We start from the raw sequence: 288,358 nt of genomic DNA on the forward strand, positions 1-288,358 counted from the left end.
TCAGTAATAGTGACCATGAAACTGTTATCAGTTGTCATAAAAACCCATTCACTAATGTCCTTTAGGGAAGGAAATTTGCCATCCTTATCTGGTCTGGCCTACATGTGACTAGACCCACAGTAAGGTGGTTGACTCTTACTTGCTCTCTGAAATGGCCTAGCAAGCCGCTCAGTTGAAGGGTAATTAAGAATGGGTAACAAATGCTGGTCTTGTCAGTGACACCCATCTTCCATGAAAGAAGTCTTAAAAACTCTCACAATCTAGCCACCTCCAAATTCATTGGTCTGATGCTTGCTCATTCAGCTTGGGTAATGATTATTATTCCTTCTGTAGAAGAGAATGCTGAGAGGAAACCTAATAAAGGTCTAAAATTGTGAACAGATTTTTTTTGTTCATGGGATGTGAACGTTGCTGGAAAGACCAGCATTTGTTGCCCATCCTCAGTTTTCCTTGAGAAGATGGTGATAAACCGCATTCTTGAACCATTGCAATCCATATGGTGTAGGTACACCCACAGTACTGTTAGTAAGGGAGTTCCAGGATTTCCCAGAGACTGTGAAGGAACAGCAAGGGTGTTCCAAGTCAGGATGGTGTGTGGTTGTCTTTTCAAGAAGGGAGGGAGATAGGCCATCTGTCACAGGGAAAATGCTAGACTGCATTATTAAGGAGGTAATAGCAGAGCATTTAGAAAATCATAATACAACCAGGTAGAATCTACATGGTTTTGTAAAATGGTTTGACTAATTTATTAGTGTTTTTTGAGGAAGTAACAAGCAAATTGGATAGCGGGGAACCTGTAGATGTGGTGTACTTGGATTTCCAAATGTTAAAGGAGGTTCAGCTCATGGTGTAGGGGGTAACATGGTTAAGCATGACTAGAAGAGATTGCTTAACTAACAGGAAACAGAAAGTAGGGATAAAAGGGTCATTTTTGGGTTGGCAAGCTGTAACCAGTGAAGTGTCACAAGGATCAATGCTGGGGCCTCAACTATTTACAATCTATATCAATGACTTGGATGAAAGGGCTGAATGCATAGTTGCTAAATTTGCTGATGGTACAATGATAGGTAGGAAAGTAAGATGTGAAGAGGACATAAGGCATCTACAAAGGGATAAAGACTGTGTTATGATCATTGGCCTGAAACCGGATCATGGGGGGGGGAGAGCCGGTTAGGGATCAATAACATTTTGTTTAAAATAGACAAAGTTTGAGATTTAAGATATTTACTAAGTGAATAAAGCCACACGGTTCACAGATTTTTGAACAAACAAAAATAAACTTTACTACACAAGTTCAAAAAGATGAAACATTTTACAATATCTATCTTGTAGTCGAACATTCAGGATAAGTATGAGGTACATGTGAATTAATAGTTGAACTGTGGTCAGATATACCACACTACGCAATAAATGACAGATGTGACAAAATCCGATTCTGTGGATCTTTCAACCACCCACCCAGGCGTCTGTCACATTGTGGGCCAACAAATCTTACTGAAACTTTGGAAATCGTCATGAGAAAGACAATCTCTATATTTGAAGAGCTTGCGTTGGAACTCTCTCCAAAAGTCACTCCCACTTGCATAGATTCAACAATGACCCACCTCACAAGGTTCCAATCTAGCCTTCCAAGGTTCCTTTCCCCAATTTTCAAGTACACTTAGGTATCAGTTTTGACCTCCTTTCTTAAGAAAGGATATAATTACATTGGAAGTAGTTCAGAGAAGGTTTACTTGACTGATTCCTGAGATGAAGGATTTATCTTACGAAGAAAAGCTGCAAACGTTTTCTTTCTATACGTTCATGGGATGCTGATATCACTGGCTACAACAGCATTTGTTGCTCATCCATAATTGTCCTTGAGAAGGTGGTGAGCCGGCACCTTGAACCACTGTAGTCCATGTGTTGTAGGAACGCCCACAGTTGTGGTTGGGCTGCATCTGGAGTTTAGAATAATGAGGTGATCTTATTGAAACATATAACATCCTGAGGGAATTTGATTAGGTGGATGCTGAGAGGGTGTTTCCCCTTGTGGGGGAGTCTAGAACTAGGGGATAGAGTTTAAAAATTAGGGGTCTCCCATTTAAGTCAGAAATGAGAAATTTTTTCTCTTGAGGGTCATTAGTAAGTGGAATTCAGTTAGCTCACTTGGTATTGGCAGAAGAACATATCTTAAACAGAAGATCTCTGTCCATTTTGAATAGTGTTGTGAGATTTTGAACATCAAAATCTGCCTGCCTATGGGTAAAGGAGCCAGAATGGGTGTGGGGGAAGGGACGGATGGATAGAATAAAGGCCAAATGTAAATAGAAGGGGCTGGATAGGCCCGGTGAAGCTTGTCAGATGAAACCTCGTGGAGATACCAACCGGATGCTCAGGTCTTTTGGGAACTCTGTCTGCGTAATGTGTCTCAGTTGCATGACATTATGGTTGTGTGCATTGTGTATGTCACCAGTCTGATTTTGGAAGTTGACCACATTATAGAGTGGAATTGTGGGACTTGCCAGCAAAGGTTTTACCATTTTAGAGTATTGGCTTGAAGGGTTATCAGGAGTCAAAAGGCAAGAATCCCAGCTAATCATGATCCCTTCAAGTCCCAGCAATCACCCAGAACTGACTTGTCAACCATAAAGAGATGACTAGGTCTCCCAAAAAACAGTGACTTTGTTCTAATCTTAGAATCCCAGAAAAATAAACTCTTGCCTTCCCTTAGTTAGTCACTGGTTGGTCATTGGACACCTAACAATTCTGTGTTTTGAGTACTCGTGGGGAGAGAGAGCAGGCACTAGAAGGTTCTCAGGAGAAGCGCAACTGAACATGAAATCTGAAAATGCACTGAAACTCTGATCACAGCCTGGTCATATTCCAGGTTCCACTGCTGCAAAAGTGTTAGATTAAGAACCCTGGATATAGATAAGAGCATGTTCTTGCAGGTAACACTGCTCTTCCAATTCTCAGTTTCTCAAAGCTTTTACAATGGGCCATTTCCTTCACTGGGGTGGAACGGTCAACATATAAAATAGCTTCCCTCCTTTTCTGATCTTGTTTTTGCCACAATTCTACCTCTGAGTTTGTTCCTGCATTGCCTGGACAGAATGAAGCCCTTATTGCATGTCAGAGAGAGCAAAGACAAAGACAGTCTGGACAAGTTCTCTCTGCCACAAGTTTAACCTATATTAAACTCTTCTTGTCATTGAGGAAAATGAGTAAAATCAAAGTGCCATTTGCCCCCTTCTCAACATGAACCCCAAAGACTGTGCCCGACTTAACATCTACCAGGAGCTCCAGGTAAATCAACAACAGGGCCAATCTCTTGGTGAGTGCACCGGATCCTAAGGTGAGTGTCAACATCACAGTTCCATTTGTGAAAAGGGATTACACAACTGTTGAGAAATGTTCAAAACTGAATCTCTGACCATCTGCTTCGCTTATTTGGGATGTCTGTTTACATTGAAATTCTGTAGAGGAAGCTGCTGCTGTTGTCCCTTCATTGTGCCATGTGCTGATGCACTGCAGGCATTAGTCAGTAATTTGACAAAACAACTTTTATTAAATTATAGCATCAACAGAAGATTTTATTCTAACTTATAAGATAATATACAAACTCAAAACAATTTCAATATAGTGCAGTAAAAATATATGTTCACCATGATAGCTAGCTATGGTTGCCAATTATTTCCATCAAAATGAGTATAAATATATGCTGTTTTTCAATTTGCCATCGTTATAGATCTCAATTGCTGAGGAAGTTATGTATTCAATAGCATAATTTAAACAATGTTTTCAACTACCCTGCTCCCTGCGTCCCCAAACCCCTGCAAAATATACAGATCTTGTACAATCTTCAACTTGCATTGAGACTTGGATCGATGTTCATTCATTACCTAAAAATTGTGATTGATGAACATAATGTTAGTACACAAATAAGGAGTGCTAGATATAGATTAGACAAGATGGCTCTTGTATGAGATGCCTCATCATGTTAAGACATTTGGCAGTGAATGATGTGCAAGGTAGGCAGGCATTTTGTGTGCTGCAGCATTCCACAAACAGCCATGAGAGGAATGGCTAGTTAATCTGTCTTTTGATGGACCTAGTAGATCCCCTGGGTCTCCTCTACACTGGGAAGATTAAATGCAGACTGGGTGACTGCTTTGCGGAACGCCTTTGCTCAGTACACAAGCATGACCCTGACCTTCCTGTCGCTTGCCATTTCAACTCACTATCTTGCTCTCATGCCCATATTTCTGTCCTTGGCCTCCTGCAATGTTCCAGCAAACTGGAGGAACAGCACCTCATCTTCCAATTAGGCACTTTACAGCCTTCCGGAGTTAATATTCAATTCAACAGCTTCAGGCTATGAACTCTCTCCTCCATTTTGATTTTTTTTTCTTTTTTTTGTTCTAACCCCCTCCCCCACAGGGCCATCCATAAATTGTTTTGTTTTCACAGGGTGCTGACCCTTGTTCTGCTATTAATACATTCTGCTACCTTACCTTTATGCCATTATTAGCACCTTCTTTAGTCTTTAGCACTCTCTGTCTTGTGTCCATAACATCTTTGCCAAATCTCTCCTGAGTTCCCACCTATCTCTGACCTTCTATTTTGCTCCACCTCCTCTTAAATAGTATAAAATCCAGCACTTTTCTACTTCTCTTCAGCTCTGAAGAAGAGTCCTATGGATTCAAAATGTTAATTCCATTTCTCTCTCCACAGGTGCTGAGTCTTTCCAGCATTTTTTGTTTTTATTTCAGATCTTTTGTAGCATTGCTCACAGTACATTGGAGGTCAAATTTTCTATGAGGGCAGCAGTGTCATCATATAGTGGGACTTAAAAAGTATCTGTGTTCCTTTGTGGACACTAAGGCCAGGGTTTTGCCCTTGTCAGGAGGGCTTGGCAGGGGCGGTCAGGAGCGTTCAGGAAACTGACAGCCGCCCGCGATCAGGACCCGACTGCGATTTCATGCTGGCAGGCCAATTAAGGCCTGCCTGTTGTGAAACATGCGCGGCAGTGCTCAGCGCTGCCTGTGTGGTGGGGGAAGGAGGGCGAGTGGGAAACTTCACGCTTGTGCACAAGTGCGCGCAGGAAAAGCTCCCTGAGAACAGAGCTACCTCAGAGAGGTGAAGATATAAAAAAAATAAAGAGTTTTAAGGTGTTAAAAAACATGTCCCCTCATGTGTCTCTACCACATGAGGAGAGGCATGTTAGAAATTAGAATGAACATTTTTTATTTCAGTTTAATAACCGATCAAAATCTCATCCCACCCGTGGATGAGGTTTCACAAAAAATGCAAAAGCCAGCTGGCCTTTTAGCCTGCACGCCAACAATAAAGTTGGATGGGCAGCGAAAAATTTAATTCAATTACATTGTTAATGACCTTAATATGCCTTTTAATTGTCGGTGGGCATGCTGCCGACTTCTGCACACATTATGCGAGTGCACGATGATGTCGTGATGCCTGCCTGACATCATCATGCATCATTTTACGCTCATTCTGGTTGGGCTAAAAATTCTGGCCTCAGTCTAATGAGATCCAAAAGTCAACAGGGGGCCAATTCAGTGGAGAAAGAACCCGAGATCAATTAACAGGTGATTGATTATTTGTTGATGTGGTACTGTCAAAAGGGCAAATGCAGGAATACAATAAAAAAAAGGGGCCAAGGGGTACTCACTGATTCCACTGCAGGCTGATGAAGTAGATGAAACAACTTGAATTCTGTAGGAACAAAATATCAGAAAGATTTTAGTGCATATCCACTCTTGACTCTATGCAGACAAAATGTTAATTGACAGGCGTGTGCTTTTTAGTCTGAGGGTCCAGGAAGGGGTCTGCCATAATCTATGGCATTTAATTCACTGCATTGTTGCAATCCCCTCTTCTGTGTTCTTTTCTGCCAATGTTCTTCTTGCCTGAAGACAGTGACTCTTGTTGGGTACAACTTCCGAAATACTGCTCACTCCCCTGTACTTTGGCCAGGACTATTCATCTATGCGGACCATGCTGCATCAATATCAACAGGCACTTAAGCCTGGGGCCATGGCATCAGTAGCTCTGTCCAGTCACTCAGGAGTTTCAAACCTGGATGATTTGCAGGATAAGTGTAGTCTGAACTACTGCTCCAGGTGAGATCAGATCATTTAATACACACACAACTTTATTGCTTGTATGGCTTTACCTGTGACAAAAAAGGGATTGATTTTGTGCTTTTTTTTAAGAACATTTCAGATAAACGGGGTAAACATGATTTTAAAAAGTGGCTTCAGCCAGTGGTATCTCTGGGCAAAGTTTATTGTTTCTGTGATAGTGATGACCACTCCATGCAACTGGCTGCAAATCAGTCTAAGGTCAGAAGTGGGATGTTGGTCGATAATTGCACAATGTTCAGTACCATTTATGACTCCTCAGATACTGAAGCAGTCCATGTACATCCGCAGCAAGGACTGGGCAATATTCAGGCTTGGGCTGATAAATGGCAAGTAATATTCATGCCACATAAGTGCCGGGCAATGACCATTTCCAACAAGAAAGAATCTAACCATCACCCCTCTATATTCAATGGCATTACCATCACTGAATCCCCCACTATCAACATCCTGGGGTTACCATTGACCAGAATCTGAACTGCACCAGCCATATAAATACTGTGGCTACAAGAGCAGGTCAGAGGCTGACAATTCTGCAGACCTCCTGACTCCCCAAAATCCGTTCACCATCTACAAGGCACAAGTCAGGAACATGCTAGAATATTCTTCATTTGCCTGGACAAGTACAGCTGTGACAACACTCAAGGAGCTCACCACCATTCAGGACAAAATAGCCCATTTGATTGGCACCCCATCCACCACCTTAAACATTCACTCTTTCCACCGGCAGTGCACATCGGCAGCAGTGTGTTGTAGCACCTCTACAAGATGCAGTGCAGCAACTCACCAAGGCTCCTTCAACATTCCAAATCCCCAACCTCTACCATCTAGAAGGACAAGGGCAAGATGCATGGGAACACCACCACCTGGAAGTTCCCCTCCAAACCACATTCACTCTTTGATTTTGAATTCCATTCGCTCAAAGTTGCTGGGTCAAAGGCCTGGAACTCCCTTCCTAACAGCACTGTGGATATATCCACCACATGAACCTCAGTGGTTCAAGAAGGTGGCTCACTGCCATCTTTTTGCGGGTAATTAGGGATGGGAAATAAATGCTAGCAATACTGATATCCCATGAACGAATTTTTAAAAAAGGATTTCCACAACATATGCCAGAGCTCTGGATAGTCAGCTTTAGTTTGGCAGGAAATCAAACTGCATTAATTGAAAAAAATCACATTATTTGCAGCAAAAAATGGTTTCCATAACCAAACAGTTTTCTGCCAACTGTCCCAAGTTGCATATTATATCATTTATTGTAACATTCTAGCCTTTGGGTTAATTGTTTGAAACACTGCATCTTCAGTATTTTATTGTGTACTGCTTTTGCGCATTATTCCACTTGTAAAGGAAGTGACCATTAGTAAAGCCTTTAAAGAATGGTCTGTTGGCAAGGTATTTATCACCTTTTGGAAAGGAAATTGCAATCATTTTACATGATCTCCAGTGGCCAGTTAAGTGGGTATGCTATGTTACACAGGATAGTTTATGGACAACTGTTTTTTTGCTTATGGGATCTGTTTTTTGGCTGTTAACGCAAGGCCAAAGTGTCAGCAGGGGGAGTTCATGGATACATTTATAATGAGATCACTACTTAAATCTTTAATCTAAATAATTCACTGCAAGCTAAGGGGTGATTGGATAGATGCATTCACAACTATGAACAGTTATATTAAGACGAATACTGACAACTGATTCGACTGGCTGGTGAGACATAAACTGAAGAGACTTGCAAAAACAATTAAACGTGGAGTTCTGTATCACAAGTTTCCCACGTACACTGACAACACCCAGCTCTACCTCTCTCGACCCCTCGCATTGTTGGTCTGATATCCGCTATTGCTTGGCAGAAATTTTCTACAACTAAATATTCCCTTGATTCTCTTTATAATAAGACTTTGAAGCCATTGCCTTAGGTTGCTACTGCAAAGCCTGTTCCCTAGCCACCAACTTCTTTCATTCACTGCCCTGGCCCCTGTCTGAGGCTAAACCAAATTAGCTTTGTACTCTATTTGAACTGAGCTTCCAATGACACCATATTCTTTCTTTACAAAGCCAGGTTATTTCCACATCCTGAACATCTCCCATCTCTGCCCCTGCATCAACTTATTTGCTGCTGAAATTCTCATTCCCACCTTAGTTACCTCGAGATCTGACCTTTCCAATGGTCTCCTGGCCAGCTTCCCACAACTGCAACTCGGTCAATGAGCTCATTCAAAAATTTGCTGCCCATATCCTAACTTGCACCAAGTCCTGTTGACCTATCACCCCAGTGCTCACTAACTTACGTTGGCTTCTGATTCGTCAATGCCTTAAATCTAAAATTTTCATTCTTGCTTTTAAATCTCTCCATGACCCTCTCCCTATCTCTGTAACTCCTCCAGCCTTACAAACCTCCAAGAGCTCTGTGCTCTTCCAACTCTTGTACATCCCGGATTTTTATTGCTCCATCGTTGATGGCCGTGCCTTTAGCTGCCAACACCCTAAATTCTGGAATTCCCGCCCTACCTTTCCCCTGTGAAGATGCTCCCTAAAACCTACCCTTTTCACCAATCTTTTGGTCTCTGATCCTCATTTGTCCTTACATGGATTGGTGTCAAGTTTTGTTTGATAACTCTCTTGTGAAGTTCCTTGGGACTTTTGCTATGTTAAAGGTGCTATATAAATGCAAGTTGTGTACGTTTAAAAGGGAAGCAGATAGATGAGAAAAAAGGGATATTGAAGGCACAGTGAGTTAGGAGGATGAGCAGTAGTTAATCAGCTGTGGTTCAGTGATAGCAAACTCCCCTCTGAAAACCATCAGAAAGTCAACACTGAATTTTCTAATGTCACAGGAGTGAAGTATTCGCAATCCACCGATATCAGATCGTTGCCTGAGATTAGGAGCTTCAAATAACCCTGAGGCTCTTTTAATGTTAGCGCATTCAATCAGGTGCTGCTGAGCGTTAGTGTATTGGATCCCACCTCCTTTATTTTACCCTGGCAGTTACAGAATCCCACCCAGACTGATAACTTTAAAGTCTGTTTTCCACCAAATTGACAGCTTCACTCAAGTAAATATCATGTTCAGGCTGAACTGCTGGACTACATACAGTCCTGGTTATAGTATCAGAGAGGAACCATCCAAATTTGAGCAGTGCAGAGGTGAGTAAAGAGGTTACTCCCTGGGGTGGAATTGTCCCAGAAATCGGGTGGGGAAAGCAGCGTTTGACTCGCTGACAGCAATAGTAACTTTTTATGCTGTATTGTGCGCCACTTTGTTTAAAAGTTGCAGAGTCACGCGTTTCACATTGGATTGTTGTTGGGCTGGCCTATGATCCACCCCACCCCACAACACCCCCCGCCCCTACCGCCACTGTCAATTCAGGCCTTCAGTAATCCGGGCACCGTGTTTAAAGGCAGCCCCCCGCACAGAGCTAGCAATCTCAAAGGGATCAGAAGCTGCTACAAAGCCATGGCTGCCCCCAGATTTGATGATTCCTCCCTTGAGTGGCTGTTGGACGCAGTGGAGACCCATCGCAATGTCCTCTACCCCCGCTGTGGGCGAAGACCAGCAAGCAAGGTCACCAATCCAGCATGGGAGATGGTGGCAGCAGTGGTCAGCACCAACACCCTCCAGAAGAGGACAGCCACCCAGTGCGGAAAGAGGATGAATGATTCCCTCCACCCCACCAGGGTAAGTCACTCTTCTCATCACGCTTAACTCACAAACCCATCACACATCCACAGGGGTACTCACTGCCAGTTCAAGGGACATCACCATTTACTCTCCAACACACACACTTTCATCTGCCCTGTGAATTGTGTCCTCATCCTGTCCATTGCACCGCTCACCACCCACACATGCCAGGCATCCTTCTCATCTGGCCTGGCAGGTATCCTTACACTCTCTCTGTTTTTATGCAGGACAAGCTAGCACACAACAAAAGGGAGAGGTTGCAGACTGATGGGGGAATGCTTGACATCAAGATCCTCACAGACTTTGAAAACAGAGCCATCCATCTGGCCGGCGATGTTCTGGACCATTCTTGTGCTGACGGTGAGGTCGGCAGCACTCAACCATGTGAGGATCTAGCAGTGCAACATCCATCAGACAACCATGCTGTGAGTGAGGTCCCCTGCTCCCCAGTCGCTTGCCATGCACTAATTATCTCTCCTTGCTTTCACTGCCAGTGGGAAGCAGCTGAGGGGGTCTACGGTGCCAGATCCTCGACTCCAGCCCCTAGAACGCCATGGAAGAAGAATCCACAGACACTGACATTCAAGACCCATCACTGCGCTGGTGGAGGGTGAGCGCTGAGACACATGGCTCAGTGGGACCTCGGAGTCACAATCTCGTAAGCAGATCGCACTGTCTGATCCACAATAGGCGGGGGCAGGGGCTTCCAGGTTTCCGGTACTCAGGGGACTGCTGGAGGCCAGAAATCTGCTGAGCCCAAGTCAGATTAGGAGCCTCTGGACTTGGTCATACCTCAGTTCCTGGATCTGCAAAGGCAAGCGTGGGAACATCAGGAAAGGATGTCCGCTGCATTCCTCAGATCGCAAGGCATGATGCAGGAGTCCATCCGCCTTCAGGCTGAGGTGATAGTGCCGGCATTGCAATGCACCAAGGTCAACACTGGTAGGATGGAGGCTGCCATGGAGACCTTGGCTAAGGAGATTGGTACTGTACTGAGGCACTAGCACCATCCAGTGTCAACGCGATGGGGTTGCGGGGGGGGCGGGGGGGGGGGGGGGGGGGGGGGGGGACATCTTGATCTCAGTCCAGCTGCTCTTTCCTCTCAAGGGGTCAGGCATGGGCCCTTGGGCACCCACAGGGAGGAGGATCAGCAGGTGCACACCCCAGGGCCATCCATCCAGGTGACTCTGGGAGTGTCCGGCCCATCCTCTCTTCCTGTGACCTCAGCAGCTCCAGCTCCACAGGCCGAGGAGGGTGCCACTGCTACACAGCAGGACTCCGGAAGGAGGACACCTGTCAAGGTCCTCACAAACAGGACATAGCAGTCAGCAGGTTGCCTCCACCTCCACTGTGGATGTCCAGGGAGCACCAAGACAGGCTTAGGAAGGTCAAGAAGATTTAGTTGCACAACGTCAGTACAGGTGTTAATCACTTGTACGTAATGTTGAACCTTGTAAGTACACTCCCAAGAATGTCTCCTTGTCTATGGCTCCTTGTTCTGAAGAGCAGTGTTCGTGTCAGACATGAAACCTTGGTTCCTGTACAAAATGAAGGCAAGTGTCACAGTACAGGGCCTCTCCCCTGTGCAGTAATTGTCCGGCTTCAAAGTCACTCTCCAGATCAGTGATGTCTGCACCTCCATGTGGCTTGTGTTTGCTGTAAGAATCTCGTGCCCAAGCGTCACTGGGTTCCGCGATGTTCTCTGTGTGGTCTCAGCACCTTAGAGATGGGGCTGTGCCCCCCTCAAATCTCAACAACATTTCTGACAGGTGAAGGTGTGGTGCTGAAGGGAACAGGTGGTGAAGACTGCCAAAGGATCAAGTGCTGTTAAAGTCCATATGGCCGCTGTATCTCAGCAGTGTCTCAATGATATGAGCCTCTTCACAGACCGTATGTGCGCTGCCCTCAGCCAGACAGGTATCAAACATTCCCAGATGCAATGTGAAGATTTCAGGAGTGTCCTCACTGCAGCTCGTCATCTTCTTCCTGGAATCTTGCGGCAATGAGGGCCTCATGAGCTCACCTGCCTCGTCTGACCAGTGCAATGGCCTCATCACCTTCACCCTCACCTTCCAGGACCTCATCATCCTCATCCCCTTTGACTCCCTCCTCACTGGAGGAGACGTGCAGCTCTTCCATCTCCTTATCATCGAGGTCCTCCCCCTTTTGCAGTGCCAGGTTGTGGAGCAAACGATGATGATGCATGAGACCCTCTGGGGAGTGTACTGGAATGTTCTGCCAGATCTGTTGAGGCATCGGAACCTCATTTCCAGGATGCCATTGGTGTGCTGTACCAAACTCCGAGTTCCAGCATGAGCCTCGTTGTACCTTCTCTCACCAGGAGTCTGAGGCCATCACACGGGTGTCATCAGCCATGTCCTTTGTGGGTAGCCCTTGTCCCCAAGGAGCCAACCCTGCATCCTGTGTGGTCTCTGGAGGATGTCAGGGATCTGAGACCTGCTGAGGATGTACGAATAATGGACGCTTCCAGGGTACTTTGCTCAAACCTGCAAGATCCGTTTGTTATGGTTGCAGACAGCTGAACATTGAGACAGTGGAAGCCTTTGCGGTTCACACACTGGACTGCTTGTTCACAGGGACATTTAAGAGCCACATGGGTGTTTTTAATTAATTCCTGGGATGTGGACTTCACTGGCTAGGCCAGCATTTATTGCCCATCCCTAAGTGCCCTTGAGAAGGTGGTGGTGAGCTGCCTTCTTGAACCGCTGTGGTGTAGGTACACCCACAGTGCTGTTAGGGAGGGAGTTCCAGGATTTTGACCCAGCGACAGTGAAGGAACAGCGATATATTTCCAAGTCAGGATGGTGTGTGGCTTGAAGGGGAACTTCCAGGTGATGGTTCCCATCTATCTGCTGCACTTGTCCTTCTAGATGGTAGTGGAAGTGGGTTTGGAAGGGGCTGCCTAAGGAGCCTTGGTGAGTTTCTGCAGTTGATGACACCTGCACCCATGGTAATCGCCTGTCGGCATTGACAAAGGTATGTGCCTTGGCAAAAAAGGGCATCTGTGACCTCCTGGATATAGTTGTGGGTGGAGGCTTGTGAGATCCCGCAAAGGTCCCCAGCGGAGCCTTGGAAGGAGCCACTGCTATAGAAATTGAGCACGGTGGTAACTTTAGCTGCCAATGTCAGTGGATGACCTCTGAGTTCTCGTGGTGTCAAATCCTGCAGAAAGTGGTGTGTGTGTGCGACCAGTTCCCTTAACATGCACAGGCATCAGTGACACTGGTTCTTGCTCATCTGCAGGTAACACATGAGCCGTCTGCAGGCGCTGGGTCTAGCGATGTGCCTAAAAACGATGACTCTGTGAGGTTCATCCTCTGCATGCAGAGGAGGTTGGGCTGCCACCTTGGTCTTCAGGTTTCTGCTCCTCCAGACTCCTCTTGGTGGGCCAGGCACATTCTTCTCCTTCTTCTCTCCTGTCTATAAGCAATGCAGCAGACAGCAAGATCACCAGACTCCATGGCCAAGATTTTATGGACCCGCTGCAGCGTATCTCCCACCCAGCTGATGTGGTGAGCCATTTAAATCTCCATTCAGTTTGGCAGGGCTGTAAAATCCTGGCCCATCTTCCTGATGGTCTCCTCACTGCAGTATCAAAGAGAGAGAGAGAGACGCAAGAGTCAGCAATTGTCTCCTAAGGACCACTCTTGGTCAAGTCATCACCTGTGGCTGCCTCTCAAGACCCTTCAATGCATGCCAGAGAGTTCAGGCCACCACGTGGATGCCCAGTGTTTAGAATGTATGATGGTTCACTATACCCACACCCAGCACCGCACCACACCACACAACCGAGTGGCAGCAGCTTTGGCCACTCGACTGCATCTTGAACTCTCATCTCAAGCACAGGCATTTTCCTAACCTGGACTCCAAGGCTTCCTGGTTTGCTTGTACCATGAGGTGACTTTTCAATGTCAACTGAAACATAATGTGAGGGAATGGAGTCAGTGTTTGCTGGCCACCTCTCCCAAGGGGATCCTCAGGCTTGCCCAATCACACAATGGTTCTGCAGCACTGTAGCATTTATTCGAGTTTGCAGTGTGCACACAAGGGGTTAACAGTAGGGGAGCAATTATTGAGGAACTAGCGCTGCTTGAATTGGCACATTGCTTGACTAGGCTGACTCCAAGCATGTCAGTTGAGCTCCAGCTAATGCTCTCAGCTGTGGTGGAGTGCTCAACTTTGATACGCTTTGCCACTAGGCCGGCCATTTTCACCCCCCACCCCTGACCCCGCATGTGTTTGTGCTCAAACTTCAGTTGGTGCTGACATGACCCTCCCAGCACTGTTGCCCTCACCCCGAGGTTCCCTTCTCCCGCTTCCCCCCTTGCACTGTTGCCCTTGCCCTGAGGATCCCTTCTCCCCCTTCTCCCTGGCACTGTTGCCCTTGCCCTGGCACCACAAGCCAGCCACAAGAAGCCGCTGCAGAGAGTTACCTGTGACCCCCTGAATCCGCAGAGCTGCTGGGATCATCATGAGCGCTACACAAAGCTGTGTGCACTCACCTCTTGAGTTCCCCTCGAAGTTGAGGTCACCAGGTACACAGGGTCCAGATTTGACATGGGAGAATGATTCTGGCATGTTGCCACAATAATTAGAGGCAAATTTATTACGATTAGGTTCCCAATGTTTGACAGTGGGATACACAACCCGCCATTGACAGGGGGAGGGGACAATTGCTTCAGGATTTACATAGCCGGGAAACGCGACTAGGGCGTTCTTGCAAGATTCTCCGATCTTGACACTGAACACGCCTGCTAATGGGGGCGGAAACTCCTGGCCCCAGTATTCGAGATGGAAATATGAGCAGGTGGCTGGATGGGCGCTAGCTATTCAGTTTTTCATAGAGAAATGACTGAGGGGATTCTCCAGAAGTATTCAGGATACTTAACCTGTTAGAGAACGTGAAGCTGAAACAATAACACAGGACAGTAGGAAAAGACGGTATAAGATTGTTGAAGCTAGTTTGAAAATTGTTACAATAATGAAAAAATCAAGAAGGCTGACAAATCACGTACCTGTTGGTAGATTGAAGGAAACTTGTTGATGATTTGCTCCTGAAACATCAATGAAAGCCATGTTAGAAACAGGCTCTGTGAGGGGAGGGGGAAGGAGAGACAGTGTTAGCTCATTTACTTCACACATCCTTTGGCCTCTGGGTAGATCTTTAAAGCTCCCCTGAACTAATATGAAGGATTCTGGATTGTCTCTGCTGACCCCAATCCCTAAAATAATGGCTGCACTTCCTGCATGTGGTATTCTATTGTCCTTTTTGGAAAGGGTACAGTCAGGAGAATAGTGGGGGTTTGGGGAAAATCAGTTACACTCCATCCCTTGTAAGCTCTCGTCTTGCCTCAACACAGTAAGAACACATTGTATAAATTCTGATAAAGAGACTCAGTCCCATTACTGGTCAACTTTTAACCAAAACATTAATTTCAACTTTTTTTTTTTAATCCTCAAGTTGCTACTTCTCCATCATGGCATAATGAATGTAAAGAATTCCTAACTGGAATTTATTTGAAGACAACCTTCACACGTGAAGAAAAGAAACAGTTAGTCAATGCTGTAGAGTATAATGAGAGAAGGTTAATTAGTAACCTGATGGTAAAAGATCATTGTATGATAACATTTTGTATGGAGTTTGAGAGTGATGTAGTTAAGTCCAAAACGAGGGCAATCTTAAATAAAGCCAACTACATGTATGGCTGTTGAGCTGATCAAGGTAGATTGGGAAATTGGATTAAAAGATATGATGGTCGATAAGCAATGGTGAACAATAAAATAAAAAATAATAATTCTCGACAAATATACACCCTCTTTAGGAATAAAGGCTCTACGGGAAATTTGGTCCAGTCATGGCCAGCTAGAGAAGTTAAGGCTAATATTAGGTGAAAAGAGTAGACTCATAATGTTGTCAAAAAGTAGAGGAAGCCTGAGGATTGGAAGGTTCTACAAATCAGCAAAGAATGACCAAGAAATTGAGGGAAGAGAAAATAGAATGAGAGTAAGTTAGCAAGAAATATAGAAATAAATTGTCAAGTCTGTAAATAGGAAGAAAAAAATTTAAAGAAAATGTGAAATAAAAACAGAAAGTGATCATTTGATAGTACAGAACTTGAGTATTGCTGAAAAAAGAGACATGTCAAAGCTTTTTATCTCACACTCATCAGGCACTCATCTGTGGTATTCATGTGAAATTTCCCAATGAGTGCAAGATGAAAAGCTTTAATGTGGCTTTTTTTTTAGCAATACTCAAAAACAGAAAGTGCTGGAAAAACTCAGCAGGTCTGGCAGCATCTGTGGAGAGAGAAACAGAGTTAACGTTTTGAATCTGTTTGACTCTTCCTCAGTCATAAGGGCTCGAAATGTTAACTGTTTAGACCTGAAAGAAAATGTGGGTTCCTTAGATGCTTTAGAAATGAAAATAGGGAATAAAGCAACGGCAGAGATAATAAACAAATATTTTGTATCTATTTTCACCATAGAAGACATAAAAAAAGTTCCAAAAAGAATGGTGAACCAGAGGTCTAATGACAGTGAGAAACTTAAAGTATCTAATATTATTTTTTAAAAGTAGTGTAAAAATTAATGGGACTACGAGCTGACAAATCCCTTGTACCTGATGGTCTAGGGTTTTAAAAGAGATGGCTGCAGAAATAATGAATGCATTAATTTTGATCTTCTAGAATTCGCTAGGTTTTAGAATCTTGTATTGAAAGTTCAGAAATGTAACCCCAGTGTACCAGAAAGAAAGAAGAGAGAAAACTGGGAATGATGAGCTCATTAGTTTCCTACCATCAGTGATAGGAAAGTGCTAGAATCTAGTATTAGGACGTGGTGACCGAACAGTTTAGAAAATCATAATATGATTAGACAGATCAGGCAGGTTTTGTGAAAGGGAAATCATGTTTTACACATCTACTGTGTTTTTTGAGTGTGTAACTGAAAGGGTAGATAAAGGGGAATCAGTGGTTTTAGTGTTTTTGGATTTTCATAAGGTATTCAACAAGATACCACATAAGAGGTTAATACACAAGATTGCAGCTCATAGGATTGGGGGTGGGGTGATATTAGTAAGGACTGAGGATTGACTAAAGGAGAGAAAAGAGAGAACAGGAATAAATGGGTAATTTTCTAGATGGCAGAGTGAAACTAGTGGAGTGCTGCAAGGCTCACTGCTGAGGCCTCAGCTAATTACAATCTATATTAATGATCTAGATGAAGGGACTGAACGTAATGCACATGATTCAAAGCTAGTTGGGAAAGTAAGCTGTGAGGTGGACACGAATAGACTTCAAAGGGATATAGGCTGGTGAAGTGATTGGGCAAGAAGGTGGCAGATGAGTGTATTGTAGGGAAATGTGAAATTATCCACTTTGGTAAAAAGGACAGAAAAACAGAATATTTTTCAGAAGTTGAGAGACTAATGAATGTTGGTCATCAGAGGGGTTTGGCTGTTCTTGTACATGAATCACAGGGTGTTAACATCCAGTTACAGCAAGCAATTAGTGAGATAAATAGTATACAAGCCTGTATTACAAGAGGGTTGGAACATAAGAGCAAGGAAGTTACATTTATGTAGAGTTTTGATGAGAACACACCTGGAGAACTATGAACAGTTTTGGCCTCCTTACCTTTGGTACCAGGATATACTTAGCTTACAGTGGGTGTAATGGAGTGGGTTCATTAGATTGGTTCTTGGGATGAGAGAGCTGTTTTGTGTGGAGAGGTTGAGTAGAATAGGCCTATATTGTCTGGGGTTTAGAAAATAAGAGAAACATATAAAATTCTTAGAGAGCTTGTCAGGTTGGACACTGAGAGGTTACCTTCCCTGGGTGTAAAGCTTAGGTCAAAGTGTCACCATTCCAGGCTAAGGGGTTAATCATTTAGGGCTGAGAAAAAGAGAAATTTCTTCACTCAAAGTATAGTGAAGCTTTGAAATTTTCTATCCCAGAGGGGTGCAGATGCTCAGTCACTGGATTTAGACAAAACTGCGATTGATAGATTGTTGGAATTAAGGGAATTGAAGAGTGAATGGGAAAGGGGAGTTGATGTTGAAGATCAGTCAAGGTCTTATTGAATTGTGTGGCAGTCTTGAGGGACCATCTGGTCTACTCCTGCTCCAATTTCCAATGTTCTAATCTTCCTATCCTTCTCCTCTTCCCAATCATTCTTTCAATCTTGCCCCTCTCCTCACCCACCTTGCCTCTAAAGAATAGAAGAGTGTCCTCACATTTTCTGAAATACCAAGGCAGGAAGAGTCTTGCATATAGCGAGCCTTTGGCTCAGTGGTAGCATTCCCATCTCACAGCCAGAAGGTGCAGGAATTGAACCACACTCCAGATTGTTCCAGTGAGTGTAGCTGAATTCTGGAACATTTCAGTCCAGTGTGGTTGTGATGTGTGTGTGTGTGTCTCAACCCCTCCCCAAATCCATCATCCCAGCCCACCACCCACCTATCCTTCCCCATGCATTGAATGGGTTGCACAATTTCTCAAAACCCATATAAGACTAATCACCCCATTGGCTGGTAAGGTTATAACCATGGAAGGAGCCTGGCAAACTGTTAATCAGCCTGTGATTCCTCTACTACTTTACACTGTTCTCCAAATACATAAGAGGCTGGCTACATACCCATTACTTCCATTCTGTTTTAAAAAATGGAATTGAGGATCAGGAGCAAGCTTGAGGATTATCTCTACAACTATAACCTGGTAAACAGTCTTCAGCCTGGAGTTAGAAGGGCAAAATCCTTCCTGACAAACCTACTTGACCTCTTTTGAGGAAGTAATAATCAAGTGGCCTGTGGGTATTTCTATGATGGTTATTTAGAATTGCAAAAGGCTTTTGATAAAGTTCCACATGAAAGGCTATTCATTAAACTCAAAGCTGTGTGAATCTAGGGCAAATCCAGGGAATTGAGAGGAAACTTGTGGAAGGTTAAAAAGGTTGTTTTCCCTAGATCAGCAAAAGTTGAGAGGGGACCTGATAGAGGTCCATAAGATTTTGAGGGGCATAGATAGGGTGGATAGGAAGGAACTTTTTTCATTAGTAGAGGGGTCAATAACCAGAAGATTTAGATTTAAGGTAAGAGATAGAAAGCTAAGAGGGGAGTTGAGAAGAAATCTTTTCATAAAGAGGATGGTGGGAGTCTGGAACTCACTGCATGAAAGGGTGGTTGAGTCAGAAACGCTAACATTTAAGAAGTATTTAGATATTCACTTGCGTTGCCATAACCTCCAGGGCTATGGGCCAAGCACTGGAAAATGGGATTAGTGTTGTCAGATCTTTGTTGACCGGCGTGGACACGATGGGTTGAATGGCCTCTTCCTATGCTGTAAACATCTATGACACGATGGGCCAAATGGCCTCCTTCTGTGCTGTAAACACCTATGAGTCTATAAAACAATGAGTACTCAATAGCAGAGTTATGTCAGAGTGGGGGAAAAATTACTAATTGGAGCCTCAAGGCTCAACGCAGAGACCACTACTGTGTTTAATCTGGGTCACTGATTTATCAATCTGCAAGATTGCGACAGAGCTCAGAGACTTCAGATCCAGCTAGGGGTCAGAGCCTGTAAGAACACTGTAACAGTCATCATAATGAAAGTAAACAGGAAATATTGACATAGGAACTGACAAATTCAAAGGTAGTAAGCACTGATAGAAAAGTGTGAACAAAAAAATGACAACTGAAAATAAAGCTCATCGACAGAAAGTGTGGCCCTCGGCGAGATTTTAATGATACTTGTGGTCACAAAATTCACCCAGCTCCTAGCTGTAGGGCCACACAAATTACAGGATGACCGAACATAGGCAGCTGGAGAAGGAATTTTCTTGGAATTTGTTACATGCAAAGTATTTGAAGTGGGTTCACATTTTCCTCCAGTTTCTCTACCCCGGTGTCCCAACTTCTGGTCACTTTGCCAGGTTACCCAGTGGTGGGAATAATATGGCCCCTTTAAGAGTCAGGTGCTGCGCCTTGAAATGCTGATCATGTCTGTGCTAATGCATTTTATCTGGATAACCTATCTGTTCCTGCTGGGTTGAGAATGAGAGCATTTCACCTAACACTCCCCACCTCATTCCCCCACCCCCACCCCCCAGCAGCCTCTCAAAGCAATTCTCCCACTCCATGTCTCCCCTTCAGACTCCTTGCTCTGAATGCTGAACAAGGTTGTTGCAACAGGAACAGGAGTGGGCCATTCAGCTTCTCAGGCCCGCTCCACCATTCAATTAGGCCATGGCTGATCCATACCGTCAACTCCACTGCCTGCCTTTTCTCCAGATTCCTTGACATTCTTACCTAACAAAATTCTATCAATCTCAGTTTTGAAGGTTCCAATTGATAAAGAAACCACAGCCTTTTGGGGGAAGAACTCCAGATTTCAACTATACTATGAGTATAATTTTTTTTCTCAGGTATAAGATGGTGGCCAAGTTTGACAAGGTGCAGAGCTACCTTGTGGCCAGGACCTGTAACTACATTATGACAGTCATATCAAGATTCAATGGAAAACATTGACATAGAGACTTAAAGTAACATATACTGATTGAAATCATGATAACAGGGAATGTGGCCATAGGCAAGCTTTTGACTATAAGTGAGTTTGTGGTGCACTTACCTTATTGACTCAACCAAATTAGATGTATCACTGAATCTGAAAGGCAACACAGAAAGCAACACTTATTAAAAATTCAGTGTTCGTAAAAGCAGCCAAAAAAAATTTCTACTGTCTCAGATCACCAGATTTTGAGAGTTACAATAGAAAGACAGATAGGAGTAAAGATGCAATGGGCAGAGAATAGCAGCAAAGGACTGTGCCCTGAGAAAGAGAGAAGACAAACACTTTGCTTGTTGTGTTCAGTTTCTCTTTACCCTTGAACCCGCCAAATCAAATTAAAACATCCTCGGTTACCAAACTGCTGAAGCTGACAATTTGGAGCTGGTTGACTAACATACCTGTTGGCAGATTGCATCGTACCAGTCTGGACTGATTCATTCCATATCGGGTCAGTCTGAACAATTCGATTCTGCACCGTGCCATTCTGTATCATGGCAGCTTGCACTGAGCTGGTCGGGGCTAAGCCAGTGGAATTCCTAAAAGTGCAGGAGGAGAAAGGTGATGTTGAAAGCTTAATATAGTCTATGACTGGCACCATACACAATTACACAAGCATGGATTGTGTCAGCCACAGTGGGACAGTCAATACATCACTTCTTAAAATAACAAAGACTTTCCACTCCACACACTGATCTGCCTGTCCTCTTTTATTGATGGGCCTGCTGAGCTTTCAGCTTTTTCCTGGTTATTTCACTCCTAACTCACCAAACCTGTTCCAGCACACTGAATAACCCTTCTCAACCCCTGGCCTGTTCCAGGAGTGGGGGCAGGGTGGGGGGAGAAGGGCCAGAGTTAGGGGGAAGGCAGGGGGTGGGGGGGTGGGGGGGTGGGGGTGCGTGTCTGAGTTCTGCAAGCTGATGGTAGACGGTATGAAGGGGACAGTAAGGATAATTCCTACAAATAATTATTCCAACACACTTCATGGCTTCTATTTATTCTCTGCAAGTTCAATCCTGCCCTCCTGTACATCCCACATTCACTTCCTTCCATATGACTATGTCTTCAGGGGCGGAATTGTACAAGCTGGAGCCGGAAAATGCAGTCCATTGACTTTGGCGGAACAGAAAATCCTGCTGGTGGAAGAGGCCATAAAATTCCCCTCCTCAAATATCTAGGCCCTAAGCTCTGGTATTGCCTCCCTAAGCCTCTCCTCATTATATTCTAACTTGTTGACCAAACGTTTGGTTTCCTGAACTAATATCTCATTTGGCTCGGTGTCAGTAATTTGTCCAATTACATTCCTGTGAAGAACCTCGGGGCGTTGTACTACATTAAAGGTGCTACACAAATGCAAGTTCTCATTATAAAGAACAGAGTAGCAGGGGGCAAATTTGGGTCTTCTGGCTAAGTGGGGCTTGCCATGTCGCCAACAGATCTAATGAAAGCCAAAAGCAACCAAGATGAATGTGCTTGTGGGTTTCCACTCCATTGTGTTAACAAGTGTGTGAATGTATTCTCAGAGTGACTCTTCCGCTAGCAGTGGTGCTTCAGTCTTCACAGAAAGTGCACTGAGCAATGTTCAAGGCCTAGAGTGGGGATGGAAGTGATTTACCAGAATCAAACCCAGGATGAGAAACTTCGGCTATGAGGAGAAACTAGAAGCCGGGATTGTTCTCCTCAGAGCAGAGAAGGTGAAGGGAAAAGTTAACAGAGGCGCTCACAATAATGAGGGAGCTTGACAGAGTAAATAAGGAGGAATAGTTTCTACTCTCAGTAACCAGAGGTGAACAGATTTACGATAATCAGCAAAAAAGCAAGGGATGGGGAGAAGAGGAGAAATTCTTTAATGCAATGAGTTATGATGATCGGGAATGTACAGCCTACAAGATAGGTGGAAGCAGATTCAATGCTAACTTTCAAAAGGGAATGGGATATATATATATATATATATATATATATATATACACACACACTTGAAAAGAAAAAGCTTGTATGTTGTGGGGAATGAGAGGGTGAGTGGGACTAATTGGATAGCTTTTTCAAAGCTTGTCCAAATAGTATCCTTTAATCCTCTAAAATTCTATTATAATGTGGGGACTTGACAGCGGTCTGAAAAAACTCTTACTGATATTAACCAAGCTGGGTGCCAGTGAGGACTTACTCTCCTGAAGGTGTTAATTCTTTGTTCATATATCCATCTATTATGACTTCCTCAGAAACCCTCATGGGATAATTATTATAAACGCAGCATCTTCAGTATTTCGTTGTGTCTTACTGCTTTTTTGCATTATTTCACTTGTAAATCAAGGTGAACATTAGTAAAGCCTTTATACAATGGTGTGATGGCAAGGTACTTATTTATTTTTATTCATTCACAGGATGTGGGCATTGCTGGCTAGGCCAGCATTTATTGCCCATCCCTAATTGCCCTTGAGAAGGTGGTAGTGAGCTGCCTTCTTAAACCACAACAATCCCTGTGGAGTAGGTACACCCATAGTGCTGTTAGGAAGGGGGTTCTAGGATTTTGACCCAGCGACAGTGAAGAAATGACGATATATTTCCAAGTCAGGATGGTGAGTGGCTTGGAGGGGAACTTCCAGGTGGTGGTGTTCCATGTGTCTTCTGCCATTGTCCTTCTAGATGGTGTTGGAAGGTGCTGTTGAAGGTGCCTTGGTGAGTCCCTGCAGTGCATCTTGCAGATGGTACACACTGCTGCCACTGTTAGTCGGTGGTGGAGTGAATGTTTGTGGAAGGAGCGGGCTGCTTTGTCCTGGATTGTGTTGTGCTTCCTGAGTGTTATTGCAGCTACACTCATCCAGGCAAGTGGGGAGTATTCCATCACACTCCTGACTTGTACCTTGTAGATGGTGGACAGGCTTTGGTGAGTCATGAGGTGAGTTACTCTCCACAGGACTCCTAGCCTCTGACCTGCTCTTGTAGCCACAGTATTTATATGGCTAGTCCGGTTCAGTTTCTGGTCAATGGTAACCCCCAAGATGTTGATTGTGGGGGATTCAGTGATGGGCATTTCATTGAAAGTCAAGGGGCGATGGTTAGACTCTCTCTTGTTGGAGATGGTCATTGCCTGGCAATTGTGTGACGCGAATGTTACTTGCCACTTGTCAGCCCAAACCTGGATATTGTCCAGATTTTGCTGCATTTGGACATGAACTGCTTCAGTATCTGACGAGTCATGAATGATGCTGAATATTGTGCTATCATCAGTGAACATCCCACTTCTGACTTATGATGGGAGGAATGTCATTGATGAAGCAGCTGAAGATGGTTGGGCCAAGGACACTATCTTGAGGAACTCCTGCAGTGAGCTCCTGGAACCAAGATAATTGACTTTCAACCACTACAATCATCTTCCATTTTCCTAGGTATGACTCCAACCAGCAGAGAGTTTTCCCCCCGATTCCCCTTGACTCCAGTTTTGCTAGGGCTCCTTGGTGCTACACTCAGTCAACTGCTGCCTTGATAGCAAGGGCAGTCACTCTCACCTCACCTCTGGAATTTATGTTTCAGGAGGACCAAGAATATTGCTGTTATTTTACATGATTTCCAGTGACGAAATTCCAGAATAAGTGGGTATACTATGGGTAAAATTTTACACCAGTGGGATTTTACAGTCCTGCTGTAGTCAATGGAGTTTAGAATGGTTCACCACATTTTATGGCCCTGCCCCCACCTTAAAATTCCGGCCTGTGTAACACAGGACAGTTTACGGACAACTTGTTTTGCTCATGGAATGTTCTTTTGCTGTTAACTCAAGGTAAAAGTGCCAGCAGGCAGGGGGAGCTCATGGGCACACTTTATTTATCTTTGGACAAAGTTTTCCGGCCCCGTTGGCTTTGGGTGTCATGGTGGGCAGGCGGGGGGGGGGGGGGGGGGGGGGTGGGGGGGGGCGGTGGGGGGGGTGCGCGCGGAGCAATGTGGCGGGAAGGCCAAAAATCGGTTTTACACCATCGTGAAACCTGTTTGCGATTGTCTGCTCCACCCATCAATGGCAGACCGCATTTCCCACCACCGCACATTGGGAATGTCATTTTAATACATTTGCAATAATTATAAAGCCTGCTCCCCAGAACCACTCCCCCATGGCAAATTTACCGCCCATGTTGTCGTGGCTTCAGAATGTCGAGCTTCACGACTGCCTTTAAAAGGTGTGCAGCTGGCGATCTGAACTTCGAGGAGAATTCGGAGGTGAGCGCACACAACCTTGCGCAACACTCGTGAGTGTCACCCGTAGGACATCAAGGAAGAGGCACCGCGCATTCAGGGAGCACACAGGCCAGGGCGCTTTTTCCTGGCTGGCTTTCAGTGTGATGCTGGGGCAAGGGCTCCATTACGGGTTAGACCAGAAGCGGGTGGGGGGCAAGGCAGCACAGACAGACTGAAGGGAAGAATCAAGCATATGCCGAGGGGGGTTGGCGGGTGGTGGGGGAGGGGGTGAGGGAAGCGGCCTTGCACTTGGAAAAGTTTCTCAAAAGTGAACATTCTTCTGCAGCTGAGACCGTTCAGCTGCAGCTCCATTAACATGCTTGGAGCAGGGCCTCTGAAGTTTTCTGCCCACTCAAGTAACACCAGAGCATGAAAGTGCCACCAAATGCTCCAGGATTTTTCACCCCTCGGGCACAGACTGTGAATTAATGTGTGTTTTGAGGAGCAGCAGAGGAATTGGCTGACTGGGCAAGTTGTCCAATCCCCTTGCGGAAGGTGGCCATGGCACATTCACTGGTGGAGGTGCTCAAAGCCCCCTTGCAATGTCTTTATTCAGGTTTGGCCCAGTGTCCATTGTGGTTCAAGCTAACGGGGCAGCCTTGCAGTGCAGGTTAGGAGAATGCCTGCACCTGAGCTGAGAGTACAGCATGCAGTTCAATGAGAAATGCTGCTGCCAATCGGTCAAATGGAGTGGGGCGAATGCAATACACACTGACCATCCAAGTGGTGGCCAGCACTCTACTGGACACGTGAAGGGGCCTTCAGACTTAACCAAGAGAGGTTCTTCGGACACATGCTAACCCCGGTGTCTCTCTGACCCTGCAGCAGGAGAACATCAGAAACATGGAGCCTGGTGATTTAGCAGTACGCCTCATGGCTTACAGACCAGAAGAGAAGAAGAGAGTGGCAGAGGCGCCTGGCTTAGCAAAGGGAGGAGCAGCTCCCTCAAGATGAAGAGGTGGCAGGGTCTATGCGCATGCAGCTGAAGATCCACAGTCAGCCCTCATAGGTGCCTCACTGGTCCCAGGGTCCATAGACGGTACCTGTCAATTCCTGCAGATGACTGAGGCCCAGTGTCACTTAAGACTGTGCATGTTTAGGGAACTGGTCAGTCACCTCTGCCATCTGCTGGAGTTGGTGCCATGGGGACATGGAGGGCATCCACTGCCAGTGGCTGTGAAAGTGGCCACGGTGCTCAATTTTTACACTAGTGGCTCCTTCAAGGGCTCCACAGGTGACCAGTGCAGGATCTCACAAGCCTCCACACTGGTGTATCCAAGAGGTAACTGTGATGGATGCCATCCTTGCAAAGGCACAGGACGTTGCGCAGTTTGCCTGGGATCAGGAAAGCCAGGATGCTAGATTGCTGGGATTTGCCCAGATTTCAGGTTTTTCACAGGTGCCATCTACTGCACTCACTTAGATCTCCATGGTGATAAGCAGTCAACTACGTCAACTGCCAGGGCTGAATGTTTAGCTGGTGTGCGACCACCACAATTGCATCCTGCAGGTCTGCACACGATTCCCAGGGACTGTCCACAACAACTACATACTTAACAGGTCTCAGATCCCCGACATCTTCCAGGGTCCACAGAGGCTGCAGAGTTGGCTCCTCGGGGACAAGGGCTACCAAAGAGGACGTGACTGATGATGTGAGTGCGGCAGCCTCAGGCTGCAGCAGAGAGACGGTGTGACAAGGCTCATGCTGCAACCTTGACTTTGGTGGAGCAAATGATAGACATTTTGAAAATGAGGTTCTGGTGCCTCGACAGGTGTGGTGGAGCACTGCAATACAGTCTGCAGAGGGTGTCACATATCATCTTCATTTGCTGAGCTACAGAACCTGAGGCAGTAAAGGGGAAGGACCTGGCTGAGGAGGGTATGGAGGAGCTGCACATATCCTCCAATGAGGAGGACATCGAAGGGGATGAACATGATGAGGTCATTGAAGGTGATGGTGCCGGCAATGAGGCCATTGCACTGGCCAGATGAGGCAGGCGCGCTCAGGAGGCCCTTGTAGCTGCAAGATTCACGGAGGATGATGACGAGATTCAGTGAGGACAGTCCTGACATCCTCACCTTGCATCTGTGAATATATGACTCCTGTGTGGCTGATGGTGGCGCACATACCTTCAGCATTCAGGCTCATGTCATGGAGACACAGCGGGGGCCTTAATAGTCATTAGATTCCAGGATGATGATGATGACAAGATGCAGTGAGGACAGTCCTGACATCCTCACCTTGCATCTGTGAAAGCCTGACTCCTGCCTGGCTGAGGGCAGCTCGTTTGCACTCTGTGATCAGGGTCATATCATGGAGCTGCAACTGTGAAACTTTAAATGCATCTGATCCTTTGTCAGTCTTCAGCACTTGACCCCCTTCAGGAACACAGCATCACTGGTCACAGATGCTGAAGTGACGGGGGCCATCCCCATCTTAAAGGTGCTGAGAGCACGCAGAGAGAATGATGGAACTCTGTGACACCTGTCCATGACATTCTGGCAGCAATGATGAGCACCATCAAGGTGCATGCAACAGTAATGTGTCCAGTGAGTGTGAAACTGGGCCATCAGATTGGTCTGAAAGTTACACACTGCACAGGGAAGAGACCCTGGACTGAGACACCTGCTTTTATCTTGTGCAGGAACCAAGGTTTCACATCTGAGTGACACGAGCACTGCTCATCATAACAAGGAGCCATAGGCAGCAGCCAATCTTGGGACTTTATTTACAATAGTGAACATTCAATACAAGTGATTAACAGCCATGCCCAGGCGGTTCAATAACAACTTCTTTACCTTCCTAACTCTGCTGTTACACCTTGGTGCTCCCTGGGTGTCCACAGCGAGGTGGAGGTAACCTGCTGACTGCTACGTCCTGTCTGCGATGACTTTGGCGGGCGTCCTCTGGAGGGCTAAGACTTGGAGGGCCCCGGCCTGCTTTTGTGGTCCTGGTGTGTAGCAGTAACACCCTCCTCAGCCTGTGGAGCTGGAGCTGCTGAGGTCATAGGAAGAGGGGATTTGGATGGGCTCGACACTCCCAGCGTCACCTGGATGGATGGCCCTGGAGTGTGCACCTGCTTATCTTCCTCCCAATGGGTGCCCAAGGACCACTGGCTGACTCCTTTTTGGGGGAGCTAGAATGACATTGAGCTGCCCTTTCCCTTGTGCGTTGACACTGCTGGATGCAACTATGGCATCAGCGATGGAGTTCAGCTCATGCAGCAGTGCAGGGCCAATGTCTTGGACTAAGATCTCCATGGCAGCTGTCATCCTACCAGTGTTGACCTCGGTATGTTGGCATACTGGTGCTATAAACTCAGAGTGAAGGCGGACTGACTCGTCCATCAAGCCTTGCAACCTGAGGAGTGCAGCGGACAGCCTTCCTGATGTCCCTGAGTCCAGAGGCTCCTGATCTGACTTGGACTGAGCAAATTTCTGCTCTCCAGCAGTCCTCCGAGTGCCAGAAACCTGGGAAGTCTCTGTCACCGCCTGTTGTGAATCAGGCAGTGCGATGTGCTGACCAGATTGTGAACTGGCAGTGAGTAAGATCTCTGTGGATGTGTGATGGGTTTGTAAGTGTGAGAGTTGAGAGTGAAGAGAAAAGTGACTTATCCTGGCAGAATGGAGGAGATCATTCATCCTCTTCTGGCACTGGGTGGCTGTCCTCTTCTGGAGGGTGTTAGTGTTCACCACTGCCACCATCTATCATGCTGAATTGGTGGCCTTGCTTGCTGGTCTTCATCCAGACTGGGGTTAGAGGATTCAACAGTCGGCCTCCACACATCCAGTAGGTGCCCGAGAGAGGTGTCGCTAAATTTGGGGCAGCACGTTTCCTCCCTTTGTCAGCCACGACTTTGCAGCAGCTTCCGATGCCTCAGAGAGAGCTGGCTCTGTGCAGGGGTGGCCTTTAAATACGGCACCCGGGTTACTGAAAGCCTGAACGGGCGAATCAGAGGCTGCCTAGGCAGCAATCTGGCACAGTGCTAGCTCTGTACAGGGGCGCCCATCGCTCTTTGTATTTTATTTTTGTCATTTATCTTATACATTTCCCTATCTCTGTAACTCCTCCAGCCTTACAAACCTCCAAGAGCTCTGTGCTCTTCCAATTCTTGAGCATCCCGGATTTTTATTGCTCCATCATTGATGGCCGTGCCTTTAGCTGCCAACACCCTAAATTCTGGAATTCCCGCCCTCCCTTTCTGTGAAGATGCTCCCTAAAACCTACCCTTTTCACCAATCTTTTGGTCTCTGATCCTCATTTGTCCTTACATGGATTGGTGTCAGGTTTTGTTTGATAACTCTCTTGTGAAGTACCTTGGGACTTTTGCTATGTTAAAGGTGCTATATAAAAGCCATATTTCCTTCCTCAGTGACTGTCTCCATCTCCGACTTACCCCACGTGGATTTCAACTGAAGTTCCATCCCTCATGTTTCGAACCCACCCAGAATTGCAGGTATCTTGCCGGGACATACAACGCTTCTCGGACTGCTGTTCTCGTTGCATTCTGAGATCCACACTCAGTACCATGCGCCACCATATGAACACACTCAACCTCTCCCTCCAGCAGCACCGCCGTACCCTTTTTCTAAGCTGCGCGTGCCCCCAGTTTCATTTTATTCTTCATCTCATCCGACGCCTCAACAAGAAACTTTGTCTCTTTCTTTCAGGTGCAAAGGAACGCAAGCTTCAACAACTCATCGACACCAACACCAGGACCCTCCACCCTTGCCTGTCCCTCTGGCCCCATCCCGTCTTCCAATCCCAGCTCCGGCCGTGTATTCACCATACCCCCTGACCTTCCCCTCTCCGATGCTGAACGTTCAGTGCTCAGCAAAGGACTTAGTTTCATACCCTTACGCCCTCATCTCAATGAATTTCGGGCTCGGCACGATGCTGAACTCTTCTTCGGCCGCCTTCACCTCCGTGCTCACTTCTTTGGGCAGGAGTCCTCTCCCCGTTCAACGGATCCTTTCACCCACCTCCAATATTCTCCCTCCACCTGGACCCCTCCCTCTGGATTCTTACCTCCTCTTGATCTTTTCATTGAGAACTGTCGGCGTGACATTAGTCGCCTCAATTTCTCTGCTCCTCTCACCCATTCTAACCTGTCTCTCTCTGAACTTGCTGCACTCCGTTCTCTCAGGTCCAACCCTGACATTGTCATGAAACCCGCTGACAAGGGTGGTGCTGTTGTTGTCTGGCGCACTGACCTCTACCTCGCAGAGGCTGAGCGTCAACTCGCAGACACTTACTCCTACCTCCCCCTGGACCATGACCCTACCACTGAACATCAAGCCATTGTTTCCAGGACTGTTAATGACCTCATCTCCTCTGGAGATCTTCCTTCCACAGCTTCCAACCTCTCAGTCTCCCAACCTCGGATGGCCCACTTCTACCTCCAACCCAAAATCCACAAACAGGACTTCCCGGCAGACCGATCGTGTCAGCCTGTTCCTGCCCCACGGAACTCATTTCTCGTTATCTTGACTCCATTCTCTCTCCCCTTGTCCAGTCACTTCCCACCTACACCCATGATTCCTCTGACACCCTACATCATATCAACAATTTCCAGTTCCCTGGCCCCAACCGCCTCCTCTTCACCATGGACGTCCAATCCCTCTACACCTCCATCCCCCACCAGGATGATCTGATGGCTGTCCACTTCTTCCTCAAACAGAGGCCCGAACAATCCCCATCCACCACTACTCTCCTCCGTTTGGCTAAACTTGTTCTCACAGTGAACAATTTCTCCTTTAACTCCTCTCACTTTCTCCAAATAAAAAGTGTGGCTATGGGTACCTGCATGGGTCCCAGTTATGCCTGTCTCTTTATGGGGTATGTGGAACATTCCTTGTTCCAGTCCTACTCCGGCCCCCTCCCACAACTCTTTCTCCGGTACATCGATGATTACTTCGGTGCTGCTTCATGCTCTCGTCTGGACCTGGAAAAATTTATTAATTTTGCTTCCATTTTCCGCCCGTCCATCATTTTCACATGGTCCATCTCTGACAATTCCCTTCCCTTCCTTGACCTCTCCGTCTCAATTTCTGGTGATAGACTGTCCATCAATATCCATTACAAGCCTACCGACTCCCACAGCTACCTCGACAACAGCTCCTCACACCCCACTTCCTGTAAGGACTCCATCCCATTCTCTCAGTTCCTTTGCCTCCGTCGCATCTGTTCTGATGATGCAAAAACAGTTCCTCTGACAGGTCTTCCTTCTTCCTTAACTGAGGTTTTCCACACATGGTGGTTGACAGGGCCCTCAACTGTGTCCAGCCCATCTCCCACCCATCTGCCCTCACACCTTACTCTCCCTCCCAGAAACATGATAGGGTCCCCCTTGTCCTCACTTATCACCCCACCAGTCTCCGCATTCAAAGGATCATCCTCCGTCATTTCCGCCAACTCCAGCATGATGCCACCACCAAACACATCTTCCCTTCACCTCCCTGGCGGCATTCCGCAGGGATCGTTCCCTCCAGGACACCCTGGTCCACTCCTCCATCATCCCCTACACCTCAACCCCCTCCCACGGCACCTTCCCATGCAACCGCAGAAGGTGCAACACCGGCCCCTTTACTTCTCCTCTCCTCACCATCCAAGGGCCCAAACATTCCTTTCAAGTGAAGCAGCATTTCATTTGCACTTTCCTCAATTTAGTCTACTGCATTCATTGCTCCCAATGCGATTTTCTCTACATTGGAGAGACCAAACGCAGACTGGGTGACCGCTTTGCAGAACACCTTCGGTCTGTCCGCAAGCATGACCAAGACCTCCCTGTTGCTTACCCATTTCAACACTCCACCCTGCTCTCATGCCCACATGTCTGTCCTTGGCCTGCTGCATTGTTCCAGTGAAGCTCAACACAAACTGGAGGAACAGCACCTCATCTTCCGACTAGGCATTTTACAGCCTTCCAGACTGAATATTGAGTTCAACAATTTTAGATCATGAACTCTCTCCTCCATTCCTATCCCCTTTGCGATCCCCCCTTTTTTTCCAATAATTTATATAGATTTTTCTTTTCCCACCTATTTCCATTATTTTTAAATGTATTTCCATCCATTGTTTTATCTCTACCTTTTAACCTATTTTGATTCCTTCACCCCACCCTCACTAGGGCTATCTGTACCTTGTTGTCCTGCTTTCTACCCTTAATTAGCACATTCCTTAGATAATATCACCACCTTCAACACCTCTTTGTCTTTTTGTCTATGACACCTTTTGGCTATCTCCACCTATCACTGGCCCTCTGTCCAGCTCTACCCACCCCACCCCTTAAACCAGCTTATATTTCACCTCTTTTCTATTTTTACTTAGTTCTGTTGAAGAGTCATACGGACTCGAAACGTTAACTGTGTTCTTCTCCACAGATGCTGCCAGACCTGCTGAGTTTTTCCAGGTATTTTTTATTTATATTTTCTATACAAATGAAAGTTGTATACGTTTAAAAGGGAAGCAGATAGATGAGAAAAAAGGGATATTGAAGGCACAGTGAGTTAGGAGGATGAGCAGTAGTTAATCAGCTGTGGTTCAGTGATAGCAAACTCCCCTCTGAAAACCATCAGAAAGTCAACACTGAATTTTCTAATGTCACAGGAGTGAAGTATTCGCAATCCACCGATATCAGATCGTTGCCTGAGATTAGGAGCTTCAAATAACCCTGAGGCTCTTTTAATGTTAGCGCATTCAATCAGGTGCTGCTGAGCGTTAGTGTATTGGATCCCACCTCCTTTATTTTACCCTGGCAGTTACAGAATCCCACCCAGACTGATAACTTTAAAGTCTGTTTTCCACCAAATTGACAGCTTCACTCAAGTAAATATCATGTTCAGGCTGAACTGCTGGACTACATACAGTCCTGGTTATAGTATCAGAGAGGAACCATCCAAATTTGAGCAGTGCAGTGGTGAGTAAAGAGGTTGATCTCCGATATTCGAGATGGAGATATGAGCGGATAGCCAGATGAGCACTAGCTATTCGGTTTTTAATAGAAATATGACTGAGAGGATTCTCCAGAGGTATTCACGATACCTAACGTGATAGAGAATATGAGGTGAACCAATATCACAGGGCAGCAGGACAAGAGGGTATATGATTGTTGGAGCTAGTTTGAGAATTGCTACAAAAATGATAAAAAAAAGGAGGCTGACAAATCACGTACCTGCTGGTAGACTGAAGGAAACTTGTTGATGATTTGCTCCTGAAACATCAATGAAAGCCATGTTAGAAACATGTTCTGTGAGGGGATGGGGAAAGAGAGACTCCTTTAGCTTATTTAGCCTGCACATCCTTTGAACTCTGGACCTATCTTCAGAGCTCTCCTGAAGTAATAGGGAGAATTTTGGAGCGTTTCTGCTGACCCCAATCCCTAAAATAATGGGTGCATTTTCTCCGTGTGGTATTCTATTGTCCTATTTGGAAAGAGTACAGTCAGGAGAATAGTGGGGGTTTGGGGAAAATCAGTGACGCTCCATCCCTTGTAAGCTCTCATTTTGCCTCAATATAGTAAGAACACATTGTATAAATTCTGAAAAAGAAACCCAGTCCCTTTACTGGTCAGCTTTTAATTAAAACTTTAATTTCAATTTTTTTTATCTTCAAGTTGCTACTTCTGCATCATGGCTTAATGAATGTAAGGAATTCCTTACTGGAATTTATTTGAAGTCAACTTTCACACACAAGGAGAAGAAACAATTAGTCAAGGTTGTAAAGTATAATGAGAAAAGGTTAATGAGTAACCTGATGGTAAAGGATCCTCTGTAGGAAGAACTTGTGGCACAGTGGTAGCGTACCTACCTCTGGGCCAGAAGCTCTGATTCAAATCCTACTTCAGGACTTGATGACCAAGGAAGATTGATTATCTGTCTGTAAGTCCTTCCAATTGTCCTGATGGCAGGTGGTAACAGTGGGAGAGTTTTCTGGTCAGCCATACTGCAGAAGGCAACAGCAAACCACTGTAGTATTTTGCCAAGCATAATCACAGACCAAATCAATGGAAATGCGTGGTTGGTAATGCCCTCTTAGGGCATGAAACCTGAAAGAGGAGGAGGAGGACAGGATCCTATGGGGAAGAGTGATCACTATATGATAAAATTTCATGTGGAGTTTGACGGTGGTGTGGTTAAGTCTGAAGCTAGGGTTTTAAACTTAAACAATGCCAATAATGTGTGAGCAGTGAGTTGACTCAAGCAGACTGGAAAATTAGGTTAAAAGATAAGAGCGTGCATAAACAATGGCAAATATTGAAAGAAATAATTCTCAACAAATATACATTCCCATGAAGAATAAAGACTCCACAGGAAATGTGGTCCTGTCATGGTTAACTAGAGAATTTAAGGATAGCATTAGGTTAAAAGAGCAGGCTCACAATCTTGTCAAAATGAAGAAGGTGGCTGAGGATTGAGAGGCACAGGGTTCTGAAAATCAACAAAGGATGACCAAGAAATTGAAGTGAGAGAAAACAGAATGAGAGTAAACAAGCAAGAAATATAAAGATAAATTGTCAAAGTTGTAAAAGGGAGGCAGTTAGGATTAGAATATGAGGAATTTAATCTCATATTTTAGGGGTATTATCTCGACAATATCAGAATATCACAGAATGAGGAATAAACTGGACAGACCACCCAGCATCAACCCAGGCACCGGAAGCAACAATGGCACACCCAGCCCTGTCTATAAATCCTCCTGGGGCTTGTCCCAAAATTTGGAGAGCTGTTCCATCGACTAGTCAAGCAACAGCCTGGCATAGTTATATTCACCAAATCATACCTTACAAACAATGTCCCAGACACCATCATCACTATTTCTGGGTATGTCCTGTCCCACTGGCAGGACAAATTCACTAGAGGTGGCAGCAGAGTGGCATACAGTCAGGAGGGAGTCCTCAACATTGACTCCAGACCCCATGAAGTCTCATGGCAACAGGTCAAACATGGGCAAGAAAAACTCCTCCTGATTATCACCTATTTCCCTCCCTCAGGTGAGGAATCAGTGCTCCTGCAAGTTGAACACCAACTGGAAGAAGCACTGAGGGTGGCAAGGGCACAGAATGCACTCTAGGTGGGGTGCTTCAATGCCCTCTCCCAAGAGTGGCTCTGAAGCACCACTACTGACTGAGCTGGCTGTGTCCTAAGTGACATAGCTGCTAGACTGGGTCTGTGGCAGATGGCGAGGGAACCAATGAGAGAGAAAAACCTTCTATGCCTTGTCCACATCAATTTCCCTGTTGCAGATACAGCTAACTTTCTATTCTATCAGATGCAAACCCATGGTGTCCACCCTGTGACCCTGGTAAGTAACTTCCGGCACTTGGAATGTACATTTTTCTTTCTTTAATCGTACGCAGGCTTCAATGAATCTTCCTAGCACCTCCTCCGGGTTGGGTAAGTGTTCGGTCTCGGTTGATCCTGTGTTCAGAACATCATCTAGGTACACTACCACTCGGCCAAGTCCTTGCAAAAGAATCTCCATTGTCCTTTGGAAGATTGCACATGCAGATGATACTCCAAAGGGTAGGCGAGTATACTGATAAAAACCCTTGTATATGTTGATAGTTACGTATCCTCTAGACATTCTATCCAGCTCTAATTGTTGGTAAGCATGGCTCATATCCAATTGTACATGATTTGCCTTCAGCTAGCTTTGCATATAAGTCAACTATCCTTGGAATGGGGTACTTATCTAGTTTGGCTGCCTTGTTTATGTCAATTTATACCATCTGTGAGAAGGATTCCAGTTTTCTGTTCCCCTTGTCCTAATCAAGAAAGTGCAACAAGTCAGATAAGAGCTACCATATGCCAGGACTTGTAACTACATTGTAACAGTCACCATAGCGAGGCTGAATGGAAAACACTTCTACAAAAGTTTCTAAACTTCAATAGAAATTTACAATAACTTAAGATGATAGAAATCATGACAACAGGAAGTAGTTGTTAGGTGGTCAGAACTTGAGTATTGCTGAAAATAAGATTTTTTTTTGTTGAAGCTTTTTTTTGCACTCATCTGGACAATTTGCAAGGATACCAATGTAAAGTGAACAACAATTTATTCTGTATGAGAATAGAGTGCTGATTGGTTGGCAGGTGGCCTCTGATTCATAGAGGCATTGCCATGGAGAATTGACTGATTGTTAATCGCCAAGCATTGTTTGAAATTTAAAGCAAGCAGCTTGACTTTGATTGGTCAAGGCATTGCCTGGAGGAATGAACTAGCGAATGGCTGTCACTTATGTTGTTTAGCTGAAAAGGGCACAATGAGTGTACATGTTCTTTCTGTCTGCAAAGAACAGTGCCCTGTATATTAATAGATGTCGCTTCTAGTACAAGAAAATGCCCCACACTGCAAACCCGACTGATAATCTTAAATTAGTTGTCAGCATAATTCTTAGCACACTGAGGATTATTTAAAAAATGTTGTCCAATCGCAGAATCACATCTAATATTACACTGTGTTGTGAGTTTTGCAAGCATGGGCTGGTTGAGTACGGTCTGTACCCTGCCTGTTGCAAACAATGGAAGGGATATGCTGTTTGATACGATCTGCCAGTCTTTGGGACGTATGGCCTACATATCTAGCATCACACTGGCACTGAAATTCATATACCACATCACTCATTTGTGTGATAGGCAGAACGTCGCTTTGGCTTGATGGCAGCATCCTGTTAGTGGCGAATGCCATTTGTGTTGCTACTGCATAGTAGCAGTGTGAAACAACTAGCTTCGCCTGTTGCTCAAATTTTTGAGATACCTTGCCCTTCCAGGGTATTCTGAGGCAGACTGGGCATTTTCAGGGCCGAAACATTAAATAAGTGGGTTTATGTACAGTGTACTTACCTTATTGACTCAACCAAATTAGATGTATCACTGAATCTGAAAGACAACACAGAAAGCAACACTTATTAAAAAACTGTGTTCATAAAAGCAGACAAAAAGAAATTTCTACTATCTCAGATCACCTGATTCACAAGTTACATAGGGAGACAGACAGGAGTAAAGATGAAATGGGCAGAGAATAGCAGCAAAGGACTGTGCCCTGAGAGAGAGGGAAGACAAACACTCTGCTTGTTGTGTTCAGTTTCTCTTCACGCTTGAACCCACCAAACCAAATTAAAACATCCTCGGTTAACAAACTGCTGAAGCTGACATTTTGAAGCTGGTTGACAAACATACCTGCTGTCAGATTGCATCGTACCAGTCTGGACTGATTCATTCCATATCGGGTCAGTCTGAACAAATCGATTCTGCACCATGCCATTCTGTATCATGGCAGCTTGCACTGAGCTGGTCGGGGCTAAGCCAGTGGAATTCCTAAAGGTGGAGGTGGCGAAAGGTGATGTTGAAAGCTTAATATAGTCTATGACTGGCACCATACACAATTACACAAGCATGGATTGTGTTAGCCACTGTGGGACAGTCAATACATCACTTCTTAAAATAACAAAGACTTTCCACTCCACACACTGATCTGCCTGTCCTCTTTTATTGATGGGCCTGCTGAGCTTTCAGCTTTTTCCTGGTTATTTCACTCCTAACTCACCAAACCTGTTCCAGCACATTGAATAATCCTTCTTGATATTTTTAAAAAGGCCCCTGGCCTGTTCCAGGACTGGGGGTAGGGGGGGAGAGGGGCCGTGGGGTTGGCGGGGCATCCCTGAGTTCTGTAGCTGATGATAGATGGTATGAAGGTGGCAGTAAGGATCATTCCAATGAATAAATATTGCAAGGGCTTCTATTAATTCTCTGTAAGTCGAATCCTGCCCTCCTGTGCATCCCCCATTCATTTCCCTCCACAACCGGTGGCTGTATCATCTGCCGTCTTGGCCTTAAGCTCTGGTAATCCATCCATAAAACTCTCCTCATTATAGACTACCTTTTTGACCAAACATTTGATTTCCTGTCCTAGTATCCCCTTCTTTAGCTTGGTGTCAATTGTTTTCTCCAATTACACTCATGTGAAGAACCTCTGGATATTAAAGGTGCTACACAAATGCACGTTCTCATTATAAAGATTAGAATAGCAAGTGATTACTGCAGAGGGAAACTATAGGGTCTTCTGGGTAAGTGGGGGTTGTGACATCTTTACTGGATCTAATTAAAACAAAAAAACAGTTTAGAGGTTGGTGTTTAAGAGGAGAGTTAGTTAATGCTTGTGTATTAATTGTACAGTTTGCAGCTTAACAAATGGCTCAGTCGAATGAATATGCTGAGGCTGCCTCCTCCTCTAGCTAGTATTCTTCAGGCCTCACAGTGCACTGAAAAGCATTCAAGTCTTCAGAGAGGGCTCAGGAGAGATTTTCCAGATTTACCTTTCCTAAAGAATATGGCAGTCATTTTACCGGATCTCCAGTGGCCAAAATCATAATTAACATCTAACACAGGACAGTTTACAGCCAGCTTTGTTTGCTCATGGAATCTGTTTTATTGCTGTTAACCCAGGTCGAGAGAGGGTCTGAACTGTAATGCATGTACTGTGCCAGCAGGGGGAGATCATGGGAACAACTCATTTCTAATGGGCAGATCCTCCAATGGCAATTGCAGTGAACGTTGAGACGTCGCTGTTGCACGTTGGGACCCTACGGAACACCCCACCCAGTCACAGGCGTGGTATTTACCCAGGGAGTTTAAACTTGCGACAGGGAGGATTGCACAGCTCAAAGCACTTTGAGAATGTCTCCGACATTGTCCTTAATGCCCTATACTTAGTGAGATATTTATCCCAAACTTCTCCTGCTGTTAATCTCACACCACAGGACAGTGATGGATAGCAGGAGCTGTGACAGAAAGGCGGAAAAACACCACCACGCACCCCCGACAATGCTCACCCTCCCTCCCTCACCCCGGACTAACCTCACCCTCCCTCCCTCACCCCGACAATGATCACCCTCCCTCACCCCGACAATTATCACCCTCCCTCACCCTGACAATGCTCACCCTCCCTCACCCCGACAATGATCACCCTCCCTCACCCCGACAATTATCACCCTCCCTCACCCTGACAATGCTCACCCTCCCTCACCCCGACAATGATCACCCTCCCTCCCTCACCCCGGACTATCCTCACCCTTCCTCCCTCACCCCGACAATGCTCACCCTCCCTCCCTCACCCCGGACTATCCTCAACCTCCCTCCCTCACCCCGGACTATCCTCACCCTCCCTCCCTCACCCCGGACTATCCTCACCCTCCCTCCCTCACCCCGACAATCCTCACCCTCCCTCCCTCACCCTCGACAATCCTCACCCTCCCTCCATCACCCCCGACAATCCTCACCCTCCCTCCCTCAGCCCGACAATCCTCAACCTCCCTCCCTAACAATCGACAATCCTCACCCTCCCTCACCCCCGACAATGATCACCCTCCCTGCCTCACCCTCGACAATCCTCACCCTCCCTCCCTCACCGACAATGCTCACCCTCCCTCCCTCACCCCAGACAATCCTCACCCTCCCTCCCTCACCCCGGACTATCCTCACCCTCCCTCCCTCACCCCGGACTATCCTCACCCTCCCTCCCTCACCCTCGACAATGATCACCCTCCCTCCCTCACCGACAATGCTCACCCTCCCTGCCTCACCCTCGACAATGCTCACCCTCCATCCCTCACTCTGACAATGCTCACCCACCCTCCCTCACCCTCGACAATCCTCACCCTCCCTCCCTCACCCTCGACAATGATCACCCTCCCACCCTCGCTCTGACAATCCTCACCCTCCCTCCCTCAACCCGGACTATCCTCACCCTCCCTCCCTCACCCCTGACAATGATCACCCTCCCTCCCTCACTGACAATGCTCACCCTCCCTCCCTCACCCCAGACAATCATCACCCTCCCTCCCTCACTCTGACAATGATCACCCTCCCTCCCTCATCCCCGACAATGCTCACCCTCCCTCCCTCACCAACAATGATCACCCTCCCTCCCTCACCCCCGACAATGCTCACTCTCCATCTCTCCCTTGCTCTGACAATGCTCACCCTCCCTCCCTCACCCCCAACAATGCTCACTCTCCATCCCTCCCTTGCTCTGACAATGCTCACCCTCCCTCCCCCCGACAATGCTCACCCTCCCTCACTCTGACAATGCTCACCCTCTCTCATCCCCGACAATGTTCGGCCTCCCTCACCGCCGACAATGATCACCCTCCCTCCCTTGCCCCCGACAATGCTCACCCTCCCTCACCCCTGACAATGATCACCCTCCCTCACTCTCAACAATGATCACCCTCCCTCCCTCACCCCTGACAATGAACACCCTCCCTCCCTCGCCCGCGACAATGCTCACCCTCCCTCCCTCGCCCCCGACAATGCTCACCCTCCCTCCCTGACTCTGACAATGCTCACCCTCCCTCCCTCACCCCCGACAATGATCACCCTCCCTCGCCCCCGACAATGCTCACCCTCCCTCCCTCGCCCCCGACAATGCTCACCCTCCCTCCCTCGCCTCCGACAATGCTCACCCTCCCTCCCTCACCCCTGACAATGCTCACCCTCCTTCCGTCACCCTCGACAATGCTCACCCTCCCTCCCTCACCCCCGACAATGATCACCCTCCCTCCCTGACTCTGACAATGCTCACCCTCCCTCCCTCACCCTGACAATGATCACCCTCCCTCACTCTCAACAATGATCACCCTCCCTCACCCCCGACAATGCCCACCCTCCCTCCCTCACCCCCGACAATGCTCACCCTCCCTCCCTCACCCCCGACAATGCTCACCCTCCCTCCCTCACCCTCGACAATGATCACCCTCTCTCACTCACCCCGACAATGCTCACCCTCCCTCCCTCACCCCCGACAATGATCACCCTCCCTCACCCCCGACAATGCTCACCCTCCCTCACCCCTGACAATGATCACCCTCCCTCACCCCTGACAATGCTCACCCTCCCTCACCCCCGACAATGCCCACCCTCCCTCCCTCGCCCCCGACAATGATCATCCTCCCTCCCTCGCCCCCGACAATGATCACCCTCCCTCCCTCGCCCCCGACAATGATCACCCTCCCTCCCTTGCTCCCGACAATGATCACCCTCCCTCCCTCGCCCCCGACAATGCCCACCCTCCCTCCCTCACCCTGACAATGATCACCCTCCCTCACTCTCAACAATGATCACCCTCCCTCACTCACCCCCGACAATGATCACCCTCCCTCACCCCCGACAATGCTCACCCTCCCTCCCTCGCCCCCGACAATGCCCACCCTCCCTCCCTCACCCTCGACAATGCTCACCCTCCCTCCCTCCCCCCCGACAATGCTCACCCTCCTTCCCTCCCCCTCGACAATGCTCACCCTCCCTCCCTCACCCCTGACAATGCTCACCCTCCTTCCGTCACCCTCGACAATGCTCACCCTCCCTCCCTCACCCTGACAATGATCACCCTCCCTCACTCTCAACAATGATCACCCTCCCTCACTCACCCCCGACATTGATCACCCTCCCTCACCCCCGACAATGCTCACCCTCCCTCACCCCCGACAATGCTCACCCTCCCTCACCCCCGACAATGCTCACCGTCCCTCCCTCACCCCCGACAATGCTCACCCTCCCTCACCCCCGACAATGCTCACCATCCCTCCCTCACCCCCGACAATGATCACCCTCCCTCCCTCACCCGCGACAATGATCACCCTCCCTCCCTGACTCTGAAAATGATCACCCTCCCTCACTCTGACATTGCTCACCCTGCCTCCATGACCCTTGACAATGCTCACCTTCCCAACTCACCCCTGACAATGCTCACCTTCACTCTGACAATGCTGACCCTCCCTCCTTCACCCTGACAATGCCCACCCTCCCTCTCTCAGCCCCGACAATGCCCACCATCCCACACCCAGCCCCCCACAATGTTCTTCCCTGTCCTTCCCCACTACACCACACCACACCTCCTGCTTCCGCTTCCTAAACTCTGGTTTCGGCTATCTGATGTTTGTGGGATCAGCATTGCTGGGGCTACTGGGAATGAGGGTGGGGGTGGTGGTGAGCAGTTTTAGGAGGTGTAGGAAAGAGTTTAACACTGTCGGAGGTGAGGGGGAAGGGGGCATTGTTGGGAGATGTGGCAAGGAGGGTGAGCACTGTCAGGGGTGAGGAAGGGAAGGGTGACCATTGTCAGGGGGTGAGGGAGGACAGGTAAGCATTGGTCAAGAGTGAGTGAAGGAGGAAGGGTGAGGGGCAGGGTGAGCATTGTCGATGGTTAGTTGGAGGGTGAACATTGTCGAGTGTTAGGGGAAGGTGAACATTGTCAAGGGTAGGGGGAGGGTGAACGTTGTCGAGGGTTGGGGGAGGGTGAACATTGTCGAGGGTTAGGGGGAGGGTGAACATTGTCGAGGGTTAGGGGGAAGGTGAACATTGTCAAGGGTTAAAGGGAGGATGAACATTGTTGAGGGTTGGGGGAGGGTGAACATTGTCGACGGTTAGGAGGAGGGTGAACATTGTCGAGGGTTAGGGGGAGGGTGAACATTGTTGAGGGTTAAAGGGAGGATGAACATTATGGAGGATGAGGTGGTGGGTGAGCCTTGTGGAGGATGAGGTGGTGGGTGAGCCTTGTGGAGAATGAGGGAGTGGGTGAGTGTGAAAGGAGGATGATTATTATGTAGGGTGAAGGAGGGAGGGCGAGCATTGTCAAGGGTGAAGGGCAGAATGAGCATTGTTGATGGTGGACAGAGGGTGAGCATTGTGTTTGATGATGTGGACAGTGAGCATTGTTGAGGGTAAGGGAGAGGGTGAGCATTGTTATGGGGGTGGGGGGGGTGGTGGTTAGGCATTGTTGGTTTGGGGAACAAAAGAAAGAACCAAATAACTCTGTTGTAGATAATACTGATACCACAGAGCTCTGAGGAAGGAATCATATTCTTGAATCTCAATTGAAACTTCAAAATCGGTCACTGGGAATTCAAATATCTTTTTAAAAGTTATTGGTCTCTATGGGGATCATATCACAACATAGAGGGACCCATCCAAATCCTAGTGGTGCAGGGGTGAGTGAAGGGGCTAAACCCTAGTATAAGATGGCGACATGAGCAGATGTCCAGATAGATACAAGCAGTTTCAAAAAGCAGTTTGATGGCGAGGATTCCCCAGAGGCATTTAGGATACTTAATGTGATAGAGAACGTGAACCTGGGATCAATATCACGGAGCAGCAGGACCAGAGGGCATATGGCTGCTGAAGCTAGTTTGAGAAGTGCTACAATAAAAAGAGAGAAATTTGACAAGTGAAACAGAGATTCCATTTCAAATCACGTACCTGTTGGTAGACTGCAGGAAACTTGTTGATGATTTGCTCCTGAAACATCAATGAAAGCCATGTTAGAAACAGGCTCTGTGAGGGGAAGGGGAAGGAGGGACAGTGTTAGCTCATTTACTTCACACATCCTTTGGCCTCTGGGTAGATCTTTAGAAATCTCCTGACATAATGGGGAGGGCTCTGGATTGTCTTCACTGATCCCAATCCCTAAAATTTTGGGTGTACCTCAGGAGTTTGATTTTCTATTATGCTTTCCGGGAATAGTACGGTCAGGAGAATAGTGGGGGCTTAGGGTCAAATCAGTGACCCACCATCTGCTGTGAGCTCCTGACTTGCCTCAATATACTATAATTAGGAAACATTGTGCAAATGTTGAAAAATAACCCAGCCTCATTGCTGCTCAGCTTTTAACCAAAACATTATTTTCAAACTTTTTTTTTAAACCTTGAAATTGTTACTTGTTCACCATGGCTAAATGAATGTAAGGAACCACTGACAAAATGGAGGGTCTTAAAGGCCTTGTTAAATTTATCCCAAGTCAACTTTAACACATGTGAGGTGAATAAACAATTGGTCAACAATGTAGAGTGTAATGAGAAAGGGTTAATTAGTAATCTTATGCTCATGGGTACTCTGGGGAAAAGTGATCATAGCGCGATAAAATTTCATATTGAGTTTGAGAGTGATGTGGTTAAGTCCGGAACTAAGTTCTTAAAGACAGTCAATTATGTGTGTGACTGGATTGGGAAAGGCGGATTGGGAAAATGATTAAAACGATAGAAGGGTAACGAAAAAAACGGTAAACATTTAAAGAAATAATTCATAATTCTTAACTAATATACATTCCCTTGAGGATGAAAGGCTCCAAGGGAAAAGGAAGCAAACCAAGACTAATGAAAAAAGGTTAAGGATAGTATTAGGTTAGAAGAGCAGGCTCAGAATGTTGTCAAAAAGTGGAGGAAACCTGAGGATTGAGGTTTAAAAATCAACAAAGATTTGGAATAGATGGAGAGAGAAAATAGAATGAGAGTAAACTAGCAAGAAATATAAAAATAAATTGTCAGGTTTGTGAAAAAGAAGCAGAAAGTTAAAGAAAATGTAGGTTTCTTACATGCAGAGTCAGAAGAAGTGAAAATGGGGAATTAGGAAGTGGTTGAGGTATTAAATAAATATTTCGTATCTGTTTTCACAATAGAAGACATAAAAACATTCAAAAAAGAATGGTTAACCAGGGATCTAATGACAGTGAGAAAGAATTAATATTTTAAAAAGTAATAGAAAATTTAACGACAGATCCCTTGCACCCGATGGTGGAGGGCTTGAAAAGAGATGGCTATAGAGATAAGGGATGCATTAATTTTGATCTTCCAGGATTCTCTAGATTTGTTAATGGTCACCTTGTATTGGAAATTAGGAAATGTAACCCCACTGTACCAGAAAGAAAGAAGGGAGCGAGAAAACTGGGAACGAAAGGCCCGTTAGCTGGGAACCAGTAGAAGGAATAATGCTAGAAATCACTACTAAGAGCCTGGTAACACGGTATTTAGAAAATCATAACATGATGATGCAGGGCCAACGAATATGGTTTTATGAAAGGGAAATTGTGTTTGACAAATCTACAGTGTTTTTTGAGGATGTAACAGCACCACATCTTTTGATTAGGCACTTTATAGCCTTCTGAAATCAACATTGAGTTCAATAATTTCTGACCATAATCTTTGCACCCCCACCCCCTCACAACCATTTTATCTCCTTTTCCTTGTAGGTTTCGGTCTTAGCTGCTTTTATCGTTTTTGCTTTTGGATGACAGCTATTTAATATTCTGCCATTTACACCACCTCGGACCTATGTTTTGTTTCTTTACTTGCCTCATTATCACTCCCTTTGGCTCTGCCCCACCAACTTTTTCATCATTTAATATCTCCCAACTTTCACCCTACCACCGACCTTCATTCTTGTCCTTTTTCCATCCTTCCAATTTCACCTACATAAGACCTGTTACACTTCTAACTTTTCCCAGCTCTAATGAAAGGCTGTGACCTGAGGCATTTACTGTTTCTCTCCCCACAGAAACTGCCTGGCCTTCCGAGTATTTCCAGCATTTTCTGTTTTGATTTCAGATTTCCAGCATTCTGCTTTAGGCTGTTAATTAAACTTGAAGCCATAGGAATCTAGAGTAAACCGAGGGAATTCTTAGTAAACTAGCTGACGGTTAGAAAACAATGAGCTGTATCAGAGTGGGGAGAAAAACTCAGGGCTCAATGTAGAGACCACTGCTGTGTTTAATCTGGATCCCTAACTTGTCAATTTGCAAGATGGTGTCAGAGTTCAGAGACTTCAGAGTCAGCTAGTGGTCAGAGCCTGTACCAAAACTGTGACAGTGGCCACAGTAAAATTGTATGGGAAATATTGGGCAGAATTTTGCCCTTGTTGGGTAGGCTCAGCAGGCGCGGTTGGGAAGCTGACCACCACCTGCGATTGAGGCCGGAAGGTGATTTCATGCTGGCAGGCCAATTAAGGCTCACCCAGCATGAAATACTTAGTGCTGCCTGTGTGGGTGGGGTGGGATGGGAGTGCAAGCAGGACAAGTACAAACTTCGCACATGCGCACAAGTGCACATTTGATAATCTCCCTGAGGCAGAAAGCTGCCTCAGGGAGATGCAGAGTGTTAAATAAAAATTAATAAAGAAATGAAAAATGTAATAAAACATGTCCCCTCATGTGACTGTCACATAAACAGGAACATGTTATTAATTCAATTTTAAATTTTTTATTTTATTTGCTTTAGGAAACCTCATCCCGCCAGTGAATGAGGTTTCCTAAAAAGTGCAAAGGCCGCTTGGCCTTTTCGCCTGCCTGCCAACCTAAGGTTGGACAGACAGCCAAAAATGTTGTTACTTATCTTTTTAATGGTTTTAACAGGCTTTTTAATTGTCGGGGGGCATGCACCGGAGTTGGCAGCGTGCCCACCAAATGGATTATTGGGCAACTGCGTGGTGACATCGGGATGCTTGCCCAACATCAACACGCATCATTTTACGCCAGAGTGGGTCGGGCATGCGCCTGCCCACTGAGCTAAAAGTTTTGCCCGTTTACATAGCACCATACAATGGTAAAGGTAGTAAACATTGATAGAAAATTGTGGCCAAACATTATGACAATGGAAAGTAAAGCTCATGGACAGAAAGTGTGGGCCTACAAAAGAATTTTATTGACATAAGAACAGTCGCTTGGTCGTACAGCAATTGAGTATTACTGAAAAGAGAGACATGTTGGTGAAATCTTTCGTCTTGTACTCATCAGGGCAAACACAAGAATGCCAAATTTCAAACGATCACAATTTGTATTACAGTAGAAAAGGGTGCTTCAGCAACATGTCCCCTTTTTCAGCAATATATGAACACCAAAAACATTATCTTGATATAGTCCAGCCAGACACAACTCTTAGCAGCAACCAAGTGACAGGACAACCAAACATGGGGGTATGCCTGGTGCTCATGACTTCATTTGAATAATATATCACTTCCTGCCAGATGGCCTTTCAACACTTCAAACCACTTCAAAAAGAAATCAGGATATTAAAATTTAATTATTGGTTGAGCAGCCTCATGATTCAATTCTCCCACTCCATGTCTCCATGTCAGCCTCCTTAGCCTAAGTGCTGAGGAACACTGTTGCCATAGGAACAGGAGTAGGCCATTTAGTCCCTCAAGCCTATCTCTGCCATTCAAATAGATCATGGCTGATCTGTACCCCAACTCCATTTACCTGGCTTAGCTCCATCTCCCTTGATACCTTTCCTTAACAAAAGTCTAGTTATCTCAGTCTTGAAAGTGCCAATTTTCCAAGCAACCACAGACTTTTGGGAGAAGAATTCCAGATCCAGATTCCCACTACACTTTGATTATAATGGTTTTTTTATCATATGCAAGATAGCGGCAAAGTTCAGAGATACAGAGTTACCTTATAACCAAGGCTTGTAACTATATTGTGACAGTAGTCATAACAAAATTGAATGGAAAATGTTGACATGGCAATTTATAACAGTAAACACTGAGAATTACGCAACCAAAAATCATAACAACAGGAAGTAAGGTTTATTTAAAGAAAATGCAGCTGTGGGCAAGTTTTAATAATACGTGGAGTTAGAGTGCACTTACCTTATTGACTCAACCAAGCTAGATTTATCACTGAATCTGAAAAACAACACAGAAGATATCATGTTAAAAAAAAGTCAGCGTTCTGTTCAGTTTCTCTTCACGCTTGAACCCACCAAACCAAATTAAAACATCCTCGGTTAACAAACTGCTGAAGCTGACATTTTGAAGCTGGTTGACAAACATACCTGCTGTCAGATTGCATCGTACCAGTCTGGACTGATTCATTCCATATCGGGTCAGTCTGAACAAATCGATTCTGCACCATGCCATTCTGTATCATGGCAGCTTGCACTGAGCTGGTCGGGGCTAAGCCAGTGGAATTCCTAAAAGTGGAGGTGGCGAAAGGTGATGTTGAAAGTTTAATATAGTCTATGACTGGCACCATACACAATTACACAAGCATGGATTGTATCAGCCACTGTGGGACAGTCAATACATCACTTCTTAAAATAACAAAGACTTTCCACTCCACACACTATCTGCCTGTCCTCTTTTATTGATGGGCCTGCTGAGCTTTCAGCTTTTTCCTGGTTATTTCACTCCTAACTCACCAAACCTGTTCCAGCACATTGAATAACCCTTCTCGACATTTTTGAAAAGGCCCCTGGCCTGTTCTAGGAGTGGGGCGGGGTGGGGGAGAGGGGCTGGGGGCATGCCTGAGTTCTGTAGCTGATGATAGACGGTATGAAGAGGGCAGTAAGGATCATTCTTATGAATAATTATTCCAAGGGCTTCTATTAATTCTCTGTAAGTCCAATCCTGCCCTCCTGTGCATCCCGTATTCTTTCCCTCCACAACCAATGGCTGTACCGTCTGCCGTCTCGGCCTTAAGCTCTGGTAATCCCTCTGCAAAGCTCTCCTCATTAAAATCTATCTCTTTGACCAAACATTTGATATCCTGTCCTAGTGTCTTCTCCTTTGGTTTGCTGTCAATTGTTTTGTCCAATTACACCCCTGTGAAGAACCTCTGGATATTTTGCTAGGTGAAAGGTGCTATATAAATGCAACTTGCAGTTATAAGAACAGAATATCAGCCATAATAGGAGGGGGTAAATATAATCTCTCTTTGGTAAGTGGGACTTGCCACATCTTTAGTGTATCTGATTAAAACAAAGAGCAGTTAAGGAGTATGTGCCTCAGAGGGGAATTATCCTTGGGTCTACATGGAGACAAATCCCCTGGACCTGATATCCTGCTTTCTAGGGTTTAAAAGGGGTACCTGCAGTGATGGTGGATGGAATGGATATGATCTTCCAGAAATATTAGATTCTAAAACAGTTCCCAAGGATTGGAATGTAGCGAACATAACCTCACTATGTAAGGAAGGAGGGTGAGACAAAATAGGGTATTATAGGCCAGTTAGCCTTATATCAGTAGCAGGCAAAATGCTTGAGTCTATTATTAGGAACATGATAACAGAGCAATTAGAAAATCATAATATGATTAAGCAGAATCAACATGGATTTATGAAAGGAAATTATGTTTGACAAATCTGTTTTTCAGAATGTAAGCAGCAGGATCTGTAAGGGGAAATCAGTGGAAATAGCATATTTGGATTTCCAAAAAACATCCATTAAGGTGCCATGCAAGAGGTTACCACACAAAATTAGAACTATTGTAATTGAGGGATAATATTTTTGCATAGGTTGGGGATTGGTTAATGGACAGAAAACAGAGAGTAGAAATAAATGGGATAGTTTTAAGTTGGCAGGCTGTAACTAGTGAGATACCACAAAGATCAGTGTTCGGCCCTCAAGCTATTTACAATCTATATCAATGAATTAGATGGGTTGGGGGAGGGGGGGTGGTTACTGAGTGTAATGTATCCAAGTTTGCTGACAATACATAGGTGGGAAAGCAAGTGGTGAAGAGGACACAAAGGGGCAGCAGAGGGATATAGACCGGTTGGGTGAGTGGGCAAGGACATGACCAATGGAATAAAAGGTGGCAACATACGAACTTATCCACTTTTGTAGGAAAAATAAGAAAGCAGAATATTTTTTGAATGATGAGAAGCTGGGAAGCGAGAGGGACCTCGGTGTCCTTGTACATGAAAAGGAAGAGACTCAAGGGGTTAAATGGCTCACTCCTGTTCCTATGGTCACAGAAAGTCAACATGCAGGTCCTGCAAGCCATTTGGATGGCAAATGGTATGTTAGCTTTTGCTACAAAGGAATTGGATTATAAGGGAAAAGGAGTCTTACTACTCCTGCTCCTATTTCAAATGTTTTTATGCTTGTAGGCTTTAGCTCATTAATTGCATGGTTAGCAGCTTTAGAAGTGGTTCCGTAGAATCATTGGGAGTTAAGCTCAGACTGCCTCCTTTGCCATGCAATGCATCAGGCTTCACAGAAAGTGCAATGAAAATTACTCAAAACTTTTGAGAGGGTACAGGAGAGATTTACCAGAATGGCACCAGGGATGAGGAATGTCAGCCATGTGGAGAGACTCAGAAGCCGGACTTTTCCCTTCAGAGGAGAGGTTCAACAGGGGTGTAGAAAATAATGAGGGGTCTTGACAGAGTAAATAAGGAGAGATAGTTTCCACTGTCAGTATCCAGAGGATTTAAGATAATCATTAAAAAAGGCAGGGGAGGGGAGGATGAAGAGAAATTCTTTTACACAGCAAGTTGCTCTGATCTAGAATGCGTTGGATGAAAGGGTGGGGGAAGCAGATTCAATAAAAATTTTCAAAAAGGGACTGGATAAATACTGAAAAGGAAAAAAATACAAGATTGTGGGTAAGAATGGTGGGTGGGACTAATCGGATAGCTTTTTAAAGCTGGGCTGAATGGCCTCCTTCCATCCAGTAAGAGTCTACCATATTATGGGAATCTGACAGTGTGCTGGAAAAGCCCTCGCTGATTATAACCGAGCTTAGCGCTATTAGTGACTCTTCCTCCCATGGTTAATTGCTGGTGTATGGTTCCACAGATGCCAGCTGACACATTTTGACTCCGGTCAATCTTTGCAGGTGTATCTAGTGGGTACAGGTTGGAAGGCCTATTGGACTGCATGGGGTACTACGGCCTAGCTTGTACCTGTCCTCACCTAACACTAACACATTTCAGTGGGAAACACTGAGGTGTAGGGGCCTTAACAGGTATTTATGGCCCCTATCTAACCAGAAGCAATGGGGCAATTGCAGCATCCCGGGTGAGTGCGACACAGGGTGCTTCCTTACCCCACAACTATAGTTAAAGCAGTCTCAGGTTACCAAAGGTTGAAGCTGAGAAAAACATTTTTTCTATCACATAATTGAGTACTGTCATCTGTGAATTTCAGTGCGATGTGATGCCCAGTACAAAGGCTGTATGACCCAATGACTAGTTGATCGAATCAAGCAGCATGTTCATTCAATTGTTCATAATCTGCAGAGTACAGACTGTACCCAACCAGCCCACACTTTCAAAACCAAAGCAAAATGTTGACTGTTAGGATGTGATTTCCCCAATTGGACAGCACTTACTGAACAATCCCGATTATGCTAACAGCTACATTAACACCCAATTTAAGATAATTGGTCAAGTTCATAATGTGGCTCATTTACGTTCATACCCAGAGGCCCATTCTCTGCAAGCAAATGGAATATGTTCAGGCCTTGTGTCATTTTTGAATTACCCAGGAGCTTGGGGAGCCTAAAGTTCCCATTGCTTTTTCTGTGGTAACACCTCGGACAATCAAGGTTGATTTGCTAAACAATCAGCATCCTTTTCTCCTGTAGTATAAATTGTTGTGATTGTTTGAAATTTGACATTCTTGTATTTGTCCTGATTACTGCAGGATGTAAAGCTTCGGCAACATGTTTCTCTTTTCAGTAATGGCAAATAAGTGTTGTGTCAGTTACATACCTGTTGGCAGATTTCACCACACCAGTGCCAGTGTGCTGTACAACTCCAGTCAGAAACAATCCATTCCGTACCAATCCATGCTGTACTGGTCCAATTTGTACTGATGCAGTTTGCGTTGGTTCAGTCTGTATCAATCTATTCTGCTCTAATCCAGTCTGAAACAATCCGCTCTGTACTGATTGAACTGATCCATGCTCTGCTGATCCAGCCTGAACTGATCCATGTTGTGCTAACACAGTTTGTGCCAATCCAGGCTGAACCAATCCATTCCGTAACAACCGAGTCTGGGCTGATCCAGTCCGAGATGATCCAGTCTGTACCAATCCAGTTTGAACCAATCGATTCTGTGCTAATCCATTCTGAACTAAGCCACTGGATCTGAATGTAGTAAAAGACAATGAAATCTCAGTGTGGTCCTGAAAAGTGTTTGCTGTTTGACATAAAGTGACACAAAAGCACAGACTATGCCATATACTGAGGTATGCAGTCAGTGCATCATATAAATCTAATGAGAACTGATAAGAGAATCCTGGTTAATTTTCAGCTGTGGCTCAGTGCCAACACTCTTATTCCGGAGTCAAAAGGACATGGATTCAAGTCCAGAGACTTGAGCCCATTATTTAGGCTGGGACACATCTGCAGTATTGAGGGAGTGCTGTTCTGACGAACAAGGCTTTGTCTGCCCTCTCAGTTAAACGTAGGAGTCTCCATGATATTATTCGAAGAGCAAGGGAATTATCCCAATATCAGGATGCTGATAGTGTGGGTTTCAGTAATGCCTTTGAATGTCTAGGGGCATGGTTAGATTCTCTCCTGTTGGAGATGGTCATTGCCTGACACTTCTGTGGCACAAATGTTGCTTGTCAGCCCAAGCCTGGATATTGTCCAGATCTTGCTGCATTTGGACATGCACTGCTTCAGTATCTGAGGAGTCATAAATGGTGCTGAACATTGTGCAATCATCGACGAACATCCCCACTTCTGAGCTTATGATGGAAGGAAGGTCATTGATGAAGCAGCTGAAGATGGTTGAGCCCAGGACACTACCCTGAGGAACTCCTGCAGTGATGTCCTGGAGCTGAGATAACTGACCTCCACCAATCACAACCATCTTCTTTTATGCTAGATATGACTCCCATCAGCAGAGAGTTTTCCTTCTGATTCCGCTGACTCCAGTTTTGCTAGGGCTCCTTGATGCCACACTTGGCCAAATGCAGCCGTGATGTCAAGAGCAGTCACTCTCACCTCACCTCTAAAGTTCAGCCCTTTTGTCCATGGTTGAACTGAGGCTGTATTGAGGTCAGGAACTGAGTGGCCTTGTCAGAACCCAAGCTGGGAGTCAGTGAGCAGGTTATTGCTAAGCAAGTACCGCTTGATAGCACTGTTGATGACCCCTTTCATCACTTTACTGATGATGGAGAGTAGACTGATGTGGTGGTAATTGGCCAGATTGGATTTGTCCTGCTTGTCATGTACAGGAAATATGAGGGCAGTTTTGTACATAGTCTGGTAAATGCCAGTAATACAGTTGTAACTGTATTAAAATAGCTTGGCTAGAGTCGCGGCAAGTTCTGGGGCACAAGTCTTTAGCACTATTGCTGGAACATTGTCAGGGCCCTTAGTCTTTGGTATCCAGTATCCAGTATCTTCAGCCATTTCTTGATTTCACATGGAATGAATTGAATTGGCTGAAGACAATATCTAGGCTTGTACTGACAATTGGCTAATAACAATCTGTGATGCTGGGGACCTCTGGAGGATGCAGAGATGGATCAACCACTCAGCACTTTTGGCTGAAGATTGTTGTGAATGCTTCAGCCTTATCTTTTGCACTGATGTGCTGGGTTTCCCCATCATTGAGGCTAGGGATATTTATGGTGCCTCCTCCTCCACTGAGTTGTTTAATTGTCCACCATTCACGACTGGATATGGCAGGATCTCGGAGCTTAGATCTGACCCATTGGTTGTGGTTCTGTCGATCACTTGCTGCTTATGCTGTTTGGCACGCAAGCAATCCTGTGTTGTAGCTTCACCAGGTTGATACCCCATTTTTAGGTATGCCTGGTGCTGCTCCTGGCTTGCCCTCCTGCACTCTTCTATGAACCAAAGTTGATACCCTGGCTTGGTGATAATGATAGAGTGGGGGATATGCTGGGTCATGAGGTTACAGATTGTGGTTGAGTACAATTCTGCTGCTGCTGATGGTCAATAGCACTGCATGGATACCTAGTCTTGAGCTGCTAGATCTGTTTGAAATTTATCTCATTTAGTTTGGTGGTAATGCCACACAACACGATGGAGGGTATCCTCAATGTGATGATGGGACTTCATCTTCACAAGGACTGTGCAATGTTCACTCCAACCAATACTGTCATGGACAGATGCATCTGCAGCATTCTTATCTGGACTTAAAGACTGTATTGAACTAATACTGGACCAAATGCTTCATTTTTGTCATAGGCGGTATCACAGGTCAGGGGAACCTCTATCATCTACAGATGTGGGAGAAGTGGTTGGATAGTGGTATTATCACTGCACTGGTAATCCAGAGACCCAGGGTAATGCTCTGGGGACCCGGGTTCGAATCCCACCACAGCAGATGGGGAAATTTGAATTCAATAAAAATCCTTATAAAGGAAGTCTGATGATGACCATGAAACCATTGCCTATTATCTGGTTCATTAATGCCCCTTTAGGGAAGGAAATCCACCATCTTTACCTGGTCTGGCCTACATCTGGCTCTAGACCCACAGCAATGTGGTTGACTCTTAAAATACTCCCAGAACAAGGGCAATTGAGGGTGGGCAATAAATCCTGACCTAGCCAGCAATGTCCACATCCCATGAACAAAAAAAAAGTAAAGTTTCCAGCAAGGGTTTACTTTCAATTGTGGGAAACCTGGCTGATATTTCCCCTCCCTAACCCAAGGGCACTGAGACTAACAATGCCAAATTGCTGCCTAACTGGAATTATCTAACTTAGACACAAACCAGGAAGTCAACCGAGGACCTTGATCATCAGAGGGGCAAGGGAGTGGAAGAGATAGAAAATGGTCAGATGATCAGGTGAATATAAACACTAAGAAGTTGGTACTGAGTCATGCAGGCACAAGGTCCTCGGTTGATTTCCTGGTTTATGCTTTCAGTCCTGTAATACTTGATTGTTAACATGTGGCCAAAGTGAAGCCTTTCTATGAATAATGAAAATTATGGCCGGTACCTCTTCTGAAACATCAGGCCTTCATCAGAGGGTGTGGAGATGTAACTGAATGGCAGACCTCCAGAGCCCATCCTTTGGGTTGCATTCTGCCTGCTATCTCTGTAAGCACTGCAAGAGAAAAAAACCTTTAGAATTTGGACTTTTTCTTTTAAGGCTTTTTCACTCCCCATTTTTGAACTATTTGCATTGTCCTCTCCCCAGGCGCCAATCGACAAGGTTAGAAAATGCCTGTAGGCTCCTCTGAGAAATCTGTGCTCCTACAACTCTGGGCTCTTGCGCACATCCTTCACTTGACGACGTGTGGCCATGCTTTCAGCCATCTCGGCTTTGAGGTTTAAAAGAACCTCCTTAAATCCCTCTGCCCCTCTCTCCTCCTTGAAGACTCTAACTCTAAAAACCTAACTCTTTGACCAAGTTTTTGGTCACTTGTCCTCATGTCACTTTTGTCTCTTATTGTTTGATTACGTGCCTTTGTGGTACTTTGGGATGACTTATTACCTTAAAAGACACTATGTAAATGCAAGTTGTTGTTGATATCACTAAATGACCTTGGAGATGTACAGGGTGGATTCATTGTTCAGCCACTCCCTCCCCTCTTGCGTCACTTGCCAGATAAAGGAAAATTTAGGAAATTGCTGTCCAGAGTAGTGATGCAGAAGGAGAAAAGAAAATGGAAAAAGGAGAAGTGGGAGGTGGCTTATGAAATCAGGTGCAAATTTCAAATGAAAACAAAAGGTGGTGGTGAGTTCATCGTGAGCCTAAGTCACCATCCTTTACAGAGACAGTGTTGCTAGGACATGGAATATCTTCCAACAAGAGGCATCTTTTAAAGGGAAACTGGATAAGAAATTTCTGCTAAGGTGGGTACAAAGTTATGGAAAGAATAGACAATGAGATTATTTCTGGATTGCGCCAGCAGAGCACTAGCAGTGACATTATGGACTTAATGCTCTCTTTCTATGGTTTATATTTTGTTTCCAACTAGTTAACTGAAATGAAGCTTGTACTCTTCCGCTTCCTTTCTCTCATTCCTCACTTCTTTATTCTCATTCTCTCTGTCTCACAGTTCCACTTTCAGTACCCATTTTCCCCCTCATTATCCCATTCCCCATTTTCTCCATCTCACACTTTGGCCGGGGGTTTCTCATAGAATTCCAGGTCCTGACCCCGCCCCATCAGCCATATGTTCCCTAATGCGATCTCAGTGGAAGCGGCCAACCAAAAGGTTACATTTGTATTCACCATCCATTTAGGGACAGTTGATGAGGCGGGTGGCTGGCAGCCTTCACTGTGGCTGCCGTGGGAGTGCAACTACAATAACTGCGGTGCAAGAGGGAGCACTGCTACCAGAGGGAAGTGACGAAGATGGGGACACAATGATTCTCTTAAGCCCAAGCATGCTCAGTGGCAGCAAACTGCATGAAAGTATGCTGCAAAGGCAGGCCATGCCTACACTTGAAAGTGGGCTTCCCCTTCGCCTGGGATAATTCACAGATCTCCTGTAAAGTACAAATGTTGTGTCCTCCTGCTGTGTACTTGCCTCCTTTGAGCTGGTGAATCTCACACACTATGGAGGTCCTGGTGGATTTCAGGAAAATTGGAATATTGTGGGAAGATCCAGTTTAATCACCCACTCAACTGCCTTCATTGGCTGCTGGATGGATTGCTGTCAGTATGATGGGGACGAATGTGTTAATGTCATGTCAGTTACATTGTTACGATTAAGAGAAACAGGTGATGGGTATTAATTGTCTTTGAGTATGTATAAATAAGGGATTGCTGGGACAATGGGTTGTGTGGGGATTGCCTGGGACAATGGGTTGTGCGGGAGGGGAGCTGTGAGACTGAACAAGCCAATAAACTCTCTCAATAAAGAAAAGCTCTGTGCTTTGGTTTCGGCTTCACCAACCAGCTTGGATCCTAATAACAGCGTGCATGTCTCAATACATTATTTGTGACTTTCAGGACCACGTACCCCCCTCCCCCCACCAGCTCCAAACTTGGCTCCAAGGGCTGGGAAAATTCTGACCATTCCGTGCCCATTTCATCTTCTTTATTCCTCACTCACTTACAATCTCTCAGTCTTATTTACTTTTTATTCTCCACCTTGTTCTTCCGTTTCTCTCATTTATTCCCCTTTTTTCCATGCAGCCTTTTTCCCTCTCAGAGGCCCACACTCATAAAGGTTTGTGCATGGGCCAATTGCAGTGCCATAGCTCCTTTGTCTGTCTCTATACTGACTGAGTAGAAGCTAAATCAGGGCCACAAGGCCCTGTCACTGTATACAGGAGATGACGGTGTGTACCTCTTGTGTGCTGTTAGGCCTGTATCCAAGGGTGGGGAGACACAGTCAAATGACAGAAAGTCAGAGTGTATTCCTCGGGTTATTGGCAGCCCCTTCTCCCCGTAAACACTGAAAAGAATGCAAAAGACTTTAAAGTAACGTATTCTAATGTCTAAGATATTTCCTTCCTTCATTTTAAAAAACGTTTTGTTGCTCGAAACAACACTTTCTCCTCCAGTATCTCATGGAAGTAGCTGTTCTCCTGGTCTGGGCAGCTTGGCCATGAAGGCATCACCACCACTCATAGCCCTGCCCATCCTTAATGCCCACAGGTCTGGCTGGATAACAGTTATGAACTGGAGCTTTGGCTTGTTATTATTATCTACAGCACAGCAGGACCTTGTGGTGTCCCTTGCTCAGGTATACACTGCCTGATCCAGCACAGTTACTGAGAGAGCCGAATGATTGGTAACGTGTCCCCCACCATGGGAGAATGGGACAGCCCTATTGACCAGCAGCCCAACCACCCCACTCCCTCCACCACTGAGGCATCGTGACTGTAGCACGTACTAACTATAGGATTCACTTGCAGCAACTTGCCAAGGCTTCTGTGGCAGCACCTGTCCTGATAACCCAAAGCAAGTTCTGGAATCAGATATGGGCCAGGCTCAATGGGTGACACTCATCTCCGTGGCAGCCCTTAAAAAACAAATAGGATTGCGGAATTCAGGCAGGGGGTGCACAGTTGAAATTCCCTGTCCCTACACGAATCCGCAGTAAGAAAGCAACTCAAACAAGGCAGTGGGTATGTCTGCAGAAGAAATGGCAGTTTCGTACTGTTATCCAGGGCGTGTCTGATGTGGCTTGATACTGGGCTGTAGTTGTCAGGTCTCATTCCTGATGCGTAGTAATCATGCAACGGCTACAGTACAGACGGAGGCCATTGGGCCTTCTCTGTCTGTGCTGGTTGCCTACAAGAGCAACTCACTTAGTCCCACTCCCCCGCCTTTTCCTTGTAGCCCCACGTAAGGCCAATTACAGCAACAAAAAAATAATTGGCCCTTCCCATGCAATCTGCTTATTAACAACACTCGAGAGCAGGCACCTGTGGTATTCTGGAATGCTCCAGGATCTGAAAGTATTGTCCTCATTAGAACATTGGTCCTGGGGCTGCAGAAAGAACAAAGTGCTTTTGGCTTTCTCATTTTGCGGTCTTTCTCCCATTGCTGCAAGTATATTCTTCCTGTAATTGTCATTTTTAAAATGTGTATCGTACCCCATCCAATTATTCTTCATTATTCCAGTCCTGTTTCAGGTTAAAATTAAAAACAGCAATGAAAACTGTGAATCAGAAATCATTTAGAATACAAATAAGAATAATTAAAGCACAGAAGGAGGCCACTCTGTCCATTAAGTCTACGCTGATGTTAGTTCTTCCATTGATTTCAGCACTCTAATCCCAATTTTTTGTCTGCTTCCCATTTCCTTTTATGTTCTTCCTTTTCAAAACACCAGGAACAATCCTTCATTAGTTACCCTATGAAAACCTTTCATAGTTTTGAATACCTCTATTAGATACCCCCTTAACTTTTATCTGTTCCAGTGAAAAATTCCCTGATTATTTTATCCTTGGTGCATAAATATGCACTCTCATTTCTAATAAAATTCTTTTGAACCTCCACCGAACCTGTTTCACGGCTTGAGTAACTTTCCTATAAAGGGTGCCCAGAATTATACACAATCCAACACCAACTGCAAACCTAACCCAAGTCTCATACAAATTCAGTGCTGCACATATAAAATCAGAATCCCATTGGTCTTTCATACCTGTACACACACCACTAGATTTCTCGGTCTGTCCACTCTTGGAATAATCTTATTTCGGTTATGCTTCTCTTTATCGCTCATTTCTTTAACAGTTGCTATGCCATATTTCTTTGCATTGAATTGCATCTGCTACTTAATGACCCACTTGGCAAACCTGACAATGGCCTCCGTCAACCTGCAGATTTTTCATCGCAGCTTGCCCTGGTATTATCAATAAATCTAAATATTATTTATAAGGACATTGGAACAGGAGTAACTCATTCAGTCTACCATTCCACCTGTTCCACCATTTGATGGAATGTATCTTCCATCAAATTTGTATCTTAGTGCCATCTTGGTTCCTTGTCCCTCACCTAGCAAAATCTATCAGTCTCTGCTTTTAATTGTCAATTGGTCTAACCTCAACTACTTTGAGGAAGAGAGTTCCAGATTTCCATTCCCTCTTTGGTGGGAAGGAGTGATTCCCAACAACACCTGTGATTATAACTCCCTTGTGCTTATGAACATTTAGAAAATAAAAAAGCTCCCAGCACAGATTTTCAGGGGCAAAATGGAAATCATTAATCTGAAAAATGCCCTGTTAACTTTGCTTTCTGATTCCTATCCTGGGCTAAATCTCCACTCAAGCAGCTACATTCAGCTTAATGCCATGCATCATAATGTTTATAATAAGTCTATCATGTGGCACTTTATGAAATCCTGCTAAAAGCTTACTGGTTTTCATTTATTTAAGTAAAGCTGCTTTCTCAAAAGAAGTTCCATTAGTCAAATGCATCCCATCCTTTACAAGTCTGTGTTGATTACATAGAATTTAACACAAAGAAACAGGCCATTCAGCCCAACTGGTCTATATTGATATTTTAAGCTCCATATAAGCCTCCTCCTACCCTATTTCATCTCATCCTATCAGCATATTCTTCTGTTCCTTTCTCCCTGATGTATCTATCCAGCTTCCCCTTAAATGTATCCATGTTATTCATCTCAACTACTCCATTTGGTAGCTAGTTCCACATTCTAACCACATTCTGGGTAAGGAGGTCTCTCCTGAATTCCTTATTTGATTTATTAGTGACTGTCTTATATTCCTTTAGTTTTGCACTCCCCCACAAGTGGAAACATCTTCTCTACATCTACCCTATCAAACTCTTATAATTTTGATGATCTCTAGGTCAACCTTAACTTTTCCTTTACTAGAGAAAAGAGTCCCAGCCTGTTAAGTCTTTCCTGATAGGTAAAACCTCTTAGAGCTGGTATCATCCTTGTAAGTTTTGTTCTTCACTTTTCCAGTCTTTATTGTTTATTGATTCCTTCTGATCATCCCAGACTTTCCAAAGTCTATTTTCAACCTAGAAATTTACCCATGAACAATCTAAGTCTAATTGGGCTACAGTTTCCTGCCTTGTTCCTGTGTTTGTAATGTTTAACACCCAGTCTACTGACGCAATTGCCATTACCTTTTTATTTGTTTTTGAAAATCAGTGCATCCGCTACCTCCACCACAAACTAGAAAATATGCCCCTTTGTGTGAAACAGAAGGATCTCTATGTTAGACAGTGCAACGTGTTAGCATGCTGACTTTCTCCTTATAGACCTTGGAAAGATTAACTGACAGGAAATGGATGTGCTGTAGGAAGACCACTTCTAAATTCTGTACCCAATATTCTGATCAGTGACCCACGATTGCTCTGTGCCAAGAACGTTAGTTTGTATCCCTGGGTGCCGAGGTGACTGCATCCACCTTATTCCTCGCTACTTACCTTTTCCTCCTGTAGCAGCATATAAAGAGGAGGCCAAGAAATAGGAGACAGGAGAAAATCGATGATAGGACCGTGATGACAATCATTCCTGCTGAGCGTTGCCAATCCTCCTCCAGGAGTTGGTACGGGATAACTGGTGTGAGACAGAATGTGACAGTCAGATTGAAGAGACAGAACAGAGCACTGCACTGCAAATAAAAAAGAGCAGTTCCGAAGAAGAGATATATTGGACTCAAAACGTTAACCTTGTTTCTCTCCCCACTGCCGCTGCCAGACCTGCTGAGTTTTTCCAACACTTTCTGTTTTTATTAAAACGCAATTACACTTGAACTGTCAATGTATTTGCACTGCCATGGTCATTTAGGGGAACCTGATCTTACCTCCAGGCAGCCTGTTTCCCAGCAGCTATTTAATTCATCTGCCCATGGCTGCCACCACAATGGAACCCAAGATCCACGTGCCACACATTTTTCAGGTGAGAATTTGGTGTGAGGATGGGGAAAGGGGCTGGGAGTCTCAGCGATGAAACTAAGATATCCCCTCCTATTAGGAAAGGAATGATAAAATTGATACACCAAGCTATATTTGTTCATACAATGTCCTGGAGAATAGATATTGTGCTACTATTTGATTCATCTCAAACTTAAATAAAATGGATACTTAATTAATGAACATTATTAATTCAGGATATGGTTACCTTGTAAAACAATTTTTTATTACAAATTTGGATTTGCTCTTTTCCCATTCCCAATTTTGTTAACCCTTCCATTACCTCATCTCTCCTGAAGGGTGTGAGGCATGCTGAGACTGGGTTCCATGGATGTTAACAGCTCTCTGGTACCTGAGTCAGGTGGTCACTCTTAAGCGGTGATTGTTGATGGTGTAGGAAGATCTATTCTGCTGAAGGAGGCAGCAAAGCAGAGACAAAACATATATACCCAGACAGGGTTAACTGGATGGGGATTAGATCTACCATGATGACAGTGTATAAGTCGACATTTGAAGCCTTGAAAAGTCCCACCAAAAAGCAGGGGTTGACTTATACTCCAAGTATCAAAGTGATTTGTGGGTGGTTGCCATTTTAAAATGTCATTGGGATCCAATGCAAAAAGTCGCATCTTAAACTCCAATGCACCTTCGCAACACAGCTCATCGCTTGCTGATCCCTTGCGCCCAGCTATAAGGTACTGGTAAGTAAATAATTTATTTGTGGGATGAAAAATTGAGACTGCCTACTAATGTGAATACAGTATGTCATGGTTGAAAAGGGCGTTTGACCTAGATGCCGAGTACATGATTTTTGAGGCCAGGAAAATTCTTGTCAAATGTTTTGTGAACACATCAAGTTTCCTCATGAATACCTTGATGGTCTACTCTAATCCCTGTCCCTTGTCTCTTCTGCTAACATCCTATAATTTCCAAGAAACCAATAAGGGAAAGCAAGAAGGTTCCTCTGATTGGTATTATGGCAATCATCTCAATCAGCATGGATCTGTGCTGACTTTTGTAAACATTATCAGTTGATTGATTGCACAGCAGAATCAACATGGTGTGTCCCTCTTTCAAAACTGTCAGATGAAACTACTGATGACCTAGTAATGGAGGAAGGGGGAAACTGAACTCTTTATGGCATATATACACACTGTTATGCATTCACATTCACCAGGAAGCAGCTACCCCGCCAATGAAATAAGCAATGTATTTAATTTGGACATTTTTTAAATGGCAGAGCATGTGAAGGTGATAGTGCAGGCTTTTTCCTGGTACTAGAAGTTTAGGAGTCAAGCTTAGATTTTCATTTTCATCTGGTTGCTAATCTAACCCACCTCTTTTGGTCCGGAATTTATCTGACCAATTGCTGCTCATGATCTCCCCTCTATGTTGATCAACCAGAAGGTACTTGATTCTGTAGATGACAAAAATCCAAGTCAGTACAATTGCTCACTATCCCAGCCAAAACGGAAGTAAGGTAGAGCTTTCACCAAGTGTTTTTTGTTAATCAGATTTTTTTTCCGCCTTCCCCAAATCCCTCCCTTTTTCTCCTTAAGGTGTTGACCTTTTATGGGATGCAGTCCCCTGATGGCTCCAGTAGCTCACACCCAGACTCCTTTCCACAAATCTGAATCTCAACATTCAGTGATGGAGGATTTATGATTCCCTTCTCATCTAAAACCTACAAACACACACTGGCCATTGGCTAGGGAACGGGAATACATACCCTGGCCGACTTTAACCTCTTTGAACCTTGGGTCAGCCCCAGCTGAGATCAGCTAACCCAGCAAAGAACAGGAATCAAACTAAGGTTCTTTCAGCCTATCTGGCTCTATAACAAACACTGCCTTGTGCACATTGTTCAACTGGATTGAAAAGGAAGGATTGAGTTTAATCATGAATTAATCGTAGGTGGCCTCTATGGCAGTTAATCTGTTAGCCAATATCTGGGCGGTGACAAATATGTATGACTGACTGCTCCCAACTAATCCACGGGAGAGAAATGATTGCATTCTGTAATTCACCTTTTCCCCCCAACTGTCTTCCCTGAATGTCGGGCCTTTTCTGTTTATGAAAGTTTGCGTTACCAGGAATTATATTGTCAGCTTAGTTCAGTGTTAGCACTCTCACGTCTATGCTAAAAGTTATGAGTTCCACCCATGCCTGCAGAAACATAGTTTAGGATGACACTTCAGTGCAGTAATGAATGCTGTGCTGTTGGAAGTGCCAGCTTTTGAATGAGGCATGAAACAAAAGTCCTGTGCACCCTCTCAAATGGATGTAAAAGATCCCAAAGTACTAGTGGGAAAAAAGCATGGAGTTCTAGTGTCCTGTCTAATATTCATCTCTTAATCAATATTAAAAGAGATTAAATGATTATTTATCTCAATATTGTTTGTGCAGGCTTGCTGTGTTCAACATTATAACATTAATGACACTTCTAAAAGTGCTTAACTAGCTGTAAAATACTTTGGGATGTCCTGAAGTTGTGCAAGTTCTTTATTTCCTGAACCGATACATAACAAAATGTGTAAAGTTCGATCCCTAATCTATGCTGAGTCAGCTGATCTGTACCGATATTGAGGATATTCTAATTAACTTTAGGGATTCTAGAGAGACCCAGCCAGGGCCCTGATTACTATTGAATAACTCCAGCCTTTCAAAGTCCATAACCTAAAAGGGACCCAGCCAGTATCTAAAAGAAGCACTGGGCAGACTTATATAGTTCTTGAAATTCTTCCCTGAAACAACTCAACCCTGCTCCACTGAAAATACTAACGTAACAGTCAGGGTGAAGCTCACCTGTAGGTTGTGTTAGAGAGCAGTTGCTTGTTACATGTACCCTTCACTGAATGGCATGTGCTATTGGAGCCCACCACGTAGTACAGCATATTCTTTGAAGGTTCCAGACGCTTTCCATTGTCACAATCATACACAGAGAAGTGTTGCTGTGCAACATACGGACTTTGCCGTTCTGAGTCAGTTTGATTGTAGTCCCCGTTGACTGCACTCAAGGACAGGAGGGTAAAATTTCTGTAGGCAACTGGAAATAGAAATAAGCAATTTGCCAACACGCGGGATATTGAGAGCAAGTCACCAAGGTCATCTAGTACTAAATAATTCTTAGAACTCCACAAATTAAAATTAAAAAACAAATAATCCAAGTTAAGCAAGAAAAGCAAAACAATAGGGAGCAAGAAAAGAATGTGGCAAAAATGGCGTGAGAGGATTAGGTTAATAATCTAGAGTTGATGACTGGTGTTCTCATGTTCCAGCAGATTGATGGACCAGTGTGTTAGGATCAGGGCTTGCAGTTCCCATACTTTACACAAAGAGTTCCTAATCTCAGCCTCGTTGTCAAGGAAATCTATCAATTTGTGCTTAAAAGAATTGCCCAGAAGGTAAATCAGCTGAGCTGCTGAACTTGAATGGGCTCGATGAGTGATTGGAATATGTGAACCTTGAAGGCATATTGTTCGTCTGCTTGCTTGGTTGGGGGGGTGCTGGATAGCATTGGGAGGGTGTTGTGGAGGGATGGGGTGGTTGGTGACCAATTGTTATTCATGGTGGAAGACATTATTCAAGAAAATGGAACCTGACCACATTAGAGACCAAAGAAACCTTTAAAATGGAGTCTAGTTTAATTGTTCCACAACACACTGCCTCCAAAAGACTGATAAAAACAAAAAACTGCGGATGCTGGAAATCCAAAACAAAAGCAGAAATACCTGGAAAAACTCAGCAGGTCTGGCAGCATCGGCGGAGAAGAAAAGAGTTGACGTTTCGAGTCCTCATGACCCTTCAACAGAACTAAGTAAAAATAGGAGAGGGGTGAAATATAAGCTGGTTTAGGTGAGGGGGAGGGGGAGGGGGGTGGGGGGAGAGAAGTGGGGGGGGCGGTGTGGTTGTAGGGACAAGCAAGCAGTGATAGGAGCAGATAATCAAAAGATGTCACAGACAAAAGACAAACACCAGGAGAGAAATGGAAAGCAATGAAGGTGAACAAGGCAAAAGAGAGATACAGAAATCCTGTCGGACAGAATAGCAATACTTCTTCAAGGTAGGCATTTCTTGAAGAGAAGTGGCAGTCAATTAAACACAGAGATAAAAACAAAGAACTGTGGATGTTGGAAATCCAAAACAAAAACAGAAATACCTGGAAAAACTCAGCAGGTCTGGCAGCATCGGTGGAGAAGAACAAAGTTGACGTGTCGACCAAAGACTGAGGCTGACCTTCTCATAAGCTGACAGATCGACCTTTGTTTAACTAGACATCAGTTTTTGAATGGTCTGGTTGGGAATGCGCAGGATGAAAACCAGGCACCAAAGTCTCTTTAAAAGGGAAACCACTTATTTTTTACAGTTTTGATGAAGCAGGACCCTTAATCAGAAATGTCTCAGAGAATTTACATAACATGTCAGATTGGGAGAGTAGAGATAGAGAGCCCACAAAGTAGCAATGTAACCTCAGATATTACAATAAGTATTGACTCCTCTGAGATCTGGTATGAAGGTGGCAATATGGAGAGCATCTTAATGGCACATTTTATTGAATTTGAGCTCATTCCAGTTTAAATCAATCAAATCCCTCAAGCCACCTTTCCTGCTGCCAGCTTGAAAGTTTGGGAGGCCTCTTCAAGCCTTAGCACAGAATCCTTGCTTGAGTCCAAAGTAGTTTTGCCTTTAGTGCAATTCCTGTGGTGTGGATGTCAAGATAAGGAGCAGGCGCTTAAGACTTGTGGGATATGGGGCAGGCATGCAGTTCAACAGTGATTGGTAAAGCAAGCAAGAGGTTGAGGTATAAAAAAAAAGACTGAAAATACTCAACAGGTCAGGCAGCATCTGTGGGGAGAGATAAACAAGGTTTAGTGGCAGGGGAAGGGTGCAAAGAACAAAAAGGAATGCCTGTGATCAGCTGGAGTAATTAAATACAATATTAGTACAAGGCAAAAAGGGGTGGCATTATTGGGACAAGCAAAGAAACAAAGGATGGGTCTAAAGGGGGTGTAAATGGCAACAGCAGAATCATTACCAGCACCCCTGTTCAAAATCAGTTCATAATATCAAAGCAAAGCAGTGGGAGGCATTCAAGGATGAACTAAAGAGGATTCAGAACAAATATGTTCCCACAAAGAGGTGAGCCTTTCAAATCTAGTCACCCCTGGATATCAAAGAGCAAACAGAGTAGGATAAGGCAAAAAAGAAAGCTTATGTCCGACGCCCAGAGCTCAATATTGCAGATAGTCAAGAGGAGTATGTAAACAAAGTGCAATGGTGAAATTAGAGAGGGAATTAGGAAAACAGAGAGGTCATGAAGAAAATACTGGTGAGTTAAAAATCACAAGAAACAGAAAAGATGCTTTATAAATAAAGAGTAAGAAGATAAGGAAACTAGAAACCATATAGGTAACTTATATGGAGGTGTAAGGTGAGGGCATGGCTCTTAATGAATACTCTGTATCTTTTCAATAAAGAAATGGACAAAGCAGATGTTATAGTTAAGGAGGACTATGAAACATTGGATGGGATAAACATAGTGAAATATGAAATATTAAGATGTTTAATGGATGAATCACCAGCCCCAGATGAAATGAACCCCAGGCTGCTAAGACATCAAAGGAAGAAAGAACAGAGCCTCTGATTATCATTTTCCAGCCCTCTCTGGCTACAGGCAGAGAACTGAAGGATTGTTATTGTCTTAGTTGTTATTGTTGTTTAAAAAGGGAGGAAGGGTGAGACCGAATAGTTACAGGACAATCAACCTGACCTCAGTGAATAAATTATTGGAAAAAATTCTCTGAGAGGGTATAAGTCATCATTTAGAAAGATGGATTAATTGAGGACAGTCAACATGGATTTGTTAAGGGAATTTTTTGAGGAAGTAACAAGGAGGGTTGATGAGGGCAATGTTATTGATGTAGTCTGCATGGAATTTAGCAAGACTTTTGTCAAGATCCTACAAGACAAGCTGAAGGCTCATGGGACGCAAGTGAAAGGAGCAAGTAGATCTAAAACTGTCTTGGTGGCAGGAAGCAAAAAATAATGGTCGATGGGTGTTTTTGTCACTGGAAGGCTGTTTCCAATGGGGTTCTTCAGGGTTCGGCATTGGGTCCTCTGCTGCTCAAGGTATATATTAATGCTTTACAGCTAAATCGAGGGGCATGATCAAGAAGTTTGCAGATGACATGAAAATTGGTCGTGTGAGGTAGAAAGCTGTAGACTGCAGGTAGACATCAATAGACTGGTTAGGTGGACAGGAATGTGGCAAATGGAATACCATACAGAGAAGTGTGAGGTAATAAGTTTGAGGAGCACAAACAAGGCAAGCGAATACACCACTATCCCATTTAGCACCATGCTATGTGGCACTACCACCATACTAAATGGGATAGATTTCGAATGGATCTAGCAACTCAAGACTGGGCATGCATGAGGTGCTGTGGGCCATCAGCAGCGGAACTGTACTCAAACACAATTTGTAACCTCATGGCCTGGCATATCCCCCACTCTACCATTACCATCAAACCAGGGGGTCAACCCTGGTTCAATGAAGAGTGCAGGAGGGCATGCCAGGAGCAGCACCAGGCACACCTAAAAATGAGGTGTCAGCCTGGTGAAGCTTTAACACAGGACTACTTGCATGCCAAACAGCATACGCAGAAAGGCAGAGCTAAGCGATCCCACAACTAATGGTTCATATCTAAGCTCTGCAATCCTGCCACATCCAATGGTGAATGGTGGTGGACAATTAAACAACTCACTGGAGGAGGAGGTTCCACAAATATCCCCATCCTCAATGATGGAGGAGCCCAGCACAGCAGTGCAAAAGATAAGGTTGAAGCACTTGCTCCAATCTTCAGCCAGAAGTGCCGAGTGGATGATCTATCTTGGCCTCCTCCGGAGGTCCCCAGCATCACAGATGCCAGTCTTCAGCCAATTCGATTCACTCCACATGATATCAAGAAACAGCTGAAGGCACTGATTACTGCAAAGGCTATGGGCCCTGACAATATTCTGCCAAGAGTACTGAAGACTTGTGCTCCAGAACTTGCCACGCTCCTAGCCAAGCTGTTCCAGTACAGCTACAACACTGGCATCTACCCGGCTTTTTGGAAAATTGCCCAGGTATGTCCTGTACACAAAAAGGTCAAATCCAACCCGGCCGATTACCCCCCATCAGGCTACTCTCCATCATCAGTAAATTAATGGAAGGGGTCATCAACAGTGCTATCAAATGGCACTCGCTTAGCAATAACCTGCTCACTGACACCCAGTTTGGGTTTCTGCAGGGCTGCTCAGCTCCTGACCTCATTACAGCCTTGGTTCAAACATAACAAAAGAGCTGAACTCCAGAGGTGAGGTGAGAGTGACTGCCTTTGACTTCAAGATAGCATTTGACTGAGTGTGGCATCAAGGAGCCCTAGCAAAACTAGAGTTAATGGAAATCAGGGGGAAAACTCTCCACTGGTTGGAGTTATACCTAGCACAAAGGAAGATAGTTATGGTTGTTGAAGGTCAGTCATCTCAGCTCCAGGACATCACTGCAGGAGTTCCTCAGGGTAGTGTCCTCGGCCCAACCACCTTCAGCTGCTACATCAATGGCCTTCCTTCCAACATAAGGTCAGAAGTAGGGATGTTCGCTGCTGATTGCACAATGTTCAGCACCATTCGCGGCTCCTCAGGTACTAAAGCAGCCCATGTCCAAATGCAGCAAGACCTGGACAATATCCAGGCTTGGACTGAGAAGTGGCAAGTAACATTCACGCCACACAAGTATCAGGCAATTACCATCTCCAACAAGAGAGAATTTAACCATCGCCCCTTGATGTTCCATGGCATTACCATCAATGAATCCCCCACTATCAACATCCCAGGGATTACCATTAACCGGAAGCTGAACTGGACTAGCCATATACACACAATGGCTACAAGAGCAGGTCAGAGGCTAGGAATCGTGCAACGAGTAACTCACCTCCTGACTCTCCAAAGCACGTCCACCATCTACAAGGCACAAGTAAGGAGTGTGATGGAATACTCTCCACTTGGCTGGATGAGGGCAGCTCCCACAACACTTAAGAAGCTGGACACCATCCAGGACAAAGCAGCCCGCTTGATTGGCACCACATCCAGGAATGTTCACTCCCTCCACCACTTACGTACATTAGCAGCAGTGTGTACCATCTACAAGATGCACTGCAGGAATTCACCAAAGCTCCTTAGACAGCACCTTCCAAACCCACAACCACTAACGTCTAGAAAGACAAGGGCAGCAGGTAGATGGAAACACCACCATCTGGAAGTTCCCCTCCAAGTCAGTCAACATCCTGACTTGGAAATATTTTGCTGTTCCTTCACTGTCGCTGGGTCAAAATCCTGGAACTCCCTTCCTAACAGCACTGTGGGTGTACCTACGCCACATGAATTGCAGCGGTTCAAGAAGGCAGCTCACCACCACCTTCTCAAGGGCAACTAGGGATGAGCAATAAATGCTGGCCCAGCCAGCGAAGCCCACATCCCGTGAATGAATAATAAAAAAAAATCAATGATTGGATCCTGAGAAGAGGAACAGAGTGACGTTGGAGTGCATTGCCATAGATCCCTGAAGGTAGCAAGACAGGTAGATAAGGTGGTCAAGAAGGCATATGGAATGCTTTCCTTTATTGCCGAGGCATAGAGTATAAGAGCAGGGAGGCTTTGCCAGAACTGTATAGAATGCTAGTTAGGCTGAAGCTAGGGTAATGTCTTCAGCTCTGCTCACCGTTATAGGGAGGTTTGATCACACTAGAGAGGGTAGAGATTTAGAAGAGATTTTCCGAGGAGGTTGCCAGGAATGGAGAATTTTAGCTATGAGGAAAGATTTGGATAGGTTTGGTTCGTTTTCTTTGGAACAGAGTGTGCTGAAGGAAGATTTGATTGTGATGTATAAAATTAAGAGGAGCCGAGATAGAACGGATAGGGATGAACAATTTCTGTTAGCAGAGATGTCAATAACCAGGGTGGGCGAAGTTAAAAACTACTTTGATATGCTCTTGAGGTGTCATAACTACAGGGTATAGACCAAGACTGGAAGGGAGGATTAGACAGGATAGCACTTTCTTGGGTGTCATGGAAACAATGGGCCGAATGGCTTCCTTTTATGCCATAAATCTATGATAATATAACCACTGGACTTTTGTTTTTGCAGCCAGCAGGTGTTATAAAGGTTCCACTGTTGCTATTTATAATTTCCTTTAGATGCATCTTTAGTTTTTATACATATCCCACTACCATCCTCCTCTACCTTGCACCACCATCCTTTTTATCATTTCAATCACTTCTGCCTTCCACCCTATTTGTTCTCTTCATTCCTTTCCGTACCTCTGTACTTGCTTAAAAGTTCCTATTCCGATGGAAGGTCATTGACCTGAAACGTTAACTCTGTTTCTCTCTCCACACACAGATGCTGCCAGACCTGCTGAGCATTTCCAACATTTTCTATTCATATTTCAGATTTCAGCAGTGTTTTTCTCTTGTAAGAGATTGAGCTAATGCTGATGTTAACCATGTGAGGAAGCCAGGGGGCCATGAGAGACAGTGATTCATCTGTGGAGGTATGGGAGGAATTAGATCTTAGTTTTTTTCCTGCGGAAAGCGTGGAAGATTAACTTGGAAACCTATTCAAGGCACAATTGTGGAAAACTGAAACACGAGGAAATAGCCTGTTAAATGGAAGAATTCAAAACGTACCTTCATTCTGTGCAACAACAACATAGATCGAGAGGCGACCGTATGATGTATCCAGCTGTTTTGCAGCTGCATCAAATACCCCGCAGTCTGGTAGTTTCAAAATGATGCTTGATGCCCTTATAGAGACATCCTCATTGATCAGTAACCTTGGTTTTAGCTTTTGCACTAAAAAGTGAAAAATGGCATTTATTTAGCACTTTTCATAACTTCAGGATATCTGAAAGATCTTTCCAGTTGATGAAGTACTTCTGGAAATGCAGTCGCTTTTCTAATGTGGTAACCACAACAGCCAATTTGTGCACAGCAAGATCCCACAATGTGATAAGTGATTAGAGCATCTGTTTTGGTTGAGTGATAAATGTTGGCGGGATGCTAGAGAGTTCCTCTTCTTCAAGCAGAGGCATGGGTTCCTTTCCCTGAGGTGGCAGATGCAGCCTCAGTTTCACACTTAATCCAAAAGACAGTACCTCTGACAGTGCAACAAACCTTCCGCACTGCAATGGAGTGTCAGCCTAGATTTTTGTGCTGCAGTGCTTAAAGTGGGACTTGAACTCATGACTCCGTGGTGGGAGTATTACCAATTGAGCCATGGCTGTCACTTATAAACATGGATTCTGATTGGTACAGGCGTTGCCATGGAGGAAGCACCATGATCGTGACTGACAGTTAACAGCCAAGCATTGTTTGAAATTTAAACCAGGCAATAAATGACAAGTAACATAAGTGCCAAGCGATCATAGAGTCATAGAGGTGTACAACACAGAAAAAGGCCCTTAAGCCCATTTAGTCTGCGCTGGTCAATCAAGTATCTAACTATTCTAATCCCATTTTCCAGCACTAGGCCCATAGCCTTGTATGCCATGGCATCGCAAGTGCACATCCAAAAACTTCTCAAACGTTATGAGAGTTTCTGCCTCTACCACCCTTTCAGGCAGTGAGTTCCAGATTCCCACCACCCTCTGGGTGAAAAAATTCTTCCTCACATCCCCTCTAAACCTCCTGCCCGTTACCTTAAATCTATGCCCCCTGGTTATTGATCCCTCCACCAAGGGGAAAAGTTCCTTCCTGTCTATCCTATCTATGCCCCTCATAATTTTTTATACCTCAATCATGTCCCCTCTCAATCTCCTCTTCTCCAGGGAAAATAACCCTAGTCTATCCAATCTCTCCTCATAACTAAAACTCTCCAGCCCAGGCAACATCCTGGTAAATCTTCTCTGCACTCTCTAATGCAATCACATCCCTTCTATAATGCGGATTCCAGAACTGCACGCAATACTCTAGCTGCAGCCTAACCAGCGTTTTATACCGTTCCAGCATAACCTCCCTGCTCTTATATTCTATGCCTCGGCTAAGAAAGGCAAGTATCCCATATGCCTTCTTAACCACCTTATCTACCTGTCCTGCTACCTTGAGGGACCGGTGGACATGTAAACCAAGATCCCTCTGATCCTTGGTACTTCCCAGAGTCCTACCATTCATCGTGTATTCCTGTGCCTTGTTTGTCCTGCCCAAGTACATCACCTCACACTTATCTGAATTAAATTCCATTTGCCAATGATCAGCCCATTTGACCAGCCTGTCTATAACCTCATGTAATCTAAGGCCATCCTCCTCACTATTTACCACCCCACCAATTTTAGTGTCATCCGTGAACTTACTGATCAACCCTCCTACATTTAAGTCTAAATTGTTTATATATACCACAAACAACAAGGGACCGATCCCTGTGGAACCCCACTGGACACAGGCATCCAGTCACAAAAACACCCCTCGACCATCACCCTCTGCTTCCTGCCACTCAGCCAATTCTGGATCCAATTTGTCAAATTGCTTTGGATCCCATGGGCTCTTACCTTCAATATTAGTCTCCCATGTGGGACCTTATCAGAAGCTTTGCTGAAGTCCAAGTAGACTATGTCAAATGCATTGCCCCCATCTACACACCTGGTGACCTCTTCGAAAAATTCAATCAAATTGGTCAGACATGACCTCCCCTTAACAAAACCATGCTGACTGTCCTTGATTAATCCCTGCCTCTCCAAGCGTAAATTAATTCTGTCCCTCAGAATTGCTTCCAATAGTTTCCCCACCACTGAGGTTAGACTGACTGGCCTGTAGTTCCCTGGTTTATCCCTTCCTCCCTTCTTGAATAACGGTACCACATTGGCTGTCCTCCAGTCCTCTGGCACCTCTCCTGTGGCCAGAGAGGTATTGAAAATTATTGCCAGCGCCCCTGCAATCTCCTGCCTTGCCTCACTCAACAGCCTGGGATACATTTCACCGGGCATGGAGATTTATCTGGCCATATTTATATGGCCTGCCAGACTACTTAGAACTTCCTCCCTTTCTATGTTAATTTCTTTAATTATATCACAGTCCTTCTGCCTGATTTCCATACCCACGTCATTCCTCTCCCTGTGAACACCAGCACAAAGTATTAATTTAGAACCCTACTTACGTCTTCCAGCTCCATACACAAATTACCATTATGGTCCATAATGGGCCCTACTCTTTCCCTAGTTATGCTCTTATTCTTAATGTACTTGTAAAATAACTTTGAATTTTCCTTCATTTTACCTGCCAATGTTTATTCATGTCCCCTTTTTGCTCTCCTAATTTCCTTTTTAAGTGGTAATCATCTCCAACAAAAGAGAATCTAACCATTCCTCATGATATTCAATGGCATCACCGTTGCTGAACAACTCATCATGAACATCCTGGGGATCTCCATTGATCAGAAACTTAACTGGACCTGCCACATAAATACTATGGTGACAAGAGCAGGTCAGAGGCTGAGCATTCTGGGGAGAATGACTCACCTCCTGCCCAATGTTCTCTTTAAGCTGCATGGCCATGTAGTAACCTGAAAGTCACCAAGCAGGTTGTGCACATGTCAGTCCCTTTAAATTAATGCATGTGTGTGACTCTGCAACAAAATTTAAAGGGCCAACACTCTCCTCAAAATCATGAGTGGGTATGTTGCTTCTGACTCCCCAAAGCCTGTCCACCATCTACAAGGCGCAAGTCAGGATGGAATACTCACCACTTGCCTGGATGAGTGCAGCTCCAACAACACTCAAGAAGCTTGACACCATCCAGGACAACAACTGCCTCCAAGTCATGCAGCACCCTTACCTTGGGAATATATTGACTTTCCTTCATTGTTGCTGGGTCAACATGCTGGAATTCTGTATAAGACTGCAGCAGTTCAAGGAGGCAACCATCACCTTCTAAAGAGCAATTATGGATGGACAACAAATGCTGACTTTGCCAGCAACACCCATGTCCACTCAATGAATAAATAAATAAATCACATGGTTTGAGGTAACATTAATTAGGGCCAGAGAGGTCTTTTGGACGAGTTTAGATCTCCTAATGGGCTCAGAGAGGAGCTTTCCAGATTTCTCCCTGCTCTGATTGTCCAGGGTGGTTTGTCTCTCCCAGGAGATTACAGGGCTCTGTATGGGGTGGGCAGTGTCAGTATTGTTATCTATAAGAGTCACAACTGACTGGGATTGGAAGGATAGACCAGTAGTTCTTTACTTGTCTGTCACTGTTTATATGTTCATATTTTGTTTTGGTGGTTGTTAGTTCAGGGAAGAATAATTGCCATTGAAAAGCTCTCCACTCTTTGGAATAGCTCTTGAGCAGATAGATGGGTTTTTACACCTCGTCCAATAGATGGCATTTTCAACATGCAGCACTCACTTGGTACTGCACTGGTTTATCAGCCTAAATTATACATTCCTAGGTGGGCCTTGAACCCATGATATTCTGACTCAGGAGACCATAGCCTCACTGGAATTTATCTTACTCGCACCTTAGAACCATAGAACACTACAGCACAGAAAAACAGGCCATTCGGCCCTTCTAGTCTGTGCCGAAATATTATTCCGCTAGTCCCATTGAACTGCACCCTATCCTTGGTGATAGAACAAAAACCCTCGCCTTTATATAGTGTCTTTGACATCACAAAACATTCCAGAAGTTTAATTAGACAATAAAAATTAATTGGCGCAATGAAAGTAGATGTCCAAAATCTTGGTTAAAAAGTTAGAGTTTAAGGACCGACTTAAGGAACAGAGAGAAGGGGAGAACCAGAGGGGTTTAGGAATAAAGGATTTAAAATTGCTTGTGTTGGAAAATGACCATGACAAAGATTAAGAATTGGTCTGAAGAAAAGCCATCCATGGCCTGAATTTTTCGCTGGTTGGCTGGCTGGTTTCCCTGGAGTGGATGGGAAACAGGCACTCAACTACGATCGGCCCCCGACTGTGATTTCACGTAGGTTGGCCAATTAACTGCCAGCCAGTGTGAAACAGGTGCTGAGAAAGGCTCAGCATTGCCAGCGGGGGAGGGAAGAGGGCGGGTGCTGACATCGTTGTGGGTGCTGGTGAGCGCTTCCAGTGAGGTACCTGAAGGCAGACAGCTGCCTCAGGGAGCTGCGGACCACCACAGAATAAACGAAACAATACAAATGCTGCAAATATGTCCATGCAGCACAGTCAAGCACCTGAAAGCATGCCTCATAAAAAAATGGACCCCAGATATCTCTCTTTATTTTGTTCCCCCACAGAGGTTTCATCCTGCCCTGGATCGAGGCTTCAGCAAAAACGTAAAGGCCACCAGGCTGACTGGCCCGTCCGTCAACTGTAAACGTGGACGGGCCACAAAAAAATCGCTTTCAATTGCCTCCTTAATGAGCTTAATTTCCTGCTTAATTGTTGGCGGGTGCACTTCCGACTGCCGCTTGCACCTGCTGAGCGAGGTATTGCGCGAGTGTGCGATGATGTCAGGATGCTCGCCCGATGCCATTCTGCAGCTGGATGGGTGGGGCATGCACCCGCCTAGGGACGTGAAATTCTGGTCCATGTTGCTAATAGTTTCTCATTCTGTCATATTTCTCACCCTTGTGGGTGGTTTTTTTGGTTTTTGATCCTTACCTGTTTTAGATTCCTGCTTTTCCAACAGTCTGACAGACAGCTCCTCGCTGGGCAGCCCTCTGCCTTGGCTGTTCACTGCAGACACGCTGATGTTATAGGTGTGTTTAGGATGCAAGTTTCGTAAGTAGATATAGTTCGTGTTTGTTGTGTATTGCACAGATGAGGAGGCATTGTTCTGGACGTTAACCTGTTTAAAAAAGAATACTTGTTGTCCTGGTCAGCCATTATCTTATCATCTCACAATGAAACTGCTGCTTCTAAAGAAAGACACCAGGTTCCTTTTTAAAGTATCTTAATTCCTCATTTCCTCTGCTCCTGCACATCACTTAAACAACGTCCACATGATTGTGGTCAAACATAGGCAATCCATAACATCACATATACATTAGTGTTCATCAGTGATTACACCCGTGAGGTGCCTTGGGTCATTTTACTACGCTAAAGATTGTATAGCTGTTGTTACAGGCAGAAAGAAAACTTGAAATGGTTTATAAGCAGAGAAGGAATATTGTGAACACTCATCATGAGGAATGTGGAGAAGAATGGAGAGGTTTGGTTTGGACAGTTGGCTGGGGGACCAAAGAAAAAGGTTTTGTTTTTTAAATCGGGGAAAAAAAGAGAAGAAACTTGCATTTCTCTAGCCCATTTCACAACCTCAGGATATCCCAAAGCATAATACAACAAATAGCTTTGAAATACTGTCAACGTTGTAAGGTAAGAAACGTGGTTGCTAATTTAGACCCAGCAAGCTCCCACAAACAGAAATAAAAGACAAATTGGCCGGATGATCTTTTCGAGGTGTTGATTAAGGGATGCGTGTTGGCTGGAATACCAGGAAGAACTCCCCTGCTCTCCTCCTAAACAGTGTTATTGGATCCTATATGCCCACCCAACAGAGCAAGCAAGGCTTTGTTTTGACATCTCATCCAAAATCTGATTGTGTAACTTCCACAGTACTGCACTGAAGTGCAGCTCAAAAGTGACTGAGCAGTTAGCTTGCATGAGCACTATACAATATTTAAGATGGTGCTATTACCACAGTAATTACTGATCTCAAAACGTTTCATTAAGGTCCCTTCTACCCAACTGGACTAATATCCAAATTGGAAAAATAACTCTTTTCCTTTCATCTCCAGAGGTTGCTGACTCATGTTAAGCATGTCAGTTCAAAAGGTGCTGATATAGCATCCTAGAGGCACAAATAATGCTAGCTACAATTCTTCATTCAGGGCTGGACTGCTTTGAAAGGGTAGTAGAAGCAGATTCAATAGCAACTTTCAAAAGGACTTTTGTTATTCAAAATCCCAGATCTCCCTCCCTAACAGCACTGTGGCTGTGCCTGCACCACATGGACTACAGCGGTTTAAGAAGGCAGCTCACCACCACCTTCTCAAGGGCAATTAGGGATGGGCAATAAATGCTGGCCTAGCCAGCGACACTTTATTCCCATGAACAAATTTTTAAAAATTCACGCGAACGTCTCTGGCTAGGCCAGCATTTGTTGTCCATCCCTAACTGCCCTTGTGAAAGCAGCGGTGAGCCGCCTTGTTGAACTATTACAGTCCCTGTGGTGTAGGTGCACTCACAGTGCTAATAGGGAGAGAGTTTCAGGATTTTGACCCAGTGACAGTGAAGGAACAACGATATATTTCCAAGTTAGGATGGTGAGTGGTTTGGAGGGGAACTTACAGGTGGTGGTGTTCCCTTATGCCTACTGCCCTTGTCCTTTTAGGTGGTAGAGGACGTGGGTTTGGAAGGTGCTGTCTAAGGAGCCTTGGTGAGTTCCTGCACTGCATCTTGTAGATTGCACACACTGCTGCTACTGTTTGTTGGTGGTGGAAGGAGTAAATGTTTAAGTTGGTGAATGGAGTGCCAATCAAGCGGGCGGCTTTGTTCTGGATGGTGTCAGCTTCTCCAGTGTTATTGATGCTGCACTCATCCAGGCAAGTGGAGAGTATTCCATCACATTCCTGACTTGTGCCTTGTAGATGGTAGACAGGCTTAGGGGGGTCACGCGGTGAGTTGGTTACCACAGTATTTGCAGCGTCTGACCTGTTCTTATAGCCACAGTATTTATATGGCTAGTTCAGTTCAGTTTCTGGTCAACGGTAGGCCTCAGGTTGTTGATAGTGGGGGATTCTGTGAGGGATTGGTTAAGGGGGACGCAGTGGCATAGTGGTATTGTCACTAAAGCTAGTATTCCAGAGACCCAGGGCAATGCTCTGGGGACCTGGGTTCGAATCCCTTCACGGCAGATTAATCTGGAATTAAAAGTCTGATAATGACTATGAAACTATTGCCGATTGGCATAAAAAGCCATCTGGTTCACCAATTAATGTCCTTTAGGGAAGGAAATCTGCTGTCCTTACCTGGTCTGGCCTATAGGCAACTCCAGACCTACAGCAATGGGGCCCTCTGAACAAGGGCAATTAGGAATGGGGGAGGCAATAAATGTTGGCCTAGCCAGTGACACCCACACCCTGAACAAATAAAAAAAAGTATTTGAAAAGGAGAGATTGGTAGGACTATAGAGAAAGAGCAAGGGAGTGAATGTAATTGGATAGCTCTTTGAACCAGGCACAATGAACTGACAGATCTCCTTCTTCAGGGAAGAAGTGAACGTACACATCAAAGGTTTACTCCTCTGACTTTGCTTAGTAAAGGGGCTCAAAATATAAAAAGCTCAATATTTATTTTATGCAAACATATTACAAATATATATACTGGTTTGCAAAGAAACCCCCATACTGCACAGAACCCTGCCCCCACCCCTAGGTGCCAGGTCACATTTTCACCTAATCTCCATTAATTTGCATCTTCCAGCATAGGTTATTGAATAATGTTCAGAAGTCAGAAACCCAGCCTATTTCTCCACTCCTTTTCAAACCCCAGTGTACTGCCCCCCCATCTCCACCCCTCCCAACCCAACCAGCTCATGTGAGATCAGCCACCTCAGGGCAACTGTGGATCACAGTTGTTTGGTCCAGCATCTCACTGCCTGAGACCTTTACGGAACTGAGACATCTGATCTGGCTCAAATGGTTTAAAGGCACCCTGGGGTTGATCATCACTTGAGTGAAGAGAGATCAGCGTTAACGGGTGGTAAGGTTTTAAGAATGGGTCTAGTAGCCTCACGAGCCTTGATGATTGGTCCTCTGCAACTTTAACGTACCACCGTTTGGCTGAGGTGGTAGGCCTCGCTCCTCATTCAAGTGGGGCTCCTAATGGTATAGTTAGAACCCCAACCGCAAGTTTAAGGGGATGGGGTGTACGCTGCCATTCCAATTGGGAAAATGACAGTAAATATTTAAATGATTTTGTTATTCTGGGGCTGCAGTGGCTCCTCTTCCAGATTACATAAAAGTATTGTGGGCCTCGGTCAGGCTGGCCTCAGACCATCTCCCCCCTCCCCCACCCAGGACATTGCATTGTCTCTCCCCCGTCCATGAAGCACCTACCTTTGGGCCTCTGCTGCTGTCCCAGTTGCTCTATATTCCTGAGGCCCGAGAGGTCCTAGGGACCCCCTGTTTGACTCCTGCAACTCACTTGCCAAATGTAAGTGAGGCTGAGGCCTCAAATTTATCTCCCTTGCCTCAACGAGCAGCTGGACAGAAGACAAAAAAGGCCCTCTTTCTTTGTTTTATAACCACCCGAGCACATCACAAATGTTTTCAACGTGAAGCTGGCTAGGTGGTAGTACTCACATTGTACTGTATCGTTTCATTCGCGGGGTCTGAAGGTGACTTCCAGCTGACAAGAACACAGTATGACTCAAACTCGCCCACCTTCACTTCCTGAGGTGCTGCTGGGGTCCCATTTGGTTGAACAGTAACTGCAGGACCAACAGATACAAATTGCTTATTTTTCTTTAAATCACGAACCCAAGAGCAAAAAATGGGACAGAAGACAGGGATAAATCAAGAAGATGATGGCAAGCATTAGTTTTAACAGCCTGAAAATTTTAGGAGGTAGGGTTGCCAACTCCAGTTAGACATGTTGCTGACTGTTTCATCGCACAGCCTCCAGCTGCCTGCCCTCACAGGTGAATGTTCACTGATAATTCTCTTGACAAAATCGGGAGAGACGAGAACAGTTTCTGGTGGAGAGGAAGAGGCTGCAGGTCAAGGGAAAAGAAGGACCACACACCAAGCTTTTTAACCTATATCTTGTCAGGAAATATGTGAGGCAGAAGTTTCCACAGGGAGGAATGTTGAAATCTTAGAGCACCTTTGAATTTATGAAGAGATAAGAATCATTGAGGGTAAATGTGTTTGGGACAAACAAGTAAACTAAATTTCTTGGGGGCAGTTTTTGGAACTGAAACGATTTGGGAATTCCTCGAGTTCAGAAATAATCAGGCCAAAGATGCAGAAGATATTGGAGTGGTTGCATTGTGTGGAGCAAGGAGTGAAAGACTGCAATGTTAACGAGTGCTGAATTTGGAAATTTGGTGCAACTGGGAATTCCCTGGAATATATTTCGCAACTGAAATTTAATTTAGCATGTAGAATTTGACCTAGAAACTGCAACACAAGCTAGGCAACAGAACCTGTTCGTCAGTAGGAGTTAACTCTCAATCAGCTGAAATGGTTTAAATTACTGTATTATGTTAATTACTGTATCATGAGGCTGAATTAACAGTTTTAATTGGGTATGAGTCATTTACTTGCTTTTAGCCACTGCACAGAGTGCTTGTGAAAGACTGCGATGTTAGCAGAGAAAGAGCCAGGTTAGGAAAAACCTTTTCACCCAGAGGGTGGTAGGTGCCTGGGATTCATTGCTTGAGTTGGTGGTTGAGGCAGAAACCCTCAACTCATTTAAAAGGTACCTGGATCTGCACCTGAAGTGTTGTAACCTGCAAGGCGAAGGACTGGATACCGGAAGGTAGGATTACAATGGGTTGGCTGGTTTTTCCAGCCGGCACAGACACAATGGACTGAATGGCCTCTCTCTGTGCCGTAACATTTCTATGTTTCAGTCTTCCATTGCTGCTGACTGTGGGGATCATTGCGTACTTACCTTTTTGCATCCTTTCAGCTGGGTGTTCTGATCCTGGCTGGAACAACAAAGCCATGGCGCAGCAACCCAAGACAGGACTGACGAAGGGGAGCAGCACAGACGACACCCCATCCCCTGCTACATTCAGGTAAGTTTTTAAAGTTCTTTAAGTTCTTTCAGTGGAATTAATCGGTGAGAGGGTGAGCAAGTGGTAAAGGTAATTGGGTTGAGGGGGATGATCAGGGGATAGTCGGGACCGGGGTTGGGTAGTCAGATTGGGTGTAGGGAAGGGATCAGGTCGGGGGGGGGGGTGTTGAGTAGTCGGGGTCTGGGGGATCAAAGGGTGGGTAGTCAGGTCTTTTGGGGCTGAGTAGTTCGGTCAGGTGAGGTTTGGGTTGGGGGTGCTGGGTTAGTTTCGACTCTAAACCAGAGTCATACCTGAGATTAAACAACGTAACAATTTTAGGGTTAAGTATCTGGGTAAGTAGCGTGCATCTAGCCCATGTCTCCAACAAGGAGATCAGTATATGAGACATTCATAGAGGGTCCTGGACAGCGGAAATCAGCTCATTGGAAGTTTAAACTTCCTGGGCAATTACAGTGCATGTTTGCATGTCAGGACTTCCTCAGGGTCCTGACATGCACCAGCAGCTAGAGTTCAGTGCATCATTGCTCCTGGTACTGAAAGATCTGGCCTTTCATGTTTGAGGATAAAACAAAACTTGTCAACATAGTATTGAGTGATCCGGATAATAACAGACTTCAGAAGGGAAAAGACTAGGTGGTAAACTTGGCAGACAAATAGCAGATACAATTTAATGTGGTTAAGTGGTAAGTGAGACACTTTGGTACAAACAACATGGAGAAGCAAGTAATCTAAATGGTTGAAAGCAAAATACTGTGGATGCTAGAAATCAGACATAAAAATAGAAAATGCTGGAAAATTCAGTAGGTCTGGCAGCATCTGTGGAGAGAGAGAGACAGGGTTAACGTTTGAGTCCGTATTACTCTTCTTCAGAACGAAAAAGAAGTAGAAATGTGATAAAATTTGTACCGTTTAGGAGGGGGTGAAGCAGGCAAAGCTGGATAGAAGGCCAGCAATAGGTGGGGGCTAAGGAGAAATTGACAAAGGTGTCATGGACGCAAGATAAAGGGAGTGTTAATGGCAGTGTTAAAGACTAAAGAAGGTGCTGATCGTGGCATAAAGGCAAGATAGCAGAATGTGTTAATGGCGGAACAAAGTTAAGTGCTCTGTGAAAGCACAATATAGAAACAAGTGACAGATGGCCCTGTGGAGGTGGAGGATGGGGGTTGGTGACAAAGGATAAAAGACATGAATAAAAATAAAAATAAACAGATTTCAAAAATGGATTAAAAAATGTGTCACGATGGAGGAGAAAGTTCATGGTCTGAAGTTGCTGAGCTCAATATTAAGTCAGGAAAGCTGTAAAGTGCCTGAAAGGCATTCCCCTCAAGAGGCACTTTACAGCCCTCCGGACTTAACATTGAGTTCAACAAATTCAGACCATGGACTCTCTTCTCCATTTTTATCCCCTTTTTTCATCCAATTTTTGTGTTAATCTATTATTTTTATTTATTTATTTATTCATTCATTTTTTTATCCTTTGTTGCCAACCCCATCCCACATGGCCATCTGTCACTTGTTTCTATATTGTGCTTTCACAGAATGCTGACCCTTGTTCTGCCATTAGCACGTTCTGTTATCTTACCTTTATGCCACTAACAGCACCTTCTTTGGTTTTTAGCACTGTAGCTTTTGCCAAGCCTTTACAAATCTCCGATTCGGTTGCTACTGGGGAATTGTGAAGAATTCTGACACCACATTTGAGAAAAATTGTCAAAACCTTGGAGAGGGTCCAGAGATGGTTTAACCAAGAAGATACTGGGGATGAGGGATTTCAGGTATGTGGAGTGATGGAGAAGCTGGGATTGTTCTCCTTCGATTAGAGAAGGTTAAGGAGAGACCTAATGGAGGTAAGAAAAATGAGTTTTTCTTGAGTAAGCAGGCACAAATTGTTTCCTCTGGAAAATGGATCTTGCTAATCACAGGCCATTGATTTAAAATAATTGGCAAAAAAAACTAGAGGGGAATTGAGAAATATATTCGTACAGAAGACTGTTAGTGGTGATGCCATTATATGTCATGGGGAGGTAGTTAGACTCTCTCTTGTGGGATATGTGGCACAAACACTACTTGCCACTGATGAGCCCAAGTCCGGATATTGTCCGCCTGTTGCTGCATTCAGGTACACACAGCTTCATTCTCTGAGGAATTGCATATTATTTATTTTCAATGTTGACAGTTCTGGAAGGGGGGGTTGGAGGTGGGGGTGAGGAGGGTGTTCAACCTCTGAAATGTGTTATTGTTTGGAAATGTACTGTAAAGATAATCCCTTGGTGAGTAAAGAAATACAGCAAACCCAAGCTGATAACTTTGCACAGGATATTATGAGGGCCCTACAAACCTAGAAATGTAGTGTTGAGAGCTCTTTAATGGGTCTCTAATGCTCTGAAATAACCTGCTAAACATTAATAATCCGGCCAAAACTAACTGTACCAAATTCCATTCCCCCATCACCCTTTTCCTAGGGCAGTACACAGGTCTTTAAACTAATAAATACAGGAGGTCTCAGGAGAGTGTAAATTCCAAAGCTGCAAGGAAAATGCCACGATGCTAGAGCAGAGCAGTGTTTTGAGTAAAACCGCAGACTGGGTCAGGAAGGGACAGTCAAATAACAAAGTTAATGGGGCGTAGTGACTGAGGTGACATCAAGAAAAATCAGAAAAAATTCCAAGTTATCAGTGCAAATAATTCGTAATAATTTAGATGAATTAATAGCACAGATAGAAATGAATAAATTTGATCTGAACAGCCATTACTGAGATACGGTTACAAAATGACCAGGGTTGGGAACTAAATATTTCAGGATATGTAACTTTTTGAAGAGATAGGCAAAATGGAAAAGGAGGTGCAGTCATTATAATAAACAATGGGATATAAAACAATGGATCTTAGCTCAGAAAATCAAAAAGTAGAATCAGTTTGTGTGGAGTTAAGAAACAACAAGGGGCAGAAAGCATTGGTCAGAGTTGTTTATGCACTCTCAAGCAATCTGCTTTGGGGTATAGTATAAATCAGGAAACCGGAGGTGCATGTAATAAAGGCAATACAATAATCATGGGGGACTTGAATCTTCATGTCAACTGGGCAAACTAAATTTGCAGTAATAGTGAGAATGATGGGTTCATGAAAGGCGTATAAGATAGTGTTCTAGTTCAATATTTCGAGGAACCAAATAGGAAACAGGCTGTTTTGGATCTAGTATTACGGAATGAGAAAGGGTTAATTAAAACCTTGTAATAAAGGAGTGACCTTAATACGATGGAATTTTACATTGAGTTTGAAAGTGGTTTCATTAAGTTTGAAACTAATATCTTAAATCTAAACAAAGCAAACTATATAGGTGTGAGAGGCAAATTGGCTAAGGTAGATTAGGGAATACAATAAATGATGTGATGAAAGATAGGCAATGGCTAGGAATTAAAGAATTAATATGTAATTTGCAAAAAATATACGTTTCTTTAAGGCACAAGCACTCAACAGAAAAGGTGATCCAACCGTGGCTAACAAGAGCTAAAGACAGTATTCAATTAAAGTAAGAGATGTGTAATCCCCTGGACCTGATATCCTGCATTTTAAGATTATAAAAGAGGTAGCTGCAGAGATAGTGGATGTGTTGGATTTATTCAATTCCTTTAATTCCAGGATTGGAAGGTAACAAATGTAAACCCATCCAATAAAGAAAGAAGAAAGAAAATGGGGAACTACAGGCCAGTTAGTCTAACTAAAATTGTGGCAATAATGCTAGAATCTATTACTGAGGGCATGGTACAGGACACTTCGAATATTATAATATGATGAAGCAGAGCCAACACTGATTTATCAAAGGGAAATTGTAGTTGACAAACCTGTTAAAGTCTTTTGAGGATGTAACTAGTGAGATAGATGAGGGCTCCTAGTTGGTGTAGTTTATTTTGATTTTCAAAAAGCATTTGATAAGATGCCACACAAGAGCTTATTACACAAAATGGATCATGAGTTTGAGGTAATATATTAGCATAGATCAGGGATTGGTAATAGATGAAAAGAAGGGAGTAGGAATAAATGGGACATTTTCAGGTCGGCAGGTCACTAGTAAGAATCAGTACTCAGGCCTTGGCTGTTTACAATTCACATTTGTGATTTTATTGAGGGGGTGGAGTGTAACACATCCAAGTTTACTATCAATACGAAATTATGTGGGAAAATAAGTACAGATGATGCAAAAAGGGAGCATTGATTAGGAGAGCAAATGGCATGTCCAATTTGAGAGCAGCAAACATGCATGAAACAATGCACCTTTGACAGTGCAGCACTTTCTCAGTCTTGCACAGGATTGTTAGTCTGGTATATATGCCCAGATCTCTGCGGTGGGACTTGAACATACAGCTTTCTGTCTCAGAGGCAAAAGTGCTATCACGCAGTCACAATAGCACCTTGAATTCTGGAAATAGCATGTTGAAGAGTGTCATATACATGTCAGTAAGGGAGAAAGTTAAAGATCATCTGCCTGGAGAATTTCTTTGTTTTGAAAATGTTCCAATGTTTTGAAAAGCTTTACATCAATTATACAGCATTTGGATGTTTTGAATTTGTGGATACATATTTTAAAATAAAACTTTAATGAATCTTCTACAGGAGTAATTTTAACAAAGTCTGACCAGCTTGGGCACTTAAGATCTCATTGCACTCCATGCAGACAGGGAATCTTCCTAGAGTGATCATTCTCAGATAAAGGCAGGTAAATGGAGTCCAGTTACAAATCAGCCATGATCTGATAGAAGGGTGGAACTGGCTCGGGGAGCTGAATTGCCTAATCAGGCTCCTAATGTTTGTATATCCCATTTCAGATTTGCTCAAGGTTCATCTGCCTGGTCTAGCAGTTTGCATTCTCTTTCTCGTTTCACACACAACTTGGTCTCAACTCTGTCCTCACAAGAAAGATTCACTTAAATGAACGGTTCTTTACTCTAGGTGGAACAAGAGAAAATGGTGAACAAGTTAACATATCAGAAATACTTACAGCTTTGAGTTGTAAACTTCAACATTGAACCAGTATCCTCTACTCCAAAGAATGTTTTTGCAGAAACAGTGACAACATATGGAGTTAACTCATTCAGATCTGTTAAAGGGAAATAATGAGATATATTGGTGACTCGGGTTCCATTTTAAAGTGGTGACTGTTGTTATTGGAGGACAACCAACCCAAATGCAACATTGTCTAAGAGAGAGGTCATTATGTCTTTCAAAACAGCTAGGCCCAACTGCCGAGGAATCTTTTCAAATGGAAAAGCTGTGCAGAGCCCTCCAGGTCTATCTAGATAACAAAATTGCATCTTTAGGAATCCTGTGCTTCTCACTATGACAACTCGGGCAAAGGCATATTCCTTCTCGCAATCTTCTCATTTGCTGTTCTTGTCACACTTAAATGGGTCATTATCCATTGTAGAAAGAGGGAAGTTTTATTAGTCATGAACCACCCACTGACTGGACTGTCTTCCCTGAAGAGCTCAGGTAGGGTGGAATGGATCATAGTGTAGGAGGATGTAAATATGATAGGGATGAAGACCTGTGGGGGATGTAGAGTACAGGATTAACATCAGAAGTATGTGTTATTGATATAATAATAACATCCATCACATGATTGAAAAGTAATAGAGATCTAAAAAGACCAGAAGCTTCAACTTCGTGTAGAGGTCCAAATGTGTAAATACTTGCTGTAAGTAAAGAGGAATGGTTTTTAGAAACTACAGACTCAAGTAGCACACTTTGGGAGAACAGATAATTTCTAAAAAACCCGTGAAGACCTCTACAACACAAAACACATAGCAGTTTCCAGTAAATCTGGCATTCACATGAAGGTGTCTGCATCTGATCACACACAATCTGGACAACAAAGTTAATGGTGCCTCTATTAAAGAAAATTAGAGGGTCAATGGTGGAAGTTCGACATTGTATATGGATACAATCCAATGTGGTCAATAATTTGGGGAACTCAACAATGAGAAAACTGGCTGACCCTATCACGCTGCTGCTTTGCTTCCATTCACCATCTGACCTGTAAAGTGCATCAGTTCCCTGATAAAATGGAAAGGCTGAAGTGGAACAGCATAAAAGGGAAGACTGGGAGTAGGATGGAGCAACATAAAGATGAGGCCAGGAGTGGAGAGGAGCAAAAGGAGAGACCTGGGACCAATTGCCTCTCTGACAGAAAGTCTGAACTGAACGGGAGGAAAAAAAATGCAAAGTGATGTCAAGGAAACAAGTGGGGTGAGTGTGCTGGCAAAATTTTAATTTAATTTAATCAACTATAAAGTAAGACTCGATCAATTAGTTAGTGTACAAACTAAAGCCAATTTGATCATTTATTATATAATTACAATCAGTGTTCAATCAATTAATCATCTTTAGGGTATAAAGTTAAAATTGAATAATAAACAATAAGAATAACACTAAAGGATTCCAAATTTTTCAGTAAATTAAACTCTGAAGACTAATAGTTAAAACGAGATCAATAAAAATACCATAAATTGACACGATTGGTGAGTGTCTGCTAAGTCGGTTAATAGCCTTATAAATAAAGTCTTGGCAGGTCCTGTAGACTGCACACCCTGTTTCATATTGGAATTCCTGAATGCTTCTTGTGTCTTGGACAACCATATGTGCAGTAAGTGTCAGGAAGGAGCAGTTTGAACTCCAGGCTTCGGAGCTTCAGTGCAGCTGGGGGTCATTGTGGTGCATCTGCGAGGCTGGGCATTTTATGGATAGAAAGCTTCTGGATGTTGTCATACCACAATTCAAGGGTGTGCAGACAGAGAGAATGAGCCAGGCTGTCAAGGAGGACCTAGTATATATTGCAGAAGTCCCAGAGTGTATCACGCTCTCCAACTGATATTCAGTTCAAAATACCCATGAGACTGATGGTTCCTTTGGGCAGGGCAGCCAGAGTCAAGTCCATGGCACTAGGGCAGGCTTAGCTGTACAAGAGTGTAAGAGAAAGGCAGTTCTGTAGTAGGGGTCTAGACAGTGTAGATCAGAAGAAACTGTTTCCGTTGGCGGAAGACTTGAGAAAAAGTGATTTAAAATGATTTGCAAAAGAACCAAAGGCAACTTGAAGAAAAGTGTCTTTGTGCATCATACTGTTAATGCACTGCCTGTGAGTCTGGCGGAAACAATTCAATCATGGCTTTGTGAATTGGAAAATTATCTGAAGAGAAAATATTTGCAGGGTTATGGGAAAAGGGCAGAGGAGTGGGACTTGCTGAGTTATTTTTGCAGCGAGCCGGCACAGACATGAAGGGCCAAATGGCCTCTTCATACTGTAACCATCCTATGATTCTCTAATTCGGATAATTGGAAGCCAGGGCAGCACCATGCATCATACCAAAGAGTCATTGCTTGAAATAATTCTGTGGTTTAAAATAAAAATTATATCACTTTCATACCTATGGCAGAACTATCCATGCAGTTGATCTTTGGTACATGTCCTCATGTAGATGGCACAGCCCTATTGCCTCTCTGTGAAACATACTTTTTCCAAGCAAAGGAAGCCACTGAGATCTTAAGATCTGAAGCACTGTAAATTCTTCGGGCTTTGTTTATATTATTTATTGTATATCCTTCTCTTATCCATTCTTCTATCCTGTAATGAACCTCAACTTCTTCCATTAAAATTTCAAACAAGGATTTTTTTTACTGGAAATCCAATAGTTGGTTCTCCAAACTCTAGCAATCACTTTTCAGGCTGAAGGCTCCGAAGTAAAGCACATCTATCAGTCTCAGTTAATGCCTCTTAATTCATTCTTCATTACTCTACTACAATGGGAGCACAATTCACAGGTTATAGGCACTTCAATTCTCTTCCTCCTTATTGATCTTTATTTTAATAATCACTCTGTCACAACACATGTGCATTTTAAGAAATCCCTATACCGCACTGAAAACCTCAACGCTGCCAATATGGGACAGAAACCTGGTGGTAGTGGGTCCTGCTCCAGAATCCATCTCCAAGGTTGTTGGCTCCCTTCATTTCAGTTCAAAACTCAACAGAAATTGCCAGCAAAATTTAAGATTGAGGCAGGAAACTGCAGGAACTCACTTGAACACTCTATTCTGCATTTCCCATGTCTTTACCTGTGAGGATCACACTGCCTATTGAGGAGAAAACAATTATGTTGTTCTTGGGTCTCGCACTACCATAGGGACCATAGATGATAGAATAGGACAAAACCAAGACAGCATCTGAGTTGGATGGATCCCAGTTAATCTCAGCGGTAGATGAGGTTATATGGGAAGCCTTCAAGTTACTGAGCAATCTCGAAGCTGCCAATAAAACAAAGTCTCAGTTAGATTGAGGAAAATATTTCAACTCAACAAACTCTCCAACTGTGAGATAGAGAGCCAATTTTATACTAATATTATTGTTTGTAAATACATACATGAGAGAGTAGTGACATTAAGAGATTGGGAGCTGAGTGTCCAGTTAAAGGGCAAGTCACACTCAATGAATACGGTGTAAGTGGTGTCTGGTTCCAACCCTGAAAAGAAATACTCATGGTTAAATATATGAATACTGTGACAATGTTTAACTCAAGTTATTTACTCAAGTAAGAGTACATGGTTCTCTGTTGTTCCTTCTTAACCTTCCCTCATTCAGGGCTAACAAACCAGACATATCAACTTTAATGTTTGTGGGCCATCTGACTAGTCCAAAGTCAATGTTGCTCTTGAGCAAGGTGGACCAGTGTCAGAAAGTGACTTACCTATATTGACTGCTACCCACTGCAATCTCAGGCTAACGCCTTATTTCCAGAGAAAAACTTGGGTTCTGGCTGACACCATGTTTGTCTACAAATCCTGAGTTCTGAGATATTTTAAAGTATTGTAAATAAAGCTGTTTAGGTTTAGAATTAGTGTCATTTCTGCATTGCTCCGAGATAAATCAGGTATGTATGATATACAGCAACCCAATGAACACATAACAGGCAAATGTAAAGATGTGTTATTGAGCTTGTACGTGGTAAGTAAGTGGGATGTGCAGGGAAGGGTGAGGCATGCCAAATCCAGCTTTTTTTTTTGAAGCTATCAGTAAGCTTTTACTAGTTAATCAGGTTGGCATGTCCATGTTTTGGATCTCCCACACCTTCAGCTACAGTGGACAAAAAAATTCAATTTCATGATTTCACACATTGTGTGGGTGAATTTCCATAAAGGTTCTCCCATTTGTCTGCAATGGCTTTTGCACCAGAGCAGAACCCTAGGCAACTGGCATAAGCATTGTCTACACTATATTTTAGTGATTCCATTGTTCCCAAACCAAAACTGAAATGGAGAACATTATTCTCTCCAATATTTGCTCCCAGAAGAGATCACCTCCCCTACAGGGCAAAGATTCCAGAGGTATACTCCAATATCTTGTCCAGCTGGCCATTATACATGATATACATAGATATTAAATATTCTAGATTAGGAGCAGAATCCATGGATGATTTTCCCTCCCTTAACCTGGGGCCAATGTGGCCAATTACTGACAACCAGGAGCTGCCCTGATAGAAGTAGGCACCATAGATGTACATTTCTATGGCACCTTTCACAACTTCAGGGTGTCCTGAAGCACTTCACTGCCAACGATGGACTTCTCAAGTGGAGTCGCTGTTGTAATGTAGGAAATGCAGCAGCCAGTTTGTGCACGGCAAGCTCCCACATGCAGCAATGAGGTAATGATCAATCTGTTTTGGTGATAGTTGTGGTGCAAGAACTGACTAGGACATGGAGAAGATAGTCACCTGTTCTGTTTTGAAACAGTGCCATGGATCTTTTGTATCCATCTGAGAGGACAGACAGTACCCTGCATCATCTGTGCTCCTACAGTGCAGCACTCCCTCAGTACTGCACTGGAGTATTAGCCTAGCATTTGCACTCAAGTCTCTGGTACACTGTTATATGGCACAGAATCCTGAGTCTACTATAGGCTCTGGAAGTCTCCTACCAAACAACCCAAATTCCTTGGCAGGACAAAATCGCAAACAATTACTTCCTTCTTCATACTGTGCTCAACAGCATGGAGACCACCCTTCAGAAAATTCAACAGAATCCCCAAGCAGATTTTCTATTGGGAACTATCTCAGAGCAAGCAACACCAAGGTGCACAGTACAGAAGATACAGGGACATCCTAAAAAAAATCCTTAAAAATCTCTGCATTTCAGACTGTCATGTTCTTATAATTAAAGTCCTTGAGGTTATGTGCTGTATGACACCAAAACACCAATCGCTCATAACGCATTGTGTAAACATGTTCTGGGTTCATTTATTAAGATTAGGCACTTGAGAACAACTATACATAGGTATAAAGCTTGAAGACACCAGAGCTATGTGTGTGTGCTCTGCTCAAAGCAAAAGTGAAACAAAGACTAGATCACATGACACATTTCCCTTCTAGTGATGTCATGCTGCAAACCCTTGAGGCATATTAGAACACAAACCACCTCTCTTAGGAAAATGTTGCAGCCGACTGGCCCATATGGAGGCAAGCAGTGAAATTTAGTTCAACAAGTGATTAACAGTGATAGTGTCAATAACTCAGTAAGATTTAAGGTAGTTATGGAAAAGGGCAAAATTTGATCAGAAATAAAGGTCCTGAATTGGGGGAAGGCCGATTTTAATATGATAAGGCAGGATCTGGCCAAAGTGGGCTGGGAGCAGCTACTTGTAGGAAAATATACATCAGACCAATGAGAGTCATTCAAAAAGGAAATAGTGAGAGTGCAGGACCAACATGTTCCCGTAAATGTGAAACCCAACAAGTCCAGAGAACACTGAATTTGAGGAATGTACAGGATTAGATAAAGAAATAAAGAGAAGCTTGTGGTGGAGACTGAGAGCTCAAAAAAGCGGAAGCCTTAAGGGAGTATAGGAAATAAAGGGGGTTACTTAAAAAAAGAAATTAGGACAGCGAAGAGGGGGCCCTGGTGGTTAAAATAAAGGAAAATCCAAAGGCATTTTATAAGTATACTAGGGGCAAGAGGATAACCAGGGAAAGAGTAGGGCCTATTCGGGACCAAAGTGGCAATCTGTGAGAGGAGCTGGAAGATGTAGGTGAAGTTTTAAATAAGTATTTTCCATCTCTATTCACTACAGAGAAGGACAATGTAGGTGTAGAAATCAGGGAGGGGGCTGTGATATGCTTGAACAAATTAGCATTGAGAGGAAGGAGATATTAGCAATCTTAAAAGTGGATAAATCCCCAGGCCCAGATGAGATGTGTCCCAGGCTGCTGTGGGAGGCAAGGGAGGAGATTGTAGGGGCCCTGACGTTAATTTTCAAATCCTCTCTAGCTACAGGAGAGGTGCCAGAGGACTGGAGGACAGCTAGTGTGGCACCATTATTCAAGAAGGGTTGGAGGGATAAACCAGGGAACTATAGGCCAGTGAGTCTAACATCAGTGGTAGGGAAACATCTGGAAAAAATTCTGAGGGACAAAATTAATCTCTACTTGAAAAGGCAAGAATTAATCAGGGATAGTCAGCATGGCTTTGTCAGGGGTAGATCATGTCTAACAAATTTGATTGGATTTTTTGAAGAGATAACTAACTGTATAAATGAGGGTAGTGCAGTTGATGTAGTCTACATGGACTTCAGTAAGGTTTTTGACATTTTGACAAGGTCTCGCATGAGAGAATGGTCAAGAAGGTAAGAGCCCAAGGGATTCAGGGCAATTTGGCAAACTGGCCCAAAATTGGCTTAGTGGCAGGAGGCAGAGGATGATGGTCAAAGGTTGTTTTTGTGACTGGAAGCCTGTGTCCAGTGGCATACCACAGTGTTCGATGCTGGGTCCCTTGATGTTTGTAGTGTACGTTATGAACTAGACATGAATGCAGGAGGTATAATCAGTAACTTCACAGATGACACAAAAATTGGTGGTGTGGTAAATAGCAAGGAGGGAAAGCCTTAGACTACAGGATGGTATAGGCAGGCTGGTCAGGTGGGCAGAATAGTGGCAAATGGAATTTAATCCTGAAAATTGTGAGGTGATGAATTTTGGGAAGACTAAAGAGGCAAGGGAATACATAATGAATGGTAGGACCCTAGGAAGTACAGAGGATCAGAGGGACCTTGGTGTGCATGTCCATAGATTCTTGAAGTCAGCAAGCAGGTAGATAAGATTGTTAAAAAGGCTTATGAGATGTTGGCCTTTATTAGTCAAGGCATTGAATACAAAAGCAGGGAGGTTATGATAGAGCTGTATAAATCATTAGTTAGGCCACATCTGGAGTACTGTTCGCCACACTATAGGAAGGATGTGATTGCACTAGAGAGGGTGCAGAGGAGATTCACCAAGATGTTGCCTGGGCTAGAGCATTTCACCTATGAAGAGAGACTAGATAGGCTGGTGTTGTTTTCCTTACAGCAGAGAAGGCTGAGGGGGGACCTGATTGAGATGTACAAAATTGATGGGCATAGATAGGGTAGATAGGAAGAAACTTTTCCCCTTAGTGGTGGGGCCAATAACCAGGGGGGATAGATTTAAGGTACGGGGCAGGAGGTTTAGAGGAGATTTGAGGAAAAACTTTTTCCCCCAGAGGATGGGAGGTATCTGGAACTCACTGAAAGGATAGTAGAGGCAGGAACCCACACAACATTTAAGAAGTATTTAGATGAACACTTGAAATGCCAAAGCATACAAGGCTACGGAAAATGGGATTAGAGTAGATAGGGACTTGATGGTCAGCGTGGACACGATGGGCTGAAGGGCCTCTTTCCATGCTGTAAAACTCTACGGGCTGAATTTTACACTGATTGGGTGGGCGCACACCTGACCCATTCAGGCATGAAATCGTGCGAGATGAGGTTGGGCGAGTGTCCCGTTGTCATCCCGCATGATATTTCGGTCGGCAGGAACGAGCAAGTCGGAAGCGCGCCTGCTGACAATTAAGAGGGCAATTAAGCCCATTTAGGGCACAATTGTCTCTGATTTTTCGTGGTCTGTCCAACTTTACGGTTGGTGGATGGGGGCGAATCGGCCAGGCAGACTTTGCATTTTTCATGCAAACTCATCCAAGGGCAGGATAAGGTTTCCGTTTTTAAATAAATTAAAATTTAAATTTATGGACAGCATTTTTATCATCCATATGTTCAGGTGCCTGATTGTGATGGTTGGACATTTTTTTCTTGATTTTAAAAACTTTATTTGCTGGGTTTTCGTATCTGCAGCTCCGAGACAGCTGTCTGCCTTCAGGGAGCTTTCTTTCAAGGCTCGCCCACGTCCGCGGAAACGACATCGCCCGCCCTCCTCACGCCCCTACCCCGGCGGCGCCGAGCTTTTCAGTGTGCCTTTCACACTGGCTGGCTGTTCAATTGGTCAGCCAGCGTGAAATCGAGTTCGGGGGCCGATTGTGGTTGGTGGTGAGTTTCCCAACCGCCTGCCAATTGCGCCCGCCCTCTGAGTTGAAAATTCAGGCCTATGACTCCACCTTTAAAGGATCATCTACACTAACTTCGCAACATCTTTGTCCTTTTGTCTGTGACATCTTTTGGCAATCTCTACCTATCACTGGCCCTCTATCCAGCTCTACTTGTTCCACCCCCCTTAAACCAGCTTATATTTCACCTATTTTTCCTTAGTTCTGTTGAAGAGTCATACAGACTTGAAATGTTAATTGTATTCCTCTCCATAGATGCTCTCAGATCTGCTGAGTTTTTCCAGGTATTTTTATTTTTGATTTTGTTTTGCATCATCCAATATACCCAGAGGAAGGCCAGAGGTGATGTAGCTGCAGAAGCTCCCCCAACAGACAACAATGATATCCATGCTGATCTCACATTGCCTTCTCGTGACTGAAGAGTCCAATGAAGCCACTTGCAGCTTGGAGATACTTGAATAATGAGGAGTTCAATGAACCTACAAAGTTCTATCTCAGAGCCAAGAATGCTATCACTGAGCCACACCTGGCACACTTTGTCCTGGTTGAGATCTAACCAGATGCAGACTGAAGAATGAAACTGGAACCTTTCTGGTCTGTATAGGTAAAAACTCCTAGCTTTACGTTTCAGGCAGTTGAGTTTGTAAACTGATGAGGGACCCTATGCTCGGTGAGGCATTATCGTACAGGGAAGAGGTAGATGTTGCAGGACAGGTTGTCTTAGGTTGCCATTAGAAACCATCTTGTTGGTTGGCTAAAAAGAGACCGAGAAGCAGGAATCTTTTCTGGTTCTCTAAACTGAGGCTTGGGAGCCTACATGAATCAAGAAAACTTTGAGCAAAAGCTAAACTAAGGTGTTGAATCTCCCATAAAGAAATCAATAATTTCATGCTGACTTCAAATCAACTGCAATTTGGTTGAAAGCTCTGATGATAACATAGATCTCCGTTGTGTGCAATTTTAATTCAAACTAATAATGACATGACCAGGGAAGAAAGTCACATGTACTAGCCTGTGACCTTTCAATTAAAAGTAAATTAAGTTAAATAAAGGACCAGTGCTGCTCAATTTACTGTTATTAAAACTACCTTCAGGCTGGTTCTTGGGCTGCAGTGCAGTGCACTGCTGATGTGCCCATTCCCAGGTGGAATCCATACAACTATTTCTGTCTATGACATCACACCCCACTGCTCCATCCAGGACAGGGGGGCTGCTTGTTTTGGGGGGCTGTGGGAAGGCAATGATTTCACAAACCTCAGCCCCTCCATGCTACTTTGCTAAACTAAACTGCGAACTGGAAACATTTTCCCAGGTGCTCCATTCCAGCCAGAACCATTGGGATATCAGAATATTTTAATCAAATCTCTTGTTCAGGAGGCTAAAAGATAAATTGTGGAAAACATGATAAGTGGATAATTGGAATTTACAATGGAGATCCAGGGACCTTCCTGTTCAATGATGAGCGGGTAATGGGGCATATTCTGTTAACAAGGAAAAGAAAAATTGTCATCAACTCCAACCATTGGAAATGTGATCGTTATTTTTGTAGTAACTGTTTGGCCAAATGCACCCCTTGATAAAGGCAAAATACTGTGGATCCTAGAAATCTGAAACAAAAACAAAAAATGTTGGAAAAACTCAGCAGGTCTGACAGCGTCTGTGGAGAGAAAGACAGAGTTAACCTTTTGAGTCCATAATGACTCTTCTTCAGAGCTAAGAGAAGTAAAAATGTGGTGAAATTTATACTGTTTAAGGGGGGTGGGGCAGGTGAAGCTGGATAGAAGGCCAGTGATAGGTGGAGGCAAAGGAGAGATTGTCTTAAACGAAAGGTCAAAGGGGTGTTGATGGTGGTGGTACTGGCTAAAGGAGGTGCTAATGATAACATTAAGGTCAGAAAGCAGAATATGATAACAGGCGAACAAGGGTAAGCACTCTGGAAAGAACAACATGAGCAAGTGACAGACGGCCCGAGTGGGGGTGGGGTGGGAAGAGGGGACGGTGGTGGGAAAAGATCGAAAATAGGATAAAAGGTGGAGCTAAAATAATGAATAAAAATGAAAATAAATTTTAAGAATAATATTAATAATAAAAATAAGTGAAAAAAATAAACTAAAATTAAAATTAAAAAATAAAAATGAATATTGAGAAAAGGGGAATAAAAATGGGTTGAGGATGGAGGAGAGAGTTCATGATTTGAAGTTATTGAACTTAGTGTTAAGTCTGGAAGGCTGTAAAGTGCCTAATTGGAAGATGAGGTGCTGTTCCTCCAGTTTGTTTCGGGCTTCACTAGAACATTGCAGCAGGCCAAGGACGGACATGTGGGCATGAGAGCAGGGTGGAATTTTGAAATGGCAAGCGACAGAGAGGTCTGGGTCATGCTTGCGGATAGACAGAAGGTGTTCTGCAAAGCGGTCACCCAGTCTGCGTTTGGTTTCTCCAATGTAGAGGAGACCACATTGGGAGCAGCGAATGCAGTAGACTAAATTGAGGGAAGTGCACTTGAAAGGAGTGTTTGGGCCCTTGGACGGTGAGGAGGGGGGAGGAAAAGGGGCAGGTGTTGCACCTTATGTGATTGCATGGGAAGGTGCTGTGGAAGAGTGTTGAGGTGTTAGGGGGATGGAGGAGTGGGCCAGGGTGTCCCGGAGGGAATGGTCCTTGCCGAATGCTGCCGGGGGGGTGAAGGGAAGATATGTTTGGTGGTGTCATCATGCTGGAGTTGGCAGAAATGGCAGAGGTTGATCCTTTGAATATGGAGGCTGGTGGGGTGATAAGTGAGGACAAGGGGGACCCTATCATGGTTCTGGGAGGGAGAGGAAGGTGTGAGGGCAGAGGCGCGGGAGATGGGTCGGACACGGTTGAGGGACCCGTCAACCACCGTGGGAGGGAAACCTCGGTTAAGAAAGAAGGAAGACATGTCAGAAGTGCTGCTTTGGAAAGTGGCATCATCAGAACAGATGCGACGGAGGTGAAGGAACTGAGAGAATGGGATAGAGTCCTCACAGGAAGCGGGGTGTGAGGAGCTGTAGTCGACGTAACTGTGGGAGTGGTGGGCTTGTAATGAATATTGGTGGATGGTCTTTCAATAGAAATTGAGACAGAGAGGTCAAGGAAAGGATGTGAAGTGTCAGAGATGGACCATATGGAAGGGGTGGAGGGGTGGAAATTGCAAGTAAAATTGATAAATATTTCCAGGTCCAGATGAGAGCATGAAGCGGCACCAATACGGTCATCGATGTACTGAGAAAAAGAATTGTGGGTGGGGGCCTGAGTAGGACTGGAACAAGGAATGTTCCACAATCCCATCACCTCAACTCCTCATCCCCTTCCCATGGCACCTTCCCATGCAATCACAGAAGGTGCAACACCTGCCCCTTTACCTCCTCCCTCCTCATCGCCCAAGGGCTCAAACACTCCTTTCAGGTGAAGCAGTGATTCACTTGCACCTCCTTCGATTTGGCCTACTGCATTCGCTGCTCCCAATGTGGTCTCCTCTATATTGGAGAGACCAAACGCAGACTGGATTACAGCTTTGTGGAAGCATGATCCAGACCTCCCTGTCGCTTGCCATTTCAACACACCACCCTGCTCTCATGCCCACATGTCTGTCCTTGGCCTGCTTCAGTGTTCCGGTGAAGCTCAACGCAAACTGGAGGAACAGCACCTCATCTTCCAATTAGGCACTTTACAGCCTTCCGGACTTAACATTCAGTTCAACAACTTCAGATCATGAACTCTCTTCTCCATCCTCACCCCTTTTTATCCCACTTTTTCAATATTCATTTTTATTTTTAAATTTTCATTTTTTTTTCCCACTTATTTTTATTATGTTTTTAAATTTATTTTCATTTTTATTCATTGTTTTAGCCTATTTTCAATCTTTTTTCCCACCACCGTCCCCTCCACCCACCCCACCCCCACTCGGGCCGTCTGTCACTTGCTCATGTTATTCTTTCCAGACTGCTTACCCTTGTCTGGCTATTATCATATTCTGCTTTCCGACCTTAATGTCACCATTAGCACCTCCTTTAGCCAGTACCACCACCATCAACACCCCTTTGACCTTTTGTTTACGACATCTTTGATAATTGCTCCTTTGCCTCCAACTATCACTGGCCTTCTATCCAGCTTCACCTGCCCCATCGCCCCCCTCCCCTGCGCCCCCCCACCGCCCCCCTCCCCTGCGCTGCGCCCCCCCCCCCAAACAGTATAAATTTCACTACATTTTTACTTCTCATAGTTCTGAAGAAGAGCCATATGGGCTTGAAAGGTTAATTTTATCTTTCTCTCCACAGATGCTGTCAGGCCTGCTGAGTTTTACCAGCATTTTTTGTTTTTGTTTCAGCACCTCTTGATTCTTTATTCTGAAATGGCTCCAAAGTAACATAATAAAGGGTTGTCCATTAACTCGGTTGGGGACTCAGTCAGGCTCACTAATACAGACCAGGAAGATCCTAAGCTCAATCCCCAGGATATGTTGAGTAGATCAGTTTTCTACAATTGATCATTTTGTTGCTGGTCTGGAGAGGGGAATAATCTCAGCCAGGGCAACTGGTCTCTACCCAGTAATCTGAACATGTGTGGATGTGAATCTTGAAATGAATGAGAGGAAAGATTGATTGACTGGGATGCAATGGTCACCACAGAGTGGGAGGATGTAGGTTCCTCATTGGGCCTAACGTTATCTGAGCCAGACTCATGGTGAGAATTAAGTAGGCAGAGAGGAGTCTTCCCATGGGGAAGCAGGATAGAAACCTGGGACTTAATTATACCAAACTGCTCGTGCGTGTCATCACACACGATCCCACTAGCAGATAGGAGTGGGCAGCACAGGACCCACATCTCACCCTGAAACATCTACATTTGACTTACCTCAGCAGTAGAGGGAACGCTGCAGCATGAGTTGTGCAACATTGGAAAGGCCTGTGACTCACTCCCTCCTGCAGCCCATGTGAACCAGGGTTCTCTCATACTTGGGTGGCAAACCTAGAAATATTACTTTGCCAGTGACTGTCATCCATTTGTGAAGGAATCCGATTTTATTTTAAAAAGTCAAAAAAATCTCACAAGCATATGCATGTTATCTAACTTGCTGGAACTCAGGATGTGCTTTAGGCATCTATTCTTCAAATCTAAGTGACACTTAAGATGCATTCTGCCTGTTGCACTAAAATTTTCCACAACGCCCTCCGGACTCAAAGCTTAGCCTCAAGGTTAAAGTTGTTCTACTTACAGCAGCCACTATCATGTGCTGACAGATGGATTTAGACTCAACATGGTTCAGTTGTAGTACTGTCACATGAGTGAGAATGTTATGGGTTCAAGACCAACTCCAGAGGCTTGAGCACAAAATCTCAGCTGACACTGCAGTGCAGCATTCAGGGAGGGCTGCACGGTCAGGAGCCATCTTTCAGGTGAAACCGTAAACCAAAGACCCATCTTTACCCTCATGTGCATGTAGAAGATCCCACAACAGAATACTAAAGGGTCAGTGCACTTCTTCCTGGTGTCCTGGCCAATATTCATCTCTCAACATCACTAAAATAGATTGTCTGATTACTGTCACATTGCTGCCTGTGAGGGCTTGCTGTGCATATATCCGCTGCCGCATTTCACTGGTCACCCTGGTCCCTGATCACCCAGCTAAAAAGTCAGTGGTGAATGTCATGAAGCTATTAAATATATATAATATTTTGGAAAATATTTTTCTGTTAAAATAGAGGTTTAGTCTGTGGGTGTGCCTTAATGGGATTAAAGCCAACTAGTCTGGATGCTTTGTGTACTAATTTTGATATGTAAGAGAGATAGTGAGCATTTGCATTTTTTGAATAGGGCATTCAAGAAGTGGGGTGAAAACTGACACCTATCTAACAGATACCAAGCAATATGTTTATATTACTAATAAAATTGGTACTCTGAAAGGGGTTTTATTGTTAGAAGAGACTGGTGATACAATGAGAACTTACACTCGATGAGCAGTGATAGGAATAACTTCAGCAGTTTTGGGTGTGCAGGGCAGAGGCAATGTGAGATCAAAGGGCAACTGGAAGTCTCCAACTCTCTCCACAAGAATCAAAGTGAAAGGAACTTCGTTTTGAATTCGTAAGGTGAAAATGCTTTGCCTGGTGTCGCTTAAATTCTATGGGTTGCTGTTGCCTAAATGGAGATTAGTTTGGGAATTATTTGTAAGTTATGATGGTAGTAGTTTGTAGCCATGTGTATAAGTATATTTTAACCTGTGTAAATTAATAAAATGTTTATTTAGTTTCTTGTAAAACCTCAAACTGGTGGTCTGATTCCTGAATTGAGGGTCGCATCTCAAATATAACATCTAAATTATCGGTTATGACTGTTGTTTAAAGTTTCCCTCTGGGATTTTTAAGTATCTCAGCTTTACCAACTGCATCGGTCATAACAGTGAGCCCAACCACCATAGTGATGGCTGTTCCTCAGTACTTTAATGCTGGGAGCAGCATTAATTACTTTAAGATGAGACTTCCGTCAATATCTCAGGAGAATGCCTCGCCTTAGAGAGCTGACAGCCAATTGGATGGCCAGCAGCGCTGTACTCCCAGCAGCATCACATAGGAGGGGTAGTCATTGCTGGGATTACAGGCAGTCCCAACAGAGAGAAGTCTGGACTTAACACTGGCTCCAGGCTGGCAGGTCCGAGCGAGGGGTATGATGGAGGTAGGGGATTGGATTTGAGAGGCTACAGTGGGTGGGTGAAGGGGAAAGGAGGAACTTGGGGTGGCTGCTTCCAATGGGCACTGGGAACCTGCAAAGAAGGCTACCCCGTCCTTGTCCGATACCAGTCCATGCAGCTAAAGCTGCCAGAATCCCCACCTAGTTCTAGGCCTCCCCATGCTGTGGGTAAAATAGTGGCAGGTGTGGGATGAGGCCCTCAAGTGGCCATCGATTGGCTGCTTAAGAGCCACAATAGGCCCAAGGGTGTGCGGGATACCCAATGTCTCCAGTGGCCTCTGTGAAATTTGAGACGTGGGGTCAGGCAGGTAGGCAGTCAAGCCATACACTAGATTTTACAAGCCCCCAACACCCCACCTTCAAACCCGCCAGCGGGGTGTGTAAAATCCAGCCTCTAGATTACAACAGTGGCTACATTTCAAAATGAATGAAATTGGCTGTTAAGCACTCTGGGCTGTTCTGAAATCATGAAAGGCAGAAGTTATTTTTGCGCTTTCTGTTTTTACAGAATTTTACAGAATGCCAAGGTCTGTCCACATGGATGAGAGCTGATTGACTTCACTTCTTACCTGTGATCAGTGACTCTCTACTGGCTGAGGCGAGGCTGGCAGTGTGAACAGTGTTGGGTGTCCCAATGCCATAGTAAAGCACACTGCAGTCCCTCAGACCACTCGCACTCCCAAGAGGGGCCCACGAGATCACAGCACTGGTGGTGGAGATGGATGTTAAACTCAGAGCGCCTGGAATCATTTCTAAAAAAAATAAAGTATTATTAGCCAAAAACATCAGCCTCAAAGGATATGATCACCATAGAGACCAATAATCTCCAGAAAGAGAGCAATTTCCCAACGACTGTTGGAAATGACAGAACAACGAGATTTCACATTTTAAGACTTTCACTGTAACAGACACACTAAAATCATCCTAGATCAAACGTTACTTAACAGGCAACTAATACACCAAGCTGAAGAAAAGGTACAGTCACATTAACTAATTAACACAATGGAGAGACATATTACAACTCCTATTTCTGTGCATTGCACTTCAGGCAGATGTGTAGCAATAGAAGATCCCAAGTCACTCCCAGCTTTCCAGAAGGCTCACATCTCCTTGCCACATCAGATTGAATCTTTTGCTGTCCTTTGAAAATCATTCTACTCTGCCAGATTATTCCAGAACCGACATTCACCAGCAAGGCCCACCTTGATCACTCCGTGTTCAATAAATCTTCAAAAGTTCGATCCATTCTGTCCCTTTCTTTTCAAACAGAAAACCAGTATTGTTTTTGTGCCAACACAAAATCAACTCTTGTTCTTCACAGCATTAACTGCTTTGTTCTTCCCTCCCAGGTCAAAATGTCTAACTGCAGCATATCCACAAAACAGATCAGATGATAAAGAACATTGCCTGAGGAACTGCCTTCAAACCATCCCGCTGACACCAACAACAGGCCACTTGTCATCCTGAGCAGTGTAACTGGGCTCAGATCTTGGCCTGGGCTGTTCTTCAGCTCAGTCACGGTTAACTGGAAGCGATTGGGTGAGTTTCAACACAGAGTTCATCACACCTCTCTCCTTCCTCAAGGTCACAGTGAAAACTTGGTTAAGTATTGCTGTGGTAGATTCATATCTCTAGCTGGTTGAACATAGATCAGCACTGGCGTCACTATAGGAGATGTCTGCACTGCACAGCACTGCTCTCTGCAAGCTGAAGACAGACAGATGGCCAAAATGGAAGGTACTATACAGAGGAACAGGAGTAGGCCAAATCAGCCCCAATTCCACCATTCAATTGGATCATCATTGATCTGTACTCAATTCTATTTACCCACCTTTTGCTCCATGTCCCTGATAATCTGACCTAATAAAAATGTATCAATCTCAGTCCGAAAAGCTCCTTTCGACACAATCCACAAATTTTTCCGACTCTTTGTGCAGCAAAAGTGTTTCCTGATTTCACTCTCGAACAGCCTAATGACACTTTGTTCTAGATCATCCCTCAATCTCTTATGCTGAAGGGTATTCCCTTACCGATGCCTCATATCTCATACTGAAGGGTATACACTTACTGATACCAAGGGCGGAATTTTCCATGCCCACTGGCATCAGGTGTGATTGGTGGCGCGAGTGGACAATATGGCATGATCGGTTTTACGACGGCGGGAAACCAGTTCGCAATCATCTGCTCAGCCCGCCGACAGCGGGCCGCATTTCCCACCATCAAATGTCGGGAACCTCATTGTAATACATCAGCATATCACTATCAGGCCAGCTCGCCAAAATCGTCCTCCGCGGCTAGATTGTCCGTCCATGGCAGGAAAGTACGCCGACATGTTTCACAGCAGCACAGAAGTGACTTGCACTTTGAAGGGAACTCGGAGGTGAGTACAGTAACGTCGTGCAGTGCCCATCAGGGTCGCCTGTTGGACTTCAAGCTTGAGGGGCGCTAGGTTGGTCAGGGTTAAGGGCAGCCCTGCCATTGAGGTGACTTGTGGTGGTGGGTGGAGTAGGTGCAGCCCTGGCTTGGAGGAGACTTGTGGAGGGGAGGACAAGGGCCTGCTGTTGAATATAGTGCACAAGCATATGGGGTGGGGTGTAGAGTGGGTGAGGGAAGTTGCCATGCATTAGGGAAACCTGTATAAAATGACCATTTCTCTGCAACTCAGCTCAGGTGCAGCCAAATTGATATGGTTGGAGTCGGGCTTCTTGCTTATCTGCCCACTCAAGCAATGCGGAAGCATCAAGTCCACCAAGCACACCAAAGCTTTTCACACCCCCCAACACTGCCAACCCCCCACCCGCATGGCACAGACTGCAAAGTTCTGAGCGTTTTAGTGGACGATTGCACACAGCGTCCTTGCTAAAGCTGGCCATGGAGCAATCACTGGCAGAGGTTCTCACAGCCCCTTGCAATATCAACATCCTGTTTGGACCAGTCTCCCCCATGATTCAAACTAACAGTGCAGCCTTGTAGCCTGGGTTAGGAGGATGCCTATGCCTGAGCTGAGAGCACAGCCTGCACTCCAATGGGCAAATCTGCCGCCAATCGGTCAGGTGGACTGGAGTAGAAGTTGTGGGGTTTCGGGTAGCCATGCAGCACACTAATCTCTGGCCATCCGAATGGTGGACAGCACTCTCTGGGAATTGTTAATGGGCCTTCAGACTTAACCAGGACAGGTTCTTAGTACACCCATGCTAACCATGTGTCTCTCTCTTTCATCCTGCAGGAGGGGTACATGGAGCCTGGTGAACTAGCTTTATGCCTGATGGCCTACACAGTGTGACGGTGATGGAGGAGAGAGCGACTGAGGCTCCTGGCTGCACAGAGGCAGCAACCTCAGGAAGAAGGGGTGGCTGTGGCCAGCACCTTGCGACACCCAGGGTCTATACACACAGCCTTTCATTCCTGTAGATGACCAAGAACCAGCGTCACCAAAGACTGCATATGTCAAGGGAACTGCGGTCACATCTGCCAGCTACTGCAGAATTTGGTGCTACCGGGATATGGAGGGTACCTAATGCCAGTGGCTGGGAAAGTGACAGCGGTGCTCAATTTCTACGCCAGTGGCTCCTTTCAGGGCTCCACGGGTGACCTCTGTGGGATCTTACAAGTCTCCACCCAAAAATGCATCCATGAGTTCACGGATACCATCTTTATGAGGGCACACAACTTGGTGCATTTCGCCAGGGACCAGGACAGCCAGGATGCAAGAGCGATTACATTCGCCCAGATCTTGGGTTTCCCACAGGTACAGAGTGCGATTGACTGCACTCATGTGGCATTTAGAGCTCTCTCGCAACCCATAGTGAACTACATTAACGCAAGGGGTTTTATTCGCTGAACGTGCAGCTGATGTGCGCCAACAGAAATGCATCCTGAAGGTGCGTGCAGTTTCCAGGGACCATGCACAACTCCTACATCCTCAGTTGGTCACAGATCCCTGAAGTCTTCCAGGATCCACAGAAGCTGTAGGGTTGGCTCCTCGGGGACAAGGGCTACCTGCAGAGGCCGTGGCTGATGACACCCGTGTGGCAGCCTCAGACTGCAGCAGAGTGATGCTATAATGAGGCTCACGCTGCAGCTCACAACTTGGTGGAGCAGGCCATCGGGATTCTGAAGATGCGGTTCCGGTGCCTGGACCAGTCTGGTGGAGCCCTGCAATACAGAGGGTGTCACGCATCGTTGTCATCTGCTGCGCTCTTTACAAGCTGGCAATCCAACAGGGAGATGAGCTGGCTGAGGCGGAGATGGAGGAGATGCACATCTCCTCCGATGAGGGGGACGCCTATGGGGATGAGGGTGTGGAGGTCCTCAGAGGTGACGGTGACAGGGATGAGGCCCTCGCACTGGCTAGAGGAGGCAGGCTCACTTGGGAGGCTCTCATAGCTGCTAGATTTCTGGAGGATGATGACGACATACAATGTGGAGACCTCACAGGTCCTCACATTGCATTTGTGAACGTTTGACTCCAGTCTGGCTTCTGGCAGCATGAATACCCTCTGTGAGAATGCTCCTGTCATGGAGACACAGTGGAGGCCCTAATAGTCGCTCGATTGCAGGTGGATGATGACGACATGCAGTGAAGACATTCCATAAATCTTCACACAGCCTCTGAGAATGTCTGACTCCTGTCTGGCCAAGGGCAGATTGCTTACACTATGTGATCAGGGTCATATCACAGAGATGCAGATGGGAAACTTTAGAAGCATCTGATTCTTTGCCCCCCTTCAGCACCTGAGCCCTTTAGGAGCACAGCATCAGTGGTCACAAATGTTGAAGAGATGGCGGCAAGCCTCACCTTAAAGGTGCTGAGAGTACACCAAAAGAATGAAAGAACTCTGTGACGCCTGCCCACTACATTCTGGCAGCAATGACCAGCACTGCCGAGGTGAAGGCATCAGTAATGTATCCAGGGAGTGTGAGGCTGGACCATCACTTTGGTCTAAAGGCTGCACAGGGACCAAGCCCTGGACTGAGACACCTGCCTTTAACTTGTGCAGAAAGGTTTCACATCTGAGTGACAAGAAAACTGCTCATCAGAACAAGGAGTCAGACAGAGAGACATTCTTGGGAGTTTATTGACAATAGTGAACAGTGTGTACAAGTGATTAACATCTGTGCCCAGCTTCCCATGTTCCTGATCTATGGGTACCCGGTGGAGAAGGGGGCAGGGAGGGAGGAGGACCCCCTTGTGAACCTGCTCCTGGGCCTGGCCAAGTTGTCCATTAACAGGTCCAGGCAGCGGATGATCGAGGGGGTCGTCTGCCCTGACTGTCTGTCCCTCTTCCACGGCTATGTTCACAGCCGGGCATCCCTGGAGAGGGAGCACGCGGTGTCTGCTGGCACTGTCGAGGCCCTCCGTGCTCGGTGGGCACCGCAGGGACTGGGGTATTTTATCGAACCTGTTAATCACATTTTGATTTAATGTTGGTAAGTTTCCTTTAAATTTTTTCTTTGTTTTTTTTTTACAGTTTTCCTAATTTAGGGGCTGTGTTTATTTTGTCCCTCATATTGTTAATTTAGTTTATTTGGTTGGACTCAAAAGAGTTAATTCTCCTTAACTTTCCTAACCCTGCTGCTACATCTTGGTGCATCCTGGACATCCACAGCGGTGGTGAAGGCAGCCTGCTGACTGCTATGCCTGCCTATGATGACCTTGACAGGTGAACTCTGGAGGGCTGAGACCTGGAGGGCCCCCACCTGCTTTTGGGGTCCTGCTGTGTGGCAGTAGCACCCTCCTCAGCCAGTGGAGCTGGAGCTGCGGAGGTCACAGGAAGAGGGGAGTCAGATGGGCCAGACACTCTCTGAGTCACCTGGATGGAAGGGCCTGGAGTGTGCACCTGCTGATCCTCTTCCCTATGGGTGTTCAGGGGCCCCTGGCTAATTCCTTGATGAGCAGGGGTAACTGGATTGAGATTAAGCTGCCTGGCACCCCTCTCCTGCACACTTATGGAGGCCAATTATGGCATCAGCGATGGAGTTGAGCCCACGCAGCAGTGCAGGAGCGACGTACTGAACCAAGGTCTCCATAGCGGCTGCCATCCTATCAGTGTTGACGTTGGTGCATTAGCATGCTGGCGCTATCACCTCAGAGTGAAGGCAGATGGACTGTTCCATTGTGCCTTGCTATCTGAGGAGTACAGCGGACACCCCTTCCCAATGTTCCCGAGCTTGTCTTTGCAGCTCCTGCAACTGCGACATGACCGAGTCCAGGGACTCATCATCTGACTCAGACTCAGCAACATTATGGCCTCCAGCAGTCCTCCAAGTGCCAACGCCCCAATCAGGTCCCTGCCCTGGCCTGCTGTGGATCAGACAGTGCGATGTGCTCACCAGATTGTGGTCTCGAGGCTACTCTAAAGCTCGGTCCCACCGAGGTGTGTCTCTCTGCACTGGTGGAGGGTGTGGCTGAGCGCTGTGATGGGGCTTCAAGGAGGGTGCCTCCAGATTCCTCTTCAGAGGTTTCTTCGGGGCTTGATTGGAGGTGCTGGGTCATGGACTCCATCGGCTGTTTCCCAGATGTGCATTAATGCATGGCAACGGCCTGTGGAACAGGATACATCACTCATAGCATGGTTGTCTGATGTCTGCTGCACTGCTGGACCATCACTTGGTGAGCACTGCCGACCTCACCGTCAGCACAGGACTGGTGCTGGTCATCGCCAGCCAGCTGCATGATTCTGTTTTCAAAGTCCATGAGGACCTTGATTTCAGGCACTCCTCCACCGGTCTGCAATCTCTCTCTCTTGTTGTGTGCCAGCTTGTCCTGCACGAATAGTGATGGAGGAAGTGTAAGCAGTATGCCTGCCAGGCCAGATGATAAGTATGCCTGGCCTGTGTGGGTGGTAGTGGTCCCATGGACGGGATGAGGACAATAACGGTGAGTGCGAGCGTGTGAATGGTGATGTCCCCTGAGCTGGCTGTGAGTGATGACCCTATGGATGTGTGATGGGTTTGTGAGTGCGTGAACTGAAAGTGATGAGAAGAGTGACTTACCCTGGCGGAACGGAGGAGATCATTTATCGTGTTGCTGAATCCGGAGGCTGCAGTCTTCAGTTTCAGGGCTATGTCTTCCGTGCAGTAGTGGTAAGCTGGAAGCACTGAGATGTGTGCTTGTGGCTGGACTTTAAATATGGTACCTGGCATGATGCAGTGGCAAGGTGATGGCATGGCGGGAGAATGAGAGCCCGCCTGTCAAGGAAATGGCATGTTTCCCAGGAGTGCATAAATAATGTGGCGGGGTTTGAGACAATGAGGCGTGAAACCTCGTCATTTTGGCCGGCGAGTAAAACAACGCCGCAGCATTTAGTGCAAATCTGGGACAATTCCACACCTAATCTTCTATACTCAAGTCAGGCTTACGCAATCTATCCTCATAATTAACTTTCTAATGCTCGGTATCATTCAGGTAAATCTTTGATTCAGTTCCAAGGCAATTATGAGCTTCCTATACCCAGAACTGAACACAGTACTCTGGATGTAGATTTTTCTATCTGATACACACCTTTCCCTCTAAGAAACTCCAACCCCCTTTGAGATAAAGGTCAGTATTCTCTTAGTCTTTTTGATTACTTTTGTAATTATTCATGATCTTTTGGTGATTTCTGTACTTGGGCACACAAATCTCTGTAGCCCTCCCCAGTTCCTAGTTTTGCTCCAGTGAAGGTTGCCTAACAAAAGTGCCGCACACAGTCAAACTGCCCTTGCAATGTGACTCCTTATCATGGGGCCCGAATTTCACCCTTGGCGGGCACGCACGATCAGCGGGCATGGGACCTGTCGGGAAACAGGCTCCTGCCCACGATCGGCCCATGACCACGACTTCATGCTGGCTGGCCAATTAAGGCCTGCCCAGCATAACACGCGGCTTCCCAGTGGTTGGGAAGGGCCTGGTAGGGTCAGGGGCTTTTCCAGCGCTGGGTCCAATGCTAACCCGGCGGGCGGTTTAAAAACAGTACAGGCAGCTCCTTGAAGGCTGCCAGGGAAGAACATATTTTATGCCTTCTGGAGAATGAAGCTATGGCCTCAACAGCAGCTGGAGGTGCCAGGTGGGAGGGCAGGTCAGGTAGGCACTTGGCCCTCCCCGGTGCCTCATGGTGCTATTGGAGGAGGTGGCTGCCATAAGGGACATCCTCGACCCCAGAGATAGAAGGAGGGGGTCACTGCACCAGACAAAAAAAACTTGGGAGGAGGTGGCAACTGAGGTCAGCAGCCGTAATGTTGTGCAGCGCACATGGGTGCAGTGCCGCAAAAGGTTCAATGACCTGCTGCGCTCAGGAAGGGTGAGTACCATGTTGGCATGGATCAGTGTGGTGAAATGTTAAGGGCTGGCCGTCTCCCCATGGAGCTCAGGGATGTTACAGTCTGAGTGCCAACTGTCAATGACTTCTCAGATACTGAAGCAGTCCCTGTCCAACATGCCCTGGACAAGAGGCAAGTAACATTCATGCAACACAAGTGCCAGCCAATGACCATCTCCAACAAGAGAGAATTCAACAAACGCCCCTTGACGTTCAATGGCATTACCATCACTGAATCCCCCACTCTCAACATCCAGAAACTAAACTAGACTAGCCATATAAATACTTTGGCTACAAGAGCAGGTCAGAGGCTTGGAATCCTGTGGTGACTGACTCACCTCCTGACTTCCCAAAGACTGCCCGCCATCTACAAGGAACAAGTCACGAGTGTGATGGAATACTCTGCACTTGCCTGGATGAGTGCAGCTCCAACAACACTCAAGAACCTCGACATCATCCAGGACAAAGCAGCCCACTTAATTGGCACCCCATCCACAAACATTCACTCCCTCCAACACCGACGAATAGTGCACTGCAGGAACGGATCCATAGGCAGCATCTTCCAAACCAACGACCGCTATCATCTAGAAGGACAAGGGCAGCAGATACAGGGGAACACCATTACCTGGAAGTTCCCCTACAAGTCACTCACAACCCGGACTTGGAAATATATCGCTGTTCCTTCACTGTCGCTTTGTCAAAATCCTGGAACTCCCTCCCTAACATCACTGTGGGTGTACCTACACCATGTGGACTGCAGCAGTTCAAGAAGGTTGCTCACCACCACCTTCTCAAGGGCAGCTAGGGATGGGCAATAAATTCTGGCATATCCCATGAATGAATGAAAAAAAACTATTCAATTTGTCCTTGTCCTTCATAACCCTCAATCAGTCCTATTTCTAACCAAATTTCCACCAATCTCCTTCTGAAGGTTACAATTGAGACAGAAAATGCTGCTTTATCAAGCAATTGGTTCTACATAACTATGACATTGTGTGGCTGGGATGGGAATTATTTTCTCTTAACCCTTGTGGGAATGTCTCTGATTTTATATTCATGTCCTCTAGGTCAGCACTGAACAGTCCAAGTCTCTCAGTATCTCCAAATGTTACATGGAGAAGCATCAAGTCCTCATCTTGAGGGAAAATTTCTTCAGTTCCCTATTTCCAGAGTCCACTAATTCTGAAATAGCATTCGGAGGAGATCAGGCTGTTATATTTCTGACGTGGCTCTTACAAAGCAACCCGTGGTCATCTTCCCCCTTGGCCTGATTAACTAGTTTCTCGAGACTACTGTTACTGAGCTACTTTGTACCTCCATGCCCAATTCTGCTTTGCACCAATTTGCCCACAAATACTGACTTGAAATGTGGAGAACTGTCTGAGGACGCATGACGATATATTGTGGAGCATGTAACAAAATAAGAGAACTGGTAAAGCTCACCAGAGTAGGTCCTGAAGGTAAAAGGCTGACTGGTCACCAGCCCATCTGAGGAGGTGTTTACCTGGATCACAGTGGTGCACACCAACACAGAGCCCAGACCTGTAATTTAATTCACATTAATCACCTAGACAACATAAAAAACATGAAAAACAATTTCCAAAAACACACCTCTGAGTTTCTCTGGTATCTCAGTGAATAAATGTGTCGCAGTGTGAGATTGAGCCAAACAGACTTGTGAGGTCTAATTTTCCATCTCTGATCTCTGCTCCCCGGGGCAGTTTACACCCTCTCTAGCTCATCCTAAACTCTGCCACCTGTATCCAAACACATATGGAGACCCGTTCATTTATCATTCTTGTGGTCACTGGATAGCGACTCTTCATTCAGTAAGGCCTCTTTTAAAAAATTCACAACTTTGTTTATAAATCCCTCCTTGGCCTCACCCTTCCCTATTTTTGCATTCGACTCCAGCCCACAACTCTCTGAGTTATCTGTGCTCCTCTAATTCTGGCCTCTTGAACATCCTCAATTTTACTTGCTCTGCCACTGGTGGCTGTGCCTTCAGCTGCCTAGGCATTAGCACTAGAATTCCCTCTCTAAATTTGTCTGTGTCTCTCTCCTCCTCAAATACTCCTTAAAGCTTATCTCCCTGGGACATTTTACAATATTATTTGTGTTATCTAAATATAAGTTTTTATTGTGTTAACCAAACTCAGTGAAAGTCTGCTAAACTCATTTTGGTTTCATTGAGATAATTATCATGTAAGTTGAAGGTCAGGGTTGATCTCATCTTACTGGAATGTGAAATGAGTGCAGCCAACTAAACAATCCTGTAGACGGAGCTCTCTAATGATAAGGAAACCTGTTGCAGCTTCCTGAGGCCACCAGTTCTGAAGTAGATGCTCAATCTCTAGGACTCCCCTGCTTTACCCCTACTGGCTTCCATCAAGCTTAGGTGCTGAAGATCTATACCTCCTCCCATACCTCAATCTGCATCCCCACTTCCACCTAACTGTCCTCTTGCCCGTCTCTGCATGAAGGCAGCAATCTAGAATATGGATCAGGTATGGCAGAGATGGTCCTCATTGGTTGAACACTCTCACTCCCCTACATTCACTGTCTGGATTCAAGGCTGAGGCATTTGTGCCAAATACCATTGTTATAGTGCACAGTTATATTACACATTTTTAGAAAAACCGTTCCAAAGGTTACACTTTTCAACAAAAACCTTGGACTGAGTTTAAAGACTGTTTCAAAATGGCTCCAAGCTATCACACTGAATTGTGGATTTCAGACTCGGTTTCCTCTTCTGAAAACACAAAAGGCAATCCTTAATTTAACTATGGGTCACTGGACTTGTCAGGGATATAAGGAAGTTTTGTTGAGGCCTTATTGTAAAAGTGTAAACTGTGCCTTAGGCAGGACAAAAGCTGAGAAACGCAGGTGGGAGAAGGGCAGTTTGAAGTGTTGATGCCTTATTTGGGAGATGACTTGGCAGTTTCATACAGGTCACATGATAACAGTGGCCATCTGAGCTCCTGAAAAAAGCATTGAAAGGGGCAGGGAGCTGAGTGAGGAAAAAGGATCTTCAGAGAAGCAGACAAGAGATTTAACCCAGGGAGAAGGGGAGACAAATCCAAAAACAGCTAATGATCTGCGGTAAGTGACTGGCAAGTTTGAAACTGCTGCACTAGAGAAGCTCCTCCCTGTAGACCTGATTCCATTTACTAAGTACCTGTGAAAACAACCTCTGGAAAGTCAACAGTGGAAGCCATTGCAGCTGCAGAGACAATCCTACAACTTCAAAACTTTCACTTCAGACAACAGAACATTTCGACTTCAAGAACTACCATCGAACAATAAAGACTGAATTGATTCAATTTTTTATAAGCATCTTTTTATCCTCATCTGTAACTGATCTTTGTGTGTGTGTAAGTAACTTTATCCTTTTTTAAGTAACCTCCAGAGCAATAATTTGAAATAAACTAACCCTTTTCCTTTTTAAGTAAAAGGACTTTGCTGCTGGCTTATTTTAAATTGATTTACTCACCCAACTGGTAAGAAATTACACCCAAACTCACAAATACATTGTTCACAGGCAACTTTGGGGAAACACCCTTTAAAGTGTCTGTGACACCAGGAGCAGCAGAAATGTCTCTGACTCTAGTAAAAGTTAATGTGATTAGGACAGGATGAAGGGAGAAAAGAGCCAAAACCTGGCAAAACTAGGAAAATTCAAACTTAGAAAATAGAATCATAAGACTGCATTACCGATAGTAATTATACAGGCACTAGATCCCGTATCTGGGAAGCTCGGGACCAGATGTGTGCCAGATTTGGGGATTTTATGGATTTTGGGTCCCAGGCCTAGCATGCACTTATAATACATGAAATAAAGTGTGAAAAATAAAGATGTAAATGTAGCCGGTTTTGGGGTCCTTCTGTATTTTGAGAAGCCGGATAAGGGGTCCGATACCTGTAACAACTTTCACATGACAGGTTGTAGGAACATAGGAAAAAAGGACTTGGGAGAAGGAGTAGGTCTTTTGGCCCTTCAATCCCGCTCTGCCATTCATTAAGATCATGGCTGATCTGGTTGTGGTCTCAACTCCACTTTCCTGTCTGTCCCTCCTATAACCCTTGACTCTCTTGTCGATCAAAAATCTGTCTAACTCTGCCTTGAATAAATTCAGCGATCCACTCCCAATGTTTTCTAGGTAAGAGAATTCCGCAAACAAATGACCCTCAGAGAAAAAATTTCTTATCTCCTAAACGGTAGACCTTATTCTTAAACTGTGTCCCCCAGTTCTAGCCTCCCCCCACGAATGGAAACAACCTACTGGTATCTATCTACCTTATCAACTCCCCTCAGGATCTTGTATGTTTCAATAAGATCACCTCTCATACTTCTAAACTCCAATGGTTTAAAGCCCAACTTTTTCATACAAAGAATAAGTTGAGTGAACCTTCTCTGAACTGCTTCAGATGCAATTATATATTTTTTCAATAATTGCCACTTCTTTGTTGTAAGAAGATCACAATGAACTCAGCAGTGTCCAAGGACATGGAAATCTAAGTGTGATCTGAAATACTTACCAGTTAAAACTAAACTGGTGGCGTTTCCAGGCTGGTGATTTTGCAGCTGGAGGATACCGTTGGTGTGGTTTATGCAGTTGGTATTAATTTGGTAGTTGAGAATCTCGGTTCCTGGTATTGGCACAGTGATCCATTTCAATGTCACATTGGGTCCTATGACGTTGGCCGTTACAGTTTGTACCACATTCCTGAGATCTGAGGAAGAAGTGGAGAGGAAGGAGTAAATAATGCAGGTAGATGGCTTGCTTATATTCAAACATTACATACATCCTGTATGATATATATTGTATGTATCAAGGATGGCAAAAGTCTAGGCTCAGCAGCAATGCTGTCCTCTGAGTCCAAAGGTTGTGGGTTTCAGACCAACACCAAAGACTAGGGAACATAAACTAGGTAGCACCTGAAATGGCAAGATATAAATGACCCAATAATCTGTATTTAGTGGTGTTGTTTAACGGATTCGGTGCAGACTCGATGGGCCGAAGGGCCTCTTCTGCACTGTGTGATTCTGTGACTCCCCCCATAGCACCATGGGCAGTTTGGCAAGATCGACATCTCTAACAATGCAGCAATACTTTAATACTGCACTGAAATGTAATGTGTTGGAGGGTTGAGATTTAGTAATCACATTGTCGTAACTGTAACATGTCGATGGGTCAGCAGTACGTTGGAAAACAATGAGAGAGGGAAACATTGAAATAAACTTCTGATTTGCTCCAGATTTATTTTATTTAAACTTTCATGGGATGAGGACGTCGCTGGAATGGCCAGCATTTTGTGCCTATCCCCAACTGCCCTTGAACTGTGTGACTTGCTAAACCATTGCACAGGGCAGTTAAAAGTCAATCACAATGTTGAGAGTCTGGAGTCACATGTAGGCCAGACTAGGTAAGGGTGGCAGATTTCCTTCCCTAAAGAACATTAGATATTTGATTATGTATTGCAAAGCCAGGGTGTGCATAGTTAGAACAGACATAAATAATAATGTATTATAGGAGTACTTGCTAATTAATTGTAGAATTAGAAGAGTACAGGATTCTTTTAGGATTAACAAGGTCTCCTTGATAAAGTCCTGAGATCACAAAATCAGGAGATAACTAATCATATAGACGTTAGCAATCTGAAGGCCCGTTGATCTACGAAATATATCATATTTCTTTAGTATTGAATAACTTGGGTATTTAAAGAGAGAGTGAGATTGCGGGGCTAAATTAGGTAGCTGAAGGAAGACAGCAATCTGATGCCGCTCTTGTACTTTGTGGACTGATCATCTGTCATGTATAGTGAAGTCTGTTCTATAGACTCAAGCATGAGAATCCAAACAGAAACTGTTTCAGAATAAAAACTGGCTGCCATGGAGATGAATACAGGTGCTGGGTCAGCCTTACCATAACATCTGCCGCCTGATCTCCTCCAGCCTGGCCTGCAGGTACATGCCAGGTACCCGGAGCTGTCTGTGCTACATACTGCATTTACATCACAACTCAGGTTCTGGCAGAGGCCCGGCACTGCAAAATGAAGGACACACAGGAATATTAGTGTGTTAACACAGTAAAGAGGTGGATGTGGAAATGGTTCTGCCCTGAGTAAAGGTAAGAGTTTTCCTGCCCAATCCCCCCTCTCTCATAACAAACACAGATTCATTAAAGCAAGGCTACAGGCAGCATTCTGGGACTACAGCATTGCATTAATTGCGGTAGCAGAAGTGAAAAATGATATTTTACTCAACTGCCGCAATGGCAGGTTTTTGTGCCGTATATCCGCTTCCTGCCTCATTAATTATACAGCCACAGGAAATAAGCCATCTCGCTGGCAGGAAGCCTCTGAGTCACCTGCCATGCCATTACCTCATCGTTTCCTCACTCCGGGTGCCATATCTAAACTGCAGGTGTGCCCACAGTTCTCAATGCTTGCAGCCCAGGACTGCTCCTGTGAGGCCATGGCCCTGAAAGCTAAGAAGAGTTCAGTGACCCATCACTGGGAGGCTCTCGTGATGTCCTCCGCCAACACTCTGGTCGCGGGAGGTCCAGCAATCTCACCATTCTGGCTTGGGAGGCGGTGGCAGTGATGGTCAGTGCACAGAAACGGTTGGTCACACAGTGCAGAAAGAGAATGAATGATCTCATCCGTGCCGCCAGGGTAAAGCACCCATATCATCACTCTAACTCAAACACCCACAAGGCCATTCACTGGCATCTCACTCACTGCTAACTGCCAACACAAAGGACATCACCACTCACTGTCTCTCACACACCCTCACATCTCCACCTGGCCTCATCTCCTACGGAGACTGCCTCCTCAGCCCTCACCATCTTGAGGCCACTTGCACAGTTCAACATGTGACCCCACACACACCCTGGGATACCTCCCTTCCCCAGTACAGCCCTCACCCTGTAACCTCTCCCCCTGCCTGAGGCCACTTCTCCCCCAGCCCCAAGCGAGCCCTAGCCCTGCAGCCATTGAAAAGCCACCCCGGCCTTACCACTGGTTTGGTCGATAGATACCTGCCCATGTGACCCCCTAAAAGCGGTGTGGTGCTGCCTGTGAAGCCTGGTGCTGATGACTGCAAGTGCTGCCAAAGCAAGGTAGGCAAACAAACCTCGAAGTCCTGAGCAAAGTGCAGCTCGCCAGGTGCATGTTGCTAATGTACAGTTATGGAACACATCGGTGTGCAAACACGCCAACGTGCCTGGATGATCCTGGCAAGCAGGGATTATAATGAGATACTAAAGTATTGAAATTAGGTTCCCAACATGTGGCAATGGGAAATGTGGTTCGCCACTGACGGGTGGAGCGGGCAATCGTACACTGGTTTTACGATGATGTGAAGCCGATTTTTGCAGTCTCCCGATATTTTCCACTCCCGCCCACTATGACGCCTGCTGCAAACAGAAGCTGATGATTCTGCCTTACACGTCATCAAAATCTATGATGGGAACAATTTGGACTTTTGGCCAGTGGTATAAAACAGGCACACATTATACCTCATTCTCCCATTGACTTCAATGAAAATGGGGAAAGATATACAATGTACATTTGAATGGACATCGCCCAAGGTCTGTGTCCCCCCCCAATGCTCTCACTAGGATATGCAGCTGAATGAAGATTTCAGTTGTTGAGGGCTGAGCTGGAATTAAAATCACATTCAACCGAACAGGTACTTCAAGTCTCAGGAGTGACATCCGTGTGCCCCTTTCCTGCCTCACACAGGCCAGTGGCCAAAGAGACGCTGGGTTCTGCTGCATAACATTAGGACTTAATTAGTGAAATACAGCACTAACACAGAAGATTGGCTCCTTGCCTCAATTTTATACAAACAGGGGTTCTTTACCCGATGGCAGGTTTGTGGATCCACATTTATGATCCACATGCAATGCTGCTGTTTCCAGTAAATTGGGTTGTTTAGACCAAAGATAGCAGCTGAAAGGAGAGCAAACTACCCAAATGCTTTCACTATTCTCCTTTGTAGAATCTTAGAAATTTGCAGCACTGAAGGTAGCCATTCGGCCCACCATGTCTGTTAATATCTTTCGAGCCTAACCCATTTTCCTGCTCTTGGTCCATAGCCCTGTAGATTGTGGCATTTCATAATATTTTTTAAATGTGATAACTGTTCCTGCCTGTATTACCCTTACAGACAGGGGCAGAATTTTCCAGGCTCCCCTGCGGTGGGTTAAATGGCGGCAGGTGGTGGTGGGGGGGGGGAAACAATGCAACAGGAGCTGAAAAATCAGTTTCCTGCCAGCGTAAAATGACGGCAGGAACGCGTTATTCTGCCCATCCTGGTGGGTCGCCATTCCCGCCAGAGGCCAGCAGGAAAGCATTTTGCATCCCGTTAATGGGCTGACCAGAGTCGTATCCGGTCCAATTTTCTGCACCATCAGCGGCACATCACACCGGTCAAGAACACATCCGGACCAATGTGGCCTGGGGCAGCTTGCGAAGATTGGAACAGAAGATGGAAGCGTCCAGCGACCGAGCACCCTGCAGCAGTGGGTGCGTGGAGTATCGACCACGTGGATCTTCTATCTGCAGGAGCTTCCAAGAGGTGGATCTTCTCCTTCAACAGTGGGTAAGTTGATGTCCAGGCATCTCTTAAATATGGCACCTGGATATGATGGCGGGATGCAAGCTACCCAGCCCACCCATCGTGCAAAGCATCAGCAAATCCTGGACTACATAATTAATTAGTTCAGCATCATATGAATTCCCAATGGCCTCTGTGGTGGGAAACACTCCTGGTTCCCGCGCATACCACGGGTCCTAGAATGGAAAACTTAGCTCACTGAGTTCCAGATCAACACCATTCTCAGGGTGAAAATTTTCTGCTCAACTCCTCCCTGATCCTCTCTCAATTGCTTTAAATTTCTATTGTTAATCACAATAAGTGCTTGTCATGGAAGAAAGGGTAAAAATCCCCTTGACACCTGTGACCCCTAGGTAATGGTCAACTTGACAAGGTAGGTCCTTCCTATCCACTCTATCGAGGCCTATCATAATTTTTTCACGCCTCAATTAAATCTCCCCTCAGCACCCCAGTCCATCCAATCCTTTTCCACTCCCAATCTCAACCTAACCCCGCAACCATGTACCTTTCTCCTTCTGATCCATTCCCAGATTCTCACCACAATAAATTTAAATTCTAGTCAATCATAAGGAAGTTATAAAGTGCCTTTTGGAACTGGGCTTTCCACTATCCATTTGGGACGTCAGCCCTTCAAAAATGTCAAGCAGATTGGTCAGATGGGGTCTTCATCTTCTAAACTCAAATATTGGGGTGTTTTACTGTTATAATTATACCAGGAAATCATAAGATTTATACCTGATTCCAATTTTTACTCTGAGCTGATAGTCTGCTGTAAGCAGCTCTGCTTTCTCAGCCTTATTGAAAATGGATCACACTAGTGACATCTTAAACATCCTCCATCCCCTGTGTCCAGCCGCTACTCCCTCAGGCTGATTGCTAATATTGATTGAGGGTGCTTGTTCAATAATACTTCATTAGAGGACTAGTGGAACACTTTCAAAGGCATAATGCTGAGCAGGTTAATTATTAAATATTAAAGTGATTTAGGAGAGAATGTCACTTATTTGTTCCAGAGTGGACATTTGACAGGGGGATGGTTAGTTCAGTTGCCTAGATGGGTAGTTTGTGGTTGAGTATAACACTAACAGCACAAATTTGTTTCCCATTCCGGCTAAGATAGTTTTGGGACCTGCCCTTGAGAGTGGAAGGCAAAGGTAAACAACCAATGACAAAAACTGCTTCAAAGATAGTTCGGGATGAAGCATCAGCAGACAATGGGACAAGTACCTGAGCGGGAGAGGACACACAAATGAATGAATGAATTACAACCTTTAATGACCCACTTCTTTGACTGACCTCTAACTATTATTGTACTCTTGTTAAGGAATTTAATAAAGTCCAGTCCTTAGCCCAATTGATGAAGAACTTGAATCTTGACCAAGGGCAGGGAGAACAAAGTGACAAACAATTAGACACAAAACGTAGAACAAGGTAAAAATAATGTAGCTAACCTTGAGACTGGTTGCTGCAAGCTAGAAAATCTCGGGACTGGTTGTTGCAAGCTGGGAAAATACCTACAAGACAGACTGATTGATCTGAAGAATTCTGAGACAGAATGGTTCTTAGAAATGCTAAAATCCTGAATACACATATCAATGATGAGCTTGTTCCTACTCAGTAATTAGAATCAGGCAAGACATTCTCTATAAATATAGCCTCTAAGTAAGCACTGGGGTCAGAGCTTGCTATCCTGACCAGCAGAGGGTAGAGATCTTAGATAGATCTCCTCATGTTTAGCTGAGACAAGACAAAACTACATTTAATACTTTAGTTGTGAGCATAAACCTAGTATATTGTTTGTTTGTGATATGCTGCATTTATTCTTTAGGTGGGTTTGATTATTTTAAAATTATTTTACACTTTGTAATGTTGTGACCATTCCTATAATCTAATTCAGGACTTATTCTTAGAATAAGGTATTATTAAGTAATCATAATAAAAGTTGTAGACTCACTCTTTTTACCCCAGGACTTGTCTAGAATTCTTAGATGGGGAATTTTATGTACTGAAATAGATTAACTCAGGGGAGTGAATTCTAATATAATATACCTGCTAAGTATGTTTTGTTCCGAGATATCTTTATTTAACCTATATATACCTGGGGGGGGGGCATTTCATTTTAAGACTAAGTCTATAGCTAATATACTCAGCAGGTCTGACAGCATCTGTGGAGGGTTAACATTTCAAGCCCACACTTCTTCAGGGCTAAAGAGAAGTGGAAATGTGTTGGAATTTATATCGTTTAAGGGGATGAGCAAATAAAGCTGGACAGAAGGCCAGCGATAGGTGGGGGCTAATGAGAGATTGACGAAGATGTCATGGACACATGACAAAGGGAGTGTTAATGGTAGTGTTCCAGTGCAGGGCAATTGCCCAGGGAAAGTTTGTACTTCCTGGGTAATTACCGTGCAAACCTTACCTGGGAACTTCTTGGGGGGGGGGGGGGGGCGGTGACGGGTTCCCCAGTGCATCTTTGGGTTATGCTGCTCCCCCCCGCCAGCTCCCCAAGATACGATGCTCTGGAGCTCAGAAGTTACGGCCTATTGTTCCATGAGCTATTGCTTATTGGGATGATGGGGATGATTCAGCCCCTGCTCACAATGGGAAACCTGTGGAAATCAGAGCTACAAGTGTGTTTTTTCTCTGCAAGCTGGAATTCCTTCAATCACTGGGAACATGGGATACGTGAACTCATCTTTATTGTCCTTCATAGACTCACACAGAAAAATCGATCAATCATCTAAGTCTTATTGGCTTACATTTATCTGATTGTTCAGACATAACAAATGCAAATTTTAAGTTGCCTTGCTACCAGTGCTGCAGGTGACTTTCCACTAGGACAGAGGTCTTTTAAATTCTCTTCATGTATGACTTTCAGCCAAGGTTGACCTCAGACAGGGAAGGAAAGGTTTAATTTTTGCACAAGGGGCTGTCAATTTGCAGATACTCGTATTTTTTCTCTCTGACTTTGGCAACATTTGCATCACCTCTGGATCATAATAGAGAGATAGCTCACCAGAGTTTGAATCTTAGTCATCGAGTTATGGTGATGAGTCTGTGGCCGGAATTTTCCAGCCTCGTTGACTTTGGGCATCATGGTGGACAGGGTAGGGGTAGGGGGGGTGGTGACAATATGGCAAGAAAGCCGAAAATCGGTTTCACATCATTGTGATTCACATCCATTCCAACCGTCAATGCTGAGCCGCAATTTCCACCACTGCACATTGGGAACCTAATTTCAATGCTTCAGCATCTCATTATAAGCCCTGCTCCCCGGAATCATCCCCTCAAAATGGATCATCCGAGTACGACCTGTTTCGCAACCGTACATAAGCGATGTGCACCTGGTGAGCTGCACGTTGCTCGGGACTTCAAGGTTTGTTTGCCTACCTTGCTTCAGGCAACAATCGCCATCATCAGCGCCAGGCTTTGCAAACAGCACTACATCACTATTATAGAGGTTCAAGGGCAGGTCTGTACTTACCTGACCAGCCATAAGGCAGGGGTGGCTTTTCAATGGCTGCAGGGTGAGGGCTTTTTTGGGGAAGGGGAGGTGGTCTCAGGCAGGGGAAGAGGCTGCAGGCCATGGGCTGTACTGGGGAAGGGGGTATCACAGTGAGTTTGCGAAGGCACATGTTGATCTGTGCAAGTGGCTTCAAGATGGTGATGGCTGAGGAGGCAATCTCCAGAGGAGATGAGGGCCAGATGGAGATGTGAGGGTGTGTGTGTGAGAGTGAGTGGTGATGTCCCTTGAGCTGGCAGTGAGTGAGATGCCAGTGAATGTGTGATGGTCTTGTGAGTGTGAGTTTAGAGTGATGAGATGGTTGCCTTACCCTGGCGGCACAGATCAAATCATTCATCCATTTTCTACACTTAATGGCTGACCTCATGTGCAGCATTGGCATTGACCACCTCTGCCACTGCCTCCCAAGCCAGAGTGGTGAGACTGATGGGCCTGCTGCAGCCAGAGCGGGGATAGAGGACAGCGCTGTGGGCCTCCACGGCATCGAGAAGCCATCCCAGAGATGTGTTACTGAATCGGGGGGCTGCACTTTTCTTGGCTTTAAGAGCCATATCTTCACTGGAGCAGTCCTGGGCTGCAAGCATTGAGAACTGTGCGTGCGGCTGTAGTTTAAATGTGGTGCCCTGTGTGAGGAAGTGGCGAGGTAACAGCATGGCGGGCTAATCAGAAGCCACCCACCACCGAGACAGCTTGTTTCCTGTGGCTGCATAATTAACCAGATGATATGCTGTGAAAACCCGCCTTTGCCGCCGGTGGGTAAAATGTCTTTTTCCTCTCTTGCTACCACACTTTGTGTAAATCTGGGACGATTCCACGCTGTGTCTGCTGAACCTCCTTGCCAGCAACGAGCCTGTGTGGGCATATCAGGCTGTTGTTTTACCGTTCCATTTGTGACCCAAGTTGAGGCCCGGCAAGGCTTTGTTGTGGCTCAGGAAAATAACTCGTCAACATTAATACAATAAACACTTGCTTTCAGAGGTAATGAGTGGAAAGGGTCAAAGGAGAGCCTGATGGCTCTTAATAATAAAATTCATCAAGTCCATTTTCCTGATTAGGTTACAAAACAACATTCCTTAAGAGTTTTGGATGGGTGGGGTGGTGGGAAGGTGGTGAGGATGGAGAGAAAGAGGGCAGTTTGCAATTCCCTGGCTCAGCAATAGAACAACTGGAGTAGTTTCTTACAGTCACTTGTTTGATTTTCCCAACATCACCACCAGACATGGGACATGCAGGCTATAATTTTTCCGAATCAAATGCACCCAGTTGGGATTTTCAGCAGGCATCTAAAAAGTGCCACATAGCAGACTTTCTCACAAGATCTAAGCATGTGGGAATAAAGAGGAAGCATGGATTGAAATTGGCTCAGACACTGGAGGCAGAGATTAGTGGTGAATGGTTGTTTTTTTTAAAACAGACTGCAGGGAGGGATACAGTGCTGTTCCCAAGGGATCAGTAGTAAGAGCACTGCTCTTTTTGTTATATATTAATCACCTGGACTTTGGTACATGGGACAACATTTCAAAATTTGCAGCTGACATGAATCTTTGAAACCTGGTAAAACAGTTGGGAGAATAGTAGCAGATTTCAAGAGGTAATTGGCAGGCTGGTGAAATGGTCAGACACATGACAGATAAAAAATAATAAAATTAATGCAGAAAGGTGTGAAATTATGCAATTTTGAAGGAGAAATGAAGAGAGTAAATATAAATAAAGTGGCACAGTTTTATGTGGGTGCAGAAACACAGAGGCCTGGGCATATATGGACACAAATCTTTGAAAGTGACAGGACAAGTTGATAAGCCTGTTAAAAAAAGGCATATGAAATCCTTGTCTTATGAAATAGAGGATTTAAGTATAAAGACAAGGAGATTATGCTAAATCTTTATAAAACATACGCTGCAGCTAGGTTATTGTGTGCAGTCTGTCTGCGCATCACGCTGTAGGGAAGCTCTCAAGGCTTTGGAGACAGTGCAAAGAGGCTTTTATTAGAATGGTACCATGGAAATAGGATTTCAATTATGTGGAGAGACTAGAGAAGCAGGTATGGTTCTCCTTAGAGCTGAGATTGTTAAGGTGAGATTTAATTGAGGCATTCAAAACTATGAGAGGGTTTGATCAAGTAGATAGAAAGAAATTGCTTCCAGTGACTGAAGAGTGAGTAACCAAAGGAGTTAATTGTTCTGATCTGGAATGTACTGAAAGAGTGTTAGCTGCAGGTTCAATAGTAACTTCTTAAAGGGAAGTGGGTAAAGACTTATGAAAGAGAAAATTGGCTGGCTATGGAGAAAGAACATGGAGATTGGAATTAAATGGATAGTTCTTTCAATGAGCTGGCAAAGATCCAATAGACTGAATGGCCACTGCCTGTGTTGTACAATTCCATGATAATATGTATATGCAATGCTGAATCTGCATCAATTAATGATGTATTATTACAAATATTCAACTGACAATTATGTACACTGTTCTTTATATGGGACGTGACATGTCAACACAATCTAATCAGTTTGAAATTGCCTTAGTTTACAATGTTGTTCTAATGTGAAGCCCTGATTCTCAGCTTATCTTTGATAAGGGTTGGAGAGAGACAGAAGTGGAGGTGATGGTTCTAAGTGAAGAATTAAAGAAGACCCACCCATTTCATAATAAATTTTAAATCTTGTGTTTGGCACATTTGGGCCAGAGTGGAAATGGACCCAGGCATCCGTGCAATTAGAGAGGTGAAAGGTGGTGATGCTCAAATCTTTCTCGGACAGTGTGAACTGCTTGTGTTGATCGGGATCAGTACCACAGCCAAATGAGATGTGATCATCCTGGGATTCCACAGATAGTGACTCCACCCTGAATCGGGTTCCTGTGTGTAAATAAAAGAAAGGCTCTAATTAGCAGAAGCCCATTTCTGTGCAGTGTCCATGATCTACTCATTACTTCAATCAAGGAGAAGATGTTGTTCATAATCCAGGTTCCCTCATGTTGTTGGAGATGTACTTGGCTCCATGATAGTTATCGTGTCTCTGAGTCAGGAAGGTGTGGATTCAAGCCTCAGTCCAGATACAAATACATAATCTAGGTTGATGCTCAACAACAACTCATATTCACAGATCCATTAAAAAAAAATAAATGGTAGTACTTCAAAGAAGTGCAGGGGAGCACTGTTTGGTACCCAGGACAATGTTTATCTCTTAACAAACAACACTAAAACAGATTATCCTGTAAATTATCTCATTGTTGTTTGTGGGAGCTTGCTGATGAATTGTTTGCTGTGTTTCCTACATTACAATGGTCACTGCACTTGGAAAGTATGTCATCGCTTTGGAATGTCCTGAGATCATGACAAGTGTTGTATAAATGCAAGCCTTTCTGGAGGGTTGTTGAGGCGGTCTTGGAAGATGATTTAAACTTTATAAAATCACCTCATCTCAGGCAATCAATTGCAAAGTTTTAAATAATATTTTAAAATTTTCCTCTCTTGCTGGATTACACTGTCTCATTTGACCAACAGGAGCTGCAGCAGGTTTCTTGTGAGGTGGGTAATCCAGCATTGGCAGAAATATAACTGAGCCCACCAATATTCTGACAATGATCCTGCCCTGGAAAACCAGCTCGGCCAGGCCAGGTTCCCATCCCCCACCCATCCAGTTCTCATTTCTGATGAGGTTAAATTTGGGCAGGTGACACTCTCAGATAGTCACAGATATAAAGATTCATCCTTTGGATGATCCTGTGAGAAAGGCAAGAGGAATAATCATGAGGGAATCAAGCTGGACTGACAACAAACTTCAGGCTGGACCTTCTGGTCAGTAAATGGTGCAGCAGTTCAGTGTCTCTACTCTCACCTTTGGGAATGGAGTTTGCTGTTACCTTTATATTGATGAGTGGAATTAGACAACTGGGCCATGTTGAAGAACCAGTACATGTCTGCACTGTTCTGGTACAGACTCGGGAAGTTATTGGATACGATAAAGCCAGATACACAGGGACAGGGATTCCCTGAAAGAGCTGGCTGATCCGCTGTTCCTGGTATAATTTCTGGTGGGCAAAAGCAACCTATAAACAGAGAAAGAAAGCATGAATTGGTAAAGGCAACTTTGGTTCTTTGTAATAGTCCTAGTTTTTCTCTTCTATATTCTAGAGTAGTGTTTTGCACTTCATCAAAGCCAATGACTCCCCAAGAGCCAGATAACAAGCACATACAGGAAATAGGCATGTAGACTGCAGTTCAATTGATTTTATCCACAAAAACTAACATTCCTCAAACACCAAGTTCCTCAAACATGTTGTGTGGGTGTTGTCTGAATCACTCTTGGCATTGTGCGCTGTGATTTTTATGGATTCTCTTTGTGACTTTAGAACTTGCTGAATCTTTTTTTCTTGAAGGTCTATTTTCAGTCAATTTTGGGCCTATGTTGGGATCCTGCTCTGGAGGGAAGTTGTGTTAGATGTGTGTATGGTAAGGTTGAAATAACCTCTCCTTCTGTAAGCTTGCTGTGTTTGCCTTTCCAACCAGGTACTGAACACTTACATGATGATGCAGAATGTTCCACCCTGGATGTTCCAATGGCATCCCACCCAGGAAATGACTCCTTCAACTAGGCACTAATGAAATGAGTTATCCTAGAGCTGTACACTTTTTTCCCACTGTGACCCCATTTCAAGGCTAGAAAATTGCCCCAGCTCCTCAGTGGGAGCTGTGAGGGAGGGGAGAGAGAGAGACCTGAGAGCAGGGGGTTGTGTTTAATCTTCAGGGATTTTTATAAATCCACCTATTGACTGGCTATTTTGGAGCAGGAATCAAGACTCAAACAAACACTGGTCATTTAGGCCTTGCCCACCATTAAAAAAGGTGAGGATTTCAAGGAGCCAAGCATCTGTTAATATTCAGTCAGAGCTCAACAGCAGCCATTGCTGCATTGGAACTTGTGAGCCCAGGATCTTGTCTTCTTTCTGGGAAGTTTGGGAAGCCTTGTACTAGAGTTTCTTAAAGGAAAACAATAATAAAGTGCAGCTTTGGTCAGATCCAATTTTCGTTAGTGAGATGACCAAAACAGGACTTGTGGGCTTTAGACCTTTCAGGGGAAGGTCTAAAGCTGCTGGAGTTCTTTGGGGGGATAGGATACCCTTTTAGATAGGTCCAGGAGAGTTCAGGGGCCCTTTGGGATTGTTAAAGTAGACCTGCATGTGTGTAAAAAGTGGATAAGCTTATTGGAACTGTCAAGCTGATGGGAACTGTCAGGGCATTTAAATCCCCTAATCTTTAAATATTTGAAAATACTGTCTGCAGTTATTTTTTAAGGTGTTTGCTACTTCAATCTGTCTGTTGGTATAAGTCTGAGGGCTATCACTATAGGATTGGTGCTGCATGACTGATTTCGCAACCTATCATTATTACAGTGGGGTATCTGTCAGTTCACGGTTTGATTGACAGATCCAAGTACTTATAAAGTCTTTGAAGTGGGACCGTAGAAACAAATGCCTGTTTTTACAAGGGATTAAATAGTTGAAGGAAGTTAAAAGTAGTGAATAGGTTTTTAATCAATGAGCGCATTTTGTTTTTAATAGTGAATTCATCAATATACACTTTGGAACTTTATTTCATTTCATCTCAGCATGGATTTTGAGGTATGCCCATGGTGGATACAGGGTGAGTTGCAAGGAGGGTGTAAGGGCAGTGAGTAGTGGGTGGGGTCATGAGCTGACAATAAGTTGGCACAGTAGCTATAAAGGGTCATGGAATGGGTGGACGGACGTAGGTTGGCAAGGAGGGTATGAGGGGCCATGGGGGAGTAGTTGGGGAGCATTAGATGGCATGGGTTCACATAGATGGGGCATGGGGAGTGTGTGTGTGTGGGGGGGGGTTTGATGGGTGTGAGGATTGTGTGGGTGGTTGATGGGGTGTGGAGATGAGGGGGTTGATGGGGTGTGGGGAGGGGTGAAGGGGTTGATGGGTGTGGGGTATGTGTGGGGAGTGTATGGGGAGGGGTGAGGGATGGAGGGTTCTTCTGTTTTATTGTTCATTTAAAGCTGGGACAAAGTGCTGGGCCTTAAGCAACAGCCCACCTCTGCACCTGGTAGCTTTCTCCGAACTTGTTCTGGCAATGGTGGGCCTGACTCATGCTAATACATGAGACACAGCAAAAATTTATCCCTAGGAAGAAGAAGCATACTAAAGGGAGGATGAGGCAACCATGGCTGACAAGGGAAGTCAGGGACAGCATAAAAGCTAAAGAGAAAGCATACAATGTGGCGAAGAGCAGTGGGAAGCCAGGGGATTGGGAAGCCTACAAAGACCAACAGAGGACAACTAAAAAAGAAATAAGGAGGGAGAAGATTAACTATGAGGGTAAATTAGCCAGTAATATAAAAGAAGGTTGCAAGAGTTTTTTTAGATAAGGGTAAGAGAGAGGCAAAAGTGGACATTGGGCCACTGGAAAATGATGCTGGAGAAGTAATAATGGGGAACAAAGAAATGGCGGAGGAACTGAATAGGTACTTTGCATCAGTCTTCATGAAGGAAGGCACGAGTAACATCCCAAAAATTCAAAAAAGTCGGGGGGCAGATGTGAGTATGGTGGCCATTACCAAGGAGAAGGTGCTAGGAAAACTGAAAGGTCTGAATGTGGATAAATCACCTGGACCAGATGGATTACATCCCAGAGTTCTGAAGGAGATAGCTGAAGAGATAGTGGAGGCGTTAGTGGTGATCTTTCAGGAATCATTGGAGTCAGGGAGGGTGCCGGAGGACTGGAAAATCGCTAATATAACCCCCCTGTTTAAGAAGGGAGTGAGGCAAAAGATGGGAAATTACAGGCCGATTAGCCTGACCTCGGTCGTAGGTAAGATTTTAGAGTCCATTATTAAGGATGAGATTTCAGAATACTTGGAAGTGCATGGTAAAATAGGGCAAAGTCAGCATGGTTTCATCAAGGGAAGCTCATGTCTGACAAATCTGTTAGAATTCTTTGCAAGTAGGTTAGACAAAGGAGAGCCAATGGATGTTATCTACGTGGACTTCCAGAAGGCCTTTGACAAGGTGCCACACAGGAGGCTGCTCAGTAAGATAAGAGCCCATGGTGTTAGAGGCAAGGTACTAGCATGGATAGAAGATTGGCTGTCTGGCAGGAGGCAGAGAGTGGGGATAAGGGGGTCCTTCTCAGGATGGCGGCCGGTGACTAATGGAGTTCCGCAAGGGTCAGTGTTAGGACCACAACTTTTCACTTTATACATTAATGATCTAGATGAAGGAACTGAGGGCATCCTGGCTAAGTTTGCAGATGATACAGAGATAGGTGGAGGGACAGGTAGTATTGAGGAGGTGGGGAGGCTGCAGAAGGATTTAGACAGATTAGGAGAATGGGCAAAGAAGTAGCAGATGGAATACAACGTGGGGAATTGTGAGGTCATGCACTTTGGTAGGAAGAATAGAGGCATAGACTATTTTCTAAATGGGGAGAGAATTCAGAAATCTGGAGTGCAAAGGGACTTGGGAGTCCTAGTCCAGGATTCTCTTAAGGTTAACTTGCAGGTTGAATCGGTACTTAGGAAGGCAAATGCAATGTTGGCATTTATTTCGAGAGGACTAGAATATAAAAGCAGGGATGTGTTGCTGAGGCTTTATAAGGCTCTGGTCAGACCACATTTAGAATATTGTGAGCAATTTTGGGCCCTGTATCTCAGGAAGGATGTGCTGGCCCTGGAGAGGGTCCAGAGGAGGTTCACGAGAATGACCCCAGGAATGAAAGGCTTAACATATGAGGAACATTTGAGGACTTGGTCTATACTCGACAGAGTTTAGAAGGATGAAGGGGGATCTGATTGAAACTTACAGAATATTGAAAGATCTGGATAGAGTGGACGTGGGGAAGATGTTTCCATTAGTAGGAGAGACTAGGACCCGAGGACACAGCCTCAGAGTAAAGGGAAGACCTTTTGGAACAGAGATGAGGAGAAATCCCTTTAGCCAGAGAGTGGTGAATCTATGGAATTCATTGCCACAGAAGGCTGTGGAGGCCAGGTCAGTGAGTGTATTTAAGACCGAGATAGATAGGTTCTTGATTGGTAAGGGGATCAAAGGGAGAAGGTGGGAGAATGGGGTTGAGGACTTATCAGCCATGATTGAATGGCGGAGCAGACTCGATGGGCCGAATGGCCTAATTTCTGCTCCTTTGTCTTATGGTCTTAATACCCGGTGAAAATCTGGGTGTTCAGGGAACTTTCTCCAGAGTCAGGTTTGCAGAGTTGGGGATTTTCCCAAGTCTGCATTCCCACAGTGGAAAGAAAAATTCAGACTTTAGTCTATGATTTACTCGTACATTAACATAATCAAAACATCACCCATTGCTCCAAATGAACCCTGTGATTAACACGTTCGTTTTCAACAGTCATCCACTCATTGGGAGTAGATTTCTGTCTTCACTGCCAGAGCTTTAAGCATCACCTGGATGGAGAGCAGTGAAGAAAATCTAGCAGAGGAAAAGTTATCAGACGGATGCTGCCGGATTTCCCTTCCTACCAGGCAATAAAGGTGGAAATCTACCCCATGAATCTTCAGGCTCTGTGGCCAGTACATCAGTGAGAAGAGGTTGGGATCTGTGCTCTGCTCCTTACCTTCGCAGTGTGTCCCATTCCCTCTGTAATAGGATTTGCACTCACAGCGGTAGGAACCATTGGAGTTCAGGCAGTGAGCGTTTGGATCACACTGATTCATTACTGGATTCACACACTCATTGACATCTGAAAGCAGCGTAAAAAATGAACAACAGTGAATTGGAGGGTGAGAGGGAGAGTGAGAACCTGGAACGATCCCTGGCTGTTGGACTGCACTTCAGCATGACTCTGTCAAGGACATCATCGGATAAACTGCCCAAGTAACAAAATAATCCATCTTTGTTTCTAAGCCATGGCCATCTACAACACAGAAACAGGCCATTTGGCTCATTAGATCTAGTCCGGTGTTTGAACTGCCACAAATTCTTCCCATTCTATTTACTTGATTTAATCTTAACAACGGAACCTTCTATTCCTTTCTCCCTCATTATCCATCTTCCTCTGAAAGGTTTTTTTTATTATTATTCTTCCATGGGATGTGGGTGTCACTGGCAAGGCCAGCATTTTCTGCCCATCCCTAATTGCCCTTGAACTGAGTGACATGCTTGGCCACTTCAGAGGGCAGTTAAGAGTTAATCACATTGCTGAGAGTCTGGGGTCACATGTAGGCCAGGCCAGGTAAGAATGGCAGGTTTCCTTACCTAAAAGACATTAGTAAAACAGATGACTTTTTACAACAATCAATGATCATTTCATGGTCACCATTACTGAGACAAGTTTTATATTCCAGGTTTATGATTGAATTCAAATTCCACCAGCTGCTGTAGTGGCTAATTGCCTCAATTATTCCTTGTGGATGTGTGTTCCACATTCCTACTATTCCTTACATCAAGAAGTTTCTCCTGACTTACTAGATTTATTAGTGACTACCTTATAAAGATTTGGACTCGCCAACAATAGAATCTCTCCTCTCTATGTCTACTCCATTGAACCCATTTAAAGATCTCTAACACCTCTCTGTCTTTACTTTCCCAGCGTGAGCAGACTTGGCTTGCGAAGTTTTCCCTGTGGTTGCAAGCTCTCAGTTCTTGTATCATCCTTCTCTATCTTTTTCACACTTTTTTCCATGCTTCTATATCCTTTCTGTAATATGAAGACCAGAACTATGCACAGTACTCCAGGTCTACAACAGGTTATAAAAATGTTTAACATAATTGTTGTTTTTTCATATCTCTCAGAGCTATGCAGAAATGACACTAATTTCTATGTAACCGGTTTTATTTACAGTGCTTTAAATGTCTACACCATGCTGCAGCTCTGGCTTACAGTTCTTTCTCCATTGTTGTTTACTTTCCCTTGAGTCCACACCCAGGCTTAACTAATCAAGCACAGTGAGCATCAATACCAAACAGACTCACGTAATCAAATATGGAACAACTGAACCATTGGATACTGCAATAACTGCTCTGATTTTGAACTCTATTCCTATAGAAATAAACCTTAGTGCTCTGTTTTGCCCTTTTTTTATAGCTTTGCAGAACCATGTCACTAGATTACGCCAATGTTTCTCCCCATTTTGCCTGAAGACTTTGCTTCTTATTGTGTTCATTCAGCACCTTGTGTGTCTCGCGAACATGCAGGGCTTAAATTGGTTAAGGGATGAACTAGGGTAGGGATGAACTTCAGTGATCAAATCGAAAACAAAGGGGCATCATTCGAGCCAGGGCAGTGTCAGGGCTAGACTACGTACTCCCTTCGTAGGCTTGATACTACAATTTTCTGACTCAGGGTCGAGGCTGTTACCCCTGAGCCACAGCTGAGATACATGATCAGCACCGTAGAATAAAAGTCTTGCTGTCTTTTTTTTAAAAAAAAAGCACATCTGCTTTTCTATGAGTGCTCCAAAATGAAATGTGAAAGGTCAAACCTTTGCAGGTTGTTCTGCTTCCGGGTCTCAATGTGTATCCTGGGTGACAGCGACACTGGTAACTGCCCACTATGTTCACACAGCGCTGGGAGCAGCCGCCGTTGTTCTGTAAACATTCATCCACATCTGAAAAGCAGAGGCCTCTCATGTTCAAATTAGCTTTCAAAATATCCAGATGGGTGTTCAATTAAAACACTAAAATGTGTCATAATCACATCTTTTAAAATTCAAAAACTATTGAACGAAGATTGCTGATTCAGTTGTTAAAATTTTAAACCCAACCAGCATGTTGGGAGTAGTTTTAACCCAAAACGCACAGCGGGAAGCTAACAAAATCAGATCACCCATCACTTTTAACATTCTATTGACTTCCATTGAACGGCTTATCTAGTCACGTTTGTCTGCCACTCATGATTTGTGAAGGAATGCAGCTATAAATTCAGAGTTATAAAGATTAAAAGAGTGATTCTCCTATGAAGCAGGGATTAAAGATAGAGTTCATCTGCTGGACAAAGGTTCAAGAAGTTTATAAACATGCCTGGGTATAATTGTGTGCTTAAGTTCACCATGTCACTACCATACAATGACATTGGATATTGTATATCCTCTATCACAAGGCAGTTCCTGAAAAAACAGGCAAGGCATTGATAAGTTGTAAGATGCCACAATCAACAATGGATAACTTAAGGATGCGTCTAAATCATTTGTCAACTGAATCCTGGAAACTGAGTCCAGCAAGAAAGTGACCACCAATTGTACCTCTCAGTATCCTGTCTGCTTGAAGGATGTTGTCTAAAATGAAGGATGTTGATGAAAACAAAGGATGTCATCCAGCAAGCATGCTCAACATACTCCCTGCTGGTTCAGCTCTTGTATGGCATAAAATTGGAATCACACAGTAGGATTATTAGATTTGTTGGATTTACTCCAACATCTCTCAAGGTAAAGGTCGCTGCTGTAGTGTAGCAACGGTAGTGCTCTCCTTAATTGGGATAGAGATACCTTGCGTACTACATGTTAAAACAAGCTACCTGGAGGATGGTAATATTCTTTGGTGATTCCTTTCCTTCAGGGAGAGTTAGATTCTTCAAACTCATTTAAGTGTCTGTGAAGCCTGCCTTTCTCAACCTTAAGTGAGGGTGATCATCCAAGGAGTACATCTGATCTGGAATAGTCCCAAAATGGGGCTAAGATAGGTTAAGATTACCCCTTGATCACTGATCTCAAATACTCCTCTTGAGCACAAAACCTGGGCTGACATTCCTTAAGTAAGAAGATTAAACTGTACATAGTTTTTTTCTATATAGTACTCTAGGTGTAGTCTCACCAATGCCCCATACAGTTCTAACAAGACTCCCATCCCCCTTGCAATAAGCACCACCATTCCATTTGCTTCTCTGTACTTGCATGCTAACTTTTTGTTTCATGTACAAGGACTCCCCAAATCCTCTACACTGCGCATTCTACAGTCTCTCTCCATTTAAATAATATTCTGCTTTTGTAGTCTTCCTGCCAAAGTGGACAATCCCACATTTTCACACATCTGCCAAACTTCTGCACAATCACTTAATCAATCCATATACTTTTGCAGACTCTTTTTAGCCTCCTCACAACTTGCTTTCCTATTTATCTTTGTATTGTCAGAAAATTTAACTACAATGCAGTCAGTTTTCTCATCCAATTCATTAATATAGATCATAAATAATTGAGGCCTCAGCGCTGATCTGTGTGACACTCCATGAGTTACAGTCTGCCAACTTGAACATGTCCCATTTATTCCTACTCTCTAGTTTTCTGTATGTTAACCAATCCTGAATGTACGTTATTTTTAACCCCTTTTCCATCAGTCCTAATTATGTATAATAACCTTTTGTTTGGCACCCTATTCGTTGCTTTTTGAAAATCCAAATAGGCCACTACATCCAGTGGTTCCATCTTATCCATTCTGCTAGTTATAGCCTCATAAAAATGCAAACAGATTTGTCCAACATAATCTCCCTTCATAAATCCATGATGGTTTTGCTCAGTTGTGTTACAATTTTCTCAGCGCCCTGTTACCACGCCCTGAATAATAGCTTCTAGCAATTTGCCTACTCCTGGGGCAGGATTGTGCCCTTGGTGGGGGTGCTCGGTGTGAGCGGTCAGAAAGTCGACCACCGCCCTGCTATTGGCTCCGTACCGCGATTTCACGTGGGTGGGCCAATTAAGGCCCACCGTGCATAGACTGCAAGTGGCAGCGCTAAGCACTGCCTGTGCGGGTGGGGGAAGGAGAGCCGGGCCTAGTGTATGCGCAAGAAAGAGCAATTCAGTCTCCCTGAGGTACGGAGCTGCCTGACTCTGTCACATGAGCTGGGACATGTTTTTAATTCAAAAATAAAGTTCTTATTTAATGTTTATTTGCTTTAGGAAACCTCATCTTGCTCGTGAATGAGGTTTCCTAAGAAATGTTAAGGCCGCTTGGCCTTTTTACCTGCCCATCAACCGTTAGACTGTTAATGGCCTTTTAATCATCAGTGGGTGTGGAGTTGACTCTGGTGTATGCCTGCCAAACGAAATATCGCAAGACTGCGCGATGACGTTGGGACGCACGCCTGACGTCATCATGCATCATTTTATGCTTGGAAGTGTAGGGTGAGCGCCCGCACGCTGAGCGTAAAATTCTGCCCCTGATGTTAGGTTAACTGGCCTATAGTTCCCCCTTTGCTGTATTCCTTCTTTCTTAAATAGACCATATAATCCTTGGGAGCTATTCGAGAATCAAAAGAATTCTGGAAGATTAAAACCAATGCATTCATTCTCTCTGCAGTTACCTCTTTTAAATCTTTGTGAGGCAGCTCATTAGGTCCAGGAGATTTGTTTCCACTTAGTCCTATTAATTTCTCCAGTGCTATTTCTTTGCTTATACTGATTTGTTTAAGTTCCTAATTCTCACTAGACTCTTAGTTCCCCATTATTTTATGTCTTCTATCGCAAAGACCGATACAATGTATTTGATTAATGTCTTTGCCATTTCCTTATTCCCTGTTATAATTTCGCCTGTCTCTGACTCTAATGGGTCCAAATTTACTTTCATGAATCTCTTCCTATTTACATCTGGATAGAAACATTTACAATCTGTTATATGCCTCCTACTAGTATACTCTCATATTATCTTCCCTTATCAATTTTTTGGTCCTCCTTTGCTGAATTTTAAAATCCTTCTAATCTTCCGGCTTACTATTTGTTTTGGCAATATTATAAGCCCCTTCCTTTGATTTAATACTATCTTTAACTCCTGTCAGTAGCCACGATTGGACCACTTTTTCTGTGGAGTTGTTGTGCCTTCAAGGAATGAATATTTATTGCAAATGATATATTAATTCTTTCATTGCTGATCTATCATATCTTTTCATGCAGTTTTCCAATATACCTTAGCTAACTTGCCCCATACCTGCGTAGCTTGCTTTGTTTAGATTTAAAACCATAATTTCAGACTTAATTGGATAATTTTCAAACCCATTGTACAAATTTATTGTATTCTTCCCTAGAGGCCCTTTTATGACAAGATTATTAATTAACCCTTTGTCATTGCACAATAGTATGTTCCCTAGTTGTTCTAGTAAACAATCTTGAATACATTTCATTAATTCTTTCACCCTCCACACTGTTATTATAAATTTGGTTTACCCAATCTATATGAAGATTAAAGTCTCCTGTTTATACTGGATTACCCTTATTACATGCATCTCTAATTTCCTGATTCATACTCTGTTCTACAATGACTCTTAGCATGCCTATAAATGAGTCCCCCAGTGTTTTCAGTCTCTTGCTGTTTCTTACCTTTGCCCAAACTGATTCCACTTCATTATTTTTTGAGAGATCCTCTCTCTCTCTACTATTTTCATTCCATCCTTTATTATTAGGGCTATCCCTTCTCCTTTTCCCTTTCGCATATCTCTTAAAATTCAAGTAACCACATCTCTGGAATACTCTTAGTTCAAACATATTAATTTCCAAACTTTTTAATTTGGCCAACTTGTCGTGAATTGTTTGCACATTTAGATATGATGCCCTTTGACTTTTTAACTTCACCTTCGGTACCACTGCCCTATTATTTTTGTTACTCTCTCTTCCCATATTGGCCCACTCTTCTCATTTTTACTCAAAAATACTGCTCTGCTCTCGAGTTTTGACATTTCCCTCGGTGCTTTTGAATTTACCCTTTCCTGAATCCTCATCCACTGCATTTTATGAGTTTATACCCTGTCTCCTGCCCTCATTATTCAATTCACTAGGACAATGGTCCCAACCCATTTAAGTGGAGGTCGTCCCAACAGAACACCTCCCTCCTTCGCCAATACCGGTGCCAGTGGCCCATGAAGCAAAAACCCTGCCTCTCATGCCATTCTTTCAGTCACACATTTAACATTCCAATCTGTTTATTTCTCTGCCAATTGTGGTAGATGGATGGGCAAAACCACTACAGTAGTGGCTGCAGATATAAGTGTCTGACTATACTGTCCCCTATCACCATCTCATTTCTTTCCTCTCCCCTCAGTTTGCCCATCCGCCCTGCAGTTTTTGATCTCTTCCATAGAGGCAGGAAGTAGCTCCTACCTGTTGTCAAATATAAGGGCTGAGGCTTCCCCGTCACCACATCCTCAATCCCCATACCTGCCTGACCCATGGTCAGCACCACACCTGCTCAACAACTCTGAGCTGTTATGTGCAGGCACTTAATGCAGATATAGACTGAAAAGATTGAAATGATGATGTAACTGATCAATTTCGGCTGCATATTATAACTACAGTTATGCCTGTTAAGCTGTGAGAATGTACAATAGACACAATGGGCAGAATTTCCCCCCCCCATCGAGGGTGAAGTTTAAGAGTGGGCGTTTGGAGACGCGCCTCTGATCGGGGACGCGCCGCCATTTTACGTGGGCGGGCCTTAATTGGCCCACCCAGCAGATGTCCGCGAGGAAGTGCTGTGTGCTCCCTGTGGGGTCGGGTGAGAGAATCCCTAAACATGCGAATGACAGAGCGCACTCATCTCCCTGAGGTGAAGTGCTGCCTCAGGGAGATCGGCGCCAAATTAAAAAATGTTAACAATAGGAAAAAAAAAAAATTCCCCTGACATGTCCCCTCATGTGACACTGTCACATGAGTTGGGACATGTCCATCGCTTTCATTAACACTTTTATTAAAAGTTTAAAAACCTACATGAAACCTCATCCCACCCATGGACAAGGTTTCATGGTTTTTCCAATGCCCACCAGGGTTCCTGGTCACCAACTTTAAAGTTGGATGGGCAGGTCCATTAAGTACTTTAATTACTTTGTCAATGGCCTCAATTGGCCATTGACAGATCGGCAGGCGCACAGCTGATTCTGCTAAGCCCCTGCCCACCTGAAAATTGAAATGAGGCAGGGTGACGTCAGGGGTTCTGCCCGATGTCATCTCGTGTCATTCTAAGTGTGGGCGAGCGGGCCCCGCCCCGCTCTCGCTGACCGGGAAATCCTGATCAATGGGATTGAGTCAAATTGGCCACTATTGAATTTTCTGGCTTGATCTTTTTGGTTAAGGGAGTTAAGGGTTAAGGGAATGGAAAAATACTAAAGGTCAATTGGCCAAGTAAACAAGCACTTAACAGGAAATCAGAATGAAGTTTTTTAGGTGCCGCATTCCCATAGGCAGGATATATGCAATAAAATGACCTAGAAACCTAAATTTATAAGGGGTCAGGAAGCATGTAAATGGTATCAATACCTATGACTATCAAGGCACTCAGAGGAAGAATCTCATCTCTTCACAGGAAATCTTGGGCAGGGTTTTTAGCTCGTCAGGTTACACACCCTAGGCGCTTGAGTATGAAATGATGTGCAATGACATCGGCAGAGCATGCTGACGTCAATCCGCAGTCGTGCAATGGTTCGGTCAGCGGGTGCACACCAGAGCTGGCAGTGCGCCCGCCGACAATTAAAAGGCCTATTAAGGCCATTAAGTTATCAATTGTGCTGAATTTTTCACTGCCCGATCAACCTAACGGTTGACGGGCAGGCAAAAAGGTCAAGTGACCTTTGCATTTTTTTGGAAACCTCATTCATGGGTGGGATGAGGTTTCCAAAATCAAATACAAATGAAATAAGAACTTTAACTTTTAATTAATACATGTCCTTTCTCATGTAACAGAGTCACATGAGGGGGCATGTTTCATTCATTTTTTTCTGCTGTTTATTAATTTTTTCAATATACTTTTCAGCTCCCTAAGGCAGCTCCGTGGCTCAGGGAGATTATTCGGTGCTCTTTCACGCACATGCGCAAATTGTGCTCTCAGCCTGCTCACCCTCCTCCCTCCGCCCACACAGGCAGCACTCAGCACTGCTGCTCACATATCACGCTAGGCAGGCCTTAATTGGCCCGCCAGCATGCAATTGTGGTGCACTGTCGATCGTGGGCGACAGTCAGCTTCCTGACCACCCCCACCCGCCCCCACCGATCCTTCACGCCCAGGGCAAAATTCTGCCCCTTGAAACTTCATCTAGTTTCATGAGGTTATTTTTGTGACCTTTATCAACCATGTGGAATATTTAAAGGTCTTGTAACAGTCAAAAAGGGCATTTTGAAACAGTTCATTGGGGCTCTGTTCATGAGGGTGACATCACTTTTGACCACTTGTGGAGCTGACTATGCAGGAATTGTCAAATATTTTGAACAGATGTACAGATGAGGTATAAGAAAGGTGTACCTTTCATTTGGTGTTCATTGTGTAGCCAAATGTAGGCCAACATATCAGAAGTTATGCTTTTCCCCTGAGCATTTGATCAGTGCTCCAGATGTGAACAGGGGCAGGGTAATGCATGAATCGTTCAGGAAATGTGTAACATTTTTAGTTTCCTGGTTGAGTTAAATAGAGAAGGCCTAGGTGAAAGAGACCAGTAGTTTTTTTGTAGGTTAAAGACAAAAGGCCTGGGTGAAAGAGAGCAGTGTTTCTGTGGGTTAAAGAGATTGAGGGGCAAGGCTTGGGACTGCATGGGAGATTTAGCTTTGTGGGTATTATCCAGATAACTGGATGTGTAAATCTTTGATCTTATAGTTTAAAGTAAGACAGGGAGTTGGAATGAAAGAGGCCAGTTGTCCTGTAGTTTAAAGCTGGATTAGGAGGATTCAGTTTGTGTGGGGTATTTATAAAATGAGGGCTCAATCAAATTGAAAGAAATCAGCTTGTAAGCTTTATTTTCCATTATAGGTCCCGGATGATGTTATTCATCGGTCATCAGTGTGCTCTTCATATCCTTGTGATTTGGAAACATGGTTCAATAAAATAAGTTTGAAAATTTTATAATCCTATACCTTTGTCGGCGTGATTATTTATTCTATTCAAGTCTGAACCCTTGTAAAAGTTCAAGTGTTACAATCATTGTCCAGGATAGATATGCTTTCCACAAGCATGTGCATGCGCATGCTTCAATCACAGCACACCACCTATCCTTCCAAATCTAATTAACCATAGTTAATTATTTATTTGATTTGTTAATTTGTTAATTAATTATTGATTGAATACATTATTTTAGTTTCATTAATTAATTAGTTTATCTAGTTTAAGTTATTCATTTAGTAAAGTAATAACAAGTTAAAGAAGAAAGACCCTCACTAGCTGCTGGAAGCTATAAGATAAAAATGAATATCTCTTTTCCCTCTCTGTTCTTGTGCTTTAATTATCAGGTCTGATTTGTGATTTGCGTTTCTTTATTCATTGTGGACATTTGAACATCCTCCGACATGTTAACATTGAAAATAATTCATTCACAATTCCTCAGATAATGAAGCAGTCAATACCCATATGCAGCAATATCCAGGCTTAGTTTGATAAGTGGCAGGCAAGTTTCATACCACACAAGTACTGGAAAGTGATGGTCTCGACAAGAAAGAGTGCAACTGTGACAGTAAATGACATTACCATTGCCACATCCTTCACCCTAAACATCCTGGGGGGGGTCACCATTGAGGAGAAACTTAACTGGTCCAGACACATAAATATAGTGGCTGCAAGAACAGGTAAGATCTGGGTATTCTGTGGCAATTGACTCACCTCTTGATTCCCCAAAGCCTTTCCACCACCAACAAGGGCATAAGTTAGGAGTGGAATTGAAAACTCTTCACTTGTCTGGTTGGGTGCAGCTGCACATTCAATAAGGTCAACACTACATAGGTCAAAGCATGTACAACTTCCTATCTACTGTCTCAAGTTTAAACTACTCTGCTTCTTACAGGGTGCACAACAGCAACTCACCAAAAACACGTTCAATAGCACCTCCTAAAACCAAGATCCACACTACCTGGTGGGGCAAAAACAGGCACATGGGAACACCATCACCAAATGTTACCCTCCAATTCACACATCTTCCAGACTTGGAGACATATTGCTGTTATTCATTGAAGCAGGTCAAGACCCTGTAACTCCTTCCCTAGCAGCACTGTTAAAGCACCTGCAGCACACAACTGCAACAGATCAAAAAGGCAGCTCACCACTACCTTCTCAAAGGCAATTAAGGGATGTTGCTTACTTTATTTAGTGCAAATATACCAATCATACAACAAGGTTTAGTGGAATAATAACATGGGTTCTTTACTTGAAGATAAAACTATATACATACACTGGTAACTGGGACGGTATGTATAGAGCTGCTGTACTGATCTGTCCACAGAGTACATGGGATTGTACACCACATCCTGTAGAAAGCACAGCAGGTTTAAATTGGACACATTGGTTGGGAAGTTGTACATGCTTTGACCTGTGTGTTGTTGACCTTATTGAGTGTGCAGTTGCACCCAACCAGGCAAGTGAAGAGTTTTCCATCTCACTCCTAGCAGCGGTTTTAGATATGCAACTCAAAGGTATATCACAACTGGTAATGGGCAATCATTGCCAAACTTGCCAGTGATGCCCACATCCTGGTACAGTATTAAATATTTTAAAGATAAAGGGATGTCCTCCCCATGGCCAGGCTGGTTCAGTGAGTGAGTTGTTGAGACAATAAGGCCAGGGTGGTGACAGGGTCTATAATTACTCATGGCTGGAACAACGTGCTTCATATTGGGATTGATAATATTAGAAAAAAAACACAGCTTCTAAAAATAAACATGTAAACTGGGATTTTCACGGAAGATTCAGTGTCAGTTACCTGTACAATTCCTTCCATCTCCAGTATATCCAGCCTTACACACACATTGGAAAGAGCCGGGGCTGTTGAAACAGGAGGCTGAGCTGTGACAGTCGTGGCTTCCACTTTGACATTCATTCACATCTGAAGTTTAGAAGAAAGGAAGAGTTCATTGGAGGATCCCCAGCTTTGTGACTCTTAAATTTTCTACTCTAACACACCCCGATTTGGACTCAGCATTTGTAAAAGAAACATTCACAGTTGGTTCCTGACAGAAAAATTCCTGGGATTCACAGCAAAATTCCGACCCAAAGAAAATAAATGAGCGATTGATTGGGAACTGTGGTAACTGTTTAACAATTTGACTTTAATATAATGGCCATCCCTCAGTAATGAACATTTCTTTAAGTGAGACTAAGTTTGGAATTGGGAATTTTTTACCCTGGGAAGGTTCAGTGTCAGTTACCTGTACAATTCCTTCCATCTCCAGTATATCCAGCCTTACACACACATTGGAAAGAGCCGGGGCTGTTGAAACAGGAGGCTGAGCTGTGACAGTCATGGCTTCCACTTTGACATTCATTCACATCTGAAGTTTAGAAGAAAGAAAGAGTTCATTGTTGGCTCTCCAGATTTGTGAATCTTAAACTTTCTACATACACTCAGATTTAGGTTTGAACTACATGACTCTTATGAACGATGAATTGATCCCCTCTGGTGTAAATGGGTAAATGGGTAATGGGTAAAGGCCCAATGTGGTGTAACAGTGAACCTCATAGGAAGATCCCAGTTTACATTCCTGCTCTGTACGGAGTTACTGAGCTCAGTTGGGTGTTAGAAATGGTCTCTGCTTTCCTGGAAAACCATCAATCATTTCAACACCTGACTGGTGCCCAGTTACTCCTGCTGGAAAGTGTGTGGAACACAGGCTGAGGACAGGATCAGCCCCAGTTGTGATGTCCCACTGTGGACACTCACTGTCTATGATGATATATGAAGAATTGCTCCTTGTTGGCGAGGGTCTGTGTAACTGTACCACAGCAAGGGGAGAGTCAATGATATCAGGAGGAGAATAGTCTGGAGAAAGGAGGAAACTTCAGGACCTCCTACTGCATGATCTCTCGGAGAAATTATTTCCCCCCAAATGCATTGAGCAGATTAGGATTGCACTTCAACAATTCAAATATCTGTTCTAGATCTAGAGGCAAAAAATAATTTAGAGACAATTTCTGACTGCAAGTGCATTGATAACAAGGGAGATGTGAGGGACTTCTCCACTCACTCCAGATTTTATTTTCTGAATCTCATTCTGCCCTTCCAGGTTGAATATTATTTAACAGATAGGTTCTGATGTTCGCACTAAGTAACAATTCTTCATGTCTGAATGTTGGCTGTTTGAACATGAGGAGAGTCACTATTCAGGTGAAGGTTTTCATCATCAGCAAAGCAAACTCCAGAACTCACACCCTGATCCCACCTATGTCCTGGTCTGGTTTGGAACTTGACAAAATCTCCAGTCCCATATGGAAGCAGTAACTTCAGTTCATTCCCCAATGTATTCAATGATTCCCATCACACACCTGTACAGACAGATCCATTCCAGGTGTAGCCAGTCACACAGGAGCATCTGAAGCTTCCGTCCTGCTGGGTACAGGAGGCATTGGGTCCACACGGATTGTTGAGACACACGTCAATAACTGCAGATATAAAATGAATGAGGTGGTTTTGAGGAATCATTACATATCTGAATGGAATCCCATGGGTGTGGGATTGGGGTGGCTATTTCATAAAGACTGAACACCTCCAAGGGGGACATGCAGGCAATTAAGGAAGAAAACTCAAACCTGCTGCCTTTTAGATACACCAGGTAGTTTTCACCCCTTCAGAGTGTAATCTGTGGAGCGCTCATAATTCTGTCTGTGCTAGTTTAGAATCTTAGGGCAGTCATTTAGGTCCTGCAGGCGGGTGTGTGCCTGACTGATTGGGCGTAAAATCATGTGCGATGACGTTGGGCGAGCCTCCCGATGTCATCGCACACTTGTGCAATCTTTCGGTTGGCGGGTGCACATGAGAGTCGGCAGCGCGCCCGTTGACAATTCAGAGGCCTATTAAGGCCCTTAAACAGGTAATTAATTTGTATTTTTCGCTGCCCGTCCAACTGTTTGGTTGGTGGGCAGACAAATCGGCCAGGTTGTCTTTGGATTTTGGACCTCTCATCCACGGGCGGGATGAGGTTTCCAGAAGTAATAAAAAGAGAAATTTATTTGCATAATTTTAAACATGTCCCTCTTCATGTGACTGAGTGACATGTGGAGATATGTTTCTCTCATTTTTAAAATGTTTATTTTTGTGTCCACAATTTTTCAGCTCCCTGAGGCAGCTCTGTGCCCTCAGGGAGCTTTCAGTGCGAGCTACCCCACGCATGCACACACTTCTGTGCTCGCGCTCCCCCCCAACCCCAACCCTGGTGGTGCTGAGCTCCTCAGCACACATTTCACGCTGGCAGGTGGCGGACTATTTCCCGGCCACTCCCAGGCCTGTCCACCGCGCCTGCCCGACGACCGGGAAATCCTGCCCTTAGAATGGTTAAAATAATGAAGGTGGCCATTCAGCCCATTGAGCCCATCCCCGCTTTCTTTAAGATCAATTAAGGTAGTCTCTCTGCCTAACTTTTTCCCATGATCCTGCAATAATTTTTTCCCTTCAAATGTTTAGCCAATTCCATTTGGAGGGCATGATTGAATCTACCTCTGCCACGCTCTCAGGCAGCACATTCCAGGTCATAACATCTGTATTTCCTGGTCCTTGATCCTTCTAAGAATTGGACCAGTCCCTTCTTAAAACCTGATGATCTCAATCTTGAACTTTATTTTTAAAAATTTTTAAAGAAAATCATGCTTTGCTTTTAGATAATTCTAAGTTGTGCATGATCAAGAATGAACATCAAGCTGCCTGTTAGTAAAAAAGGACAGCTGATCATTTATGACATACTAATTAGCTCCCCTTGTGATTCTTACATCTCTGTCAAATCTCCATTTACCCTTCTCTTCTCTGAGGAGAACTACCCTAGCTTCGTCAGTTTATTCTTGTAACTGAAGTCCCTCATCCCTGGAAGAATTTTTGGAAATCTTTTCTGCACCCTGTCTAAAGGATCCAGGTCTATCCTAAAAGTGTGGTGGACAGATTTGCTGACAATATCCCAATTGTGCCAAACCAGTGTTTATAAACATTCATCATAACTTCCTTGCTTCTGTACTCTATGGTCCCGTCCCGCTCGCCGACGGGAAAATGACCTGGGATGATGTCAGGAGAAACCCCTGACATCATCCCCATCCCTTTAAATTTTCAGGAAGGCGGGCGGACAGCGTAATCAGCTGTCTGCCCGCCAACCTATCAACAGCCAATTGAGGCCATTGACAGAGTAATTAAAGTAATTAAAGGCCCTGCCTGTCCAACCTTAAGGCTGTCGGGCAGGCCAGGAGCCCCAGCAGGCTTCTGAAAAAACATGAAACCTCATCCACTGGTGGGATGAAGTTTCATTTTCCTTTTTAAAAACTTTAATGAATGTAATGTGATATTTGTTAACATGTCCCATCTCATGTGACATTGTCACATGAGAGGGACATGTTAATAATATTTTTATTTTTCTATTTTTTAAGTTTTGTACACTGTCACTAATCTCCCTGAGACAGCACTTAGTCTCAGGGAGCAGTGTGCTCCTTTGTGCGCATGTGCGAAAGAGTGCACTTTGACAGCTGGGGATTCCCCCCACCCCGCACAGAAGCGCATAGCGCTTCCTGTCGGGCAGGCTGCTGGGCGGGCCTTAATTGGCCCGCCCACTCAAAATGGCAGTGGGCCCCGTTTTGGAGGCGGGGGTCGGCTGTCCGCCCACCGCCGAGCTGGTGGGGCCCGCACGCTCACCAAGGGCAAAATTCTGCCCAATGTTTCTATTTATAAAGCCCAGGATCCGATATTCCTACTTAACCACATTTTAAGCCTGCCCAGCCAAGTTCAACAATTTGTGCACGTATATCCAGAGGTCTCTCTGTAACCCTTTTAGATGTACCCAATAGCTTATAATGCCTCTCCTCGTTCTTCCAAGCAAAATATATCACTTTAATTCTCTCTGCATTAAATATCAGCTGCAACTTGTCCACTGTCATGAAGCTATTAACGTATATAATATTATTGGAAAATATTTTTCTTTTAAAATTAAAGGTTTAGTCTGTGTGTCTTAATTGGGTTAAAGCCAGCTAGTCTGGGTGCTTTGATGTGTACTAGTTTTGATATGTTAGAGAGATTGCATTTTTTGAATAGAGCATTCAAGAAGTGGGGTGAACTCTGGCATCTAGCAAGCAGAGACCAAGCAATATATTTATATTACTAATAAAATTGGTACTATGAAAGGGGTTTTATTGTTAGAAGAAGCTGGTGATACAATGAGAATTTACATTCAATGGGCTGTGCTAGGTATAACAAGACAACCATTTTGTGTGTGTAGAGCAGAGGCAATGTGAGGTCAAAAGCAGCTGTAAGCCTCCAATTGTCTCCACAGGAACCAAAGTGAAAAGAACCTCACTTTGAATTCGTAAGGTGAAAATGTTTTGCCTGGTATCTGGTTAAATCTATGGGTCGCTGTTGCCTTAATGGAGTTTGGGAATTTGTTAAAAGTTATGATCGTAGTAATTGATCATAGCCATGTATATATATTTAACTTGTGTAAATTAATAAAATGTTTAATTTAGCTTAATATAAAATCTGTTGCGAATTGGTGGTATGATTCCTGAATTTAGAGTTGCATCTCAAACATAACACTTACAATTACAGTTTATGACAGTTGTTTAAAGTTTCTCTCCGGGATTTTAAAAAATAACTAAGCTTTACCAACTGCTTGGTCATAACACCACACATTCTACCAGCCTATGCTCTCTTGAAGTCTATCACTTTCCTGCTTACAGTCGACAATGCTTCCACATTTTGTGTCATCAGCAAATTTTGAAATTGTTCTCTGTATACCCAAGTGCAAGTCAGTATTCCGGAGATACCATTAACTAGAAACTGAACTGCAACAACTCACCAAAGCTCCTTCGACAGCACCTTCCAAACTTGTAACCTCTACCACAAGGGCAAGGACAAGGGCAGCAGACACATGGGAACACCATGATCTGGATGTTCCCCTCCAAGCCACTTATCATCCTCACTTGGAAATATATTGCCTTTCCTTCACTGTCACTCGGTCAGAATCCTGGAACTCCCTCTCTAACAGCACTGTGGGTGTACCTACACCACATGGACTGCAATAGTTCAAGAAGATGGCACACCGCCAACTTCTCAAAGGCAATTAGAGATGGGCAATAAATACTGGCTCAGTCAACGATACCCACATCCCGTAAATGAATAAATCAATAAAAAGTCATTCATCATCAAAGCAGGGTCTAGTACTGAGCCCTGGGAAGCCCCACTGTAAACCTGTCTGCGATCCAAGAAGCAGCCTATCACCACTATTTTGTATTTGTGCTGCCACTGTCAGTTTTATTCCATGGGCTTGAATTTTTCAGGCAAGCCTATTAGGTGGGACATTATCAAATATCTTCTGGACGTCCATGTAAACCACGTCAGCTGTATTTACCTCTTCAACCCTCTCAATTACATCATTAAAAACCTCAAAAAACTGTTGCTCAGTTTTACTACTTCAGTGAATGTTCCATTTTCTATCCAGCCACACATTTTAAGGCAGTGACACCTTTCTATGTCTACATACCTCCCATCATGTTATAATTTAGAATGTGATAATTTCCCCTTTCCAATGGCCCAGCTGGTTCAGGCTGTTGAGGAGTCATTCAGACCAGGAAGCTGACAAGATTTGGCTGAAACATACTCTCAGAGATTGTAATTTCCTCACCATGGATACCAAGGAATGGAAATGGGAAGATTTTCCTCTGGGAATATTCAGTGTCAGTTAACTGTACAATTCCTTCCATCTCCAAATGGTTATCAATGTGGTATATTAGGAATACTTACAGGTTTCAGTTTTAAAATACAGCTTTGAACCAGGGTCCTCTTCTTCAAAGGATGTCTTCACAGAAACAGTGATAACGTATGGGGTTGACTCGATCAGATCTGTTAAAGGGAAATAACCAGATACATTATTGACGCCGGTTCCATTTTAAAGTGGAGATTGATATAAGGTCAGTGGTAGAAGAACCAAAGGTGACATGAGGACAACATTATTTATTGTGTCTGCCACTAGCTTGTCCTGTTTTCTACCCTTAATGTCTCCATTAGCACATCCTTTAGATAATATCACCACTGTCAACATCCCTTTGTCCTTTTGTCTATGACATCTTTGGCAGTCACTTCTTGGCCTCCACCTATCACTGGCCCCCTATCGAGCTCTACCTGTCCCACCCCCCTTCTACCAGCTTATATTTCATCTCATTTCTATATGTCTTAGTTCTGATGAAGGGGTATACAGACTTGAAACGTCAACTGTATCCCTCTCCGTAGATGCTGTCAGACTGCTGAGTTTTTCCAGATATTTTTGTTTTTGTTCTAGATTTCCAGCATCTGCAGTATTTTGCTTTTATCTTATTATTTAAGCAGCATCTGGTTAGGTCTGGAACGCGCTACCTGAGAATATGATGGAGGCAAATTAGCTGTGGTTTTTAAAAGGGAGTGGGACTTTAATCTAAAGATGGTAAAGGGCAAGGTTGTGTTTCTTGCTGAATTGTTGTTGCAGAGACCTGGTACGGACACAAAGGGCTAAATGTCCTTCTTCTGAATTGTAACCATTCTATGATTCTGATGATTAGAAGCCTGGACAGCAGCTTGCAGGACATCAGAGAATCATTGATTGAAATGAATCTGTGGTCTAAAATTGTAATGTGATCATCACTTATCCAGCTTTAGGCAGAACCATCCATGCAGCTGACAGCAGCTGCAGCTCTTCATGTAGATGGCACAGCTCATCTATTGCCCCTTTGGTGAAATATACTTTTCCCAACCAAAGGCATCCAGTGAGACCTTAAGATCTGAATAACTGTAAATTCTTTGGGGTTTGATTATATTTATGTATTGTGCATCTTTCTCTTATGCTGCCTCACTTTCCATTCTTCTATCCTACAATTAACCTTAACCTCGTCCTTTAAAATTTCAGACAGGCAAATTTCCATTGGGAATTCCATAACAGGTTCTCCAGACTCTTTTCAGACTCCAGGCTCTAAAGTGAAGCACTTCAATCAGTCTCAGTTGATGCTGGCAGTAAACATGCCTCTTAAATCCTCATTACTCTTCTACAATGAGAGCACAACTCACAGGGCATTGAGACTCCAACATTATCACTCCACATTTTTATTCTAATAATCTCTTTGTCACAGCACATGCACATTTTGAGAAGGCTCCACACTGTAATGGAAACCTCAACGCTGCCAATATGGGACAGAAGCCTGGTGGAAGTGGGTCCTGCTCCATTATCCATCTCCAAGGTTGTTGGTTCCCTCCATTTCAGTCCCAAACTCGCCAGAAGTTGCAAGCAAATTTGAGATTCAGGCAAAACACTCCAGGATCTCAATCTAATACTCCCTTCCATATTTACTGTGCCTTTACCTGTGAGGGTCACACTGGTGTTTGGAGGGAAAACAATTATATTCTTCATGGGTCTGTCACTACCAGAGGGACCATAGTTAATGTAGTAGGACAAAACCAGGGCAGCATCTGAGGTGGGTGGATCCCAGCTAATCATAGCAGTAGATGAGGTTATATGGGAAGCCTGAATGTTGCTGAGGAATCTTGAAGCTGCCAATAAAACATAGCCTCAGTTAGACTGGGGAAAAGATTTCAGTTCTCCAATTGTGAAACGACCAGCAATAATGTTTGTGAATACATACGTGGGAGAGTAGTGACATTAAGAGACTGGGAGCTGAGTGTCCAGTAAAAGGGAGAGTCACACTCAATGGACATGATGTAAGTTGTGTCTGGTTCCAAACCTGAAAAGAAATACGCACAGTTAAATACAAGTACCAGAATACTGTGGTAATAATTCACACAAGTTTTTAGCAGGAATACATAGTTCTCCATTGTTACTTCTTGACTTCCCTTCCCTTGTTTAGGGCTTGGAAACTGCAAACATGGAGCACTTCCACTGGTCCTTTGTCATTATAAGGACATAGGAAACAGGAGCAGGAGTGGGTCATTCGACCCCTCCAGCCTGCTCCACAAGTTAAAACTGTGGTAAAGTATGGTACCCTGACCCTTTAAGAGAATGCAAGTGTACTGATCATGTGACAGCACTGACAAATCATTGTACAGCATGGGCAACTGGCAACTGTAATTCTAGTTCTGGAGGTTTCTGAGTGAGCACGTATGATCTGGTGCTCTGCTCTGGTCTCAATAAACCATCACTGTTTATTCTTACATCAGACTCTCCCCATTATTGACTGCAAGCAGAAACTGAGGAGAACATAGGAAGGTGCACAGTTAGAGTTCAGTTGGCCAATTATTTGGCGGATCTGATGTGTCTTTAACCCTACTTTCTTGCCTGTCCCCCATAAGCCTTGGCTCATTTGTTCAATGACCTAGCTTCCACTGCACGCTGGGGGAACATATATGGCATCTATCATGGCATCAGATATCCCAAAGAGCTTTGTAGCCAACGATGTACTTCTTAAACGGAGTCACTGTTGTAATGTAGCAATCGCAGCAGCCAACTTGTGACCAGACAATCTGTTTTGGTGATGTTGGTTGAGGTATAAATGTTGGCCAGGAATTGGAGGTGCTGATGCCTCGCTCTGCTTTGTATAGTGCCACGGGATCATTTATGTCCATCTGAGAAGACTGACGAGCCTTGGTCTCTTCTGCATTCTGACAGTGCAGCACTCCCTCAGTACTCTGCTAGAGGGTCAGCCTAGCTTTTGTGCTCAAGTCTCTAGACATAGAAACTGGTAGGATCATCAATCTCAGAGCTGAGTGCGCTACCACTGAGCCATACCTGGAAAACTTGGTCCTGGTTGAGATCTAACTAGACACAGACTGAAGAATGAACCTGGAAACCTCCTGTGCTGAACAGGTGAAAACTCGTGACTTTACTGTTGAACTTTTAGGAGGACTGAATTTGTAAACTGATGTTTGGCCCTGTGCTTACTGAGGCATTACCGTATATGGAGCAGGTAGAGTTGCAGGAGGGGTTGTCTTGGGTTACCATTGGAAACCAACTTGTATATTGGCTAAAAGAGGCTCATAAGCAGGCATCTTGTCTCAGCCAAGGCTTGGGAGACGACAAGAATCGAGAGAAGTTTGAGCGAAACTTTAACTAACGAGTCGCATCTTCCATGCTGACTCCAAATCAGCTGCAATTTTGTTGAAATCTCTGATGATAGTGCAATGTAGATCTCCCTCGTGTGCACTTTTAATTTATATAGAAATATAGGAGCAGGAATAGGTCATTCAGCCTGTCGAGCTTGCTCCACCATTCAATTAGATCATGGCTGATCAACTTCCTCAACGCCACTTTCCTGCACTATCTCCAAATCTCTTGATGGCATTAGTCTCCAGAAATCTATTGATTTCCGTTTTGAACATGCTCAGTGATTGAGCTTCCACAGCCCTCAGGGGTAGAGAATTCCAAAGATTCACTACGCTCTGAATGAAGAAATTCCTCCTCATTTCAGTCTTAAATGGCTTACCCCTTATTCTGAGATTATGCCCCCACTTCTAAACTCATCAGCCAGGAAAAACATCTTATCTACATCCACCTTGTCACGCCCTATAAGAATGTTTTAAGTTTCAGTGAGGTCACTCTTCATTCTTCGAAACTCTGGAGCATACAGGCCCAGTTTCCTCATCTGTCCTCATAAAACAATCCCACCATCCCAGAAATTAGTCTGGTGAACCCCTGTTGCACTCCCTCTAATTCAAACTAATAATGACATGCCCAGGGAAGCAGGTCACATGTATCAGTCTGTGAACCTTCAATTAAAAGTTAATTAAGTCAAATAAAGGACCAGTACCATAGCTGCCCTAAGGCCACTTCTGAAGCTGGACATTGTGAAGAAATGCAGGAAGAAGTTCATTTGTCACCAGTCAGATTGCTATGTGAAGATTGCGTGTAACTGGCATAAACCCAGAGGCATTGACAACCGAGTGTGCAGGAGGTTTAAGGGTCAGATTCTGACGTCTAACATCGGTTGTGGCAGCAACAAGACGACTAAACGCATGCTGCCCTCGGGATTCAAGAAATTCCTGGTCAACTTACTGTCATTAAAACTACCTTTGGGCTGATTCTCAGGCTGCAGTGCAGTGCACTGCTGATGTGCCCATTCCCAGGTGGAATCCATACAGCTATTTCCACTTAAAGCACCACATCCCGATTATTTGTAATTGAATCCAGAACTGACGTACAGTTCGCTGGGGAAATGGCAAAGATTTCACAAACCTCAGGCCTTCTGTGCTTTGATATTTTGCCAAATTAAACTGCAAACTACCTTCAGCGAGATTCTCAGGCTGCAACTGAGTACAATGCTGATGTGTCCACTCCCAGGTGGGAACCAGACAACCATTTCTGCTTATAACATCATGTGCCCGTTGCTTAAACTTCCATCCAGCACAGGCAAATAAAAAAGGCAATCATTTCGCAATTTTATCCCAGGTGCTACATTCAAGCCAGAAACATGATGATGGTGGAACGTTTTGGTTGGTTCTCTTTCTCATTGCTCTCAGGAGGCTAAAAGATAAATTGGGAAGAACAGGATAAGTGGATCATTGGGATTTACAATGGAGATCTAGAGAGCTTCCTGTTGAAGGAAGAGTGGGTGGAGGAGCAGATCGGGGAATAATGAAAAGGAGGATTTCCACCCAACACCAACCAAATGTGCACATTTTTTATTCTTCTTAATTGTTTGGCCAAAAGCACCTCTTGATTCTTTCTTTCCAAAATGACTCCAAAGTAACATAATAAAGGGTTATCCATTAACTCAGTTGGGGACGCAGTCAGGCTCACTCATACAGGCCAGGAAGATCCTAAGCTCGATCCCCTGGATATGTTGAGTACATCAGTTTTCTACAATTGATCATTTTGCTGCTGGTCTGGAAAGGGGAATAATCTCAGCCAGGGCCCCCGGTCCCTACGCAGTGATCTGAACATGTGTGGATGTGAATCCTGAAATTAATGAGAGGAAAGGTTGACTGGGGTACAAAGGTCACCACAGAGTGGGAGGGCCTAACGTTATCTGAGCCAAACTCATGGTGAGAATTAAGTAGACAGAGAGGAGTCTTCCTATTGGGAAGCAGGATTGAAACCTGGTGACTTAATTATACCAAACTGCTCTGGAGATCAGATGGACTCGAAACGTTAACTCTGTTTCTCTCTCTACAAATGCTGCCAGACCTGAGTTTTCCCAGCACTTTCTGTTTTTATATCACTAAAATAGATGATCAGATCATTATCACATCACTCCTTGTGAGAGTTTGGAGTTTACAAATTGTTTACTGCATTTCCTAGATTACAACATTTCAAGATGAACTTAATTGACTGTAAAGCATCTTGGGATGTTCTCAGATCTTGAAAGGGACCAGTTATTTTTTCACTTTTTTGTGAATCTTACAGAATGCCAAGGTCTGTTCACATAGATGAGAGCTGTTTGACTTCATTTCTTACCTGTGATCAGTGACTCTCTACTGCCTGAGGCGAGGCTGGCAGTGTGAACAGTGTTGGGTGTCCCAATGCTGTAGTAACGCACACTGCAGTCCCTCAGACCACTCGCATTCCCAAGAGGGACCCACAAGATCACAGAACTGGTGGTGGAGATGGATGTTAAACTCAGAGTGCCTGGAATCATTTCTAAAGATCAAAACAAAAAACCCATTAACTTGAAAGGTACCATGAGTTCGCTGCATGAATGGCAATTTGTGTTGATAACTGCAAAGGAAATTGTTATTTTCCAGACACCACCCTTTAAAAACCAGGAACAAATGAAGGGTTTTTCTGAAACTTCTTTTCATTCATTCCTTTCTAGAGGGTTCCACTTCACTGTTGATTGAAAATCTCTTTCCACAGCCTCATCCAGTGGCTATACTTCTTGTGGAGTAAGTGAATGTCTTCAGCCCCTGGGTGATAACCTGGTAGGATTGGATCATCCACCCTTATAGATCCCAACAAAACTCCCATTCCAATGAACATTGGTAGAATTAACATTGGACAAGGTCCCTAATGACTCACAGTATCACCAGGCAGTGAAGTGAAGAATTTACCCCAGTGAGTGATGACAGCCTGTTCACACATGGGGAGTTATCATAGGCAAACTTGAACCCGTCCTCGCCCAACACTCAGGGGCTGTTGAATAGATAAAGAGAGGGAGTAGAGGAGGTGGGAGAAACTCCGGCTGATATTATCCCCTTCCCTAACCCTGTTTAGCGCTTCCAGCTGAGATTAGCCCACTTAGAACATATGATGGATAAAAGCTGAGCTATCAGGGAAGCTTAATGTTACCTGAATTAGCAAATTTTCAGGACTAAAACTGCAGTTTGTGATATTAATGGGGGAATGTTTTTGTTCTTACATCATATTGTGTCCATTATTTAATAAAGATACAATCACTTGCAGCGCTGTTACTGTTAAACCATCCGTTACTGGGAAGGGCTACAGCAACCACAATGTTGATAGCCTAACTGCAGCACAGTCACAAAACAGATCAGATGATAAAGAACATTGCCTGAGGAACTGCCTTCAAACCATCCCACCAACAGCAACAACAGGACACTCGTCATCCTGACCAGTGTAACAGGGCTCAGATCTTGGCCTGGGCTGTTCTTCAGCTCAGTCACTGTTAACTGGAAGTGACTGGGTGAGTTTCAACACAGAGTTCATCACACCTCTCTCCTTCCTCAAGGTCACAGAGGAAAACTGGTTCTGGGTTGCTGTGGTTCATTCATATCTCCAGCTGGCTGAACATAAATCACCACTGGCTTCACTATAGGAGATGCCTGCACTGCACAGCACTGCTCCATGCAATCAGAAGATAGACAGATGGTCAGAATGGAAGGTACTGCACAGAGGAACAGGAGTAGGCCAAATCAGCCCCAATTCCACCATTCAATTGGATCATCATTGATCTGTACTCAATTCTGTTTACCCGCCATTTGCTCCATGTCCCTGATAGTCTGACCTCATAAAAATGTATCGATTTCAGTATGAAAAGTTCCTTTTGATACATAATCCTAAAATTTCTGCAACTCTTTGTGCAGTGAAAGTGTTTCCTGAATTCACTTCTGAACAGCCTAATGACCCCTGTTCCGGATAATCCCTCAATCTCTTATACTCAAGGGTAATACCTTACTGATATTGAAAGTCTTATGCTGAAGGGTATACACTTACCAATACCTAATGTCTTATACTCAAATAAATACTCTTACTGATACCGAATCTCTTAATTCAAGGGTATACCCTTACCTATTTCTAATCTCTTATACTCAACCAGGTTAATGCAATCTAACCTCTAAAGCTCAGTATCATTCAAGTGAATCTGCGCTGTACCCACTTCCAAGGCCATTGTAAATGTCCTAAGATGTGATGCCCAAAACTGAACACAGTACTCTGGGGTGTAATCTAATCACAGCTTAGTATAACTTCCTCCCTTTCGTATTCCGGTCCCCTTTGAGATTACAGTCAGTATTCCATTAACTGTTTTGGTTTCTTTTTGTAGCTGTCCACAATCTTTTAGGATTTGTACACCAGGAAACCCAAATCTTTGTAGCCCTCCTCAGTTCCTAGTTTTGCATCAATGAAGGTTGCCCAACTAATGTGCTGCACACAGTCAAACCGCCCTTGCAATGTGACTTATCATGGACTGTGCCCACACAATCCACTTGATTGTCCTGAGGAGTTTCTGCAAGGGTTTCTTGCCCTAGCTCCCAAGGTAAATCACTAAAGTCTCAACAATAACTACCCGCCCTCCCATTCTACATCACAAACATGTCTCTCAACCAGAAATGACGTGGCTGTAGCTCAGGCTGGCAGCAAAGGGTCTTTGAAATACTGATGTTGCCTTGTCTGTTGCTGCTGCTTTTCTCAGTCTGCAGTTTAATGTCAGATTGTCCCAGTTAAATACAATGTTCCAGAGTCATGATCACACCTCCCAGGCCAGGAGTCTTCCTTGCAATGAGATTTCCATGGTTCTAATAGCTCAAGAATCATGTTCTGCACAACACTCAATTTGTCTTGCCCTTAATAACCCTTAGCAGTCCTGTTTCTAACCAAAATTCCACCAATCTCCTTGTGCAGCTTGGAATTAGAGCAGAAAATGCTGCATTACCAAGCAGTTGGTTCCAAATCACTATGACCTTGTGTGGATATGATGGGAAGGTCATTAATTTTATATTCATATCCTGTAGGTCAGTACTCAACAGTCCAAGTCTCTCAGTACCTCCAAATGTTATATGGAGAAGCATCAAGTCCTCATCTTGAGGGAAAATTTCTTCAGTCCCCTATTTCCAGAGTCCGCTAATTCTGAAATAGCATTCAGAGGAGATCATCCTGTTATATTTCTAATGTGGCTCTTACAAAGCAGCCAGTGGGCATTTTTCCTCTTAGCCTGATTAACTAGTTTCCTGAGACCGTTGTTACTTCTACTTTGTATCTCAATGTCCAATTCTGCTTTGCACCAAGTTATCCACAAATACTGACTTGAAATGTGGTGAACTGTCTGAGGACGCACGACTATATATTGCGGAGCACGTAACAAAACAAGAGAACTGAAAAAGCTCACCAGAGTAGGTCCTGAAGGTAAAAGGCCGACTGGTCACCAGGCCATCTGAGGAGGTGTTTACCTGAATCACAGTGGTGCACACCAACAGGGATCCCAGACCTGCAATTTAATCCACATTAATCATGAAGACAACATAGAAAACATGAAAAACAATATCCATAAACACACCTCTGAGATTCTCTGGTATCTCAGTGATCAAATGTGTTACAGTGTGGGATTGAACCACGCAAACTTGAAAGGTTCAATGTTCCATCTCTGGTCTTTGCTCCCCTGGCCAGTTTACACCTTCTGTAAATCTGAGCCCATCCTAAACTCTGCTGTCTGTATCCAAACACACACCAAATCCCATTCACCTATCACCTCTTTGCTCACTGATCTACATTGGCTCTCCATCCAGTAATGCCTCTCTTTAAAAATTCACATCCTTGTTTTTAAATCCCTCCTTGGCCTCGCCCTTCCCTATCTCTATATTCTCTTCCAGGCCACAACTCCCTGAGATATCTGTGCTCCTTTAAATCTGGCCTCATGAGCATCCTCAGTTTTACTTACTTTAACATTGGCAGTCCATCTCCCTCTGCCCAGGCATTAGCACTAGAATTCTTTCCATTAATCTGTCTGTGTCTTTCTCCTCCTTTAAAACACTCCATAAAACATACCGCTTTGACCAACCTTTTGGTCACTTCTCCTAATATTATTTTGTTGACTCAGTGTCAAATTGTATCTGATGACACTCTTGTGAAGCACCTTGGGACATTTTACCATGTTTATGTTATAATGTATTCTCCTGTAGCTTCAATGTGTGAGTGTTAAGCAAGTTTTAAAAAAATGATTGGTTTATAGTCTAGGTTGATGTCATCTTATGTGCGACATGAGGCCAAGTCTTGTTATGCATAAACAATTGCAAATACTGCACATGAAGTCCGTGTTGGAGAGATGGAGGGAGATATTGGCTTTTTGCTGCACTCGCTTGTCCTGAAGGCATTTGACTCCATTCTCCCAAAAATGTCAAAATCTCTTGATGACAGAGATTTCTCTATTTGGGTCTGTCCAAGGTTGTAGGCGCTCCATAAACACAGGTTTCTGGCCAATCTGAGTGTGGGTCTCTGTTAAACTCATCGCTGTTTCTTTGAGATGGTCCAATATCTTGTTGAGTAGGATCTGCCTCAGCTTATTGGGATGTTAAATGAATGAAGCCAGCTAAACAATCCGGTAGTCAGGGGTCTCTCATGATAAGGAAACCAGATGTAGGTTCCTGTGGAGACCTGTTTGAGTCAATGTCACTGAATTAGATGTCCAATCTCTAGGACTTCCCTGCTTTAACCCTCTTGGCATTGTAAAGCTCGAGTCCCAATCTTTACCTCTAACTCTGCAATTCCCTTCAACTCAGTCTCCATCCCCACTTACACAAAACTGACCCCTGTCTCCTCTCTGCATGAATGCTGCAATCTAGAACATGAATCAGACACAGAAATGATGGTCCTCATTCGTAAAACACTTGCAAACCCTGTAACATTCATTCTCTGGACTCATGGCCAAGGAACACGACCCAAAAACCAGGGGCAGTAGTGATTCCGACTCCAATAAAGGTCAATGCCTGGAGAACAGAATAAAGTGTGAATAGAGGCAAAAACCTGGCAACACTGGGAAAATTCAAACCACATCATCAGCAGTGATTATAGCAAGTTTCACAGGGCAGATTACTGACTCTTCTTTGTGGAAAGAAGATCACAATGAGCTCAGCAGTGTCCAAGGACACGGAAATCTAAGTGAGATCTGAAATACTTACCAGTTAAAACTAAACTGGTGGCATTTCCAGGCTGGTAATTTTGCAATTGGAGGATCTTGTTGGTGTGGTTTGTGCAGTTGGTATTAATTTGGTAGTTGAGAATCTTGGTTCCTGGTATTGGCACAGTGATCCATTTCAATGTGACATTGGGTCCTGTGACATTGGCTGTTACAGTTTGTACTATGTTCCTGAGATCTGGGAAAAAGTGAACCAGAAAGAATCAATAACACGCGTAGGTGGCTGGCTTATGTTCAGACATTACGTCAATTCTAGAATATGCATGGCTAGAACAGACATTGATCATGACTGATTAATGTATAACTGCAGGACCTGAACATTATTTAGGCCAGGATATTGAGGTTGGTGAGCTGGGGGTGGGGGGGGGGGGTCCGGGGCCCACTCGTTAATGAGTAAAATGACGCGGCATGATGTCAGGCTGCATCATCTCAATTTTCAGGTTGGCGGGGACGCAGCCGAATCAGCTGTGTGCCCGCCGACCAGTCAATGGCCTATGAGGCCATTTAAAAAGTAATTTAAGTAGTTAATGGACCTGAATGCCCAACCTTAAGGTTGGTGGGGAGGCCGGGAGCCCTGGCGGGCTTCAGAAAAAGCATCAAACCTCATCCACGGGCAGGATGAGGTGTCATGAAGGTTTTTAAAATATTTTTAAAAGTTTGAATAAAAGTGATGGATATGTCCCAACTCATGTGACAGTATCGCATGAGGGGACATGTCAGGGAAATTTTATGTTTGTGCATTAACCATTTTTGAATTTGGCGCTGATCTCCCTGAGGCAGCACTTAGCCTCAGGGAGATGAGTGCGTTCTTTCGCGCATGCACACTCCCAGCTTAGAAAATCCACCCCCATCCTGCAAAGGGACTGCATGGCGCTGCCTGGTGGATGTCACACTGGGCAGGCCTTAATTGGCACGCCCATGTAAGATGGTCGCACGCCCCCAATCGGGAGTGTGGAATGGAGGCATACCTGCACACACCTACTCCTGTACCTCCCCACCAATGGGGGGGAAAATTCTTCCCTTAGAGTATTGTAAGAGAATAGCATGCTTTCGGAATTAACAAAGTCTCCTTGATAAAGTGCTGAGACAAATAAACATGAAATCAGGAGTAATTAATCATACAGGCTTTAGCAATCCAAAGATCTGTTATGTTTGAAATATAATGCATAAGTCTTTAATATTGAACAACCAGGGTATAAAAGGAAAGTGAGATTGCAGAGCTAAGATAGGTAGCAGCAGAGGGAGGAATCCAATGCTACCCGTGTGATTTGTGGACCGAGTGTACTGAAGTCTGTTCCGTATTCTCATACATCTTGTGTTCATTGGAAGATTATTGACAGAATTAGGGGGAATGACTAACTTTAAGCATTCAATGACTTCAGTGGCCCTGAACCCTTGACCTCATGATAGAGACTGAGTGAGTTATTAAATGAGCAAAACTGTCACACTTGGGTCCAGGCTCTGTACAAAATCCAGGATTTTCTTTTATTCATTTATGGGATGTGGGCTTCGCTGGCTGGGCCAGCATTTATTGTCCATCCCTAATTGCCCTTGAGAAGGTGGCAGTGAGCTGCCTTCTTGAACCACTGCATTCCCAGTTGTGTCGGTACACCCGCAGTGCTGTTAGGGACAGAGTTCCAGGATTTTGACCCAGTGACAGTGAAGGAATGGTGATAAATTCCTAAGTCAGGATGGTGGGTGGTTTGAAGGGAAGCTTCCAGGTGGTGATGTTCCATGTACCTGCTGCCCTTGTCCTTCTAGGTGATAGCGGTTGTGGGTTTGGAAGGTGCTGTCTAGGGAGCGTTGCTGAGTTTCTGCAATGCGTCTTGCAGATGGTATACACTGTTGCTGAAGTCCATCCAGGTCTTGCTGCATTTGGACATGGACTGCTTCAGTATCTGAGTCGCAGCAAAAGGTGCTGAACATTGTGCAATCATCAGCAAACATCCCCACTTCTGACCTTATGAAGGAAGGGAAGTCCAGCTGCAGGTCCATCAGAATCCAAACAGAAACTGTTTCAGTGTAAAACTGGCTTCTGTGGAGATAAATACATGTGCTGGGGTAGCCTTACCATAACATCTGCCACGTGATCTCCTCCAACCTGGCCTGCAGGTACATGCCAGGTACCCGGAGCTATCTGTGCTACATACTGCGTTTACATCACAACTCAGGTTCTGACAGAGGCCTGGCACTGCAAAATGAAGGACACACAGGAATATTAGTGTGTTAACACAGTAAAGGGGTGGATGTGGAAATTGTTCGACCCTAACACAGGGTGAAACTTTCCCTTCCCCCTCCCATTACAAACACAGATTCAAGGAAACAAGACTCCACATGTCATCAAAACCGATGATGGGAACAATTCTGACAATTGGCCAATGGTATAAAACAGACACAATTATTTCAGTCACACATTGAAATCAATTGGGGAATGAAGTATAATGAAAATGGGGAAAGATGTTCAATGTACAAGTGAATGTACATCACTCAAGGTCAGTGTCTCCCCTAATGCTTTCACTAGGATATGCAGCTGAATGAAGATTTCCGTTGTTGAGCTGGAATTAAAATCACATTCAACCTAGATGGTTAAGTTTCAGGAGAGTGACCTCCATGTGCTCCTTTCCCCCTGCCTGGCGTAGGTCGTCAGTGATGCTGGGCTCTGCTGTGTAACATTAAGGCATCAATAGTGAAATAGAGCACAAACACAGAAGACTGTCTCCTCTCTATTTTAAAAGAGAGAGAGAGAGAAAGAGGGGCCCAGAAATTTACAGCACAGAAGGCAGACATTCAGCCCATCATGTCTGTCGCAGCCAAAAAATATCGTTCGCGCCTAACTCATATTCCTGCTCTTGGTCTGTAGGTTATACCATTTCAAGTGAATGTTTAAGTATTTTTTAAATGTGATAAGTGTTTCTGCCTCTATAGCCTTTTAGACAGTGAGTTCCAGATCAACACCATCCTCTGGTGTTAAAAATTTCTCCTCAACTCCCCCCAAATCCTCTCTCAATTACTTTCAATCTGTGACTCCTGGATATTGATCTGTTTGACAAGGTAGGTTCTTCCTATCCACTCTATCCAGGCCTCTCTTAATTTTCAATCCCTCAATTAAATCTCCCCCCAGTCTCCTCTGTTCCAAAGAAAACATTCCCAGTCCATCCACTGGACTTTCCACTAGCCATTTGGGAAGTCACCTCCTTACATATGACAAGCAGATTGGTCAGATGAGGTCTTCATCTTCTAACTCAAATGTTGGGGTGTTTTACTGAGTTATAATCTTACCGGCAGATCATAGGATTTATGCCTGATTCCATTTTTTATTTTACTCTGAGCCGATAGCCTGCAGTAAGCTGCTCTGCTTTTGCATCCTTTTTGAAAATGGACTTCACACTGGAGACATCTTAAACATCCTCCATCCCCAGTGTCCAGCTAATCCCTCAGGCTGGCCGCTAAAATTAATTGGGGAGGGCGTTTGTTCAACAATGCTTCATTAGAGGGCTAGTGGAACACTTTCAAAGACATAACAAAGAGCGGGTTAATTATTAAATATTATCGTGATTGAGGAGAGAATGTCATTTATATGTGGATACTTGACAGGGGGCCAGTTAGCTCAGTTGGTAGGTTGCTAGCATGTGGTTTAGAATAATACCAACACCAATGGCACAGGTTTGATTCGTGTTCTAGCCGAGGAGACCTGCCTCCTAGCCCAGCTCCTGAGAGTGGAAGGGAATGGCAAACTACCACTGACAAAAAAATGGCTCAGGATGAGGCATCAGCAGACAATGAGTTAAGTACCTGCCTTCAGGCAGAGGATACATAAATGAAATGAATTAAGTAACTGTATAATGTGGGAATGGTTTCAACATTATCCCCTCAGTACTGGCCTAGATTGAAACTTTTAAAGAGTCACTTCCTCTCTGACTGTCCTCTATTATTGTACTCTATATTTATTTCTATGTTTATGTCTTTTAACATCTTTCCACATGGTCCTAAATCCACACTAGTGTTCCTCCTTATCCTTGCTTGATTTATACAGTCACATTTTTCATCCTTGCTTCACTTCCGATTAATTTTTCTCCATTTAGGGTTTCATACATTTAGCTTAGCATTATGTATCCTGGTCTCTCCTCTTTGCTCACTCGATAGTCTAGGTAGATTATTTAACTGACAATTATGTGCAATGTTCTTAATATGGGACGTGACATGTCAACACAATCCAGTCAGTCTGAAATTCCCTTGGTTTACAATGTTGTTTTAATGTGAAGCCCTGAATCTCAGCTTATCTTTGATAAGGTTAGAGAGAGACAGAAGATGGTTATAAACAAAGAGTTAAACAAAACCCACCCATTTCATAATAGATTTTGAATCTCGTGTTCGGCACGTTAGGGCCAGAGTGGAAATGGACCCAGGCATCCGTGCAATTAGAGAGGTAAAAGGCGGTGATGTTCAAGTGTTTTTCTGACAGTGTGAACTGCTTGTGTCGATCGGGATCAGTTCCACAGCCAAGGGAGATGTGATCATCCTGGGATTCCACAGATAGTGACTCCACCCTGAATTGGATTCCTGCGTGTAAATAAAAAAGTAGGCACTAGTTAGTGGACGTCCATTTCTGTGGAGTGTCCATGATTCACTCATTACTTCAAATATGGAGAAGATACTGTGCATAATCCTCGTCCCTCATGTTATTGGAGGTGTACTTGGCTCAGTGATGGCTATCATGTCTCTGAGTCAGAAGGTTGTGGGTTCAAGTCTCAGTTGAGATACAAACACATAATCTAGGCTGATGCTCAACAACAACTTATATTCACAGAAGCATTAAAAAACAAATTATGATCCTGAGCCCCAGGAGGAGATACTAAGATGATGTAAAATATCTCATGGCACTAGTTCAAAGAAGATTAGGGTGGCTAATCTCCACGGTGGCTGAGCTAATATTTATCCCTCAGTCAACATCAATAATAAGATAATATTTCGGTGCTGCTTCATGCTCTCGTCAGGACTTGGAAAAATTTATTAATTTTGCTTCCAATCTCCACCCCTCCATCATTTTCACGTGGTCCATCTCTGACACTTCCCTTCCCTTCCTTGACCTCTCTGTCTCAATCTCTGGTGATAGACTGTCCACCAATATCCATTACAAACCCACCGACACCCACAGCTATCTCGACTACAGCTCCTCACACCCCACTTCCTGTAAGGACTCCATCCCATTCTCTCAGTTCCTTCGCCTCCGTCGCATCTGTTCCGATGATGCTACATTCAAAAACAGTTCCTCTGACATGTCCTCCTTCTTCCTTAACCGAGGTTTTCCACCCACGGTCGTTGACAGGGCCCTCAACCGTGTCCGGCCCATCTCCCGCGCATCCGCCCTCACTCCTTCTCCTCCCTCCCAGAAACATGATAGGGTCCCCCTTGTCCTCACTTATCACCCCACCAGCCTCCGCATTCAAAGGATCATCCTCCGCCATTTCCGCCAACTCCAGCATGATGCCACTACCAAACACATCTTCCCTTCACCCCCCTTATCGGCATTCCGTAGGGATCGCTCCCTCCGGGACACCCTGGTCCACTCCTCCATCACCCCCTACTCCTCAACCCCCTCCTATGGCACAACCCCTTGCCCACGCAAAAGATGCAACACCTGCCCCTTCACTTCCTCTCTCCTCACCGTCCAAGGACCCAAACACTCCTTTCAAGTGAAGCAGCATTTCACTTGCATTTCCCCCAACTTAGTCTACTGCATTCGTTGCTCCCAATGTGGTCTCCTCTACATTGGAGAGACCAAACGTAAACTGGGCGACCGCTTTTCAGAACACCTGCGGTCTGTCCGCAAGAATGACCCAAACCTCCCTGTCGCTTGCCATTTTAACACTCCACCCTGCTCTCTTGCCCACATGTCTGTCCTTGGCTTGCTGCATTGTTCCAGTGAAGCCCAACGCAAACTGGAGGAACAACACCTCATCTTCCGACTAGGGACTTTACAGCCTTCCGGACTGAATATTGAATTCAACAACTTTAGGTCGTGAGTCCCCTCCCCCATCCCCACCCCCTTTCTGTTTCCCCCTTCTTTTTTTTTCCCAATAAATTATAAAGATTTTCCTTTTCCCACCTATTTCCATTATATAAAATAAAAAAAAAATAAAAAAAAAAAAAAAAAACCCACTAGAGCTATACCTTGAGTGCCCTACCATCCATTCTTAATTAGCACATTCGTTTAGATAATATCACCAACTTTAACTTTAACACCTATGTGTTCTATTGTAGTATTGTTGTTGACATCTTTTGATGATCTGCTTCTATCACTGCTTGTTTGTCGCTACAACCACACCAACCCCCTCCACCTCTCTGTCTCTCTATCTCTCCGCCCCCCACACACACACCTTAAACCAGCTTATATTTCAGCTCTTTCCTGGACTCGAACTCAAGTTCTGTCGAAGGGTCATGAGGACTCGAAACGTCAACTCTTTTCTTCTCCGCCGATGCTGCCAGACCTGCTGAGTTTTTCCAGGTAATTCTGTTTTTGTTTTGGATTTCCAGCATCCGCAGTTTTTTTGTTTTTATCAATAATAAGATGACTATCTGGTCATTATCTCATTGCTGTTTGTGGGATCTTACTGTGTGCATATTCCTACATTACAACAGTTGTTGATCACCTTCAGGGATCAGTGGGGAACTCCACACAATTCTCTTCACTCAAATCCTAGGGGTTTATTTTAAACTGTGTTTTTATCTTTTCCAGGAGATTACAGGGCTGCTACTGGTTGGGATTCTTGGCAGTTGCGATGCTTCATTACAATTTGGCTGATTGGGATAGCCTGGGTGGACCAGAGGTCTTCCTCTGTCTGTCCTTTCGTACATTCCTATGTAAGTAACACCATTCATTTTCTGAAGCAGCCCAAAGACCTTCACCAAAGATGAATTTTGAAGTGCAGTTTCTGTTGTAATACAGGCAAAGATGGCAGCCAATGAGTGCACAGAAGCTCCCACAAATATTAGTGAGATTAATGGCCAGATAATCTGTTGTTGGCAATGCTGTTCTTGGGCAGTGTTGGCAGCACATAATGAGGGTATTAAGAACCAAATACTTGTTGTGGGACTGGAGTCACGTGTAGGCCAGAGAGTTTCCCATCCCTGAGGATGTTGAACTGAGGTCCTGCCCTTCCTCAAGTGAATAGAAAGATTCCAAGGGACTATTTCAAAGAAGTGCAGGGGAGTGCCCCCAGGAATCCTGGACAGCTCTTATCCCTAATTAACATCACAAAAACAGATAATCTGGTAATTTATCTCATTGTTATTTGTGAAAGCTTGCTGTGCACTGGTTGCTTGCTGTGTTTCATACGTTACAAAGTGACTACTGTTCAAAAGTATGTCATCGGCTGTAAATTGCTTTGGGACATTCGGTGACTACGATAGGTGATATATAAATGTAGGTTCTTGCAAATCTTTCTGGAGGGTTGTTGAGGTAGTCTGGGAAGATGATTTAAACTTCACAAAATCACCTCATCTCAGGCAATCAATTGTAGAGATTTAAACAATATTTTAAAATTTTCCTCTCTTCTGCTGGATTATGTTGTTCCATTTGACTAACAGGAGCGACAGCAGTTTTCCTGTGAGCTGGGTAATCCAACATTGGCAGAAATATAACTGAGCCCACCAATATTCTGACAATGAACCTACTCTGGAAAACCAGCTCGGTCAGGCCAGGTTCGCATCCCCCACCCAACCAGCTCTCATTCCTGATGGGGCTAAATTTGGGCTGGTGACACTCTCAGATAGTCCCAGATATAAAGATTCATCCTTTGGATGATCCTGTGAGAAAGGCAAGAGGGATAATCATGAGGGAATCAAGCCGGACTGACAACAAACAGTAGGGTAGCAGTGAATAGTGCAATTGTGTGACGTGTGTGCTTAAACTGGTGAAAAACACATGACGGTAGAGTGGATTTTGATGAACAAAGGATTGTGGGTGTTTCTGCTGCCATTAATCACTGACTGCCAAGAAGATTGACGTGCCAGGTGACCAAAGACAGAAGCACAGAGGGATGGGGGTGGGGCAGGAGGTCATGTGATCAAACCTCGCAGAAGACCATCCAAGTAGAGCTTGACAACTCCAGGCTGGCTGGATGAAGAACCAGCTCACACTTGGCCTCCCAAGTGTTTTCCTTCTGGTTAGTGGATGGTGCAGCAGTTCAATGTCTCTACTTACACCTTTGGGAATGGAGTTTGCTGTTACCTTTATATTGATGAGTGGAATTAGACAACTGGGCCATGTTGAAGAACCAGTACATGTCAGCACTGTTCTGGTACAGACTCGGGAAGTTATTGGATATGATAAAGCCAGATACACAGGGACAGGGATTCCCTGAAAGAGCCGGCTGATCCGCTGTTCCTGGTATAATTTCTGGTGGGCAAATGCAACCTATAAACAGAGAAAGAAAACATGAATTGGTAAAGGCAACTTTGGCTCTTCGTAAAAGTCCTAGTTTTTCTCTTCTATATTCTAGAGTAGTGTTTTACTCTTCATCAAAGCCAATGACTCCCCAAGAGCCAGATAACAAGCACATACAGGAAATAGGCAAGTAGACTGCAGTTCACTTGATTTTATCCACTAAGCCCAAGTTCCTCAAACATGTTGTGTTGTATTTTACAAATCACTCTTTGCATTGTGCTCTGTGATTTTAATGGATGCTCTTGTGACTTTAGATTGTTCTCAATCTTTTTGAGAGTCTGTTTAATTCAATTGTTGAGTCTGTATTGGGGTTCTGCTCTGGAGGAAGTTGTCTTGCATGTAAGTACAGCAAAGCTGAAAAATTCCCATTGGGTAGAGATTGTGGGAACTGCTTGGCATGGCTGATGTTCATTGCCCATCCCTTGTTGCCCTGAGAAGGTTGTGGTGGGCCATCTTCTTCAATGGCTGATATTGGCTTTAATAAAACAGAGTGGCTTTTCAGGTCACTTCGAGGGGGTAGTGCAGAGAGAACTACATCGGTGTCGGGCTGCAGACACACTGACCGGGATTTTGCCCTCGCCAGGCAGGCTCAGCGAAGGTGAGTGGGAGTGGCTGAGACACCGACCGCCGCCCGTGACTGGGCCATGACTGCGATATCATCCTGGCAGGCCAATTAAGGCCCACGCAGTGTGAAACGTGTGCTACAGCACTCAACGGCTCCCTGTGTATGGGGGGAGGAGGGCGAGAGCAGAAGTTAGCGCATGCGCACAGGAAAAACTCCCTGAGGCACAGAGCTGCCTCACGAAGTTTGAGATTTTTGAGAATAAAAAAGAAAAATTTTAAAAATGTTAAAAACATGTCCCCCCATGTGAATCTGTCACACGAGCAGTGACATATTTTGAATGAAATGTAAACATTTTTATTTAATTTTTATTTGCTGTTGGAAAACTCATATTACCCGTGGGTGAGGTTTCCTAAAAAATTCAAAGGCTGCTTGGCCTTTCTCTCCCCTGCCCACTAACCTTAAGGTTGGACGGGCAGCGAAAAATTGAACTAAATTATTTCTTTAATGGCCTTAATAGTCCTTTTAACTGTCAGTGGGCATGCTGCCGACTCCACTGGGCGGGCCAGCCAGCTGAAATATTGCGTGATGAGGTCAGGATGCTCGCCCGACATCATCACGTGTCATTTTATTCTCGTTCAAGTCAGGCATACACCCGCACAACAAGCAGAAAATTCTGCCTATATAGACCAAGCTGAGTAAGGACCACAGGTTCTTTCTCTACAGAACAGGAGTGAACCAAAAGATGTTTACAACAATCCAACAACTTCATGCTAACTTTAACTTCTGTTCTTTTAATTTCCAGATTCTTTTTTCCCCGAATGCAATTAAAATCCTCAAAATTCCATGGTAGATCTGAACACCCTGTCTCTGATTTATTTGTCCATTAACATAACTAACACATCACCCATTACTCTGAATGAGGCCTGTGACTAATACATTAGTTTTCACTGCCGTCCACTCATTGGGAGTAGATTTCTATCTTCAATGCCAGGGCTTTAAGCATCACCTGGATGGACAGCGGTGAAGAAAAACTAGCAGAGGAAAAGTTATCAGACAGAAGCTGCTGGATTCCCCTTCCTACCAGGCAGTAAAGGTGGAAATCTACCCCATGGATCTTCAGGCTCTCTGGCCAGTGCATCAGTGAGAGAGGAGGTTGGGATCCGTGCCCTGCTCCTTACCTTCACAGTGTGTCCCATTCCCTCTGTAATAGGATTTGCATTCACAGCTGTAGGAACCATTGGAGTTCAGGCAGTGAGCGTTTGGGTCACACCGATTCATTGCTGGATTCACACACTCATTGACATCTGAAAGCAGCGTAAAAAAGGAACAACACTGAATTGGACGGTGAGTGGGAGAGTGAGAACCTGGAACAATCCCTGGTTTTCGGACTGCATTTCGGCATGACGCTGCCAAGGATATCACAGGACAAACTTCCCAAGTAACAAAAGAACAGCAAAGAATGCTTGAAAGGCTAATAAGGAGGGAGAAGTTAGAGTACAAGGGAAAGCTGGCTTGAAATATAGAATCCGAGATTAAGAGTTTCTACAGCTATTTAAAAAGAAAAATAGTAAGTAAAGTGAGAGCTGGTCCTCTAGAAAGAGATAATGGGGGATTAATAATGGAAAATAAAGAAATGGCAGATTCATTGAACAGATATTTTGCATCTGTCTTAACTGTAGAGGATATAATTAACATCCCAGAAATAATTGTGAATGAGGAGGTGAAAGGAAGGGAGGAACTTAAAACAATGACTATCACCAGGGAAAAGGCTACTGAGATAATTATTAGAACTAAAAGGTGATAAGTCCCCAGCTCCTTCATTCCAAGGTCTTAAAAGAAGTGGCTGCTGAGATAGTGGGCAGAATTTTGCCATCAGATGGTGGGCGGGCCCCACCGACTCAGCGGTGGGTGGGCAGCCGAACTTCACTGCCGAAATGGGGCCGGCGGCCATTTTGAGTGGGCGGGCCAATTAAAGCCCGCCCATCGGCCTTCCCAACAGGAAGCACTAGCGCTATGTGCTTCCTGTGTGTGTGGGGTCGGGGGGGCGGTGGGGGGTGGAGGGATTCCCCATCTTCAAAGTGCGCTCTTTCACGCATGCACGCAAAAGAGCGCTCTGCTCCCTGAGGCAAAGTACTGTCTCAGGGAGTTTACTGACAGGTAAGAAAAGTCAAAAAATAGAGAAATATTAAAATTATTAACATGTTCCCCTCATGTGACAATGTCACACGAGATGGGACACATTAATAAGAAACACATAAAGTTTATTAAATTTTTAAAAAACGGACATAAAACCTCATCCTGCCAGTGGATGAAGTTTCATGAAGAATCTGGAGCCCACTGGGGCTCCTAGCCTGCCTGCCAGCCTTAAGCTTGGACGGGCAGGTCTTGTCAATGACCTTAATTGGCCATTGACAGGTTGGCGGGTGGACAGTTGATTTTGCTGCTTGCCCACCTTCCTGAAGATTTAAATGGACCGGGATGATGTCGGGGTTTCCTCCCAACGTCATCCTGCGTCATTTTCGCCTCGGCGAACAGGCCCCGCCCCCAAATCGCCGAGGGGAAAATCCTGGCCAGTAGATGCATTGGTTTTAATTTTCCAAAATTCCCTAGATTCTGGAAAGGTCCCATCAGATTGGAAAATAGCAAATGTGACTCATCTGTCCAAGGGAGGAAGGAGACAGAAAGTAAGAAACTACAGGCCAGTTAGCTTAACATCTGTCATAGGGAAATTGCTGGAATCTATTATGGTTGCTAAACTTACTGATGACACAAAGATAGGGAGCAAAGTGAGTTGTGAAGAGGACATAAGGAGTCTGTAGAGGGATATAGATAAGCTGAGGGATTGTGCAAAAAATTGGTAGCTGGAGTATAATGTGGGAAAATGTGAACTTGTCTAATTTGGCAGAAAAAATAGAAAACCTGTGTATTATTTAAGTGGCGAGAGATTATAGAAGTCTGATGTACAGAAGGATTTGGGTGTCCTGGTACATGAATTAAGAAAAGTCAGTATGCAGGTACAGCAAACAATTAGGAAAGCAAATAGAATGTTGTTTATTGCAAGGGGAACGGAATATAAAAGTGGGGATGTTTTGCTACAGTTGTACAGGTTGGTGTGACCACATCTGGAGTTTTGTGTACAGTTTTGGAGGAAGACACAATTAACTTCCCAGTGCCAGGAAGATATAATAATGTTATTGGAATTTATCGTAAAGTAATGGTGAATGTGTATATATTTGTCCGTGTGTGTGTGTGTGTGTGTGTGTGTGTGTGTGTGTGTGTGTGTGTGTGTGTGTGTGTGTGAGAGAGAGACTTAATTGGGTTAAAGACAGCTGGTCTGAAGGCTTTGATGTATTAGAAGATGAACTAGGTTTGAAATGTTAAGCAGGTAAACATGGGGGAAGTTTAGAATGTAAGGTGTAAAGGGAATATTTGAATTTTTAAATAACCTAGACTAAATTGTTTTCAAAGGAGGGGTGAAATGTGTCACCTACCCAGGTGAAGTTTAGAAGCAGTGTGTTTATTTTTCCCCAAGATTACTGGTAAAATTTAGTACTATGAGAGATCTTCATTTTTAGAAAGATAATGTCCAAAGACATGGTGAAACATTGGTAATTTGTATTCAAAGGGTAAAATATGTATAAAGGAGACAAGACTGTGTGTAACAGCAGGTATTTTAAAATCTAACAAGTGTGAAAAGCCTTAAGCATCTATGCCTCAAGCTGCTATCTACAAAGAACTGAAGTTAAAGAAACTGACTTTGAATTGGATTGTTCATGATGTCCTGTTTCTTTGCCTGGGTCTTGTAAAATCTATGTGTCTTACTGTTGCCTTAATGAAAGTGTATCTGTGAGTCAGATTAATTAGGGGAATTAGAAGTTATTATAGCAGTAATTTTGTAGACATATGTATGTACATAAAATAATTTCTCATATTAATAAATGTTTAATCTACTTTTGTAAAAAGCTATAAGACTCTGTGCTCTTATTATTACTGAATTCAAAGCCTGAATCTTGAAACATACAAATTGCAAAAATAGTTGTGGCAGTTGTCTCAAGCTCCCCTTGGAACTTGAACAGCTCAGCATTTACCATCGGCTGTAACCATAACACCAGAAATATTAGGGATTCAAAGGTCTGGTAAGAAGGAGGAAATTAGAATGCTGGAGAAATTAATGGGACTGAAAGCTGATAAATCCCCAGGGCCTGATAATCTACACACCAGGGTACTAAAGGGGGTGGCGATGGAAATAATGGATGCGTTGGTTGTCATCTTCCAAAATTCTGTAGATTCTGGAACAGTCCCAGCAGATTGAAAGGTGGCATGTGTAAACTCACCTATTTAAAAAAAGGAGGGAGAGAAAAAACAGGGAATTACAGACTGGTTAGCCTAACATCAATGGTAGGGAAATTGCTAGAGTCTATTATAAAGAATGTAATAACAGGCCACTTAGAAAATATCAATGGGACTAGACAAAGTCAACATGGATTTATGAAAGGGAAATCACGTTTGACAAACCTACTGGAATTTTTTGAGGATGTAACTAGCAGAATAGATAAGGGAGAGCCAGTGGATGTGGTGTATTTGGATTTTCAGAAAACTTTTGATAAAGTCCCACGTAAGAGGTTAGTGTGTAAATTTAAAGCTCATGGGATTAGGGGTAATATATTGGCATGGATTGAGAATTGGTTAGCAAACAGGAAACAGAGAGTAGGAATAAATGGGTCTTTTTCAGAGTGGTAGGCAATGACCAGTGGGGTACTGCAGGTATCAGTGTTTGGGCCCCAGCTACTCACAATATATATCAGTGATTTGGATGAGGGGAGCAAATGTCATATTTCCATGTTTACTGATGACACAAAACCAGGTGGGAATGTGAGTGCTGAGGAGGATGTTAAGTGGCTTCAAGGTGATTTATGCAAGTTGAGTGAATAGGCAAATACATGGCAGATGCAGTATAATGTGGATAAGTGTGAAGTTGTCTACTTTGGTAGGAAAAACAGAATGGCAGAGTATTATTTAAACAGTGATAAATTGGAAATATCGATGCACAGAGGGACCTGGATGTCCTTGTACACCAATCACTGAAAGCAAGCATGCAGGTGCAGCAAGCAGTTAAGAAGGCAAATGGTATGTTGGCCTTCATTGCAAGAGGACTTGAGTACAGCAGCAAGGGTATCTTACTGCAGCTGTACAGGGCCTTGGTGAGACCACACCTAGAGTATTGTGCACAGTTTTGGTCTCCTTACCTAAGAAAGGATATACTTGCCATTGAGGGAGTGCAGCAAAGGTTCACTAGACTGATTCCTGGGATGGCAGGATTGTCATATGAGAAGACATTGGGCCGACTAGGCCTGTATTCACTGGAGTTTAGAAGAATGAGAGGGGATTCATTGAAATGTATCAAATTGTGACAAGGATGGACAGACTGGATGCAGGAATGATGTTTCCTCTGGCTGGAGGTCTAGAACAAGGGGTCACAATCTCAGGATACGACGTAGACCATTTAGGACTGAGATGAGGAGAAACCTCTTCACTCAGAGGGTGGTGAAGCTATGGAATTCTCTATCACAGAGGGCTGTGGAGGCCAAGTCACTGAATGTATTTAATGAGGAAATAGATAGACTTCTAGCCTCTAAAGGCATCAAGGGGTATGGGGAGAGAGCAGGAGTTGGTGTTGAGTTAGAGGATCAGCCATGATCAGATTGGAAGGCGGAGCAGGCTCAAAGTGCCGAGTGACCTACTCCTGCTTCTATTTCTCTATGTTTCTTTGTTTCTCCTTATTTAAGAAAGGTTCACTTGGCTGATATCAGGAATATCAGGAATGGTGGGGGGGGGGTTTAATCATATGAGGAAAGGTTGGACAGGTTGGGTCTTTATCCACTGGAGTTTGGCAGATTGAGAGGTGATTGTTTGAAACATATAAGATCCTGAGGGGAGTAGACAGGCTGGATGCTGAAAGGGTGTTTCCCCCTGTGGATGAAAAAAGAACAAGGGGACACAGTTTAAAACTTATGGATCTCCCATTTAAGATGGAGATGATAAGATCTGTTTTTCTCTGAGAGGGTTGTGATTCTTTGGAACTTTCTTCCCTAGAGAGCAGTGGAGACAGGGTCAATGAATATTTTGAAGGCAGAGGTAGATAAATAATTGGCTAATTAGGGAGTCAGAGGTTATCAGGGATATATGGAATGTGGCGCTGAGGCTGCAATCAGATCAACCATGATCTTGTTGAATGACGGAGCAGGCTTGAGGGGCCGTATGGCCTGCTCCTGCTCCTAATTTGTATGCTTGCATTGGAAAAGTAACCAGAACACAGGACTGAATCATCCACAGTCAAGAGATGGAAGATGAAGGCTTCACTTCTGAGAATAGTTGGAGCTGAGGAGAATTTTTCAGAGGACTATGGTGTACTTATGGGTGGTGCCTACACAAGTAAATAACTTTAAGATTGATGCGACTTACAGGAGAACTCTAGGGGGAAGTATGAAGTAAACCTGAGTTTATAACATATGTAGTTATATACCACATTGTTAAATTACCAGTGCATGTTTCATTTAATTATTTTATTGCAATAATGTTTGCTTTGTACAAAATTGTGAAATCTTGCAATGTCATTCTAATGGTAAAATCCAGGTGTTTGGATTTCTTCTTCAGTGTTAATGGTCCCTAACCAGATCATAGCAATGGAATTTAGCTTGAGGGTGAGAAACTAGTGTGTTAAACATAAATAAATGCAATTACAAAGAGCTGACTATGGTAAACTGGGGAGATGGGTTAAAAGATAAGATGGTAGAAATACACTGGCAGATATTTAAGGAGATGTTTCATAGCTCAACAAAGATATATTCTGTTGGGAAAGAAAGGATCTATGGGAAGGATGCACCATCCTTGGCGAACTGAGGGATGAAAGCTGGTATAAAGTTGAAAGAAAAGGTGTACAATCTGTGAAGATGAATTGCAGGCCAGAAGATTAGGAATGATTCAGATATCAGCAGAGGATGACGAAAACACACTAAAGAGGGAGAAATTAGAATATGAGAGTAAGCTAGCAAGAATTATAAGAACAACAGTAAGAGCTTCTACAAGTGCAAAAGTAAGGAAGCCTTGCTACAAATGCACAGGGCATTGGTGAAACCACACCTAGGGTACTATGTACCAGTTTTGGTCTCCTTATTTAAGGAGGGATTAACTTGCATTGGAGAATACAAGTGTCGCTGTTTTGTAAAAAAAAGATCTGGTACGACTGCTCCCAAAATGAAATGTGAAAGGTCAAACCTGTGCAGGTTGTTCTGCTTCCGGGTCTCAAGGTGTATCCTGGGTGACAGCGACATTGGTAACTGCCCATCGTGTTCACACAGCGCTGGGAGCAACCGCCATTGTTCTGTAAGCATTCATCCACATCTGAAAAGCAGAGGCTTCTCATTAGCTTTCAAAAAGTCTGGATGGATGTTCAATTAAAATGTTAAAATGCAACAAAGTCACATCTTTCAAAATTCAAAAACTATTGAATGAAGTTTACAGATTCAGTTGTTAACATTTTAAATCCAACCAGCATGTTGGGAGTAGTTTTAACCAAAATCGCCCAGCGGGAAGCTAACAGAATCAGATCACCCATCAATTTTAACATTCTATTGACCTCCATTCAATGGCTGATCCAATCACGCCCGTCCGCTGCCTGTAATTTTGGATCAAATTACCCCACATCACTGATCTCAAATGCCTCCATTGAGCACAAAATCTAGGCTGACATTTCAACATACTGATGTTACGCCAACTTGTATAGGATATAGAGTGAAGATATATATATATATATATATATATATATATATATACACATACATATACACAGAGAGAGAGAGAGAGACAGGATGGTGGAACAGGGAGAAAATGAGAGAGAATACTGGAGGGAGAGAGCATCAGTATGTTAAAGAGAGAGCTAGAAAGGAGGGGGAGAGAGAGAACTAATTAGAGACCATGACGGGGAGAGAACAGGAATGCTAGAAATGGGGAGAAAGTGAGCTAGAGGAGAGAGAGATAGAAACATTGTATAACAAATAAGAGCTGGAGTAGGGCATTAGGCCCTTTGAGCCAACCTTTACATTCAACATGGTCATAGCTGATCTTCTACCTCAACTGCACTTCCTGTTCCATCCCCATTTCCATTGATTCCCTTAGTGCCCAAGAATCTATCAACCTCTGCGCCTTGAATATGCTGAACGGCTGAGAATTCCAATGATTCTCAACCCTTTGAGTGACAGAATTTCTCCTCACCTCAATCCTAAATGGCCGAACCCTTATTCTGAGACCGTGACCCCATGCACTAGATTCTACAGCCAGGGGAAATATTTTCTCAGCACCTATCCTGTCAAGTCCCTGTGGAAATTTATATGCTTCAATTAGATCACCTCTCATTCTTCTAAACTTCAGGAAATTTAGTTCTTGGCTATTCAAGATCTCCTCATAGACAATAGACAGTCCCTCATCCTACGAACCAACTTAGTGAAATTTTGTTGTATTCCCTCGAGTGCAAGTATGTCAGTCCTTAGGCTGGGAGACCAAAACTGCAGACATTACTCCAGTTGTGGCCTCACCAACGTCCAAGACTTCGTTAATGTTCTATTCCAATTTCTTTGTAACAAAATCTAATATATCATTTGTCTTATTAATTGATTTCCATACCTGCATGTTAACTTTCTGTGATTCATGTACCAAGACCACTTAGATCCCTCTCAATGTAAACACTTCCCAATCTCTCTCTCCACTCAATAAATAACCTGCGTTTTTCATTTTTTCTACCTGAGTGGATAATTTCACACTTTGCCACCTTGTATTCCATCTGCCAAGTTCTTGCCCCTCACCCAAACTGTGCAGCTTCTTTGTGTCCTCTTCACTGCTTACTCTCCCACCTAAATTTATATTGTCAGCATTTGTATTGTTTAGTGCAGTGGCATAGTGGTATTGTCACTGGACTAGTGCTCCAAGACCCAGGGTAATGCTCTGGGGACCAGGGTTCGAATCCTACCGAGGCAGATGATGAAATTTGAATTGAAGAAAAATCTGGAATTAAAGTCTAATGAAGACCATGAAACCATTGCTGATTGTTGCAAAAGCCCATCTGGTTTACTAATGTCATTTAGGGAAGGAAATCTGTCTGGCCTACATGTGACTCCAGACCCACAGCAATGTGGCTGTTTCTTAAATGCCCTTTGAACAAAGGCAATTTGGGATGGGCAATAAATACTGGCCTAACCAGTGATGCTCAGATCCCATGGATGAATAAAAAAAAACTTGGATATGTTACAATCAGTCCTCTCCTCCAGGCCATTAATATAGATTGTAAATAGTTCCAAGAACTGATCCTTGTGGTATCCCAGTAGTTATAGTCCGCCAACCTGAAAATGTTCTGTTTTCCGGTTTTTTGCCTTTTAATCATTCCTCAATCTATGATTAATTCTATACTAATAGTATGTTAATACATCCATTCCGATGCAGTCTAATTTTATGTAATAGTCTCAACAGATAATTTTTGAAAATCCAAATACATTTGCGCCACAGAAGTTTCAGTCAATGACCATCTCCAACAAGGGACAATCTAACCATCTCCCTTGACGTGTTTTGTACTTCATAATCACTCACATGTATTAATCAATAACAGTATACAAATAATTGTTTGGTAGTACAGAACTTGAGTATTGTTGAAAAAAGAGACAAGCTATCAAAACTTTCTGACACTTGCACTCATCAGAACAGTTCACAAGAAATTGCCAACAGTAAAAGTGAAATTTATACTGCATGAGAAAAGATTGCTGATTAGTTGGCAAGTGGACCCTGATTAGTGTAGATGCTGTCACGGAGAATGCAGCATGGACCAGTTAACTGACCAGTTTTGTTCAAATTAAAACTGGGCAGGTTGACTCTGACAGGTCAAGGCATTGCCCTGGGGAATGAAACAAGGAATGACAGCTCCCCAAGCTTTTGTTTAGTTCATAAGGCACAAATGTGGACATGTTCCTTCTGTCTGCAAAGGACAGGGTCCTGTGTGTGAATGTTTGTAGCTTCTAGCACACGTAAATGAGGCCCGCTGCGTGACCAACTGATAATCTTAAATTGTTTTTGGTGCAATTTTTAGCACAGTCAGGGTTGTTTAGCAGCTGTTGTCCAATTGCAGAATCACATCCAATCTAGGACTCTATGTTTTGAGTTTTGCAAGTACTAAATGGTTGGGTATGGTCAGTATTGGGCCTTTTGTGAACAGCCAAAGGGCCCTGCTGTTTGATACAATCTGCAAGATGTTAGGATGTATGGCCTCTCCACCTGCGTGAAAATTCAGGCCTCAGTGTCAGTTACCTGTACAATTCCTTCCATCTCCAGTATGTCCAGCCTTACACACACATTGGAAAGAGCCGGGGCTATTGAAACAGGAGGCTGAGCTGTGACAGTCATGGTCTCCACTTTCACATTCATTCACATCTGAAGTTGAAAAGAAAGGAAGAGTTCATTGGAGGATTCCCAACTTTTTCAATCTTAAACTTTCCACTGTTACACACCCAGATTTAGGTTCGAACTTTGTAAATAAAACAGATTCGTAGATGGTTCTGGATTAGAAAAATCCCTGGGATTCACTGGCATAAAGGTGGGAGGGAAAATTCCCACACAAAGAAAAATGTATGATTGATTTGTAACCATGGCAACTGTTCAACAATTTGCTTCTAAAGAACACCATCAACATAGTAAATCACCTCAAGCTTCACAGGAGAGAACATCACACAAAATTGGACGTCGAACCATATAAAAGGACATTAGGTGGCCAAAAGTTTCAAAGAAGTAAGCCTTTATTGAGCGTCTCAGTGCAGGAGTGAGAGGTGGAGAGGCTTGGGGCCTAGGCAGCTGAAAGCATGACTAACAATGGTGAACCAAAGGAAATTATCAATACATAAGAGGGTAGCTTTGGAGGAAAACAGAGTTCTCAAAATGCTGGAAGAGGTTTCACACACTGGGTGAGTTGAGGCCATGGGCAGGTTTCAACCTTAAAAAGAATATTTTGAATTTGAGGGGTTGTTGGATTGAGGATCCATTGCAGGCCAGCTAGCAGAGGGGTGGTGGAAGAACAGGACTCAGTGCAATGTATTTTTTTCAGATAGTGAACACCAAGCAGGTTAATTCCTAGTACTATACATCCATTAAAATGGGCTGAACACAATTCCAGATTTGTGGGATCCTGACAATCTCTGGCACAAAGTTATCAGCTCTGATTTTCTGCATTCCTTTATTCACCAAGAGATTTCCTTTTTATTGGACAGTACATCCCCAAACAATAACACATTTCAGGGATTGGACACCGCTCAGAATAGTCAAAATTGAAAATAAATAATTTACAATTCCTCAGAGAATGAAGTCGCATGAGCCTGAATGCAGCAAGAGGAGAATAATATCCAGACTTGGGTTCATCAGTGGCAGGTATCGTTTGTGTCACTTAGCTCACAAGAGAGAGTCTAACTACCACCCCATGACATTCATTGGCATTACCACTAACAACCCTCAGTGTGAATATATTTCTTATTTCCCTGCTAGTTCTTTGGTCACTTATTTTAAATCTATGACTGTGACCCATTTTCCAGAGGAGATAATTTGTGCCTACTTCCTCAAGGAAAATCTCTCAATTTTTCTTACCTCCATTAGGTCTCTTCTTCATCTTCTCTGATTTAAGGAGAACAATCCCAGCTTCTCCAATCTGTCCACATAACTGAAATCTCTCATGCCGGTATCATCTTGTTTAAACCACCTCTGGACGCTCTCCAAGACCTCGATATTGTTTCCAAAGTGTGATACTCAAAATCCTTCACAATTCTCCAATGGAGGCCGAATCAGAGATTTGTAAAGGCTTGCATGAGTTGCTTATTTTTGTATTCAATGACCTCACTTATAAATTTAAATATTTATATATATATATTTTTTTTATTTTCTTAATCACCTTGCCAACTTTCCCTGGCACCGTTAAAGACTTAAGAATATACACCGCCAGTCATTCCACTCATGAAGCCTCCACAAAATGGCTCCCTTTAAATTATGTTGCTTTTCCATGTTGTTTGTACCAAAGTGCATCACTTTATCCTTTTCTACATTAAGTTGTATCTGTCATTTGTCTGCCAAGTTCACCAGCCTGACAATACCCTCCTGAAGTCGGTTATTATCCTGCTCACTCAACACTTGGTCCCCAAAATTTGAATTATCCTCAATCTGAAATTATACTCTTCAGACCGAAGTTCACACCATTCATAATAAAAGCAATGGTTCTGACACTGACCCCTGGGGGACTCCATGGCATACTTTCTGCAGACAGAAATCGATCTATTCACCACCTCTCTCTGCCTCTTTTCCCTTAACCAGTTATGCACCCAAGTTACAGCCATCCCTTTCATACCAGGTGCTTTTATCTTCTAAATGTCTGTTAAATGGTTACTTCATCATACAGTTTTTGAAAGTCCATATATACATCTGCTGCTGGACCATCATCAACTCTCTCTGTTACTATACTGAAGAACTCAAGCAGGTTAGCCAGGCACAAGATGCCATTAAGAAATCGCTGCTGGCTATCCCTTATTTATACCCACTTCTTTATGAGAGACGAAAGATGGAAATAGGAATCAAATTTTACCCTGGGAAGATTCAGTGTTAGTTACCTGTACAATTCCTTCCATCTCCAGTATGTCCAGCCTTACACACACATTGGAAAGAGCTGGGGCTGTTGAAACAGGAGGCTGAGCTGTGACAGTCGTGGCTTCCACTTTGACATTCATTCACATCTGAAATTTAGAAGAAAGGAAGAGTTCATTAGAGGTTCCCCAGCTTTGTGAATTTCAAACTTTCTACATAGACCCAGATTGAGGATTGATCTACAGGACTCTAATAAACGATAAGTTGATCCCCTCTGGTGGTTCGATTGGTAAAGGCCCAATGTGGTGTAACAATGAACCTCACAGCACAGGAAGATCCCAGTTCACATTCCTACTGTGTATGGAGTTACTGAGCTCAGTTAAGGTATCAGTTGGTTATTAGAAACAGTTTCTGCTGTCCTGGGCTGGGAGGAGAAATCATCGATTGTTCCGACACCTGACTGGTGCCCAGTTACTTCAGCTTGAAAGTGCGTGTGTGTTAACACAAGAGTGAGGGCAGGATCAGCCCCAGTTGTGATGTCCCACTGTGAACACTCACTGTCTATGATGATATATGAAGAATCGCTCCTCAGTGAAGGTCTGTGTAACTGTACCACAGCTAGGGGAGAATCAGTGATATCAGGAAAATAGTCTAGTGAAAGGGAGGGGACATCAGAGCCACCTATTGCATGATCTCTTGGAGCAAGATTTTTCCAATTCATTCAGCAGGTTCCAACTGCACTTCAACAATTCAAATCTTTGTTCGAGACTCGGATAGAAAAAGAATTCAGAGGCAATTTTTGAGAGAAAGTGCATTGATAACAAGGGAGATATGAGGGACGTGTCCACTCACTCCATTTTTTTCTGAATCCCATTCTGCCTTCCCAGGTTGCATATTATTTAACAGAAAGGCTCTGATGTCCTCACTGAGTAACAATTCTTCATGTTTGAATGTTGGCTGTTTGAACATGAGGAGAGTCACTGTTCAGGTAGAGGTTTTCATCATCAGCAAAGCAAACTCCAGAACTCACACCCTGATCCCGCCCCTGTCCCAGTGTGGTTTGGAAATTTACAAAATCTCCAGTTCTACTTGGAAGCAGTAACTTCAGTTCATTCTCCAATGAGTTCAATGATTCCCATCACACACCTGTACAGACAGATGCATTCCAGGTGTAGCCAGTCACACAGGAGCATCTGAAGCTTCCGTCCTGCTGGGTACAGGAGGCATTGGGTCCACATGGATTGTTGAGGCACACGCCAATAACTGCAGATATAAAGGAAATGATATGGTTTAGAGAAATCACAACATATCCGAATGGAATCCCATAGATGGGGGATATGGGTGGAAAATTATATTTCATAAATATCATGGTGGTGATGCAGGCAATGACAGAAAGAAAAGTCAAAACTGGAAATTTGCACTCAAGTCAATGGACCTTTGGCTGGTGCATCAAATTTTCCATCCTGCCCGTGACGATTCCTGACATGGATGGGGCCGGAAAATTCTGGCCACATTTCTCTCTGTGCTAATTTAGAATCTCAGAATGGTGGCCATTCAGCCCACTGAAACCATCCCAGCTCTCTGGGCGAGCCAAGTAGCTAGTCTCACTTGCCCGATTTTTCCCCATACCCTTGCAATATCTTTTCGTCAGGTGTTTATCCAATTCCATTTGAAGGGCACGATTGAACCTGCCTCCACCACATTCTCAGGCAGCGCACTCCAGATCATTATGACTCACTGAATAAAATCAATTCTCCTCATGTCGTCTTTAGTTCCTTTGCCATTCACCTTACATCTGTGTTCCCTTGTTCTCAATCCATTTGCAAATGCAAACAATTTCTCTGTATCTACTCTGACTAAACCCATTAGAATTGTCAACATCTCTATTAAATCTGCTCTGACAGTTTTCTTTTTCTGAAGAGGACACTCCCAGCTTCTCCAATTGATCCTCGTAATGAAGTCACTCATTCCTGGAACCATTCCCATGAAATGTTTTTGGCCCCTCTCGAAAGGATTCACATCCAATCTGACAGGACAATATCCAGAATTGCATAAAATGGGCAGAATTTTCTACAAATGAGACTATGTGCATTGTTGGCAATTTTCAGCAGTGCCCGCCCTACCAACTGGAATGGCAGGAACTTGTACCCGATTTTGCGTTTGCAGCCTCATTAATTATGCAAAGGAGTGTATCGGTCTGAATCACCTGGCGGGTCAGGAGTTGATTTGTACGGCTGCAGGTTCGCAGGTCTGGGCACTATTTTTAAAGGCCAGTCCAACGCACAATCTCACTCTCATCAGCCCACCAGAGATGCCTGGCAGCCAGAAGAGGAGAAAGGCTGTGGCAGAAGAAAAGACATGCATGGGTGGAGGAGATGCTTAGGCATGTCCACATCTCATTTGCAGCAGTGTTTGCATCATTAGATGGTGGCGAAGGCTTCAAGTCTTTTCTCGCATCGATCTGGTTCCTAAGTGCGCTCTCAGTTCCCAGAGTGAGCTCACTCACAGGGCCCCACAGACCAAAGCAAAGATCATGGCCTGGCGATTCATGAGGCAAGTGTGAATGCGGGACTCGTTCTCGCTGCAAATGGATGGACATCCCCTGAGTTGAAAAAAAAATGGCATTGAGGGCTAGGAGAGATGTGGCCATATTCCCTCACTTGACTTTACTCCTCCTGGAACCTGTCAGTGATTAACGTATCACAGGCAGGTCTCCCACATCTTCCTTCTTCCATGGCGTGATCGCGCTCTTACTGACTCTCAGTAGCCTCCTGAGGTCCTTGGGCCTCCGGATCTTCATCCTTTGATGAGCTCTCATCCTCCACTAGGTCATCTTCTGGCAAGGGGTCATCTCTTTGCATAGCCAGATTGTGAAGGGCTCAACACACTACAATGATGCGGGAAACCCTGTCAAGAGTGTATTGGAGTGAGCCACCTGAGTGGTCCAAATATCTGAAATGCAGCTTCAGAAGTCCTATCGTCTGCTCTATAAGGGAGCGCATGAAGCTGTGAGTAGCATTGGACCTCTCCTTGGACTGATTCTGAGGGTGATGCACCAGTGTCATCAGCCAGCATTTCAGTGGGTACCCCATATCCCCAAGCAGCCATCCCTGCAGACATAATGGCCCCTCAAAAATCTCAGGCACCTGGGAGTGACTCAGGATGTAGAAGTCTTGGCAACTCCCACGGTACCGTGCACAAGTATGCAGTATGCGTTTCCGGTGATCACACACCAGTTGTACATTGATGAATGATAGTCCTTGTGGTTTATAAACATTACGGCCTGCTGCCATGGAGCCTGTATAGTCACATCTGTGCAGTCTATTGTACCCTGCAATCTTGGGAAGCCTGAGATGGCAGCAAAGCCCATGAATCTTGCAACCTGGCTATCTTTGTCCAGAGCAAACCTGGCATAATGATGGGCCTTCCTGTAAAGGGCATCTGTGACCTCCTTTATGCATCGATGTGTTGCAGGTCGCTTGTTGATCCTTGGAAAGAAGCAAAGGCCAAGAAATTGAGTGCTGCAGTCACCTTCAAAGCCACTGGCTGATGATACCCTTCAATTCCACATGGTGTAAGGTCATCATAAAGAATGCGACATATGTGATGTACTAGATCTTGGGACAAGTGCACATGTGCATGGCATTGCCTCTCACTCATTTGTAAATAGGAGACTCTTGGACAATAAACCCCTGGCCTAGTGATTTGCCTCCATTGTCTAGGTCTCTCCTCCTGACCCTCCTGTTCATGCTGTCGCTCTGCTGGACCAAAGCCCTACCACTGAAGCTGTGTGCGGATTCATCTCTCCCTCCTTCACCACCTCCATTGCATTAGGACCCTAACAAAGGCATCATTGAGCCCTCGATCCATATCTGCTTTTACCTTCTTTCTGAAAGGAAATATTGAAGACATTAATGATTCAAGGGGCAAGAAAGTGAAGCTCAAAGGATGGCATGTTTGGAGACTGTAAGGGTCCATAGTTATTCCTGTCCTACTTGCATGGAGGCTGATGCTGTCTTGTACCTGAGACACTAGCACACATCGAGGTGACCAAGATAGCATCGCAGATATGAAACATCTTGAGACCTGCATGAGATGCTAAAGTTTAAGTGAGATGAGTGACCCAACCCAGCTCTGCGCTTCAATCTCTGATGTGGCATAGCAATAACCAATCAGTTGCTCATGGTCAATGAGTGGATGCCCTTTGGCCCATTAGGAGTGTCACATCTGGTGAACATGGGACAGGCCTTCATTGATGGAATGCCATCCATGACACAGCTGTATCTCCCTCACTATTGCCTGCATTCCCAAATTCTAATTCCTATGTGTTACACTTGAGATGCAGCGACTGTGATGTGTAGCCACTGAGTTCTGAGTAACCCTTTAACAGTGCTCATGAAGCCATTGGCTTTAAGTGGCTTTCATCGTAAGGAGGTCTTTCTCCTTTCTTTCTGAGCAGACTCCTGCTCACTCCATGACAACAAGAGGTTAGAGGGCTACCCCAGAAAGACTCCCATTGTGTCCGTCCTTCTCTCTCACTGGCATTCCACTGCCTTCCCTCCCCCTTGCTCTCATTGTGTTCATCCTCCCCTTTCACTGACATTCCATCGCCTTCACTCTCTGTTGCCCCCATCGCGTTTGTCAAACTGACCCCTGCCTCACAGCCCACCCCCGGTTGAATGCTAGTCTCTGAAAGTGGAGGCCTGCATGAGTGCCACAGCACAGTGGTGTTCCTCGGAACAATGAAAGCAAAGCGAATGAGTAGTCCAACCCTACAACTCCAAATTAGTGGCATTCATCTCAACGAGACCAGTACAGCTCTATGACAGATATGTTCCACTCACCCCAAAGCTACCAGCAAACTGAGGTCTGACTTGTGCACGCCACCCTTTTTCAAATGGGTTTGGCGCCGATGTAATTTCTCACTGGCATGATGGGAGATTAGAAGGTGTGCCAAGATTGTGGCGAGCAGCTGTTTTAATGAGCATTCATGACATGCTAATGAATGTAAAGGGCGTTTGCGCCACTAGTTGGCAGGAGAACTGGCCTACCATGAACACACCATCGAGAGAATTGTGACTTGTTTTTACAACGGCAGACTTACAACTTTTTGCCTTCCATTGGATTCACCACTCCCGCCGACCACGAAACCTGCCACGGGCTGGATGGGAGAATTCCAGCCAATATCTCAATTGCTGCTAATCTCATGTTTATAGAAGTTCATCATAACTTTCTTGCTTCTGTATTCTACACTTCCATTTATAAAGCCCAGGATCTGATATTCCCAGTTAACCACATTCTATACCTGCCCTGCCACCTTCAACAATTTGTGCACATATACCCAGAGGGTCTCTCCGTAACCCTTTTAGATGTACCCTTTAATTTCTAGTGCCTCTCCACTTGCTTCCTGGAAAAATATATCACTTCACATCTCTCTGCATTGAATATCAACCACTATTTGTCCCCACATTTCACCAGCCTATGTCCTCTTGAAGTCTATCACTATCCTCCTCAGCATTCAAAATATTACCACATTTCATGCCATCTACAAATTTTGACATTGATAGCTTTACACTCTAGTGCAAATCATTCATTTATATTAAGAAATGCAAGTGCCTGTATTGAGCCCCGGGAAACCCCACTGTATACCTGCTTGCAACCCAAGAAACAATTGTCCATCATGACTCCCTGTTTCCTGTCACTCAGCCAATTTCATATCCATACTACCACTGTCCCTTTTATTCCATGAGCTTCAGCTCTGCTGGTGTAAGGCAGTGGCATTTTATCAAATGTTTTTTGTATATCCTGGTACATCAACCATATTACCCTCATCAACCCTCTCAGATATCTCATAAAAAGCTCAAAAAAGCTGAACAATCTGTTTGCTACTCAGGTTTACTGCTTCAGTGACTATTTCATTTTCCACCCAATAATGGATTGAGGCTCTGACACTTTTCAGGGTTTGAGCACCTTCCATCATGTTATAATAATTCCCCCTTCCATTGGCCCACTGGTTCAGGCAGTGTGTAGATGAGTCCTCCGGACCAGGAAGCTGACAGGATTTGGCTGGAATAATCTCAGAGGTTGTAATTTCTTCACCATGGCCAGAATCTTACATCAGTTGGGCAGGCGTGTGCCTGACCTAACGCATGTGGAATTGCACGAAATGACATTGAGCGTGCATCCTGACATCATTGTGCATGCAATCAATATTGAAGTCGGCGGGCATGCAAGGGAATTGGAGCCGCGCCCACGGACAATTAAAGGGCCAATTAAGGCCATTAAAAACCCTATTGTCTATGATTTTAGTTTGCCCATGCAATTTTCACACTGATCGCATGGGAAAAGTGGGTAGGCAGGCAGCCCGTTTTTAACAAAACCTCATTCAAGGGCGGGCTGAAATGTCCGGGGTGAGATATAATTAAAACAAAATCTGGGGACTGATGTTCTTTTGAGTTCTGTTGTCAGGAGCTTGAATGTGTTACATAGACACAGTTTGATGTACTTTTCTCTAGTCATTTAACCTGTACAGGTCTGCAGCTCCCAGAGGCAGCTCCGCAGAAGCTGTCTGCCTTCAGGAAGCTCCCTCGAAGTGCCCACCCACACCCTCACTTTTGTCGGCGCCCGCCCTCTTCCCGCGCCCCTCCGCAGAGCTGAGGCTTTCTCTGCGCACATTTCATGCTGGCTGGCTGTTAGTTTGCCAGCCAGTGTGAAAGTGTGTTTGGGGACCAATCACGGGAGGAAGCGCATGCCAAGTATGAAATTCAGGCCCACTGATACCAAAGAATGTAAAGGGAAGATATTCCCCAGGTAATATTCCATGTCAGTTAACTGTACAATTCCTTCCATCTCCAAATGGTTATCAACATGGTATGTTAGGAATACTTACAGCTTTCTGTTTTAAAATACAGCGTTGAACCAGGGTCTTCTTCTTCAAAGGATGTCTTCACAAGAACAGTGACAATGTATGGAGTTGACTGATTCAGATCTGTTAAAGAGAAATAACCAGATATATTGGTGGCTTGGGTTCATCTTAAAGTGGAGATTGATATAATGTCAATGGGAAAGGAACCAAAGGTGACATGAGGACAACATTTTAATGCAACATCTGGACCGGATCTGAAATGTGCTGCCCTAGAATGTGATGGAGGCACTTTAAATTTTAGCTTTTAAAACGGAATGTGATTATTACACAAAGAGGGCCAGGGTAAACAGCCAGATTTGTGGGCCCTGATGAGTCGCTGTTGAAGTGAGCTGACATGGACACAAAGGGCTAAATAGCCTCCTTCTACCATTCTGATCATCAGAAGACAGGGCAGCAGCTTGCAGGATATCAAACAGGCATTGATTGAAATGAGCCTGTGGTCTAAAATGATGATATCATCACTTTCACAGCAATAGGCAGAACCATCCATGCAGCTGACAGCGGCTGCAGCTCTTCATGTAGATGGCACAGTTCATCTATTGCCCCTTTGGTGAAATATACTTTTCCCAAGCAAAGGTCCTCATTGGTATCTTAAGGTCTGCATGGCTATGATATCATTGGGGTTTGATTATGTTTATCTATTGTGCATCTTTTCCTGACAATGTCTCATTTTCCATTCTTCTATTTTGCAATGAACGTTTGCATTGTCCATTCAAATTTTAAACAGGGAGATTTCCACTGGGAATTCCAGAACTGGTCCCCCAAACTCGTAACAATCGTAAAGCACTTCTATCAGTCTTAGTTGATGCTGAATTGAATAGACATGTCTTTTAACTCAAACACACAATTGGAGCACAAGTCACAGGCCATTGGCACTCTAACAAACTTCCTTTCTTTTGATCTTTATTTTAATAATCTCTCTGCTGCATCACATGCACATTTTGAGAAAGCCTCAATTAAAACCTCAATGCTGCCAATATGGGACAGAAACCTGGTGGAAGTGGGTCCTGCTCCAGAATCCATCTCCAAGGTTGTTGGTTCCCTATATTTCAGTCCCAAACTCAGCAGAAATTGCAATCAAATTTGAGATGATTGAGGCAAAAGATCGCAAGATCGAATTCAAACGTTTCATTGCAGATGTCTTTATTTGTGAGGGATCTTCACACGTGCTTACGCTCACCCCATCCCAATCTCAACAGGATGCCCCACACCAGCCCACCCCCTCCCCCCAAGTTGAAATGTCCCTTATTTTGTTCCTCAGAGTTGGTCACACTGACCATGCCTTTACCTGTGAGGGTCACACTGGTATTTGGAGGGAAAACAATTATATTCTTCATGGGTCTGTCACTACCAGAGGGGCCATAGTTAATGGAGTAGGACAAAACCAGGGCAGCATCTGAGATGGATGGATCCCAGCTAATCACAGCAGTAGATGAGGTTATATGGGAAGCCTGGATGTTGCTGAGGAATCTCGAAGCTGCCAATAAAACATAGCCTCAGTTAGATTGAGGAAAAGATTTCAGTTCTCCAACTGTGAGAGAAAAATAATTTTACACTAGTTATAATGTTTGTGAATACATACGTGGGAGAGTAGTGACATTAAGAGACTGGGAGCTGAGTGTCCAGTTAAAGGGAGAGTCACATTGAATGTACATGGTGTAAGTTGTGCCTGGTTCCAAACCTTAAAAGAAATACCTATAGTTAAATACAACTACCAGAATGCTGTGGGAATAATCACACAAGTTTTTAAGCAGGAACATATATTTGTCTATATTTACTTCTTAAACTCCCTTTCCTCATTCATGACTTACAGCACAGGCATGTCAATTACAACCATGTTTGGGGGCAATCCGATTGGTCATATATCAATGCTGCTCTTGAGCAAGGTGTAGAGCAGCCTGGGAACAACCCAGGCACCTTTATCAGAAAGTGACTGGCTGACATTTGCTGCTTTCCTTGGACTATCTTCTTGTTTTCAGGTACCACAGGCGCATGTAAAGATGTGTTATTGAGCTGTCAGCCTTTAAGTAGTAAGTGAGCTGGGTGGTGGGTGGGAGTTACGTTACGGGTGAAGGGCTCCAATTTCAGCTTCTTTGAAGCTACTGGTCTGCTTTTACTACTCAATGAGGCTGACAGGTTTACACTTATTCCGTGCTTCATGTGGGATCTCCCACACCTTCAGTCACAGTGGAAAACAAAGTCAATCCCTTGATTCCACACACCATGGGGGTCAATTTCCCTGGAGTTTCTCCCCTTCACTGTCATGGCTCTGGCAACAACTAGGCAACTAGCAGGAACATTGTCTACACCATATTTATGAGATTTACATAGTTCCCCTACCAAATTTGTAAGTGAGAACATCATTCTCTCTGATGTTTACCCCCAGAGGGTGTCACCTCCCTTACTGGGCTATGATTCACACTGCAATACCTTGTCCAGGAAGCCACAATCCATGGTTGAGGCAAAATTACAAAGACTAGATTAGGAGCAAGATCCATGGATGATTTTCCTCCCTTAACTTGGGGCCACTGTGGCCAATTGCAGACCCCCCAAGAGCTGCTCTGATAGAAATAAGCAACAATGACTTGAATTTCGATGGCAGCTTTCATGGCATCAGGATACCCCAAAGTGATATACCACCAATGATATACTTCTCAAGTGGAGTCACTGTTGTAATGTAGGAAATGCAGCAGCCAATTTGTGCATAGCAAGCTCCCTATTATAGCAATGAGATATTGGCCAATCTGTTTTGGTGATGTTGGTTTAAGTATAAATATTGGCCAGGAATTGGAGATGATGATGCCTGGCTCTGCTTTGTAATAATGCCGTGGGATCATTTACATCCATCAGAGAGGACAGACAAGCCTTGGTCTCTTCTTTGCACTGACAGTGCAGCACTCCCTCAGTACTCTGCTAGAGGGTCAGCCTTGCTTTTGCGCTCAAGTCTCTGCACTTTGATGAACCTGCAAGTTTCTATCTCAGAGCTGAGACTGCATCCAGAGCCGCACCTGGCACACACGGTCTTGGCTGAGATCTAACTCGACACAGACTGAAGGATGAACCAGGAAACTTCCTGTGCTGAACAGGTCAAAACTTGTAACTTTACTGTTACATTTTTAGGGTGGCTGAACTCGTAAGCTGATGTGTGACCCTGTGCTCGGTGAGACATTACCGTATAGGGAGCAGGTAGGTTTACATTGGAACCCACCTTGTCTGCTGGCTAAAAAGTGGCTGATAAGTAGGCATGTTTTCTCACCTGAGGCTTGGTAGCTGACAAGAACTGAGAGAAGTTTAAAAAGCAAAAAACTGCGGATGCTGGAAATCCAAAACAAAAACAGAATTACCTGGAAAAACTCAGCAGGTCTGGCAGCATCGGCGGAGAAGAAAAGAGTTGACATTTCAAGTCCTCATGACCCTTCAGCAGAACTGGGTGAATCCAAGGAGAGGGGTGAAATATAAGCTGGTTTAAGGTGGGGAGGGCGGTGCGGGGGGTGCCGGGGGGTTGGTGTTGCGTGGGGGGAGAGAAGTGGAGGGGGGTGGTGTGGTTGTAGGGACAAGCAAGCAGTGATAGGAGCAGATAATCAAAAGATGTCACAGACAAAAGAACACAGAGGTGTTGAAGTTGGTGATATTATCTAAAAGAATGTGCTAATTAAGAATGGATGGTAGGATACTCAAGGTATAGCTCTAGTGGGGTGGGGGGCATAAAAGATTTAAAAATAATGGAAATAGGTGGGAAAAGAAAAATCTATATAAATTATTGGAAAAAACAAAAGGAAGGGGGAAGAAACAGAAAGGGGGTGGGGATGGAGGAGAGAGTTCAAGATCTAAAGTTGTTGAATTCAATATTCAGTCTGGAAGGCTGTAAAGTGCCTAGTCGGAAGATGAGGTGCTGTTCCTCCAGTTTGCATTGGGCTTCACTGAAACAATGCAGCAAGCCAAGGACAGACATGTGGGTAAGAGAGCAGGGTGGAGTGTTAAAATGGTAAGCGACAGGGAGGTTTGGGTCATTCTTGCGGACAGACCGCAGGTGTTAGTCTACTGTATTCGTTGCTCCCAAAGTGGTCTCCTCTACATTGGAGAGACCAAACGTAAACTGGGCGACCGCTTTGCAGAACACCTGAATGACCCAAACCTCCCTGTCGCTTGCCATTTTAACACTCCACCCTGCTCTCTTGTCCACATGTCTGTCCTTGGCTTCCTGCACTGTTCCAGTGAAGCCCAACACAAACTGGAGGAACAGCACCTCATCTTCCGACTTGTCACTTTACAGCCTTCCGGACTGAATATTGAATTCAACAACTTTAGATCTTGAACTCCCTCCTCCATCCCCACCCCCTTTCTGTTTCTACTCCCTTCCTTTTGTTTTTTCCAATACTTTATATCGATTTCTCTTTTCCCACCTATATCCATTATTTTTAAATCTTTTATGCCCCCCCACCCCAACTGGAGCTATACCTTGAGTGTCCTACCATCCATTCTTAATTAGCACATTCGTTTAGATAATATCACCAATTTCAACACCTCTTTGTTCTTTTGTTCTTTTGTCTGTGACATCTTTTGATTATCTGCTCCTATCACCGCTTGCTTGTCCCTACAACCACACCACCCCCCTCCACTTCTCTCCCTCCACACAACACCCGCACCCCCCCAACCTTAAACCAGCTTATATTTCACCCCAAACAAAAACAGAATTACCTGGAAAAACTCAGCAGGTCTGGCAGCATCGGCGGAGAAGAAAAGAGTTGACGTTTCGAGTCCTCATGACCCTTCGACAGAACTTGAGTTCGAGTCCAAGAAAGAGTTGAAATATAAGCTGGTTTAAGGTGTATGGGGGGGGGGGCGGAGAGAGAGAGAGAGAGAGAGAGAAGTGGAGGGGGGGGTGTGGTTGTAGGGACAAACAAGCAACTCAAGTTCTGTCGAAGGGTCATGAGGACTTGAAACGTCAACTCTTTTCTTCTCCGCCGATGCTGCCAGACCTGCTGAGTTTTTCCAGGTAATTCTGTTTTTGTTTTGGATTTCCAGCATCCGCAGTTTTTTTGTTTTTATCTTTATATTTCACCCCTCTCCTTGAATTCAACCAGTTCTGTCGAAGGGTCATGAGGACTCGAAACGTCAACTCTTTTCTTCTCCGCTGATGCTGCCAGACCTGCTGAGTTTTTCCAGGTAATTCTGTTTGAGAGAAGTTTGATCGAAACTTTAACTAATGTGGCGAATCTTCCATGGAGAAATTATAATTTCATGTCAAATCAGCTGCAATTTGCTTGAAATTTCTGATTAAAATGTAATGGGTGCTTGTGTACACTTTTAATTCAAACTAATAATGAAATGCCCAGAGAAGCAGATCACATGTACCAGTGTGTGACCCTTCAATTAAAAGTTAATTAAGTTATATAAAGGACCGGTGCTGGTCAATTTACTGTTATGAAAACTACCTTCGGGCTGATTCTCAAGCTGCAATGCAGTGCACTGCTGATGTGCCCATTCCCAGGTGGAATCCATGCAACCATTTCCACTTAAAGCATCACAACCCCAATGGTTGTAATTAAATCCAGAACAGACATACAGTTCGCTGGGGGAATGGCAAAGATTTCACAAACCTCAGGCCTTCTGTGCTATTGATATTTTGCCAAATTAAACTTCAAACTACCTTCAGGTAGATTCTCAGGCTGCAGCTGAGTACAATGCTGATGTGTCCACTCCCAGATGCTTATTGCATCACATGCCCGTTGCTTAAACTTCCATCCAGCACAGGCAAAAAAAAAAGACAACGATTTCACAGTTTTATCCCAGGTGCTACATTCAAGACAGAAACATTATGATGGCAGAGTGTTTTAATCAGTTCTCTTTCTCATTGCTCTCAGGAGACTTAAGGATATATTGGGAAAAACAGGATAAATTGATCATTGGGATTTACAATGGAAATCTAGGGTGCTTCCTGTTGAAGGAAGGGTGTGGGGATGGGTACATCCTGGGAATAATGAAAAGGAGGATTTTTACCCAACTCCAACCATTGGAAATGTGACAATTTTTTTATCTTTGTAATTGTTTGGCCAAAAGCACCTCTTGATTCTTCATGCTAAAATTATCTATTCATTACATATATGGGGAGATAGTGGTATCGTGGTAATGTCAGTGGACTAGGAATCCAGCCCAGGCTAATGCTGTGCTGACATGGGTTCAAATCCCACCATGGCAGCTGGTGGAATTTTAATTCAATTGATGGAATTGAAAAGCTAGTCTCGGTAATGGTATGAAGCCGTTTTCGTAAAAATCCACTATTGCCCCGTCAGGGAAGGAAATCTCCTGGTCTTACATGTGACTCCAGACCCACAGCAATGTGGCTGACTCCTAACTGCCCTCTGAAATGGCAAGTCAATTGGTTCAAGGGCAATTAGGGATGCGCAACAAATACTGGCCTTGGCAGTGATGTCCACATGCCATGAAAGAATAAATTATATTACAGAATAAAGGGTTGTCCATTAACTTGGTTGGGGGCTTAGTTGGGTTCATTCATACAGATCAGGAAGGTCCTGTGCTTGATCGCCAGGATATGTTGAGTAGATCAGTTTTCTATAATTTATATTTTTGCTGCTGGTCTGGAGAGGGGAATAATCTCAGCCAGGCTCTTGGTCGCTACATAGGGTTCTGAACATGTGTGGATGTGAATCTTGAAATGAATGAGAGGAAAGATTGACTGGGGTACAATGGTCACCACAGAGTGGGAGTCTGTAGGTTCCTCACTGGGCCTGAACTTATCCGTGCCAGGCTCATGGTGAGAATTAGCTAGGCAGAGAGGACTTCCTATGGGGAAGCAGGATAGAAAGCTGGGGCAGAATTTTGCCCTTGTTGGGTGGGCTCGGTGGGGGAGGGCGGGAGCAGTCGGGAAGCCAACCACCGCCTGCGATTGGGTCATGACCGCGGTTTCACGCTGTCAGGCCAATTAAGGCAATGTAACATCAAAACAGCTGTGAGCCTACCACTGTCTCCACAGGAACCAAAGTGAAAAGTACCTCATTTTAAATTCGTAAGGTGAAAATGCTTTGTCTGGTGTCTGGTTAAATCTATGGATTGCTGTTGCCTTAATGGAGATTAGTTTGGGGATTTGCTGAAAATCATGACAATAGTAATTTGTAGCCTTGTGGTTGTATATTTTAACCTGTGTAAATTAATTAAATTCACAAATCAGACCACCAGCTCTCGAGGTTTTACATTAAACTAAATGAAACATTTTGAGTCGCATCTCAAACATAATACTTAAAATTGTAGGTTATGGCAGTTCTTTGAAGTTTCCCCCTGGAATTTTTAAATAATTCAGCTTTACCAACTGCATCGGTCATAACATGGCTGCAAACGAACATGTAGGCGCCAGGCGGGAGATGAGAGTCGGGTAGGCACTCAGCCCCCCCCTTTTTCCTATGAGTGCCTCATCGCCCTCCTGGAGGATGTGGCTGCTATAAGGGACACCCTTGTCCCCAGAGATGGGAAGAGGAGGCCACCACACCTCACAAAGAGGGAATGGGAGGAGGTGGCAGCCCAGGTAAGCAGCCACAACAAGGTGCGGCGCAGCTGGGTGCTGTGCCGGAAGAGGCTTAATGATCTGCTGCGCTCAGGAAGAGTGAGTACCATGTTGGTGTGGGTCAGTGTGATGAATTGTTTTGGGCTGGCCATTCCCCCTTGGAGCTCAGGGGTATTAGAGTCTGAGTGCCAACTGGCAATGATGCTGGAGCTGGCCAAGGGGGTGAGCCCTGGCTACTTGAACTCAGTGCCTTGCAGCTCAAGGGCCACAACCCAGATGTGCCCTGCAAGCTACTCCTCTGGTGGGGTTGGCCAGGCTGCAATGGCGCTGCAGTGGACTAATCAATGCTCCTCTGTCCTTTCAGGAGAAGACATCACATAACAATACTGAGAGGTTGTGGACTGACCGAGGACCCCCAAACCTCCTCATCCTCTCGAGATATGAGCAGGATGACTTGGAGCTCGAGAGGCGCCATGCACTTCGGTCAACCAGCCATGGAGAGGCTGGGGTGTCAGTTGAAGGTAAGAATGCAGTACACTGAGGTGAGAGTTTCAGATGGTGCAAACAATATTATGCAGTCTAATCAGTGATGGGACCCTCCAGATTGGATTCCTCATTGCTCATTGAAAGACGATGGCACCATGATGCACATCTCCATTGTCTTACCAGGGTGACTGGCATGCGCAGTGACAGTGCGATGATTTTAACTAATTAAATGTTCTTCTCCCTTAGATTTGCCACCAAGCAGCAAAGTGCAGCACCTCCAGACACTACTCCTGACCCCAGAGGACCACCATCCTCCAGAAGCACCTGCGTCACACCCACTCTCTGAACCAGGCACCAGTGCAGATATCAGCACCTCGGTGGGCATTAGTTCGGCTGTTGGTATCTCAGTGCACATTGGTGAGGGCACTTCACACTTGCTTGAGGTTCAGGCAAAGGCAGAGAGTGCCCAGGGTGCCGGCGGTCAGAGGACTGTTTAAGACCAAAATGATGCTCAGTTGAAAGCTGACGATGAGCCTCTGGAGTCATCCATTAGGCATCAGGTGCTGGATGTCCAGCGGGGTGTGCGGGACCATCTGGCAGAGATCCATGAGGGTATGCGTGCCTTGGTCCCGTTGCGGAGGAGTCCCTGCGGAGCATCAGCACTGTGTTGACCCTCATGGCCGAGCGCACTGCCTCCTCCTCGGAGACAGTGGCGACTCTCATGGAGACGCTGCTCCAGGAACAGAATCAGGGGTTCCTGGGGTTGCGCTCGGACCTGAAAGCCCTCACACAGGCACTGACCTCAGTTGGTCAGTGTCTGTGTGTGAGATGGATGAGGCACCCAGTATCCCAGCAAGGTGTCCATCCATTTATGGTGAGCAGGATGGTCCACAGTGGACTCACGTTGGCGCACAAGCTGCCTGTCGTCTCTGCGGGCTCCTCCCAGGGCACTCTGGATAATGGTAGCAGATCCTCCACCCCTCTGCCAATGACCATATAATCTGATGAAGCTGCGGCGACTTGGGAGATGCCAGCCATCCCTTCCAGGCGAGGACAGCACAGGACCCACCGGCCAGAGGACGACCGCCAAGGTCATCAAGGCCAACAGGACAGCATAGTCAGCAGGCTATCTCCAATGCCGGTGCCAGTGAAGTTGGGGGGTGGGGGGGCGGGTGCGGGAGGGGAGCACCTAGACGTAGCACCCTTAAACGTAAGTTTAAAGTACCTTAATCACAAGTGGGACTGGTCACAGGTGATCTTTTGTTCTTCCATTTTTTAATGGTGTGGCCATCAACACCTGATACTGTTCTGTTCATAGTCTGTGAGTGCCAACATTATATAACACTTCCTTTTGTGTTATTGGTCTGAGTATGCTTCATTTGTTCTGTAGGTGCAGGGTACACCAATATGTAATTCTGGACATGGGTGGCTTGAAACTTTATTGCACAGGCACTGAGTGTATCTTGGGGGCAAAGGAAAGGGTCATTTCTGAGACCCAGGATGGCGGCCGCAGCGCTGGCATGAGGTGGTAGTTCTTATATGGCAGCCTAGCTGAAGGAGCTTTGGATCAAGGCTTCCCCGGTGTCCCGGCCTCTCTGGAGGTTACGGAAGTTTGCCTCCACGCCCTCAGCATTCTCCTCACCGTGCTCCTCTTCTGACTCACTACTGAACTCATCAGCTGTGGCCTGTGGAGCTGCGTCAACATCCTCTTCCTCCAGTGGGTCCTGCCTTCCAGTGCCAGATTGTGGAGAGCACAACATGTAAACACTATCATGACACACGCTATGTGGGGTATTGTGGTGCAGCCCTTGAACAGTCCAGGCGCCTGAAGTGCATCTTGAGAAGGCCGATGGCTCTCTCTACCACAGCCCTTGTGGAGGCATGGCTCCTGTTGTACCGCTCCTCCGCCTCTGTTCTTGGGTGGAGGAGAGGCATCATGAGCTACCTTTTCAAGGGATAGCCCTTGTCATCCAGCAGCCGTCCATCCCGCCGGGCTGGAGCACCGAAGAGCCTCGGCACCTGGGGGTGTCTGAGGATATAGGCGTCATGGGATCTGCCAGGGTACCTTACACAGACTTGCAGAGTTTGCATCCTGTGGTCACACACCATCTGCACGTTCTTGGAGTGGAAGCCCTTCCTGTTAACGAAAGCACCGGGCTGACCCACTGGCACTTTGATGGCCACGTGCATATGTTCGATGGCACCCTGGACACGGGGGGAACGCAGAAATCGCTGCAAAGCCTATGGCTCGCTCAGCCTGGCTGGCCTCATCTGTACGGAAATTAAAGAAGCTCAATACTCACCTGAACGGAGCTTCTGTCATCAGCTTGACGCAACTGTGGACAGCTGATTGGGAGACTCCACACAGATCCCCCACTGACCCCTGGAAAGAGCCGGAGGCATTGAATTTAAGAGCCACTGTGACCTTCAGAACCACTGGCATGGGGTGTCTACCTATATAGTCGGAGCTGATCTCAGGCCTGATCATCAGACAAATGGAGCCACTGTCTCCTTTGAGAGGCAGAGCCTCCTTTGGCATTGCACCTCAAACATACTGAGATAGCTGCATTGCTGCCTGTAAATCCGGGCAGCAGGATAATGGCTTCTTCTGCGGCCCCTTCCACCTTGGACTCCCTGCTGGCCCTGTGCCCCTTGTGCCTCTCCCTCTCCTCCCACAGGTTGCTCCCTTGGAAGCTGCATAGGTACACCTGGCCTCCTGCCCCTTCTGGCCCTCTCTTCCTCCTCAGAGGAGATGCCTCCGGCAGAGACTACAAACCCCATCACCAGGGTAAGGAAAGGCTGTCTGATACCTGGAAAGGTCCACAAAGTCCGAATCCTCAGGGGGCCTTGGAGACAGCAGTGACGCATGGAAAGAATGAAGCCCTGAATAGAGATGAAGCTGCCAAGTACCACTAAGCAACCAGCTGCAAAGTATCTCCAAAACTCTTCACTGCTCATACTGGCAATGCTGCTGCCCCTTTTTAACACTCCCGTGGATGAGGTTTTGCAAATTGTGGGCTGCCCGTTTTGCCTGTGTGATGAGCAAGAAATCACATGGTAACATTAAATCGCCATCAATAGGGTTGTCAAGGGCCTTAAATGACTTCTTAATTAACAGTGGGTGTGGCTCCGACTCCGGCGTGCACCCAGCGACCAAAATATCGCACAAGTGCGCGATGATGTCAGGATGCTCACAAGATGTCATCACGACCATTTTACTCTCGTTCGGTTCAGGGCGCGTGTCCAGTTGACAAGCGGAAAATTCTGCCCCTGGTGACTTAATGATACCAAACTGCTTGTGTTTGCCATCACTTATGACCCCACTAGCAGATAGGAGTGGGCAGCACCCTGCAAAATACAATTTGGCGTTCTACTTTGATTTGTCTGAACAGTTACGGAACAATGCAGCATGAGTTGCACAACATTTGAAAGGCCTGTGACTCACTTCCACCTACAGCCCATTTGAATTAGGGTTCTCTCATACTTGGGAGGCAAACCTAGAGATATGGCTTTGCCAGTGACTGTCATCCATTTGCGAAGGAATCAACTGAACCTTTGACAAATTATCCAGTTTTATTGAAAATGAAACCATCCCTGTAACCTAAGAATGTTATCTAAACTGCTGGGAACTCAGGATGTACTTTTGGTATCCATTCTTGGAGTCTAAGTGACTTCAGATAAGGTCTGAAGTTTATTTGGTTATCAAGATGCAGCCTTCCTTTTGCCTTAAAACTTTCCAAAATGGCCTCCAGACTCAAAGCTTAGCCTCAAGGTAACGTTATCTTATCTACAGCAGTCTTACTTGTGGGTTGAGGGTGAACCCTCAGCCCTACCTCAGTGGTAGCACTGTTGTTCCTCAGTCAGAATATTGTGGGTTCAAGTTCCCACAGTGGAAAGCTCTCTGCTGGTTGGAGTCATACCTAGCACAAAGGAAGGTAGTTGTGTTTGTTGGAGGTCAATCATCTCAATTTCAGGACATAATTTCAGGAGTTCTTCAGGGTAGTGTCCTAGGCCCAACCATCTTCAGATGCTTCATCAATGACCTTCCTTCCGTCATAAGGTCTGAAGTGGGAATGTTCGCTGATGATTGCACAATGTTCAGCACCATTCGTGACTCCTCAGATACTGAAGCGGTCCATGTCCAAATGCAGCAAGACCTGGACAATATCTAGGCTTGGGCTGACAAGTAGCAAGTAACATTCTCGCCACACAAGTTCCAGGCAATGACCATCTCCAACAAGAGAGAATCTAACCACTGCCTCTTGACATTCAATAGCATTATCATCACTGAGTCCCCCCACTATCAACATCCTGGGGCTTACCACTGACCATAAAATGAACTGAACTAGCCATATAAATACTGTGGCTACAAGGGCAGGTCAGAGGCTAGGAATCTGACAGTGAGTAACTCACCTTCTGACATCCCAAAGTCTATCCACAAGGCACCAGGCAGGAGTGTGAATCAATACTTTCCACTTGTCTGGATGAGTGCAGTTCCAACAACACTCGGGAAGCTTGACACCATCCAGGACAAAGCAGCCCACCTGACTGGCACCCCTTCCACAAACATTCGCTCCCTCCACCACTGATGAACATTGGCAGTGATATGTGCCATCTACAAGATGCAATGCAAAAACTCATCAAGGCTCTTTGGACAGCACCTTCCAAACCCACAACCAATGCCATCTAGAAGGACAAGGACAAGCAGATGCATAGGAAGACCACCGCCTGGGAGTTCCCCTCAAAGCCACTCACCATCCTGACTTGGAAATATATCGCCATTCCTTCACTGTCGCTGGTTCAAAATCCTGGAACTCCCTCCCTAACAGCACTCTGGGTGTACTTAAACAACAGGGATTGCAGCTGTTTAAGAAGGCAGCTCACCACCACCTTATCAAGGGAAGTTAGGGATTGGCCATAAATTCTGGCATAGCCAGTGACGCTCACATCCCAGAAATAAATTTTAAAAAACTTCACAGACTTCAGTACAAAATTTCCTCTGAATCTGCAATGCAGCATTGAGAGAGGGATGCATTGACAGTGGAGCCATGGTTCAGGTGAAACCGTAAACCAAAGAACCATCTCTGCCCTCAGGTACATGTCAAAGATCCCACAACACTATTTTGACGAGGAGCAGGGCACCTCTTTCTGGCCAACATTCATCCCTCAACCAATATGACTAAAATATGTGCAAATAGTGCGGATATCGGGAATGCGAAATAAAAACAGGAAATGCTGGAAAAACTCAGCAGGTCTGCCAGCATCTGTGCAGAGGGAAACAGAGTTAACGTTTTGAGTCCACATGCTTTCAAGATGTCAGACGGACATGAAATGTTAACTCTGTTTCTCTCTCCACAGCTGCTGCCGGACCTGCTGAGTTTTTCCAGCATTTTCTGTTTTTATATCACTAAATTAGATTATCGGATCATTATCACATCACTCCTTGTGAGAGTTTGGTGTTTGCAAATTGGTTGCTGCATTTCCTAGATTACAACAGTGGCTAAATTTCAACATGAACTTCATTGACTGTAAAGCATCTTGCGATATTCTAAGGTCATGAAAAGGACAAGTTATTTCTTCACTTTTCTGAGAATTTTACAGAATGCCAAGGTCTGTCCACATAGATGAGAGTTGATTGACTTCTTACCTGTGATCAGTAACTCTCTACTGGCTGAGGCGAGGCTGGCAGTGTGAACAGTGTTGGGTGTCCCACTGCTGTAGTAACGCACACTGCAGTCCCTCAGACCACTCGCATTCCCAAGACGGACCCATGAGATCACAGCACTCGTGGTGGAGATGGATGTTAAACTCAGAGTACCTGGAATCGTTTCTAAAGACCAAAACAAAAAACTATTAGCTTGAAGGGTACCATGAGATCACTGCAGGGATGGTAATTTGTGATGATGGCTGCAAAAGGAAATTGTTATTTTCTAGATCACTCTTTAAAAACCAGGAACAAATGAAAGTTTTTCTGAAATTTCTTTTCATTCATTGCTTTCTAGAGGGCTCCACCTCACTGTTGATTGAAAATCTCTTTCCACTGCCTCACCCAGTGGCTATTCTTCTTGTGGAGTAAGTGAATGTCTTCAGCCCCTGGGTGATAATCTGGTGGGATTGGCTCAGCCACCCTCATAGATCCCGTCAAAACTCCCATTCCAATGAACATTGGTGGAATTAACATTGGACAGGGTCCCTAATGACTCACTGTATCACCAGGCAGTGAAGTGAAGAATTTACCCCAGTGAGTGATGACAGCCTGTTCACACATGGGGAGGTATCATAGGCAAACTTGAACCCGTCCTCGCCCAACACTCAAGGGCTTTTGAATAGAGGAAGAGAGGGAGTAGAGGAGGTGGGGGCAACCAGGTTGGTATTTTTCCCCTTCCCTAAACCTGTGACATGTTTAGCACCTCCAGCTGAGATCAGCCCACTCAGAACATGCGGTGGATAAAAGGTGGGACATCAGGGTCTTAACAGCTCACTCAGTAGACAAGTTGAGCTATCGGGGAAGCTTAATGTTACCTGAATTAGCAAATTTCCAGGACTGAAACTGCAGTCTATGATGTTAAGTAGATGAATGTTTTTATTCTCATATAACATTGTGTCATCTATTTTAATAAAGATACAATCACTTACAGCCCTGTTACTGTTAAACCAACCACTGCTGATAAGGGTTACAGCAACCACAACGTTGATAGACTAACTGCAGCACAGCCACAAAACAAATCATCCTGATCAGTGTAACTGGGCTCAGATCTTGGCGTGGGTTGCTCTTCAGCTCAGTCACTGTTAACTGGAAGTGATTGGGTGAGTTTCAACACAGAGTTCATCACACCTCTCTCCTTCCTCAAGGTCACAGAGGAAAATTGGTTCTGTATTGCTGTGGTTCATTCATATCTCTAGCTGGCTGAACATAGATCAGCACTGGCTTTACTATAGGAGATTTCTGCACTGCACAGCACTGCTCTCTGCAAGCAGAACGTAGACAGATGGTCAGAATGGAAGGTACTGCACAGAGGAACAGGTGTAGGCCAAATCAGCCCCAATTCCACCATTCAATTGGATCATCACTGATCTGTATTCAATTCTATTTACTCACCTTTTGCTCCATGCCTCTGATAGTCTGACCTCATAAAAATATATCGATCTCAGTCTGAAAAGTTCCTTTTGATACATAATCCACAAATTTATCCAATTCTTTGTGCAGTGGAAGCGTTTTCTGAATTCACTCTTGAACAGCCTAAAGACCCCTTGTTCTGGATCATCCCTCAATCTCTTATACTGAAGGGTATTCCCTTACTGATACCTAATCTCTTATACTGAAGGGATACCCTTCCTGATACCTAATTTCCTATACTCAACCAGGTTTAGGCAATCTAATTTCCAATGTATTGTAAACTTCCTAAGCCATGATGCTGAAAGCTGAATGCAGTACTCTGGATCTAATCTAGTCACAGTTTAGTATAACTGAAATATAACTTCCTCCCTTTTGTATTCTGGTCCCCTTTGAGATTAAGGTCAGTATTCCATTAACTATTTTGGTTTCTTTTTGTAGCTGTCTACAATCTTTTAGGATCTATGCAATAGGAAACCCAAATCTCTGTAGCCCTTCTCAGTTCCCAGTTTTGTACCATTGATGGTTGCCTAACTAATGCGCCGCACACAGTCAAACCGCGCTTGTAATGTGACTCATCATGGACTGTGCTTACCTAATCCACTTATGTCCTGAAGAGTTTCTATAAGAGTTTCTTTCCCTAGCTCCCAAGGTAAATCATTAAAGTCTCAACAATAACTACCCACTCTTCCATTTTACATCATAAACATGTCTCCCAACCAGAAAAGACATGGCTGCAACTCAGGTTGGCAACAGGCAGATCTTTGAAATACTGATGTTGCTGCTTTTCTCAGTTTAATGTCAGATTGTTCCAGTTAAATAGAATGTTCCAGAGTCATGATCACATGTCTCAGACCAGGAGCCTTCCTTGGAATGAGATTTCCATGGTTCTAAAAGCTCAGGAATCATCATGTTCTGCACAACATTCAATTTGTTCTTGACCTTGATAACCCTTAATCAGTCCTGTTTCTAACCAACTTTCCACCAATCTCCTTCTGAAGGTTGGAATTGGGACAGAAAATGCAGCTTTACCAAGCAGTTGGTTCCAAATCACTATAACCTTGTGTGGATATGATGGGAATTACTTTCCTTCATAGCACTTGCAGGAAGGTCTCTGATATTAAATTCATATCCTCTAGGTCAGCACTCAACAGTCCAAGTCTCTCAGTATCTCCAAATGTTACATGAAGAAGCATCAAGTCCTCATCTTAAGGGAAAATTTCTTAAGTTCCCTACTTCCAGAGTCCGCTAATTCTGAAATAGCATTCGGAGGAGATCAGGCTGTTATATTTCTGACTTGGCTCTTACAAAGCAACCAGTGGACATCTTTCCTCTTTGCCTAATTAACTAGTTTCTTGAGACAGCTATTACTGAGCTACTTTGTATCTCCATGCACAATTCTGCTTTGCACCAAGTTGTCCACAAATACTGACTTGAATTGTGGAGAACTGTCTGAGAACGCATGACGATATATTGTGGAGCACATAACAAAAGAAGAGAACTGAAAAAGCTCACCAGAGTAGGTCCTGAAGGTAAAAGGTTGCGTGGTCACCAGCCCATCTGAGGAGATGTTTACCTGGATCACAGTGGTACACATTGACAGAGGGCCCAGACCTGCAATTTAATTCACATTAGTCATCCAGACAACATAGAAAACATTTTTAAAAATTTCCATAAACACACCTCTGAGTATCTCTGGTATCTCAGTGATTAAATGTGTTGCAGTGTGGCATTGAACCACACACACTTGGAAGGTCCAATGTTCCATCTCTGGTCTCTGCTCCCAGGGCCAGTTTATACCCTGTGTAAACCTGAGCTCATCCTAAATTCTGCTGTCTGCATCCAAACACACATCGAAACCCATTCATTTATCACCCCTTTGCTCACTGATCTACTTGGCTCCCTATCCAGTAACAGCTCTCATTAAAAATTCACATCCTTGTTTTTAAATCCCTCTTTGGCCTCGCCCTTCCCTATCTCTATGTTCTCTTCCAACCCACAGCTCTGAGATATCTGTGCTTTTCTAATTCTGGCCTCATGAGCATACTCAATTTTACTTGCTTCAAACTGGCAGTGAACCTCCTGCTGCCTAAGCATTAGAACTAGAATTATTTCCCTTAACCTGTCCGTGTCTCCCTCCTCCTTTAAAACATTCTGGAAAACATACTGCTTTGACCAACATTTTGGTCACTTCTCCTAATATTACTTTGTTTGACTCAGTGTCAAATTTTATCTGATGATGCTCCTCCGTAGCACCTTGGGACATTTTACTATGTTTATGTTATGATGGATATCCTGTAGCTTCAATGTGTGAGTGTTAAGCAAGTTAAAAAAATATGTCTGGTTTATAGTCTAGGTTGATGTCATCTTATGTGTGACATGAGGCCAAGTCTTGTTATGCATAAGCAATTGTAAATACTGCACATGAAGTCAGTGTCGGAGGGATGGAGGGAGATATTGGCTTTTTGCTGCACTCACTTGTCTTGATGCATTTGACACTATTCTCCTCAAATGTCAAAATCTCTTGATGACAGAGATTTCTCCATTTGGGTCTGTCCAAGGTTGTAGGCCCTCCATAAACACAGGTTTCTGGCCAATCTGAGTGTGGGTCTCTGTTAAATTCATCTCTGTTTCTTTGAGATGATCCAATATCTTGATGAGTAGGATCTGCCTCAGCTTACTGGGATGTTAAATGACTGAAGCCAGCTAAACAATCCGGTAGACAAAGGTCTCTCATGATAAGGAAACCAGATGTAGGTTCCTGTGGAGACCTGTTCAAGTCAATGTCACTGAATTAGATGTTCAATCTCCAAGATGTCCCTGCTTTAACCCTCTTGGTACCTGGTGAGCTCAACTCCCAATCTTTACCTCCAACTCAGCAATTCCCTTCAACTCAGTCTCCATCCCCACTTACACCAAACTGACCCCTGTCCCCTCGCTGCATGAATGCTGCAATCTAGAACATGAATCAGACTCGGCAGTGGTGGTCCCCAATTGTGAAACACTTGGAAACCATGTAACATCCATTGTCTGTCACAACCAAATACCAGGAGCAGCAGTAGTGACTCCGACTACAGTAAAAGTCAATGCCTGCAAAAAGAGGCAACAACCTGGCAACACTGGGAAAATTCAAACCACAACATCAGCAGTGATTATAACAAGTTTCACAGGCCAGATTACTGCCACTTCTTTGTGGAAAGAAGATCACAATGAGCTCAGCAATGTCCAAAGACATGGAAATCTAAGACAGATCTGAAATACTTACCAGTTAAACCTAAACTGGTGGTGTTTCCAGGCTGGTGGTTTTGCAGCTGGAGGATCCCATTGGTGTGGTTTGTGCAGTTGGTATTAATTTGGTAGTTGAGAATCTCGGTTCCTGGTATTGGCACAGTGATCCATTTCAACGTCACATTGGGTCCTGTGATATTGGCTGTTACAGTTTGTACCATGTTCCTGAGATCTGAGGAAGAAGTGAACCAGAAAGAGTCAATAATACAGGTACAAAAACAAAAACTGCTGGAAAATCTCAGCAGGTCTGACAGCTTCTGTGGAAAGAAAGACAGAGTTAACGTTTCGAGTCCGTACAACTCTTCAGAACTAAAGAGAAGTAAAAATGTGCTGAAATATATTCTATTTAAGGGGGGGGTGAGACATGTGAAGCTGGATAGAAGGCCAGCGAGAGGTGGAGGCAAAGGAAAGATTGCGAAAGGTGTCATAAACAAAAAGTCAAAGGGGTGTTGATGGTGGTGATACTGACTAAAGGAGGTGCTAATGGTGACATTAAGAGTACAAAGCAGAATGAGCAAGTGACAGAAGGCCCTAGTGGGGATGCGGTGGGGGGAGGGGACGGTGTTGGAGAAGAGATCGAAATAAGCTGAAAGGCGGGGATAATACAATGAATGGAAATAAATTTTTAAAATAATAATAATGGAAATAGGTGGGAAAAAATATATATAAAAGTTAAAAAATAAATATTTAGAAAAAGGGGATCAAAAAGGGGTGAGGACGGAGGAGAGAGTTCATGACTTGAAGTTGTTGAACTCAATATTCAGTCCGGAAGGCTATAAAGTGCCTAGTCAGAAGATGAGGTGCTGTTCCTCCAGTTTGTGTTGTGCTTCACTGGAACATTGCAGCAGGCCAAGGACGGACATGTGGGCATGACAGCAGGGTGGTGTGTTGAAATGGCAAGTGACAGGAAGGTCAGGGTCCTGCCTGCAGACAGACCGAAGGTGTACCGCAAAGTGGTCACCCTGTCTGCGTTTGGTCTCTCTAATGTAGAGGGGTCCACACTGGGAGCAGCAAATGCAGTAGACTAAATTGAGGGAAGTGCAAGTGAAGTGCTGCTTCACCTGAAAGGAGTGTTTGGGCCTTTGGACAGTGAGGAGAGGGGAAGTAAAAGGGCAGGTGTTGGACCTTCTGCGACTGCATGGGAAGGTGCCGCATGCATGACCCAGACCTCCCTGTCGCTAGCCATTTCAACACACCACCCTGCTCTTATGCCCACATGAGGAAAACTGTCACACAAGGATCCATGTTCCGTACAAGCCCCAGCATTTTCTTCTATTCATTTATGGGATGTGGTCTTCGCTGGCTGGGCCAAAATTTATTGCCCATCCATAATTTCCCTTGGGAAGGTGGTGATGAGCTGCCTTCTCGTATTGCTGCAGTCCCTGTGGTATAGGTACACCCACAGTGCTGTTAGGGGCAGAGTTCCAGGATTTTGACCATGCCAGTGAAGGAACCGCGATATATTCCCAAGTCAGGATGGTGAGTGGCTTGAAGGGGAAATTCTAGGCGGTGGTGTCCCATGTATCTGCTGCACTTGTCCTTCTAGATGGTAGCAGTCATTTGTTTGAAAGGTGCTGTTTAAGGAGCTTTGGTGAATTTATGCAGTCCGCCTTGTAGATGGTACACACTGCTGCCAAAGTCCGTCTAGGTCTTGCTGCATTTGGACATGGACTGCTTCAGTATCTGAGGAGTCACAAAAGGTGCTGAACATTGTGCAACCATTAGTGAACATCCTCACTTCTGACCTTATGAAGGAAGGGAGGTCCAGATGCAGGTCCATGAGAATCCAAACAGACACTGTTTCAGTATAAAAATTGGCTGCTATGGAGATGAATACAGGTGCTGGGTCAGCCTTACCGTAACATCTGCCACCTGATCTCCTCCAGCCTGGCCTGCAGGTACATGCCAGGTACCCGGAGCTGTCCGTGCTACATACTGCATTTACATCACAACTCAGGTTCTGGCAGAGGCCCGGCACTGCAAAATGAAGGACACACAGGAATATTAGTGTGTTAACACAGTAAAGAGGTGGATGTGGAAATGGTTCTGCCCGGATTCAGGGTGAAACTTTCCATTCCCCCTCCAATTACAAACAGATTCAGTGAAACAAGACTCCACATGTCATCAAAATCGGTGATGGGGGGACAATTCTGACAATTGGCCGATGGTATAAAACAGGCACTATTGTTTCAGTCACACATTGAAATCAATTGGAGAATGAAATATAATGAAAATGGGGGAAGATGTTCAATGTATAAGTGAATGTACATCACTCAAGGTCAGTGTCTCCCCCAAAGCTTTCACTAGAATATGCAGCTGAATGAAGATTTCAGTTGTTGAGGACTGAGCTGGAATTAAAATTACATTCAACCTAAATGGTTAATTCGCAGGAGAGTGACCTCCATGTGCCCCTTTCCCCCTGCCTGGCGTAGATCGTCACAGTGATGCTGGGCTCTGCTGTGTAACATTAGGGCCCGATTAGTAAAATAGAGTACAAACATAGAAGACTGTCTCCTTCCCTCTATTTTAAAAGAGAGAGAGAGAGAGGCCCAGAAACTTACAGCACAGAAGGTGGACATTCAGCCCATCATGTCTGTTGCAGCCAAAAAATATGTTTCCAGCCTAACCCATATTCCTGCTCTTCATCTGTAGCCCTGCAGGTTATGGCATTTCAAGTGAATATTTAAGTACTTTTTAAATGTAATAAGTGTTTCGGCCTCTATGGCCTTTCAGACAGTGAGTTCCAAATTGACACGATCCCTGGTGTTAAAAATTTCTCCTCAACTCCTCCCTAATCCCACTCTCAATTACTTTCGATCTGTGACTCCTAGATATTGATCTGTTTGATAAGGTAGGTTCTTCCTATCCAATCTATTCAGCCTTATCTTAATTTTCAATCCCTCAATTAAATCTCCCCTCAGCCTCCTCTGTTCCAGAGAAAACATTCCCAGTCCATCCATTGGACTTTCCACTAGCCATTTGGGAAGTCACTTCCTTAAAAATGTCAAGCAGATTGGTCAGAGGTCTTCATCTTCTAACTCAAATGTTGGGGTGTTTTACTGAGTTATAAGCATACCTGCAGATCATAGGATTTATGCCTGATTCCACTTTATTTTATTCTGAGCTGATAGCCTGCAGTAATCTGCTCTGCTTTCTCAACCTTTTTGAAAAAGGACATCACCCTTGTGACATCTTAAATATCCTCCATCCCCAGTGTCCAGCTAATCCCACAGGCTGACTGCTAATATTGATTGGGGGGCGGGGGTGTTTGTTCAACAATGCTTCATTAGAGGGCTAGTGGAACACTTTCAAAGACATAACAAAGAGCAGGTTAATTATTAAATATTATCGTGATTGAGGAGAGAATGTCATTTATATGTGGATACTTGACAGGGGGCCAGTTAGCTCAGTTGGTAGGTTGCTAGCATGTGGTTTAGAATAATACCAACACCAATGGCACAGGTTTGATTCGTGTTCTAGCCGAGGAGACCTGCCTCCTAGCCCAGCTCCTGAGAGTGGAATGGAATGGCAAACTACCACTGACAAAAAAATGGCTCAGGATGAGGCATCAGCAGACAATGAGTCAAGTACCTGCCTTCAGGCAGAGGATACATAAATGAAATGAATTAAGTAACTGTATAATGTGGGAATGGTTTCAACATTATCCCCTCAGTACTGGCCTAGATTGAAACTTTTAAAGAGTCACTTCCTCTCTGACTGTCCTCTATTATTGTACTCTATATTTATTTCTATGTTTATGACTTTTAACATCTTTCCACATGGTCCTATATCCACACTAGTGTTCCTCCTTATCCTTGCTTGATTTATACAGTCACATTTTTCATCCTTGCTTCACTTCCGATTAATTTTTTCTCCATTTAGGGTTTCATACATTTAGCTTAGCATTATGTATCCTGGTCTCTCCTCTTTGCTCACTCGATAGTCTAGGTAGATTATTTAACTGACAATTATGTGCAATGTTCTTAATATGGGACGTGACATGTCAACACAATCTAATCAGTTTGAAATTGTCTTAGTTTACAATGTTGTTCTAATGTGATGCCCCGATTCTCAGCTTATCTTTGATAAGCATTGGAGAGAGACAGAAGATGGTTATAAACAAAGAGTTAAACAAAACCCACCCATTTCATAATAGATTTTGAATCTCGTGTTCGGCACGTTAGGGCCAGAGTGGAAATGGACCCAGGCATCCGTGCAATTAGAGAGGTAAAAGATGGTGATGTTCAAGTGTTTTTCTGACAGTGTGAACTGCTTGTGTCGATCGGGATCAGTTCCACAGCCAAAGGAGATGTGATCATCCTGGGATTCCACAGATAGTGACTCCACCCTGAATTGGATTCCTATGTGTAAATAAAAATTTAGGCACTAGTTAGTGGACGCCCATTTCTGTGGAGTGTCCATGATTCACTCATTACTTCAAACATGGAGAAGATACTGTGCATAATCCTCGTTCCTCATGTTGTTGGAGGTGTACATGGCTCAGTGATAGTTATCGTGTCTCTGAGTCAGAGGTTGTGGATTCAAGTCTCAGTGCAGATACAAACACATAATCTAAACTGATGCTCAACAACAACTTATATTCACAGAAGCATTAAAAAACAAATTATGATCCTGAGCCCCATGAGGAGATACTTAGTCAGATGATGTAAAATATCTCATGGCACTAGCTCAAAGAAGATTAGGGTGCCTAATCCTCATGGTGGCTGAGCTAATATTTATCCCTCAGCCAACATCAATAATAAGCTGACTATCTGGTCATTATCTTGTTGTTTGTGGGATCTTGCTGTGTGCATTTTGTTTGCCATCTTTCCTACATTACAACAGTTGTTGATCACTTTCAGGGATCAGTGGGGAACTCCACACAACTCTTTTCACCCCAGATCCTAGGGATTTATTTTAAACTGTGTTTTTATCTCTTCCAGGAGATTACATGGCTGCTACTGGTTGGGATTCTTGGCAGTTGTGACACTTCATTACAATATGGCTGACTGGGATAGCCTGGGTGGACCAGTGGTCTTCCTCTGTCTGTCCTTTCGTACATTCCTATGTAAGTAACACTGTTCATTATCTCAGGCTGCCCAAAGACCTTCAGCAAAGATGAATTTTGAAGTACAGTTTCTGTTGTAATACAGGCAAAGATGGCAGCCAATGAGTGCACAGAAGCTCCCACAAATATTAGTGAGATTAATGGCCAGATAATCTGTTGTTGGCAATGCTGTTCTTAGACAGTTGGTAGCTCATAATGAGGGCATTAAGAATTAAATACTTGTTGTGGTACTGGAGTCACATGTAGGCCAGAACAGGTAGGTTTCCATCCCTGAAGGACATTAAACTGAGGTCCTGCCCGTCCTCAGGTGATTGGAAAGAACCCAAGGGACTATTTCAGAGAAGTGCAGGGGAGTGTCCCCAGGAATTCTGGACTCTTATCCCTAATCAATATCACAAAAATAGATTATCTAGCAATTTATCTCATCGTTCTTTGTGGGAGCTTTCTGTGCACTAGTTGCTTGCTGTGTTTCCCACATTGCAACAGCGACTACCCTTCAAAAGTATGTCATCGGCTGTAAATTGCTTTGGAACATTTGGAGATTATGATAGGTGATATATAAATGCAAGTTCTTGCAAGTCTTTCTAGAGGGTTGTTGAGGCGATCTGGGAAGATGATTTAAACTTCATAAAATCACCTCATCTCAGGCAGTCAACTGCAGAGTTTTGAACAATATTTTAAAATTTTCCTCTCTCCTGCTGGATTACACTGTCCCACTTGACCAACAGGAGCTGCAGCAGGTTTCTTGTGAGGTGGGTAATCCAGCATTGGCAGAAATATAATTGAGCCAATATTCTGTCAATGATCCTACCCTGGAAAACCAGCTTGGTCAGGCCAGGTTCCCATCGCCCACCCATCCAACTCTCATTCTTGATGGGGTTAAATTTGGGCTGGTGACACTCTCAGATAGTTCCAGATTTAAAGATTCATCCCTTGGATGATTCTGTGAGAAAGGCAAGAGGCATAATCATGAGGGAATCAAGTCGGACTGACAAGAAACAGTAGGGTAGCAGTGAGTAGTGCGAATGTGTTACATGTGTGCTTAAACTGGTGAAAAACACACAACGGTAGAGTGGATTCTGAAGAACAAAGGATTGTGGGTGTTTCTGCTGCCATTAATCACTGACTGCCATGAAGATTGACGTGCCAGGTAACCAGTGACAGAAGCATGCAGGGATGGGGATGGGGCAGGAGGTCATGTGATCAAACCTCGCAGAAGACCATCCAAGTAGAGCTTGACAACTCCAGGCTGGATGGAGAACCAGCTCACAATTCGCCTCCCAACAAGCTGCCTTCTGGTTAGTGGATGGTGCAGCAGTTCAATGTCTCTACTTACACCTTTGGGAATGGAGTTTGCCGTTACCTTTATATAGATGAGTGGAGTTAGACAACTGGGTCATGTTGAAGAACCAGTGCATGTCTGCACTATTCTGGTACAGACTCGGGAAGTTATTGGATACAATAAGGCCAGATACACAGGGACAGGGATTCCCTGAAAGAGCCGGCTGCTCCGCTGTTCCTGGTATAATTTCTGGTGGGCAAAAGCAACCTATAAACAGAAAAAGAAAACATGAATTGGTAAAGGCAACTTTGGTTCTTTGTAATTGTCCTAGTTTTTCTCTTCTATATTCTAGAGTAGCGTTCTACACTTCATCAAAGCCAATGACTCCCCAAGAGCCAGATAACAAGCACACACAGGAAATAGGCAAGTAGTCTGCAGTTCACTTGATTTTATCCACATAACTGACACTCTGCTAAGCCCAAGTTCCTCAAACATGCTGTGTTGTATTTTACAAATCACTCTTGGCATTGTGCTCTGTGATTTTAAATTATGCTGTTTGTGACTTTAGATTGTTCTCAATCTTTTTGAGTCTGTTTAATTCACTTGTTGAGCCCGTATTGGGATTCTTCTCTGGAGGAAGTTGTGTTGCACGTAAATACGGCAAAGTTGAAATATTCCCATTGGGTAGAGATTGTGGGAGCTGCATGGCATGGCTGATGTTCATTGCCCATCCCTTGTTGCTTTGAAAAAGTTGGGCCATCTTCTTCAATGGCTGATACTGGCTTTAATAAAACAGAGAGGCTTTTCAGGTCACTTCAGAAGAGCAGTGAAGAGAGATCTACATTGGTGTAGGGCTGAGAACACATACCAGCCAAGCAGAGTAAGGACCACGGGTTCTTTCTCTACAGAACAGGCATGAACCAATAGAGGTTTACAACAATCCAACAACTTCATATTCATTTAACTATCCTGTTTTTTTAAATTTCCAGACTCCTTTTTCCTGAACGCAATTAAAATCTTCAAACTGCCATGGTAAATCTGAACACTCAGTCTCTGATTTATTCACCCATTAACATAACCAACACATCACCCATTGCTCTGAATGAACACTGTGACTAACACATTAGATTTCAATGCCTTCCACTCAGTGGGAGTAGATTTCTGTCTTTACTGCCAGGGCTTTAAGCATTACCTGGCTGGAGAGCAGTGAAAAAAATCTAGCAGAGGAAACATTCCTACGAGGCATGAAAGGTGGAAATCTACCTCACAGATCTTCAGGCTCTGTGGCCAGTACATCAGTGATAGAGGAGGTTGAGATCTGTGCTCTGCTCCTTACCTTCGCAGTGTGTCCCATTCCCTCTGTAATAGGATTTGCACTCACAGCGGTAGGAACCATCGGAGTTCAGGCAGTGAGCGTTTGGGTCACACTGATTCATTACTGGATTTACACACTCATTGACATCTGAAAACAACGTAAAAATGAATAAAGGTGAGTTCGAGGGTGAGCGGGAGAGTGAGAACCTGGAACAATCCTTGGTTGTCGGACTGCCTTCAGCATGACTCTGCCAAAGATATCACTGACTAAACTTCCCAGGTAACAAAAGAACAGCAAAGAATGACTAAAATGACTAAATGTCTGAAACTCATGTCTTAAACCTAAATAAAGGCAATTACAAACAGTTGGATATCGTAAACTGGGAAATAGGTTAAAAGATACGATGGTAGAAATACAGTGGCAGATACTTAAGGTGATATTTCATAACTCAACAAAGACATATTCCGTTGAGAAAGAAAGGATGTATGGGAAGAATGCACCATCCTTAGCTAACTGAGGAATGAAAGATGGTGTAAAGTTGAAAGAAAAGGTGTACAATCTGTGAAGATGAGTTGGAGGCCAGAAGATTGGGAATGTTTCAGATTTCAGCAGAGGATGATGAAAACACGTGAAAGAGGGAGAAATTAGAATATGAGAGTAAGCTAGTAAGAATTATAAAAACAACAGTAAGAGCTTCCACAAGTGCAAAAGTAAAAAAGCCATGCTACAAATGCACAGGGCATTTTTGAAACCACAACTAGGATACTCTGTATTTGGTCTCCTTATTTAAGGACGGCTTAACTTGCATTGGAGAATTCAAGTGTCGCTGTTTTGTTAAAAAAATCACACCTGAACAAAATGAAATGTGGAAGGTCAAACCTGTGCAGGTTGTTTTGTTTCCCGGTCTCAAGGTGTATCCTGGGTGACAGCGACACTGGTAACTGCCCATCATGTTCACACAGCGCTGGGAGCAGCCACCATTGTTCTGTAAACATTCATCCACATCTGAAAAGCAGAGGCCTCTCATGTTCAAATTAGCTTTCAAAACATTCAGATGAATGTTCAATTAAAATGTTAAAATGCGACAAAATCAGATATTTCAAAATTTAAAAACTATTGGACGAAGTTTACAAATTCAGTTGTTAACATTTTAAATCCAACCAGCATGTTGGGAGTAGTTTTAACGCAAATGCCCAGCGGGAAGCTAACAGAATCAGATCACCCACCACTTTTAACATTCTATTGACTTGCATTCAATGACTGATCCAATCACGCCCGTCTGCTGCCTGTAATTTTGGATAAAATTACCCCACATCACTAATCTCAAATGCCTCCATTGAGCACAAAATCTAGTCTGATATTCCAACGTGCTGACGTTCCATTAAACTGCATAGAATGCAGAGTGATATATAGAGAGAGAGAGGGTGATGGAAGAGAGAGAAAATGAGGGAGAACACTGGAGGAAGAGGAAAGAGAGAGAACTAATTAGAGACCATGACAGGGAGAGAACAGGAATGCTAGAAAGTGAGCTAGAGGAGAGAGAGATAGAAACATAGCATAACAAATAAGAGCTGGAGTAGGGCATTAGGCCCTTTGAGCCAACTTTTACATTCAACATTGTCATAGCTGATCTTCTACCTCAACTGCACTTCCTGTTCCACCCCCATTTCTCTTGATTCCCTTAGTGCCCAGGAATCTATCACCCTCTGTCTTGAATATGCTGAACAACTGAGAATTCCAAAGGTTCCCAACCCTTTGAGTGACAGAATTTCTCCTCACCTCAACCCTAAATGGCCGACCTCTTATTCTGAGACTGTGACCCCATGTACTAGATTGTACAGCCGGGAGAAATATTTTTTCAGCACCTACCCTGTCAAGTCCCTGTGGAAATTTACGTGGTTAAATTAGATCACCTCTCATTCTCCTGAACTCCAGGGGCAACATTTTCCTCCCGTCGGGGGGGAAGTGCGGGAGCGGGCACTGGCGGGCAGCCTTCCGATTGGCACCCCCAGTGTGCGGGGGGGGGGGGTGGGCTGCCATTTTACGTGGGTGAGCCATTTAAGGCCCCCCCAGCTATGCGCTCCCTGTGCGGGCAGGTTGAGGGATTCAGCACCAATTTAAAGCTTTCAATGAAGGTTATCGAAAAATTTCCCTGCCATGTCCTCTCATGTGACACTGTCACATGAGTTGGGACATGTCCATAACTTATATTTAAACCTTTTATAAAAATTTAAATAACCTCGTGAAACCTCATCCCGCCCATGGATGAGGTTTCATGCTTTCTCTGAGGTCCGCACGAGCTCCCGGCCTGCCCACCAACTCTAAGGTTGGACAGGCAGGTCCATCAATCATGTTAATTAGTGTTTTAATGGCCTTAATAGGCCGTTGACAGTTCGGCGGGCACGCATCCGATTCGGCTGCGCGTCAGCCGAACTGAAAATCGAAATGACACGGGGTGATGTTGGGATGCATGCCCGACATATCCCTGCGTCACTTTACTCGTTGGCGAGTGGGCCCCGCCCCTGCTCACTGACTGGAAGTTCTGGTCTATTCAAGCTCTCCTCATTCTAGGAGCCAGTTTAGTGAATTTTTGTTCTACTCCCTTGAGTGCAAGTATGTCCTTCCTTAGATTGGGAGACCAAAACTGCAGACGGTATTCAACTTGTGACCTCACTATTGTCCAAGACTTCTTTAATCTTCTACTCCAATTTCTTTGTAACAAAATCTAACATATCATTTGTCTTACTAATTGCTTGTTAACTTTCTGTGATTCATCTACCAAGACACCTAGATCCTTCTCAATGTAAACATTACTATTCTCGCTCTCCATTTAATAACTGATCTGCCTTTTCTGTTTTTTTCTACCCGAGTGGATAATTTCACACTTTGTCACCTTGTATTCCATCTGCCATTTCTTGCCCCTCACCCAACCTGCCTATATCCCTTTGCAGCTTCTTTGTGTCCTCCTCACTGCTTACTTTCCCAACCAAATTTGTATTGTCAGCATTTGTATTATTTAGCAGGAGGCGATGATGTAGTGGTATTGACGCTGGGCTTGTACTCTAGAGACCCAGGGTAATGCTCTCGGGGCCCAAGTTTGAATTCCACCGAGGCAGATGGTGAAACTTCAATCCAAGAAAAACTTGGAATTAAAAGTCAAATGATGACCATGAATTGTTGTAAAAACCCATCTGGTTCACTAATGTCCTTTAGGGAAGGAAATCTGCTGTCCTTACTTGATCTGGCCTACATGTGACTCTAGTTGATTCTTAAATACTATCTGAACAAAGGGCAATTAGGGATGGGCAATAAATGCTGGCCTAGCTAGTGATGTCCACATCCCAAGAACGAATAAAAAAAACTTGGATATGTTACAATCAGTCCTCTGATCCAGGCCATTAATATAGATTGTAAATAGTTCCAAGAACTGATCCTTGAGGTATGTCAGTAGTTACAGTCTGCCAACTTGAAAATGTTGTTTTCCTGTTCACTCTGTTTTTTGTCCTTTAACTAATTCCCAATCTATGATTCATTCTTTGCTCATAGTGTGCTAATACACCCATTCCCATGAAGTCTAATTTTGTGTAATAACTTCAACAGATAATTTTTGAAAGTCCAAATACAGAATTGGCAAATAACATTTGCACCACACAAGTTTCAGGCAATGACTATCTCCAACAAGAGACAATCTAACCATCTCCCCTTGATATTCAGGGCCTTACCTTTGCTGCACCCCCACCATCAACATACCGGAGCTTACTGTTGAATAGAAACTTAACTGGACCAGGCACAAAAATTCTGTCACTACAAGAGCAGTTCAGAGGCTGGGAATTCTGTGGTGAGTAATTCACCTCCTGACTCCCCAAATCCTGTCCAGGTACAAGTCAGGAGCATGATAGAATAATTTCCATTTACTTGAACAAGTGCAGCTCCAACAGCAATGACGAAGCTCAACACAATCCAGCACAATGCCGTCTGCTTGATCAGCACCCCATCCACAAACCTAAACAGTCACCCTGGCCAGGATATTGAGGTCGGCGAGGAGGGGAATGGGGCCCGCTCACCAATGCATAAAATGATGCAGGATGATGTCAGGCGGAACTCCATGACGTCACCCCGCGTCATTTCAATTTTCAGGTTGGCGGGGACGCAGCCAAATCAGCTGTGTGCCCGCCGACCTGTCAATGGTCAATTGAGGCCATTTAAAAACTAATTCAAATAGTTAATGGACCTGCCCATCCAACCTTAAGGTTGGTGGGCAGGCCAGGAGCCCTGGCAGACTTCAGAAAAAGCATGAAACCTCACCAAGGGCAGGATGAGGTTTCATGAAGGTTTTTAAAAATTTAATAAAAGTTTGAATAAAAGTGATGGACATGTCCCAACTCATGTGACAGTGTCGCACGATGGAAATTTTATTTTTGTCCATGGACAATTTATAAATTTGGGGCCGATCTCCCTGAGGCAGCACTTAGCCTCAGGGAGATGAATGCGCTCTTTTGCACACATGTGTGAAAGAGCGCGCTCCTGGCTTAGGGAATCACCCCCGCCCTCACAGAGAGTGCATAGCACTTCCTGGTGGATGTCACACTGGGTGGGCCTTAATTAGCCAGCCCACATAAAATGGCAGTGCGCCCCCAATCGGGGCCACCGATCGGAGGCATGTCTGCATGCACCCACCCCTGCGTTTCCCCGCAGACGGGAGGAAAATTCAACTGACCAAGGCCCCTTCAACAGCACCTTCTAAACCCATGACCTCTATGACCTAGAAGGACAACAGCAATAGACACATGGCAGCACCGCCACCTGCAAGAGCATCTCCAAGTCACACACTACCCTAACTTGGAATGATGTCACTGTTCCTTTGCTGTCTCTGGGAAATTCCTGGATCTCCCTTCCTGACAGCACTGTAGTTGTACCTAAAGCAGATGGACTGCAGCGATTTCTGATGGTGGCTCACTATCATCTTCTCATGGGCAATTAAGGGTTGACAACAAATGCAGACCTTTCCAGTGATACTCACATCCCAGGAAACTATTAGAAAAGTTATATCACTGCCTTATCCATGTTACTAGTTACTTCTGCAAAAAACTCGTGACTGTTTTGTCAAACATGATTTTGCTTTCAGAAATTCATGTTGACTCTGCCCAGTCATATTATGATTTTCTAAGTGACCTGTTACCAGGTCCCTAATAATAGATTCTAACATTTTTCCTACCAGTGATGTCCTCATTACTGGCCTATAGTGGGAATGCGAATCAGGGGGAAAACTATCTGCTGACTGGAGTCATACCTAGCACATACCTGGACTAGCCATATAAATACTGTGGCTACAAGAGCAGGTCAGAGGCTAGGAATCCTGCGCCGAGTAACTCACCTCTTGGCTCCCCAAAGCCTGTTCACCATCTCCAAGGCACAAGTCAGGAGTGTGATGAAATAATCTCCACTTGCCTGGATGCGTACAGACCCAATAATACTCAAGAAGCTTGACACCATCCAAGACAAAGCAGCCTGCTTGATTGAAACCTCATTGACAAACATTCACTCCTCCACCACCGACGCACAGTAGCAGCAGTGTGTACCATCTACAAGATGCACTGCAGGAACTCACCAAGGCTCCTTAGACAGCACCTTCTAAACCCACAACCATTACCATTTAGAAGGACAAGGGCAGCAGACACATGGGGACACCATCACCTTTAAGTTCCCCTCCAAGCTACTCAAAATCCTGACTTGGAACTATATCGTCGTTCCTTCACTGTCACTGGGTCAAAATCCTGGAACTCCCTTCCTAACAACGCAGTGGGAGTACCTACACCACATAGACAGCAGCGGTTCAAGATAGCAGCTCAACCCCAACTTCTCAAGGGCAATTCTGGGTGGGCAATAAATGCTGGCGGAGGCAGCAACGTCCACATCCCATGAATGAATGAGAAAGAGTTCCCCATTTTCTCTCTCCCTCCTTTCTTAAATAATAGAGTTACATTTGCTGCCTCTCAACTCTTGTGAACTGTTCTGCTAGCTAAGGAATTCCAGGAGATTATAAGCAATGCATCCACCATCTCTGCAGCTACCTTTTTTAAAACCTTGGGATGCTGCTCATCAAGTCCAGGGGATTTGTCACTATTTAGTCCTATTAATTTCTCCAGTGCTATTTCTTTACTTATTTTTAAGTTCCTTATCCTTCCCAGATTGTGGATTCCCCATTATTTCTGGAATGCTTTTGTGTCCTGTACTACTAAATACAAAGGAGGAGGAGAGAAGGGTTGGGGGATGGACTGGATTAGAAATCAGACCCACCTCCCCACAAAACAAGCATGGAATCTCACAGGTGCCAGGGTGGGATGACTATAAGGCCTGCGTCTCTGCACTGGCACTGTGTGCAAGATTGAAAAAAAAACAATAAAACAAAGAACATCCTTTAAGGACTCACCCCTCACACGCCACTAACACGTTCCCCATGCCCTATCCATTCCAATCCATTCCCCTAATGCCCACGTATCAATGCCAATAAACCTCCATATGTTGCATGCCAAACTATGCTCCTGTACCCACTCCCCACAGACCCGCATATCCTGCATGCCCACCTATACGCCCAGTACCACTCCCCATGTCCCCTCATACCCCCTACAGTAATCTTCTTCCAGTCATCCACATGGTCTTTTTTTGGCTGCTATGCCAACCTGGTTCCAACAAATGCCCCCCACCCTAAGGGCAGAATTTTGCCCCTGATGGGGCGGGTGGGCCCCACTGGCCAGGCAGTGGGCAGGCAGCTGATTGCCGCCGCCGAAACAAGCCCCATCGCCAATTTGAGTGGGCGGGCCATTTAAGGCCCAGCCAGCGGGCCACCCGATGGGAAGCGCTATGCGCGTCCTGTGCAGGGAGGGGGAGGGATTCCCCAACTGTCAAAGTGAGCTCTTTCGCTGTCTCAGGGAGAGCGTTGAAGGTGTTATAAACCTAAAAAATAGAAAAATAAAAATAAATTAACATGTCCCCCTCATGTGCTAATGTCACATGAGATGGGACATGTTAATAAATATCACATAAAGTTTATTAAAGTTTTTTAAAACAGACATGAAACCTCAACCCGCCGGTGGAGGAGGTTTCATGTATCATCAGAAGCCAGCTGGGTCTCCTGACCTGCCCGCCAGCCTTAAGGTTGGACAAGCAGGGCCTATAATTGGCTTAATTATCCTGTCAATGGCCTCAATTGGCCATTGACAGGTCGGCAGACGGACAGCTGATTTCACTGTCCGCCTGCCTTCCTGAATATTTAAATGGGGCAGGAGGACGTCGGGTGTTCCTCCCGACATCATCCCACGTCATTTTCGCATCGGCGAGCGGGCCCTGCCCCCAACTTGCCGACGGAAAAATTCTGGCCTAAGTTTTTTCAAGGCCAGTTTTAAGCTAATTCATCTAACTTTCAGTGAACCCTGTCAACACAGCTAGAAACAACCATCTTCAGTTCAGCAGGTGACCTGAATGACATCTCAGAATGGATTATTGTAATTCTCTGGGTCAGCAAAACAATATGTCTTCATTCACACTTTTAAGTTTAGAAGTATTATTCCACGTTTTAAGTTCTATACTCAATAAAGAATAGTTTCTTAAAAACCTAGATACCATTTGTAGCTTTTTTTCATGTTATATTTACTGTCGTGAGATAACAAGTCCAAAGAAGCCATTGGGCAGAATTTTCCCAAATTTGCACCGTGCAGTAGCGGACGGGTTAAACAAAATGTTACCCGTTGGCTATGATGGTGGGTTTTCACGCTGTATCATCTCAAACCCGCCTCATTATTTATGCACTCCTGGGAAACATGTCGTTTCCATAGCAGGTGGGCTCTCATTTGTCCGCCTGACATCACCTTGCCGCTGCATCACGTTGGGTACTATGTTTAAAGTCCAGCCACAAGCACACATCTCGATGCTTCCACTGCTGCATGGGAGACATGGCTCCGAAACTGAAGAAGACTGCAGTCCCCAGGTTAAGCGACGCGTCTCTTGAGCGACTTTTGGATGCCATGGAGGCCCGCTGGGATGTACTCTACCCTAGGTCTGGCCGCAGGATGGGCAGCAACGGCACTAACCCTGCTTGGGAGGCAGTGGCAGCGGTGGTCAGTACCAACTCCTTGCAAAAGAGTACAGCCACCCAGTGCCGCAAGAGGATGAATGATCTCCTCCGTTCCACTAGGGTAAGAACGTATTGTCCGCTCAAGCCACTTATCACGCCCACCGTCAGCGGGGACAGAAAATTCTGCCCATTGTGGGTTTTGTACTTTATAATCACTCACATGTATTAATCAATGACAGTATACAAATAGCCATTTGGTAGTGTAGAACTTGAGCATTGTTGATAAAAGGAGACACGCTATCAAGTTTTTTGACGCTTGCCCTAATCAGGACAGTTCACACGAAAGTGCCAACTGTAAAAGTGAAATTTATACTGCATGAGAATAGATTGCTGATTAGTTGGCAAGTGGACTCTGAGTAGTGTAGGCACTGTCACGGAGAATGCAGCATGGACCAGTTAACTGCCCAGCTTTGTTCAAATTCAAACTGGGCAGGTTGACTCTGACAGGTCAAGGGGAATGAAACAAGGAATGACTGCTCCCCAAGCTTTTGTTTAGTTCATAAAGGCACAAGTGTGGACATGTTCCTTCTGTCTGCAAAGGACAGGGTCCTGTGTGTGAATGTTTGTAGCTTCTAGCACACGTAAGTGAGGCACGCTATGTGACTGTCTGATAATCTTAATTTGTTTTTAGTGCAATTCTTAGCACAGTCAAGGTTGTTTAGCAGCTGTTGTCCAATCGCAGAATCACATCTCATGTAGGGCTCTATGTTTTGGGTTTTACAAGTATTGGCTGGTTGGATATGGTCTACTTCGCCTGTTGTAAATGGCCAAAGGGACCTGCTGTTTGATAAAATCCGCAAGTCATTAGGATGTATGGCCTCTTCACCTGCGTGAAAATTCAGGCCTCAGTTTCAGTTACCTGCACAATTCCTTCCATCTCCAGTATGTCCAGCCTTACACACACATTGGAAAGAGCCGGGGCTGTTGAAACATGAGGCTGAGCTGTGACAGTCATGGCTTCCACTTTGACATTCATTCATATCTGAAAGTTGAGAAGAAAGGAAGAGTTCATTGGAGGATTCCCAACTTTGTCAATCTTAAACTTTTCACTGTTACACACCCAGATTTAGGTTCAAACTTTGTAAATAAAACAGATTCGTAGATGGTTCTGGATTAGAAAAATCCCTGGGATTCACTGGCATAAAGGTGGGAGGGAAAATTCCCACACAAAGAAAAATGTATGATTGATTTGTGACCAAGGCAACTGTTCAACAATTTGCTTCTAAAGAACATCATTAACATAGTAAATCACCTCAAGCTTCACAGGAGAGAACATCACACAAAATTGGGCATTGAACCATATAAAAGGACATTAGGACTGGTGGCCAAAAGTTTCAAAGAAGTAAGCCCTTAATGAGCGTCTCAGTGCAGGAGTGAGAGGTGGAGAGGCTTGGGGCCTAGGCAGCAGAAAGTGTGACTAACAATGGTGAACCAAAGGAAACTGTCAATACATAAGAGGGTAGATTTGGAGGAACACAGAGTTCTCAAAATGCTGGAAGAGGTTTCACACATTGGGTGAGTTGAGGCCATGGGCAGGTTTCAACCTTAAAAAGAATATTTTGAATTTGAGGCATTCCTGGATTGAGGATCCACTGCAGGCCAGTAAGCGGAGGGGTGGTGGGAGAACATGTTTTTTTTCAGGTAATGAACACCGAGTAGGTTAATTCCTAGCACTATACATCCATTAACATCGGCTGAACACATTTCCAGATTTGTGGGATCCTGACAATCTCCGGCACAAAGCTATCAGCTCTGATTTTCTGCATTCCTTTATTCACCAAGAGATTTCCTTTTTATTGGACAGTACATCCCCAAACAATAACACATTTCAGGGATTGGACACCACTCAGAATAGTCAAAATTGAAAATAAATCATTTACAATTCCTCAGAGAATGAAGTCGCATGAGCCTGAATGCAGCAAGAGGAGAATAATATCCGGAATTGGGCTCATCAGTGGCAGGTATCGTTTGTGTCACTTAGCTCACAAGAGAGAGTCTAACTACCACCCCATGACATAAATTGGCATTACCACTAACAACCCTCAGTGTGAATATATTTCTTATTTCCCTGCTAGTTCTTTGGTCACTTATTTTAAATCTATGACTGTGACCCATTTTCCAGAGGAGACAATTTGTGCCTACTTCCTCAAGGAAAATCTCTCAATTTTTCTTACCTCCATTAGGTCTCTTTCTTCATCTTCTCTGATTTAAGGAGAACAATCCCTGCTTCTCCAATCGCTCCACATAACTGAAATCCCTCATCCCAGTATCACCTTAGTTAAACCACCTCTGCATGCTCTCCAAGGCCTCGATATTGTTTCCAAAGTGTGATACTCAAAATCCTTCACAATTCTCCAATGGAGGCCGAATCAGAGGTTTGTAAAGGCTTGCAGGAGTTGCTTATTTTTGTATTTAATGAGCCTAGCTATAAATTTAAAAATTGCATATATTTTCTTAATCACCTTGCCAACTTTCCCTGGCACCATGAAAGATTTGAGAATATACACCGCCAGTCATTCTACTCATGAAGCCTCCACAAAATGGTTCCCTTTAAATTATGTTGCTTTTCCATGTTGTTTGTACCAAAGTGCATCATTTTATCCTTTTCCACATTAAATTGCATCTGTCATTTGTCTGCCAGCCTGACTATATTCTCCTGAAGTCTGTTATTATCCTGCTCACTCAACACTTAGTCCTCAAATTTTGAATTACTGGTTATTGAAATTATATTCTTCAGACTGGAGTTCACACCATTCATAATAAAAGCAAGGGTTCTGACACTGAACCCTGGGGGACTCCACGGCATACTTCTCTGCAGGCAGAAATCCATCCATTCACCACTTCTCTCTGCCTCTTCTCCCTTAACCAGTTACGCACCCAAGTTACAACCATCCCTTTCATACCAGGTGCTTTTATCTTCTAAATGTCTGTTACACGGTTACTTCATCATACAGTTTTTGAAAGTCCATATATACATCTGCTGCTGGACCATCATCAACTCTCTCTGTTACTACATTGAAGAAATCAAGCAGGTTAGCCAGGCACAATATGCCATTAAGAAATCGCTGCTGGCTATCCCTTATTTATACATGCTATTTCATGAGAGATGATAGATGGAAATGGGAATATATTTCCCTGGGGAGATTCAATGTTAGTTACCTGTACAATTCCTTCCATCTCCAGTATATCCAGCCTTACACACACATTGGAAAGAGCCAGGGCTGTTGAAACAGGAGGCTGAGCTGTGACAGTCGTGGCTTCCACTCTGACATTCCTTCACATCTGAAGTTTAGAAGAAAGGAAGAGTTCATTAGAGGATCCCCAGCTTTGTGATTCTTAAACATTCTGCATACACCCAGATTGATGATAGAACCACATGACTTTTAAATGATGAATTCATCCCCTCTGGTGGTTCAATGGGTAAAGGCTCCATGTGATTTAACTCTGAACCTCACAGCACAGGAAGATCCCAGCTTCCATTCCTACTGAGTTACTGAGCTCAGTTAGGGCAGCAGTTGGGTGTTAGAAACGGTCTCTGTTCTGGACTGGGAGAATAAACCATCGATCATTCTGACACCTGATTGGTGCCCAGTTACTCCAGCTGGAAAGTGCGTGTGTGTAAACACAGAATGCGAACAGGTTCAGACCCAGTTTTGCTGTCCCACTGTGAACACTCACTGTCTGTGATGATATATGAAGAATTGCTCCTTGTTGCTGAGGATCTGTGTAACTGTACCACAGCAAGGGGACTGTCACTGATATCAAGAGGAGAATAATCTGGTGAAAGGGAGTGTTAGGAAATAGAGATAGTTTAAGTATGTTATCTTTGTATTTGTGGGTATTAGGAATGAGTTTTAGCTCTAAAATTTAAGTTTGATTTGTATTTCTGTTTCTGTGCATTAAGAAAAGGTCAAGTGGAGTTTTAGTTTCACTTTAAAAAAGTGATTGCATTTCTAATGAAAGTTTACGATTTAAGACGTTAATCAAACACAATGGTAGAAGAATTGGGCTGTTGTATAGCAACAGGGCTCCAGAGAGGCAGGTTCCTTCCACAGACACATATAAAAAAGCTAAAAACAGCAGTTTGTATTGGAAGCTGTTGGAGTTCAGCTGGTGTAAAAGATAGCTGCCAAACAGAAGCCACCTAGAAGGGATAGATAGCTAGCTACAAGCTAAAGTTGGCTGAAAGCAGCTGTCAGAGAGAGATTAGAGCCCAAAAGGGGACAGATAGCCAGTCCCAAGCTGAAGAAAAGACTCCAGAATCCAGGGGAGTGGAACAAGAGAAAGTCCCAAGAAGACCTTCTAGTCAAAGGAAGGACAGGAATCTGGAAAAGGTCCTGTTAAGTGAAGTTAAGAGTGAGGGGCAGCGAGAAAAGCTCCAAGCTTCAGGTTTAAAGAGACAAAAACTGCTGAAAGCAGGTTTAAAGCAAGAACAGCTTGCAAGAGGGAAGAGGTTCCAAAGAAATGGCTGAAGGTCTGTAACTCTTTGATATGGGCATGAAAAGCAGTGGTGTACAGTTGATGGCTGAGTTGATGAGAGAGAGTACGTTGAAGGCAGTTTGAAAGCATGTTGAGACTCAGGGAAGAGGAACATCAGAAAGAGAGTCTGAAACCCTGGGGGTGAACCCTTGTGGAAGGCATCTATGAGTAAGTGTCAGTTTGGGAGAAGGTTCTAAGGCAAGGTCTTAGAAAGTGGAGATTGGAAACCCTCATGTGAAAGACGGAGTGCAGCAAGACCAGTAGGCTCACGGTGTGAAAGTGTCTGGTGGATGTTGAGGAGAGATCCATTGCATTTGGTTGAGGTGGCATCTGTCACTTGGTTTCAGAATGCAGTGGGTCTGATCACAGGGTGTCTATTGGTACATGGACTGGGTACTTACTGTGGACATTAAAGTATAAGATAGTTTTTGTAACTTGTGTTATCCTTACAAATTTGTATGTATCTGTAAAGGTATAGTTGTGGGTGAAGGAGTATTGTGATATAGTTAATATTTTCTTGTTAAATAAATGTTTTCTTCTTTTGTTAAAAGTTCATCAGCTGACTCCTGTGACTCTGTTCAGCAGCTACTCTTCACACATTTAACCAACAAATAAAAGTTAGGATTTATCAAGCTGGGTTCCATTCTGGGATCAGGCTTGTATAGGGGTAACCTCAGCTGGGGATCATAACAAGATGGGACATCAGGACCACCTGTTGCATGATCTCTTGGAGCAAGATTTTTCCAATTCATTCAGCAGGTTTCGATTGCACTTCAACAATTCAAATCTTTGAGGCTCAGATAGAAAATAAATTTAGAGGCAATTTCTGAGTGCAAGTGCATTGATAACATCTCCACTCACTCCATATATTAATTTTTCTTGAATCCCATTCTGCCCTCCCAGGTTGGATATTATTTAACTGATGTCCTCACTGAGTAACAATTCTTCATGTCTGAATGTTGGCTGTTTGAACGTGAGGAGAGTCACTGTTCAGGTGAAGGTTTTCATCATCAGCAAAGCAAACTCCTGAACTCACACCCTGATCCCACCCCTGTCCCAGTCTGGTTTGAAACTTGACAAAATTACCAGTCGCATATGGAAGCACTAGCTTCAGTTCATTCCTGTTAAGTCTTCCAAGTTAGCCAGGTGTTCTTCATCAGTTAGTCCTGTTACTAGGGCATCATTGAGATAAACTACCATATGGGATAGACCTTGCAGTGAATTTTCCATAGTCCGTTGGAAAATGGCACAAGCTGATGAGACTCCGAAGGGTAACCTGGTATACCGGTATAACCCTCTATTGTGTGTTGATAGTCACAAAATCCTGAGAGGCCTTTTCTAGCTCGACTTGCTAGTAAGCGTGGCTCATGTCAAATTTCGTATATGTGGTTCTTCTGCCAGCTTGGAATACAATTCATCAATTTTTGGTATAGGGTGCCTATCAAGTCTGGCCATTTTGTTAACAATCAACTTGTAGTCCCTGCATATTCGCACACTTTGGTCAGGCTTCAGTACTGGAACTATGGGTGTTGCCCACTCAGAAAATTGTACAGGTTGTAAGGCTCCCAACCTTTCCAGCCTATCCAATTCAATATCTCGTAATACATAGGGGACTGGCCTCGCCTTCAAATATCTGGGGGTTGCTCCAGAATCCAGGTGGATTTTAGCTTGCAGCCCCTGAATATTCCCGAGCTCTTCCCTGAATACAGAGGCACGTTTCTGTAATAATTCTTGCAGATCTTTTATTCTGAGTTGAAAAATCTCAGTCCACTCCGGCATTATTTCCTTAAGCCAGTTCCAACCAAGTAGAGTTGGACCCTCCGCTACTACCACTATCAAGGGTAGGTTAGCAGACTGGCTTCCACATTGAACTGGAACCTTGCATATACCTTTTACTCGTATGTTTTGCCAGTATATGTCTTTAGTCTGGCATCTGAGTTTTCCAGCTTTAGTGAGTGGCCTCCTTCAATCAGATACTTAAACGTGTGTTTCCCGATGACGATTGTGGATGCACCTGTTTCCACCTCCATTCGAATGGGTTTTCTGTTGACTTCTACTGTCACGTAGATTGGCTCTGTTTTACCCATTTTAAAGTTGTGTAGTGAATAAGTATCTGACTCTGTTTCTTCTGGCTCCTCCATTATATAAATTTTATGACTTCTGCCTTTTTGTTTCAAAGTTTGCCTCAATCTTTCCTCACAATATTGCATAATGTGCCCATTGCGACGACAATAGAAACACTCAGTTCTTTTAAATTGTCATTCATTTGTAGGCTGTCTGGGTCCAATTCTGCTATTATTATGATTTTAATCCGTTAAGCCATTACTTTTTGCTGGCCTGTTAATGGTGGCTGTTTCCCACCTTTCCACGCCATTCCTAGCCAGTGCCTTCATCCCAACATGAAGAACGGTGCCACTTTGTGCTCCCTTGATTTCTTCTGAATCCCTGACTGCACTTCCCATTGCGAGCACCAACTCTAGGACTTTGCTGAAGTCCAAATTTGTTTCTGACAACAAACTTTTTTGAATGGCGTCTTCACTAATCCCACACACTGATAGATCTCTTAAAATGTCATTAATTGACGTCCCAAACTCACAGTGCTCTGTCAATTGTTTTAAGGCTGCTACATAGCAAGCAACTGTCTCTCCAGTGGTGCGACACCTTGAATTGAATTTAAAACGCTGCATTGTGACCAAGGGTTTTGGATGAAAGTGGCCTTTCACTAGAGTCACCAACTCATCAAAGCTCTTGGAATCGGGTCGTTGGGTGCCGTTAGACTACGAATTAGGCTGAATGTTTTACTGCCACATGTCGATAAGAGGTTCGCCCGCCACTTCTCCCCCTCTGATATGTCACTGGCCAAAATGAAAAACGTGAGGCATTCAATATAATGTGGCCAGTCGTCGGTGGTCTGATCAAACAGTTCGATGTGGCCAAATAGTGGCATACTGGAGGGCAATAACTTCGACGGCTATGGCGAGGGCTTACAATTGTAATGTACTTGCAAACGGCCTGCAGTGCGTGGCTAATTTACTACAGTTGAGTTTTTGCGGCTTTCCTTGGTGTTGTCGACTGGTGGTATTTTGCCTTGTCGCCATTTGTATGTTTTATGAGGTCGCTTTGCTCACGAACCTGTTGCAGGCTTACCTGTCGGCAGGTGAGTTGATTACAATATACTGCAGACGCAGAGGCCAATATGAAATGAAGAACATACTCTTTATTTACATGAACAACAGAGCACTAACATAAAACAAAAACAGAATTACCTGGAAAAACTCAGCAAGTCTGGCAGCATCGGCGGAGAAGAAAAGAGTTGACGTTTCGAGTCCTCATGACCCTTCGACAGAACTAGGCGAATCCCAGGAAGGGGTGAAATATAAGCTGGTTTAAGGTGGTGGGGGGTGGGGGGGGGGGGTGGTGGGAGGGGGTGGGGGGTGGGGTTGGGTGGGGGGAGAGAAGTGGAGGGGGGTGGTGTGGTTGTAGGCAAAAGCAGTGATAGAAGCAGATCATCAAAAGATGTCACAGACAGCAGAACAAAAGAACACATAGATGTCGAAGTTAGTGATATTATCTAAACGAATGCGCTAATTAAGAATGGATGGTAGGGCACTCAAGGTATAGCTCTAGTGGGGGTGGGGGGGAGCATAAAAGATTTAAAAATATTTTAAAATAATGGAAATAGGTGGGAAAAAGAAAAATCTATATAATTTATTGGAAAAAAAACAAAAGGAAGGGGGAAAAAACAGAAAGGGGGGATGGTGGGGATGGAGGGGGGAGGTCAAGACCTAAAGTTGTTGAATTCAATATTCAGTCCGGAAGGCTGTAAAGTGCCTAGTCGGAAGATGAGGTGTTGTTCCTCCAGTTTGCGTTGGGCTTCACTGGAACAATGCAGCAAGCCAAGGACTTGTGGGCAAGAGAGCAGGGTGGAGTGTTGAAATGGCAAGCGACAGGGAGGTTTGGGTCATTCTTGCGGACAGACTGCAGGTGTTCTGCAAAGCGGTCGCCCAGTTTACGTTTGGTCTCTCCAATGTAGAGGGGATCGCATTGGGAGCAACGAATGCAGTAGACTAAGTTGGGGGAAATGCAAGTGAAATGTTGCTTCACTTGAAAGGAGTGTTTGGGCCCTTGGACGGTGAGGAGAGTGGAAGTGAAGGGGCAGGTGTTACATCTTTTGCGTGGGCATGGGGTGGTGCCATAGGTGGGGGTTGGGGAGTAGGGGGTGATGGAGGAGTGGACCAGGGTGTCCCGGAGGGAACGATCCCTACGGAATGCCGACAGTGGGGGTGAAGGGAAGATGTGTTTGGTAGTGGCATCATGCTGGAGTTGGCGGAAATGGTGGAGGATGATCCTTTGAATGTGGAGGCTGGTGGGGTGATAAGTGAGGACAAGGGGGACCCTATCATGTTTCTGGGAGGGAGGAGAATGCGTGAGGGCGGATGCGCGGGAGATGGGCCGGACACGGTTGAGGGATCTGTCAACGACCGTGGGTGGAAAACCTCGGTTAAGGAAGAAGGAGGACATGTCAGAGGAACTGTTTTTGAAGGTAGCATCATCGGAACAGATGCGACGGAGGCGAAGGAACTGAGAGAATGGGATGGAGTCCTTACAGGAAGCGGGGTGTGAGGAGCTGTAGTCGAGATAGCTGTGGGAGTCGGTAGGCTTGTAATGGATATTGGTGGACAGTCTATCACCAGAGATTGAGACAGCGAGGTCAAGGAAGGGAAGGGAAGTGTCAGTGATGGACCACGTGGAAATGATGGAGGGGTGGAGATTGGAAGCAAAATTAATAAATTTTTCCAAGTCCTGACGAGAGCACGAAGCAGCACCGAAGTAATCATCGATGTACCGGAGAAAGAGTTGTGGAAGGGGGCCGGAGGAGGACTGGAACAAGGAATGTTCCACATACCCCATAAAGAGACAGGCATAGCTGGGGCCCATGCAGATACCCATAGCCACACCTTTTATTTGGAGGAAGTGAGAGGAGTTGAAGGAGAAATTGTTCAGTGTGAGAACAAGTTCAGCCAGACGGAGGAGAGTAGTGGTGGATGGGGATTGTTCGGGCCTCTGTTTGAGGAAGAAGCTAAGGCCCCTCAGACCATCCTGGTGGGGGATGGAAGTGTAGAGGGATTGGACGTCCATGGTGAAGAGGAAGCGGTTGGGGCCAGGGAACTGGAAATTGTTGATGTGATGTAAGGTGTCAGAGGAATCACGGATGTAGGTGGGGAGGGACTGGACAAGGGGAGAGAGAAGGGAGTCAAGATAATGAGAAATGAGTTCTGTGGGGCAGGAGCAAGCTGACACAATTGGTCTACCAGGACAGTTCTGTTTGTGGATTTTGGGTAGGAGGTAGAAGCGGGCCTTCCGAGGTTGGGCGACTACCAGGTTGGAAGCTGTGGGAGGAAGATCCCCAGAGGAGATGAGGTCAGTGACAGTCTTGGAAACAATGCCTTGATGTTCAATGGTGGGGTCATGGTCCAGGGAGAGGTAGGAGGAAGTGTCTGAGAGTTGACACTCAGCCTCCGCGAGGTAGAGGTCAGTGCGCCAGACAACAACAGCACCACCCTTGTCAGCGGGTTTGATGACGATGTCAGGGTTGGACCTGAGAGAATGGAGTGCAGTAAGTTCAGCGAGAGAGAGATTAGAATGGGTGAGAGGAGCAAAGAAATTGAGACGACTAATGTCGCGCCGACAGTTCTCAATGAAAAGATCAAGAGAAGGTAAGAATCCAGAGGGAGGGGTCCAGGTGGAGGGAGAATATTGGAGGTGGGTGAAAGGATCCGTTGAACGGGGAGAGGACTCTTGCCCAAAGAAGTGAGCCCGGAGACGAAGACAGCGGAAGAAGAGTTCAGCATCGTGCCGAGCCCGAAATTCATTAAGGTGAGGGCGTAGGGGTATGAAACTAAGTCCTTTGCTGAGCACTGAACTTTCAGCATCAGAGAGGGGAAGGTCAGGGGGTATAGTGAATACACGGCTGGGGCTGGGATTGGAAGATGGGGTGGGGACGGAGGGACAGGCAGGGGTGGAGGGTCCTAGATGGGTGTTGGTGTCGATGATTTGTTGGAGCTTGCGTGCCTTATCACGAGAGAAAGAGAAAAAGTTTCTTGTTGAGGCGTCAGATGGGACGAAGAATAAAATGAAACTGGGGGCACGCGCAGCTTTGAGAAAGGGTATGGCGGCGCTGCTGGAGGGAGAGGTCGAGTGTGCTCATATGGCGGCGCATGGCACTGAGTGTGGATCTCAGGATGCGACGGGAACAGTCGTCCGAGAAACGTCCGAGAGCACTAACATGATGTGTGCTTCTCCAACCAGACCCTACTCTCGACTAACATTAACATGATAGGCCATGCTACACATCTATTGGTTCTTACAGTCACATGGTCAATCTGCTCACATTCTCTTAAAGGTGTATTACACTTCAGATTACCACAATTCCCCAATGGGTTTAATGATTCCCATTACCTGTACAGGCAGATCCATTCCAGATGTAGCCAGTCACACAGGAGCATCTGAAGCTTCCATCCTGCTGAGTACAGGAGGAATTGGGTCCACACGGATTGTTGAGACACACATCAATAACTGAAGATATAAAGGAAATGATATAGTTTAGAGAAATCACAACATATCTGAATGGAATCCCATACATGTGGGATTTGGGTGGAAAATTATATTTCATAAATATCAAGGGAGATGCAGGCAATGATAGGAAGAAAAGTCAAATCTGGTGCCTTTTGAAATACATCAATGAATTCTCACTCCCTCAGAGTGACACTGGTGGAACACACGGGGTGGGATTTTCTGGTGCCACTTGCCTTGGGCAGGTATAGAACATGCAAATTCCCTCTCAAGTCAATGGACCTTTGTCGAGTCCGTCAAATTTTCCATCCTGCCCGTGACGATTCCTGACATGGATGGGGCCGGAAAATCCAGGCCACATTTCTCTCTGTGCTAATTTAGAATCTCAGAATGGTGGCCGTTCAGCCCACTGAAACCATCCCAGCTCCCTGGATGAGCCATTCAGCTAGTCTCACTTGCCCAACTTTTCCCCATACCCTTGCAATATTTTTTTCCTGTCAAGTGTTTATCCAATTCCATTTGAAGGAAACGATTGAACCTGCCTCCACCACATTCTCAGGCAGCGCACTCCAGATCATTGTCACTTACTGAATAAAATCAATTCTCCTCATGTCGTCTTTAGTTCCTTTGCCATTCACCTTACATCTGTGTTCCTTGGTTCTCATTTGCAAATGCGAACAATTTCTCTGTACCTACTCTGACTAAACCTTTCAGAATTAAATCTCTATTAAATCTGCTCTGACAGTTTTCTTTTTCTGAAGAGGACACCCCCAGCTTCTTCAATTGATCCTCGTAATGAAGTCCCTCATTCTTGGAACCATTCCCATGAAACATTTTTGGCCCCTCTCGAAAGGATTCACATCCAATCTGACAGGACAATGTCCAGAATTGCACACAATGGGCAGAATTTTCTACAAATGAGACTATGTGCTTTGTTGGTAATTTTCAGCAGTGCCCACCCTGCCAACTGGAATGGCAGGAACTTGTGCCCGATTCTACGTTTGGAGGCTCATTAATTATGCAAAGGAGTGTATCGGTCTGAATCACCTGGTGGGTCAGGAGTTGATTTGTGCGGCTGCAGGTCTGGGCACTATTTTTAAAGGCCAGTCCAACACACAATCTCACTCTCTTCAGCCCACCAAAGATGCTTGGCAGCCAGAAGAAGAGAGGCCGAAATCTTGAAGAACAAGGCAGGAGCCTGCTTCACGTGCCAGGCCTTCCAGACCTTATTCAGAGGAATGCAGGTGCACAGGCACGTGCACCATCCCAGGGATGGCTGCAGGAAACCCAGCAGCCTCACCTCTCTGGCCTGGGAGGCCGTCGCAGAGCAGGTCAGCGCGGCTGGCACCCATGTCCAAAATGCCACCCTGTGCATGTAATACACTGCCAAGGTAATTCATCCTTCAATTCCCTCCAATATCAAACTCTCAACATGGCATCATGCACTAAAATGGCTGCTCTCTTCAGGGGTCTCACGCAGCCATTAGCAAGGGACACATATCACTCGTTCTGTCAGCGAGGCATTCACATCACCACCATCTCATCTGTCAGGTTAATCACACTCCATCCTCTCGCCCTTCTAGGACTGCTCGCCACACATAGGGGACATGCATCTCACCCAACCTCTGCTCCATCCCTTCTTATCACATGACTTTCTTTCTTCTTCATACAGGCCAAGCTGGCACACAACAGGCATGAGAGAGCACAGATCGGGGGAGGGGCGGCCAACATCGTTGCCCTCACTGAGTTTGGGGAGGCTGTAGCTGAGCTGTGGGGAAGGGGTGTTCAGCCGCCCATGGCCCCCTCTGTCTGTGACCCCATCCACTCCAGCTTCTCAGACCACCGAGGGCACTTCTGCCCCTGAGGAGGTGACGCTTATCAGGTTGGGGCCCTCCAGAGGGCATCCACCAAGGTGATCGCAGACATTAGGATGTAGCAGTCAGCAGGCTGCCTCCACCTCCGCTGCAGATGTCAGGGCTGCACCCAGGCTTGGCGCTAAAGTTAGGAAAGTTAAGGAAAATTGATGTCACTTTTGGGTCATTGGTGTGCTAGATATGTAACTAAGTTACACTCTTGTTAATACATTTGACTGTTATATGAATGTTCCTGTTAACTGAAGACATTGTGATTTTGAAATCCTCTTATTTCGAGGTTTAGCCTTCCTCCCACTCAGTGATAGTGTCCCACTGTGAGATTCACATTCCTGTGATATCATCCTCAGTTGAACTAGTATCTGCAGCCCTTGTGTGATGTCATGGAGATGTGTTTAAATCTTTATTGGAAGTGTGTGATGTAAGCGTTTCTCACCCTTCTTCCTCAAAGAACATCATTGAGTGAGGGCAGCTCTTCATTAATATTCTAGCGGCATATGTGTTTCCTCAGTTGTAGTGGCAGAAGAAACGACATGCAAGGGAAGAGGAGATCCTTAGGCATGTCCACATCTCAGTCACAGCAGTGTTTGCATCAGTAGATGGCGGCAAAGGCTTCAAATCTTCTCTTGCATCGATCTTGTTCCAAAGTGGATGCTCAGCTCCCAGAGTGAGCTCACTCACAGGGCCCCACGGACCAAATAAAAGGTCATGGGAATCACTCTCCCACAAGTGGGTGACATCCCTTGAGTTGAAAGAAGATAGCATTAGGGCCAGGAGAGACGTGTCCATATTCGCTCACCTGACTTTACTCTTCCTGGAACCTGTCAGTGATTAACGTATCACGGGCAGGTCTCCCACGTCCTCCTTCCTCCATGGCGTGATCGCGCTCATACTGACCCTCAGCAGCTTCCTGAGGTCCCTGGCCTCTGGATCTTCATCCTCCAATGAGCTCTCATCCTCCTCCAGGTCATCCTCTGGCAGCGGTTTAAGTCTTTGCATTGGCAGATTTTGAAGGGGGCACAACACACTGCGGTGATGCAGGAAACCCTGTCGGGAGTATATTGGAGTGAGCCACCTGAGCGGTCCAAGCATCTAAAATACATCTTCAGAAGCCCTATGGTCTGCTCTAAAAGAGAGCGTGTGGACCTGTGAGCAGTGTTGTACCTCTCCTCAGAACTACTCTGAGGGTGACGCACCAGTGTCATCAGCCAGTGTTTCAGTGGGTACCCCCCTTATTCCCCAAGCGTAATGGCCCCTTGAAAATCTCAGGCACGTGGGGGTGACTCAGGGTGTAGGATTCATGGGAACTCCCAAACTGCAGTATGTACTTTTGGTGATCACACACTAGTTGTACATTGATGGAATGATAGGCCTTGTAGTTTATAAACATTACGGCCTGCTGCCATGGAGCCTGTATAGCCACATAGGTGTGGTCTATTGCACCTGCACTCTAGGGAAACCTGAGATGGCGGCAAAGCCAGTGAATCTTGCAGCCTGGCTATCTTTGTCCAGAGCATAATGTAAAGGGCATCAGGGACCTCCTTTATGCATCGATGTGTTGCAAAATGAGAGTTGCTGCAGAGGTTGCCTGTTGATCCCTGGAAAGAACCAAAGGCCAAGAAATTGAGTGTTGTGGGCACCTTCAAAGCCATTGGCACGAAGAATGTGGCATATGTGATGTACCAGTGCTCGGGACAAGCGCAGACATGCACGGCATTGCCTCTCACTCATTTGTAAATTGGAAACTCTTGAATGCAATCCCTAGGTCTGGTGAGTTGCTCCCATTGTCTGGGTCTCTCCTCCTGACGTTCTCGTTCATGCCGGGACTCCGCTTGACCATGCCCCTCCTGCTGGTGCTGTATGTAGAGTAGCCTCTCCCTCCTTCGCCCCCTCCATTGCATTAGGAGCCTAACAAAGGCAACATTGAGCCCTGGATCATGTGTTTTTTGCCTTCTCTCTGAAATGAAACATTGAAAAATTTAATGATTCAAAGGGCAAGAAAATGAAGCTCAAAGGATGACATGTTTGGAGACTGTAAGGGTTCATAGTTTTCCTGCTCTACTTGCATGGTGGCTGATGCTGCTTTGTACCTGAGACACTAGCACACATCGAGGTGACCAAGATAGCATCGCAGGTATGTAACATCTGGAGCCCTGTGTGGGATGCTAAAGTTTAAGTGAGATGAGTGACCCAACCCAGCTCTGTGCTTCAATCTCTGATGTGGCGTAGTAAAGACCAATCGGCTGCTCATGGTCAATGAGTGGATGCCCTTTGGACCATTAGGAGTGTCACATCTGGTGAACATGTGACAGGCCTTCATTGATGGAATGCCATCATGATACAGCTGTGTCTCCCTCACTATTGCCTGCATTCCCAAATTCTACATTCCTATGTGTTACACATGAGATGCAGCGACTGTGATGTGTAGCCATGAGTTCTGAGTAGCCATTTAACAGTGCTCATGAAGCCATTGGCTTTAAGTGGCTTTCATCGTAAGGAGGTCTATAAGCAGACTCCTGCTCACTCCAGTGACAACAAGAGGTTAAAGGGGGACCCCAGAAAAGCCCCCATCATTTTCGCTCTTCCCTCTCACTGCCATTCCATCGCCTTCTCTCCCCGTTGCCCCCATTGTGTTTGTTAGCCCGACCCCCGTCTCACAGCCCACCCCTGGCTGAAGTGCTAGTCTCTGAAGGTGGAGGACTGCAATGAGTGCCACAAGACAGTGGTGTTCCTAAGGACAATCAAAGTAAACAGAAGAAGCAGTGCAACCCTACAACCCAACATAGTGGTGTTCATCGCAACAAGACCAGAGCAGTGCTATGACAGGTATGTTGCACTCACCCGAAGTTACTGGAAAACTGAGGTCCGACTTCTGCACTGCACTCTTTTTCAAATGGATTTGAGGCCGACGTAATTTCCCACTGGCATGATGGAAGATTGGAAAGCTGGCAAGATTGTGGCAAGCAGCTGTTTTAATGAACATTCATGACATGCTAATGAATGCAAAGGGCATTTGCACCACCAGTCGGCAGGATAACCAGCCTGCCATGAACACACCATCAAGAGAATTGTGACTTGTTTTACAACGGCGAATTTTCAACATTTTGCCTTCCGCTGGATTCACCACTCCCGCCGACTACGAAACCTGCCATGGGTGGGATGGGAGAATTCCAGCCAATATCTCAATTGCTGCTAATCTCATGTTTTCAAAATGTCATAAGTTTCTTGCTTCATAATTCTATGCTTCTATTTATAAAGCCCAGAATCTGATAATCTTACTTAACCACGTTCTAAACCTGCCATGCCACCTTCAACAATTTGTGCACATATACCCAGAGGGTCTCTCCGTAACCCTTTTAGACACTCCCTTTAGTTTCTAGTGCCTCTCCACATTCTTCCTAGAAAAATATATCACTTCACATCTCTTTGCATTGAATATCAACCACTATTTGTCCCCACATTTCACCAGCCTATGTCCTCTTGAAGTCTATCACTATCCTCCTCACCATTCAAAATATTAATGCATTTCATGTCATCTGCAAATTTTGACATTGTTACCTTTACACTCCAGTGCAAGTCATTCAGTTATATCAAGAAAAGCAGTAGTCCCTGTACTGAGCCCTGGGAAACCCCACTATATACCTATCTGCGATCCAAGAAACAATTATTCATCACTACTCCCTGTTTCCTATCACTCAGCCAATTTTGTATTCATACTACCACTGTCCCTTTGATTCCATGAGCTTCAACTTTGCTGGCATAAGGCTGTGGCAATTTATCAAATTTCTTTTGGGAGTCCATGTACATCACATCAACCATATTACCCTCATCAATCCTCTCAGATATCTCAGGAAAAGTGCAAAGAAAACCTCAAAAATCTGTTTGCTGCTCAGGTTTACTGCTTCAGTGATGGTTTCATTTTCCACCCAGTAATGGATTGATGCTTGGACACCTTTCAGTGTTTGAACACGTCCCATCATGTTATAATTCAGAATGTGATAATTTCCCCCTTCCAATGGTTCAGGCAGTGTATAAATGAGTTATCCAGACAAGAAAGCTGACAGGATTTGGCTAAAAAAATAATCTCAGAAATTGTAATTTCCACACTACGGTTACTAAGGAATGGAAATGGGAAGATTTTCCTCTGGGAATATTCAGTGTCAGTTAACTGTACAATTCCTTCCATCTCCAAATGGTTATCAATGTGGTATGTTAGGAATACTTACAGGTTTCAGTTTTAAAGTACAGCTTTGAACCAAGGTCCTCTTCTTCAAAGGATGTCTTCACAGAAACAATGATAACATATGGGGTTGATTCATTCAGACCTGTTAAAGCGAAATAACCAGATATATTGGTGACTCGGGTTCCACTTTGAAGTGGAGATCAATATAAGGTCAATGGGAATAGAACCAAAGATGATACAAGGACAACATTTTAATGCAGCATCGGGTTAGGATCTGAAATGTGCTGCCTTAGAGTGTGATGGAGGCTGATTAAATTTTGGATTTTAAAACGGAATGTGATTATTACATAAAGAGGGCCAGGGTAAACAGCCAGGTTTGTGGGCCCTGCTGAGTTGCTGTTGAAGTGAGCTGGCACAGTCACAAAGGGCCAACTTACCTCCTCCGGTACCCATTCTATGATTCTGATGATCAGAAGGCGGAGCTACAGTTTGCAGGATATCAAACAGGCATTGATTGAAATAAGTCTGAAATTATTATATGACCATCAATTTCACAGCTATAGGCAGAACCATCCATGCAGCTAACAGTGGCTGCAGCTCTTCATGTAGATGGCACAGCTCATCAATTGCCCCTTTGGTGAAACATACTTTTCCCAAGCAAAGGTCCTCACTGGTATCTTAAGGTCTGCATGGCTATGAATTCTTTGGGATTTGATTATACTTAGGTATTGTGCATCCTTCCCTTACGCTGCCTCATTTTCCATTCTTCTATCGTGCAATGAGCTTCTGCGTCATTCATTAAAATTTCAAACAGGGAAATTTCCATTGGGAATTCCATAACTGGTCCCCCAAACTCATAACAATCACTTTTCAGACTTACGCCCAACCCATCTCAGTCTCATCAGGACACCCCACACTGCCCCACCCCCTCCCCCCAAGTCGAAGTGTCCCCTATTTTGTTTCTCAGAGTTGGTCACACTGACCATGCCTTTACCTGTGAGGGTCACACTGGTATTTGGAGGGAAAACAATTATGTTCTTCATGGGTCTGTCACTACCAGAGGGGCCATAGTTAATGGAATAGGACAAAACCAGGGCAGCATCTGTGGTGGGTGGATCCCAGCTAATCACAGCAGTAGATGAGGTTATATTGGAAGCCTGGATGTTGCTGAGGAATCTCGAAGCTGCCAATAAAACATAGCCTCAGTTAGATTGAGGAAAACATTTCAGTTCTCCAACTGTGAAAGAAAGACAATTTTATACTAATAATACTTTGTGAATACATACGTGGGAGAGTAGTGACATTAAGAGACCGGGAGCTGAGTGTCCAGTTAAAGGGAGAGTCACACTCAATGGACATGGTGTAAGTTGTGCCTGGTTCCAAACCTTAAAAGAAATGCCCATAGTTAAATACAACTACCAGAATGCTGTGGTAATAATTCACACAAGTTTTTAGCAGGAGTAGATAGTTCTCCATTTTTACTTCTTAACCTCCTTTTCCTCATTCATGACTTACAGCACAGGCATGTCAACTACAACCATATTAGGGGGCAGTTCGACTGGTCATATATCAATGCTGCTCTTGAGCAAGGTGTAGAGCAGCCTGGGAACAAACTACCCACCTTTATTAGTAAGTAACAGGCTGACATTTGCTGCTTCCTTTGGACTAAATTCTTGTTTTCAGGTATCACAGGCACATGTAAAGATGTGTTACTGAGCTGTCAGCTTTTAAGCAGTAAGTGAGGTGGGTGGTGGGTGGGAGTTATGTTACAGGTGAAGGGCTCCAATTTCAGCTTTTTTGAAGCTATCGGTCTGCTTTTACTACTCAATGAGATTGACAGGTTTACACTAAATCCGTGCTTCATGTGGGATCTCCCACACAGTGGAAAACAAAGTCAATCCCTTATTCCACACACCATGGGGGTCAATTTCCCTGGAGTTTCTCCCCTTTACTATCATGGCTCTGGTAACAAGACTGAACCCAAGGTAACTGGCAGGAACATTGCCTACACCATATTTATGAGATTTCCACAGTTCATCTACCAACTTTAGCTAACGTGTCAAATCTTCCATGGAGAAATTATAATTTCATGTCACCCTCAAATCAGCTACAATATGGTTGAAATCTCTAATAAAAATATAATGGGTGCTTGTGTACACTTTGAATTCAAACTAATAATGAAATGCCCAGGGAAGCAAGTCACATGTACCAGTGTGTGACCCTTCAATTAAAAGTTAATCAGGTTAAATAAAAGACCAGTGCCAGTCAATTACTGTTATTAAGACTACCTTTGGGCTGATTCTCAGTGCAGTACAGTGCACTGCTGATGTACCCATTCCTAGGTGGAATACATACAACCATTTCCACTTAAAGCATCACACCCCCATTGGTCGCAATTTAACCCAGAACAGATGAATAATTTCTGCGGGGGTTGGCCGGGGGTGGGGAGTTGCTGCAGTTGAGGTGGCAAATAGAGCTACTTCTGCTTATAATATCACGTGCGCATTGCTTAAACCTCCATCCGAAAGAGGAGAGGGTGAGGTGAAAAAAAGGGCAATGATTTCACAATTTTATCCCAGGTGCTACATTCAAGACATTGTGATGGCAGAATGTTTTAATCAGTTCTCTCCCTCATTGCTCTCAGGGGGCTAAAGGATAAATTGGGAAAAACAGGATAAATGGATCATTGGGATTTACAATGGAGATCTAGGGTGCTTCCTGTTGAAGGAAGGGTGTGGGGAGGGGCACATCCTGGGAATAATGAAAAGGAGTATTTTAACCCAACTCCAACCATTTTTATCTTTGTAATTGTTTGGCCAAAAGCACCTCTTGATCCTTAATTACAAAATTACATAGACGTTACCCATATGGGGAGATGGTGGTGTAGTAGTAATGTCAGTGGACTAGTAATCCAGAGGCCCAGGCTAATGCTCTGGGGGTTGTGGAATTTAAGTGCAAATAATAATATGGGGCAGAAATCTCACCCCATTGGGGGGGTTTGTGTGGGGATGGGCGAGAACCTAAACTGCGCCCCCAATCGGGGCCGCCCTGCCATTTTATGAGAGCTGGCCAATTAAGGACCGCCCAGCGTGACGCACACCGAGAAGCACTGTGCGCTTCCTGTGTGGGGTGGGGGTGGGGGGGTGGGGGGAGTGATTCACTGAGTTGGGGCCTGCACTCTTTTGCACATGCAAAAGAGCGCAGAAATCTTTCTGAGGCATGGGGAGATTACTTTCATGAATGAAACATTAGAGAAAGGGTAAAAAAAGCAAATTTAAGGAAATGTTCCCTCATGTGAAACTGTCACATGAGCTGGGACATGTCCATTAATTTTTTCAAATTTTTAAATTTAATTATTCAACCCTTCATGAAACATCATCCCGCCCGTGGATGAAGTTTCATGAAAAATGTGAAGGCCGCCTGGGCTCTTCACCTGCCGCCAACCTTAAGGTTGGACGGGCAGCATTCTTAACAATTTTAATTACTTTCTTAAAGGCCTTAATAGTTCTTTGACAGTTCAGCAGGCGCGCAGCCGACTTGGCTGTGCGCCCACCGAACTGACAATCTAAATGACACGCAGTGACGTCAGGACACCCGCCCGATGTAACCACACATCATTTTACGTCTCAGCGAGCAGGCCCCGCCCTCGCTTGCCAACCCGAAAATTCTTCTCATGGAATTGAAAAGCTAGTCTCAGTAATGGTGACCATGAAGCCATTGTTGTAAAAATCCATCTGGTTCACTACTGTCCTTTAGGGAGGGAAATCTGCTGTCCTTACCTGGTCTGGCCTACATGTGACTCAAGAGGACATTGGATGATTATTTAAATAGAAACAATGTTCAGGGTTTTATGGGGAAATTGGAAGGAGATTGGCACTAAGTTAAAAAGCTCATTTACAGCCGATGGTAAATGCCTAGTTGTTCAAATCCCAAAGGAAAACTTTAAACAACTGCCACAACATTTTGCAATTTGTATAAATTTCGAGATGCGTGCCTTGAATTCAGTCATAATAAGACCACCAGTTCCTGTAGGTTTTTACAAAACTAGATGAAACATTTTTCAATAAGAGAAATGATTTTGAACACACACAGATATACAAATTACGACAATGACAACTTCTATATCCCCTACTTAATCTGACTCCCAGTTACACTTTTGTTAAGGCAACAGTAAGATACATAGGGCAGAATTTTGCCTTTGTTGGGCGGGCTTGGGCGGTGGTAGTTGGGAAACTGACCACCGTCTGCGATTGGGGCCGCATCGCGATTTCACACTGGCGGGCCAATCAAGGCCCACCCAGCATGAAACGCGAGCGGCAGCGCTTAGCACTGCATGTGTGCGGGTGGGAGACGGCAAGCGGGGAACTTTGGGCATGCGCGTGAGTGAGTGCATGAAAATCTCCCTGAAGCACAGGACTCTGTCACACGAGTAGGGACATGTTGTAAACGCAATTTAATAAGTTTTATTTTATTTTTATTTGATGTTGGAAAACTCATCCCACCCGTGGATGAAGTTTCCAAAAAAATGCAAAGACCGCCTGGCCTTTTCGCCTGCCTGCCACCCGTAAGGTTGGATGGGCAACGAAAAATTTAAGTTATTTGATACTTTGTTGGCCATAACAGGCCTTCTAATTGTCGGCGGGCGCACTGCTGGCTCCCGCGAACGCCCACCTACCAAACTATCGCACGACTGCATGCTGACGTCAGGACACTCACCCGACGTCATTTCACACTTGAGTGAGTTGGCCGTGTGCCCGCCCATCAAGGTGAAAATTCTGCCCATAGATTTTAAAAGAGCCAGGCAGGTGACACACAATACCCTGAACCAGTCAAATTCAAAGTGAGTTCTATTAACTTCAGTTCTTTGAAAACAGCATAAATGAGGCATAGATGCTGAAGGCTTTTCACGTTGGTTACCGCAGAGTGGGAGGATGTAGGTTCCTCACTGGGCCTGACCTTTTCTGAGCCAGGCTCATGGTGAGAGTTAAGTAGGTAGAGAGGAGTCTCCTATGGGGAAGCAGGATAGAAACCTGGTGACTTAATGATACCAAACTGCTCATGTTTGCCATCACACATGACCCCACAAGTAGATAGGAGTGGGCAGCACCCTGCAAAAATCCAATTTGGCGCTCTATTTTGGTTTACCTGAACAGTAACAGAACAATGCAGAATGATTTATACAACAGTGGAAAGACCAGTGACTCACTCCCACCTACGGCTCTCGAGAACTAGGGTTCTCTCACTTGGGTGGCAAACCTAGAAATATTACTTTGCCAGTGACTGCCATCCCTTTGCAAAGGAATCCATTCAACCTTTGGCAAACTATTTGTTTTTACTGAAAATGAAACAAAGCTTGCAACCTAAGGATGTTTTGCAATCTGGTAGGAACTCAGGATGTGCTTTAGGTATACATTTTTGGAGTTTAAGTCTAAGGTCAAAGGTTTATTTGGTTCTCAAGATACAGCCCTCCTTTCATATTAAAACTTTACAAAATGGCCTCCAGACTCAACGCTTAGCCTTAAGGTTATGCTATCCTATCTACAATAGTCTCATTTATGGCTGGAGGGGTGAATTTTGTATCTGAAGTCTCAGCCTTGGCTCACTAGTAGTACTGCTGCTCCTCAGTCAAAAGGTTATAAGTTCACGTTCCTCTTCAGAGGTTTGAGTCCAAAATCTCAGCTGACACTGCAGTGCAGAGTTGAGAGAGACCTACATTGTCAGTGCAGCTGTCTTTCAGAGCAAACCATAAACCAAAAACCTATGTCATCGCTCAGGTGCATGTTGAAGATCCCACAACACTATCTTGAAGAGGAGCAGGACACCAGGTACCCTAGCCAACATTCATAGTTCAACACCACTAAAATAAGTGCAAAACACTGCAGCTGCAGGAAACATGAAATCAAAACAGGAAATGCTGGAAAAACTCAGCATGTCTGACAGCATGTTGGGGGAGAGAAGGAGAGTTAATGTTCGTAACTGTATGCTCTGAAGAAGTCATACTGACTTGGAATGTTAACACTGTTTCTCTCTCCACAGCTGCTGCCAGAACTGCTGAGATTTCGAGCATTTTCTGTTTTTATATCACTAAAATAGATTATCGGATCATTATCACATCACTCCTTGTGAGAGTTTGGTGTTTGCAAATTGGTTGCTGCATTTCCTAGATTACAACAGTGGCTACATTTCAACATGAACTTCATTGACTGTAAAGCATCTTGCGATGTTCAAAGATCATAAAAAGGACAAGTTATTTCTTCACTTTTTTGTGAATTTTACAGAATGCCAAGGTCTGTCCACATCGATGAGAGCTGATTGACTTCACCTCTTACCTGTGATCAGTGACTCTCTACTGGCTGAGGCAAGGCTGGCAGTGTGAACAGTGTTGGGTGTCCCAATGCCATAGTAAAGCACACTGCAGTCCCTCAGGCCACTCGCATTCCCAAGAGGGACCCATGAGATCACAGCACTGGTGGTGGAGATGGATGTTAAACTCAGAGTGCCTGGAATCATTTCTAAAGATCAAAATAGAAAACCATTAACCTGAAGGGTACCATGAGATCACTGCAGGGACAATAATTTGTGCTGACCGCTGTAAAGGAAATTGTTATTTTCTAGATCCCCCTTTAAAAACTAGGAGCAAATGAAAGTTTGTCTGAAATTTCTTTTCAATCATTCCTTTCTAGAGGGTTCCACCTCACTGTTAATTGAAGGTCTCTTTCCACTGCCTCACCCAGTGGCTATTCTTCTTCTGGAGTAAATGAATGTCTTCAGCCCCTGGGTGATAATCTGGTGGGATTGGCTCAGTCACCCCATAGGTCCCGTCAAAACTCACATTCTAATGAACATCGGTGGAATTAACATCGGACAGGATCCCTAACGACTCACAGTTTCACCAGGCAGTGAAGTGAAGAATTTACCCCAGTGAGTGATGACAGCCTGTTCACACATGGGGAGGTATCATAGGCAAACTTCAACCCATCCTCGCCCAACACACAGGGGCTTTTGAATAGAGGAAGAGAGGGAGTGGAGGAGGTGGGGGAAATTCAGGCTGATATTTTTCTCCTTTCTAACCCTGTAACGTGTTTAGCACTTCCAGCTGAGATCAGCCCACTCAGAACATACAGTGGATAAAAGGTGGGACCACAGGATTTTAACAGCTCACTCAATAGACAAGCTGAGCTATCGGGAAGCTTAATGTTACCTGAATTAGCAAACTTCTAGGACCGAACCTGCAGTCTATGATATTAGTAGTGGAATGCTTTTATTCTTATGTAATATTGTGTCCATTATTTTAGCAAAGATACAATCAGTTACAGCCCTATTACTATTAAACGACCCACTGCTGGTAAGGGTTACACCAACCACAATGCTGATAGTCTAACTGCAGCACAGCTACAAAACAAATCAGATGATAAAGAACATTGCCTGAGGAGCTGCCTTCAAACCATCCCACTGACACCAACTACAGGACACTCGTCATTCTGACCAGTGTAACTGGCCTCACATCTTGGCCTGAGATGTTCTTCAGCTCAGTCACTGTTAACTGGAAGTAATTGGGTGAGTTTCAACACAGAGTTCATCACACCTCTCTCCTTTCTCAAGGTCACAGAGGGAAACTGGTTCTGTGTTGCTGTTGTTCATTCATATCTCTAGCTGACTGAATATAGATCAGCGCTGGTGTCACTATAGGAGATGTCTGCACTGCACAGTACTACTCTCTGCAAGCTGAAGACAGACAGATGGTCAGAATGGAAGGGGAACAGGAGTAGGCCAAATCAGCCCCAATTCCACCATTCAATTGGATCATCACTGATCTGTACTCAATTCTATTTAGCCACCTTTTGCTCCATGTCCCTGATAGTCTGATCTCATAAAAATGTATCAATCTCAGTCTGAAAAGCTCCTGTTGACACATAATCCACAAATTTCTCCGACTCTTCATGCAGTAAAAGTGTTTCCTGATTTTACTCTTGAACTGCCTAAAAGACCCCTTGTTCTTATATTGAAGGGTATACCCTTACCAATACCTAATATCTTATACTGAAGTGTATCCTTTACTGACTGTTAATCTCTTATCGTCAAGGCTATTCTCTTTCCGATACCTAATTTCGTAAAATCAATGGTATTCCTTTAATGATATCAAATCTCTTATACCGAAGGGTATTTCCTTCCTGATACCTAATCTCTTAAAGTCAAGCCAAGTTCAAGCAATCTTAATTAAGCCTCTAAAGCTCGGAATCATCCAAGTGAATCTGCGCTGCACCCACTTCTAAGACCATTGTAAACTGTCTAAGATGTGGTGCCCAAAACTGAACACATTTCTCTGGGTGTAGCTTTATATAACTGAAATATAACTTCCTCCATTTTGTATTCTGGTCCTCTTTGAGATTAAGGTCAGTATTCCATTAAGTGTTTTGGTTTCTTTTTGTAGCTGTCTACAATCTTTTAGGATTTGTACACCAGGAAACCCAAAGTTCTGTAGCCCTCCTCAGTTCCTAGTTTTACACCAATAACGGTTGCCTAACTAATGTGCTGCACACAGTCAAACCGCCCTTGCAATGTGACTCATCATGAACTGTGCCCGCCCAATCCACTTGATGTCCTGAGGAGAGTTCCTGCAAGGGTCCCTATTCGTCGCTCCCAAGATAAATCACTAAAGTCTCAACAATAACTACCCGACCTTCCCTTCTACATCATAAACATATCTCTCAACCAGAAATGACGTGGCTGCAGCTCAGGTTGGCAGCAAAGGGTCTTTGAAATACTAATGTTGTCTTGTCTGTTGCTGCTGCTTTTCTCTGTCTGCAGTTTAATGTCAGATTGTCCCAGTTAAATACAATGTTCCAGAGTCATGATCACATGTCTCAGACCAGGAGCCTTCCTTGGCATAAGATTTCTATGGTTCTAAAAGCTCAGGAATCATCATGTTCTGCACAATATTCAATTTGTCCTTGTCCTTGGTAACCCTTAATTAGTCCCGTTTCTAACCAAATTCCCACCAATCTCATTCTGAAGGTTAAAATTGGGACAGAAAATGCTGAATTATCAAGCAGTCGGTTCCACAGAACAATGACATTGTGTGGATATGATTGGAAACACTTTCCCTCATAACTCTTGCCGGAAGGTCATTAATTTTATATTCATGTCCTACAGGTCAGCACTGAACAGTCCAAGTCTCTCAGTATCTCCAAATGTTATATGGAGAAGCATCAAGTCCTCATCTTGAGGGAAAATTTCTTCAGATCCCTATTTCCAGAGTCCACTAATTCTGAAACAGCATTCGGAGATCATCCTGTTATATTTCTGACTTGGCTCTTACAAAGCAACCTGTGGACATCTTTCCTCTTGGCCTGATTAACTAGTTTCTTGAGACCGCTGTCACTGAGCTACTTTGTATCTCCATACTCAGTTCTGCTTTTTCCACAAATACTGACTTGAAATTTGGAGAGCTGTCTGAGAATGCACAACTATACATTGCGGGATTCCTAACCAAACAAGAGAACTGGTAAAGCTCACCAGAGTAGGTCCTGAAGGTAAAAGGTTGTGTGGTCACCAGCCCATCTGAGAAGGTGTTTACCTGGATCACAGTGGTACACACCGACAGGGAGTCCAGACCTGCAATTTAATTCACATTAGTCATCTAGACAACATTGAAAACATGAAAAACAATTTCCATAAACACCTCTATGAGTATCTCTGGTATCTCAGTGATTAAATGTGTTGCAGTGTGGGACTGAACCACACACACTTGGAAGGTCCAATGTTGCATCTCTGGTCTCTGCTCCCAGGGCCAGTTTACACCCTGTGTAAACCTGAGCTCATCCTAAACTCTGCTGTCTGCATCCAAACACATATCGAATCCCATTTGTTTATCACCCCTTTTCTCACTGACCTACAGTAACTCTCCATTCAGTAATGCCTTTCTTTAAAAATTCAGATCTTTGGCCTCGCCCTTCCTATTTCTATATTTTCATCCAACCCTCAACTCTCTGAGATATCTGTGCTCCTCTAATTCTGGCCTCATGAGCATCCTCAGTTTTACTTGCTTCAAACTGGCAGTGAACCTTCCGCTTCTTAAACATTAGAACTAGAATTCTCTTCCTAAACTTGTCCATGTATCACTGCTCCTTTAAAACACTCCTTAAAACTTACCTCTGTGACCAGCCTTTTGGTCACTTCTCCTAATATTGCCTTTCAAAACTCAGTGTCAAATTTTACCGGATGAGCTCCTGTGCAGCACCTTGGGACATTGTACTATGTTATGATGGATTCTCCCGTTGCTTCAATGGGTGAGTTGAAAAAAGGTTTTTAAAAAATGACTGATTTATAGTCTAGGTTGATGATATCTTACGTATGACATGAGGCAAAGTCTTGTTATGCATAACCAATTGCAAATATTACACAGAAAGTCATGGATGGATGGAGGGAGATATTGGCTTTGTGCTGTACTCGCTTGTCCTGAAGGCATTTGACTCTATTCTCCACAAACGTCAAAATCTCTTGACGACAGAGACTTCTCCATCGGGGTCTATCCAAGGTTGTAAGCGCTGTACAAATACAGGTTTCTGTTGAAGTCGCCAATCAGAGTGTGGGTCTCTGTTAAATTCATCCTGGTTTCATTAAGATGATTGTTAAATATCTTGAAGAATGGGATCTGCCTCAGCTTACTGGGATGTGAAATGACTGAAGCCAACTAAACAATCTGGTAGACAGAGGTCTCTAATAATAAGAAAACCAGACATAGATTCCTGTGGAGAACTGTTCAAGTCAATGTCAATGAAGTAGATGTTCAATCTCCAAAATTTCCCTGCTTTAACCCTCTTGGTATCTGTTAAGCTCGAGTCCCAATCTTTATCGCGAGCTCTGCAATTCCCTTCAACTCAGTCTCCATCTCCACTTACACCTAACTGACCCCTGCCTCCTCTCTGCATGAATGCTGCAATCTAGAACATGAATCAGACTTGGCAATGGTGGTCTTCATTTGTAAAACACTTGCAAACCCTGTAACATTCATTGGCTGAGGGACAACACCCAAATACCAGGAGCAGCAGTAGTGACTCCGACTCCAGTAGAAGTCAATGTCTATAGAACAGAATAAAGTGCAAAAAGAGGCAACAACCTGGCAACACTGAGAAAATTCAAACCACATCATTAACAGTGATTATAACAATCTTACAGGCAAGATTACTGACTCCTCTTTGTGGAAAGAAGATCACAATGAGCTCAGCAGTGTCCAAGGGCACGGAAATCTAAGTGAGATCTGAAATACTTACCAGTTAAAACTAAACTGGTGGCATTTCCAGGCTGGTAATTTTGCAGCTGGAGGATCTCATTGGTGTGGTTTGTGCAGTTGGTATTAATTTGGTAGTTGAGAATCTCGGTTCCTGGTATTGGCACAGTGATCCATTTCAATGTCACATTGGGTCCTGTGACATTGGCTGTTACAGTTTGTACTATGTTCCTGAGATCTGGGAAGAAGTGGACCAGAAAGAGTCAATAATACAGGTAGATGGCTGGCTTATATTCAGCTATTACTTCAGTGCTAGAGTGTGCATGGCCTGAACAGACATTGACCATGAGTGATTAACGTATAATTGCAGAACCTGATAATTATTTAGAATATTGTAAGAGAATAGCAAGCTTTTGGAATTAACAAGGTCTCCTTGATAAAGTGCTGAGACAACTAATCTTGAAATCAGGAGGTAACAAATCATACAGGCTTTAGCAATCTGAAGATCTGTTATGTATGAAATATAATGCGTATGTCTTTAGTATTGAACAACCTGGGTATAAAAGGAAAGTGAGATTGCAGAGCTAAGTTAGGTAGCAGCAGAGGGAGGAACCCAATACCACCCTTGTAATTTGGTGGACCTAGTGTACTGAAGTCTGTTCCCTATACTCATGCATTTTGTGTTTACTGGAAGATTGTTGACAGAATTAGAGGGAATGACTAACATTAAGCATTCAATGACTTCAGTGGCCTTGAACCCTCAACCTCCTGACACAGACTGAGTGGGTTATCTAATGAAGAAAGCTGTCACACAAGGATCCAGGCTCTGTAGAAACTCCAGAATTTTAAAAATTCATTTATGGGATGTGGATATTGCTGGTTAGGCCAGCATTTATTGCCCATCTCTAATTGACCTTGAGAAGGTGGTGGTGAGATGCTATCTTGAACAATTGCAGTCCATGTGGTGTAGGTACACACAAAGTTGTTCAGGAGGGAGTTTCAGGATTTTGACCCAGCGACAGTGAAGGAACGGCGATATATTTCCAAGTCAGGACGGTGAGTGGCTTGGAGGGGAACTTCCAGGTGGTGGCATTCCCATGAATCTGCTGCCCTTGTCCTTCTAGTTGGTAGTGGTCGTGGAATTGTAAGGTACTGCCTAAGGCATGTTGGTGAGTTTCTGCACTGTATCTTGCAGATGGTACACACTGCTGCCACTGTTCATCGGCGGTGAAGGGAGTGAATGTCTGTGAACGGGGTGTCAATCAAGCGGGCTGCTTTGTCCTGGATGGTGTTGAGCATTTGGAGTGTTGTTAGAGCTGCACTCATCCAGGCAAGTAGAGATTATTCCATCACACTCTGATTTGTGCCTTGTAGACAGTGGACAAGCTTAGGGGAGTCAGGTGGTGAGTTACTCGCCACAGGATTCCTAGCCCCTGACCTGTTCTTGTAGCTACAGTATTTATATGGTTTGTTCAGTTCAGTTTCTGGTCAATGGTAACCCCCAGGTTGTTGATAATGGAGGATTTAGCAATGCTAATTCCATTTAATGTCAAGGGGCAATGGTTAGATTCTCTCTAGTTGGTGATGGTCATTGCCTGGCAGTTGTGTGGCGCAAATGTTACTTACCACTTGTCAGCCCAAGCCCGGATATTGTCCAAGTCTTGCTGCACTTGGACATGGACTGCTTCAGTATCTGAGGAGTCATGAATGGTGCTGAACATTTTGAAATCATCAGCAAGCATTGCCACTTCTGACCTTACGATGAAAGGAAGGTCTAGCTGCAGTCCATCAGAACCCAAACAGAAATTGTTTCAGTATAAAAATTGGCTGCGGTGGAGATAAATACATGTGCTGGGACAGCCTTACCATAACATCTGCCACCTGCTCTCCTCCAGCCTGGCCTGCAGGTACATGCCAGGTACCCGGAGCTGTCTGTGCTACATACTGTATTTACATCACAACTCAGGTTCTGGCAGAGGCCTGACACTGCAAAATGAAGGGCACACAGAAATATTAGTGTGTTAACACAGTAAAGGGGTGGATGTGGAAATGGTTCTGCCCTGACTCAGGGTGAACCTTTCTATTCCCCCTCCCATTACAAACACAGATTCATTAAAACAAGACTCCACATGTCATCAAAACCGATGATGGGAACAATTCTGACAATTAGCTGATGGTATAAAACATACACTATTATTTCAGTCACACATTGAAATCAATTGGGGAATGAAGTATAATGAAAATGGGGAAAGATGTTCAATGTACAAGTGAATGTACATCGCTCAAGGTCAGTGTCGCCCCCAAAGCTTTCACTAGGATATGCAGCTGAATGAAGATTTCAGTTGATGAGGGCTGAGCTGGAATTAAAATCATATTCAACGTAGATGGTTAATTCTCAGGAGTGACCTCCACGTGCCCCTTTCCCCCTGCCTGGCGTAGGTCGTCACAGTGATGCTGGGCTCTGCTGTGTAACATTAGGCTGTCAATAGTGAAGTAGAGCACAAACACAGAAGACTGTCTCCTTGCCTGTAATTTAACAGACAGAGAAAGAGAATGATGCCCAGAAATTTACAGCACAGAAGGCATTCAAGAGGGCATTGGATGATTATTTAAATAGAAACAATGTGTAGGGTTACCGGGGAAAGGCAGGGGATTGGCACTAAGTGAGCCAGAGAGCTGGTGCAGGCATAATGGGCCAAATGACCTCCTTCTCCACCTTAACAATTCTGTGAAGACATTTGGACGATCATGTCTGTCCCAGCGAAAAAATGTCTTTCCAGTTTAACCCATTTTCCTGGTCTTAGTCCATAGCCCTGTGCATTATGGCATTTCAAGTATTTTTTAAAAGTTAATATTGTTTTTGCTTCTATGGGCCTTTCAGACAGTGAGTTCCATTTCAACACCACCCTCTGGGTGAAAGATTTCTCCTCAATTCCGCCCTAATCCACTCTTAATTACTTTTGATCTGTGACCTCTGGATATTGACCTATCTGACAAGGTAGGTTCCACCTATCTACTCTATCTAGGTCTCTCTTAATTTTCAACCCATCAATTAAATCTCCCCACATCCTCTCTATTCCAAAGAATACAATCCCAGTCCTTCCACTGGACTTTCCAGTATCCATTTGGGATGTCACCTCTTCAAAAATGTCAAGCAGATTGGTCAGATGGAGTCTTCATCTTCTAACTCAAATCTTGGGGTGTTTAACTGAGTTATAATCATAGCTGCAGATCATAAGATTTATGCATAATTCCAATTTTTACCCTGAGCTAATAGTCTGCAGTAATCTGCTCTGCTTTCTCATCCTTTTTGAAAATGGACATCACACTGGTGACATCTTAAACATCCTCCATCCCCAGAGTCCAGCTAATATCTCAGGCTGACTGCTAATATTGATTGGGGAGTGTTTGTTCAACAATACTTCATTAGAGAACTAGTGGAACACTTTCAAAGGCATAATGCAGAGCAGGTTAATTATTAAATATTATAGTGACTTAGGAGAGAATGTTACTTATATGGGGATGCTTGACAGGGGACCACTTGCTCAGTTGGCAAATTTGCTAACACGTGCTTTAGAATAATACCAACACCAATGGAACCATAGAACCAGAGAAAAGTTACGGTGCAGAAAGAGGCCATTCAGATCAGCATGCCTGCACTGGTCAAAAAAGAGAAAAAAAGAAACTAGCCGCTCATTTTAATCCCACTTTCCAGTACCTGGTCTATAGGTACCTTTTAAATGAGTTGAGCATTTCAGCCTCAACTGCCAACTTAGGTAGCGAATCCCAGATGCTCACCACCCTTTGGATGAAAAAGCTTTTCCTCATATTCCCTTTAATCATTCTACCAATCACCTGAAATCTATGCTCCCTGGTAACTGACCCCTCAGCTAGGGGAAGAAGTCTTTCCTGTCTACCACATCTAGGCTCCTCATAATTTTTTTACACCTCGATTAGGTCACCCCTTAGCCTTTGTTCTAAGGAAAACAACCCTAGCATATTCAATCTCTCCTCATTGCTGCAATTTTCAAGCCCTGGCAACATTCTTGTAAATCTCCCCAGTACTCTCTCCAGACCAATTATGTCCTTCCTGTAATGTGGTGACCAGAACTGTACACAAAATTCCAGCTGTGGCCTAACCAGCGTTTTATGCCGTTCCATCATTACATCCCTGCTTTTGATTGAATACCTCACCCAATAAAGGAAATCATTCCATACGCTTACTTGTCCACCTGTCCTGCCATCTTCAAGGACCTGTGGACATGCTCTCCAAGGTCCCTCACTTCCTCAACCCCTCTCAATAGCTTCCTGTTCAATGAGTATTCCCTTGCTTTGTTTGCCCTCCCTAAATGCATTACCTTGCACATTTCCAGATTGAATTCCACTTGCCACTTCTCCACCCACTCAAATAAACCATTGATATCATTTTGGAGTCGACAGCTATTTCTTCACTATCAGATACGTAGCCAATTTTTCTATCACCTTCAAATTTCTCAATCATATCTTTCATATTTAAGTCTAAATCATACAACAAACAGAAAGAGCCCCAACACTGAGCCCTGTGGAACACCACTGGAAACCGTTTTCCATTCACAAAAACATCCATCGACCATTACGTTTTGTTTCCTGCCACAGAGCCAACTTTGGATTCAACCTGCCACCTTCCCCTGTATCCCATGACATCTCACATTCCTGACTAATCTGCCATGTGGAACCTTGTCAGATGCCTTACTAAAATCCATGTAGACAACACCCGCTGAACTACCCCCATTAATCCTCCTTGTTACTTCCTCAGAAAATTCCATTAAGTTAGTTAAGTTGAGACACAATTTCCCCTAACAAAATCATGCTGACTATCCCTGATCAATCTGTGCCTTTCTAAGTGACAGTTTATCCTGTCTTTCAGAATTGTTTCCAATAATTTGCCCACCACTAAAGTCAGACTGACTGGCCTATAATTTTTCTGGCTGATCCCTCCAACCATTATTAAATAATGGTACAATGTTCGCAGACCTCCAATCCTCTGGGACATCACCTAGTGAGGATTGGAAAATGATCCTCAGAGCATCTGATATTTCCTCCCTGGCTTCCTTCAACAGCCCTGGTGATTTATCCACCTTCAAGGATACCAGTCCCTCCAGTATTTCCTCTTTCACTATGCTTATTATATTTAATATTTCATACTTCTCCCCTTTAACTAGACTGTCTGCATCATCCCTCTCCTTAGTGAAGACAGAGACAAAGTACTCATTGAGAACCCTGCCCACACCTTCTGCATCAATCCACAAGTTGCCATGTACATCCCTGATAGGCCCTACTGTTTCCTTAGTTATTCTCTTGCTCTTAATGCGCTGGTAAAACCTATTAGGATTTACTTTGATTTTACCTACCAATATTTTCTCGTATCCTCTCTTTGCTTTTCTAATTTCTATTTTTACTTCACCCATGTACTTTCTATAATCCTCTAGGATTTCTGCAGTATTAAGTCTTTTGTGACTGTCAGAAACTTTCTTTTTCAGCTTTATCCTGGCGTGTATGTTTCTGGATAACCAGGGGGCTCTAGATTTGGCAGTACCACCCTTTTTATTTGGGGGGACATGTCTACCTCTGCCCATAGAATCTCGCTTTTGAATGTCTGATTTTACACAGCTTTTCCTTCCAATAGCTGTATCGAGTCCACTATCGCCAACTCATCTCTCAGCTTTGTAAAATTTGTCTTTCCCAATTTAAAGCTAATACTCCAGTTCTATCTTTGTTTTTTTCCATAATGATGCTATATCTAACTATATTATGGTGACAATCTCCAAAATGGTCCCTCACTGCTACTTCATTCATTTGCCCAGCTTCATTTCAAGAATTAAACAAAACCCACCCATTTCATAATAAATTTTGAATCTTGTATTTGGCACGTTTGGGCCAGACTGGAAATGGACCCAGGCATCTGTGCAATTGGAGAGGTGAAAGGTGGTGATGTTCATGTATTTCTCGGATAGTGTGAACTGCTTGTATCGATCGGGATCAGTCCCACAGCCAAAGGAGATGTAATCATTCTGGGATTCCACAGATAGTGACTCCACCCTGAATTGGATTCCTGTGTGTAAATAAAAAAAATAGTCACTAGTTAGTGAAGTCCCATTTCTGTGGAGTGTCCATGGTTCACTCATTACTACAAACATGGAGAAGATATTGTGCATAATCCTGGTCCCCTCAAGTTGTTGGAGATGTACTTGGCTCAGTGATGGTTATCGTGTCTCTGAGTCAGAAGGTTGTGGGTTCATGTCTCAGTTAAGATACAAACACATAATCTAAGCTGATGCTCAATGACAATTTATATTCACAGAAGCGTTAAAAAACAAATTATGATCCTGAGCCCCATGAGGAGATACCTAGTCAGATGATGCAAAATATTTCATGGCACTAGTTCAAAGAAGATTGGGGTGATCTCCATTGTGACTGAGCTAATATTTATCCCCCAGCCAACATCAATAATAAGCTGACTATCTGGTCATTAACTTATTGCTGTTCATGGGATCTTGCTGTGTGCATTTTGTCTGCTGTATTTCCTACATTACAACAGTTGTTGATCACCTTCAGGGATCAGTGGGGAACTCCACACAATTCTCTTCACCCCAAATGCAAAAAGATAAAAGCAAAATTCTGCAGATGCTGGAAATCTGAAACAAGAAGAAAAATAACTGGACAAACTCAGCAGGTCTGACAGCATCTGCGGAGAGGAAGACAGAGTTAATGTTTTGAGTCCATATGACTCTTCATCAGAACTAAAGAAAAATAGAAATGAGGTGAAATATAAACTTTTTGAGGGGGGCGGGACAAGTAGAGCTGGATAGAGGGCCAGTGATAGGTGGAGGCAAAGAAGAGATTGCCAAAGATGTCATAGACGAAAGGACAAAGGGGTGTTGACGGTGGTGAAATTAGCTAAAGGATGTGCTAATGGTGACATTAAGAGTAGAAAACACGACCAGCAAATGATAGATGGCCTTAGTGGGAGTGGGGTAGGGGGAAGGGATCGAAATAGGCTAAAAGGTGGAGATATTAGTGGAGATATAAGGTGGAGATATTAAAAATATATTAATTATTAGAAAAAAGGGGGGAATCGGAAAGGGGGTGGGGATGGAGGAGAGAGTTCATGATCTGACGTTGTTGAACTCAATGTTAAGTCCGGAAGGCTGTCAAGTGCCTAATTGGAAGATGAGGTGCTGTTCCTCCAGTTTGCGTTAAGCTTCACTGGAACATTGCAACAGGCCAAGGATGGACATGTGGGCATAAGAGCAGGGTGGAGTGTTGAAATGGCAAGCAGCAGGGAGGTCTGGGTCATGCTTGCGGACAGACCGAAGGTGTTCCGCAAAGCGGTTATCCAGTCTGCGTCTGATCTCTCCAATGTAGAGGAGACCACATTGGGAGCAGCGAATGCAGTAGACTAAATTGAGGGAAGTGCAAGTGAAGTGCAAAGGAGTGTCTGGGCCCTTGGACGGTGAGGAGGGGGGAAGTAAAGGGGTAGGTGTTGCACCTTCTGCAGTTGCATGGGAAGGTGTGATGGGAGGGGGTTGAGATGTAGGGGGTGATGGAAGAATGGTCCAGGGTGCCCCGGAGGGAACAGTCCCTACGGAATGCCAACAGGGGGTTGAAGGGAAGATGTGTTTGGTGGTGGCATCATGCTGGAATTGGCGGAAATGGCGGAAAATGATCCTTTGAATGCGGAGGCTGGTGAGGTGATAAGTGAGGACTAAGGGGACCCTATCATGGTTCTGGGAGGGAGAGGAAGGTGTGAGGGCAGATGCGCAGGAGATTGGCCGGACATGGTTGAAGGCCCTGTCAACCACCGTGGGTGGAAAACCTCGGTTAAAGAAGAAGGAAGACATCTCAGAAGAACTGTTTTGAAAAGTGACATCATCAGAACAGATGCGACGGAGGCGAAGGAATTGAGAGAATGGAATGGAGTCCTTACAGGAAGCAGGGTGTGAGGAGCTGTAGTCAAGGTAGCTGTGGGAGTCAGTAGGCTTGTAATGAATATTAGTGGACAATTTATCACCAGAAATTGAGATAGAGAGGTCAAGGAAGGGCAGGAAAGTGTCAGTGATGGACCATGTGAAAATGATGGAGGGGTGGAAATTGGAAGCAAAATAAATACATTTTTCCAGGTCCAGACAAGAGCATGAAGTGGCACCAAAGCAGTCATTGATGTACTGGAGAAAGAGTTGTGGGAGGGGGCCGGAGTAGAACTGGAACAAGGAATGTTCCACATACCCCATAAAGAGACAGGCATAACTGGGGCCCATGTGGGTCCCCATGGCCACACCTTTTATTTGGAGGAAGTGAGACGAGTTTAAGGAGAAATTGTTCAGTGAGAGAACAAGTTCAGCCAGACAGAGGAGAGTGGTGGTGGATGGGGATTGGTCGGGCCTCTGTTCGAGGAAGAAGTGGAGAGCCCTCAGACCATCCCGGTCACATGGACTCGAAACGTTAATCGTCTTCCTCTCCGCAAATGCTGTCAGACCTGCTGAGTTTGTCCAGTTATTTTTGTTTTTGTTTCAAAAATAAATACTTGACTGTGCACACTCGCGACCCCAATGAGCCCTCTTATCCCACCCGTAGATGAGGTTTACACAAATGTGTCCTACCCGTTGGCCCGTTGCGCCCATGCATTGACCTGAAGATTGCATGGGTGCTGAAAAATTGGTGTCGATTGAACACTTAAGGGCCTTAACTGGCCCGTTAATTAATGGCAGGTGCACGTTGTTACATCATTGCACGCTCGCCCAGCCAAATATTGCAATGGCATGTGGTGATGTTGGAACGCTCGCCCGACATCACCGCGCATCATTTTACGCGTGGATGTGCAGGACCTGCCCCTGCACAACAACAGGAAAATTCTGCCCCGTGTGTTCAAAGTGGTGAAAAGCACACGATGGGTATGGAGAGGTTTCTGTAGAGCAGCGGATTGTGGGTGTTGCTGTTACCATTAATCACTGACTGCCATAAAGATTGATGTGTCAGGTAACCAGTGATTGGAGCACACAGGAAAGGGGAAAGGGGCAGGAGGTCATGTGAGCAAACCTCCCAGAACATCATTGAAGTAAGGTTTGCCTTTACCTTTATATTGATGAGTGGAGTTAGACAACTGGGCCATGTTGAAGAACCAGTACATGTCTGTACTGTTCTGGTACAGACTCGGGAAGTTATTGGATATGATAAAGCCAGATACACAGGGACAGGGATTCCCTGAAAGAGCCGGCTGATCCGCTGTTCCTGGTATAATTTCTGGTGGGCAAAAGCAACCTATAAACAGAGAAAGAAAACATGAATTGATGAAGACAACTTTGGCTCTTTGTAATATTCCTAGTTGCTGTCTCCTATGTTCTAGAGTCGTGTTTCACACTTCCTCAAAGCAATGACTCCCTAAGAGACAGATAAGAAGCACATACAACAAATAGGCAAATACACTGCAGTTCGCTTGATTTTATCTACAAAAACTAACATTCCTCAAACCCCAAGTTCCTCAAACATGTTGTGTGGGTGTTGTCTGTGTCACTCTTGGCATTGTGTTCTGAAGTTTAATGGATTCTCTTTGTGACTTTAGATCTTTCACAATCTTTTCTTCTTGATGGTCTGTTTTAATTCAATTGTTGGGCCTGTAGTGGGATTCTGCTCTGGAAGAAATTGTGTTACATGTATATGAACATACAAATTAGGAGCAGGTGTAGGTAAATCGGCCCCTCGAGCTTGCTCTGCTATTCAATAAGATCATGGCTGATATGAATGTAACCTCAATCCCACATTCCTGCCTACCGCTGATAACCTTTCACCCCCTTGTTAATCAAGAATCTATCTAGCCCTGCCTTAAAAATATTCAAAGACTCTGCTTCCACTGCCTTTTGAGGAAGAGAGTTCCCAAGACTCACAACCCTCTGAGAAAAAAAAATTCCCCTCATCTCTGTCTTAAATGAGTGACCCCTTATTTTTAAACAGTTCTAGATTCTCCCACAAGAGGAAACATCCTCTCCACATCCACTCTGTCAAAACTCCTCAGGATCTTAAAGGTTTCAATCAAGTCGCCTCTTACTCTTCTAAATTCCAGTGGATATTAGCCTAACCTGTCCAGCCTTTCCTCATAAGACAACCTGCCCATTCCTGGTATTAGGTTAGTAAACCTTCTCTGAGCTGCTTCTAACACATTTACCTCTTTCTTTAAATGAGGAGACCAGCACTGTACACAGTATTCCAGATATGGTCTCACCAATGCCCTGCCCAACTGAAGCTTAACCTCCCTACTTTTGTAATCAATTCCCCTCACAATAAATGATAACATTGTATTAGCTTTCTAATTACCTGCATAGTAACCTTTTGTGATTCATGCATTAGGCCACCCAGATCCCACTGCATCTTGGAGCTCTGCAACCTCTCACCATTTAATTAATAAGCTTTTTTATTCTTCCTGCCAAAATGAATGATTTCACATTTGGCCACATTGTACTCCATTTGCCAGATTTTTTGCCCACTCACTTAACCTATCTATGTCACTTTGTAGCCTCCTTACCTCCTCTTCACAAGTTACTTTCCTACCTATCTTTGTGTCATCTGCAAAGTTAATATTCTTCGGTCCCTTCAATCAAGTCATTTATATAAATTGTGAAAATTTGAGGCCCCAGCACTGATCCCTGTGGCACACCACTTGTTACATCCTTCCAACCAGAAGAAGACCCATTTATGCCAACTCTCTGCTTCCTGTTAGCTAGCCAATCTATCCATGCCAATATTTTACCCCCTACACTGTGAGCTTTCATTTTCTGCAACAACCTTTGATGTGGCACTTCATCAAATGCCTTCTGAAAATCTGAGTACAGTACATCCACTGGTTCCCCTTTATCCACAGCACATGTGACTCTTTCAAAGAATTCCAATAAACTGGTTAATCATGGGCCAAAATTTTCTGTTTGCCGGGCAGGTGGAGCAGGAGCGGACGCGGATCCGATCAGCACCCACGATCGGGGCCGTGCCGCCATTTTGCGTGGGCGGGCCAATTAAGGCCCGCCCAGCGCATTTTCGACTCCTGTGGATAGCGGGAGTGTGCGGGCTGCAGCGGGTGTGCACAGACCACCGGGTCCAATGGCAACTCGGCAGTCTGTTTAAAAGAAGGCCTGGTAGCCTCCTATAGGCTGCTCACAATGGCCACCTCAAGATCAAATCGCAAGGGTCTGCTGGGCAGAGGAGCAGGGCAGGCTGCAGGGTCTGCCACAGGAGCAGGGCAGGCTGCCAGGTAGGCCAGCGGGGGACTAATGTGCCCCTCTCTTTTCTGATCACTGCCTTGCTGCCCTCCTCGAGGAGGTGGCCGCATGGCGGGAGGCGCTGGTCCCCCAGGATGGGAGGAGGAGGCCCCTCTCACATAACCAAACGTGCCTGGGAGGAGGTGGCGGAGGTGATGAGCTCCAGCGACGTGGTGCGGTGCACCTGGATCCAGTGCCGTAAGCGCTTCAATGATTTGTTGCACTCTAGCAGGGTGAGTACCATGTTAGCATTGGGCATTTAAATCAGCAATTAGCCTTAGCCTTTGTTGCCCATTTCACGTACGCTGGGTGGGCAAGCAGATAGTGTCCATGCTTAGATCAGCCTGAGTCGTTCATGAGGAGATGGGTTCTCCCCCACACCATGTGTTGCTCTTAGCTGCACATGACTAGTCTGGGGGCAACCTGCAGGAGATGCGGCTAGGCGCATACTTAGAACTCCAACACATGTCCTATTCACGTTGATGAGATTGTAGAAGGGGAGCCTCAAGATCTCTTGACCAAGAGCCATCTGCTGCCTTCAATGCTGCACGTAGTTCTGCCTCCTTGCTATGGGAGCTAAGACCATGTGCTTCCTAAAGTGATGGACGCACAATGTGTCGAAGGTGGCCGTTGGTGCGGGGGGGTGGTTGGGGACAGGCGTGGTATCTTTGTGTGAATGATCAGCAGTAGCGTGGAGAGGAGGCACTGGAGGCCTGATATGGGCCACTGTGTTTGGGGTGCAGCGTGCACATGCAGAGTCCATGTGCGATTAGCCGCAATGAATGGTTTCTGTTTTTCAGGAGAAAAATGCTCACAATGCCTGTGAGAGTTGGCGGATTGGAGGCAGCCAGGCCCATCTAATGATTTTAAGCCACTTCGGGTAGGAGGCCCTGGAGCTTGAGAGGCGCCATGAGCCCAGGTCCACAGGTATCAGTGAGGTGGAATGGCCAGGTATTTGAGGTCAACCGTGGTATCCTCTCTGTCTTCCCACCATCCATTGCACTGATGATTGTTTGAATCGTTATTGTTGCAACATTGCTCGTTCACAGACAGATAGAGTCAGAGGTGGGGGTCATAGATAAAGATCCCTCAACCCTTCGAAGATGCACATGTCAACCACCTACTAAAGTTGCCTTATCCCATTTCCAACCACTATCCCCATGGCCTTGTATGCCATGGCATCGCAACTGCACATCCAAATACTTATTACATGTTAAGGAGGGTTTCTGCGTCCACCACCCTTTCAGCCAGTGCATCTCACATTACTGTGTGCAAAGGTTCCTCATCACCTCACCTGTCAACCTCCTTAAATCCTTACCTTAAATCAATGCCACCAGGTTACTCATCCCTCCGCCAAGGGGAAAAGTTCCTTTCTGTCGACCTTATCTATGCCCCTCATAATGTTATAAAGCTCAATAATGTCACCCCCCAATCTCCTCTGTTTCGGGGAAATAACCCCAGTCTATGCTATGTCTCCTCATAACTAAACTCTCCAGCCCAGCCAGCATCCTGGTCAACGATCTCTGCACTCTCTCTACTCCAATCACATCCCTCCCGTGAAGCACATTTCACAACTGCACTCAGCATTATAGCTGTGGCCTAGGCAACGTTTTCTGCACTTGCAACATGACCTCCCTGTTCCTATATTCTATTCCTCGGCTAATAAAGGCAAGTATGGCATTTACCTTCTTAAACACCTTATGTACTTGTCCTGCTACCTTAATGGGCCTGTCGACATGCCCAGCAAGGTCCCTCTGATCCTCTTTACTTTCCACGCTCCTACCATTCCTCGTTTATTCCTGTATTTTTTTTGTCCTGCCCAAGTGCATCACCTCACTCTTAACACATAACATTCCATTTGGCATTCCTTAGGCCATCTGAACAGCCCATCTGTAAGAGCCTGTAATGTTAGGGTCTCCTCCTGACTATTTGCCACCCAACCAATATTCATGTCCATAGGCTCTGGAAGGTTGAGTGCACAATGAGCCGGGGGAAAGGGATGAAGTGTGTCACTGTGTGGATGCTATCTGATTCACTGTCCTTGTTGTTCATTTCAGCATCATCAGAGCCGTCCACCAGGAACAATTCCAGATGCCCCTCTCACACCTGAGGGCCCTCAAGTGTCACCTACGTCACACCATTTCTGCAAGGCAGGCACCAGCGCAGATACTAGCACATCGATGGGAATTACAAAATTGGCTAGTGTCCCGGGGCACAGTGGAGAGGGCACTTCACAGTCGCTGGAGGAGCTGGCAGAGAATGCTGATGGCGCCAGCAGTCAGGGGACTGCAGGGGACCAGGCACATGCTGAGTCAGGGCGTGATGATGTGCCTCTGGAGTCGTCTGCGACGCAGCAGCTGCAGGAAATGCGGCCAGGTGTGCGGGAGCACCTGGGAGTGTTGCATGAGATGATGCTTCACTTGGTGTCTGTGGTGGAGGAGTCCACACGGAGCATCACTGATGTAATGAGCCTCATGGCAGAGCGTCATGCTTCCTCCATGGAGAGAGTGGCGACTCTCGTGGAGAGGGGCTTCTGGGAGAACAAGCATCTTCTCCTGGGGTTATGCTCGGACCTGCAAGCCCTCAGAGTGCCAGTGGCCACAGCTGGTCATTGCAAATGTGGGAGATGGTGTGGGCTTCAAGCTTCCCAGCTTGTTGCCCATCCATCGACGGTGAGCAGGGAGGTCTGGGGTGACCTCACATCGGCAGAGCCTGTCATATCTGCGGGCTCCTCTCACGGCACTCCAAATGAGGGCAACAGCTCCTCCGCCCCTCTCCCAGTGACCACTTCATTGGGTGAGGCTGCGACGACTGGGCAGATGGCAGCTGTGGACCTGGCAGCTCCCTCCAGCCGGGGCCAGCACAGGGTCCATGGGCCAGAGGACGAACACCAAGGTCATCAAGGCCAACAGGACAGCAGAGTCAGCAGGCTGGCTCAGATGCCACTCTGAGCGATGGGGCGGCATCAAGACATAGCACCCATAAACATAAGCATAAGGCATGTTAGGCACCATGGGATTCTCACTGGTGCTTTTGTGTTGGCCCTAGATTCGGGAATTATTATTTGTTCATGCTTGAAAAACATTTTGGTTTGATTTTGTGTGACCTTATGATGGTGAAAATTAAAACCAGATGTGTTACCATGGCTGAGGGTGGCTCTTGTGTGCTGCATTTATATGTGTTACAGTCATGTCATGAGTGTTTGAGTGGACATTGAGGTTTATGTCCAAAGCCCTTAGTTGCAGCTGAAGTGGCAGATGTAGCACTTAATTGCCGAGTTTGGAAGCACCAGGCAAGGCTGGGCCTCCTGAACCATTTGTGTGGAGCTAGCTGAAGGTTCATTAGATTAAAGTGTCCTGGATGTCCCTGCTTCCTTGGTGTAGTCCCGGGTCAGCGTTTAGCCCCTCATCATTCCCCTGTGCTTCCTCATACTCAGAATCAGTGCTGGACTCATCGTGTGCATCCACTTCATCGACATCTTCATCGTCCAATGCATCCCCCTTTTCCAGAGCAAGATTGTGGAGAGCCCAGCATGCAACCACTATCAGTGACACACAATCTAGGGGTTACTGGAGTGCGCCTCCTGAGCGGTCCAGGCATCGGAAGCACATCTTGAGAAGACCGATTGTTCTCTCCTTTGTGGAGCCGTGGCTCCTATCGTACCGCTGCTCAGCTTCTATTCTTGGATGGCAGAGAGGCATCATGACCCACCTTCTGAGGGGATAGCCCTTGTCACCCAGCAGCCATCTATCCAGCCGAGCCGGAGCACTGAAGAGCCCCGGCACCTGGGAGTGTCTCAGGATGTAGGCATCGTGGGAGCTGCCTGGGTACCTTGCACAGACTTGTAGAATCAGCATTCTGTGATCACACACTATCTGCACGTTCATAGAGTGGAAGCCCTTCCTGTTGATGAAGGCACCGGGCTCACCTGCTGGCGCCTTGATGGCCACATGTGTACAGTCTATTGCACCCTGACACGGGGGAAGCCAGCAATGGCCGAGAAGTCTCTGGCTCGCTGTGTCTGGCCTGGTCCCAGTGGAAGTGGATGAAGGTCAAAGCCTGTCTGAACAGAGCATCTGTGACTTGCTTGACATAAGTGTGCACAGCTGATTGGGAGACACTGCAAAGATCACCCACCGAGCCCTGGAAGGAGCCAGAGGCATAGAAGTTGAGGGCATCTGTGACTTTCAGAGCCGCTGGCAAGTGGTGTCCGCCCACACAGTGAGAAGAGATCTCAGGGCCAATCATCTGACAGATGTGGTGTCCAGTCTCCCTTGACAGTCAGAGCCTCCTTCGGCACTGCACCTCAGTCATATTGAGGAGCTGCTTCACCACCTGTAAACCCTGGCAGCAGGATAGTGGCGTCTTCTGCAGCCCCTTCCACCTTGGACTACCTCTTGGCCCTGTGCTCCTTCTACCTGTGCCTGTCCTGCCAAAGGTGGCTCCCCTGGAGGCTGATTGTGCACTCCTGGCTTCCTCCTTATTCTAGCCCTCCCTTCCTCCTCAGAAGAGCTGCCTCCAGTAGACGTGTTCAAACCATACCAAGGATAAAGGGAGGCCTCTGGAAAGCTGCAGGCCCAATAAAGATTACTGACTGCAGATTGCTGACCTGAAGGTTAAAAGTACACAGAAAGCTTCTGAAATTCGTTTTGAACTGCTACAGATCACACAGGCAAGTTTAAAAAACTTTCTGCAATAAATACTCACAGATTCACAACCCCACTGAGCCCTCTTATCCTACCCCTGGATGAGTTTTATTAAAAAGTCTCTTACCCGCCTGCCCGTAGCGCCCATGTGCCGACGCGAAGATCGCACGGGCACCTGAAAATTGGTGTCGATTGCTGATTTAAGGGCCTTAACTAATGGCCTTAAATAATGGTGGGCACGCGTCGAACTTCATCGTGTACCTGCCCAGTGAAATACTGCGATGGCGGCGGTGACGTCAGGACACTCGCCTGACGGCACTGCGCGTCATATTACACACTGACATGTGGGGCCAGTCCTCCACATGTCAAGCAGAAAACTCTGCCCATGATTTTCCTTTCACAGAACCATGATGACTCTGCCTGATTGCCTTGGATTTTTCTAAGTGCTCTGCTATAACAACTTTAATAATAGCTTTTAACATCTATGACAGATGTTCGGCTAACTGCCCTATAGTTTCCTGCTTTCTGTCCCCCTCCCTTTTTGAATAAAGGAGTTATATTTGCTAATTCCCAACCTAATAGAACCTTCCCCGGATCTAAGGAATTTTGGAAAATTAAAACCAGTGCATCAACCATCTCACTAGTCACTTCTTTCAAGACCTTAGGGTGAAGTCCATCTGGACCTGGGGATTTTTCGGCCCGCAGCCCCAATGATTTGCTCAATACCACGTCCCTCGTGATTGTAATTTTCCCGAGTTCCTCCCTCCCTCCATCTCCAGATTTACAGCTATTCCCGGGATGTTACTTGTGTCCTCTGTAGTGAAGAGCGAAGCAAAGTACCTGTTTAATTCATCCGCCATCTCCCTACTTTCCATTATCAATTCCCCAGATGCATTCCCTGTAGGACCAATGCTCACTTTGTTAACTCTTTTCTTATTTAAATATCTGTAGAAACTCTTACTATCCGTCTTTATATTACTAGCTAGCCTACTCTCATACTCTAATTTATCCCTCCTTATTAATCTTTTTGTCATTCTTTGCTGTTCTTTATATTCTTTCCAACCTTCTGACCTGCCACCCATCTTTGCATAATTATATGCTTTTTTTTAAGATTTATACTGACTAACTTTCTTTGTTAACCATGGATGGTGGCCCATCCCTTGGAATTTTTCTTTCTCATTGGAATGTATTGATTCTGTGTGTTCTGAAATATCCCTTTAAATGTCTGCCACTGAACTTCCTTTGACCCATCCCTTAACTTCATTTGCCAGTTCACTTTGGCTAGCTCTGCTTTCATACCCTCATAATTGCCGTTATTTAAGTTTAAAATAATAGTCTTGGATGCACTCATTTCTCCCTCAAAATGAATATAAAATTCAATCATATTATGATCGTTGCTACCTAGAACTAAAAGTTTATCAATTAACCCTATCTCGTTGCTCAATACCAGGTCCATTATAACGTGCGCTCTGGTTGGCTCCTGAACATGCTGTTCTACAAAAAATCCCGAAAACATTCTACGAAGTCCTTGTGTACAATACCTTTGCCCATTTGATTTTTCCAGTCTATATGTAGATTAAAATCCCCTATGATTTTTGCTGTAGTTTTCTGGCAAGCGACATCATCTCTTCTTTTATACGCTGTCCTACTGTGCAGCTACAACTGGGGGGCTGTAGACCACTCCCACAAGTGATTTCTTGCCTTTATCATTCCGTACCTCAACTCAAACCGTTTCTACATCCTGGTTTCCTGAACTTAGGTCATCCCTCTCTAATGTGCCAATACCATCATTAATTAACAGGGACACCCAGCTCCCCCACCCCCCCACCTTTTCTTAACTTCCTGTCCTTCCTAAATGTCACATACACTTCAATATTCATGTCCCAATCTATGTCATCCTATAGCCATGTCTCTGTAATGGCTATCAGATCATACTTTTTTATTTCTATTTGCCCAATCAGTTCAACTGTTTTGTTTTGAATGCTATGTGCGTTCAGATACAGAGCCTTTAGTTTTGTCCTGTTATTATTTTTTGTAGTGTCTAGCCTTATCTGCAGATTTGTACTCTGTCTCTTCCTGTCACAGTCAGTTTATCATTTTGCATACTAATACCTGTCTCTCTTGCCTTGTCTCTACTCTTTTGTTTACCACATCTTCCCAAATTTGGTTCCTTGCCCCCACTATTCAGATTAAAACCCTTTCTACTTCCCTAGTTAGGCAGTTCATGAGGATACCAGCCCCAACATAGTTCAGGTGTAGACCATCCAATGGTACAAATCCCATTTTCCCCAATATTGGTGCCAGTGCCCCACAAACCAGAACCTACTTTTCCCACACTAGGCTTTGAGCCACACATTCTTTTCTCTAATCTCATTTGTCCTATGCCAATTTGCACATGGCTCAGGTAATGATCCAGAAATTATCACCTTTGAGGTTTTGCTTCTTAATTTGGTGCCTAGCTCGTCATGCTGACTATTCAGAGCCTCCTTCCTCATCCTGCCTATGTCATTGCACATCCTACATAGCCCACAACTACTGCATCCGCCCCATCCCACTGCAAGTTCCTCTCCAGCCCTGAGCAGATTCCTGAACACAGGCACCCGGCAGGCAACAGAGGCGTTTGGACTCTTGTTCTTTGTTATAGAGACAGTGTCAATCCCCCTCACTATACTGTCCCCGACTACCACTACATTCCTTTTTGCCACCCCCGCCCCCCCCAACCTGGATGGCGTCCTGTACCACGGTGCTATGGTCAGTTTGCTTCTGCACCCTGCAGCCCCACTCTCATCCTTACAAGCTGAGAGAATCTCAAACCTGTTGGACAATTGCAGAGGCTCACAAGACTCAATGGGTCCACTTATCAGCCTCACTTGCAGTCACACCCTCCTGTCCCTGGCCACTGGCCAAATGAAAAGACCCTATCCTAAGTCGTGTGACTGCCTCCTGGTGCAAAGCACCAAGATAACTTTCCCCCTCCCTGATGTGTCACAGTGTTAGCAGCTCTGCCTCCAACTCAATGACTCTGAGCCAAACTTCCCAGAGCCACAAACACTTACTGGAGGAGTGTTTAAATCAGGATCACAATGTTATCCAGGAGCTCCCACATGCTGCAGCCTTGACATATCACCTCTTCTGCCGTCCTTAATGTGTTTTAAATAATTACTTAATTACATTAACATTTATTTATTTTGCTTTCTGATATATTTTGGTAACTTTACCACCAAATTGGGTACTACTTTAAACCTTGGGAATAGAATAGAATTTACCCACTGTCCTGATATTCACCAAACATCTAGCTCCTTTCCTTGTATTAGAGCAAGGACCAATTTCTATGAGGTGAGAAAGATAGAAAGAGAAAACAAACAACTCCTTCTCCCAACTCCCCTCTCATCAAACTCCAAATCTTCACTCGGTTAGTCAGCTGCACTCCCTTTGCCAAGGCTGCACTAAAGAACCTTGAATTTATAGTAAACTGAACTGGGGCTATAGTAACCAGGTTCAACCAGTTAGCTAATTAACCACTATGCTCCTACAGCTGAAAGTGTGTTTACCCTGTCTAGGCAAGAAAGAACTTAGCCTGCTCACACAGTACTTTCCAGTTACTGCTAATTACAAACTAGATTAGATTTTACGAGCAAAATGTACGTATGGCAAGGCTGAGATGATCCCACAGGGGAGGGAAAAGAAATCACAATAGGTGCACAGTCTTTCTTTCTTGGATTGTGGGAACTGTTTGGCATGTCTGATGTTCACTGCCCATCCCAAATTGTCCTGAGAAGGTTGTGGTGGGCCATCTTCTTCAATGGCTGATCATGAGAGGCAAAGTGTGAGCTAGTTCTCTATCCAGTCTGGAGTTGTCAACTCTACAACAATGGTATTCTGGGAGGTTTGATCATGGTTTTAATAAAATAGAGTGGCTTGTCAGACTACTTTAGAGGGGTAGTGAAGAGAGAACTACATTGGTGTAGGGCTGCAGACACATACCGACCAAGCAGTGTAAGGACCAGGGGTTCTTTCCTTACAGGACAGGAGTGAACCAATAGAGGATTATAACAACACAACAACTTCATGGTCAATTTAATTTATCCTTTTTTTTAATTTCCAGGTTCTTCTTTCTCATTGCAATTAATATCTTCAAACTGTCATGGTAGATCTGAACACTCAGGCTCTGATTTATTCACCCATTAACACAACCAACACATCACCCATTGCTCCGAATGAGCCCTGTGACTAACACATTCAATTTCAACAGCCGCCCACTCATTGGGAGTAGATTTCTGTAATTACTGCCAGAGCTTTAAGCATCACTTGGATAGAAAGCAGTGAAGAAAATCTAGCAGAGGAAAAGTTATCAGACGGATGCTGCCGGATTTCCCTTCCTACCAGGCAGTAAAGATGGAAATCTACCCCATGGATCTTCAGGCTCTGTGTCCAGTATATCAGTGAGAGAGGAGGTTGGGATCCGTGCTCTGTTCCTTACCTTCACAGTGTGTCCCATTCCCTCTGTAATAGGATTTGCACTCACAGCGGTAAGAACCATTGGAGTTCAGGCAGTGAGCGTTTGGGTCACACCGATTCATTGCTGGATTCACACACTCATTGACATCTGAAAGCAGCGTAAAAAAATGAACAACAGTGATTTGGAGGATGAGTGGAAGAGTGAGAACCTGGAACAATCTCTGGCTGTTGGACTGCACTTTGGCATGACTCTGCCAAGGGCATCACTGGACAAGAAGGATGGGTTATACCTTAACAGGATTGGGACTGAACAGGATGTCCTTGTGAAGAGGTTTGTTCATGCTGAAGGTGGCGGCGGGGGGGTGGGGTGGGGTGGTGGTTTAAACTAGATTGGCCGGGGGATGGGAACCTGAGGGGAAATTCAGAGTGCAGAGGAGAAAAATTGGCATTGGGAAGTAGTGAAGAATCAACTGATAACAGGGAGATATCAGACAGTAGCCGTATCAAGGTAGATAGAATACTTGGAGGCGAAAACAAAAATTGCTGGAAAAAGTCTGCAGGTCTGACAGCATCTGTGGAGAGGAAGACAGTTAACATTTCTAGTCCATATAACTCTTCTTCAGAACTAAAGAGAAATAAAAATGTGCTGAAATAAATACTGTTTAAGAAGCTGGATAGAAAGCCAGTGAAAGGTGGAGGTAAAGGAGTGATTGCAAAAGATGTCATAAACAAAAGGTCGAAAGGGGTGTTGAAGGTGGTGATACTGGCTAAAGGAGTTGCTAATGGGGACATTAAGAGTAGAAAGGAGAATGAGCAAATGACAGATGGCCCTAGTGGGGGTACGGTGGGGGGAGGGGATGATGTTGTAAAAAAGATCGAAATAGGCTAAAAGGTGGGGATAATACAATGAATGGAAACAAATTTTTAAAATAATAATAATAAAAAAGGTGGGAAAAATATAATTTTAAAAAAAATTTGAAGAAAGGGGATCATAAAGGGGTGAGAGTGGAGGAGAGAGTTCATGAACTGAAGTTGTTGAACTCAATGTTAAGTCCGGAGAAGAAAAGAGTTGATGTTTCGAGTCCTCATGACCCTTTAACAGGACTAGGTGAATTTTGGGATTCACCTAGTTCTGTCGAAGGGTCATGAGGACTCGAAACGTCAACTCTTTTCTTCTCCGCCGATGCTGCCAGACCTGCTGAGTTTTTCCAGGTAATTCTGTTTTTGTTTTGGATTTCCAGCATCTGCAGTTTTTTGTTTTTATCTCAATGTTAAGTCCACAAGGCTGTAAAGTGCCTAATCAGAAAATGAGGTGCTGTTCCTCCAGTTTGAGCTTCACTGGAAAATTGCAGCAGGCCAAGGATGGACATGTGGGCATGAGAGCAGGGTGGTGTGTTGAAATGGCAAGCGACAGGGAGGTCTGGGTCATGCTTGCGGATAGACCAAAGGTGTTCCGCAAAGCGGTCACCCAATCTGCGTGGTCTCTCCAATGTAGAAGAAACTGCACTGGGAGCAGCAAATGCAGTAGACCAAATTGAGGGAAGTGCAAGTGAAGTGCTGCTTCACTTGAAAGGAATATTACTTAGAGAGTTTGATAGAATTAGAGTAGACAATAATGTCATTAGACATGGTCAGAATAAAGGGGAAAGTAAAAAAAAAACCTAAATCAGGGTTAATGTGCATGTAGCATGTGGTGAATAAGATTGGTGAACTCCAGGCACAGGTTGACAAATGGAATATTATATTATTGCTATAACAGAGACCTGGCTCAAGGAAGGGCAGGACTGGGTGTTAAGTATTCCTGGGTACAAGGTGTTAGGAGAGACAGGAAAGGAAGAAAGGAAGGGGGAGTAGCAGTATCGATTAAAGATGGCATTACAGTACTGGACTGGGAGGATGTTCCAGAGGGGTCAAGGACTGAATCTCTCTGGCTCAAGGTAAGGAATGAACAAGGTGCAATAACATTGGTGTAGTACATAGACCACCAACTAGTGGAAGGGATGTGGAGAAACAAATTTGCAAAGAAATTATGGAGAGGTGTTAGAAGTATAAAGATAACTTAAAGGAAAAACTAAGGCATACTAAATTGCAAAGGTCAGTGGCAGGCTGGAAGATTGGGAAGCTTTTAAAAATCAACAAAGGGTTACTAAAAAAATAATAAAAAGAGCAAAGGTAAATAATGAAAGAAAACTAGCGTAAAATGTAAAAGCTGATAGCAAAAACTTCTACAAGTATATAAAAGGAAAGAGAGTAGATAAAGTGAATGTTGGTCCCTTGGAGGATGAGACTGGGGAGTTAATAGTGGGGAACGCAGAAATGGCAGTGACGCCTAATCAATATTTTGCCTCAGTTTTCACAGTGGAGGACGCTAGTACCACCTCAATAGTAACAGGTAGTGCAGAGGATATAGAGAAGGAGGAACTTATAACAATCACCATCACTAGAGAAAAAGTACTGAGCAAACTATTGGGATTAAAGGGTGACAAGTCCGCAGGACCTGATGGCCTACATCCCAGGGTCTTAAAGGAAGTGGCAGCAGAGATAGTGGATGCATTGGCTATAATATTCCAAAATTCCCTGGATTCTGGAAAGGTTCCAGTAGATTGGAAACATGCTAATATAGCGACCTTATTCAAAAAGGGGGGAAGGCAGAAAGTAGGAAACTACAGACCAATTAGTTTAAGTCTGTCGTTGGGAAATTGTTGGAATCCATTATTAAGGAAGTAGTAATGGAGCATTTGGAAAGTCAAAATGCAATCCATCAGAGTCAGCATGGTTTTATGAAGAGTAAATCATGTTTGACTAATTTGCTAAAGTTCTTCGAAGATGTGACAAGCAAAGTGGATAATGGGGATCCTGTACATGTAGTATATCTGGACTTCCAGAAGGCCTTTGATAAGGTGCCACACAAAAGATTAATACACAAGATAAGATCACATGGAGTTAGGGGTAATATATTAGCTCGGATAGAGGATTGGCTAACCAACAGAAAGCAGGGAGTCAGGTAAATGGGTCTTTTTCTGGATGGCAAGCTGTAACTAGTGGGGTGCCACAGGATTCGGTCCTTGGGCCTCAACTATTTCCAATCTATATTAATGACTTGGATTCAGGGATAGAAGGTACTATTGCTAAATTTGCAGATGACACCAAAATAGGTGGGAAAGTAAGTTGCAATGAAGAAATAAGAAATTTACAAATGGATATGGTCAGGTTAGGTGAATGGGGCCAAAATTTGGTAGATGGGAGTTTAACGTGGATAAGTGTGAGGTTATCCATTTTGGTTGGAAGAACAAACAGGCGACTTATTATTTAAATAGAGAGAAACTTCAGAATGCTTCAGTGCAGAGGGATCTGGGTGTCCTTGTGCATGAATCGCTGAAAGCTAGAATGCAGGTACAGCAGGTAATAAGGAAGACAAATGGAATTTTGGCATTTATTGATAAAGAAATAGAGTATTAAAATAGGGGAGTGTTGTTGCAACTGTACAATGCATTGGTGAGACCGCACCTGGAGTACTGTGCACAGTTTCGGTCCCATTACTTGAGGAAGGATGTAGTTGCACTGGAGGTTCACTAGATTGATTTCAGAAATGCAGGGCTTGTCTTATGAGGAGAGTTCGAGCAGTTTAGGCTTATACTCACGAGAGTTTAGAAAGATGCGAGGAGATCTAATTGAAGTATATAAGATGCTAAAGGGGATAGACAAAGTAGATGTGGAGTGGATGTTTCCCCTTCTGGGGCATTCTAGAATGAGAGGCCATTGTTTTAGGCTAAGGGGTGGTAGATTTAAATCAGAGATGAGGACGCATTACTTTTCTCAAAAGGTCGTGAATCTGTGGAATTCACTACCTCAGAGTGCAGTGGACCCGGGACGATGAATAAATTTAGGGAGGAGATAGATTTTTAATTAGTACTGGGTTGAAAGGTTATGGGGAGAGGGTGGGAAGTTAGTGTTGAGGCCGAAATGAGATGAGTCATGATCATAATGAATGGCCGGGCAGGCTCGAGGGGCTGAATTGCCTACTCCTGCTCCCAGTTCTTATGTTCTTACAATGGAAAATAAGGAAATGGCAGATGAATTGACAGATACTTCATGCCTGTCTTAACTGTAGAACATCCATGAAATAATTATGAATTGGGTGGTGAAAGTGAGGGAGGCTCTTAAAACAATGACTCATACGGGAAAGGATACTGAGAAATTATGAGACCTAAAAGTTGACAAGTCCCAGTTCCTGATGGACTTCATCCTAGGGTCTTAAAAGAAGTGGCTGCTGAGACAGTAGATTCTTTCGTCCTAATTTTCCAAAATTTCTAGATTCTGGAAAGGTCCCCTCAGATCTGAAAATAGTGAACGTGGTTCCTCTATTCAAGAAAGGGAGGAGGCAGAAAGCAGGAAAATACAAGCCAGTTAACTTAACATCTGTCGTAGGGAAATTGCTGGAATCTATTAGGAAGGAAGTTATAGCGGGGCACTTGGAAAATCAAAATGCGATCAAGTTGAATCAGCATGGTTTTGTGAAAGGGTAACTATGTTTAACTAATTTATTGGAGTTCTTTGAGGACATAACAATCAACATGGATAAAGGGGAACCTGTGGATGTGAGGTACTTATATTTCCAGAAGGCATTTGACAAAGTGCCACACCAACATTGGCAACATCAAATAAAAACTCATGATGTAGGGGTAACATATGAGCAGGGATAGAGGATTGCTAACAGGAAGCAGAGAGTAGGGATAAATGGGTCTTTATCAGGTTGGCAAGATGTGACGAGTGGAGTGCCACAGGGTTCAGTGCTGGGGCCTCAACTATTTACAATTTACACCAATGATTTGGATGAAGGGACTGAAAATATGGTTGCTAAATTTGCTGATGACACAAAGGTAGGTAGGAAAGTAAATTGTGAAGAGGAAATAAGGAGTCTGCAAAGGGATATAAGAAAGTTAAGTGAATGGGCAAAAATTTGGCAGATGGAGTATAATATGGAAAAATGTGAACCTGTCCACTTTGTCAGAAAGAATAGAAAGGCGGCATGTTATTTAAATTGAGAGAGGTTACAGAAGTCTGAGGTACAGAAGGATTTGTGTGTCCTGGTACATCACAGAATCACAGAATTCTAATGGCACAGAAGGAGGCCATTCGCCCCATCGTGTCTACACCGAAGTCTACATAAATCAGGAAAAGTTAGTATGCAGGTACAACAAGTGACCAAGAAGGCAAATGGAATGTTGCCATTTATTGCAAGGGGAATTGAATATATAAGTAGGGATGTTGTGCTACAGTTGTGCTGGGGGTTGGTGAGACCACATCTAGAATAAATGTCTGTGACATCTTTTGGTTATCTCCACCTATCACTGGCCCTCTCTCCAGCTCTACTTGTCCCACACCGCCCCCCCCCCCCCCTTAAACCGGCTTATATTTCACCTCTCTTCTATTTTTACTTAGTTCTGTTGAAGGGTTATTCGGACTCGAAACGTTAACTGTGTTCCTCTCTGCAGATGCTGCCAAACCTGCTGAGTTTTTCCAGGTATTTTTGCTTTTGTTTTGCTTTTATCGAGAATAGTGTGCACAGTTTAGGTTTCTTTATTTAAGAAAGGATATAAATGCATTAGAAGCAGTTTCAAGAAGGTTCACTCAACTGATATCTGGGATGGGGGGGGCGGTATCTTATGAGGAAAGGTTGGACATGCTCGGCCTGTGTTCATTGGAGTTTAGCACATTGAGAGGTGATCTTATTGAAACATATTAGATGCTGAGGGGACTTGACAGGGTGGATGCTGAGAGGATGTTTCCCCTTTTGGGAGAGACAAGAATGAGGGGACACAATTTAAAAATAAGGGGTCTCCCATTTAAGATGGAGATGTGAAGAAATTTTTCCTCAGAGGATTGGGAATCCTTGATCGCTTCCCCAGAAGGAATTGGAAAAGAGTCAATGAATATTATTTAAGAGAGAGGCAGATATATTCTTGACTCACAAGGGGGTCAAAGGTTATCAGGGATGGGAAGATGTGGTGCTGAGACCACAAACTGATCAGCCTTGATCTTACTGAATGATGGAGCAGGCTCAAGGGGCTGAATGGTCTTCTCCTGCTCTTAATTTGTATGTTCGTATTGGAAAAGGAATCAGAACAAGGGATTGAGGCATCCACAGTCAAGAGATGGAAGTTGAAAGTTTAACTCTGAGAATAGTTGGAGCTGAGTAGAATTCTCCAGAGGACTATGGCATACTTATGGGTTCATCCCTACACAAGTAGATAACTTTAGGATTTATGTATTTTACAAGAGAATTCTTGGGAGAAGTAAGAAGTAAACCTGAGTGCGTAACATATGTAGTTATAAACCATATTGTAAAGTTAATAGTGCCTGTTTTCTTTCACTATTTTATTACAATAAAGTTGTTTTATAGAAAACTGAAATCTTATGATGTTTTTCTAATGGTTAAATTTAGGTGTTTGGATTTCACTTTCAGTGTTAATGGTCCTAAAGAAATCATAACAGTGACATTTCACAACTGAATTTAGTTTGAAGGTGAGAAACTAGGGTCTGAAACTAATGTCTTAAACTTAAATGAAGGCAATTACAAAGGTATGAAAACAGAGTTAGCTATAATAGACTGGGAAAATAATTTAAGGTAAGAAGGTTAATATACAGTGGTGGATATTTAAAGAGATATTTCATAACTCAACTAAGATATATTCCATTGAGAAAGAAAGGATCTCTAGGAAGGATGCGCCACCCATGGCTAATGAAGGAATAAGGATGGTATCAAATGGAAAGAAAAGGTGTACAATGCTGCGAAGATAAGTGGTAGGCCCGAAGACTGGGAATATTTTCGAATTCAGCTAAAACAAAATAAAGAGGGAGAATTTAGAATATGAGAGTAAGCAAGCAAGAATAATAAAAACGGACAGGAAGAGCTTCTAAAAGTGCAAAAGAAGTCTTGCTACAACTTCACAGGTCATTGCTGAAACCACACCTAGATTACCATGCAACAGTTTTGGTGTCCTTATCTGAAGAGGGATTAACTTGCATTGGAGAATACAGTTGTTGCTGTTTTGTTAAAAAAAACCCACATCTGGTACAAGTGCTTCTGAAATGAAATGTGAAAGGTCAAACCTGTGCAGGTTGTTTTGTTTCCCGGACTCAAGGTGTATCCTGGGTGACAGCGACACTGGTAACTGCCCATCGTGTTCACACAGTGCTGGGAGCAACCACCATTGTTCTGTAAACATTCATCCACATCTGAAAAGCAGATGTTCAAATTAGCTTTCAAAACATCCAGATGGACGTTCAATTAAAATGTTAAAATAAATCAAAGTCAGATCTTTCAAAATTCAAAAACTATTGAATGAAGTTCACCGATTCAGTTGTTAACATTTTAACCCAACCAGCATGTTGGGAGTAGTTTTAACCCAAAACGCCCAGCGGGGAGCTACAGAATCAGATCACCCATCACTTTTAACATTCTATTGACTTCCATTCAATGGCTGATCCAATCACATCCATCTGCTGCCTGTGGTCTTGGATAAAATTACCCATGGTCATTGATCTCAAATGCCTCCATTGAGCACAAAATCGAGGCTGACATTCCAACATACTGATGTTACACCAAACTGGAGAGAATGCAGAGAAGAAAGAGAGAGAGAAAAGAAAGAGAGAGAGAGAAAGAGATAGTTGGCAGGGATGCAGTGGTGTGATAAGGGAATACAGAGAAACCTAGAGAGGCCACTGAAGGGAGAGAGAATCAGAATGTTAAAGAGAGAGCTGGAAATGAGGGGCAAAGAGGGTGAACTAACTAGAAACCATCAGGGTGAGAATAAGAGTGCTAAAAATGAGAACAGAGTGATAGAAACATAACAAATAAGAGCAGGGGTGGGCTATTTAACCCTTCGAGTCAATTCTGATATCCAACAATGTCATAGCTGATCTTCTACCTCAACTGCACTTCCTGTTCCATCCTTATTTTCCTTGATTCCCTTCGTGCCCAAAAATCTATCGACCTCTGTCTTGAATATGCTGAACGACTGAGAATTCCAAAGATTCTCAATCCTTTGAGTGACAAAATTTCTCCTCACCTCAATCCTAAATGGCCAACTCCTTATTCTGAGACCCCATGCACTAGATTCTACAGCTGGAGGAAATATTTTCTCAGCATCTACCCTGTCAAGTCCCCGTGGAAATGTATATGTTTCAATTAGATCACTTCTTGCTCTTCTAAACTCCAGGAAATTTAGTTCTGGTCTATTCAAGCTCTCCTCATAGATAATCCCTCATCCTAGGAACCAGTTTAGTGAAATTTTGTTCTGCTCCGTTGAGTGCAAGTATGTCCTTCCTTAGGTTGGGAGACCAAAATTGCAGACACTATTCCACTTGTGACATCACCAATGTCCAAGACTTCTTTAATCTTATGTTCCAAATCCTTGTAACATAATCCAACACATCAAATGTCTTATGAACTGCTCGCTCTACCTGCATATTAACATTCTGTGATTCATTTACCAAGACACCTAGGTCGCTTTCAATGAAAACACTTCCCAGTCTCTCTTTCCATCCAATAAACAATCTGCCTTTTTCATACTTTCTATCCAAGTGGATAATTGCACACTTTGCCACCTTGTATACCTACTGCCATATTCATGCTCATTAACCCAACCTGCCTATGTCCCTTTGCAGCTTCTTTGTGTCCTCCTCATTGCTTACTTTCCCACCTAAATTTGAATTGTCAGCAATCTGGGATACGCTACAATCAGTCCTCTTATTTAATCCATTAATATAGATTGTAAATAGTTCCAAGAACTGATCCTGAGGTATCCCAGTAGTTATTGTCTGCCAACTGAAAATGTTCTGTTTACTCGTTCTTGCTGTTTTCTGTCCTTTAACTAACTCTCAATCAATGCTTAATTGTATGTTAATAATATGCTAATACACCCATTCCCATGAAGTCTAATTTTATGTAATAACCTCATGTGGCACCTTACCAGATACTTTTTGGAAATATAAATATAGAATTGGCAAGTAACATTTGCGCCACACAAATTTCAAGCAATAACCATATTCAACAAGAGACAATCAAACCATCTCCCTTATACATTCAGCGTTTTACCACAGCTGCACCCCCACCAGCAACATTCTGGAAGTTACTGTTGACCAGAAACTTAACTGGACCAGCCATAAAAATACTGTGGCTACTACAAGAGCAGATCAGAGGGGCTGGGGTTTCTGTGGTGATTAACTCACCACCTGGCTCCCCAAAGCCCGTTCACCATTTACAAGTATTTTACAAGTCAGAAGTGTGATGGAATAACCTCCATTTGCTTGGATGAGTGCAGCTCCAACAGCGGTCAAGAAGCTCAACACAATCCAGCACAAAGCTGCCTGCTTGATCAGCAACCCAACCACTACCTTTAACATTCATCCTGTCTCCACCGAGGCACATTGGCAGCAGTGTGTACTATTTCCAAGATGCACTGCAATTCACCAAGGCTCTTTCAACAGCACCTTCTAAGCCCATGACCTCTACCACCTAGAAGGACAACAGCAACAGACACATGGGAACACTACCACCTGCAAGTTCCTCTCCAAGTCACACACCATCCTGACTTGGAAATATATCGCCATTCCTTCACTGTCGCTGGGTCAAAATCCTGGAACTCCCTCCCTAACAGCACTGTGGATGTACCTACATCATTGGACTGCAGCGGCTGAAAGGCAAGTAGGGGCAGGTAATAAATGCTGGCAGAGGCAGCGAAGCCCACAACCCATGAATAAATGAAAAAAAGTTCCCCATTTTCTCTCTCCCTCCTTTCTTAAATAGTGGGATTACATTTGCTGCCTCTCAACTCTTGTGAACTGTTCTGGAATCTAAGGAATTCCAGGATATTATAAGCAATGCAGCTCTGCAGCTACCTCTATTTAAACCTTAGAATACAGCTTGTCAGGTCCAGGGGATTTGTCACAACTTAGTCCTGTTAATTTCTCCAGTGCTTTTCTTTAGTGTACTGGTTTCTTTAAATTCCTCATTCTCATGAGAGTCTTCATTCCCCATTATTTCTAAAATGATTTTGTGTCCTCCACTATAATATTGCAGAGGGGAGGTGGGTGGGGTTGGGGTGGTAGGCTGGATTAAAATTTAGGCCCACCACCCCCAGAACAAATACGGAGGCTCCCAGGTGCGGGTGCGGGCTGAGCGGAAGGCCTGCCTCTGTGCACTGGGACTGTGTATGATATTGAAAAGAAGCAATAAAATGAACATCCCTCCAGCCATCACACCTCACACCCCACTAACAGACTCCCCATGGCCCATCCATGCCACGCCATGTCACGCCATGCCCCGCCATGTCACGCCATGCCCCTGTACTCACATCCATAACCCCCATATGCTGTATGCCAATATATATGCCCCCTCCACTATTCACCATGGCTCCTCATATCCCCATGCCAACTCATGTCTCCAATCATCTACATGACCTTTTTCTGGCCCCTATGCCAACTTGGTGCCTACTCATGCCTAACCCTAAGTCGTTTCCAGGCAGCTGAAGATGGTTGGATCTAGGACACTACCCTGATGAACTCTTGCAGTGATGTCCTGGAACTGAGATGATTGACCTCCAACAACGGCAACCATCTTCCTTTGTGCTAGGTCTGACTCCAACCAGTGGACAGTTTTCCCCCTGAGTCCCATTGACTCCAATCATGCTTGGGCTCCTTGATGCCAAACTCGATCAAATGCGGCCTTGATGTCAAGGGCAGTTACTCTCACCTCACTGTGGGAGTTCAGCTCTTTTGTCCATGTTTGAACCAAGGCTGCAATGAGGTCAGGAACAGAATGTCCCTGACAGTACCTAAATAGAGCATCAGGTGAGCAGGTTATTGTTGAGGAAGTACCACCTCATAGCACTGTTGATGTCCCTTCCATCATTTTACTGATGATACAGAGCAGATTGATGTGGTGATAATTTGCCAGGCTGGATTTGCAATTTTCCATATCGCTGGGTAGATGCCAGTGTTGTAGCTGTACTGGAACAGCTTGGCAACAAGAGCGTAATGTCCTATTATCAGAATATCATCAGGGCCCATAGTCTTTGCAGTATCCAGTGCCTTCAGCCGTTTCTTAATATCACATGGAGTGAAGTGAATTGGCTGAAGACTGGCATCTTTGATGCTCTGGACCTCTGGAGAAGGCGGAGTTGGATCATCCACCCAGCACTTCTGGCTGAAGTTTGTAGCAAATGCATCAGCCTTATCTTTTGCACTGATGTGCTGGGCTCCCCCGTCATTGAGGATGGGATATTTGTGGAGCCTCCTCCTCCAGTGAGTTGTTTAATTGTCCACCACCATCCATGGCTGAATGTGGCAGGACTGCCTAGCTCAGATCTGATCCGTTGGTTGGGAAATTGCTTAGCTCAGTCTATCACTTGCTGCTTATGCCGTTTGGGACGCAAGTAGTCTTGTGTTGTAGTTTCACCAGGTTGACACCTCATTTTTGGGGATGCCTGGTGCTGTTCCTGGAATGCCCTCCTGCACTCTTCATTGATCCAGGCTTGGTGGTAATGGTAGAGTGGGGGATATACCGGGCCATGAGGTTAGAGATTGTGGTTGATTACAATTCTGCTGCTACTGATGGCCCACAGCGCCTCATGGAAGCCCAGACATGAGCAGCTAGATCAGTTTGAAATCTAAAAGATAAAAGCAAAATACTCTGGATGCTGGAAATCTAAAATAAAAAGAGAAAATGCTGGAAAAACTCAGTAGGTCTGGCAGCATCTGTGGAGAAACAGTGTGAATGTTTCAAGTCCATTTTGCATAGTGGTAGGGCCACACAACACGATGGAGGGAATCCTTAATGTGAAGACGGGATGTCGTCTCTCAAAGGACTGTGCAGAGGTCACTTCTACCAATAGTGTTTGGATAGATGCATCTGCGGCAGGCAGATTGGTGAGGATGAGATCAACTATGTTTTTCCCTCTTGTTTCCTTTACCACCTACCAGTCTAGCAGCTATGTCCTGTAGGACTCTGCCAGCTTGTTCTGTAAGCTGCTGAGCCACTCTTGGTGATGGGCATTGAAGTCCCCCAACCCAGAGTATATTCTGTGCCCTTGCCTCCCTCAGTGCTTCCTCCAAGCGGTGTTCAACATGGACGAGTACTGATTCGTCAGCTGAGTGGGGAGGGGTGGGTACGTGGTAATCAGCAGGAGGTTTCCTTGCCCATGTTTGACCTGATGCCATGAGACTTCATGGGGGCCAGAGTCGATGTTGAAAACTCCCAGGGCAACTCCTTCCTGACTATATACCCGACTTTGCCACCAAATCTGCTGGGTCTGTCCTGCTGGTGGAATGGGATGGGGATGGTGATGGTGGTGTCTGGGACGTTAATTGTAAGATATGAATGCATGAGGATGACTATGTCTGGCTGTTGCTTGACTAGTCTGTGGGACAGCTCTCCCAATTTTGGTACAAGTCCCCTGAAGACTTTGAAGCGTCGGCTGGGCTGGATTTTCCATTGTTGTTTCCAGTGCCTAGTTCAATGCTAGATCAGTTTCATTCCTTTTTATTTCCCTATTAGCAGTTTGATACAATTGAGTGGCTTATTTGGCCATTTTAAGAACGTGTTTAAAAGTCAACCACATTATTGCGTCTTTGGAGTCACATGTAGACCAGACCACGAGGACGACAGATTTCCTTCCCTAAACGACTTTCTTGAACCAGATGGGTTTTTACAACAATCAACAACGGTTTCATGGTCATTATTAGACTTTTAATTCCAGATTTTCATTCAAGTCAAAATCTACCATCTGCCATGGTGGGATTTGAATCCGGGGCCCCGGAGCATTGCCCTGGGTCTCTAGATTACCAGGCCAGTGACAATACCACTACACCACTGCCTCTCCCCTAAACATGTTCCTTCTATCTGCAAATGACAGAGCCTTGTATGTGAATCTATGTGGATTCTAGCACACGCAAGTGTGACATGCTGAGTGACCACCTGATAATCTTAAATTGGTTTTCAGTGCAATTCTTAGCACAATCAGGATTATTTAGCAGCTGTTGTCCAATCTTGGAATCACTTTGGAGTCTATGTTTTGAGTTTTGCAAGCACTGGCTGGTTGGGTATGATCAGTACTTTGTCTACTGTGAACAGCTGAAGGGATGCGCTGATTGATACGATCGGTCAATCATTGGGACTTACAGCCTCTCCATCTGTATGAAAATTCAAGCCTCAGAGCCAGTTACCTGTACAATTCCTTCCATCTCCAGTATGTCCAGCCTTACACACACATTGGAAAGAGCCGGGGCTGTTGAAACAGGAGGCTGAGCTGTGACAGTCGTGGCTTCCACTTTGACATTCATTCACATCTGAAGTTTAGAAGAAAGGTAGAGTTCATTGGAGGCTCCCCAGCTTTGTGAATCTTAAACTTTCTACTCTTACACACCCTGATTTAATCTTGAGCCTTGTAAAAGAACCAGATTCACAGATTCCTCACACGCTCGTCCCCAAGATTCACTGTAATGTAACCAGGAATAAGGGAGAAAGTTCCATCAAAAAGAAAACAAATATGTGATTGATTTGCTACTATAGCAGCTGTTCATCCAGGTAGAGAACATTTGGCAGGCAATATCCCAGCAGAGATCAATCAAAGAACTCTCAACAATTCTGTGTGAAAAGTGTGGGACCTTTTTTAATCTCCTGTAGAACTCTTCAGGCCTGATTTGTTTTATTTCTTTATTCATCAAAGACCATAAGACCATAAGACATAGGGGCAGAAATTAGGCCATTCGGCCCATCGAGTGTGCTCAGCCATTCAGTCATGGCTGATAAGTTTCTAAACCCTATTCTCCCGCCTTCTTCCCGTAACCTTTGATGCCCTTACCAATCAAGAACCTATCTATCTCGGTCTTAAATACACACAATGACCTGGCCTCCACAGCCTTCTGTGGCAATGAATCCTATAGATTCACCACTCCCTGGCTAAAGAAGTTTCTCCTCATCTCTGTTTCAAAAGGTCTTCCTTTTACTCTGAGGCTGTGCCCTCGGGTCCTAGTCTCTTCGACTAATGGAAACATCTTCCCCACGTCCACTCTATCCAGGCCTCTCAGTATTCTGTAAGTTTCAATCAGATCCCTCCTCATCCTTCTAAACTCCATCGAGTATAGACCCAGAGTCCTCAAACGTTCCTCATATGTTAAGCCTTTCATTCTTGGGATCGTTCTCGTGAACCTCCTCTGGACCCTCTCCAGGGCCAGCACATCCTTCCTGAGACACGGGGCCCAAAATTGCTCACAATATTCTAAATGTGGTCTGACCAAAGCCTTATAAAGGCTCAGCAGCACATCCCTAGTCCTAATATTCTAGTGCTCTCGAAATAAATGCCAAAATTGCATTTGCCTTCCTAACTACTAACTCAACCTGCAAAATAACCTTTAGAGAATCCTGGACTAGCACTCCCAAGTCCCTTTGCACTCCAGATTTCTGAATTCTCTCCCCATTTAGAAAATAGTCTGTGCCTCTATTCTTCCTACCAAAGTGCATGACCTCACACTTCCCCACGTTGTATTCCATCTGCCACTTCTTTGCCCATTCTCCTAACCTGTCCAAATCCTTCTGCAGCTTCCCCGCCTCCTCAATATTACCTGTCCCTCCACCTATCTCTGTATCATCTGCAAACTTAGCCAGGATGCCCTCAGTTCTTTCATCTAGATCATTAATGTATAAAGTGAAAAGTTGTGGTCCCAACACTGACCCCTGTGGAACTCCACTAGTCACCGGCCGCCATCCTGAGAAGGACACCCTTATCTCCACTCTCTGCCTCCTGTCAGACAGCCAATCTTCTATCCATGCTAGTACCTTGCCTCTAACACCATGGGCTCTTATCTTCCTGAGCAGCCTCCTGTGTGGCATCTTGTTAAAGGCCTTCTGGAAGTCCAAGTAGATAACATCCATTGGCTCTCCTTTGTCTAACCTACTTGTTACCTCCTCAAAGAATTCTAACAGATTTGTCAAGCATGATCTCCCCTTGATAAAACCATGCTGACTTTGCCCGATTTTACCATTCACTTCCAAGTATTCTGAAATCTCATCCTTAATAATGGACTTTAAAATCTTACCAACAACTGAGGTCAGGCTAATCGGCCTGTAATTTCCCATCTTTTGCCTCACTCCCTTCTTAAACAGGGGGGGTTACATTAGCGATTTTCCAGTCCTCTGGGACCCTCCCTGACTCCAGTGATTCCTGAAAGATCGCCACTAACGCCTCCATTATCTCTTCAGCTATCTCCTTCAGAACTCTGGGGTGTAATCCATCTGGTCCAGGTGATTTATCCACCTTCAGACCTTTCAGTTTTCCTAGCACCTTCTCCTTGGTAATGGCCACCATACTCACCTCTGCCCCCCGACTCTCTTGAACTTTGGGGATGTCACTCGTGTCTTCCACTGTGAAGACTGACGCAAAGTACCTATTCAGTTCCTCCGCCATTTCTTTGTTCCCCACTACTACTTCTCCAGTGTCATTTTCCAGCGGCCCAATGTCCACTTTTGCCTCTCTCTTACCCTTTATATATCTGAAAAAACTATTGCAATCTTCTTTTATATTCCTAGCTAGTCTACTCTCATATTTAATCTTCTCCCTCCTTATTTCTTTTTTAGTTGTCCTCTGTTGGTCTTTGTAGGCTTCCCAATCCCCTGGTTTCCCACTGCTCTTCGCCGCATTGTATGCTTTCTCTTTAGCTTTTATGCTGTCCCTGACTTCCCTTGTCAGCCATGGTTGCCTCATTCTCCCTTTAGTATATTTCTTCTTCCTAGGGGTGAATTTTTGCTGTGTTTCCCAAATTACTCCCAGAAACTCCTGCCATTGCTGTTCCACTGTCTTTCCTGCTAGGCTCATCTCCCAGTCAATTCTGGCCAGCTCCTCCCTCATGCCTCTGTAGTTGCCTTTATTCAACTGTAATGCCGTTACATCTGATTCCAGCTTTTTCCTCTCAAAGGATTCCCTTTGAAGAAAAAGTACATTTTAAAACAATAAAAATGTCAGAGTTTGGACATTCCCCCAGACACATTAACATTGAAAATAAATAATTGACAATTCTTCAGGTTTTTCAGTTACCTGTACAATTCCTTCCATCTCCAGTATATCCAGCTTTACACACACATCGGAAAGAGCTGGGGCTGTTGAAACATAAGGTTGAGCCGTGACAGTCGTGGCTTCCACTTTGACATTCATTCACATCTGAAGTTGAAAAGAAAGGAAGAGTTCATTAGAGGATTCCCAGCTTTGTGAATCTTACCCTTTCCACTATTACACACCCAGATTTAGGTTCAAGCCATGTATACAAAACAGATTCATAGATGGTTCTGGACAGAAAAATCTCTTGGACTCACTGGAATAAAGGCGGGCGAGAAAATTACAATACAAAGAAAAAAAATGTGATTGATTTGTGACCTTGGTAACTGTTTAACAACTTGCTTCTATATAACACCATTAACGTAGTAAGTCATCTCAAGCTTCACAGGAGAGAATATCACAAGATTGGGCATCAAGCCATATAAGAGCATATTAGGACTGGTGGCCAAATGTTTCAATGAGATAAGCCTTAACAAGTGTCTTAAAGGAGGAGCGAGAAGTGGAGAAGCTTGGGGCCTGGACAGCTGAAGGCATGACTAACAATGTGGAGCAAAAGGAAATTGTAAATACACAAGATGGTAGAATTGGAGGAATAAATAGTTCTCAAAATGCTGTAGGAGGATTCACACATTGGGAGGTCAAGGACATGGGCAGGTTTCAAACTTAAAACGAATATTTTGAATTTGAGGTGTTGCTGGATTGAGGATCCATTGCACGTTAGCTAATGGTGGGCATGGGGGAGGAGGGGAGGTGCAGGGGTGTGGTGGTGGTGATGGGAGAACAGGACTTGGTGCAAGGTAGTTGTTTTTGGCAGACACTGAACACCTAGCAAGTTATTTCCCAGCACTATAGATCCGTTAAAGTGGGCTGAACACATTTCCAGATGTCAGTTCCTGACAATCTTTGGCACAAAGCTATCAGCTCTGATTTTCTGCACTTCTAATTTCTGCATTTCAGATACTGAACTGGACTAACCATATAAATACTGTGGCTACGGGAGCAGGTCAGAGGTTAGGAATCCTGCGACAAGTAAGTCATCTCCTGACTCCACAAAGCCTGTCCACCATCTACAAGGCACAAGTCAGGGGTGTGATGGAATACTCCCCATTTGCCTGGATGAATGCAGCTCTCACAAGCTCAAGAAGTTGACATTATCCAGGACAAAGCAGCCTGCTTGATTGGCACCACATCCACAAACATTCACTCCCTCCACCACCGACACACAGTAGCACCAGTGTGTACCATCTGCAAGATGGACTGCAGAAATTCACCAAAGCTCCTTAGACAACACCTTCCAAATCCACAACCAACTAGAAGGACAAGGGCAGCAGACAGATGGGAACACCACCACCCAAAGGTTCCTCTCCAAGTAACTCACCACCTGACCTGGAAATATATTACCGTTCCTTCACTGTCGCTGGGTGAAAATCCTGGAACTCCCTCTTTAACAGCACAGTGGGTGTACCTACACCACATGGACAACAGTGGTTCAAGAAGGCAGCTCACCACCACCTTCTCAAGGGCAACTAGGGATGGGCAATAAATGCTGGCCCAGCTAGTGAAGCCCACATCCCGTGAATGAATCATTAAAAAAAAATTATTTCTTCACCAAGAGATTTCATCATCAGCAAAGCAAACTCCAGAACTCACACCCTGATCCCACCCCGGCCCTGCTCTGGTTTGGAACTTGACAAAATCCCCAGCTAAATGGAAGCAATAACTTTAGTTCATTCCCCAATGGGTTCAATGATTCCCATCACACACCTGTACAGACAGATCCATTCCAGGTGTAGCCAGTCACACAGGAGCATCTGAAGCTTCCGTCCTGCTGGGTACAAGAGGCATTGGGTCCACACGGATTATTGAGGCACACGTCAATTACTGTAGATATAAAGGAAATGATATGGTTTAGAGAAATCACAACATGCCTGAGTGGAATTCCATAGATGGGGGATTTGGGTGGAAAATTATATTTCATAAATATCAAGGGGGAGATGCAGGCAATGACAGGAGGAAAACTCAAAACTGGTGCCTTTTAAAATATACCAAACAATTTTCACCCCCTCAGAATGAGATTTGTGGAACACACCCAGTTCTCTCTGAGCAACTTTAGAATATCAGAATGGTTACAGCTGAGAAGGTGGCCATTAAGCCCACCAAACTCATCCCAATTCAGCTGGTTTCACTTAGCCAACTTTTCCCCATAATCCTGCAATGCTTCTTCCAGTCAGGTGTTTACCCAATTTCATTTGGAGGGCACGATTGAACCTGCCTTCACCACACTCTCAGGTAGGCACACTCAGAGCATTATAACTCACTTGATAAAAACCATTTTCCTAATGTCGTCTTTATTTCTTTTGCCATTCACCTTACATCTGTGTTCTCTGATTCTCAATCCATTTGCCAATGGGAACAATTTCTCTGTAGCTACTCTGCCTAAATCACTCCTGATTGTCAATATCTCTATTAATTCTCATCTAAACCATTTTTCTAACAAGGACACCCCCAGCTTCTCCAACGTCTCCTAGTAGCTGAAGTCCCTCATCCCTGAAAGAATTCTCGTGAATCTTTTCTCTCCTCTTTTCGAGAGGATTCACATCCAGAATTGCACACAACAGCTGGGATTTTCCGGCCCCGCTTGATGCTGGAATTTTCCAGTCCAACCGAAAGTCAATGGGCTTTCGGCTGCAGCTGCATCCTCCACGGCAGCGGGACTGTGAAATCCCGGCCAATTCACAATTACTGCCAAACTAATGTTTATAAAAATTCATCATAACTTCCTTGCTTCTGTATTCTATGCTTCTCTTTATAAAGTCCAGGATCTTATATTTCTATTTAGCCCATTTTAAACCAGCCCTGCCACCTTCAACAATTTGTGTACGTATACCCAGAGGGTCTCTCTGTAACCCTTTTAGATGTATCCTTTCACTTCTAGTGCCTCTCCACATTCTTCCTAGAAAAATATATCACTTCACAATCTCTCTGTATTAAACATCAGCAACTATTTGTCCCCACATTTCACCAACCTGTCTACATCTTCTTGAAGTCTATCACTGTCCTCCTGACCATTCAAAATATTCCCACATTTCACGCTATCTGCAGATTTTGACACAGTTACCTGTACACCCCAGTGCAACCCATTCATTTATATCAAGAAAAGCAATGTTCCCTGCGCTGACCCCTGGGAAACCCAACTATATACCTACCTGCAATCCAAGAAACAATTGTTCACCACTATTCTCTGTTTCCTGTCACACAGCCAATTTCAAATCCATGCTACCACTGTCCCTTTTATTCCATGAGCTTTAGCTTTGATGGCGCAAGGCTGTGGCACTTTATCACATGTCTTTTGGATATCCATGTACATCATATCAGCTGTATTACCCTCATCGACCATCTCAGATAGCTCATAAAAAACTGAAAGAAAGCCTGCACAATCTGTTTGGTGCTCAAGTTTACTGCTTCAGTGATGGTTTCATTTTCTATCTAGTAATGGATTGAGGCTCAGACACCTTTCAGGATTTGAACATCTCCCAACATGTTATAATTCAGAATCTGATCATTTCCCCCTTCCAATGGCCCAGCTGGTTCAGACAGTGTATAGATGAGTTATCCAGACAAGGAAGCTCACAGGCTTTGGCTGAATCATACTCTCAGAGATTGTAATTTCCTCACCATGGATACCAAGGAATGGAAATGGGAAGATATTCAGTGTCAGTT

General features: G+C 44.4%; 1 protein-coding gene and 1 long non-coding RNA gene across 13 annotated transcripts; one reads left to right on the top strand and one right to left on the bottom strand.

The window, feature by feature from the left end:
* Positions 1–3,549: 3,549 nt before the first annotated feature.
* Positions 3,550–223,476, bottom strand: LOC121293089. 12 transcript variants are annotated; one of them, XM_041215688.1, is made up of 64 exons: positions 223,260–223,476; positions 222,964–223,086; positions 220,664–220,786; positions 212,553–212,678; positions 211,695–211,820; positions 210,440–210,625; positions 208,151–208,369; positions 205,866–205,985; positions 203,986–204,180; positions 202,236–202,334; positions 199,254–199,436; positions 187,184–187,282; positions 186,890–187,078; positions 185,566–185,664; positions 179,823–179,939; positions 178,703–178,825; positions 176,370–176,492; positions 173,298–173,423; positions 167,201–167,326; positions 165,242–165,427; positions 161,353–161,571; positions 159,083–159,202; positions 156,995–157,189; positions 155,209–155,307; positions 152,103–152,285; positions 148,339–148,437; positions 148,058–148,246; positions 146,474–146,572; positions 142,033–142,149; positions 140,919–141,041; positions 140,474–140,596; positions 131,310–131,435; positions 129,443–129,568; positions 124,700–124,885; positions 123,474–123,692; positions 114,617–114,736; positions 113,229–113,423; positions 110,133–110,231; positions 100,959–101,141; positions 88,707–88,805; positions 88,402–88,590; positions 85,292–85,390; positions 78,854–78,981; positions 75,150–75,336; positions 70,204–70,368; positions 63,280–63,520; positions 61,812–61,891; positions 59,986–60,118; positions 57,507–57,707; positions 56,423–56,530; positions 54,118–54,225; positions 50,899–51,276; positions 47,234–47,371; positions 47,049–47,084; positions 42,888–42,926; positions 36,816–36,953; positions 36,480–36,515; positions 35,363–35,401; positions 32,810–32,848; positions 20,810–20,947; positions 20,472–20,507; positions 14,862–14,900; positions 5,675–5,718; positions 3,550–3,884 (listed from the first exon to the last, which is right to left on the bottom strand). In XM_041215688.1, the coding sequence occupies exons 1-64, from the start codon at positions 223,282–223,284 to the stop codon at positions 3,874–3,876; spliced, it is 8,382 nt and encodes a 2,793-aa protein (XP_041071622.1). In that variant the 5' UTR covers positions 223,285–223,476; the 3' UTR covers positions 3,550–3,873. The 12 variants fall into 12 exon arrangements, with proteins under 12 accessions (XP_041071622.1, XP_041071630.1, XP_041071621.1 ...); XM_041215696.1 differs by having other exon boundaries at positions 57,678–57,707; positions 223,186–223,476; XM_041215687.1 differs by having other exon boundaries at positions 223,186–223,476.
* LOC121293090 lies at positions 79,842–112,112 on the top strand. Its single transcript, XR_005946438.1, has 4 exons — positions 79,842–80,033; positions 80,187–80,295; positions 101,739–101,928; positions 109,757–112,112. It is a non-coding gene; the product is annotated as an uncharacterized LOC121293090 (long non-coding RNA).
* Positions 223,477–288,358: the final 64,882 nt, after the last annotated feature.

This window comes from Carcharodon carcharias, chromosome 21 (genome assembly GCF_017639515.1).
Source record: "Carcharodon carcharias isolate sCarCar2 chromosome 21, sCarCar2.pri, whole genome shotgun sequence".
NCBI classification, from domain to species: Eukaryota; Metazoa; Chordata; class Chondrichthyes; order Lamniformes; family Lamnidae; genus Carcharodon; species Carcharodon carcharias.

Coding starts and splice junctions, on each gene's coding strand:
- LOC121293089 (XM_041215687.1), bottom strand. CDS start 223,237: ATGGAGCCTTTACCCATTGAACCACCAGAGGGGATGAATTCATCATTT. Junction 152,286..155,208: donor TACCTTCAGGACCTACTCTG/GTGAGCTTTTTC, acceptor TTTGATCTTTAG/AAATGATTCCAGGCACTCTG. Junction 20,948..32,809: donor TTCCTTCAGTCTACCAGCAG/GTACGTGATTTG, acceptor CTGCACTTTTAG/GAATTCCACTGGCTTAGCCC.